Genomic DNA, 288,358 nt, shown 5'->3' on the forward strand with positions numbered 1-288,358 from the left:
TGAAATTACGTTTCTGTGCTGCTTTCTTCTAAAACCTGGAAGTGTCTGGAAGTGCAGCTCAGCCCCATTCACTTCAATGATGCTTAGCTGCAGTACCTGACACAACCCTTGGACAGGTGTGCCGCTGTTTAACAAAGAATGGTCTAAACATAATTGGCAAACCAAATCAGGCCATGGGCCATTGTCTTCTTTTCTCCGTTCCTGCACAATTTTCTTGAAATTTGGCTTGTCGTGTTCCGCCACCTAGTGGACAAACTGCAGAGCTACCTAAATAATTGACCATGATCTGGACATAGAAGCGCTATCACCATCTAGTGGTAGTATACGAATTATGACACATGACCTTCATAAGCATTAAAAGTTGTTGGGAATACATAAAGCCTAGAAAGAAGGACCTCCGACTGCTACAATGTGGTCACCCTATTTTCAGGTGGTGGAGTACAATGTGGTCACCCCATCTTCAGGTGGTGGAGTACAATGTGGTCACCCCATCTTCAGGTGGTGGAGTACAATGTGGTCACCCCATCTTCAGGTGGTGGAATACAATGTGGTCACCCTATTTTCAGGTAGTGGTGTACAATGCAATCACCCGATCTTAAGGTGGTGGAGTACAATGTGGTCACCCCATCTTCAGGTGATGGAGTACAATGTGTCACCCCATCTTCAGGTGGTGGAGTACAATGGGGTCACCCCATCTTCAGGTGGTGGAGTACAATGTGGTCACCCCATCTTCAGGTGGTGGGGTACAATGTGGTCACCCCATCTTCAGGTGGTGGGGTACAATGTGGTCACCCCATCTTCAGGTGATGGAGTACAATGTGTCACCCCATCTTCAGGTGGTGGAGTACAATGGGGTCACCCCATCTTCAGGTGGTGGAGTACAATGTGGTCACCCCATCTTCAGGTGGTGGGGTACAATGTGGTCACCCCATCTTCAGGTGGTGGGGTACAATGTGGTCGCCCCATCTTCAGGTGGTGGGGTACAATGTGGTCACCCCATCTTCAGGTGGTGGGGTACAATGTGGTCACCCCATCTTCAGGTGGTGGGGTACAATGGGGTCACCCCATCTTCAGGTGGTGGGGTACAATGTGGTCACCCCATCTTCAGGTGGTGGAGATCAATGTAGTCACCCCATCTTCAGGTGGTGGGGTCTGGTGCTTGTCTGCCAGGTTCATGCCATGAGTGATAGGACCAGGGGGAGCTGGGGGGGCCCTCTCCCTGGAGGCGGAGTAAGTTATGAAGACATCCCAGAATTATTTACTGATCACAATTTATTTTTTCTTTTTTTTTCAGATGAAACAAGAATTTGGACAGAAGTTTACTCGTCTGTTGTATTAAATTGAGCTGAAATTCTAGTATTTTGGTTCAATAAATAAAATCATTTTATGACAGCCGCCCCCTCCAAAAAGCTGCAAGCCTCCATCCGTTCTGATCAGGCGAAGAAGACACCTTGTCTAAGAAGATCTCCTTTTTGGCTTGAGAAATATGGAGCTGTTCCCAGGACCGGACTATAGGAGGAGCAATAGAGCAATTGCCCCTGGGGTTTCCACCATATAGGGGTTTCCATCTGCCCCACCTTACCACATCTGGGCATTCAGCTGTATCACTATGGTGGGATATCTGAGGAGTGTAAGTTGGTTGCTGATTTGGGCACTACACTACAGGGCAGTATTACGCAAACGTGTGATACTTTGTGGCTCTCTTATTTGGCATTATATGGAAATATTTTTGCCATTTCTAGCAGTATATGGCACTGTGATGTACGGGTTATGACACTGTATGGCAGCATTATTTAGCGACTGTTATATTGGATTGTATGATACTGTGATGTGTGGTCACATATGGCACTGTATAGGACTCACTTGTTCTTACTCTATGGCAATACCATAGTATTGTTACTGGACTATGTATAGCTCTATTACGGTACTGTGCTCATGTGCCCTGGGTGCCAGGGTTGGTCCTTGAGTTACAAGTCTAGGCCAGCAAAATCTTTGCCTGGGGTAAGGAAAACTTAACAACTCCTCTCTGTGGCACTGCTTTTTAGGCAGATGGTATTTATGGCACTATTATTTTACTGTTGGGTTGGCCATGTGGCATGGGTGCCAACAAGAGTATTTATTTAGCTATTAGGACACTTTATGTTTCACTGTTTCATAGTACTGTATGGACATGACTGGCACTGTATGGCGGTTATAGAGGGCAGATTATAGCGGTATACTAGGGAATTTTTGCACTTTCTGCACAGGTTCACATGCTGCTCGCCAGATACCAACCTACCCTTTCATTCTGCAAACAGCATGGCTGCCATCCTTGTGATCCCTTAATTTTTGTCCGATTTTTTTGTGCCATTATAGGAGGTGCCGCCAGGCGCCCCCCATCGATTAGCGGCTGATTTGGTAAAGTTTTGTAGACGGGTTATTTGCTTCAATAAAATAAATGGATGCTTTGCATTGTGGAGCCGTCACTTTGTCTCGTTGCAATGTGTCAGGGAACCGAATGTGCGGTAAACAGCCCCCGTCATCGCTGTCGCTCTCACACTGCCTCCATTTACTGGAGACGTCGGGGTGTATTAAAGGACATTCTAGATCCTCACGTGACGTTAGATGCTGGAGGCGTCACCTGGTCACTGGAAGCCCCAGTATGATTGTCCTTTGATGCCACTAGGGTTGTCCCGCAGCTTTTCTAGAGTTCTGAATGGCACAAGGGTCTAGTTATGCTGCGGAAAGGAATCTAGAAAAACTGGGTGACCTCCAATGTGGTCTTGGCTGGCACTGAGGTTTTCACTCATCTTTTCTACAATCCTGGCCATGTTCTGCAGTGATAGGGGTCGTACTGATGCAGAACAAGCAGATTTCCCTTTCAGAACTCTAGAAAAGTTGGGTGATAACTCAATGGCAGTTCCAGTAGGATTAGTCACCCAGCTTATCTAGAGCCATAAATGATAAATCTCTCTGGTTAGGTATCAGTACATCCCCTATCACTGTATAACTAGGACCTTTTACCATTCAGAAAAGCTGCGTGAAGAACCCATAGCCAGCCAGGACCATATTGGCAGTTAGATTTGCAAGAGCCCTTATTGGCAATATATGTCAAATTATGTGGTGATATGGGATGGACACATCGTCACAAGAAAGGTTTGTCCTTCAAGACTTTAAAGGAGTTCTCTGGGAATTAAGTTTTGTCTAGGGAGCGATAATCAGAAGAAATAAAATGGCCACCGTCCTGTTAGTACACACAAATCCTGTCCTAATCGCACTGCAGGACAAGTGTTACCTCAGAACACTGAGCTAAACATCTGCCTCATCCTCCTCTCCTACTTGTCAGGGATTAGATGCTGAATACAGCTGATAAGATCTTTAACTGAATCTGTGTAGGAATGAAGTTCATGAGGAGACATGAAGTACAGAGAGGAAGTGGGGATGTAGTAATGAGCAGCAGCACTTGTATGGAGTCTCCATTACCACAGTCCAACATTACCACAGTCTGTCCTGTTCTTTCTCTCTGTCTCCTCATGATCTCCATTCCTTCAGAGATTCATCTGTATTCTTGATCATAATCCCTGACAAGTAGGAGAGGAGGATGAGGCACCTCTTTAGCGCAGTGTTGTGAAGTAACTTGTCCTCCTGTGTGATTAGGACAGGTTTTATGTGAACTAATAGAACATTTTATTCCCTCCCTAGATAAAACAAGCCCTTATAACTAACGGAAGGATTTGGAAATATATTTATAATAAAGTAATATGTAAGCATTTTCATTTTTTCTAATTCCCAGAAAACCTTTTTAAAAGGGTTCTCCGGGTTCGACATACCCTTATTTTCAGCCCCCCTGAAGCTAGCATCGGAGCATCTCATGCTCTGATGCGCTCCTTTGCCCTGCACTAAATCGCGCAGGGCACGGGCTCTTTTGTTTATCATAACACACGACCAGACGGAAGCTTCCGCCCGGCAGTGTGTTCAGCTACGTCACCGGGCTCTGATGGGCGGGCTTTAGCGCTGCCCTAGCTGTTTTACTGGCTAGGGCAGCGCTAAATCCCGCCCATTAGTGCCAGTGACATCACCCGGCTTCCTTGCAGCCCCATGGAGAGCCCGGTACGTCACCGGATCTTCAAAAAAAAAAAACGCCCAGGGCAAAGGAGAGCATCGAAGCATGAACTGCTCCGATGATCAAGTCAGGGGGGCTTCCTGGGTGAAAATAGATGGATGTCCGTGTTCAGCTCTGAACCCGGACAACCCCATTAAGAGGAAAATTTTGGTAGTCAATGTAAAATGTTTATTCAGGAAAGAAATTTGGAATAATTTAGTCTCTTATCCTATAGAAATATACCTCATTTGCATAATTTCCCATAATGTATAATTTAAATGAACTTTGAAAAGAATATATAAAATCAATCCGAGCCAGAAATTTTAAGAAAAAAAATTCAAGATTTTTTTTTTCTATTTCTCTTCGTCTATATTTGACTGATGTTGAATAGCAAAACTTGGCTTCTTCTTTGAAGTAACTGAGACATCACACTTGGCTGGCATTGCTCACACTGGTCATACCCTGTTGCCACTACACACAGCAGTAGTTCGGGGCCTCTACAAGCGAGCAGACCTTATCTAGCCCACATGGACATCATGAGCACAGAATCCCCCTACGACTGAGACCATACGTATACATGGGGTGCCTTCAGTGGAGCCCTCTCTGTCTTCACTCCCCCTTCCTAGTGCGGCGTTTTCTTTTTCTGAAGAAGGGGCAAGAATATGCCACCACGCCCTATGGCAGATAGTCAAGAGAGTCTTTCTGTTGACAAATTGTGTGAGAGCAGTCAGCGTTTGTACTGCCCTGAGGTGGAGGAAGAGACGGGGGCCCTCAGGCATAGCCATGATGGTGGTGGTAATAGTGGCATCCATAACCACAGTATTGCCGGTGGGGGAAGCAACAGTGGCAGTTGGGGCAAATGCAGAGCAAGGAGCCCACCATGATATCTCACAGTCTGAAAGAAGCAGAAGACCTGTAGTACTCCATCAATTTGAAGAATAAGTGGTTCTTCATCCAGCTCCTTCTTTTGCTCCGCATACTTTTATGTAGATATTTCTGTACTTTACAGTATTGGGGGTATTCTCTAGATATTCTCCTATTATTCACCGGTTTCTGAAGTATTGTAGAATCCGGAAAAGGGAATAAAATTAGCAGTTCCTCTGGGTGCAGCTATCAGATGATGAATGGCATACGAGTGGAGAATAATAAAACCTTCCTTCAAGATGCTGCACATTATCTGACCATCCAGGTCCTATCTGTTACCGGTCCCAGAAGATACTGACTACTAATGGCAGCCAATAAGACCCTGCTTTCCACAGCCCCTGAAGAGCATGTAAAGTGACATTGTGGTGGAGAGGCCCTCACTTCTGCTGCTATGCTTACTACAGCTGGTACTCCTATTGATTCCTGTACACCAAGTTCAGCCAAGCGTGCATGTGTTGAGGGGGGGGGGGGGGGGGGAAATAAGCCCCTACTACATTATGGGTTAAGGATTGTGAAATGATCCTTCCAAAGGGTTCACTTACTGTTTATTGCTGCTGATAATAGACATTGGCCATTTACCTCCTGTGATCCATCCTGCTCTCTGTGTACCTGGGGCTACCGTACCTGTAATAGGGACAGTACTTACAGTGTGTTCATGCTGTGCTTCATATAGGCATCACAGTGTATGGGGTACTTGGGTTATGTATTTGACTAGGGGGGGGGGGGGGGACTAGGCTAATGGGTCTTCTCCTCTTTCTTCTGTTGCTGGTACATGTCATCATTCACCTCCTCGGACTTACTAGTACTGAGCTGCGTGGTGGCTCAGCGGTCAGCACAGGTGTCTTTCGGTTGTGAGGCTCCCCGGTTCAAATCCACCCAATGCTGTTATCTGATGGAGGTTCCGTGTTCTCCTGAAAGATGCAGATTGGTGGTAAGAGATGAATGGAAGTATTCTTTGTGCAATGCAATTACAATTAATTGTGGTCTCCCTGGGGTGGGGAGACCACTATATATATATTTTTAAAAACTAAGTCCAAAAGTAGTGTTTTTACTAAATTACTACCCACCCATTACCACCATTCACAATCCCCCTACCACCACTCAATCAATCAATCAATCAATCAATCAATCTCCATACAGACATCAACCTTGATATCCCACAAACACTTTACTTTTTCACATACAAGCAACATAGTCATTACCACCACTCATACATAGTCATTACCACCACTCACTCCCTTGCAGGGATTTGAACCAAGGACCTCACAACTCTAAGACAGCAGTACTCACCACTGAGCCACCATGCTGCTCAACACAAGCAACCACTAGGTGGTGGGCAATGACATTACCCTGCAATGGGAGGGAACAGTTTTTATGCTATTCACTCCCCACCCCTTGGGGGTGGAGCCACTTTTAGTATTTTTTCCAGACCCACTTTGAATTCCCAGTCCACCCCTGTGGGTGGACCAATGCTGGACAGGCTTGACATCCACAGCATATGGAGAACACAGTGACAGTTTTTTTTTTTTGGTTTGTTTTTTTAAAGCTCAAGGAACATGACTTTCTTCACCCCGTTGTGTGTGCCACACAAAAAAAGACACTAGGATGCTGGTCATCACTTCTAGGGCACTTCTGCTTTCAAACATTCTGGTTCATGACTCCAATCCAGAAGCCCCAAATCACCTACAGGTGGCAAACTTTCAGCCTCCGCCATACACCTCCAAGGTTATCCTCTCTGTGTTTCTCTACTCCATCTCGTTGGCCTGGTCATACTACTAAAAAGTGGGTCACATGGGACAGGCTGGCCCGCCGTAATGATGCGGCCATTCTCATCATGCAAGGTATGCGACCGCAATAGTCCACAGGTGTTTTTTTAAGATATATATATATATATGTATACCCCACTTTCTATGTGAGTCAGCCTCCTGATGAAGCCAGAGGGTGTGGTGAAACGCGCCTCGAGGTAGCGTTCTGTGCCGGCAGCACCGTATAACTTGCCTACCATGGGTAATTATCATTAGTTGTAGTATTGGTCTTGTGTTTTCTTTATGGGCTCCCCGACAGGGGCCATGGGTATTGTATTTGGTTTACATTATGCAATTACAATTAATTGTGGTCTCCCTGGGGTGGGGAGACCAATATATATATTTTTTAAAACTAAGTCCAAAAGTAGTTTTCTTTTTACTAAATGACTACCCACCCATTACCAATCCCCCTACACAACCACTACTCAGTCAAACAATCTCCATACAGACATCAACCTTGATCTCCCACACATACTTTACTTTTTCACATACAAGCAACATAGTCATTACCACCACTCACTCCCTTGCAGGGATTTGAACCAAGGACCTCACCACTCTAAGACAGCAGTACTCACCACTGAGCCACCATGCTGCTCAACACAAGCAACCGCTAGGAGGTGGGCAATGACATTACCCTGCAATGGGAGGGAACAGTTTTTATGCTATTCACTCCCCACCCCTTGGGGGTGGGGCCACTTTTAGTATTTTTTCCAGAGCCACTTTGAATTCCCAGTCCACCCCTGTGGGTGGACCAATGCTGGACAGGCTTGACATCCACAGCATATGGAGAACACAGTCACATTTTTTTGAATTTTTGATTTTTTTTGAAAGCTTAAGGAACATGACTTTCTTCACCCCGTTGTGTGTGCCACGCAAAAAAAGACACTAGGATGCTGTCTATCGCTGTCAAGCCCCAGTACTAGTTAGGGACTAGTGGCCATCCTCAGCTGAGGCCAAGGAAGTGCCGTCTTGCTCTGGTTGCCACCCCAGGTGTTTGCCAAAAGCCACACTCCAGGGTTGACCTCCTCAGAGGGACCCCCCCACCCTTTAGACCTAAGAGGCCCAATCGAAGAGAGGTGAGTGCGCTCCAAATGTGAGAAAGTGAAGTGCGTGCAAATGTGGTATCACCCACTCCTAGTGAATTCAGGCAATCCATGGTCATCACTTCTAGGGCACTTCTGCTTTCAAACATTCTGGTTCATGACTCCAATCCAGAAGCCCCAAATCACCTACGGGTGGCAAACTGTCAGCCACCGCCATACACCTCCAAGGATATCCTCTCTGTGTTTCTCTACTCCATCTCGTTGGCCTGGTCATACTACTAAAAAGCAGGTCACATGGGACAGGCTGGCGCACCATATTGATGCGGCCATTCTCATCATGCGAGGTATGCGACCGCAATAGTCCACAGGTGTTTTTTTTAATATATATACCCCACTTACTATGTGAGTCAGCCTCCTGATGAAGCCAGAGGGTGTGGCAAAACGTGCGTCGAGGTAGCGTTCTGTGCCGGCAGCACCGTATTACTTGCCTACCATGGGCAATTATCATTAGTTGTAGTATTGGTCTTGTGTTTTCCTTATGGGCTCCCCTACAGGGGCCATGGGTATTGTATTTGGTTTACATTATGCCTTCTATTAGCAGTGTTATTTGTACAGCTGATCGATGGTTATCTAACTCCATGCTAGGCATGTTTCCGGTGACCTGTTTGGTCTCTGATACACAGGGGTTTCTTTGTTGGCGTCTCCTTTCTGTTGGGAGTTCCAACATATGTTTTCACCTATATTTATTATTGTGACATTTTGTTCTAATAAACTTTGTATATTTTATACTTATAGGTTGGACTATAATCTTTTTTTGGGCTATTGGTTCAGTTCCGTATAGGTTGTGCCTACTACTAAAAAGGCCAGAAGGTTACCGTAGTCTGGGAGAATCAACACCACCTCAGGAGGACCAACTTAAGCTACTTTCACATTGGCGACATGTATTCCGGCAGAGAACAGCCTGCCGAAAGCAACTGAAATGCCCGCCGATCCAATTAAGTATTTTGGGGTCTGGCAAAGATCCAGCAAATTGACAAGACTCAGCCGGACACAAATCGGTGCACACTGCGGTTTGTGTCTGGCCGATTTTTGGCATTCTCTGCCAAAAAGCAGTGGCGCAGATGTGAAAGTACACTTAGTGATCATGGTATCTCCTCTGCCTACTAACTCTGTTCAAAGAAAGGTAAAAAACTAAAAGTTTGCGAGTGAGGACCCTTTCTTTGTATTGAAAACAACTTTTATTCACAATCAGTCGTCAAGATACAAACAATATTCTGCGACGCAGCGCAGGTTGGAACATAGTACAATTAATACTACGCATAAACATTTAGTGCATGGACGTAATGCACAGCACAGGAACAGCACCACACTGACACTAATAATATAAAGCATCAATTAACAAGCATCGGAAAAGTCATGGGGGGTAGGGAAGAGGGGACTCACAGGACCAAAGGTTTATTGAAAGAGACACACTGAGGGGAGAGGAAGGAAGGAGAGGGGTTTTAATTCTCTTCTTCATCAATGTATGTGCCGTCCATGATGGTGGAGTTTCTGAGCAGGCTACAAACCCGCCTGCTGAAGCCCTGGATGGAGGTCCTCTCCCAGTTCATCACCAGGCATTTCCTGGCAAGCCACAGAGTGTCCGTAAAACAGTTCATAAGGTACCAGGTACCAGGAGTCCCATGGAGGAGTTCGTAAAGCATGGCGCAGTGCTTCAGGGAATAGAGTCTATAAGTTTATTTTCCAGGGCGTCCAACAGGGCCTGCACAAACAGGCACTGCCAAAAGAGGTGGAAAGGGCATCTGGGGCAGTACCTGATGTTGCATAGTCCATAGGCATGCATGAAAGTTCTCAGGGGCAGGCCCCCCTGAATTATTATCTATTCCAGGTCTTTGAAAGAATGTGTCTTCTAGCAAGTTAACAAACGGGCACAAACAGTATCAGCAGTGTCAGTAGGGAGCCTGGAACAGACTCCATTAAGTCCTTAATGATCATTTTGTGGATAGTCTTTGGTTTCCACAAATCCCTCAAGCTGGTGTTCCCTTACAACCTTGAGAAGGTCCTGGTAGTACCACGTGCTGTCCCAGTTGTAAGGGTAGGAACAGTCCCACTTGTCCCAACTCAGCCTTCTCCAGAGAGGCAGGAGGAAAAAAACAGGAAATGGAATGGGCCTTTGAGCCATCTGTCTTGGATGTCAGAGTCCTACAGATGCAGTCGCACATAAAGGCTTCCAGCAGTAGAGTGGAGATATCTGGAACTCCATGGCTTCCAACTTCCCGCAGTTGACCAATGCTCCTGAAGCCGAGCTGAATTCCTCCCAGGTCTGGACAAGCGCTATTACTGAACTCCAGTCTGTGCAGAAGATGGTCACGTCGTCCATGTACAGCAAGCACTGGTCTGGTCCTGGTGTGGTGATCCCTCTGACCTCTGGAGTTTGCCAGATAGACTCTGCGAAGAACTCTGTAATAGAAACAAAAAGAAGAGGTGAAAGAGGGCAGCCTTGTCAGACCCCAGAGAGGACCTGGAAGGAGTCAGTCTTCCAGCCATTCACCAGCATCATGCTGAAAATGTCAAGGTACATAAGGTTAACATAGGAACAGAACATTTCCGCCAGCATGAACCTTCTCAGCAGTCTGCCCATAAAGACACATGAAAAACCATCAAATGCCTTTTCCTAATGAGGACCAGGCTGTCTGCGATCCTGCGGCCAGGAATGCCACAGGTCTGATCCAAGTGGATGATCCTTTAGCCAGTTGGCCAGTACCTTGGCAAGGATATTGTAGTCTACATTCAGGAGAGAGATGGGACACAAGTTTTTTAAATCACGTCTCTCTCCCTCTTCCGCTTCCACAAGATCATGATCATTCCCTCCCTCAATGACAGAGGCATCCTGCCCTCCACCACCATATTCTCGTAAAGCTCCAACAGGTCAGGACCAATGAGGTCCCACAGTGCTATGTAGAGCTCTGCTGAGAGACACTGCCCAGGGTCCTCCCAGGCCTGAAGGATGTAGTGGCAGAGCGCAGCTCCTCCACCATCAAGGGAGTGTCCATCGCCACCGCACCTGCAGGATCAAGGGTGTTAGTAATACCTGACAGAAACCTATCAGCAGCCTCTGAGTCTGTGGTCTTCGGGGAGTAGAGGTTGCTGTAGTAGTCTTGGACAACTCCCATCTTTCCTCCTTTCCCATGGTGATGTTTCTGGTCTTGTCTCGCAGCTTAGTCAGGGGCGTGGGGCTTCCTGAACAAAAAGCGTTACATTTCTCACCCTTCTCCAGGTGCTCTGCTTTGGAAGATAATACGCTTGGATTCATCCTCAAAGTGTCTTTTCAGACCCAAGATGTGAACACAAAGTCGATGCAAGACAGCTGTGAGCCGTTGGGGGGGCTCCAATTGTAGTACACAGAGCCAGCCCCCATGGAGCCCACAGAGTCCCACAAGGACACCTGCGTCACCATCTCAATGAACAGTTTTGAGGAAGCATCCAAGTCAGTTCTTGCTAAGGTGCGCCCATCTTTTTCCATGGGGCAGTTAAAGTCTCCATCCAGCACAACTGCCCAGCTGGTGCTGTAGGAGCTGGAAAAGCCCCAATTTCTCACTCCTGACCAGGAGGGCATACACGTTGATGAGCCTTAACCGGCTCCCCTGCCTACAAGATATCTGTGACCAGAAGCCTGCCTCAAACGAGCATTGTGGACAGAATAAAGTGTGAAAGTACTCCCCCTGATAAGGATAAAGACTCCTACAGCACCTATGCTGCCCCCACCAGACCAGTAGGGAGGGCCGTGAGACCACTGCCTGGCCAGATGCTTAAAGGACTACAAAGAAGACAAAACACATTCCTGCTGCATGTAAATATCACAACCCTGTGAAGGCAAAAAGTTTAGCACAGTCTGGAGTTTAGACCTATCCTTGATACTTTTCACTTTGGTGCTAAAGGTGTTAAGGTTACACATGCGGTAAGAGAAAAGATTTGGTTAGCACAAACCATACACCTTAGTTGCCACTCCCGTTCGGCGGATCCTCGTCTTTGGTGACTGCTGGCTCTAGGAGCTCTAGCAGGCCCTCATCCTCTACCAGCTGCTCCATCACCCCTTCTTCCAGCAGTGGGTCCTAAATGACCTCCATTACCTTCTTTTTGAAAGACTCAGCACTCACTGTCCCTCTCTTTCTTCTTCCTCTACTGGGTACCTATGGAGACAAAAGCGGGAAAATCCCGCAGGGTGAAGACTGCAGAAGTGGTTACTGGGGGGTTTGTACTGCTGCGGGGGAATGGGGAGGGGGGGTTGCAGGGTCCTGGAGACAGGACCACTAAGGCAGAGCTAAGGAAAGGGAAGGAGATAGCCTTAGTGGGGGTGACAGGGGGCTGAGGACTCGGGAAGGGGGGCTCGGACTCTGGCTTGGGGAGTGGCCGAGGTACTCTTACCCTCCTTGTTGGACGCTGGGGATGGAGTCAGTGCAGGCTTTGCACTTGCAGTCCCTTCGCTGCCACCGAAGTGCAAGTCTTGCCCTTCTTGGGACAGTCCTTGTAAATGTGGGCCACCAGACCGCAGAAGTTGCAGGCAGTCTTCCTGGGACAGTGCTTGGATTTGTGCCCTGCCACTTGACAAATTCTGCAGGCAGTCTCTGTGCAGTCCTTCATGCTATGACCCTTCTTGCTGCATTTCCTTCAGCTATGTAGCTCTCCTTCTGGGGCTGTGGAGTCCTAGTGCAAGTGACCTATAACAGACCACTTGCTGGTCCAGAAGCCGTTTCCACCCAAGATGTGGGTGGGATTCCTCACCACAGTGCAATGCTTCAGGAAGGTCAAGATGTGTTGATTCAACATGGAAACAGTCACTCTCCTTTCTTCTCTTTGGACTGGGCACTTGCCCACAAAGTAGATGAAGGAGGAGACCGACCTTTCAGCTATCACCATCTCCCAGTAATGCTTACAAAAAGCCACAGAAGCAAAGGTGAAACATATCAGCGATGAAGGATTGAATACTTACAGTTCTGGCTCATGATGTCCATATGGGCTGGGCAAGGGCTGCTTACTTGTAGAGGCCATTACTTAAGGCTGTGTGCAGTGGCAGCAGAGGACTGACCAATGTGAACAATGGCTGTCAAGAGAAGGCCGGCTGGGGAGGCCTGCATGAGTGTTTGGAGGAAGTTGTAGGCGGGGAGCAAAAGGTTAATGGGGAGTGTAGCGGCTTGAGGGTGGAGGAGGTGGGTTGACGGCCATTTTGTTAGGAGGCTGGCAGGGATTGAAGCCCCTGCCTACATGACCCTATTTTTTCTGGTTCTGGTTATAGTTGCAGAAGTGTAACTACCATAGCAGCAGACCATGCGACTGCTATGGGGCCCAGTCTTAGTTGGAATTATCTCCTCTTCTACTGTAGGTGAAAACTTGGTCAGGACTCCAATCTCTGAAGGAACAACTTTTAGCAAATGAGTCAGTGGTAAAATGGCCCAAGGGTCATTGTAAGGGGTTTAGGCGGAAACCCTTCTGTCCTGTGTGGGGGGCCTGGTTTGATCCTTGCTATGGGCTCTTACTTCTCTATGGGTGTTAGATTTAGTGGTGTTGTGGCTGGGCAGTCGTTTTGTCATGGCACCCATGGTGGTAGGGTTCCTTGGAGTTGGTGGTAATGGTGACTCTGGTGTGGTTGGGATGGAGCCAAAGAGACTCTGGTGAAGATCTGCCAGGTTTATTGCCCATGGTTGAAAGATTCTGCCTCTGAGCTGGCACTTATCGGCTAGAGGTAATTTAACAGAACGGTTAGGCAGATATCCTTCAGGTTTTGGCGCTCAAAGGACCTTTCCCTGGCTTAATTCGCTTAGGGAATGTACCCCAACTAAATAGGATTTGGGAAGGTGGAAGATATGGGGTAGCTCTACAAGAAAACCACACTTAGACATGTAGATGGAGTTACCCTTTAAGACCATTATTGGGGAGATTTATAAAGCAAACAGAAAAATGGTCTTTGTTGCCCATAGCAACCAGTCACAGCTTAGCTTTCCATGTCATTTTCTGGTCTATTTGAAAGTGAAAACTGAGCTGTGATTAGTTGCTATGGGCAAGCAGGGTATTTTTACTTTTAGTTAACTTTTAGGCAGTTCAAGAAATATATATTACACATATACATTACAGAATAGACAGAAGGTGAGAATAAAACCAAATTTTCCAAAAAATTTAATATTTTTTTTTTTACAATCTCTTTCCATAAGAACAAAAAACATAAAATCTTCTTTCTTAAAAAATAAATTAAAAAATTTACAAGAGAACAATGGACACAGTCTATAATGATGTAACAGCTGAAAGACGGATCTCAGAATCGAGAAGAAATATGTTTTTGTAAGGCTTTCAGTAAAATGAAGTATACGTTGAGGGCTGAAAATTGCCTAAAAGAAATATGAAATGACCTTAAAGGGGATGTCCAACCCTTTATGAGTATAGCCTAAGGGGGTGGAGCATGACACAAATATTGAAAGAGAACTGTTACCATGCTCCGCCCCCTGCAAGACATGCAATGTATCACTGTATTTTGACTGTAGCTTTCCTTTAAGCGACCTGGTAAAATAGGAACCAGTTTCCATGGTTCTCTGACGGTCTACTTTATTACAATACTGATATGTGAGTCCAGGTTTGGGTGCGTATAGTCAAGTTTTATAACATGTCATATATGACCTCCCAGTGAAATTCGCCAGAATGGAAAGCCCCCTCCATAAGTGATTCCTGCTCTGGAGGATTAAATGCAACAGCGTACATGAGTATATGCCCATTCATTCATTTGTATAAGCGCCATGTAATACTACATTTCCCCAGCAGTGGCCGCTGTTGGCTGCTAAATAGTAGCGGGACATGTGAAGAACAGCACTATATTAGGGAGCTTCTATTGAAGCAATTCTCTACTGTATGCCCTACAGTTGTGCAGAATATACAATATCAGAACGAATGGTAAAAGGGATCTTCACTGTTAAAGAGGTGGTCCGGGACTGTCCGCTGATCTATCCTTACTTTCAATGTATGTCTGGCGGTCTGCTGCCACACAGGCCCACCAGTGGTCAGAACAAATGGGCTATGGTGGTGCCTGGGTACTACAGGTCAGCCATGCTCTTATGTACAGTTCTGTGCCATGACAAAGCTGAATGTCCCCGACACTCCCTTTAAGGGTTTAAAGTGCCCGCATTGGACACAGAGGAATAAGTGCCCCTGTTCTTGAGACAGGAGCAGGTCCCAGAGGTGGAACCATAATGGCATCTCCTATTAATATGCCCCTCTAAGGCAGTGGTTTTCAACCACTGTTGCAAAACTACAATTTGGGAGTAGTAGTTTAGCCACCAGTCGCCGATCATCGGCCTAAAAAAATAAAATAATAAAGCTGCAATTCCATAATAGCCCATGACTAAGAGAGATGCTACTGGGGGTAAAAAAAAGCATAACTACTTTTATAACCTCAGATGCCCCTTTAAGAAGAGTTGTAGCATTTTTTCAGGTATGATCCTGGTGCGGCACGGCCTACACATGTGAACAGATCCTAAAGAAATCAGAAGAACTAGTGCACATAGGATGTTGGTGTCCACCTCAGTAACCAATCAGATTCTAAATAAAGGCTGGAAAGTAGTTAAGGCACATATACGATTGTCCTTTCCAACCAAAGTCACAGTTTGGCGACAACTTGTGACCCAATTCCCCCCCACACTCAAGATGTACCCAATAAACTAATGCAACCAGTTTTTCCTATTGTATTCGATGCTTAAAACAAATGCTGACTTGCTATATACTGATTTTTAGATTTTACTACCCTTTTTTACTATACTTTATCCCAAGACCTCCCCATGTGAACCAGCACTTGCCATGAAAACTCTGCTGTGGAAGTAGAGGGGTTAACTATCCTATATTATCGCCTGTCCAGGGGTCTTGAAGGAGTAGGATAAGCCATGGGTCACAAGAGGCTACATAATACTCTGGACATATATATGTAGGTCCTGAGACAGCTTATTGAAAATCAGACCTATCAGATGCACATCAGGGAAGCGGCCATTTTGTTGGTGGGACTAATTTGTAGCTGAGTGGGTTCCTGCCAATCAAGAACATCAATTCCCAAACTGAAAGATCAAGGAATATTTGTGAGGTTATGATTGAATTTTCAAGAGCACCAAGAGAAAATAAAGCTGCACTGTGATTGGTTTCTATGGGTAACAGTTTCATAAACTGCTCCATTATGTGCAGATCTAATGCATTTCTATGTAGAAAAATTTAAAGGGGTTGTCCATGGCCGTTCTTACATGGTTACCTTCCAACAAATCTATAAAATGAAAGCCACCATTCTGTATAACTGACAAGTGATTGTCTTAACATTCACAGTAATGATCTGGGATTTTACAGTAATTTGGAGAGGAAGAGCACCATCAAAAACTCCCTGATCATATAATGTGCACCTCTTGCATACACATGGTGGAGGCAGCCATCTTGTTGCATGATACGCCTCTCAATTAAACCCAGCACAACAAGTTATCAGGAGCCTGAACAAAGGTCTTCGATCCATAAACTTCATTCAGGACTTAGAGTGTGGGGTATAGACAACACAAAATGGCTGCCTCTTCTGCGAATACAACACAAAATGTCTGCCTCTTCTGCGAATACAACACAAAATGGCTGCCTCTTCTGCGAATACAACACAAAATGGCTGCCTCTTCTGTGCAGAGAAGAGAGGTGCACTCCGAAATGGAGGTCAGTCTCATCTTTTTGAGTAATATGAATCACTGGACTTAGCAATGTATACTCAGTAACCAGGACGATGGAGGTTGAACTGGAAACAAGACATTTTGCCAACAGTTGGGCTGAAGCTCCTTAGACAACAAGCTCAACTGTGAGACTGCTATAGGTTTAGCCCTTTGATTTAACAACCTGCCTTGTTTGGCATCTGTCTCAATACTTTCTCCAACTTTGCCAATACAGGCATCAAACAATTGTATGTTACCAGAAACTAACAGTTACACAAAACTGTGGTGGCCAGTCACCAAAATCTTCCCTTAAAGGTCCCAGGATTAGAAAACCATGGCTGTTTTTTTCTATAAACAGTACCACAGCTGTCCACTAGCTGTGCCTGGTATTGCAGCTCAGCATCACTAGAGTGAATAGGGCTAAACTGCAATACCAATCACAACCTATGGACAGGTGGAGGTGCGGTTTATGAAAGAAAGAAGCCATGTTTTTCTAATCCTGTAAACCCCTTTAAGCTTTGGGTTAAACACAGATATTGTTAAGCTGTCTATAGGGAAAAGAACATGGCCCTAATAAGTCATGTGATAAAACCAAGTGAAAGTCTCATGATCTTTAAGGCATTCTCCACTTTTATGATGAAATTGTATCTGCCCAGAGTAACCTAAACACTGCATATATTTACCTTTTATACAGGTTTTTCATGTCAGCACTTTCCTTCCCCTGTTCTCATCATCAGTTCATCCTGGCAGGATGTTTACATGCAGAACTTCCTGTTTTCTAAACAAACCCAGCATGCCTTGCTCTAATGTTTCGCAGGGTTTGCTCTGCCTAGCAAACAGGCGTAGAAGGTGTGACTACCGCAGAGAGAACAGGGTGGCAAGGGGAGCAAATCCCCAAGAAACATTAGAGCAAAGCAACAGGAAAACAGGAAGTTCTGCATGTAAACATCCTGCCAGGATGCAGTGATGCCGATAATAGGGGAAGGAAAGTGCTGACATGAAAAACAGCTATATGGGACAAAAATATGCAGTGTTTGGGCAGATAAAAAATATCATTATGAAACTGGATAAGTCCTTTAATTAGATGGCATCTACTTACATTCTGCTCCAGTCTTGAGAGAAAAATCTGAATGTAATCCCACTCTTAAAGGTCTCTTTCCACATATAACGTGGTCTTGGGTAACAAAGCTTGTCACCATACACAGGAAAAAAAATTGGTGGGTTGTCCTGGTTAGAAAAACATGACTGCCTTCTTTCTTCTTTCAAAAATAGTGCCACACCTGTCCACAGGTTGGGTCTGGTATTGCAGCTTATTTACTTCAATGGGGCTGACCCGGTACAACTAATGGACAGGCGTAACACTGGTTTTGAAAGACAGCAGAGGACAACCCCCTTGAAGAGAATGTTGATTACTTTGTAACCATGATCCAATAAGAGGGATTGTAAAAACTAGAGTGAGGAATAGATGCCAAGAGTTGACTACAGCCACCGACTAGGTGTCCACTGGTCTTTACATGACCTTCCCCTACTGTTGATTGATTCCTATATGGCGCCAATATTATATGGCACAATCGGTTTCCCAAAAGTCACAGTTGCAATGTAAGAGGATGGCGATATACCGGCAATCTAGCACCGTAAAAGAATCGGGAAAGCAAAATCCTCCGCCCCCTACCCATGTGAGCAAGAGGAGAACATTAAAAGCAAAAATATACAATTCTGTCTTTAGCATTTCTCCGTTGGGACGTTTGGCCTGGAAAAAGCTTCCACCCGACATAGCGCTAAAGAGGTAAATAAATACTGTCTCTTCTGCATATATAAAATATAAAATCTGGTGAGGTGGGGGATGGTGAGCTGCCCGCTATCGGCTCTCTGACGTCCTTCGTTGCAGGGAGTGGGCACAAGAGGAACAGCAAGCTTGTTTGTAATAGGCGTAGACACAGAGTCGTGCTTGCACCACCACGGCACAGTTGTGATACAAATCACGGCAGTTGTTATCTGGATCGGAAAGAAAAATTATATACTGTAATTAATGCAAAAAGTTACATAGACTATAACATGCTACATGTACATGCAATTTATGTGTGTTTTTGGTCAGTAGGTTATCTTAGGTTTTGGTATATAGGATAAAAAGTCTTTTTCATCCTGTATTTTATGAGCTGTTCATACATTTTTGTCCCCAAATTTTTTAATCTTAATAGATCGTTCCAATGGAGACATCCAATGTCTTTGTCAGTTCCCAAAGGCACATACTCTGGTGGTGAGTATCCAAAGTGGGGGACCCCTCAGTGGTATTACTATAAGATAACACTTTTGAACGAGTGGGGGATGTAGAGAAATCTCAATTCTAAAGTTTGCAAAACAGGGAGCGCTGCTCTGGAGTATAATACAGGATGTAACGTGGGATCAGTACAGGATAAGTAATGTAATGTATGTACACAGTGACTGCACCAGCAGAATAGTGAGTGCAGCTCTGGAGTATAATACAGGATGTAACTCAGGATCAGTACAGGATAAGTAATGTATGTACACAGTGACTGCACCAGCAGAATAGTGAGTGCAGCTCTGGAGTATAATACAGGATGTAACTCAGGATCAGTACAGGATAAGTAATGTATGTACATAGTGACTCCACCAGCAGAATAGTGAGTGCAGCTCTGGAGTATAATACAGGATGTAACTCAGGATCAGTACAGGATAAGTAATGTATGTGCACAGTGACTGCACCAGCAGAACAGTGAGTGCAGCTCTGGAGTATAATACAGGATGTAACTCAGGATCAGTACAGGATAAGTAATGTATGTGCACAGTGACTGCACCAGCAGAATAGTGAGTGCAGCTCTGGAGTATAATACAGGATGTAACGCAGGATCAGTACAGGATAAGTAATGTATGTGCACAGTGACTGCACCAGCAGAATAGTGAGTGCAGCTCTGGAGTATAACACAGGATGTAACTCAGGATCAGTACAGGATAAGTAATGTATGTACACAGTGACTGCACCAGCAGAATAGTGAGTGCAGCTCTGGAATATAATACAGGATGTAACTCAGGATCAGTACAGGATAAGTAATGTATGTACACAGTGACTACACAAGCAGAATAGTGAGTACAGCTCTGGAGTATAATACAGGATGTAACTCAGGATCAGTACAGGATAAGTAATGTATGTACACAGTGACTCCACCAGCAGAATAGTGAGTGCAGCTCTGGAGTATAACACAGGATGTAACTCAGGATCAGTACAGGATAAGTAATATATGTACACAGTGACTACACAAGCAGAATAGTGAGTGCAGCTCTGGAGTATAATACAGGATGTAACTCAGGATCAGTACAGGATAAGTAATGTATGTGCACAGTGACTGCACCAGCAGAATAGGGAGTGCAGCTCTGGAGTATAATACAGGATGTAACTCGGGATCAGTACAGGATAATTAATGTATGTACACAGTGACTGCACCAGCAGAATAGTGAGTGCAGCTCTGGAATATAATACAGGATGTAACTCAGGATCAGTACAGGATAAGTAATGTATGTACACAGTGACTACACAAGCAGAATAGTGAGTACAGCTCTGGAGTATAATACAGGATGTAACTCAGGATCAGTACAGGATAAGTAATGTATGTACACAGTGACTGCACCAGCAGAATAGTGAGTGCAGCTCTGGAGTATAATACAGGATGTAACTCAGGATCAGTGCAGGATAAGTAATGTATGTACACAGTGACTGCACCAGCAGAATAGTGAGTGCAGCTCTGGGGTATAATACAGGATGTAACGCAGGATCAGTACAGGATAAGTAATGTATGTACACAGTGACTGCACCAGCAGAATAGTGAGTGCAGCTCTGGAGTATAACACAGGATGTAACTCAGGATCAGTACAGGATAAGTAATGTATGTACACAGTGACTGCACCAGCAGAATAGTGAGTGCAGCTCTGGAATATAATACAGGATGTAACTCAGGATCAGTACAGGATAAGTAATGTATGTACACAGTGACTACACAAGCAGAATAGTGAGTACAGCTCTGGAGTATAATACAGGATGTAACTCAGGATCAGTACAGGATAAGTAATATATGTACACAGTGACTACACAAGCAGAATAGTGAGTGCAGCTCTGGAGTATAATACAGGATGTAACTCAGGATCAGTACAGGATAAGTAATGTATGTACACAGTGACTGCACCAGCAGAATAGTGAGTACAGCTCTGGAGTATAATACAGGATGTAACTCAGGATCAGTACAGGATAAGTAATGTATGTACACAGTGACTGCACCAGCAGAATAGTGAGTGCAGCTCTGGAGTATAATACAGGATGTAACTCAGGATCAGTGCAGGATAAGTAATGTATGTACACAGTGATTCCTGAGCACCAATGGACAATTGGTAACCGACCCCGCACTTACCACATGCTTCTTAAAAGCCAGAAGGGCGATATCAATTGGAAAAGGGTAAATTACAGACACTTGTGCTAGGTTGCTGTCTTTTAAAATGATGTGGAATACATTGGTACTTGTTACTTACTACACTTATAAAAGGGTTCTCCAGTTTCTCATCAGGATATGTCATTAATATAAGACTGGGGTACAGGTGAATCCCCCGGTGGGCCCCTGAGCAAGGTGGGCCCCTAGTCTCCCACCTCCTGCACAAGTTGCACATAACACAGTAGACTTACTGCACTACATACATATATTCAATGTCCAGCACCTCAACCAGCCTGTGCTCATATAGCACCTCAACCAGCCTATGCTCATATAAAAGACTTGATAGATTATTAAAGAAACTCCCCGGTTTATTATCATAGACACAATCAGAGCTGAGATGACGTCTAGGTATAGAGGAAAGCTGCCAGTATCCTCCTTTCCCTAGGACCTACCTTCTCAAAGTTGTTGCAGAGACCCCCATATTCAATCATCTGGTAGCATCTTGCTGCTGTGTGAGCAGGTAATATTTGAATGTATCCATACGGTGGGCCCCCCGAAATAAATTTTACAGGTGGGCCCTAGGCACCCCAGTGTTGAGCTAAATGTATTGGAAACTTTTTGAACTTGAAATAAGAGTTTGCTAATCTTTTTCGAGGCCCACCCAATACGTGTGTATAATGTAGGGGTAGATGGTATGGAAGATCAGTAGCACATAGTTTAGTCCATGCAACACATCAAATAAAACCTGGACACACGTGCCACTTAGCTCTGCAACTCCAGCTAATGCCTACAGTAATTAGGATTAAGTCGAGCAGCTATAAGAATCACTCCACTACCATTGACTTGCACTGCAAAGCATTTACTGTGGTTTATTAACCTCTGAGCTGCTGGAGAGGTCTGCAATATCATGTCAGGTCAAGGCTGGATGGTTTCCTCTCTCTCCTCACCTACTACAGAGGAACAGGGCTGAGGATTACACACGCGCTTCTCATCTGGCTTGGAATCCAGGTCACACTGTTGACTGTAAGTCTTGTCGGCTGCCAGGCACCGCACCTCTCTTACCTGCACGCCTCCTTCGCAAGACTGTGAACACTAAGAGGATGGAGAAAACCAAGAATGAGGTCAACTTTCGGAAATAGATTCTAGATTATGAAGGTGTTGGTTCACGCCACTCACTGTGCTCCAGGGCGTTGTAAACCAGCGTGACCCACAGGGTCCGGCATTACAGGACTGTAGGCTTGGTGGCTTGTCAAGATGAGCACACTCAGATGGGTCGGTCACGTTAAAGTCTGAGCCCATTTTGCTAATGCAGATCACATCACGTCTCTGCGAACCTTCATCACAATCTGTGGAACACTATGGAAGAGGAGAAAGAGACTCCATCGGTCCAAACTACCTAGAGAAACATGGACTATGTCCAACTGAAGTTGGCCTATATACCTGAGACCACGGTCCAGTGTACCACTTGACTGTCCGCTCACATGGCCCACTATTGCATACTCTCATGTCAGAAGGTTTATTCCCTGGGCAGCCATCTTGCGACACATCCGTAGAAGAACTAGAGAGACAGAAGACTGAACGGCGCTGAATCCCAGGTCCACATTCTGAAGAACACTGTAAAGGAGAAGATCAACCTCATTTAAGTAAATGCTTCAATAGCCACATCTGTCCATGGAAAAGGGGTGCTATTTATGTGGGGGAAGGAGGCAGATCCTTTTTTTCTAATACTGTATAACTCCTTTGAGAACACTGGCGCATGCTCAATGTACCAATACATACATTATCTCTATCAAGCTTATATAGACCAAGCAATTCCACTTGAGTTGACATGTAAGGTCGTCCAGCCTTGAAGGTGTTGTATGGGATTACAAAAACATGGCTTCCTCAAACAGCACTACACCAGTCCTCAGGTTGTAGGTAGCATTGCACTCATCCCTAATTACCTCAATAACACTGAGCAGAGGAGACCCATGGACAGGTGTGGTGCGGTTTTAGAAAAATAAGTTCTCTATGACAACTCCTGTAAGGTACGATTGATCCAGTCATCATGAATTCCACTATGTTCTTTTTATACTTTTACATTCAATAATGGTGACAACCACTGCACCATTGATATAGTCACAGCCCCACCCAGGAGGAATCATTTTAGGCTGTTCTGTTGCAAAATCTGTAACAAGGCCCCCCCACCAACTATGTGCCTTTTATAATGCTGGTGCCCACCTCCACATTCCTAGTTATTCCTAAGAAAGTCATATATTCTTGTTTAGGGTCATAAAGTATATATCTACTGTAGATACATTTATATCTTCACAAGCAATAAACCTCAGTAGGTGGGAACCAAAGGAATATGTATTATTATCATGTATGGGTCATACAGAGGTATATTGCTTTTAGATGTGTTGACAAGACCAGGTGTTCAGAGACTTACTGAGGAGCTCCAATGATTGTGGAACCAGCTTCGAACGCAAGGTCCCATATCGCAGACCTCATCGGTCCTAGGACGGAGTCGGTTGCTGCATTCTCCCTCACCAATAACATCCCCTTGGTTACTGACACATCTGACATGACGAGTCCTTTGGCCAAGACCACACATGACTGAGCACTGTAGATACAAAAAACAGCAGTCCTTAAGAACTGGTTCATTCTAAGAAATATGCAGACCATACATAATAAACAAACTACGGTCATTCATATTTTTGTTTCACATCATCTCTAAATCTTATTATCCATTATAGATCATGGCAGTCATTCTACAATCTATAGGAGTGTTCTTCAGGCGTTCTTTACCGAGCTCCAGTTGCTTTGGATCTCCCAGTGGCTACAGATACGGAGTTGACACGTCTGGGTAACATTCGGTTTCACCAAGTGGCTGCACCTCTGTGGATGGACCATAGTGGTCCGATTGGCATACATCTGCCGACACAGGACTTGCCGATGCTGTATTCCACTGCCACATGTCCTGCTGCAGACTGACCAGTTACCAGCATCCCAGCTAAGGAGAAGTGAAGAACATGAAGTTACATTAATAGAGGCTGATAAAAAGACTCATTACATCTACCGGGGTTGTAAGAAATCAAGGGAAAGATCTTTATAACAAAGTTCTTGAATTTTTTTGTCTATAGGACTGGGATTCTCATCGTTCTCTTGATTCTACAAAGCCCTCGACATTCTGTTCCTAGATAAACACTATGGAATGAAACAGCCAAATTAGAATAAAGTTCTGTGTGTAGAACTCTGCTGGCTACCGGCGTACAATGCATTTTTCATCGTGACTCAGACAGTCCAGCGGCTTCCTAGTTCAATTGGGCCAAATCGGTGCTTCGACCAAAGCAGTTTGGCAGGAGAACCGTGGAAGAAAAACTTTGATGAGATTTATGAATATTAAAGTTGAACGAAAATGGCTGTAAAATGTTTCTTAAGAAACCGATATATATTATCTCGGTTTTAATGGTTGGAAAATTGAGATCAGACCAAGCCTCAAACCATTCCTGATCCACCAAGCCATAGCTATTTCGAATAGACCCTTTCCATGTCCCTTTGGGCTTATGCCTGCAAAACCGGATACCTGATATCAAATTCATGTATTATGTATGTCAACAATCAAGGAATCTATTTAACTCAATTTATTCTCACCTCTGTTTAGCATGACCTACATAGAAGGAGGACAAAACTAAGTGAAGGAAGTAAGGTTTGGTTCACATTTGTATCAGCTCTGTTAAGAAGTTGCAGATTCTGTCAAATCTGGTGGAAAAACGATTGACACTTTAGAGGAACCCTGGGGTCTGCTGGGTGACAGATTCATGGTTTCCAACATAAACAGAAACAATGACACAAATGTGAAGGTAGGGGCTGGAAAGAGCAGTACAAGTATACCTTTTGAAATGCTATGCTCATCATGGAGTATTGAAAATATGAAGTTTCATTCTGCTAGTTTCTGCACCTGCAAGAGTCCAGGAGGAGGAGCTTCACCATGAAGCACTCTCTGCATTAAGCTGCTTAACAACCACTTCCATCTGCTTTAATTGACAGCTACAGTAGTCGCCTGATTGAATGCTACAGCTGCCATGGGGAGGGGCTGTGAGGTAGCTCAAAGTGGACAGCACAGTGAAGCTCCACCTTGGTAACTTGCAGACTCTGGCTGAATAAAACTTCAAATTCTCCCTACTCCTGATGATAAAAACGCCATAAAAGGTATGTTTGCCCTGCTGTCCCTAGATCCTACTTGGTGCTGTCAACAGCCTGGTCAAAAGGTCTGACAGCCTCCCTTTAATTCCCATGCAGAGCCACCACAGGGAAAATGAGGTATTACATGCTGTTCTTTGAAATCAGTAGGCCTCCATGAAAGCAGGGTTCCTCCACAAAATGGATGCTCTTTGCTCTTTCTCCCTACCTACTAGATTAGGGTCCTGGATTGGGGATCCTCCTCTATTCACCTAGAATGCTCTAATATTGTACTAGAAAGGCAACCCCTTTAAGTTAACAAACAATAAGTCCAACACTCAACCAACAAAAAGATATTTGATATGAACTATGTTATAGTCTTAGATGGAAGAAATTACAGTAGATATTCTACCCATTGGGACAACTGTTTTCACTATAGTGAGAGGTCAAAACATAATGGTGGGTTCTTCCTGCGTTTGGTATCTGGTTTCGATACAATTTAGAGATCTTAATTTATACATTCCTAGAACTTCAGATGACCTTAAATGAAAATGTTTTATGTAGTCTTTAAACAACGTTTTGCTCGGTGGTTTGGATTAATTGAGTTGGGAGTGGGGTGGGTATTTAAGAAGAAGAAGAAAATCCCTTTATTGTCCCTCAGTGGGGAAATATTGGCATAACAGCAGCTATCACATTAACAACAGGAGCAAAAATAAGAGTAATTAGAAATTAAAGAGTAAAAATACAAGAAAAACATAACAGAATTTACTTTAAAAAATCACTACTGGGTTTCTGGGAACAGTGGTGCTTATAAATCCTAACCGCTGCTGGGAGGAAGGACCTACGATAACGTTCCTTCGTGCACCTAGGATGCAGCAGTCTGTGACTGAAGGAGCTCTCCAACTCCACAACAGCTTTGTGCATGGGGTGGGAGACATTGTCCAACAGTGATTTTAATTTTGCTAGAGTTCTTCTGTCACCCACCTCCTGCACTGGATCAAGGGGACAACCTAGGACAGAGCTGGCCTTCTTAAGGAGCTTATCTAATCTCTGTCTCTCAGCTGCTCCCCAGACAAACCACACCACAGAATATGGCTGATGCCACCACTGAGTCAAAGAAGGTCTTTAGGAGCGTCCCCTGCACTCCAAAGGACCTCAGTCTCCTCAACAGATAGAGTCTGCTCTGACCATTTTTAAAAAGAGCATCAGTGTTATGGCTGTATTCCAAACCCCCCGAACATCAACAAAGTGGTGTCTTTTAAAGGATACAGCTCTGGAGCAATAAAGGGCTATTCCCATCATAGAAAGTGATGAGTTATCATTAGGATATGCCACCAGTTTCTGATCAGTGGGATCCATTAAAGTAAAAAAGGCAAAGGTTTAGATCCCTACACTGCCAATGGTCGGGAGTGCACCTGTAAAAGGAAAAACCTAGAAATGGACACAGCCCTAAATCAGCTCCTTCAAAGTGGAGACCCCAACAAAAAGATCCTCACTGATCAGAAAGTGGTGGCATATTCCAAGTGCCATCAGTTTCTGTGATGGGAATAACCTCATAATGGCTATAAAATGTCCATGAGATAGGGCATGACAGAATGTTTTTGCCAGTACTGGGCTTGTATCTCGCTGACAGAGGATGTTGGATATTAGTGATCATGTTGATGGGCTTACAATGCGGGGCAGGGCTGGGTGTTACAGGCCTCCTCTTGAGGGAATGGCTTTGTCGATGAGTCACATTCCTCCTCATTAACCTCATCCAAGGAGCTTCTGGAAGCACACTGGTGTATGGGGTACCAGAACCCTGAGAAAAAGAGAAGAGTGTTACAGTGGTGCCACATGAAAACCCAAAATACTAAAAATAATTTTACAACACACATCTTCAACAGAAAGATTGTCAAAAACGAAAACGGTGTCTGTGGTAGAGCCACATGGTGACTGATTAGATCAAAGTTCTCAGGAAACTATGAGTGGGACTCTCTTCCTTTGTTGAATGAGGCAATTAGAGATAAAAACGACCATGCTACTCCCCAAAAGACTGTGCCTATACATCACCATACATTGCCTACATAATAGAGCCATCCATATTTGTGCCCTCATAATAGACTCGCAAGTAGTGGTGCTAGATGTGGAGAAGACAGTGTGACAGAGGCAGATTTAGTAAGACCAATGAAAACGGAAAAACACCAAATTTATTAAGAGAGGCCCAACTTTAAATAAATAGATTGCCTCCTGGACTGTGTTAAAGCCAGAAAATAAAATTTATGTCTCCTATGAGCAGCTGTAAATTTGCTCAGCGCTTTGTGCCATTTGCTGGCTTCCAGACCACTGATGGTCATGTCTTCTCCTGCTAAACCCTTCCCAATTCTTTGTACTTTTCAAGAGTCCTGAAGCCATGCTGATCTGTTCCTGAAAAATCTGGAATCTGGAATCTAGTGCAGGCACAGTGCATTACAATAGGAGACACTGACAGATGCCATCGAGTCACATGCTCATCCGTCAGCGGCCGACAACTAGCTAGCCCCCACTGATTTTTTATTTATTTTGAGCCATTTTTTAAATACTGATGACTCAAATGCTGTCTGAGGTGAGTACCACTCACCTTTCCCGCAGGTAACAGAACATGGCGTGTTTCCAACACGTCTCCAGAAAAACTGAGGTTGCTCTGGCCAATAGGGAACAGGAGGAGCCGCGAGAGGAGGGATTCGTACGTTGCGCTGCAAAGTGCCAGCCGGCCGCGGTGGCCTTGCCTGAGGTGGTGGGACCCGGATGCGTTCCTCCACAGGGTGATTTCGTAAGTTGGTCTGTGGGAGGGAATCACTGGATGGCATTGATCTCAGAGGTCCTATAAAGAGAGTAAAGGACATGTGAATCAATTAAGTACCAAAAAAACTAGATTTTTGTACTTACCGTAAAATCTGTTTTTCTTCCATTCATTGGGGGACCCAGGCTTGACCATGGGTATAGCTGCTGCCATTAGGAGGCAGACACTAAGCGCAAAGGTGTGAGCTCCTCCCTCCAGCTATACCCTTCCTACAGGGACTAAGCTAAATCAGTTAGTGCAAGAGCAGTAGGAGAAGCCAGACAAAAACAGGAAACCAAACTATGTACAAACCCAGAACCACGAAGGCCAGAAAAAAAACTAGAGAACGGGTGGGAGCTGTGTCCCCCAATGAACGGAAGAGAAACCGATTTTATGGTAAGTACAAAAATCTAGTTTTCTCATCCGTGTCATTGGGGGACACAGGCTTGACCATGGGACGTTGCAGAACAGTCCCAAGGGTGGGCCTAAACAAACCCCTCCCCGGCCAATTAGAGAACCGCCGTCTGCAAAACTCTACGCCCCAGCTGAAGGAGTGGGAGCGGGGAGAACTCATCCTGGGGGCAGGCCCGACTCTGCTGCTGGCCTCCGCCACCGCCCACCGCTTGCAGTAAAACGACTCGAGGTAGCACTAAAGACCTGGCCGAACAGAGACACCGGCCGGGAGATAAGAACCCGTGGGAAGCCGATGCGGGAGTAGGCCGCAGAGAAGCCAGGGCCTCAATTAGCAGCGGCCCTGGTGGCGCCCCGGACCGAAGACGATGGGAAGAAATATAGAAAGCCATCTGGAATAGGGAGCTTTTGTACCCCAGAGACTTCTGCAGCCTTCCCCTACGCTCTGGAGCTGAACATGCCTGGAGGTAACAAGCTCTAAGGAAGGACAGGTAACCTGAGAAGGGGAGGATGTTGAAAAGGGGGGGGGGAGCACTTTGGGACCAGTGATACTCACCCGTCCGGCATCTTATGCATCCCCTGGTTCCAGCCAGATCACCACCTTCGGTGTGCGGCCCCTTGAGGAGGGACGCTACATCGGAAACAGAGGGGACTTGTGGTGGGCGGCCAATGTGATCCGAAGGCTGGCGGGATGCAGAGGCTTTAGGAACCTCTGGTCCTCCCTTTGCTTCTAGAGACCGGGAAGGAGCATCGGGCTTGGGGACCCCATGGTCTCCTGGGTGGGTGTGCAGGCAGCTACAACTGCCTTAAACTCCCACTAGAAGAAAATAAAAAATCAGCAGGCCTGCAACGCAGGGAGGTCTGCCTCCTACAGACACTAAGCTAAAACTGATTTCCCTGTAGGAAGGGTATAGCTGAAAGGAGAAGCTCAGTGTCCGCCTCCTAGTGGTAAAAGCTATACCCACGGTCAAGTCGGTGTCCTCCAATGACACGGATGAGAAACAATGGTCGTTCCTTACTGTTTTGGATTGTCCTCAGCTTCCTGAAGAGTAGGTCCCCCTATAAAGTCACTTCTACATCATCTACAGCTATCTTCAGGCCCAGCCAACTCAACATGTCAGACACTTACTGCTGAAGGGGCACTTACCGTTTTCCTGCTGCGGGACGTGGGAGATGTGACTGGGGTTATCAGAGCCGGGTGGTGAGGAGATGAAATACTGGAAGGAGACACCAGGATTGTCCTGCTGAAATATCATCTGCCAAGGGAGAGGAAAAGAGAAATCTGTCAAATATATAGAAATTTTAGACACGAGGGGACGTTTTTATAACAAAAAAAATCTGCATTAAAATGGGAAAATTTTGGGGGCCATAAGGCCTTGGTTAAAATGCCCCATCATGTGGTGCATACGGATAAACAGATACAGGGCTATAAAGGGTGCAAATGTTGCAGCAAGACATGGAACTTGGGGGGTACAAAGATGTACAGCAGTATTATAAATGGGGGTGGCAGTTGGGAGGGGGGCTCCTATAGATTTCGCATCAAAGCCCAAGAGATTCAAGTTTAGAGAGGTTTCAACAGCACCTGCTACGGCTACCCCTAAATTCAATAAATCCAAACTGCAATAAGAAGGATTGGACACTAGGTGGTGCTGCAGCTCCTGTAGACGTTGCATTAGGAGGACTGAGAATAAGGCCTCATGCACACGATCGTTGTGCGTTTTGCGGTCCACAAAACACGGATTTTTCTGAACGGCATGGATAGCCTTTAATAAAACTGCCTATTCTTGTCCGCAAAGCGCAGACAAGAATAGGACAGGTTATATATTTTTTTTGCGGACCACGGAACGGAGCAACGGATGCAGACAGCAGACGGAGCGATGTCCGCATCTTTTGCGGCCCTATTGAAGTGAATAGGTCCGCATCCGAGCCGCCAAAACTGTGGCTCGGATGCGGACCAAAACAACGGCCGTGTGCATGAGGCCTAACAGTCATGGCTGTGTTATAGCTCCTAAACATACAAGTCTCCATAATATCCAGTATATACCAGTAAGAGACTATGGTTACATAGGACTGCATATTGCGACCACTGTCATTACACAGGACTGTGTTATGTAACTTCTGTCTCTTCACACAGGACTGCAGAGTATGACCTCTATCATTACACAGGACTGCACAGCGTGATCTGCATCAGTACACAGGATCGCACAATGTGACTTATCATTACATGGGACTGCACAGCATGACCTCTTTCATTACACAGGACTGCATAATGTTACCTATCGTTACATGGGACTGCACAGCATGATCTCTATCATTACACAGGATTGCATAATGATACCTATCACTACATGGGACTGCACAGCATGACCTCTATCATTACACAGGACTGCATAATGTTACCTATCGTTACATGGGACTGCACAGCATGACCTCTTTCATTACACAGGACTGCATAATGTTACCTATCGTTACATGGGACTGCACAGCATGACCTCTATCATTACACAGGATTGCATAATGATACCTATCGCTACATGGGACTGCACAGCATGACCACTATCATTACACAGGACTGTATAATGTTACCTATCGCTACATGGGACTGCACAGCATGACCTCTATCATTACACAGGACTGCATAATGATACCTATCGCTACATGGGACTGCACAGCATGACCACTATCATTACACAGGATTGCATAATGATACCTATCGCTACATGGGACTGCACAGCATGACCTCTATCATTACACAGGATCACGTGACCTCTATTGTTACACAGGACTGCACAGTATGATCTCTGTTCTACACAGGACTGCAGAGTATGACCTCTATCATTACACAGGACTGCACTGTATGACCTCTATCATTACACAGGACTGCACTGTATGACCTCTATCATTACACAGGACTGCAGAGTGTGACCTCTATCATTACACAGGACTGCACAGTATGACCTCTATCATTACACAGGACTGCACTGTATGACCTCTATCATTACACAGGACTGCAGAGTGTGACCTCTATCATTACACAGGACTGCCGAGTATGACCTCTATCGTTACACAGGACTGCAGAGTGTGACCTCTATCATTACACAGGACTGCAGAGTATGACCTCTATCATTACACAGGACTGCAGAGTGTGACCTCTATCATTACACAGGACTGCAGAGTGTGACCTCTATCATTACACAGGACTGCAGAGTGTGACCTCTATCATTACACAGGACTGCAGAGTGTGACCTCTATCATTACACAGGACTGCACTGTATGACCTCTATCATTACACAGGACTGCACTGTATGACCTCTATCATTACACAGGACTGCACTGTATGACCTCTATCATTACATAGGACTGCACTGTATGACCTCTATCATTACACTGGACTGCACTGTATGACCTCTATCATTACACAGGACTGCACTGTATGACCTCTATCATTACATAGGACTGCACTGTATGACCTCTATCATTACATAGGACTGCACTGTATGACCTCTATCATTACACTGGACTGCACTGTATGACCTCTATCATTACACAGGACTGCACTGTATGACCTCTATCATTACATAGGACTGCACTGTATGACCTCTATCATTACATAGGACTGCACTGTATGACCTCTATCATTACACAGGACTGCAGAGTGTGACATGTGACCTCTTAGTCCCCCAGGATCACAGTCCTGGATGTTATAGAATCATTATGAGCCGACACTCTGATGAGCATTTGTTTACAGAGAGGCTTCTGGTCTCCAAACTGCTGTGTAACAGATCAGTTGCCGCGACATGTCCGCCAAAGCCTGGAAGCCACTTGTGTTATGTTAGAAAATAAACACCTCACGTATACAAAAATCACATTTTCTTTGTCAGTCCACAATTCTTCGCACTGCAACATTTTTCCAATTTTAGAGAAACGAGAGACTGTTCATCCTGATCCTCCTGGTTCACGAGACTTCACATCCACTTGCATGCACATCTGTCTACCTCCCACCCACTTTGAGACCCACTGAAAAACGGGACGTATCCGACAGTTTTGTGTGTGTGCAGCTCCTGCACAGACCCATTTGTCTCCTTGGTTACAGTCTGTTGTGTTGATTCGCTCCATCTAACCTAAAAACAGTGGGGTATCACATGACTGCAGGATCCGACTACACAATAGGTTTGTAGTCTGTTACCATGGAGACACATAGGTCTGTCTAAGAGCTGTACTCACAAAATAGAGGGATGTGTTTAATGAAAACTATTTGCAAATTTGCTTTATTTATATATTTTTGTATTAGAAAATCGGTAGCAAAACTGTATGTGCCCTTTAAGAAAACAAAAAAGGGAAAGTTTGCAGCTCAATCGGATTTCCAAACCGTTAGCTCATCAGTCAGCAGAAGGATATGAATCATTATAATGACCTATACAGACCTGAGCATGTCCCAACTAGGGCGAGGGTCAGCAAAGAAAAGCGGAGGGCTCTGCCTGCGGAGGGCCACCTCATTAGAAAAGCAGCCATGATCTCACCGTCCAGCGTCAGCTCCTATCTCCTGCTGATCGCCTGACATTCCTATTTTGCTGATCGCATTTGTTTTCGGGAGATTTTCGGTGTTTGGATAAACTTTCTGCGGCCCTGTGCAAGGATCATAGGAGACCGCAGGGAAATGACACGTGTCCTGCAGTGTCCCCAGTAGTGTCCCAATCCTGGCTCCAAAAAGGATTATGAATCCCGACCCATTCATTTTCTATGGGGCTGTTCACATGAGCGGTGATTTTCACGCATCACTTGTGCGTTGCGTGAAAATCGCAGCATGCTCTATTTTGTGCGTTTTTTCACGTAACGCGGGCCCCATAGAAATGAATGGGGTTGCGTGAAAAACGCAAGCATCCGCAAGCAAGTGCGGATGCGGTGCGATTTTCACGCACGGTTGCTAGGAGATGATCGGGATGGGGACCCGATCATTATTATTTTCCCTTATAACATGGTTATAAGGGAAAATAATAGCATTCTGAATACAGAATGCATAGTACAATAGGGCTGGAGGGGTTAAAAAAAATATATATAATTAAACTCACCTTAATCCACTTGATCGCGCAGCCGGCATCTCTTCTGTCTGTCTTCTGTGCTGTGTGCAGAAACAGGACCTGTGGTGACATCACTCCGGTCATCACATGGTCCGTCACATGATCTTTTACCATGGTGATGGATCATGTGATGGATCATGTGATGACCGGAGTGATGTCACCACAGGTCCTGTTCCTGCACACAACAAAGAAAGAAGACAGAAGAGATGCCGGCTGCGCGATCAAGTGGATTAAGGTGAGTCAAACTATTTTAGATTTTTTTTTAACCCCTCCAGCGCTATTTTACTATGCATTCTGTATTCAGAATGCTATTATTTTCCCTTATAACCATGTTATACGGGGAAATACTACAATCTACAGAACACCGATCCCAAGCCCGAACTTCTGTGAAGAAGTTCGGGTTTGGGTACCAAACATGCCGATTTTTCTCACGTGAGTACAAAACGCATTACAATGTTTTGAACTTGCATGGAAAAATCGTGCATGTTCCCGCAACGCACCCACACATTTTTCCGCAACAAAGAGTCTGATAACCCAGAACTTCTTTTTAACCAAAGAACCTCAATCTATTGTGGAATTATACAGAAACCTGAGCAGAAAGAATTAAATACCCAATGAAAGTAGACGATTTTGGGTTCACATTTCTTAAAATGTATCTACAGTAGCTTTAAAACTGAGTTTTATGATCATCCAGAATTTTAAATAATCCAGCAGCGGAATTGAATTTCCTTCTTTCATTTCTTATATATCCAGAAGGTTAGATAATCCAGCTTTGATCAATTCTGGTGGATTATTTTAAACATTCCTCTAAAAGTTCCCTATTATTCCCTACTATTCCTAGAATATTAGATAATCTGGCATTTACAATGTACCAGCGATGACTGATTAGAGGAATTTTCTGTAAAAATGTGTATATTCAATGTGAATTTTTGCTCCAAAATATGGCTCATTGAATATTTTTGAGCAATGGTCAACCAAGTGGCATTCGTACGCTTTGGGTTCCTCAAGGACTGCCTAATCTCATGTGAACGATATAGCAATGAAAGAGCATTTCTATAAAATGTTCCAATAAATGGACTATGTTTTCGTTCCCTTTAAACAGGAAATTTAAGAAAATGTTGTTCCATATTTTGTGGCTTTCAAATAAAACCACATTTGGAATTTAAGACTCCGGGAAACATTTTCTTTACTTTTACAAGATTTTTTAAAAATAGAAGGAAAAATATAAATGTAGGCATTCAGAATACCAGGCACATAACTTGTCTACACCTTCTAATATTGTCCTGTAGCCTAACGTACTAAACTAGATTTCCTAAAATTGGCCCAAAAAGTATAAGAAAGTACCCATGAGATGCTATCCCACCCATTAGAACATCTATTGGACATGTTTTGAATATTATTTTTGGTTCCCATGCATTTAACCATTAGCCATGTGGGCAAGTGTTTAAAAAAAATAGGGTTCAAAAAATTCCTTTGGTGCGTGAGGGCTGTTTCCGAAAAATGTGACTTCAGAGAAGGGTTGTTCCCATCCTGCTTGAACAGGTAAGGGTCCTCAAAGGATTCAATGGGTATAATCCTATGCAGATGGGCAGCATAAAAAACAACCATCCATGGTGTGGTCCCAAAGTCAGCATGAGGACAGAATTTTCATAAAATGTACATAGTACAAAGTAAAGAAGAAACGTTAAAGGCCACCCAGTAACAAATCATTTGGTCCCACCAAAGTTCTTGGCTCGTCTACCTGGTCTAGTCTCCTGCTTCTCTGTTTCCCTTGTTATGAGGTCCACATGTTAATCAGATCCTGCAACTTTTTCATAACTTCTGTTGTTTCAGAAGTCTGGCAGCATCTCTCTTGACTGTGCCCACCCCAGACTGCAGCAAGCAGCCCTTCTCTTTCATCGCACATGAGGTAACCTGAAGCTTGGCACATGATGCCCCACCCATGCAATCACTTCAGTTGTACTGTAAATCATTCATCGTAGAATGTTTGCATTAGACCTCATTTCGCAACTGAGCTCCAGAGATACGGAGTAGTCCAGCTGGTAGTCATAAAAAGAGCAAATTGCTAAAAAGCCTGGGGATTCTGGGTAACATACTCCTGAACATAAGTTATAAGGCAAAGTATGTTTGTGAGGAATATGGGGGAATATAATTTGATACCTGCCAATGTTCTGTCAGGGGTGATGGGCATCTTGCATAGGAAACTGGCTCCACAGGTAGCTCAGCCTCAAAGCAATAACATTTCACACCTCCAGCAGCAGGACTGGTAGCAAGCTTCTCTGACAGGATGACACCCTGCTGGGGGGGCCCCCCCGAGCTTGTCAACTGCATCAACCCCCCCAGACAGTCTGGAATAGTGAGTTCATAAGGATTTACGAGTTTACCGTACGTCTTAGCCATATACCGGTTACATCTTCGAGATCCCGGGAAGAGTTGAACGTTCCCCTGGGCCTCCCTCACTTATAGGACCCGAGGAAGGGGAGATATGGAGAACTCAACCCCAAATGTACCACAGACCCAGCCAGATCCATTGGCACCAGAACTGCCTCCCTGTGACCTTCCGGTGAGGAGTCATGATTCATATTAGGTTTTTGGAGTTTTAGCTACCATACCCAAAGGGAGGGTGAGTGGGACCCTCCCAGTGGGTGGGAGGGGAGTGATCGACCAAAGGTTTAATTGCACAGGCAGTAGCCATTGTCTTTCTTCTTAAGGGAGGTTACGACATGTATCATGTTGGAAGAGACCAGGAACCCCGCTGGCATCACTGCCTCCCATGTGACTGCAGCACCAAGGCCTACACATCTTTCCGGTAGCTGACTTTCGTGTTGCATCTCTGACCATTGTATATATCTTTTGTGTATGTAGTATTGTTGTCTAGTATGCCCTAAGGTGATTAAATATACAATTTAATCTTGGATTGTTATTTTATCTCAATCCACAAATCCACACTTCCATCTATATCTAACAAGGAATTGGTGGCAGTCTACCGGGCTGGTAGGGCTCTGTTTCACTGGCGTAGTGAAAGGGCTCTCTCAGCCTGTCAGGGTTGTGAGAGAGAGTGTCGTGACATGCCGGAGGTCGCATTGGCCACCCTTTCACACTCCCCGTGCCCGTGTGGACAGGGTGTGTGTGTGTAAAAATGTGGCCAGTTGACCTTTAGTACCCCCAGGGGGTGTGGAACGTCATGTCTTGATAAAAGTTAAGAGACCGTACCACGTGAGCCCGACGTAGCAGCGACATCAGGCGCGGCTGCAAGGTTTGGTTCGTCACAATGTTCTAATAGCAAATGACTGAAGAAGCAGGTAAGATAATTTAAGAATGTATTTTGAATGGGACCCAAGAACAAGGGTTAATATTTTCAAAAATTTTGGATAATGAATTTTGATGAGTTCATACTCACATAGACATCAAGGGCTTCAGAGGTGGGTCCAGGGGCAGTGAAGGATTCTCCTTCTTGTTCCTCACGTCCAGGTTGGTTATAGGTAAACACAGTGTTTCCTACTTCGTATTTTCCAGGTGGGTCCACCGCCCAGTTACCATTAATAATGGGTTTCCCTGATCGATTTCTCAAAGCTGAAACAGTTTTTAGAAGTTAATGAGCTTTCAAGACATGGCATGATGTTTGCACCTTTATATATTACGAACAACCTTCATTCAACATTGTTCTCTGATCAAGAAGACCTTTAGGTTGCTCCTCCATTGGCGTTCTAACTGAATTGCAAGCTTCAAAAATTTCATCCGACCATGGTTTATGTGACTGAACTTTATACTACAAAGTGCCCATTTTCTCAACATAATTAACACTACCCTGGATTTAGTTTTTACATCCTTCTCAATCCTAATCCCTTCCACTTTCAATATCCATTATGCAGCCTTTCCGCTCTTAATTCTCAATGTTTTAATTACTCGGCCTTCTTTTATTTAATCTACTACATCCTCCACTGAATTTCCATCCCCGGGCCCCAAATAGAGCCAAGTTTCCACTCTACTAAACCTCTAAATTCTTCATAAATCTTCTAAGTGCCTTGTTCCTATGATGTTCTTGTTTGGCTGTCAACTATTACTTATGAATCCACCATAAACATGCATGCTTAGCCTATGTTTTTAATGGGGAGTGGGAAATAGGCAGATTCCAGACCCTTCTGGGAACAGTGTATTCCTTGCAGGAAGAAAGCATCAGCATGTTTAAATCCACTAAGCCCAAGCCTTCTTATCCCAAACATCTGCCATTATGGAAACCCTTGACATCACCCCCCCATACTATACACATCAGACATTTATCTCATGAGTATCGGCAACTTTAAAAGGGTTCTATGAAACTGGGAACACCTTTTGACATTGCTAGGCATGGGGCAGGGGGTTAAAAAAAAAAAAAAGACCCAATTGTCAGTGGAGCCCCAGCTCAGGACGTCTGGACCAAAAGTGTGAAGCTCCGTATAAATGCAGGTTACTGCTGCCAGCCAATCAATGGCCTCAGCGGTGACGTGTGTACACGGCACATCACATTTACAGTCCAGCAATGGAAGCAGAGGAGAAGGAAGTCTGGCACTGGAACCAGAGTCCCTGCCTGATAATATCAAAAAAGGTACCTAGTCCCAGAGAATCCCTTTAAGTCTAAATAATAGCTGTCTACATTTTGGTTTTGAAGTAACTTTAGAGTCACTTGCACAACGCTATTCTTTTTTTTATTACTGATGGACCATTACAAACTCAGAAAGCCACCTTTGGTGTATTTCATGTGGCTCCAAACCCTGTAACACTGACTGACAAATGTGATAATCCTAAATAGGCCTCGTACTGGACCTCCATAAGGAGATCAGCTAGTGGCAATGCTCCAGAGGAAAATACTATGCAAACAGGTATCCATCTCGCTAGTGTCACCTATCGGAAGTGGCTCCCTATGAGTCAATGTTCTCTTGGAACATGACAAGGGAAAATAGCCAAGCCATATTTCCATCCTCAGACAGGCTCAGAAATGGCAGCCACCCATTATTGTGGTCACACCACCATTATTCTGAACGTTGTTCTGTCAGACATGTGTCATGTTGCTGGGAGCCTATTTTGTTAACCTCCCTTGTTCCACCCGTTCCATGTGTTTCTTACCTAGGTAGTTAGGGCTCCAGGTAAGTTCTCGGACACTGATCTGCGTGGCCCCTTTTGGAATCTCCAGAATTTTATGGTAGCCAATAGGAATATTAGTGTCCTTGAATGTCCCAGTGATGAACTTGCATGTAGAACCATCTCCACCGCACACTCCACACGTATCTAGCGTACTGTTCGATCCTAGTATGCCATCACAACCTGGGCTCTGCAAATAATAAAAATATCAGTATAAATCCACCTAGACATAAATGTTCATGTGATCAAACTCAGTCTTCTCTTAAATGTCTCTATTAGGACATTAATAAATGCCATAAGGCTATGGGTGTAGCTAGGTGAGGCATGTTCCCTGGGTACCGGTTACAGGGCTAGGACAGCAAACTACCCCCACAAAAAAAAACTAGGTAAAACTATCTGCAGTATCCAGCACCAACCATCACCCTGTATTGCTTCATTTCTCCTTTGGAGGCACTGCAGGGAAATTAAACACTTGTTGCCTCACTTATTACAATTGATCTCTGGGCATCTGAGCAGCAAAACACCCCGTGAGTGCAATCGTGACTGCTCAGCCCAAGGGACCATTATTGGGACCACAAGTGGTGGGAGACTGCCAAAAGGGAATTTGATTCTATGGTATTGCTCTCCACCATTCGATAAATTGCTTTCTTTCCTAAAGTGAGCAATTTGGGTAACGGGAATATATTACAGAATTACTAAAAAAATATTCCCGTACCTCTGTGGTAGGGAAGGACACAGATGTAACAAATGTTTTACAGCCAGGAAGTGAAGATGAGTTTATGGGTTACGCTGACCCAAATCCTCACATATACTGTATGTTAGATCTTAGATCAGGCGTCCACATGTTCACAGAAGATGTTCCAGATCACGGTTCCATTTCCTGAATTAGATAAATTATATATATAGAAATATCTCCTAACTGTGCCAGGATGAACATGTCTAAGTGGTTGGTCTCAATATACTGGTTAAGCTTTATCAAAAAATATTGTTGTCTGACGCTTATTCTGTGAAGAATGCAGATGTAAAAAGAATCCTAAAAACACGGGCAGAGGTAGACTTCAGTAGAAGACTTGTTGGCTCCCACCTTGTACCAAGGACAAATGCCCCCTTAGCTGTAGTGTATGTAAGGTTCTAAAGCGTGATACAGTGGATAAACCTATATATATGGCTATCCCTATAGAGACTTGTCCTAACGATCATGTTTTTTTGTAAGGTGCCAAAGATGTTGTCCTCACAAATATCATGGAGACATCATTAACATGAGAACAACAGTTCATGCAAGAGTCCAACTTTGGACTACACCTGTCTTTCATTACTACACAGTACAGTGGGCCTACTCCATCTCCTATTTTTATTACTTGTCCTCTTCTGAATTCTTATATGGAGTTTGGAGCAGTTTGTGGGTCTTGATACATGTGGATCAATGCCCTGGATGTACGCTGAGAACCGGTTTTCCATGCCAGACCAATTCTCTGGAATGACTTGAGAAAGGGACCTCATTAGAAGGGAGGCAGACGCTCTGACTCCTGGCATGAACTGGTGACTAGTCAATATATTATGGAAGAAGTGAAGGGTGTGAGCCAGAAGATCCGGTGACCAGCAATGGCTCCTTTGTGCACACATAAAGCTGAAATAGCAGAGAGTCCAAAAATAACGTTAAGGAAACTAAATACTATTTATAGTCTCAATAACAGGTATGCTATAATAGGTCCCTTTTGTTAGTTCCCAATCTATATGTCAACTTTGTAGTCCCTATCCATTTGTCACTAGTCCAGTCTTTAACAGCAATCACCCAAAACTCAACCGTAATAGCCAAAAATGCACAAGAACATCAATGGTGAAATGTATTCGGTCAAAGATTTTTAGGATGCAGAGAACTCAGGAACATCAAGGTCTTCAGTTGGGAAGAAATGTATTCTGGGGCAAATGTATTTTAGTTACTGCCCCAAAACTAAAGCTGGCGTTCAATAGGGTGTTTTGTGGGGAGCTACAAAATTTGATCAGCTTAAGATACTCCTAACCTCACTGGCTAGGGCAATGTTTGTTTTAGGGGTTCCCATCCCCGGGATGCAAAAACTATGGCCCCACCTGGGCACTGGAGTGTGACAGAGCTAAAAAGGTCCATCAGCATCATATAAGGAGACCAATACTGTGGGGGCCATGTAACAGATATTGCATTGAGGCCCAATGACATCCCACAAAACCTCCAGGATCTAGTCCAGCAGTTGAATGCTTTCAGCTTTGTCATAGGTGTTTCTTAGCTGTGACAAAACATCTTCCATGCGCTGTGGTTCCAGTTTAATGGAAATTTCTTGGGAAATTTTGCCCATTTTTCTAAACTTTCTGAGGACAAGTGAGAGTCTTTCTTGTGGTATATAACATTTTGTTATGAATGATCATAAATAAAGTTTGGCTTACAATATGAAATATGTTATGAATTAAGGGCAGCATGTGTGCCTGTTCGATGATGTCCCTAAAATATGCTGCTTTAAATAAATAATAAACTGAAGGCAGCAGAGACCTGGACACTCAACTGAGCGAGCTTGATGTCTGTCTAGTAAGTCTCAAGGGGACCTGGGCATAGTACGAGTTAACAGACACTCACTGTTTGGACGCTGTCAAACATCCCATTGTCTCTCTACACCGTCAAGTACTTTCTCTGGAACTGGACCAGTGGTTCTGGCTCTACATCACAAGGACTGGAGGCTTCGAGCTCTCGCATGTGGTCTCAATAGCTGTCGGAGACAATCTCTGAATATTTGGAGTACGACTCTGTCTCCTACAGATCTGTCTGCGTCCATGTTGCCTACAACCTTTCCGCAGCTTGAGCTCCTCGCAGAAGAATTAATTACACTTCTATTCCTAACAAGTCTGCTGCCCAGGGGCCAATGTTGATTTTCTAATCAGTTGGAGGCAGTAAACTTATTTGTTATCTTCTGCCATTTCTTTCCTTTCCATCAAATAACATCAAGTAAAGTCGTAATACATCTCAGTTGGGTACTACATCAACTCGTATTTGTATTCAAACAGTCTGAGCTGTAGGGCGATTTTGAGGTCATCATGGACAACCTTGGACTTCAATGGTGAAGTTTTGATTGATTGTGTAGTGAAATATAGCGGATATACTTAATTACCTCAAAAAATGTGTACCTCGATGGCCACTGAAGGAAATTAGGGAATTTTCTATATAGTTCTTTACAACCCATCAATGGAAAACAACCTACACATGGACTCAACCTGCACAACTATGGAAAAGACTACCAAAAACTGCTGCTCAAGTGGTACAGCTCTGTCTAAGCTCTACCAGAGTTAAAAGGACCCTGGATCCAGAAGTGTGCTGATCATTGCTTTTCTCGGCCCCTCCAAATTACCTGAAGATCCACTTATTTGTGTGCCCTTCCAAGTGACTGAACAGAGAGATTGGAATTGTAGTGGTGTACGAGGGTACGTACAGGTATGGTACACAGTGTTAAGGTGCCTAGGGCCCACTATACAATTACTTCTTAGCTGACCTGAACTCTGTTTGCAAATTTCCGACCACCAAATTTATTATCATTACTGACTACTCTCTCAGTAGCATGCTGCCTTACTCTTGACTTGGACTAGGGGCCCCCTTAGCTCTGTGAGCCAAGGATGCTTACTCATGTGGTACAGGTAGCAGCAAGAAGCTGCAAGATGATTGATGATGGGAGGCCAGGAAGCTTTGTCAAGATGGTGGGACCCCTCAGAGAGGATACTGGCAAATCTAGCAATGTGCCTAGATGTCATCCTTCAGTATATAGACACGTAGGCTTGCTAAGATGCTGTATGCTGCTTGTAATGCAGTCAGTGTACTGTGCCATCCACCGCTCATTGGGGGCCTGGGAGCCTATTGGGGAATATAACCATTCCCCTACAGGTCAGTCCGAACTGACAGGTATAGTGGTTAGGTGAAAGTATAAGAAAGTATACAAGCTCTTTCGTGGTGTGTGAGTGAGTATAAACAACTATATGGTAGTATATGAGACTATATAGTGACTCAGTTGGCTTGTAACACTTGGGTCCTGGGTTCTAATCCAACCAAGAGTAACACATGCACCTCCAAGTTCTCTAGTTTCCTCCACATTTCATAAATCTAACTGATAGAGCAAGTTGGAATTTAGGTCCTGAGACCCAATGGGGTGATGGCGAGTTAGAAAATTTTTGTACAGTGGGGCAGAATATGTTGGTGCTATGTAAATGAATAAAATCAATACATTAGGGTAAATCAGTTAAATCAGTATAGATAATGTTCATTTGGTGTGCTGGGGGTTGTAGTTTTACAGCAGCTGGAGTGCCGAAGGTGGCTGATCCCTGGACTAGAGCTTCACCGTGGCACAGCTTTGTGGTAGAATCACCCATTATTAGATGTATTTACCTCATAGAACATGGATAATTTCATTTTTATCTGATAATTGGGTTCATTGTTTGTGTTGTGGTTGTTTTGACACTCAGTCAATATTACACAGTACTGTACATCCCTTACCGCCTCCCTGTCCCACAGCATATGCAGCTGAATGCAAGAGTTTCAGCCCTAAGGGGACATTTTATATAAGCTCTGAAATGTATGCAAAGTGCGTGCAAGTCAAGCATGCAGCCGTCATTACTCTCCACAGAGACAGCTATATTCATGTTGTGGTTACAGCTGTGTGGTTACGAGGCACTGCCTTCCAACATTAGGAGGAGCATAGTGTCATTATTGAAGACACCCTTCTTCCCCTCTCCAAGCCCTATTTTCTTTTTGTGGGTTGTAAATTGAAGCCTGTGATTCCGCATATTAAAAAAAAATACAAAAAGTGGCACCAATGACTCCAATTTCTCAATTTAAACATCGTTTAAGGCAAGTCTGAAATGAGTATGTGAAGGCAACACATTTTCTGGAAGCTCCCCCTGAAATGCCATGAAGAAAGGACACGCAAGGGGTTGGGGACACTGGGCCAAAACGACGATGACTAGACGCAATGTGTTAACAATATGTTGTAACAGTGTAAACACTCCACATCCAACACGTACAAATTAAGAAGGACAATCATGTAATCCAGGGCAGATGGTTGATGGAGAAATGCTAACTTCATTGTGACAACTAAAGTGTACAGTTCATGTGCAGGTTCCAATCTGTTGCTCCAGGTCCAAGAGAATAACAGATTCAAATTTGACTAAAATGGTTGAAAACCCCAAAAATATCAGGTGGTAACATCTGGTCTCAAGCTAACCAAACACCAAAGTGGGGACCAAACTTGGCAAAATTTCATCAGCTATATAAAATAATTGGCCACCTAGTGCCAATAATATTAATATCAACACTCATCCATGGTTGTAAAATGTTGACCAGAGCATGATACAACCGCTATCTGGTCAGTAGAACTGTGGAACTTTTATGCCCCTTAAGCTGACCTAGCCAAACATTCATCAAAATCTTCAAGCATGTTAAGATCCAGCAGCCAGATCCTTCATCTACCATCTGAAAAGAGTTAGGAGGTCCCCACACACATTAGATGGTCGGTCAGTCCCACAGACATGGGCAGGTTTTGCCACCCATAAACCTATATGTATGGCCACTTTTATACAACAACCAGCCACCAATTCCCCACATGGATAATACAAGGTAATATCATATACTCTGTACAGGAAACATCTCAGACAAAATGTTATCTATGGACAGCTGTAAATGACAACTGGAGTTGGAGTGAACACTCCTTGATAAGCATGTTGGTATCTTCAGTTCTTATCCTGCAGAGTGATAGAGCATCTTCAAATTTCACAGTACGGTGTCACTAGAGAGGTGCCAAGAATCAACAGTAATCTTTGCCCCCAAATTAGCAGTGTGACTCTGACAAGTGACACTACGAATGGTCCTGCTGGGTGGTCTACAAGACCTCCATAGCTTACAGTGAAATATTACGCTTCACCTCTCCCGAATTTGTACAGTCAGACCCTGTTCTTTGCCCTCACTCAGTATATCTTCTGCATGTGACATTTCTGAGACAGGATTATTTTGTAGAGAAAACAAGCCCAAATTAACTTTCTCAGGGAGTTAGAATTAATAATGCAGAGTCTTCTCTTTTGAGAACAACAGTTGGCTGTAGGAGAGGGGAGGTTATTTCTCACTTTGCTGTGTAGTAAGAATAAGAAATACGAGGGGTGGGCTGCACATAGAATGGACAATAAGCTTGTGCTGATGGAGAGTTCGTCATTGACCGATATATCACCCCTATGCTGATCTTTTGGAAGTATTGCTATGGAGACAGGTAATTAAAATGTGGACAGTCAAGACGCTACTGTAGGTTTTTGATGCTAGTAGGACCATACCTCATAGTTCCCCACCAGTGATGGAAGATATCTGAAGGTAGAAATGGAAAACACCTATTTTGGGAGTCCTGATTGTGAAGATGTAAGATACATATGTCTACATACTTTCTTCTTATGGTCTTTTCAGCAGCAGTATAGGTTGGGTGAAAGCTACATCAAACATGGACATTATTCCTTAGATCTGCTCATTGTTATGGGTTATTATGTTTGAACCAGTACACTGCTCTGTACTGATGAGGAGCAAGAACCCTAAAATAGATGTCTATAGATGGTGTCTCTGGTTTGGCTGACGTCCCTCTTAATTTTTCGAGCCTCAGACACTGACTTGCAACAGGGTAACTACCTATAGGTGGACACTAGAGTTTTATTCCTTCCGCAGTACAGTTAATTTGCCTACTTTTCCCCTCAATATTCTCCCAATCCTTGTCTATATTAGGAAGAGTGGATAGCCACTGAGAGCAGTAAAGGCTCATCACCAGTGGTCCTTGCAGTGGAAGCCTCTACAAAACACCACTTGAGGATGCCTACTTATTAAAAGGTGTAGTCCAACCCCTTCAATAAATGACCATCTCTTAGGGTCCAGTGAAGAAAGTATTTTTTAAGAAACATGAAAGCTGAAAGAAAACTTGGCAACGCTTTGAAAGAAATACTAGGGGAATGTGTGTAAAATTAGCAGATGCTTGATTTAATGTTGTTGGAGTCACTCAGTTAGGATTCTTTAAGTAATAACAACACACTTGTCTATTGGAATAAATGGTAACCCAAGGCAGTGGCAGGTTGTGCCATTACTTCAGCAACCAACTACCGATGCAGTTGTTGGGCTTTGGTGACCTTGCCACGTATATCCCCACATAATATTTCTCTAGGAAAAGAAGAGTCGTGTAGTCTATGAACAGTGTTAGGAGGGTCTCCATTCACCTTCAATGAGCTCTTGGATCTATACAATTATTCATAACAGAAATTTAAGAAGCATTAGAGAGGTATTCCAACAGGACTAATAATGTTAAGGAGATGAGGGACGTAACGAGCAGCTTCCTCCGACCGGTGATTGAACTATTCTCGGAACCAATAAAACCAGCATTGCAAGCAGCATGTCACATGTCAGGTTTTAATCAATTTCAGCGGTGTCTACTGCAAAGAATTCTGGGGTCATTTTATGTGATCAGGGGACATGGCAGTAGCAGGAACACAGGGTGCTCATTCTGTCAAAAGAGGCTAAAACAACACTCCATTGGCCCTCACTGGGTGAATGGACCCATGCTTTGGTAGCTTTCCTGGGGCATACATCAAATTTACACTGCATCGTGAATGGACCCTTACTTCTGACTTGAGTATTGGTCCAAGACAGGGTGCAGAGTTGCCTTTGTAAGAAGACCCAGTAGCCTAACAGACCCAAAACAAGTCAAATACTCTATTAGGGGGCTGGTGCTTGGAGGTTCAAGTTGACCAAGAAGTAATTTTTGAAAGACCTAGGTGTCACTTTCTTTCTCACAAGTAAGCGAGAGAAAAGAGAGTCTCCCTAGCCAGAAAGGAAGACATCTTGAATTTAAAGAGGACCTGACACCATTCTTACTCCTATACATATTTTCTATAAACAATACCAAATGAGCGATCAAGGCCTCCATCTCTACCTGGAAAAGGGAGACTTAAAAAGCTGTGCACAAACAGCAGAGTTGGACCTCTTCCAGAAACATAGCCTGCAGTTCCAGAGTCTCATGGAAAATCATTAACATGGCTTCCCCAGCTACCATGCTTCACTTACAGTTTGGATCTCCTCATAATGATAAGAGAGACCTTATGGGCTCCTTCAGGCACCAGGGCCTGGGTGCAACTACACAGTGACTCCTTCAAGCAGAATTCTTACACTACTCTGTAGTTATTGCGTAGGTTACAATGGTGACAAATTTAAGAGATGTTCTTGCAGGCTTCACCGCGTCTAAAGACCATTTCTAGTTGGTCTTTGTTTGCTCCCTTTAAGGCTTCAGGCGGGCTAATTCTGTATCCACTGGTAAGTTATTCAGAGAGGAATGCTGGATTCAGTCATCCCTTCCGCCCCCTGATTTACAGCAGGTAGACTCATCATGACACATGTATGAATCTCATCTAAAAATAATCCAGCCATTGCCTTTTATTAAGCAGGTTTCAACTTGCACACTTCAGAAATATTAATAAAAAATACTTTCCATCATGACCCATATAATGCTGTCATTTTAACTCTTCAAAAGAAGAAGACACACCTTCTGGAATATCCAAAAAATCCAAGACTGTTTAAAAGGGAACCTGTCTTTTAAAGGGGTTGTTTGATCAGATAAACTTTTTTTTATTTTTTATAAAAGAGGCAGAATGGGTTAAATGGGTTAAAAAAAAAAGCCTTAAAGCTGTATTACAATGCCCAAGCGCCGTTTTGCTAGTTTATTGGCTGCTCGATTATATAGGCCAATAAAGAAGAACGAGCGTTCCTGCGAATGCTTGTTCCCGGTAATCAGCCTGAAAATAGTGCATTCTAGTGGGGCCCCTGCTCACCTCATCGATTCCCTGCAGCTGCTATTCCATTACCTGCTGGTCTCCTCTTCCTGATCCTGACACACAGGAAATGCCTGGAGATGCCTACTCAGCCAATCGCAAGCTGAGGTGGGTCAATACTGCAGCCAATGACTGGCTGAGCAGGCATCTCCAGTCACTTCATGTGTGTGAAATCAGAACCAGGAGGTGGAGATCACAAGGGACCCAAACCCGGGGATCAACAGGGCGAATAATGATTAAACCTATTCTGCCCCATATGTATATAAAAAAAACTATGATGGAAAGTGTCTTTAATTTAAATATTGAAGGAATTAAATGGGTTTTTAGGATTTTGTGATGCATGGGATCCCAACTCCCACTGATCACCAAAAGAATCACTGGACTAGTAGACATAGAGCACCTCTCCTTCACGTGGTCATGTTTTGTATGGTAGCTCAGCCCCATTCACACAGCCACATCATCATAAACAGTATGACCACAGTGAAGGGTGGTCAAAAATCAAAGAGTCTCAAACATTGAAATATCTTATGATATCACTAGATCAGATAGTGTTAATCTCGCAGGGTCACTGTGTGCAGAACGGGATTAAGACAAATTTCAGGCTAAAGCTACTCGATTTAGTCTACAGCCTTTTCACCAGGAATGAAAATCTGTCGGGGAATTTTAGCAAACATGTGATTTGGATGTAAGAAGAAAAGTAGCGATATTTAACACAAATACACAGTCGTCGTTTTGTTGGACGGCGGGTCATACGCATGATGTGGCGCTGTCTTCTAGACGTTATTAAGGGGGGGGGGGGGGATAATATAGCTTGATTCCAGGACTGCGGGAAGCTGTCCAGGATATTGAAATCCACATCTCTGCAAAAGGAACCTGGACTTGAGCCACATCTTCACTTCTCTACTTGCTATGGTGCAACCCATTGTAAAGGAAGGCTTCGGGTTAGTAAGAAGCTCTGAAGGGCAAAACTGTCTACGTGTAAACAATCGGGTATGAGGCCAGAAAAACAGAGGTAGAAGATGCAGAGACCCAGATGTCATCAGTCTTAGTTTCTCTCGATACACTGGATACAGACATAGAGCTTAGTTGGATGCCTCATCTTCAAGCTAATGGCTATTCACCACTCGTCAGCAAAGAGCTCCATATATATTCAAGTGCTAAACAACCTTAAAGGGTTTCTAGACTTTGGACAATCTCTACTTGTTAGAAGGGTCCCTTTACATAAAGCTAATCACCTGCTGGGACCCCAAGTGATCAGCTGTGATCTGTGGAGTAACCTAGCAAGGTTATTAGCCCAGCCACAGGAGAAATAAATAGTGCCCATCAAAATTAATGTGTTGGACTGGTCTTCCAGAACTAGAAAAGGTCTTTGTAACCGTTCTTTATTCCGGTTAAAAGATATGGATCCTAAGCAGTGTGCCAACTCTATTAAATAAGAACTCTCTCACTTTTTGAAAGACAACCCCTTTTACAAACCATAAATAAAGTGTGCATGGTAATATTCAGCAACCATTCTCCATGATACAAGACCAACGGGTGCTAAAAATCCTAATAAAATGTCTAAAACCATCTATAAAAACTGAAAATATGAGATCATCAGGGTGGATATAAGCATACAAAGCGTCCAACCATCTAGTGGTATTGAATAACCAAAAGATCTCTCATAGTTCTTTGGATCATTTTTTGATGCCGAGCTCTCCATAGAAAGTTGATACTATGGATGGATGTACAAACAAATATTCTGGACCCAAATCAGACCAACATGTCAATAATAATGGACGCAAAAAATATTACATAAGTGAGTATATTGGGTGATAATATACCTTTGTGTTTGGATTCTAGTCTTCAGGGCCATAAACGCTTAACACAAGAGACAAGTTTTAGCTAAGCATTACTAATTTGTGTACTATTACGTACATGTAAAGACTTGAGTCTCCATGACACAATCCGAGTTTCTTCATAGCTTTTCGTGGTTAATCCTGTCTCACAAACATCCTGTTTGATGCATCCTTACACACTTTGTAATATAAATCATCTAAAGAACCTTTGATGGGATATCTAGACTTTACATCTCATTAAGTTACAATTTGGTGAGAAGATACCAATGTTTATGAACATGAGATGTCACCAAAGTTAAGTTCTAAAGTAAAGGCCGGATCCTATTTTATAGTGGCTTGTTTCGGGTAAAAATACCATTGGTAACCTCAAATATTTAGCACCCAAAGGCAAATTATACAGTCAATAAAAGGCGGTGCAGTCTGTAAAATTTTGTCAACCATCTTTGATCCCTGGAGGTTTTAGTGAGGAAGAAAAATTTGGCATGCAGGTAAAAAACAAAACAAAAAAAAAAACAACTGAGGTCATTCATGAATCCAATAGTAAACATTAGATTATACACTGACTCTTGTGCTTAAAGAAATGACCTCATACTTACCAGACATTGCCCATCAACACAAACATCCACAGAACCAGCTTCGCAAGGAGTTCCATCTTGGACCTTCTCGGTATGACGAACATAGAAACGATAGCCAATGGGTCGACAGTTAAGAGCACACCTTTGATTACCGCTCACTGCAAAGAAAAGTGAAGGATATATTAATAAAATCTTTAAGTTTTCTCTCACATGAAATGTCAAAATTCTATTCAGCCTTTTCTGAACCATCTTATTCCTCTACATGAGTGACCATGTGACCACCGCTACTGGTAGCTATTCATGGCAGATGTCCAAAAAGGTTCTTACTCAACCTTATGCCATTTAATCATCTGTACTACAGCTGCAAAACCTGAACCTTCTGTAATTCAACTGAACCAAATTTAGACCATTTTAGAGTTCAGTTTAGTGGAAACACAAGCGGTCCAGATGGTGCTGCCTTAATACGCATGATAAAATGGGTCCACATTACAACCATCTGAATGAGGCCAAGATAGTGTAATTTGTGGAGTTACGGTATGAAACTCTTAATAGCAATGCAGATTATTATTCGGGGTTACTTAGGGTGAGTACAAAGTTGGGTGACAACCCCAACTGACTGCCATTATGGGTTCTCATCCACCATCTGTTACCCTGTAGAAGACCACAAGTAAAAAACATCCACAGATTATTAAAATGAAATAATTCCTCAGTGTCCCTCTCATGTTAATTTTGTTAGAGGAAGACTCCAGGCTCAACTATGAAAAACTATGGTATGCCAGGGAGGGCTACAGGGGTGGCACATGGCACAGGAAATCACAAGTCTACGTTGTTTGAATCCTGGCATCCATGGCCAGGATTTAAGACCATTAGAACTAGACCATTTCATACATGGGGTCCTCTGAGGGACATCGATTTCCAGCTTTTTTCCCCACTTCAGTTCTTTTTAAAAAACATTTGCTTCTAAGACGACATTAAACAAATGAATTGATAACTGTAGGATTTTGGTTACCACAACACAACTAGGCAACATATCCTATTTTTTACCTTTCATCCAATGTGTTTAGCCGAAAATGCACCTGACAGATGCTGAGGACACTTGGAAGATGCTACCTGCCAATACAGCTGCCGGATAAAACCATAATCCCACGTCCTTAAAGATTATCTGTGAATTGTATTTGCATATGCTAAAGCCTGTGTGACCATCTATTTACTCATAGGAGGACGCTGTTGGCTCACAAACAAAGAAAGGTGCCAAGTGCACAGGAAGAAGATAATTTAATGGCACCTTCTCAGCAGTTGTGGTTCCATTTTATCTTATCACATACAAGTGTTAGCCCTGACATAATACTTGGCGTAGATAAGGTGTTACTCATATTCCTCATATGAAGAACATTATTTATAAGTGACCAGTGATGGCTTTCTCAGTAAACACGGTTTACACCATATGTTTTGCCTCAAATTATATTAATACTAGGATTTCCTCACATACAACAAAAACACAAAATCCTTGAAATCCTGTGAACATCTGCTTGGACTTTGACTATAATTCTTGACCTTTGGTCTCTCTTAGGTGGGGTTTGCAAAATCACAGAGAAACTCTGTGGAATCATGTAGATAATGATGAAAAAGTAGTCTTGGTATTAACAGGGAATATAAACCACAGTTATACTATGACATTTGACAACGGTGGTGGTCCTGGAGCTTTAGTCTACCACTGGTTCCCAGAGCGAAAACCCCTTTAGTTCTCTTCTGGAATGCATACCGTTTCTGAAAAGTGAAGCACTAGAGGGCTTCACCTTATATAACATGGTCACTTAATTTGGGGAATCAATGAGGTTCTAGTTTATAGATCTCCACCAATGTTGCTCCTCTGATGCCTCTCAATGGTTGAAAAGCTGTGTGAGTGAATAGAATGACCTGAAACCATGGTAGGATGACCAAGTGGTCCAGATGCATGCAATGAAGCCAAAGTATTGAACACTACAGAACCTAACTGTGAAACTGCCGTGAAATGGTGGCTCTGAAGCTTGAATGTGTAAAGCTGTCCATAAAAATGAGGTAAAGGTTGTCTAAAACGCCTGAAATCACTCAGCCATATGAAACATACACATGCTCGGCCACTCACCATCCAGTACTGGTGAACTGGAAGGAACAGCTGTTTACCAATCACTTGGTCAATGGCTATTGAAGATGTATGGCCACCTTAAGAATGTTGGTAGGCAACTACTGTCCGAGCTTTAATGGTGCCACATTGGCTGTCACAAGACTTTTTAAGGTGAAAGAGAAAAGGTTGAGTTTAAAAAAATTCCTGGAAACACAAGCAGCACATCTGGTAGTCGACGACTGACATCACTGATGACTTTACAATATATATCGAGGTGTGATTCTGAGGTCACATAAATATAGTGAAATACTCTTTTTAGTTAAATTCAGCCTGTTCACTCCTGTTGTCTTCAAGGAATAGTGATGTTAATAAATATGTGAGGATTGCAGCCCTGTTGACGAGGACTGCTTTCTGCAATGTGAGACCTCCCTGGCTTCTTGTATAGATATGATCCACAAGTTTCCTCTTCAGAGTCCAGATTGAAAGCAGAAATCTCTCTATTTGCTGCCTGCCAAGCATAGAGCCCCGACACAGCTGGGAGACATCTGGCCATGATAGTTTGTGTCCTGGACCATATATCTATCCCAACAAGGTCATCCTGTGTTTTACAGTATTATATCTTGCCTGACAATGACCTAACTTCACTGGGAGGATAAGGAACAGCTGATCTTGAGCAAAAACAACAAAACTGTACTGGTGTATCCATTTCATAATACACAGAGGTGTTGAGGAGATGGTGTTTACATTAACGTGACACTTCTGCTTTCGCAAATTTGTAATACAAGATTTTTTTCCCTTTCAAGTTTTGTTAAAGGGGTTGTTTCCAAGACGTTTTAACTGGATTGGTCACCAGTATCTGATCTGTGGGGGTCTGACACCTGGGATCAGTTGTTTGAGAAGGCTGCGGCACTCCTGTGAGCGCAGATGCCTTCTCGCAACATTTCCTAGGCCAGAGGCATCATGTTCATTGGTCACGTGGCCTAGGCGCAGCTCAGTTCCATTCAAGTGAATGAGGCTGACCTGCGACTCCAAGCACAGCTGCTATACAATGTATGGCGCGGTGCTTGGCTAGCTGCCAGAAGGCCTGGCGCTCACAGGAGCACTGATGCTGATCCTAGGTGTTGGACCCCCACCGATCAGATACTGATGACCTATCCCAGGAAAAGTAAAGTCTTAGAAAACCCCTTTCAAGCCATCAACCAAACTAGATCAAGTCAAATTTTCTACAATACAACATATATTTAGGAGACAGGAAGAAATTGCACACTCAGGTCTTCTACTTTGTCTAATTCACTCAGATGCGGGGAAAGAAGATTAAAATCCTTTATAGGCACTGCAAAGTAGCTCCCATTGAGATGCTACACCATAGCATGGGATCCTGGTACCTGTAGAGGTCCCACAGCTATGAAGAGCAATTAATAGATCCTGCATAGTCTTCATCGACTCATGGTTGCATTTGTTCAATCATCCATGACCATAAAGCAGTAGAGTAGATGGACAAACCCATGTGGAGGCGACCGTAGTGCTAATCGCTTGCCACTAGGTTCTACATAACGGAAGATTAAAAATAATAATAATAATAATATTAGTCCTATTATTGATGATATTTATGGCATGTGCTCAAATGTGTGCAGTTTCTCTCTAAATTCAGCCATTCTCAGCTTTGCTGTAGCAACTTCTGGACCTGAAAGTAACTGCCTGACAGATTCCATTGCCAGCCATATCAGCTGTTATGAGGCTAGTTTTTCAGAAACTCTGCGACCCAATTGATCCTGCTTTCTCTCTCACTTCCTTCTTGGTCTTGGTGGCAGTCAGTGAAAGAACCCTCTTGATCCATCTCACTGACCAAACTGGAGTGAATTAATGGATGTCAAACGTGATCCATGATATGAAATGTGTATACATGTCCAGTGGGAAAATGGCAAGCTGATTAGGGTCTGTGGTCTCCAAGACCTCAAGGCTGTAGGGGCTACATGTGGAGACCACTATCAGACTTTTATTGTATTTTTTTTTTTAAACAAACTGAAAAATAGGAATGCAGCAAAAAGTTTAATGGTCAGGTCAGTGAAGATGGGAGTAGCCAACTTCTTTTCCTAAGATCTCAAATGTAGCTGGAAGTGAAAATCTAGGGGTTCTCCAAAGAATTTAGGCGTTGAGCAAATCCATCAAACCACAGAAGGTGGTTGCTCCCACTGCAGAGATCTGCAGGTAGTACTGGCATGACATGGACCATTGGGCTTGGGAGGCCAATGCCGATCAAGGTAACATTCTTGAAGACTGTCAAACTAAGGGTGATGTACACAGGTCGCCACATATACCTTTTAGGGATCAGGCATAACTGGAGCAAAGACTTGATGGAGACAGGACACTCTACACCTTATGGACTAAGGCTAGTTTCACTCCAGGGTTAGAGACAGTTCCACCTGCATGGCGGACTCCAATGACTATAATGGGAACCAGCAAAGATCCAGCTGTTTCCTGGCATATATGCCGGGATTTGGTTGGGCAAAAGTTGCTGCACGCCATGGTTTTTGTCCAGACGAATCCCGGCCTATATGTCGGAAGAGCTTGCCAGATGTCTCCTAACACTGGTGTGAACGTAGCCTTACTGGGCAGGGTAAGGACTATATCTCTCTCCCAAGAGAACATGATTCCATAGGTATCCTTTTAATTTGTCTTATATACAAGGCACAATACCCAGAATCTGCTGACTGTTTCCTTTTCAGTGCAAACGCCATCCTTGTTTTACTTCATCTTCATCTTCGTTTCCCTGCATCTGTAAAAATCTAAATCTTCACATGTGACAGACAGGCGGACTATAATCATGAACACCCGGTCAACGAGGAGCCTTTACATCATAGAAATGTGGATAGTGTATCCCGAAAGACCCTATATAAAGCACAGGGCAATGATTAAAACCTGGAGACATTTCTCATTGCTTTGTTCCTGGGCCTTCAGCAACAGTTCTTTACTGGGTGTAAAAATACCATAAATAAGTGGATATGCATTTTAGGTCTGTATGGCCGTCCTTTATGATATATACCTGGTTATAAGTACTGAGCGAATTAAAGTTAACGAAGTGGAATTTGATCTGAATTTCAGGAAAAATTTGATTCGCCACAAATCCGAATTTCCTGTTGCTTTGTGGCAACGCATAAATTTTTCGTGAAATGGCAGTAAAAAAATAATAATCATACTCACCTCATCCATTTGAGTGCGAGGAGGCCGTCGCGCCCATATTGTTTGAAGAAAACTGACCAATTCTCGCATCCGCTGAAGTGTGATGTCACTGCTTCCGGGCAAGCATGGTGACGTAGTGACGTCATCCCCCCCCCCTAATTTATGTGTTTTCTTCAGTCAAGATGGCAGCGACTGCCTCTCCGCGATCAAGTGGATAAGGGGAATGTAAAAGTTTTTTTTTAACCCCTGATAGGCTAAATGTGACCCTCAGATGCAACGATCAGCGCTGAACGCGGCATCTGAGGGGTGCAGTAGCCGTTCACCATAATTGCACCCGCTGCATACAATATAATGCGATTCGTTAGAAAGTAATTCGTAACAAATAAAATTTCTTGACAAAATTTGGGTAAGAAACGAATCAAATTTTTGAAAACTTCGCTCAACTCTACTGGTTATGTATTATGTAGTTTAGCATGGAAAGAACTGCTGACAGACTCCCTGTAAGAAACAGACCCTAGTGGTAAGTGAAGGGCCGTCTCCAAATGGGGGTTGGGACCCATTATTGTGTCAGAGTGTAGGTCCACCACAGGATCTTCTTGGAAAGGTGGCCATACACATTAGATAGGAAAAAGGTGGATGGTTGGATGGTTGTCCGGTGAATGATTTTTTGGCAGTGAACACACTTTAGTCCATACTGCCCATTACAGTCGTTCAAACTGGTCATACATATTCAATGACATGCCAGGATCAAGTAGAACAATCTTTCTGGGAACATTCTTTCAAGGAAAGATCTTTTATTCAAGAACAATCTTTTGTCCAACTACTGGATGAAAATGTTAAAAAAAGGCCAATTTCTTTCTCGACCATGATGAACTTTCACTCGACAAACCATTGTTTGGGTTGAAATTGTGACCCTCTTTGCCTTGCAGTTTAGTTTAGGAGAATAATTTTATTGGCAGTCACAGGGTTAACCGTACTGGGAGTTTATCTGGCTCGCACTGGTGGAACTGTATTGAGATCATGCAGGCCTCATCCCTAATGTGTTTTTAGGTTTTTTTTCCTTTTAAACTCTGGCTGACAATGAAGAACGCAGAACAGGGAGGTGACCAGCAGATCCTGAGAGCAATGCTTTCGTAACTGCGAACTGTATCTAGTGGCCGCCCTTGCTCGGTATAGAGGAATGTCCCCCAGAAGAATAGGTGAATCCTAACAGATTGCTTCATAGAAGGTGACGTGCACAATGTCAGAGAAGGTAGTCATAGATTCTGCATCCAGGGTCATATTGGAACAGCTAAAGGGGGTGCAGAGATAGCAATGATACACAGGCCCTGGTGCCTGAGGGGGGTCCAAAAACCTTCTCCCATAAGCCAGGACCCTAACTGACCATTCCATGATCTTCCCTGCAAAGTGACATTCCTTGCTGAACAGAACATGTCATACTTCCCGACCCAAGGGAATTCTGTCCCTTCCATCTCCGGATCACCTGGGGGGCTAGCATTAATTCCAACCCTTAAGGGTTTGTCCAGCATTTATTAAGTGACGGCCTATCCTCAGGATAGGTTATCATTAGCTGATTGGCAGAGGTCGGACACCCCACCGATCAGCTGCCAGAATTTGACGCCGTCAACTGTGTATGGACAGAGCTTTTGACTACAGCACTGCTCCCATTAACGTCAGTGGGAGCAGTGCTGTAGTAACAAGGTTCCTCCACTACAAGGTTGACGGTGTGCTGTGGAGTTCCAGCGACAGAGCTACACCCAAACACCTGATCAGTAGGGTGTCAGACCTCCATCAATCAGCTAGTGATGACCTATCATGAGGATAGGCCACCACTTTAAATGGTGGACCAGTAGTCTGACACCTATCAATATTAGCCCACGACTAAATATTAAAAGGCTTGCACAGGATTAGAAAACATGGCTGCCTCTACCAGAAATGGCGCCACTCCTGTCCATGGATGATGTCTGGTATTGGATCCTGACTCCATTGAAATAAATGCAGCCGAGTTGCAATACCGCATATGACCTGTGCAGGGCCAGCGCCAGAATCTGGCATACCCAGGGCCGAACTGCCAATTAGGTGTGGAGAGGCAATCGCCTCGGGCGGCGTGGCCCTGAGAATAAAGTTGGGGGCGGTGATAGCAGGGCCGTGGGAAATAAGTGCTTCCATTGTGGAAGCGTTCATCTCTCTACATTCAATTGTATCTCCATCCTCAGGACGGTGATACAGTTGGATGCTGCGGCGGGGCAGGGGAGAGGCGTCTCCCTTTCCCGTTCCTCCGATAGGCTGCAGGCACCAGGACTGAAGCCTATCAGAGGACAGCGCAGGTGGCGCAATAACGACATCATTGCCTCGCCGCCTTGGCCGGCAGCGTACAGAACGGGACACACGCTGGAAGAGGCCTGCATTGCATTGCTACCAGAAACATGGAGGTATGTATTGGTGGGTTTTTTTTGTTAGTTTTTTTTCACTTGGCACAATGCTGGCTCACTATGGGGGGGGGGGGGGGGGCGCTATGGGGCCGCTATGTAGGGGCATTTTTTGCTGCCACATTATAGAAGGCACTATGGAGACGGGAAGGGAAGAAGCACTATGGGGGCATCTACTGGGGGCACTAAGAAGGGGTATTTTATACTGGCACATTATGGGAGACACACTGAGGGCATCTACTGGGGCACTATATAGGGGCATTTTATACTGGCACATTATGGGGGCACTGTGGGGATGGGGGAGAGGAGCACTATGGGGGCATCTACTGGGGGCACTATATAGGGGCATTTTATACTGGCACATTATGGGGGCACTGTGGGGAAGGGGGAGAGGAGCACTATGGGGGCATCTACTGGGGGCACTATATAGGGGCATTTTATACTGGCACATTATGGGGGGCACTATGGGGGCATTTTTGCACTGGCAGACAATATAAAGGGCATTTTTTGTGCTGGCGCTCATTTTAACGGGCATTTTTTGTACTGGCACACATTGGGGCATTTTTCTACTGTAACATTCTACTGGGGAGAGTTATGGTGAGCTTTATTATTCAATAAAACGCAATATATGCTGTTTCATTGCCGTGTGCAATGTGCAAAATGCCACTAGGGGGCCCACTGAGACCTTATTGTGCCAAAGACCCACATGAACCTGGAGCTGACCCTGTGGATATGTGTGGCACTTTTTTGGAAGAAAGCAGCCATGTTTTTTTTTTCCCAATGATGGCTCAGAAAACTAGAAGTCATTTAAAAAATAAGCCAAACGTAAACTGTAGATGTCCAGTAGCCAACAGGTCATAATTATTAAAATGAGCATTCTATGGGTATCCTCTCCTGTACATATAACAATATAAGATCACACCCCTATTTCCACCATTTGGGTCGGTCTTGTCTTGACTCCTCCACGCTTCCTTTTTTCTTACTTTCATAAGACGTCTGTAAAAATGTAATAGTATATATTGTGCTATTGCTTAAACAGGAACCTAAGCTGTGTAATACATCAAGCACACCCAGCTATGCTGGACGGCCTGGGAATGAATAGGGGGCGGGAGAGCACGATTTCAGCAAGAGAGGAGGGGGAAACATCTGGCAGACGTAAGAGCTCACCACATGTGTGCAGCTCCCTATAGCTTTATCCCAGCAAAGGCCATCAGTCAGCCTGCAAAAGGCGTTCGTGGGACTGGAGAGGTTAATCCCACCCTGGCAGGCTTCCCTTCATTTAGCCAAAAGTTATTGGTGGAAATGTGTTTCATTGGCAGGTGGAAAGAAGAAATGATTTTAACTTAACGTCAGGGATTTGCCGACCCAAATGGTGCCTCTAAACGGGCAGTCAGATGGCCCTAGGCCATTACTTTTGATGGAGGTGGAAAGGTTTGTTGATGCCCCAACCCAACATCTAGAGGGCATTCTCCACCAACCGACCATCTATGCTCATGCTTTATACCATGACCTAGAACTATTTGTTGTCTTCACCTTTTAAAACCCTCATGGAGGTGTGGTCTGAACCACAAGGTACCAAGGGTAGTCACTGATTGGTGACATTTACACTACAGAAATCAACCAGGAAAGGTGCAATACCAGGATGCCAGGCTTCCACAACTAAATGTCCAGATAGTCTGTCCTCATAGCCTTAGAAGGAACATAGGCAATTACTTTTTACCAATGTCACACTCTGGCACCCAATAGAAATAATAAAACGTAGGTTCCTTTTGGGTTCTCCAACTGGGATATGAGGTCTTGGGACGTTCATGCCTCAAATACATCTCTGCTAACATTTTAGGACCTACTCATCCACTAAAATATGAACCATACCAACTGGAAATGCTCTACTTGGTTTCTGAAAATGGGATGGGGACCATCAGGACCTCCTGTTGTGGGCAGATGGAAATGTGGTGCGATCAAGAAGTAGGTGAAAGGACATACTGTTTATTATTGTGGCTATGGCCATTATCCTTCATCTTTTGTGTATGTCACAGTTCTCTTTCAAAGTAACTAGAATGAACCTCTCAAAGTTGGCAGTGACCCTGGCAAGACAAACAGATCTTCAAAAATGGCACGGTTGTCCAAAACACTAAATGTATGGTCATCTTGTCATCTCTATGTATGAACACTCCATGGAAAACAGATACACAGCCATGTTTAGTGCAGGACCTCAGGGGGTGGTGCATGACACATGGATTAAAGGGATTTTCCAGGACAAAAATATTGATGATTTATGGTGTGTCGTCAACATCTGAACAGTAGGGGTCTGACTCCGGCAGCTGTTGGAAGGGGCCAGGGCACTCGTGTGACTGCTGTGGCCTCTTTCTTGGCCTGTGACTTCATGTCCATAAGTTATATGATGTTTCTGCAGCTAACTTCTTACTCAAGTGAATGGGATTGAGCTGCAATACCAAGCCCAGCCATTAAACAATGTATGGCACTGTGCTCGGTAAATAATGAAAAGGCCATGGAAACAGTATCAACATCCCACAGAGCGTGAGTAGGAGGATAGATAGTTCTTATCAGACATGTGGGGGTCTTTTTTGCCCAGTGCTATAGAAACCACAGACTTTGATGTCCATCTGGTACTACTTTGTGGTGACATAATTTTCGGCTGACTATGTGTGGATACCAAGAGGCATCAGATTATACTACCAGAAGGAACTTGTAAGATATCTTGTATGGCCATATGGTTTGAATACCTGTAAGACCCCAGCAAAGAACTCTGGTTCCTTCAGGGAATCCCCTTTGCTTGTAATGCATTGCATTACTTAGGATAAGGGATGAAAATTCTATGTAGAGAGCTACAGGCAATCACGGTACAAGACTTAGTATTAGTCTGCGTAGGAAATGGAGACAAAATGCATAGCATTCCTGTCAATATGTTATACGGATATCTGAATTTACCTTGCATTGTAGGCTAGTAGCTTGAGGCAGCAAGGATTAAATGTCTGGAATTGCAACTGAGCCCAATTCAGGTGAATGTAGCTGTGCTGCAATGCCAGACATAGCCCATAGACAAGAGTGGCACTGTTTCTGGGAAAAGCAGAGGTTTTATGCTTTGGCCCTAGATATGCCATTGAAGCAGACAGATTGTATCTGCACCTCTGCTAACAAAGTGGCATCAGCAGAAAAGGCTTAAATTTTCATGTCAGTATCAGAATTAGACTTCTGCTGACTAGTAAAGGGTTGTCTTCTCCGATGAGTCAGGTTACCCTGCAACCATTGCTGGAAGACCACAAGCTGGTGGTGGCAATGTTATGGTCTGGAGAAGGTTTTTGTGGCATTCTCTGGGGACACTCATCCATGTGGAAGGCACTGTCAACGTATGAATCCATTCTTGCAGATCACGTACACCCATAAATGCTGATCGTCTTCCTTAGGGTGGATGAAATCTTCCAACAAGACATGGCTAGAAATATCCAACACTGGTTAGAAGAGCATGACTAAGACTTCCAAGTACTACCCTGGCCCCCTACTTCCCCAAACTCGAACCCAATTGAGCATCTGTAGGACCACTTTGATCATTGTGTTCACACTGTGGATCCTCCTCCACGTTCCCTCCAGCAGCTGTGGGATGCACTGCAGTGAGCATGGCTCCACATACCTGTGATAACCCACCAGGACCTTGTTGAGTCACTACCAGCCCATCTAGCTGCTGTCCGTGCCGCATATGGCGGTTACTCTGGATATTAGCTGGTGGTCATAAGGTCACTCAACTGTGTAATTACTGTGCAATTACTAGAGAAGTCTCTATGAGGTTACACATGAGGAGATGTGGATGAGGCTTATCTCAAGGCTTCTTAAATGGGGTTTTCCAACTTAAAAAAAAAATCACACATTTTTCAATCTATACATCTTACCAAATCTCCTGCTCCCTGTCACTTCAATCTGATAAGGCTTAGGAAACTGTATCATGTAGCAAAGTGGACAAAGAACAACAGGGGACACAGGAGACCACTGACGAATGGAAGGTAAATCAAGACTTGTGTATTAAAAAGTTGAAATGTATTGGAATAGGCGGCTCTACCCGTATCCCAATGGATGGATTGGTGCTCACCTCTCGATACCCCCAGTACCGTGAATCATAAATAGCAGCAGAATATAAAGATAAGGGGCACTCTACTCTAAGTCCATGCTCTTCTAGGTGTAGAGTGCCCCTCATCTTTATATTCTGCTGCTATTAAAAAGTTGACTTTACTTTAGTGTTAAACACAGAGAAACCAATTTTTGTTTAAAAAATTGAAGCAGGACCCTCAAGGTCCTCTGGGGTTCCTCATTTGGTGGGCCAATTTTCTTATCACAATTGGACCACTTGTCAAAAGCTAAAAACACATTATAAATGCCACCATATTCAAGGTTCTGTCCTAATGGTAATTCCCTCCCAACTCTTCTAAAGGAAAAAGGGGTCACATCAGGAAGGATGGTCTCTCTTAACGTCCTTGGAGCTTGCCAGACACTGCAGACAATTTTGTAGAATTCCCCAGAGGTAATGCAATAGTTTTACTTCCTGAACAGACTTATATTTGAAGTAAAAAAAGGATTAACTTAAATCACAAAAATATGCACAAACAATCCTGAACAATTGACCAATAAACTTTTATGAATGGAAGATGTACCAACATTTCCTTCTAAACTGATGAAGACCTGCCAGGAAAAATACTGAATGAATATGTACAAAAATAATATTTGTGTCTGCATAATGTTCATCCCTGTATATCAACTAGTTGCATTATTTTTTTCTTGTTCTTTAGTACAGAGTAGACGTCCCTCAGGAAAATCCTGAAAGACTGGTGCTTTGGGAACAGCCGGAGACTGTTCCAGTGAGACCAGACAGAAGTTGACCCAGTCCCAACACACAAAGAGGTCTTTCCCAGTTTGCTTAATCTCCTATGCTTTTTTTCCAGGCCGTTTGTTTATTCCTGTGCTGCTGGAACAGTTGATTCATATATAAACCGTGGTGCCGTGTACAGCTAACAAAAGCTCTCTGTCCGACCCCTTGTCCACTCAGCTAGGGAAACTAAACAACAGAAGGCAACCCGAGCAATGCTGAATTTTAGGTTTCCATCACAGGCATGTTCTCCAAACCAAGGCAGTACAGAGTTTTCTTCCAACTGCCCAGTTGGAAGAAACGATGAGAAGACAAACTGATTCAAAAGGTGAGAATAAGAGGATAACTTGCATCACAATAGATCAATATCATCTCAGAAAAAAATTAACATGTCATTTGGAAAGATCTCATCAGAAGAACATTCTGGAGAAACACTACTTAATGGTAGTTACCATTGACCATGATTGGCACTTCTGCTATGAGTGTAGCAGGGTCATACGTAATGGGTCAGAACCAGGAAGGCTAAGCAGTACCAAATGAGAGACAGAGAGTGGTCAGAAGAAAATCCAGAGCGAGCAATCCAATACGCACAGGAAACTAGTGAGTCACTGGCTCTGGTATATGCCCAGGAGTTGCTTTAACTAGAACACCCTAGAGCACCGAGTTCCAGGATCAGAACCTGAGAGGTCATGACTGGGTGCTCCATTAGTCAGAATACTAGCACACAGGAATAGAGCAGCTGAGCAATCAGTCCACGGTTAGTCTCCTCCAGCACATGCCTGCTGTGGGGAAAAAAAAAAGCATTGCATCCTGTGCTAAGGATGCTGTAGCGCCACCAGGGGGCTTGGCTCAGCAGCACACCTCCCCATCGCGGCTGCGCCAAAGCCGGAGATCACACCACTGGAGCCAGAACAGGTGAAATTGTGACTGAGACAGAGCAAGATTTTCATCTAAACTTGAAGAGCTCGATGCCATCTCACTCCTAGTCAAGGGAAGACGTGTAAAAAAAAAAATATAACAATCAAAAAAGTTCCTCTACTACGAGTGTGGCATATTTAATAATGGTTCTTAAAAGAAAAATCCTGCCAACGAGATGGAAGAAGATTTGTGTGCAAGCTCGAAGAACTCTATCCCATTTCACTCCTAGTTAAGGGAAGACAAGTAAAGCCAAAGGGGCTTGGCTTAGCAGCATACCTCCCCATCGCGGCTGCGCCGAAGCCAGAGGTCACGCCGCTAGAGCCCATACAGGTGAGTTTGTGACAAAGACAATTTTCATCTAAGCTTGAAGAGCTCGATGCCATCTCACTCCGAGTCAAGGGAAGACGTGTAAAAAAAATTCCTATATTCAAAAAAGTTCCTCCACTATGAATATGGCATTTTTGATAACACAATAAGAGGTGGGTCATAAATTAATACACCTGGCAATGAAATGAAGACTTGCCTCCAAACTCGAGGAACCCTGTGCCATCTCACTCATAGTCAAAGGAGCACGAGTAAAAAAATCTGTTGAAGTTTTGTCCATCATTTATGTTTTAAGACCTCAGCAGCTTGAGGAAAAGCTCTGGAAGCAGGACCAAAATGTATATGATTATTACCATTAGCTGCACCAAGAGTTGGTCTAAGAGATGTGCACCGGGTGCATCACCTCTCACTATTAAAGAGGGCACAACTAGTGCTGATGGTCTAGGTGTTAGAAGATTACACCCTCACGACACATTTGGTAGCAAAATCATGAGAAGGTTCATTTGGGAATTATCTGGTGAGCATCAATAGAAGATGAGGCACAAACCAACCAAGGGCAGCCCTGTGGGCACCTACTTGAGCAACTGAACAATAACAGTGTTGGGCATGGTAACAGAATGCATGGTCACGCTGTCAATCCAACAGTCATACAGATGATGCCACACTGATGGGACCTCCCACTATGTTTTTGGATCATGGTGCCAGCATATGCAATAAAGTCACCCGTGAAGTTACCAAAAGGCCAGTGCCTCCACATAGGAGACTGTCTGCAACCAAGTCTAAAGAAACAATGAGCGGAATTCTTTTATTCAGACGAAGCCGAGGGCACAAGGAACGGTCCTGGGTGTCTACAATGTTTACTCTTAACATGGCTGCTGACAGACAATGAGCCTGTATAAATGAGAGGGTGATGAAACGGTCCCTGGAATTGGCGCCACACATTCCTGCATCTCACCTCCTATGCCCATTCCTGATAGCAGAGATATGCATTGATTTAACTATTACAATTCTGGGCTGGCCAATGCAAAGAAGAAAAGTTTTATCCCTGGATGCATCAGCTGACCTAATGGTCTTCTGATAATAGGCCTCAGATTTGAAGCTGGCTTCAAGATAGACGGTGTCCTGTCCAAGACCATCTCTTAGCTGTTTAGTTTCCCAGATAGCAGTGCCATACGCTGTCAAAAAAATTCCACATAATAGCCTATATACAGTAGTGCTGCCACCACCGTACATAGCAAAATAATGTACTGGACAGTGCCTTAGTGAACATGACCATACAGCACTCTAGTAATACCAACATTCAGACACCAGATAATCTAATAAAAAAGCTACGCAATGTCTAAAGAATACAGCTATACTATTAATATTCGGATTTATGATAATCTCAAAACTCAGGTACCAGGTCATCTGTGATGCTCCTCCCAACTGTATGTGTTTTGCTGAGTGCAAGGCCAGAGGAGGTCGAATATAACCCAGGGACGTAAAGAGCACATGTCGGCAGGATCAACTTTATTAAACTTGGTATACTGTCTTGTAGGGCTGTTCCTGCTGAATAAAATGATACCTATATTGTAAAAATCGGTTGCTGTGTTCCCGAGAAAGAAGACATTTATTCTTTATGCAAATTAGGACTTTGGTGCACTGAGGGGCGCACCCTAGCCCCAGTGCTGGCCACACCCCTTAGAGCACTGGAGTCCTCATTTGTACAAAGAAAAGAATTCCTTTTTCTCAGGAACACCACAACCAATTTTCACGAAACAGGTATCATTTCAATCAGCAGGGTGAACCCTACCAGGTAATAATAGAGTTGATCCTGCTGAAATGTGCTCCTTAAAGAATGGCAAACTGTGTCATGTTTTTCCCCCTCGGGGCCGGACTAGGCATAACGGCATATTCATTATTCATGTTCTTTCAATCTGTCTGGTCGAACCGAGGTCGCGTTTAGTATGGGCGGGAGGGATATAATTATGTAAGTTAAAAAATGTGACTTGTGCAAGCTCGGACAAGAATTCAAAGTTTACATTAATATTTCATTCCACTGTGAGGATGATAAAGGGAGATCAGACCACAACGATCTCAAAGCAAGCCTCTAGGAGAGCATGTGGCCTCCACTTTGTCATTCATGGACAGGGTCATCTGATGAGGAGCCCTGAATCCAGAGCACACAATGTCAAGATGGTATCTGGGAATGATTAAAAGAGCAAAAATTACTTTGATCTCAAAGGAATGTCAATATTTCTAAAGTCTGACTTTATTTTCTACTTCAATGTATTAAGAGGAATGTCAATGGGGCAGCGCTGGGGTCATGGGTTCCAGAACAACTAGGGCAATGGTGGGGATACTCTGAGTTCTCAAATTTCCTTGCGTACTTCAAAGGGTATTCTACTCAGATGTTTCATGGTTAGCTTGGTCTCCTGCATAGATGCTTAGGACAACTTCTTGTGGAGGTCAATTCCATCCTCATAAGGTGCCTGCCAACATTTCTATCTTGTGATTTAGAGTGGAGGTGCTAATGGTTGCACGTACAGGATCCACACTACAGGAACAGGCTGATGGAGGAAAGGGTTCCCAAAGGAATGTATAGATGCCACACTGAATCTAGCTTTTTTTTTTGTACCTATGTACGCTGTGAGGGTCATTTCCCGAAACGCGTTACAATCTGCACAGTTAAACCTGTAGACCAATTTTCATGGGGCCTGTTGACAATCCTGAGCAGCTGGCGTCTGCCACAGTGGTAGGCATAGGATGGGCACTAAACTTCTACCCTGTGGTCTGGTCAAGCATGATGGTTGAGCATGCACCATATCTCCCCAAATGATCATCCATAGACCGTAACCTGGAATTTTCTATAAAGGTACATGAAGGATGCCGATACTGCTACTGAGGGAGAGAAGGAATTTCAGGAGACGTGGCATTTACAACATCTAAGGAGATGGTTTGGGTCTCCATATGGGGTCCCGCAGTCCCCTAATAATGCTATGGAAAAATTAGCAACTTTTTTTTCTGCCAGAATATTGGTGCAAATGGAAAGATACAATCTCAGTCTGACCCCACAATAGTCCAATCCTTCACCTGCATTATATCGTCTGCTGAATCAGAAAGGGTTAAGCTCAAGGGCAGGCTATATGTGGTATAACTCTATAAGTGCCTCATTCATATAGCTATTGATCTTGCAGCAGTTCATGTTTGTTAAGGGGGCCCGGTCTTCCTCTAGCACACACAATGTTTGGTACGTAATTTAACAAGTACTTACAGCGAACAAAGGGCTGAGTGTGTAAGGGGAGCCGTTAGACTGGCAGACACAAAGCCTGCTGGGGTCTAGTGCCGCAGCGATGGGCGCTCAGGAGATTTCACGAAATTCACAAAGCTCTACAAAGTCTCAAGGACTCTTATCCGCATCGATTCACGTCCTCTGCAGTAATGGGACTTCAATCTACCGAGTGTAAGACTGTCATAGCTGCTATGGAAGAAGAAGAAGAAGAGCCCTGGGAAGAGGCATGGAAAAGAGCGTAGCCAATTAAATAGTGGAGCAGCCAGATATAAATTACTGCGTAGACAGAGTTTTCTGGATGGTTAAGAGGTACAAGATACTGCTCGTGGAGTCACTGTGTACATACATTACTTATCCTGTACTGATGCTGAGTTATATCCTGTATTATACTCCAGAGCTGCACTCACTATTCTGCTGGTGCAGTCACTGTGTACATACATTACTTATCCTGTACTGATCCTGAGTTACATCCTGTATTATACTCCAGAGCTGCACTCACTATTCTGCTGGTGCAGTCACTGTGTACATACATTACTTATCCTGTACTGATCCTGAGTTACATCCTGTATTATACTCCAGAGCTGCACTCACTATTCTGCTGGTGCAGTCACTGTGTACATACATTACTTATCCTGTACTGATCCCCAGTTACATCCTGTATTATACTCCAGAGCTGCACTCACTATTCTGCTGGTGCAGTCACTGTGTACATACATTACTTATCCTGTACTGATCCTGAGTTACATCCTGTATTATACTCCAGAGCTGCTCTCACTATTCTGCTGGTGCAGTCACGGTGTACATACATTACTTATCCTGTACTGATCCTGAGTTACATCCTGTATTATACTCCAGAGCTGCACTCACTATTCTGCTGGTGCAGTCACTGTGTACATACATTACTTATCCTGTACTGATCCTGAGTTACATCCTGTATTATACTCCAGAGCTGCTCTCACTATTCTGCTGGTGCAGTCACTGTGTACATACATTACTTATCCTGTACTGATCCTGAGTTACATCCTGTATTATACTCCAGAGCTGCACTCACTATTCTGCTGGTGCAGTCACTGTGTACATACATTACTTATCCTGTACTGGTCCTGAGTTACATCCTGTATTATACTCCAGAGCTGCACTCACTATTCTGCTGGTGCAGTCACTGTGTACATACATTACTTATCCTGTACTGATCCTGAGTTACATCCTGTATTATACTCCAGAGCTGCTCTCACTATTCTGCTGGTGCAGTCACTGTGTACATACATTACTTATCCTGTACTGATCCTGAGTTACATCCTGTATTATACTCCAGAGCTGCACTCACTATTCTGCTGGTGCAGTCACTGTGTACATACATTACTTATCCTGTACTGATCCTGAGTTACATCCTGTATTATACTCTATATTCCAGTGCTGCATTCATAATTCTGCAGACTGCAGAGCTGACATCCACAAACATCTGGTTGCTGTTTTATGTAGTAGTTGGTTGCTGTGTGGTTTATAAGTGCAGTATAAGGCCTCATGCACACGACTGTATTTTGTTTCCTTGTCCGTTCCGTTTTTTTTGGCCGATAGGATGCGGACCCATTCATTTCAATGGGTCCGCATCAGTATGTCTGTTCCGTAGCCCCGCAAAAAAAATAATTGTGCATGTCCTATTTTTTTCTAGTTTGCGGACAAGGATAGGCATTATTACAATGGATCCGCAAAAAAAAAGAATGGATGCCATACGGAACGTCATCCTTTTTTTTTCGGATCCGCAGTTTGCGGAAAGCAAAACACATCTGGTCATGTGCATGATGCCTAACAACAATAGCTAAATAACAATAACTAAAGGACTGTTTCCAATAGCATCAAGCAGAATTGTGAGTGCAGCTCTGGGCTATAACACAGGTTTGGCTGAATAGTTGTGTTTTTCAGTGCAGAGATTAAATACATTTTAATTTGAAAGTCACTGCTAATAAGACGAGCTGTAGACAGTAAAGGCAATTCACCAAACAGCTGACTCTTTATTTTAGTCATAATGTTTCTATTTGAACAGCTCCTTTCTTAGGGACCTGCCATACAGCACACAATATCTCAGCTTCAAAATATTCCATGACTTTCAGAAGATTTCATTTTGTCCCAATTGTCCTACTACAGAAGATCGAATTCAAGACACTAAATCTGGCAAATCAGAAGCAAAGACAGAAAGGTATATTGGAAAATTTACCTTTAAGAACTTTGGGGCAGCTTGGTGACAACCCCGTGAGAGTTGTTGTGAAGGCCATACTAGTAGTCACCAAGATTTCCAAGAAAGAGATACAAGTACATTTTGTCTATGGGAATGGAGACTCTTAAGGCTGGATATCTAAAAAAAAAACGGTTGAAGGTGATTGATAGCTTCAGCTGGAGTTCCTCATAATGGACCATGAAATTTAAAAAAAGCCCTTAATCAGGAGAAGCCTGCAACCTCACCAGCAGCCCCTTCCCTTCAGTATCTGCAGATTGCAGAAAGTGTTTCATGAGAGAAAAGGATCCTTCTTCAGAAGCAGCTGGGAAAATCAGATTATCGGGGCAAGAATGTCCGTCATCATAACGCTTGTTTGTTCTAGATGTCTCCATCTGGATCAAACACTGTAAGGGCCTCACTGTATCTCCTCTGTTAATAGCAAGGGGGGGACTGAACACATTCCTTCACGTAAAGAAAAATGCCTGACAAATCGACAGAACAATGGAGTATGGACACATGGACTGAGGGGCACTCAAGAAACCAGAAATGACAAACTTGAAAAGTCAACATTTTTGGATTTTCGAGTTTAATTTCAAACATTACTATTCCCTCTCCCACTGGAGCACCATTACAATAGTGTTATATCTCACATGATCATCAGAAAGTATGATGAACCTTTATTATGCTTTGGGGTGGGACTATTAGAAAAAGGTGAAACTGAGTTATCATATAGAACTGTTTTTGGAATAATTATGCATTCACACAGCCCCTTTGTTCTTGAATATTCATTGAATGACTCGGTTCTCTGACTTTTGGGACTTCTCAATGTCATATTTCAGGAATTGTAAACTATCAATTCTAGCAAAAAACGCTCCCTTTCAAGAAAGGCAATGCCTGTCCATAAGAACTTCAAAGAAGGAAGTCCCCTACTCTGGATCCACCTCTCTCAGCCAGAAGGATGAGCCACTCCCAAGAGGAGCTGCCAATTTCGGAGAAACTGGCCCATCCAGGCATTATATGGTCTGTGTTATCTGAATGCTACATTTCTCCTGCAGTCAGATCCATGGCGATCAGCAGATACCTGGGTCTTTAAAAAATAAATAAATGTAGCTTTCTTTTCAAAAACAGCACCACTCTTATTCATAGGTCATGTTTAGTATTGCTTCGTTCTCGTGAACAGGGATGAACTGCAATACCAGACATAACCTAACGTCAAGAGGGACACTGTTTTCGGGGGGATAAAATATATTTTTTTCTATCACAGCCTCTATTTAGCAACATCCTTCTCAATAATAACTCCTAAATCTAGAAGTCACGAGACAACACAAACCCATTTACTGGGTCAGAGGATAAGATTAGTCAAAGCGTTATCTTTAGACATATCTGAGGTGGGAAGGGTCAAAATGCTCAACCAAAAATAAATCGAACAAGCTGTATCCACTCAGATATCAAGATGGAAAAAGCCATTAATTGGCCACAAACAAACAGCCTATTTGTCAGGGTGAACTGCATGCCCGCTAGGTTTTCATAAATAGATGGGGGCACTGGGCGCCCCTCATGTGTTTTGTGAGCTCATCTGTCAAGGCGATGGGATTTATTTGCACTCATCCAGATACTTACATATTTTCCAAAAATACAAGTTTGGTGCAGACAGAAATGGCTAAATATAACCATGTACTTTGAGGGGTAGTTTCTTCTGGACAACTTACTTTACGTGCCCTTTTAGTGGTCACCAATGGGAATCATTCACTTGGGAACCCAACTGTGGACCACTGTAATGAGCTACCTGCAACCACTCATGCAAGGAGCACTATGTAATACCATATTTCTCCTGCAGTGGTCACACCAGTTCTTCCACCAGTGAGTGCTGAGGGTTAGATAAGCTGGTCTGGACAAGGCTGCATCATTCTAAAAATGGGTTGTCATCTTCAAAAAAGTCTAATACCCTGTTTTGGTAAAGGTATGCTCCATAGCAGGAGGAAGTAGAGGTAACATGACCAGAAATTATTAAGATATTCATGCGCTATGGAGGTCCACAGGCATCCATTCTTTACAAAAGATGCCCACTGATGGCCCAGGACCAAGTACTGAGCAATAACATTTGATTGTGGTGGACCTGCCTAAATAAAAATAAATTGTCCACATGAAAGTAAAATCAGACTATATAACAAAGTTTGTAGTCTGTAACCTCCGAGACACATAGATCTGCGCAGGCAATGTATACATAAAACAGTAAGATCATTTTTAATGAGGAAAGTTATTTAGATAGGCCATCTATGTAGCGGTTCAACTACAAGGAACCCCACCGATCAGTAGAATTAAGGTCGAATGAAGTAGAGTGTATTGTCCTGGAACAAGGGAACTTTGTAATATGGATATTTGTGGATATTTGCCCCTAACTTGCGCTATGATTTATGCCGTTGTTTAAACACTGACATTTTGACTGTCTGGTATAGCTATTTAGTTTATGTCTAAAGACTTGTTTATGTCTGGAAATACTGCTTAGTCATTCCCAAAGACCTGTATTGAAACTCTATACAAGTCTATGACAGACTGAAACTGCAACATTGTTTCTGTTTAAAGGTATTCCCATCTCGGACATTGGGGGCATATCTCTAGGATGGGGTCAGATCCCCAGAATTGTCATAATTATGGAAATGCTCTAAAACTTTTTGATAAATACAGTTGAACACCCTGGAGAACCATCTGAGAAAGACAACTTCGTAAAAGATAAACTAAAATAATCCTTGGATCTTATATCTATAAACACCACCAGCGGAGGAGAGGTGCTGACAGTGTCTATCTACAAACACAGGGCTTAGTATAAACCAGGACTCTTGCCAACTCTCTGAAATGTTACCTTCTTCAAAACACGGGAAATGGACAGCATCGGCCAAAATCATCTCAACATTAAGATCCATCACGAATAAAGATATTCTCACCTTACATTTCTTATGATCAACCAGGGGGTCAGGTCTTTACTAGGATCAGAAGACGTTTGGTTAGTTTATAGCCAATATTAGGGAGTAGAGTTGTGGACAAATGTTTCCTGAATCCATTCCTTCTTTTCAACTGGGCGTGCCCCTTCACTTTAAGGTATTTATTAAAACATACATATTAGGAATGCTATCAGGACCGCTTTCAAGTGGTTGTTTCGACTAGCAAACCCCTTTTTACTATGAAGCCAGCTGATCTGAGCCCCAACAATGTGATATTACATGGGTGATCGTGTAGCACATAGGACAAGCCCATCAGAGAAGAAGTGCTCGTTCCTGTGACTCTCCACTTTGACTAAAAGGGGAGTAATAAGCAGAAGACCACCCCCTATGACTCCTATGTGCCCTAATGGAAGATTATAGTAAGGGGGTGTCCTGACAGGACAACCCCTTTAAGCTTTCCACATTTCTGGAATAATATGGTTTTCTTCAGTCTAGAACTTGGAAAGATAAGATCACAATAGATTAGTAATTCTTCAAAGGGAACTCTACTAGTCGCGGTCTATCAATACAGACACATTAAAATCCTAACCCAGAGCCAGAAAGTCAATTAGCTGCGGTTACAGATGGTTACCGGTAAATTAGACGTTTACTGCAGAGTCACTTAAGTGATAAAGTCAACCTGTGGAAAAATGACTTTGCCAAGAACGCAGGATAACGGTATAATGAAACGGATTGGCTGTGAAGGGTCACATGACTACACCTCACATGTCCAGTCATGGTATGCTGGAATCTGATTGGTTGTGATCTATTTTAAAAGGACGTCTGTCTTCAGATTTGTACCTATCACACTGGCTGACCCGTTACATGTCCGCTTGGAAACTGAAGGCATCAGTGTTGGTCCCATGTTCATATGGGCCAGCATTGCTGAGAAAGCCTTCAGCTGCCAAGTGCACATGTAACAGGTCAGCCAGTGTCAGGTGCCCTTTAAGGCCCTTAGATTAAAAGTGTAAATCTTGAGACATGGCCCCCACCTACCATGTGCCATTTGTAATACTAGTGTCTTCTTATGTTAGTCCTTGGTGTGACTCCTACCTATAGAACACCCCTTTAGCTGCACCCGTTTCATACCTTTGTGTTAGCAAATTTGGGCATTTAAGCCCCCACTCCCAGGTATACAACAAACCAGCCAAGGTTGACTACTTCTGGGTAGGGATTGTATAGCCCCACCATCTTGGGCCAGAACAGGTCAAATTTGCGGAGCTTCTTTCTAAAGATTTAGGACAATCCTGGCAAATTTGTCTCCCGTTGGAAACTGTAGTATCTGAAGCTTAAAAATCCAAGGTGTAGAGAGTCATGATATTATCCGGCAGCAGCTAGTATTTCACCAGTTATTGCAGTTCTAGGTTATGTAGGAGGAATATGTTTACTTGTACTTGACAGGAAGCAAGATATCGCAAGACAGGTGAGAGAACGCAGCCGGCGTAGCCGTCCCGAGTCTACATAGTGATAGATGGGTACTACAATATGTAGCAAGTACAGAAAAATGTAGCATCAAAGGGAACAGATAGGTCCTGGATCATCAGGTACTCTGGATTATAGGACAGTCGTATAAACATATATAAAGCCCACCAGAGGAACTTCCGTTAGGGCTCATTCACACGACCGTGTGTGCCCCATGCTGCACACCGCAAATAGTGGTCTGCAATGGACAGGTACCAGCTAAGTGCACAATGTTTGCGGATGCGGACTCGTTCACTTGCATAGGTCTGCCATCCACAAGATATGTTCCGCACTGCCAAAAAATAGAACGTGTTCTATTTTTGCGTGGGGTGGAGTCACGGACCGAAATCACAAGGAAGCGCTCCGTAGTGCACCGCTCCGTACGTTGCGGATTGCAAACCCATTCAAGTCAATGGGTCCGTGATACAGAGTGCACATAGCCGATGCCCGTATATATTGCGAACCCATTGTTTGCGCTCTGCAATACGGGCACAGACGGCCTACTGTCATGTGAATGTACCTTAAGTCAGAGATATAGAGCTACTGTTCCTGAACTACATGATATTCAGAAGCAATACTAATGTGTGGGCTCTGGATGGCGCTATAAGTATATCTAAGCATGGCTTGATTTGGAAGTTTGAGAAAGTATTCAGCAAAAGTAGCGGACTGGGGGAGACAAAGATGGTGGAGAAGAAAGTAAAAAGGAAATGGAGGGTAAAGAAAGGAAAGGAAAGGCAAGGGAGAAAGAAAAGGCAAGGAAAGGTGGAAAGAAAGGCAAGTGAGAAAGGAAAGGCAAGGGAGAAAAGATAGGCAAGGAAGAAAGGAGAGGCAAGGAAGGAAAGGCAAAGGAGAAAGGAGAGGCAAGGAAGGAAGGGCAAAGGAGAAAGGAGAGGCAAGGAAGGAAAGGCAAAGGAGAAAGGAGAGGCAAGGAAGGAAAGAGAGGCAAGGAAGGAAAGGCAAAGGAGAAAGGAGAGGCAAGGAAGGAAAGAGAGGCAAGGAAGGAAAAGCAAAGGAGAAGGGAGAGGCAAGGAAGGAAGGAGAGGCAAGGAAGGAAAGGCAAAGGAGAAGGGAGAGGCAAGGAAGGAAGGAGAGGCAAGGAAGGAAAGGGAAAGGAGAAGGGAGAGGCAAGGAAGGAAGGAGAGGCAAGGAAGGACGAAAAGTGAAGGCAGAAACAAAAAGTAATAAAGAAAGGGCAAGGAAGGAAGGAAAGAAAGGCAAGGAAGGAAAGGCAAAGGAGAAAGGAAAGGCAATGGAGAAAAGAGAGGCAAGGAAGGAAGGAGAGGCAAAGAAGAAAGGGAAGGCAAGGGAGAACGAAAAATGAAGGCAGAAAGAAAACGTAAGAAAGAAAGGAAAAGCAAGGAAGAAATGAAGGAAAGGCAAGGAAGGAATGAAGGAAAGGCAAGGAAGGAATGAAGGAAAAGCCTGAAAATCCAGATCTACAATAGTGAACTTTAACATCCCACACTCATAAGTGTCTAAAAAGCTAAGAAATAAGGAGCTGTTTGGTGGAGTCCACACATAGTAGGGCCACATTAGCAGTCTAGTATCTGAACATGACCAGTCACTAAATATTTTACAGATTTTAAGTTTACCACTAGATGAGAAGATCACCACTTACCACCAGTGAGCCCCAGGTCCTTAATGTGGTGACCATGACAAACCAGCTTCTTGGACCCAAGTGATTTTCATGGGGCAGGGGATAATTTTGGCATCGACTGCAATAACACCTCCAATATTAGGTTAGGACATTCAGTGATTTGAGAAACCAATGGTATTAAAGTCTTTATAGTGTAAGCTGAGGGACCTACAGTAGCTTTGAGGACTTTGCAGGCAGAAAGAAGCCCTGGTCTCCTTCTAAATAGAGCAATGTTCTTCTGTCCAAGAGCTTACACAGGAATGAGGGCAATGTAAATTTCAGGCTATGAAGGAGATATGCTTTTGAAGGAACAAATTATCGCGGCTGTGTATATTTTACAGAGTCCAGGGCAGCAAGACTTTTGATACGTTGCCCTCATTGCAAGAGAATTCTAATCTCTTTGCATACCTTGCCTCCATAACAAGTGGTTGGCCTATTCTCCCATGCCCCCTCTGCCGACCTCACTGTGCCTACTGACAGTGAAACAACACAGCTGGTGGAAGACAGGCCAGCCCCATATTCCCCGTACCAGTAAGCTGGGCAAGAATTTCACCTTTATAAACTGGTTTGTTTTTCTCTTTACTACGGCTTAGCAGGTATCCTGCGGCAGGTGCTGAAGGCTCAAAGAGGCGCGCAGCGTGCCAGTTAGTTTTGGAGCGAGTGCAGACGCACAGGATCCGTCACTGTGGATATGTTTTAGGGTGTTTGTGTTTTCTGTTCAGTTCATCTGCCAGAATAAGCCATGGAGAATTGGTTATTTATACTAAGGACCCGCCACTTTTTTATGCGTCAAAGGACAAGAAAAACAGAAAATTCAAGGCTACTTAACTCTGTGTTATGTATGTGAGGACGCTTTGTTTCTTACACTCCAGGCTCTAGAAGATGCCTTTTTTACATGTCTTGAAGATCTCAATAAATGATCAGGAACCTCCTTAGTCTATGAAAAAGCATCTACAGCAGCACAGTTAATACCAGGTGGAAAAAAGGGGGCAGAGGGAGATGCAGCTGCAGTTTGGCTGTGTCTGCATGTGTGCTGCGAGAGGGAAGAAGAAGAGGGGGTCCTTCCTGGACCCCAGACCTTTTAGCTCATGGAGAATTATCGACATCACATGTCGGCAACCTCTAGCACTCCAGTTGTTGTGAAACCAGAACTCCCAGCATGCATACTTTCTAGGCTGTTCTTAGCATGTTGGGAGTTGTAGTTCCAGCTGAAGTGCCAGTGGTTGCTGACTCCGGGTTTACATAGTGGTAACCCTCAGCTGTGTGGAGTATTAGATATGTGCGAGTTGTTGCCATTCACAGACAGCAAGCAAAATCGTGAAGGTGTGCAACACAAAGTATATTTCAAAGTTGCAAAACTTCAGTATATTCTTTCCAGAAACCTTGACTACTTCCCTCTTAGGTTTCACAAACCAAACAATGAGACATGGAGAGCTGGAGCGGGGCAAACCTGAGCAGGGTATTGGCCGTGAGTCTGAGCAGTAAAACGGGGAGCAGTCAGCATGAGGCCAGAAGAAGGGAGTAAAGGATATAAGGACTGAAAGAGCAAGGTAAGAGGTACAGTTTCAGTAGGTCCTGGTAGGTGGGAGAAGGAGGTAACTTTCACAAGTCGCCACTATCGGGAGCTGTAAACAGCCCACCCACTTACCCCCATTGGGTGTCACTACCCTGGGCAGGGCAGAAGTAATTGGCTATGGAGGAATTAGGTTGTTCTGACCTGTTGGTACAACTGGGGAATATGCAAACCACCAAAAATACACAACTTTTGTAAAAAAAAATGGAACCATCTGGACAAACCTCTCGTGGTGACGTCCACTATTTTTTCATACATACAATATACGTCTAACTTGTCACTTGTTATACCCATGAGTCACAATTCAGGATGGCGGGCTCTTTGACCCCAATTTCCTAAGCCTGCATATTCCCTTGTGGTTTCCTCACCCTAAATCACTGACAAGTGCTTGGTGGCCCGAGTCACACAGTCTGCGCTTTGTGTCATTTGCCGGCCCTGTAGCCTTGACGAGCAGACGGATAAAGTTTAAATTAACAGTGCCGATCACAATTACTGCCTGCTAATCACCCTGCATCCACTTTGAAGGGTTTCGGCCCTGCTGTCAGTACTCGGAGACCCTGTGTCACATTCCACAAAAACATACAGAGGCCACCCGGCTCCTGCTGCTCCTAATATTTACCAAATAATTGGAGTTTAATTGGACTTTCTCAAGGGAAAAATGCAGCTCATAGTCAAGGTTTTACTGCAGTGTAAAAAGCAACCCGTAGTGAAGGAGCGGGGATGATGTGGTAATAGGGTCTCAGTTCTTAAAGGGGCATTGTTTCGAATCACTCACATCCAGGACCATAAGGGAATTAAAAAATATCACGAGTTAAAATAACAAGATAATACATGTGTGAACCAGATGTAAACAGATCTTACCTTACATGGCGGTATGTTTACTTCAAAACCAGTTTTGGAGGTGACAGTTTCCCTTAGTCCAAGGATGCCCAACCTAGCTGTTGCAAAACTACAACTCCCAGCATGCCCTGATAGCTGTAAGCTGTCCAGGCATGATGGAACTTGTAGTTTTGCAACAGGTGTAGGGCCGCAGGTTGGGCATTCCTGCCTTAGCCCATTCCAGGAGCTTCCAAAAACATATAATTGCCCCTTTTACCCCTCTAGTTGTCCAGTTCTTGGGGCAGACCCATCAAAACTGGGACTGGGGCAAGAAAGAAGATGTGGCTTACACAAGGAAAGACCTCCATCTTCTGGCCTCAGTCTACAGAAAAAAAAGAGAACAAAGGGTGGTCTCCAGTTCAGGACCCTTATCTAGTATCCAGAGTCAAAACGGGTGTTCTTTAAAGAATTTGGCCTGTTCATACAATACATGGACAGCACATTGATGGATGCAACTGTGTAATGCTTTATGTCCCCTGTAGAGGCGCTGCAGGAATTGAACACTTGCTGTTGGGCTGCTCTAGTAGTGGAACACCATGTGATTAGCTTATTTACAGGAGACCCTTCTAACAAACATGTGGACAACCCCTTCAAAATTTGTCCACTTAGGATCTAAACATGCCTTGGATGTTGTCTGAATCTTTACAGAATTATGAAGCGTGCTGAAGTGAACTCTGGAGAGGGAACTGTTTTCATAGACAGATGATAGTTTGCACAAGATATTAAGAGATCTTTGCTCTTCGAAATCCTCTAATTGCACAAGGCACTGATTGTGTTTCCTGCAGCCTGACATGTCGTGCTGGTATGTGCTTTCCACGTGCTTGTACAAATCAGGGGTGATCAACCTGACATGGTGTCAATCTGCCGATGGAAAGCATGGGAGATGTCTCGACTGGAACGTCAGAGGGTGGATTAATTTGGAGGCCATGATGGTAGTATGCAGACGTACTATTGTATACAAGATGCCATTTTCAATGAACCATCTGTTCTGATATTTACTTTTGAGTCTGACATGCAGGACGTGACATGACATTTCTATCAGGTGCTATGCACCAGGACAAAGTGCCTCTTAATACCTTGTTTCTCCTCTAAGATACAGCTGGTTACCATTTGATGACTGGACAGTTCTAGTTCTAGAGGACCCAAAATGTCCATGTATTACACAGCTCAATTATTTTAATACAAACTAAGCAATGCTCCATTTAGCCTGTGGTGGCGCTGTGGTGGAATTGAACCCTTCTTACAGCGGTTTTTCCTGGGTACGGCTGATCACTGGCAAGTCCCAACAGTAATTGTCTGGGAACCTTTCTAATAAAACATCATTGTCTAAAGTGGAAAATTCCTTCAAGAGCCTTCTAGATTGTTCATGGTCATGTGGGGCAAAGATATCCTTGGCTCTTTGTATGGCCTTTTCACAAGCTTCATGGCAATGGAGGAGTGACAGCCAAAACCCTCTACCAGAAGATGATTGCCCAAAAAGACAGTGTTTGCACAGGTTCTTTACGTTCCCCCAGTATCAACCCAAGAGCAAACTTTCATTTGGAACAAACATTTCTTGAGCAAACAACCCTTTTGAATTTATCACAGGGGTATACCCATCTCAGACACTTATGCCACATCCACATGATACACCATAAATTTGTAAAGGGTGGAGATCCCACCGACAATTTAGAATAGAGGTAGCTGTGGCACTCAGGTCCTGGTATATGACGGGCCCATAGGACTTTCTGACATATAAGAAGACAACAGTGATATAAATGGCTCAAAGGTACTTACATACTTGCCAACCCTATCGATTTTGATGAGACAATCCTGTGAAATGGACCACAAAAGAAGCAGGGCTTGTGCTAACCCCAACCTAAAGTGTGAGTTTTGGGAGAGTTCCTGGGGTAAGGATAACCATTAGGAAGTATATAATTGGGGGCAGTGTTGTAGATTTTTTCATTACGTCCCATCAGCTTTATTTTACCCATCTGAGGTTAAACAGGAAGAACTAAAGACCTTTAGTCTTTGAAGCCTATGTAATACACACCAGTATAAAGCACCTTACTGTTGTTACATACGAGACATAGACTGTTTACCCACTAAACCATGGATTAGCAAAAAGCCATCAAAAACATAGACGACATTCCATCAGATCCTCTGCAAACTAACCCCCTGACTATAGAATATGATCACTATGTACATCCCACGACTTAGACGTAAACCAGAGTCAGCCCCACCCATCACACAATTAGTTAAATTTAAGTATTTTATTTGGCAGAAATACAGAATGTCAGCAAATGATACTTTCTGCAGAAACACAGGACCTGAAGAATGTAATACGACCCTCAAGAGGAAACTTCTGAAGAGAAAGCTAATCCCGGGAACATAGACCTTCGTTCTTATCTGTTGATGTACCTGAAGAAACGTGATAGAGGGACATCTCTCAACCACAGGTCACATTGTGCAAGATCAAAGCGCCAAGCCATGAAGCAGCTTGGCAAAAACATGCCAATGTACTGGGAAAAATACTGATTTTATTTTTTTACTTGCATGAAGGTTAATATTTGTGGTCCGGCAATTCAAGCTGTTATGAGTAAAGCTTTAAGTGAGGCATAAACTGTTCTCAGAGAGTTGGGAAAGCATCCAAATGCATCTTTGGATAGGTCTCAAATAGGTGGTCTGCCCTGATCAGGAGAAAGAAATATTCTCTGTTGGACTAAAAGATGCTGACATTTTAAGAGTTGTAGGACATCGCCATAGACATGAGATTTCTGTCTGATAATCTCATGTTTCTGGCACAATCTCCATCAGACTCCTTGTTTCTTTAGGATATAAGTGTTGCAAGAAGGGTGTATTCTACTGAACACACAGGACACCTGAAACTGTTTATGGGATTTGTATGCCTTTTAGATGAGAATACATTGAAGGACAGGAGCAGAATTTCTATAGGGTTACAACAGTAAGCAGAAGTAAGCGTGGGGGAGGGACTGGTTGAGACTAGTGACATCACATGTCAATGTGATGTCAAATGTGGGATGTTCAATCAACCAGCTAAGCAACAATGTGATCCACATCCAACTTTCGACAGCAGAATATAGACTGCTATAAACTGTAGTAGTCAGTAATATTCATTTCAATTGTTTCAGACCTTGTGCAAATCCTTGCCAATGTCCACCATGATGGATTCTGTAGGAGAACTCACAATTAGGCCAGTACCAGATCTGTACAGATCTATATGTAGACCACCGTAATATGTACAGTTCCTATCCCATCTGGCATTTTTCAGACCTTACAAATCACCTCTTCTACCTACTTACCACTAGACACACAACACAAGAACTTTATTATTAACTTGTGAGGGCCTTCATCTAGTCAATGATCCATCAAAGCCTAACCCTCAAATTAAATAACTTAACATATGCTTCAAACATAGATGACTAAACACATTTCAACATTTCAAAACGTCTGCAGGGTCAAAGGGCTAGAGCCAGAAGGACAATTTATCTGGAGTCACCAGCACTTGTGTCTAGAAAAGTTCCCTGTTCTAAAATAGAAGTGCTGGAGGAGGCAGCAGGAGCAAGGAACGTGGTATATCTAAAATGAACATCAGTGAGGTAAAAAAAAAACACGCATAGTTCGGCAAACATATCAAAGACCAGACAAGTTGTTTGAAAGTCGTTGCCAGCCACAGTGTTCCAGGAACGTAAACTCTTGTTAACCGTGTCTTCACCAACCAAGCAGGCCGTGGGGAAAAATATGAGAAGAATTATCAAAAGAGAGCTCATTATATGTTCCTGGATGATCTCCCCACACATGCCAGAATAGAGAAGGTCTCAATAATGACCTCAATAATAATGTAATAAAAGCTGACCAGGCCACCGAACATGAGAAACAAAATAAAAACAAATGGTAGCATCTGTATAAGTCATTAGATAACCCTGGACAAGAGTCAAGACATAGAAGGTGCTACTTTCTAATACTCTTCTCAGCTCTGCTTTTATTCGAGACTGAGGTTCTTGCCATAGGGGCGGCAGTGTAACCAACGTAATTACACATGCCCTTACAACTTGTCTAGTAATCTACACAGGCACCTATTGGACTATTTGGCACTTAGTAAATCACATCCTGGATGAGGCACATGGGGGGCATGAAATAGTATTACGGGCACTACATTGAGTGTGCAACCCAATGTGATACTGGTCTTCGAAGGAGAGACAGCGTCAGCAACCATTAAACCTATGTAGACACCTAGGCAAGCTTGAATATTTTTTAGTCCAATAATGGTGCTCAGGGCCAATATCTTGTCGCCAACAGCTAGCACTAGTAGCTAACAAACTCCCGTAACCCTTAAATACTTAAACACGTATTCCCCTGTGTTATATTCTTCTAAAGTATTCCCTTCTGAGATATTTTAGCTAAAAATGTAGCACTGGTTCCCAAGTGAGCTCAAATGTCTCATGGACCCCTCTACCACTTACAAGAGTATTATTTTAAAGGGGCATTCCAGCAGTAGGATGGTACTGAAATGTGGTATCAGGGGCCGAGGAACTTCTGGCTTCACTTCTGGTGAACCAATTAAATTTTAGCAGCTTCCAACCATCTCAATAGTCTACAATTTACAGTTTACCTAATAACGTGTGCTTCCCTTTCAGTCACCAGATGTGGGGTTAAGAGGAGCAAAGTGACATTTGGTCTTATATGACAGGCAGTGATGTCACACAGATAGCTTTTACATCCCTTGCTGTTTAACGATGGGAATATGTTGGAGATATCACTGGAAAGCCTGCTGGTTCCATTATACCACAGGGAACAATACAGGATATTTGAGATGGAATGGAAACCTCCTGTATTTATATGTGGCATCGACACAGCACGAGTCTTCCGCACTTCCCTGCATCCTTCCTGCTGGACCTGAATATCTCCCGTCATATTCTCCACTTGATTCTCTCAATTACATGTTCTAGCACCAGCCATGATGTACAGAGCTGGGAGGACTATCAGATGCTGGACACAAGTGGACATAAGAGCATGTTCATCAATAGTTTTTCCAAAATCGATTTGTATGGCATGTTATAATGACTGGTGAACAACTGGTAAATGGGACTCCACCTGTACAAAGAATTAACTATTTTGGACCAGCAATGGAAAATTGTTTCCAAAGTAAGACAGTTTTCCATTGATGGTTGGTGAGGGTCTAGACCAGTGATGGCTAACCTTGGCACTCCAGCTGTGGTAAAACTACAACTCCCAAGATGCCCCACTTGCTTGGCTGCTCTCAGAACTCTATAGAAATAAATGGAGCATGCTGGGAGTCGTAGTTTCACCACAGCTGGAGTGCCAAGGTTAGCTATCACTGGTCTAGACTATGAGATGCCAATCCTAAATAAATGGAAATGGATATCAAGGTAAATTATGAGACCAACCTGTTGGCCTAGTGGAGACGTCACTTGAAGCTTCTGTGCCCTAATGCAAAGTCTCTAGTAGGGTCCCCACCTATCCTTTGCCTTTTATAATACTGATGGCATCTTATGTAGCAGAGAACTTTGGGACACCACAAGCATCAGGGCCCAGGCGATACTGCTATGCCCCTTGCGGCCTAGTGTTCGAAAACGGACTTGGTTTTGTCCTGCAAAAGGTCCTGCACTCATCACCCTCGTGGGTTTCCTGTATGCATTTATGCCAGAAGCCCGTGAGATCCTATTATAGACCATGGGGATTCTTCAGTCCGTAAACGTTTCCAGTAGTCTGTTCCCCTGCTGAAACAGACTACTGGGGTTCAATAATGGAAAGGTGAAACTTAAACTGGATTTTCACTGCCTGATTGTCAGGCAGATTATCGGGAACAAACGTTTGTAAGAATGCTTGTTCACGATTATCTGCCCATGTAAAGGTGCCGCAAATCACCTAATGAACGAGCGAAACGTTCATTCATCCGGTGAAACAATCTTTCATGTGGACACATCAATCATTTCTGGGCAGCAGATCCTGCTGTGTAAACTGCGATGTGCTGCCCAGAAACAATGAACGAGGACGAGCAGTGGCATTAACCATCTCTCATTCCCAAACAGTGGAGGTGATCGCTGTAAACAGAGCTCTTCACCTCCACCGAGGAGCAGGCATTTATAGAAAAAGAACACTTCCTTCACGAATATCGCCTCCTCCATCGGGCTGTGTAAATCCGGCATTATGGAATGGCTGCAGACATTACGTACAAGTGAGGGTGATAACATTTCGCATCAATGTTATCTATAATGTACACACAACGGATATCTACCCTTCCCGTAGATAACACAATGGCATTATTGTCCTACAGACGCCCTTACCTTCAGTGAATGCTTCCCACTGGTACAGACGACCCATGAACTCCTGGTTGTTAAAAGTTGAACATTGTAAAGTCCTAGCGTCAGGTTGACCTGGTGGACATGGCTGCAAAAAACCCAAATAGAAAATTGATTTTATTTGCTACAGTAACATGGAGAACGTGCACAATGCCATGTGTGTATCTTTAAAGCAAATACAAAACCAACCAGGAAAAAAACTAAACAAATTAAGCCTCAAAAAATAATAGTTTACGGTCTGCTCCAATTGAATAAACATTTTCAATTTCCCCTGCCATAGTGTTTTTTGTTTAGGTTTTTATGGACCCAGCCAGGCCTGTGCCAATAATCTTTCCCACAAATAACATTTATCCACAGAATAGGTGATAAATTTATAATCACTGAGAGTCCAACCACCATAGCTCCCAGCGATGCCAAGAACAACACCCCCCCGAGTCCCCTGTGTCAGAGGAGTGGTAGGGCACATCCGTAAAGCTTGAATCCACTCACTTCTATAGGATGACGTACTGCGCTCAACTACCTCCGTTAGTCTCAAAAAATTGAATAAGTGGTGGTCTAATATGTGCTTTACATTGCTATTCATGCAGGGGACCCAAGTTCTTCAGATAAGGTCTGTTTGGACCTTCAGCAGATAAATATCAACTATCTTGTGGTTACATTTTCTTGTGGGGTAGGCCTATGAAGGAATCCATAGCAGTCGCCTGGTATGTATAACCTTGTATATTACCTACAGTACTACAATCTAAAAAAAAATTATATTCTTATATTACGACTTTAGCCACAGTGTACCCACATTTTTGAGGTCACCATGGCCAAACCAGTTATTTCACTTCTTAGATTAGGTCATTTGCTGACAATAGTATCTGCTATATTAGACCATATCTGGAACCATAACTGGCAACAACTTGCCCAACTGGAAGGAGAAAGGGCTCTGTTCACACAAGCACTGAGTTACGTTTTATATGGTTTTCATTAGGTTTTGATGCCAAGAATAGCTCTGATTGTTCTATGGTGAAAAAATGGACACCCATAAGTTGAACCTTTTAAAAAATGTCAAGATCTCCATTAAGAACAGAAGCCATCGTGCAAATGTGAACAGAGCCTAAAGGTGCAGTGTGCTTGGTGTTGTCAGTAAATGTAGGACCAATCAATGGCAAATGCGTTGGACATTCTACTTGAGCAATGTCAACTCTTAAGGGCACTTAATGGTCTAATTAAGTGAATACATTGTGCAGCCAACAATAGGTATTTCCAGGTTTGCACATGACTGTTGTACAAATATAGGGATTTAGGAACAGATATTAATATATAGTGCATGGCATGATACCAAGGGAATCCAATCAGAGAAAATTATCTAGTTCCTCAAACTTGACAGAACTCTCTAATTGCTGGGTGGGAGCACGTTTTGTGGTTGCCCAAGGAACATAAGGCCTGGGGAATGTACTACCTATAAACCAGCTCATGTCTGGTTACAATGAATCACAAACTGTAAAGGATATTATAAGAAGCGGTAGATATTTCCCCAGCTAAGCCGTTGTGAGAGAAAGGCAAATGCAAACATGTCAAACATGAATTATAATTTGGTCTTGTTTGAACAATGCCAACGGACGCTCACTGTAGATGTATCTTGTTCCATTTTTACCGGCTGTCACACAAATAGTAAAAATGTTTACGGCAGGCCCACAAATGGGATATTAAGTACAGAGCAGTCAGAACATGCATACCCTCCAGAAGATGGGCCTCTCATTGCTCTCCATTGCAAGGTGACTATATACTACATGTTAGCTTCTCCTTGGAAGCAAGCATAAAAGATGTACTTAGCCTACTGATTTTCAGAAAACTAAAACTACAGTACTTCTAACACATTGAGATGGCTGGTGTGTCACTTATATTATGGTAGGGCAATGTCAGATGACCTCAGAACGTGAAGGTCAACCCTTCTCAGCTTTTTTCATATCTCCTATTGACTTCACATTGTGCATCATCAGTTGTCCCCAAGATCTTGAAGGTCCTAAAAGATGAACCCCAGCCATTAGACTTTAAAGGCATATCCATTCACTATGCGATAAAAGTCTGAGACCTCCAACTACCACTAGCATGTAAAAAAAAGGTGCCTTGTGGAATTCATTTTATGGTACAAACATGACGAGGTAGCACAGACAGTCATAATCTACAATTTAATGTGTACTGAGAATTGAAAAAGTAGCTTTTACATGACCAGACCTCCCTTGGCTTTACTGAACTTGACTTAGATCACTCACTAGAGGACCCTTTGATGATCTAGATACTGTTCTGTAGAACTGTGGAAGGTGTGGATATTAAACCCATGAGAGAACAAACTGAATAAAACAAGATTTAGAAATTCTTGAAGACTATAAGTGGTCCATAATGTAACTGTATTTACTATACAATTTAAGATGACATACCTCTTGAGTGCATGACTTGTATTGCTTCTTCGGACCCGCACAGTGAAATTCTTCTGTTCCGGGATTATATAGGGAAAGAGGAACGTCTGAATTTTGATGATGGCTTTGTCTTGGATCTTGGCCTCTTTCGAAGGTAAGGGATGGGTTTCCTCCAAGTGAAGCCCAAGTATCTCCTTGAACAGGCCTGGATGGATGATCTCTAAAAATACTCTGATATGCCCTGCTGCCATCTGTACTGTGCCTATATGGACTTTGTCTTTGGCTACGTGATCGAGGACGGTGTGATGAATCAGATTTGTGATTGTCTTGTCCATGTTTTACTTCTTCATCACTGGTGGCATGAGAATTTTGTAAGGGAGTCTTGCTCTGCCTCTGAAGTTGTGCTACCTGCTCATCATGACTATTCTTCCCATTGAATGACTGATGACTACTCGCAAGTTTTCTTATTACAATATCCATGCGCTGAACAACTATGTCCGACTGCATTGGTCTAGAAGCCTGTTTAAATGGTGGAGATTGAGTTGATGATGTCTTCTCTTCTAGCGTTTTACTGGTGCTAGAACCATGAAGTGTTCCACTGTTCCTATTCTCAGTGGGATCATCTTCCTCCTTTTCTGTCTCCATACCTGAGAGGTCAGCCTCCAGATTAGTGTCAGTTTTTTCATGGTTGAAAATTTGCCTTCTAACCATCAAGACAGAATCAGCTTCTCCACCAACAGGAGACTCATGTTCTGAAGACTCTTCTTCATGCTGACTAGGCTGAAAACCATAAAGCATTTTTTGTGCTGAAGAATTTACAGATTCTTTTGGCCAAGAAGGGTGATCAGTCTGACTAGACCTTTTGGTTTTTCTCAAAGATGGGGCTCTCGTTTTGGAAGATGTGCCAGGAAAGTCAACAGCTTGACCTGGGTATTCACTACCAGGTTCTCCAGGGCTGTCTAATGATTTTCGTGTTGCTGTTAAGTCCTTCTTTTTCTCTCTCCTTGGAATAGCAGTAGTTCCAAAGGTCATTAACTTGTGATGTCTTTTAAAGCGTTGCGATTCATCTTTTTCAGTAAGTAGGGGCAAGGCAAATGGTACTTTTCCATAACCATATCTCCCAGGCTTAATTGCATTTCTTACTCGAGACCTATGGGAAAAAAATAAAGATATTGCCAATTAAGATCTTTAATTCTGTATCATTAATTATGTCTAGGCTCAAATAAATACTTATGATGACAAAACATTTAGTTGATAATTATTATGAATGTGCATCACTAATTACGGATGACTCATAATAATGTCCATGTTATCATTTGACTAAAATAAAAAGCAAAAATCCCCTTTCACCTCATCCGTAATTCTTGGCACATACTTCATGTTAGCAAAAGAAAACAAGATTCCATGATGGGGCTGCCCATACAAGGCATTAGGAAAGCTGCAAGGATATTTAAACACTTAATTGCTTTAAATGGACTCTCTCGGTAAAGAAAAAAAGGGAAAAAACTAAGTTGAAATTTCCAGCACGTTCCTGGACTTTAAATAAACAAGATCGTTATCCAGAGTCGGAATTGTTTTGGCTACTCGGTAAAATCACATGTGCTGCATTAAAAACCTATTAAAAGTTTCATTGCAAAGCGGCCCACATTTTATAACGTGACGGTACAGAAATTTGAAAATAGGCTAATGCCAATAAATATGCTATTTACACTTGACGAAAACTTAATCATAGATGATTAGCAAAAATCCAAAATTCAAACATGAGATTTATTGTACTCTTGAGTGTTTCTCAAGGATAATAAAAAAACTATTTTAAAGGGAAGTTTCATCTTGGAAAACAGTACAAATCGGCCATTTCCACGAAAGGCCCTTTAACGTGGGATGATAATTGACCAAATGTTCACAAGAATGCCATTCACGATCACTGGCCCTGCGATCGTTTTTCAGCTGATCAAATCTTATATGTGGTCCTAAAAATTACCGTATTCGGCAGCAGATCTTTCCATATAAGTTGGCATATACTGCCAACAATATACAAAATGTATGGGGACAAACAATCTCACTTTTCCCAAGTAAAATGGGTAAGGACCCTTTAAAGTAAGAAATTGCCAGAGAATAAAGGACTATAAAATGACTATTGCCCCTCTACCTGAAATCCTATGCTAGAGGATGTCTTAAAGGGGGTTGTGTCATGAAAACAAGCTTTGTTTATATGGTCTGATGAATGGCAAAAGAGGAGTTACCTCAATTGTCTCCCCCTCTATGAGCCTGAACTGAGAGACTCTCTGTTTGAACATCTCCCGATCCAGCAGACCCAGGCTTTCTATGCATTACATGGGTGGTCACACATATACGTAGCGATGGAATGTATGCCCTTGCTACGTTACAGTTCAATGCCAGTTGACATCTCTGTCATGAGCAGGGGGGTAGCTATAGAGGGTGCAGAGGTAGCAGTCGCAGTCGTAGCAGAGGGTGCAGAGCCTGAGGGGGCCCAAATACCCTTGTGCTGCATAAGAAGACACACAAAGCACTGAGGGAAGGGGGCCCAAGTCTAACTCTTGCACCAGGGCCCATGAGCCTTTAGCTACGCCCCTGGTCATGAGTACTGCTTCCTCAGATGGTGGTGGGTTCAAATACATTCATGAGTTGCTCAATTTAAGTAATTTTTTTAAAGCCAAGGGAGTAAACACGGTCGAATGAACCATGATGACCATGACAATGTGGTTTAGTAACCCACCAGGAATATATGCTAGCTCTATCACTAAATATTCTCTAATGTAAAGCTGGTGTCTGATTTTTACCGCGTCCTTCCTCCTTTTACCATGAGTTTCTTACCTTCGTGAGAAACGAGATTCCTTAGTGGGAGATAAAGGTGGCAATGCCCGTCCTGGGTTGGCCTCCTCCCAGCTCTCAGGTTTCAGAAGAGGGATGGAATCTGGAAAGAATGGCCATGAGGAGTCATCAACACGGGAGTTATTTCTCCTGTTAAATGGGACATCTTGGTGAGGTTTTCTATGAATGGAGATGGTTTCAGGAGCACGAAGTGCATCTTGTCTGAATGGCATGTCCAGTGGTGATGATTGCCAAAGTGTTTCTGGGGACTGAGGTGCTGACCGACCACGGTTTGACGTAGATCTCTGATAGGGGGGTTGCTCTCGTCTTGCATAAGTAGGTTGAGATCCACCAGCAAATACCTCTTCTCTGGCATTACGATTAAATTGATTATATCGACTAGGTGGAGGGTTTCTTGGTACATAGGGCTCCACGAATGGAGCTGCAATCTCCCTTTCTATATGAAGTGGGTATAATGGCCTTGCTGGCCCCATAGAGTATATACTGCCTCTCTCATCACGAAAAGGTGGCTCTGGATGAGGTTGAATGTTGTGTGGGCTTGGCTCTGACCTTGGTACCCACGGGACCTGCTGATATGGAGACAAGCAAGAACGGCTTCTTTCGATGACTCCCACTCCACAGGTCTGTGAACAAGAGGACCATGGTCCCCAGGATCCCCATGTGCCTGCAATTTTATTCTCTACAGGGTCATCTTCCACAGTTTGTCGTGATCTCCTATGAGGCACCTATAAAATATAAAAAGACAAAAAAAGCTTAAGAGATGATCCACACCCTTTCAGGAAACTTGTCAGCAGGATGCAACCATCTCTAAACACTTACATAGCCAATAACACCCATCAGGTTACTTTTTATACAATTAAGCTCTCCAGGATCCAGTCCACACCTTTATAAGACCTACAGGATGGGATTATCCTGATGCAAAAGTCAGTCACATCGAGACCATCTCATATATCTAGCTAGCACAATCGGCAACACATGTTAAATGGAAACATACCATTGCTCAACCATGTAACAACTTCCTTACAAAGATGGAAAAACATATAACAGATGTCAGGTTATCCATAAACTTCAGTGCAATAGTATGATCCACCAAGAGCACAATACAACATTCTGCAGTTCCCAATAGACTTATGCTGGCCATACTCATTATACTTTGGTTGGCCAAGAATGGCAGGTTCGGCCGACACACTAATGTGCGTAGAGCTCCTGACAATTAATTAATATTTTCACCCAATCCTTTTGTTCGCCAGTAAGATAAGCCGGCACCAGAAGTGTCAGCATAAGCAGCTTTTTCTGTACACCCCACAGCATACACAGACACATGACTGTATATGGGGAACATGACTGTATATGGGGAAGCCGGGAGAGATAGCTGTAGGTCGAGAAAATGTTCGGCCGACAGCTATTGAAGGTGTAGGCCCAGCTTTAGAAGGGACAAGTAAATTCGTACTCTATCTAGGCAGATAATTTTATTTGACCTTGAGTGTGTGAAATACAGAAAGTGGTCTTTAATTAAAGGATTTATGTGAAGGGGCACAATAGTACTGCAAATAGGACTGCATATATGACTGACATTGTGTGTCCTATCAGGGTTGGGATCTGTATCTTCTACAAAGAGCTGCTGGACAATGGCTTTTTGCGGAAGAGGAAAGAGCTTTGCAAAGTCAGAAATAGCTTCATATTCTCCCAGTAACAATGGTATGTGCTGTCACTGGGATTCCTGACATCAGTGGCTTTACTATGGGCACCCATAGATCACATGCTTCTGCCAGAAAGATAATATAGACATCCCACCCACTATAACTCATCTGTAACACCTCAAATATGGTAGGAAATAGGAGAGGCCAGATTCGTAACAATATGATCCTAGAGCTCAATGCAAAAACGATGCTAGGCCCAACCCAACCATCTCATGCTATGACGTACTACTAAAATTACATGCCATGACATCTCTTAGTGCCCACTTGTAGTACGGCTGTCCTCTTAAATGGCTAAGGCCCACTCCCGAGCACTAGCTCCCAATGCTCTCTTCAACATATTGGCTATGGCACTGTTAAGGGAGGGGGTTGGGAAACAAGGACACTCCTGTAGTCCAAAGTGTTTGCTATCCAGCCAAGTAAACTTCTCCAAGTTCCCAGGCTTGGTTACACATGCACACAATGAAAATAGCCTAGAATGGTCCTCATGTTTGGATTCTTAAAGTAGTTGTCTACTTTGGAGAATCCTTACTTATTAAAAGGGTTCCTTGACAATAAGACGATCAAAAAGGGTCCCACCTGCAGGAACCTGAAGGGATCAGGTGTAATCTATGGAGATGACCCAGCATTTAGTAATCAATGTCCCTGCAGTGCCACCACAGGAGAAATGAAGCATTACACAGTGTCCATACAAACCAATTGGAAGTCTGTGAAATGCAGGACAGGAGAAGTCCTCTAGATCGCTCCACACTTTGGCCAAGATGTGTGGATTCTGAACATAGGAATCCTATCTATTAACCCCCCATAAAGTGTACCTATAATTTTTACAAAGGTTTCAGAAGTTTTGATTGGTGAAGGTCTGGGGTTTATTACCGCCACTGATCGGTAAACCAAAGGGGCAGGAGCGCTCTTCTTGGAGAACTGATTGTGCTATGTATGGATTCAAAGAAAGTCTATGGGCAGAGGGAAACAAAGCAGTACCAAGCTTAGCCAAGTGCTTCAGCCCCTTTGTTTAAATGACTGATGAAGGTATTAGAAACCGGAAGCCCTCCCTCCCAAAAAAAAGAAAATAGGCACACTTGAAAGTAGAAAACCCCTTTAATATTTGGGTAGGTCGTTTCTGGTCCATCAAATGCTGGGTGACAAACTCTAATGGTGGCCATTTCAGTGCTGAAAGTGGTTGTTACCCACCTTCCCACTGAAAATATACATTTGCACTAGAGGAGCCTGAGGGACTTTGCACCACATGTCTCTAATTTTACATGTTAATAGTAAACTGGTACAAACAAGGCTAACTGGTTATCCCCATATAAACGTCTACTTCCACAACGTCTCCGACCATACGCCATTCAGCAATTATTCTGTTTTGGAAAGTGTTACTTGATGGAATCCATAACTCAAGGCTAATGAGAATCTCGCCTAGATATGAGAATCACCTGTATCCAGCACACGGCCGCTTTTCTAAGGATAGCATTACTCGTTTTTCATCTGCAGTGAAGCATGGTTCCCACATAATGGAGGAATTAAATGAAAGCAAAGACGGCATATTCGGGCCTTTGGCTTCGCCTTCAGAGCAAGGGATTACATAAACGAGCACAGACTTTCAGCATTGTATCCTGCTTCTGTCACCTGTTTTTAGGTCCCACATAAAGGACTTTAATTAGCAAACAGAAGGTGAAGCAGCATGAGGAAACCAGTGGAAACGTTAATACTCATGTATAATATACAATGTCCATGCAGGACGAATTGTAATAAATACCAAGGTTCTACACGGTAGCAGATGTCACAGAGTCCACCAGTGATAAGCTGATTACAAGGTGTCCTCCTGCTGGCAACCTCATCGATCAGCTATAATCTATGGAGGAACCCTACAGCAAGTGTTTAATTCCCCTGCAGCACCACCACAGGCAGAATGATGTATTACATTGGATATTAAAGTCAATGAGCTGTATGTATAATGCATGGACAAGTTGGGTCTTCCAGAGCTTTTGTAGGCACTGTATGGCTAATGGAGGAATGTCCTGAATACGGGACCATCCTCTATTAAACAGGGAAGGTTACCTTAAAATGTTTTTTTTTTTTTAGACAACTCCTTTATACTATACCCTTGCTGGAACAGCCTGTTGGAAAAGACTACCACAAGTGTGAAAGTAGCCTTAGGCTTAATTCACACAGTCAGTGTTTGGTCAGTGATTACCTTCAGTGATTGGGAGCCAAAACCAGGAGTGGATCCTACACAGACATAAGGTAGAAGGAAAAGATCTGCACCTGTTCTGTGTTTTGGACCCGCACTTGGTTTTGGCTCAAAATCACTGATGGAAATCACTGACCAAACACTGACTGTGCGAATAAGGCCCTAGGGTCCCACCTCTAGCGCTGTGGATTTGGAGGAAAAAAAAATCTGAATTTAGGTAGGAACACTCTTATCATTTATATAAACTACAGGACTAATGGTGTTCTCTGAAGGAGACTAATGTGGCTTAGCAGACACTAGTTTACACAAAAAGCATGTGAAGTATGTAACAAATCCAACACCTCTTCCCAATTCCCAGATTTAAGAGTTTCAAGGAAACCTCCAACGAATCATACAATAAAGAACTTTGGCCCTTTGATGCTGAGGAGCAATTTACTGGAGCAGCTAATGGTTCCTGTATGTTACTTGCGGCAATGAGAACCATCCTATAGTCTGTGATTGGAGTCAGGTTTTTAAAAGTCCTGCAGGGGTGGGATGACAGCATTCAGTTTTCTCCTCCATCAACCATGGATTAATCACTGGGGCAGGTTGACCACTAGTCTTCTCATGACGTGTAAAGGCCGTCAAAGCCTGAGATAAAAGCTCACAGAAGTTTTCAGGAATCAATTGTCAAAAGTTAACTATGAAAACAACCACTGTAGTCTGGATTCAAATCATACATTCTATAGATGGTGGAGCTACAAGATATTCGCCAGAACTTTAGTGACCTATTTGATATGGTTATGAGGAGATCAAACATGTATTATATTATTTTGTGATGTTTATTGTGTTTTAAGATTTTATTAGACCTTTTTTTCCACTATTTTAGTCCCATTATTATTTAGCAATAATAATGTGTTACCACATAAGTATCTACAGTAAATACAAGGCAATCCTGGAGGAAAACCTGGTAGAGGCTGCAAAAGACTTGAAGTGATGTCCAGTCCAAAGCCCACACTGGGAACCTGGTGAAGGATGTGACATTAACAGGTGTAGGATTATAATAGAAGAAGGTTCCCAAGCGGCCAATCCACGCAACTTTAAGACGGTAAGTATATTAGAAATTCTCTTCAACAGACAATGTATGAGAAATTAAGGGTGGTTTGAGGGACAAGCTGGGTTCCAGATACTCCTTTAAGGTGTCTCTAAAAATGAGGTAAATTTTAGCCTAAGTGAATGATTTCATCAGGATCAGCCGAGTATCTAATTTGTAGGGGTAATAGGGGCAGGAAGACTACTGGTTCGATGCCCAATGGAAAAGGTCAGTAATGTGAGTAATGTGATACCTCTGCCCCCATCTCATCTCCTAGCTCTCCTACTACTACCCCTCTCTAGCTAAAGGCTCCCTTACCCTCCCTCCTAGCCCCCATGACAGTATGGCCTTTCCAGCTGGCCAGACTTCTAATCTCAGTGGGAAAGAACATTTTTGGGTTGCCACCCTGGTTATATGTATGATCTTAAGTGGTCAGCTGGCCATACATTGATACAAATCTCCTTCACATACAGGCCAGAATAAATGCACATATTCAGCCTTGTCCCCCAACCCAGCAGGAGTTAGGATGAGATAAAACTGCACATTGTGCGTATTCACCTAGCAAGTGAACCGTTTCCTAAGCAGAAACAAGAAGACTAAATCAGCTCCAACCTCATCACCAACGCATGACTTGTCAAGCTTCAAGTACAATGAGGTTTCCTGCTGGGGATGTAAATTAGGCACTAAAGACTCATCAATAAGTGTAATTCAATATCTGGGTTAAAGCAGAAGCACAAAGGCCAACCACAGAATGCTAGGAATGGAGTAGTCTTCAGGGACTGAACCAGGGTTGCCAACTAACCAGAAATTTCTAGACAGTCCATGAACATAAGTGTTTATTTTCTTGTGTCCGTGCTTTTTTTTTTTTTTTAAGGGTGGTGTTATTTGAGTAGATTATTTTGGTGGTAATTCTCATAATTTTACAGCTCACAGTAAATGCTGGTAATGGGTTCTTATCAGTATATTGAGCTCTATCATTCATTATGGTTTTCCAATTTTTCCATAAAAACGTTGGCTGTCTGTGATTTTGGGATAAGATGTACAGAAAAGAGAAAAATTCTGTTTGGCAACCCTGGACTGAACTCTATGATGACCAAAGCTGGAATTTTTTAAACAATATTAGGCAGTTACCTTCTTGATCCCTTATAATTAATCAAAAGATAATTATTGACCGTTTGGAGAATATGGTCCAGGGAGAATTATTTCTAAAGCTTAGACTAGTACAATATTGGCCAATGTGGAAGACGTATTCCTAAAGATTATCTATACAAATGACCACTTGCACTTAAGGGTATAGAAGACTTTCTGCCCGATAATCGGTAACAAGCATTCCTCGTTAGCGATCATCTGGCAGTTTAATACTGCCTCCGATTGCCTGATGAATGAGCAAACTCGGGCAATTAAGATCTTTAAGCATGCCGAAAGATATGAATTTGCTGGCAGCAGTGTAATCACGGTCTGCCGTCCTGCATGGGGATGAGCGATGACATAGCGGTTGCTCCTCCCCATGTTGCGGAGGACATCGCTGCATGTAATAGCAGTGGTGTCCTCTGCTAGCTATCTGGAGACTGCCGGGAGGGAACGCTTCTTTCCCAACAATCACTTGCAGCATGGGGGTCTCTAATACACCTTTTACTCATGGTCATGTAGACAGGAGAAATAATCTACAGCAGATAGTCCTGGCAGGGTTTATCTGTGGAGGAACATAGTGACTAGCTAAAAAACATGCAATTACATTATTCACTGGATAGGCAAATTTTCAGGTACACAGACACGATGACTGCCACCAACCAATCTATGGGAACTTCGAGACTGAAGACACCAACTAACCTATGGGCACTACTAGACTGAAACTGCCATCTAATCCATGAGTACTGCTAGACTGAAGATACCAGCTTATCTACGGTTATTACTAGACTGAAAGTTTAGACTGATCTATGGGCACTACTACACTGAAGATCTGAGCTAATCTATGGGAACTTCTAGACTAAACTATTCAATAAATACTACTACATTGAGGATATCAACTAATTAAGTGGCACTGCTAGACTGAAGATGTCAACTAATCGATGGGTACTACAAGACAAAAATTTACTCAAAAGGTACTACTACACTGAAGATATCAACCAAAATATGGGCAGTGCTAGACTGAAATAACTAATTAATCTATACTACTATAGTGAAAATACCAACTCATCTGTGGGCACTACTAAAATGAAACTACTATCTAATCCATGGGCACTACTAGTCTGAAACTACTAGCTAATCTAAGGGCACTACTAGAAAAAATACCAAATGACTTGTGTAATACCCCAGAGTGGTATTACCACCTCTTTGCACCCCTACTATCTTCTATGGTTGACCCAATGTCATCTTATGCATTCATTTCCTGATCCTGCCAAAAATGTGTATGTATTCCCATGTAACTGTTGTATGACATGTAATGTGCCTGGTTCACCAGAAGATGGCGGCAATAATGGCAGAGCTAGTTTACCTGGAATGGAACCTTTTTGTTTATTCCAGCCCTCTCTAGAGAGGGAGGAGTCTTAGGTAGTGAAGTTAGTCTGGCCTACCCCCTGCAAGAGGGAGGTTGTGCGGCAGAGAGCTCGTCCCTTCTGGGCGAGCCCAGCCTAGGCCAGCAGAGCACCATCAGCTCTGCTGGAACAAGAGAAAAGAACCAAGAGCCTAAGAGAAGCCAGGAGGATAGGTTCCCCGGATAAAGATAAAGACAGACCAGACTACAGAAAGTACAGTTCAGCAGAAAGGAAAAGTTCCTATTTAATCCTGTCAACACAACAAAGCTAAAGAGTACATATGTAGCAGAGCCGAATGCGTTTGCCTGCCAGTGTTAAAGCCAAAACCTGCTGATGACCAAGATAAAGCTTGAAGATTGTTTTTGATGCAAGTTTATTCAAGTAAAGTTGTTGTTCAACGTTATACCAAGTCTGGACTCCAATTGTTTTCATCATCCCCTTCACCAACTACCCTTGGACGGCCACGCCTGGGAATCCAGTGTATCCAGGTAAGAGCACCGTGACACATGCTACACCACCAAGGGGCCACCCTTACACCACTCTGGCATCCCTATCCTGGGTATCACCATTCCTACTAAAAGGGGGACCCTGTCCCTCGTCGCTGAAATGCAACACTTTCCCTTTAAGGGACCCCAGTAGTAGCCCATGTCCGTCCATGCTGAACTTGTTATCGGCACTACTAGAACAAATGTACTAAGTAATCCATCAACTAATCTATAAGTATCCCTAAACTAAAACTGCCAACTAATCTGTGGGGACTACTAGACTACAGGTGGCCATACACATTATTCTACAGTTGATCGAAATAAAAAATTTCAACCAAAACGAACATTCGTCGGTTGAAATTCAACAATGAATGATTGTTTTAGCCAACCGATGACATAGCATTATCATTTGAAAAGAAGTCAGCCGTGTTTAATATTTTTATCTGATAGTCGGTTGGAAGATCTTTCGTTCAAAGAAAGATCTTTTATTGAAAGAACGTTCCCAGAAAGATCTTGAACAACGTTAACGGTCAATATTGACAAAAATATGTACGGCCATGGGAGTTCCAGAGATAGCCAAACTCTCATAGAAATTAAGGGAGCAGCCATGCGCATGTGCAACCAGAAGCTCCGGTCATTTCAGGAGAGTAGGAAGGCACCTGCAGGGGGTGCGGGGCCCACGTTATCATGATCAGTGTGGGGCTCCAGCGGTAGGATCCCCACCGATCTTATCCTGTAGATAAGGGATAACTTACACCTACCGGGATACACCTTTAATCTATATGAACTACTAGACTGAAGATACCAATTAGTTATGGGCACTACTAGACTGAAGATGCCAACTAGACATACCCTTGACAACAACATTTCTGTAGGTATATCACTGAATAATAAAAAAAAACTGTAAGACAAGTAAAACATTTTATTATCGCCACAGGCCACAGGGTCTGCAGCAGAAAGTAGGCATTATGACCATTTTAGCCTTATTACAAACAGTTAATTTTGCATGTGATGGATCAGGAGAGATTTGGAGAACTTGACAACATAGTACATAATATAAATTGAGCATGCAATCTGCTGCTAATGGGTGAGAGAATCCGCCCGTTAACGCGGTATGACTCACCTTTTCATCGCCATGGCAGAGATGAAGAATCAACAGGTGGAGGAACAAGGACTGGAAGTTGGACATCCTACAGAAATAAAGATAAAGCTGCATTATCTATAATATAAAGCCATATTGCTACCCACGTTATACATTTCTGACTATGTGTAAAGTACAGAAGACAAATATACTAAATGCTTTTTCCATCGTCTCAATATTCAGGACCAAAGTGCTTTGTATGTGCAGCAGAGGACAACACAAGTTTCTCCTAGCTTGGAAGATGTAAGCGACGCTAGAGGTATATTCACAGTCATTGCTCAAGGGAACTGTGTTATCTTATTCAATCTTCCACCCTCCTCCTCCTCGGACACTACTGCTTGGTGGGTCATCTTTAAAAAATGTTGAGTTGTTAGGCATCCGGCGAGTCATGTGAAAGCTCACAGACCCTATTTAAAGTTTGTGTAGTCAACATACCAGTGGTGAACTTTGATATTTGGAAATGTTGGTCCATGGACTTCTGACCTGGCTTTAAAACGATCGCCTAAAACACTCCAATAACAGCCCACACAAACACATCTTTTAGTTGTAATAGCTGTAAGGTAAGTGACAGCTGCATTCAGATGTCAAAGTCACCTTGATAGCTTGAAGGACCAGAAAAAAGTAGAAGACAGGACACAAATCGCAATGGACTGGCAACCTCATGGCACGTGAACATGGCTGGTGGTTCTTCTCCTGTTTGCCATCTCCCCATACAAGAACTTTTAGCCCTTGGATCTGCCAGGACTGTTCATCATTCACAGCCAAAAAACTGATGATTGCACCTACAGTCTCTGTTCTGCATGTTCTACCATCCTATCATGTCTAGATGTTTTTGACACATGAAGGAGACCACATTAGTGTTATACCTTTAAAGGACAAACTATCTAGGTGGGTATTTACTGACACCGTTGCAGTCTTTCCAGACAAGGTTCCCCACATGAAGCACCTAGTTTCTCCCCACTAATCTACAATTTCTAACCCTCCAAACAGGAAATAATCAAGCCATGTGCAACCAAAAGCTGGCATTGACTTCCATCACAGAACAAATTTTTCATGTCATTTTTTCTCCAGTTTTTGGTATAAAAACAATGTGCGCTTGGAAATCTTGTAGTGAATGACATAACCCTGGAAGAAACAATGAAAATAGCACGACCATAAGTGACGGATGATGTGCCATAGATTTAAGCACGAAGCGAATGATGGAAATGAGGAGACAAGCGTGTCCACAGCCTTCTAAGGCGAGAGGCTGAGTCATCAAACAGATGCTCTGGTTTAATATTTAGCAATTTCTCTGTCTTTCTAAAATAGTAACACATCCTTCTGTGGGCACTGATACACATGACATTTCAGTCAGTAATAGAATAGTTGATTTATTTAGCAATAATTAAGGGTGGTCTGGTCTACGAGAGGATGACCAGGTAGGCCAAGGCCTAGGACCCAGTCACAACATGAAATGTGAGGAGGTACCACAGAGAACATCTCCACTTATGGATGAATTTCTAGGGTTTAACCCCTTTTGAGCCATTTTGTAAATTAGGCCTTATTCATGATATGACCTACATTTGAAATATGCTGTATAACGGAAAGTAGGCTCCCACAATAAATTTCCTCTAGGAACTCCAAGGTAGTCCAGTAGGAGTTTGTTGCTTCAACCTTTCATATTGATGATGACCAAAAAACTAAAGATAACAGCAAATGAGACATACCATGCTATTCTGCTACAGCAAGTGCTCAACAAAATAGGATACCCAATTTCACACATTATCAAAAAGCTTGAAGGGAGTCTGTCAGGAGTTTTGAACATGCTAAAACTGCTGACAGCACTAGGTAGTGCCTGGGGAGAGTAAGACAATACAACTTTTAAAGACATTTTCTCATCAGGAGTAGCAATGCAGAAAGCACCTCACAATGAAGCTCCGCCTTCTAGGCACTTGAGAGAGCAGACTCTGGCAGAATAAAACGTCATATTCTCACTACTCCTGATTAGTGTTGAGCGAACTTGTGTTTTAAGTTCGGCGTCTAAAGTTCGGGTTATCGAAGAATCGCGTTATGGATTCCGCTACCACGGACCATAACTTGGTCCGGGGTAGCGGAATCCATAACGCGATTCTTCGATAACCTGATCCCGAACTTTAGACGAAGAACTTAAAACACAAGTTCGCTCAACACTAATCAGGAGTAGTGAGAATATGACGTTTTGTTCTGCCAGAGTCTGCTCTCTCAAGTGCCTAGAAGGCGGAGCTTCATTGTGAGGTGCTTTCTGCATTGAGCAGCTTTACAGACCCTCCCCTCTGCTCTGTGTAACAGCTGTGGTAGGTATCCAACCAGAAGACCACTACAGCTCCCACACAGAGCAGAGGGGCTGTGAAGCAGCTGAAAGCAGACAGTCTAGCAGAAAAGAATTACGGTATATTTTCAACAGTTCTGATGAGAAAAGCCCCAAGCTATGTTTGTACTGTTCTCTCCAGACGCCATCTAGTGCCATCAGCAGTTTAGCATGGTCAAAACTGTCAACAGACTCCCTTTAAGGCAGGTGCTACAAAATTTAGTAAATTTCTAGAAAAATTATCTGATTATCATGAACATGTAAGGGCCATATGGTGACTCAATCTTTTTTTGTCTAAACACAGAGGTCAATCGCTGGCAACTATTTCCACTCTAGTCCAGTCCAAAAGTAATATCTGGTATTGCATCTCAGCTCTATTCAATTAGTCCTCCAATTTATTTACGAATTCCCTAATATAATTGAAACCTTAAGCTATTATGTCATGCAGGGAACTTGAGCCTCTTCTCCATGAACTGTCACGTGTTCTGCTTAAAGCCACCTTTGCGTGCGGACAAGATAGGAAAGTGGAACTTGCATAGGAAATGTCAACATACGGGATAGTCACTCCCTGTCTTTTTTTGGACAGAATTCTGTAAAAACTGAGTAAGCAGATATATTAGTCACAGACCAAATCATAAAATGTTACAAAAGCAATCTCTAATAATGCAGAAGTACAAAAACAAGCAAAAACAATAAAAAGGAGCCGCCCAAATTTTTTTTTATAGGATCAGCACTGACTCATGGTGACATTTTGATGTGTAGTTTCTCCTTCTGTGAATGGTCCTCTATCATAGTTTCCTCATTAGAGGAGAAATATGGGAAAAAATATACAAACTAAATTTCTTTTGGGAAAGTTTCTTGGAAAACACAATGGCCCTGGTAAATAACTGCTCCACCAAAAAACAACACATAAGTGGTTGACCATTTAAACTCACCAAATTGTGTATTTAAAAATTGGTTAGATCGTAAGTCTTTTGCATAGCAAAGTATGACTGACCAGGATATTACCAGTAACGGTAGAAAAATAGGAGGCGCTGTGACAACCTATTAAAAAGAGTGGGTTGATACAGAAAAATGAAAGCAGAGCTGATACACAGGTGGTGACGGGTGGATCAAAGAGGATACAAAAGTATTGTGTTCACTTTTTGACCATGTCTTTCAAAAGCGTACCGCTCTCTTCGTCAGGTCAAAAAGTGTGGTTGACACCATTGATAAATCACATAATGTAGTAAATATTCAAACCCCCGTAGATCGAATTATTTATCTCTTTTTGGTTAAAACGCAGTCCTGATGACACTCATCATGTTTTCTTGGACTTCTGAATGAGAAGCCTGACTTTCAGGAGTCTATGGTCTTTGGGTGGATATTTCTATAGGGGGCAGTAATGGCAACTGGACAAAGAACTAACATTTAAAGGGGTTGTCCGGGTTCAGAGTTGAACCCTGATATACCCAGAATTTCACCCAGGCAGCCTCACTGACAAGAGCATCGGAGCAGTTCATGCTCCGATGCTCTCCTTTGCCCTGTGCTGAATCGCACAGGACAAAGGTATTTCCGGGGACAAACCGGGCTCTCCTTCGAGCTGCCAGGCAGAGGATTCCGCCCAGCAGTGAGCACGGTGACGTCACCGGCACTGATGGGCGGGCTTTAGCGCTGCCCTAGCCTGTAAAACGGCTAGGGCAGCGATAAAGCACGCCCATCAGAGACGATGACATCACCGAACACACTGCTGGGTGGAAGCCTCTGCCCGGCAGTGTGTTATAGTAAATAAAAGAGCCCTTGCACTGCGTGATCCTGCGCAGGGCAAGGGAGAGCATCGGAGTATGAACTGCTCCGATGCTCAAGTCAGGGTGCTGCCTGGATGAAATTCTGGGTATGTCCGGGTTCAGCTCTGAACCCGGACAAACCCTTTAAGGTGCCCATAGACTTTCAGTAGTTGTCGGTCAACAGCTATTCTTCCCAACTTTACCATACACATGCATGATTGTCTTGGCAGAGTGTGCATGTGCTCTCTATGGGGAGAGGGGAGTAAGCAGCTGGTGGAAGCTAATCTCCCTTGAGAACAAAAGGATTGGGCATTGAAATTCAACATACCCAATCCTTCCCCCTCCTATCACCACCTGTCGAAGGTGACTTGGCACAGCCGCATACACTTAAGATAGTTTCAATAGCTTTACACTTTTGGGCACCTTTACTAGGGTTTTGTAATTTTGGTAGAAAGGCTACCGAAGTGCATCAACAAAGAAAAAGATTGCACAGCTTCCCCTCCTTACCAAAATGCAGCAGTGACTTTTATCCATAAGCCCCTTCTCTGTGTAGTAGAGGCTGATTCATTGGAAAAAATTCCCGTTCAAAAACACAAACTGATCAGTAAATTAGCTTCACATCCAGATTCAATAGTCACACCAATATTTTCTACTTGTAACCATAATTGGAAAATGTCCCGATTAAAAAAGTGCAAAATCCCTGACAAAAAAAAAACAAAGTACATTTTCCAATACCGTTATCTGTAAACCACCACCCATCAAAACAAAAAGTTCTTCTGCTTACATCCTTACAGTGCATGGGAAATAACAGGAAATCTTTAATCTATTCTGTTCATCTATTTTATGTGGTTTAGGAAATGTGAGAATTTACTAGAGACAAAATTACTCAATGATGTTCCCTGGAGGGACCATAACCAGCTGTGAATGATCCAGTTATATGGTGGGACCTGTACAGAAGTCAATTTTTTCACTAATGGAGAAGCAGGGAGTTAATTTTGAGGTCTCCAGCCTCCTCTCATATCCAGATGACCAACATGTATACTAGAGATACTTCTAGAAAGGACAGAGATCCAGTTATCTTGTCAGTAGGAATGCATCTAAAAAAAGGGGTGGAGGGCGATCATGAACAACCTGTTAAAAAACTAAGTCTTCCAGGAGATCTCCCAAGGAGGTGGAGTTTCCAAAAAGAACTCCTTATAAACTTGGTATAAGATGGTCTCAAAAAAACATTTGGTTTAGGTATGTGGGGCACCACTAATGGAAAAATCTAGCATTTCTGGCGCTAACAGAGTTTCAAAGACCAATTTAGATTCAACTTAGGTCTAGTAGATACATATAACTCTTATGTAGTTACAGTCCCATGATCTCTTCCCAGGAACCTGAATTTGAATGAAGTGGAAAGGATGAGCAGATACAAAAGGTGGCTTCAGTGATGAGCTTTTGTTGTATGAACCCTGAGAATAATATCAATCTATGCAAATGCTTCAATTATTAGGACTAAATTTATAAATAAAAAATTAGGACAATGACTAAAATCACAAAAAAATATGTCCACCATCCAAGTTTCCATCAACCATCCCAATTTGTTGCCCCCGAAAGTCAAGACTTTAACTCATTGTTTTACCCTGTTAAGAAGCATTTGTGTTATTTCACACATGTGCATTGCCTGGTGTACAGTCACAGAGACACCCATGTGCGTGCCATCTATACTTTATGTTAGCTAACCAAGCTCTTCACGTCCTGTCTTACTTCCGAGGGACTGTGAAACACAAACACAGCTGCATTTCTGTCACAATTCCAATATTTCATGGAAAAGGTGAATATTATACAGCGTTGAGTGATTTGTAGCTCAGCAGACACCATCCTACATTTAACTACCATCATCTGTTCAAAAAGTATCATTACCGACAATAAGGTCCTAAGCTTTTTTTCCCAAAGGTGCCAAGCCAATGTCAAAATCAAGCCTTTAGTGCTCCTCCACCTAGTGATACTGCATGATCTGAACCATCTGGTCCTAACTGTTTAGTATTATTGGCGCCAGATGGTAGTTGACAAAGTAGAACAATCCAAGGTGGTTATTACTACTCTCTACGAGACATCTGCACAAAAACATAGGTACTATAGAAGCAGCCAGGACAGGCCTCTCTTCTTACCCAAGTCTGTATGTCACTAGACCTTTGAAGATCACTTGTAGAGACGATGTGGCAACTCATAAGTACAAATTTCGCTATATATACTGATCCCTCTGCCTGCAGAATAAGAGGAAGTTCAAATTTTTTCTTCCGAGAAGAAAAAAGTATTTTGGGGTTACTAAACATACCTGTCTTTTAGGACACTGCATTTGTAGACACAGAGTAGAAGGTGACAAGTTTCTTGATTGACATGTTATATTCCCTCTATATCTTTATTAAACTCCAACCTTTGCACTGGATTTTAATACCATTAAGGTCATAGGCTCAAATCCCACCATGGCAATTTGGTGTGTTGTATGTCTCAGTAGGTCTGCTCAAGTTCCTCAGATCTTGAGTGAAAAGAACTTGGCAATACAACAGACCACCTTAAGATGGTGTTACACAAATATATCCTTTGGGCATATTGAAATCCAAAATTCCATGTTTCCTCTTTCACTTGAGATCATGCGCAAGACGGTTGGCCAATCCCATTAACGCGTTTGGTCGGACCCCCCTATCAACCAAAGGAGTAGTGCACTACCCATAAGGATAAAGACTTTTACCCAGCGTCCATGGAAAAACCCACGTAGAAAACTACACCGAATTGGATCCGAAGCCAAACCGGCGGACCCACGTGTATAAGTCTACGTCAGGGTAAGACTCTTTGGAGGAAAAGATAACGCAAGTATACTAAATCTGCGCAGGACGGCTGGAGTCGCATCAAGAGGGTAAGACCATTTCGACCTATAGGTCAATATACCCACAATCTAACAGGACACTACTGTTTTTAGCGCACACACAGCGGGACGCCGCTGTTTGCTCAACTTCTCCTTGCTCTCACTGCATGCGCTATTAGGCAGTACAAAGCCGCCTATGAGACACGGAGCCTTTTACGATAACTCCCAAGGAACTCTCCCAGACCAGTGCTAGCTATTCTCCGCAATTAGGCTACACGTATGCCACTTTAATGACTGCTATCGAACTCCATTTTTAAATCACCGCAAATTATTTGGTATTTCAAGTGACCTAAGCCTTTTATGCGTTTTAAGTTGTATGAGTCAGTATTTTAGTATTATCTATTGTCTAGGATTTTATAATAATGCTCACCATCTATTGAAAATTTTATGATCATTACTTGTCCGATTATACAAATGTCAGTCTGAACATTATCTCTATTATTGTCTGTTTAAATTACTTTTAACCATTTTAACTATTAAAAATAGTGGCCAAATATTTGGAGGTGTGCCCAGTCTCTTTTCAATTTATACAATCCCATTAATGTTGGAAAGTTCAACCAACTTTTATCTAATGTTTATGGCAAGCTTTAGGATGGGTACAGTTGCTTCATATAGTTCAATGTTTTAGCCATTACAGTTGGAATTGTTGAAAAGTCACAAACCCCATAAGGTCCCATCATGACCTTAGTTTGAAGCTGCAAACACGACAAAGGATTCTTTGTTGAGGTCCATTTGGAAGGTACAACTACAACACCCAGTTCCTCTGTTCCAAGTTCCTCATAATTGTCTCTCAATAAAAAACTTCTTGCTGTGTACAAGTATGAGCATTAGTGGACACAATGGAGGTAAGCAAGCTAAGAACGTCCTTCAAAATGGTGGTGTGCAGAGTATATGGATGACTCTTTACAGACCTTGCTTTCAGAGACCTTTAAAACCTCTGAACTTATGAATGTTACACTTGGATGAGGCTGTTTATTATCGGGTACTATGGGATTTGGGAAAACAGCCTAAACGGAGTAAAGCAGCATTGGATGGAGAGGGTATATACCTTGGACAGAGAACAATATATCAGTTTCCGACCAAATACCTCCAGCAAGCTGTGTAAACTTTGCCTAGCTAAGCAAATCTTGCAGGAGGAAAGAAATTAGACATTTTTAATATAAAAAGTCTTTGTCGAGCCAGTCATTGCCAAAAGCCCCGAGTGTTTACCAACAGTCTAACTCCATGCCTGGAAGTCCAATTTACACTCAAAGAGTCCAACAAAGAGGCTTCTATTGAGGACGAGAACGGCATGAATGCTCTGTGAATGTACTTAGTGTGTGGTGCTTGTGTTTGATCCCGTGTCAGCCATCCTATGTTACATGTCCTACTGTTTACAATCAACCGTGTACAATCTGGAAGATCCTGCCCAGAAATGATGAAGCAATGCTCCAATCCCTAATATTTTTATACTCAAAGTTGTCAGCTTTACTGAGCTACCCCAATGTGGTGGCATATAGTCCAAACTGATGCATCTTAACTAAACCGATACACTTCTAGAACGTTGGATAGCTGCCTTACATCTGGTGGCGGTAGAGGCAGAGTTTGCTAAGAGCTCATTTCCATCCCTTTCTTCCCAGAAGTCAAGAGGAGCACGCACGGCCAACAAGTCTCCTCACGCCGACTAAGGCGCTCTTTCCCCAAGGAGGGATAGTACCACCCAAAATCCAAACTATCAATAAAAGAATAATAATTGGGCTGTGGATGCATCTACTTTATATAAAACTGTTCAACTTGGACTAGATATAATTGTAGCAAGTGCTCAGTAGTGAAAGGTTTTGTAGAATCTGGATATAAAGAATGCTTCTTTTCACTGACAGAGACCTTGAAATGGTACAGAACGGCTACACAAAGTATCTCATCAAGTTCTACAATCATATAGAGGCATGACCCTCACAAGAGCATATCTGCAATCCGTATGTGGCGGGTATTGTGTGTACCGGAATCAGCTGCTAGCGTTCATGAATAGGGCCATTCATATGGGCGTATAGTTTCCATCAGTATTCGATATGGTCAGCATGTCCTAGTAAATGACTGATAAATTACTGATTCAATCCGGACGGCAATATGGATGGTAGATCATTCAGAATCCCTGCATATATCCGAGGGAGGAGGGATTTCAGAAAGCTAGATAGACAGACAGATCTGAGATAGATATGAGATAGATAGATACGATAGGAGATAATTGAATAGATGGATAGATAGATAATATGATTAGATTAGAATCGATGAGAATAGATAGATAGATAATAGATATGAGCCTCGCTCCTCTGACGCTCATGCTAGGAGATAGATACTCGTCGCTCGGAGATTCGCTCGCTATAGCTAGCTCTCGCGGCGCTCAGCTCGCTCGCCTCGCTCGGCGCTGCCGCTCGCTCGCTCGCTCGGCGCTGCGCTCGCTCTGCCTCGCTCGCTCTGCCTCGCTCGCTCTGCGCTCGCTCGCTCTGCGCTCGCTCGCTCGGCGCTCGCTCTCTCGCTCGCTCGCTCTGCGCTCGCTCGCTCTGCGCTCGCTCGCTCGCTCGCTCGCTCGCTCGCTCGCTCGCTCTCTCCTCGCTCTGCGCTCGCTCGCTCGGCGCTCGCTCCCTCGCTCGCTCGCTCGGCGCTCGCTCGCTCGCTCGCTCGCTCGCTCGCGCTCGCTCGCTCTGCCTCTCTCGCTCGGCGCTCGCTCGCTCGCTCGCTCGCTCGCGCTCGCTCGCTCGCTCGCTCGCTCGGCGCTCGCTCGCTCTGCGCTCGCTCTGCGCTCGCTCGCTCTGCGCTCGCTCGCTCTGCGCTCGCTCGCTCTGCGCTCGCTCGCTCGGCGCTCGCTCGCTCGCTCGCTCGCTCGCTCTGCGCTCGCTCGCTCTGCGCTCGCTCGCTCGGCGCTCGCTCGCTCGCTCTCTCGCTCTCTTGCGCTCGCTCGCTCGCTCTGCGCTCGCTGCCTCGCTCGCTCGCTCGCTCGGCGCTCGCTCGCTCGCTCAGCTCTGCGCCTGCTCGCTCGTCGCTCGCTCTGCGCTCGCTTCGCTCGCTTCCTCGCTCGCTCAACTCTGCCGCTCGCTCGCTCAGCTCGCTCGCTCTGCGCTCGCTCCGCTCTGCGCTCGCTCGCTCGCTCGCTTAGCTTCGCTCGGCGCTCGCTCGCTCGCTCTGCGACTCGCTCGCTCGCTCGGAGCGCTCACGTCGCTCGCTCGCCTCGCCTCTGCTCTCGCTCGCTCGCTCGCCTCGCTCGTCTCGCTGGCGCTCGCTCGCTCGCGTCGCTCGCTGCCTCTCTCTGCAGCTCGCTCGCTCGCATCTGCGCTAGCTCGCTTCTCTCGCTCGGCCTCGCTCGCTCGCTCGCTCTGCGCTCGCTCGCTCGCTCGCTCGCTCGCTCGCTCGGCGCTCGCTCGCTCGCTCGCTCGCTCTCTCGCTCTGCGCTCGCTCGCTCGCTCGCTCCGCTCGGCCTCGCTCGGCGCTCGCTCGCTAGCTCGCTCGCTCGCTCTCGCTCGCTCGCTCGCTCGCTCGCTCTGCGCTCGCTCGCTCCTGCTCGCTCTGCGCTCGCTCGCTCGCTCGCTCGCTCGCTCGCTCTGCGCTCGCGCGCTCGCTCGCTCTGCGCTCGCTCGCTCTGCGCTCGCTCGCTCGCTCGCTCGCTCGCTCTCGCTCTCTCGCTCGCTCGCTCGCTCTCTGCGCTCGCTCGCTCGCTCGCTCGCTCGCTCTGCGCTCGCTCGCTCGCTCGCTCCTCTCGCTCGCTCGCTCTGCGCTCGCTCGCTCGCTCGCTCGCTCGCTCGGCGCTCGCTCGCTCGCTGCGCTCGCTCGCTCGCTCGCGCTCGCTCGCTCGCTCGCTCCTCTCGCCGCTCGCTCGCTCGCTCGCTCCTCGCTCGCTCGCTCGGCGCTCGCTCGCTCGCTCCTCGCTCGCTCTCTCTGCGCTCGCTGCTCGCTCGCTCGCTCGCTCGCTCGCTCGTCGCTCGCTCGCTCCTCGCTCTGCGCTCGCTCGCTCGCTCGCTCCTCGTCGCTCGCTCGCTCGCTCGCTGCTCGCTCTGCGCTCGCTCGCTCGCTCGCTCGCTCGCTCGCTCGCGGCGCTCGCTCGCTCTGCTCGCTCGCTGCTCGCTCGCTCGCTCGCTCGCTCGCTCGCTCTGCGCTCGCTCGCTCGCTGCTCGCTCTGCCTCGCTCGCTCGCTCTCTCGCTCGCTCGCTCTGCGCTCGCGCGCTCGCTCGCTCTGCGCTCGCTCGCTCTGCGCTCGCTCGCTCGCTCGCTCGCTCGCTCTCGCTCGCTCGCTCGCTCTGCGCTCGCTCGCTCGCTCGCCGCTGCGCTCGCTCGCTCGCTCGCTCGCTCTGCGCTCGCTCGCTCGCTCTGCGCTCGCTCGCTCGCTCGCTCGCTCGCGCTCGCTCGCTCGCTCGCTCGCTCTGCCCTCGCTCTGCGCTCGCTCGCTCGGCGCTCGCTCGCTCGCTCGCTCGCTCGGCTCGCTCGCTCGCGCGCCTCGCTCGCTCGCTCGCTCGCTCGCTAGGCTCTCGCTAGATCTGCGCTCGATAGCTAGCTCGCTCGCTCGCTCCTAGATCGCTAGATCGATAGATAGCTAGATAGATATGAGATAGATAGATAGATAGATCTGATACAGGTAGATCCAGTGTCGGACTGGGGTACCTAGGGCCCACCAGTAAAATGTATTTTGGGGGCCCACCGTATGGATACATTCAAATATAATAAATAATCTAACAAGTCTTATATGAGCACAGGCTGGTGGAGGTGCTGGACATTGAATATATGTATGTAGGGCAGTAAGTCACTTGTGCAGGGGGTGGGAGACTAGGGGCCCACCGGGGATTCACCTGTACCCCTGTGGGCCAGTCCGAGCCTGGGTAGATCCCAGATAGACAGACTGATAGATAGATGAAGACTGACACTTAGAGGCAGAGCGGTGGGAGGAGGGTTGTACAGTGCGGGTTCAGGCCCCCTTTAAGGCTTTTGGGATGCAGGGGGACAGCCCCTCTCATTGCTGCTGGCATTGTTACTCGCAATGTCCTGGATGAAAGGGCCGGGAATCGGCATCACATGAGAAACGTGACCTTCAGGTGACCTCCGAGCAGGACATTTTATTTTGCAGACTGAAAGGAAGGCAGCGATTGCGCAGGCATTGTCCGGGTGACATGCAGCAGAGGAGGGGCGGTCGGGCAGCGCTCTCTCTGGGACTTTTACTGTAGGAATTATCATAAAATCCCACCTGGCAGAGGCTCGGAAGAACCAATCGCCTCTGCCATTTGGAAGGAATCTTCTGTTCGCAATTTAGGGTGGGGAAACACTGCAACAATACGAAATGACAATAATCTGTCAACGGGGTGAGCGCTCGGAGGAAACGCAGCAATTATATGGCGGTGTGAAAGCACATTAAAGAGACAGCAGCGAAGCACATGGCGGGGTCATACCAGCCTGCTACAGTACGTCTAGGTATAATACACAACATACATGGACTATACATAATCCACCAATGCAAGACCACTGGCCACTAAGCCTAATAGAGACCACTTCACTGCAGTTATCTGCTTATCTGTCATTCTAATCCTGCCTGTAATGATATCACCTCTGTGTATAGATAAGAAAATAAGAAAGGATCCTGTCTTATCTATTTTTATCTTGTACAATGTCCTCTGCACAGGTCACAGAGCATGCCTCTTCTATATAAGTCATCAGGGTCCATTGTGTCTACGACCCGTGGAGCTGCCGTAAAGCAATTTTCTAAATGCTGTTAAGAATAGCTGAGCCAAGATGGCTGCCCCCATAATCATGTTCAGAAGTATTGAGCAAATCGAAGTATCCTAAGTGGACTTTGGTCTGAATTTCAGGGAAAATTCCATTTGCCGCAAAGCGGAATTTCCCCGTGCTTCGAGGTAACGAATCAATTCCCTGAAACGGCGGTAAAAATAAAATTAAAATAATAATAATATCATCATACTCCTCTCCGCCGCGGCCATCTTGCTTGCATATCCCGAGCAAAATCTCGTGCACGGTGATGTATAACGTCACCACGTTGGCCAGCAGTGACGATGTCATCACGCACCAAGTGAGATTTCGCTCTGGACTCTTCAAGCAAAATGGCCCCGGAAGAAGCCTGTGTGGCGAAACGGTGTCGGCTCTAATCCCCGAAGAAGCCTGTGTGGCGAAAACGGCGTCGGCTCTATCCCCAGAAGAAGCCTGTGTGGCGAAACGGCGATGGCTCTATCCCGGAAGAAGCCTGTGTGGCGAAACGGAGTTGGCTCTATCCCCGGAAGAAGCCTGTGTGGCGAAACGGCAGTTGGGCTCTATTCCCGGAAGAAGCCTGTGTGGCGAAACGGCGTTGGCTCTAGTCCCGGAAGAAGCCTTGTGGCGAAACGGCGTTGGCTCTATCCCCGGAAGAAGCCTGTGTGGGAACGGCGTGGCTCTATCCCCCGGAAAAAGCCTGTGTGGCAAACGGCGATGGCGCTATCCCGGAAGAAGCCTGTGTGGCAAAACGGCGATGGCTCTATCCCCGGAAGAAGCCTGTGTGGGCGAAACGGCGTCGGTCTCTATCCCTGTAAGAAGCCTGTGTGCGAAACGGCTTGGCTCTATCCCGGAAGAAGCCTGTTGTGGCGAAACGGCAGTCGGCTCTAATCCCCGGAAGAAGCCTGTGTGGCGAAACGGAGTTGGCTCTATCCCCGGAAGAAGCCTTGTGGCGAAACGGCGTCGGCTCTATCCCCGGAAGAAGCCTGTGTGGCGAAACGGCGTTGGCTCTATTCCAGGAAGAAGCCTGTGTGGCGAAACGGCATTGGCTCTATCCCCGGAAGAAGCCTGTGTGGCAAAACTGCGATGGCTCTATCCCCGGAAGAAGCCTGTGTGGCAAAACGGCGATGGCTCTATCCCCGGAAGAAGCCTGTGTGGCGAAACGGCGTTGTCTCTATCCCTGTAAGAAGCCTGTGTGGCGAAACGGCGTTGGCTCTATTCCAGGAAGAAGCCTGTGTGGCGAAACGGCATTGGCTCTATCCCCGGAAGAAGCCTGTGTGGCGAAACGGCGTTGGCTCTATTCCAGGAAGAAGCCTGTGTGGCGAAACGGCATTGGCTCTATCCCCGGAAGAAGCCTGTGTGGCAAAACGGCGATGGCTCTATCCCCGGAAGAAGCCTGTGTGGCGAAACGGCGTTGGCTCTATCCCGGAAGAAGCCTGTGTGGCGAAACGGAGTTGGCTCTATCCCCGGAAGAAGCCTGTGTGGCGAAACGGCGTTGGCTCTATCCCCGGAAGAAGCCTGTGTGGTGAAACGGCGTTGGCTCTATCCCCGGAAGAAGCCTGTGTGGCGAAACGGCGTTGGTTCTATCCCTGGAAGAAGCCTGTGTGGTGAAACGGCGATGGCTCTATCCCCGGAAGAAGCCTGTGTGGTGAAACGGCGATGGCTCTATCCCCGGAAGAAGCCTGTGTGGCAAAACGGCGTTGGCTCTATACCCGGAAGAAGCCTGTGTGGCGAAACGGCGATGGCTCTATCCCCGGAAGAAGCCTGTGTGGCGAAATGGCGTTGGGAGGAGGTGACTGCAGAGTCGGCGTGCTACAGATGGTACGGATTTGCATTGTTCTGTCAGTAACCCATATGTGGCCATTGTGCCCTGGGCACTAGTAATGCTTTCTGGGGGCAAAAAAATATACTACTAACAAATATTTAGAAAGGCTCTACCAGCGGACTACTGGAGCTCAGCCCTTCAGTTACCAACTGAAAGATAGGAATAAATGAATAGAAATATGGGCTGGCTCACAGTATTTTTGCATACATTTTTTTATTAATAACTATATAAACAATCTTTGTGTCTTCACATCAGCATATAGACATGTAAATTACACAAGTATGTGCGGAGCTCACGCACAAACTTAAATAGCTGGAGTACTCCTAAGTATAGGACCAAAGTGACTACAGTGGGGCTGCAAGAAATAATTACTTATGCCGCTTAAATGTCCTGGACATGAGTGTCAATTGCCAGGTAGTTGAGACAAAATTATATCTCAGTCGCTACAGCGATTCCAGTGTATCCTTGCTGAAGTTGATACAAAAAAGGGTTTCTCTGTTCGAGTATCCTGTATTATAACAGGACCGCTTCTTTGTGTAAGCGATATTGCACTTACTATTAGCTGTTAACTTGCAGCACAAGACGTCAGACCCGTTGTTTCGCTCAGCGTCCCACGTGTCCAGCCAAGCAGTTGATCGCTGGAAGATGACGTAGGTGCCCGTGGCCGTCAAGCACACGGAAGATGGATAAGCTGAGCTGAGCTAGTGGTTAGCTGGGCCTGTCTGGCCGGCAGAGCCAGACTGGGGGCATATTGTGATAGTGGTTTTACTGCTGGATTATATTCTGCGGCGGACGGACTCTGCAGTTCCCTCTTTGCCCTCTTTTGGGGTTTCACCTGCTGCTATTTTACTTACATGTTTTTATAAATACTACATAAATTAAATAAAGTAAATATTATATATTTTTTTCATAGTCTACCCATTTTTGACGAGCGCGAGATGGGTGCACTGATTTCTAAACGGCCATTAAAAACAGGTCTGTCTGGCTTTAGAAGAGTAATATTATAGTACTGCATGGTGGTATGATTTGAGTACTGCATGGTGGCATTATTTGAGTACTGCATGGGGGTATTAGTTAAGCACTGCATGGTGGTATTATTTGAGCACTGTATGGTGGCATTATATGAGCACTGCATGGCGGTATTATTTGAGCACTGTACGGTGGCATTACCCGAGCGCTGTTGCGTGGTATAATTTGATGAATATATAGTGATATTATTTGAGCATCGTATGTTGGTATAATTTGAGCACTGCATGGCGTTATCATTTGAAAACTTTATGGTGGTATTATTTGAGCACTGCATGGCGGCATTATTTGAGCACTGTATGGCGGTATTATTTGAGCACTGCATGGCGGCATTATTTGAGCACTGTATGGCGGTATTATTTGAGCACTGCATGGCGGCATTATTTGAGTACTGCATGGTGGCATTATTTGAGTACTGCATGGTGGCATTATTTGAGTACTGCATGGTGGCATTATTTGAGCACTGTATGGAGATATTATTTGAGCACTGCATGGTGGTATTATTTGAGCACTGTATAGAGGTATTATTTGAGCACTGTATAGAGGTATTATTTGAGCACTGCATGGAGGTATTATTTAAGCACTGCACGGCGGTATTATTTGAGCACTGTATGGAGATATTATTTGAGCACTGCATGGTGGTATTATTTGAGCACTGTATGGAGGTATTATTTGAGCACTGCATGGTGGTATTATTTGAGCACTGCATGGTGGCATTATTTGGTGATATAGTATGGTGGTGTTTGCTTTCTGTAGGAGGGTATTATTTGGCCACTCTATTGTGGTTTTACTTCGGCATTGTATGTGGTGCGGGAATTGTCTAGTATTGTTATTTAGGCAATTGCATTAGGTCAATGTATGGTACTATACTGTACGGCACATATAATTAGGCACTGTATAGTATGACAGTACTTTTTTATGGGGTGGGGACAACAGAAGGTACTACACAGGGCACCATCCAACATGAGGCCAGCTCTGGGATCCCTGACTTCTCTGTTCTGGTGGGTGGAGGCCTCTTCCTATGAAAGGTCTGACAATGTTTTCTGCATTTCACAGGATCGAGGTGGAATTCCAGAAGGCATCAGTTTTCCACTAGGATAAGTGACAGCTAGTGACGTCCAGTATATAAGTGAGGTATTATACTGTACAAAGAGACCGCTCCTGGAAAATACAGCGTATAGGCGTCTATGTCTGTCACCTTTGCCTCTGTGCTGAGTATACGCCACATGTTAACAGTCTGAGCACAATATCCAGGAATGTGGCTGCAAGCGACGTACGACTCCTTCCAGCATAAACACTTCTCGTGTATCCAGCTACAAGACTGAAAAATAATAGCCGCTTCGGTAAACCAGGGCATTTTTACAAAGTTAACCTAAGGCCTGAGATTGTCAACTTTTAGCAAAAAGGAGTAGATGCCAGGGTCTAATGTACTGAAAAGGTGATTGGGTGAGGTCAGTAATACTGGCGTGTACTCTGGGGTGCCATCTATAGCCAGAAGTGGAGCCGTGAACAATGATGATGTCCTTGTTCGGTGACATCCCCAGTTCCAATTGTAATGCTGGTATGGTGAGGTTATTAATCCCAGCCTGCATAACAAAGGGGTGGGGGACAGCAAAAGCATCCCTGGACACACCAGGCAGGTTAAGTATGTAGTGATTGCCACTCCATGGGGGTCATTTAACTGTCAGTTTAATTAAGGTGACTATATCCTTGAAAGGGGTTTCTGGGACTTAGATATTGATGATTGGTGGGGGGTAAGACACCAGGCACTCCTATTGACCATCTATTTTGGATGGAGTAGATGAAGCTGGAAGCGGAAGGCTGATTGAAACAGCTGATCAGTGAGGGTGGTTGGTGTTGGAAAACCACCGATATCGTATTGGTGACCAATCCTGAGGATATGTCATCAATAAAACCCTTTTAAGGTCTTAGATTAGAAGAAGGCGTCTCATTTTATTCCAGAAACAGGGCCACCCTTGTCAATTGGCTGTGTCTGGTATTGAAGTTCTGTCCAATTTGTGAAAATACAGACCCTTTTAACTTCTTTACAACAAGCCCCCAAATATACAATAGCCGTTGACGATTCTGAGACAATAGTCCTTTATCCAGTTCATGATCAGAGCAGATCTCCTTTGAGGCATTTATGGATATAGTACTTGAAGTAATTGCCGCTGTACATCAAGTCAGACATAAAATACCGTACTATGGTAGAAGAGACATTCCCAGAAGCTACATTGTCCTGTCTGATAAGAATGACAGATGTTACCTCTGGCTACTCTGCTCCAGACGGTCATTGTAGGGTCTAAAAATGATCACAGAAAGGTCATATAAAAGAAGTCCCACAACAAAAAAAGCCCAACACAGACGTTCCCCCAAAAAGGGCCTTCCACAGATGCTTCCCCAAAAAGAACCTGTGAGACATTCCTCCAAAAAGGGTCCACCGCAGACACTCTCACAAAGAGAGGAAAAATTTGGTGTCACAGTGTCCAGTACGTGTCCTGTCATTAACTTCCAGCCACTGTCGCCTTTGTTTACAGTGGTGTCAAGAACGAAAACCCTGGACTGCTACAGACTGGAACCAAATTGTCTTTAGCAACGAATCCAGGTTCTGTTTGGGATCCAATGATGGTTGGGTGTGAGTATGGAGGCCTCGTGATGAGCTCTTTAATCCTCCCTTTGTTGTGGAGTGACACACTGCGCCAACTTCTGGTGTGATGATCTGAGGAGACATCACATATGACAGTCGGTCACCGCTAGTAGTGGTAAGTGGGACACCAACAGCTAACCAATATGTGCAGGATGTCCTGAGGCCACATGTGTTCCTGTCATGGCAGGACTTCCAACTGGCATTTTTCAGCAGGATAATGCTCGCCCACACACAGCAAGGGTTTATCAGGAATTACTCCACCAGATTACGGCAGTTTCTTGACTGCCCGGTCACCAGATTTATCACTAATCCAGCATTTATGGACGTCAGCTTCACCAACCTACACGTGCGCAGGACCTACAGGTCCAGTTGTAACATCTGAGGACAAATGTGTTCAGATCTGAACCTGTAGGCCACCATGTGCAACTGTATTTCATCTTCTATCCAGGCTAGAGGCCGTATCTGATCGTGTATGCAGGCTAGAGGCCGTATCTGATCGTGTATGCAGGCTAGAGGCCGTATCTGATCGTGTATGCAGGCTAGAGGCCGTATCTGATCGTGTATGCAGGCTAGAGGCCGTATCTGATCGTATATGCATGCTAGAGTCCGTATCTCACCTTGTATCCAGGCTAGAGGCCGTATCTCATCGTGTATGCAGGCTAGAGGCCGTATCTCATCGTGTATGCAGGCTAGAGGCCGTATCTCATCGCGTACCCAGGCAAGAGGCCGTATCTCATCGCGTACCCAGGCAAGAGGCCGTATCTCATCGTGTATCCAGACTAGAGGCCGTATCTCATTGTGTATCCAGGCTAGAAGCCGTATCTCATCGTGTATCCAGGCTAGAGGCCGCATCTCATCTTGTATTCAGGCTCGAGGCCGTATCTCATCTTGTACCCAGGCTAGAGGCCGCATCTCATCTTGTATTCAGGCTCGAGGCCGTATCTCATCTTGTATCCAGGCTCGAGGCCGTATCTCATCTTGTACCCAGGCTAGAGGCCGCATCTCATCTTGTATTCAGGCTCGAGGCCGTATCTCATCTTGTATCCAGGCTCGAGGCCGTATCTCATCTTGTACCCAGGCTAGAGGCCGTATCTCATCTTGTACCCAGGCTAGAGGCCGTATCTCATCTTGTACCCAGGCTAGAGGCCGTATCTCATCTTGTATCCAGGCTCGAGGCCGTATCTCATCTTGTACCCAGGCTAGAGGCCGTATCTCATCTTGTACCCAGGCTAGAGGCCGTATCTCATCTTGTACCCAGGCTAGAGGCCGCATCTCATCTTGTATTCAGGCTCGAGGCCGTATCTCATCTTGTATCCAGGCTCGAGGCCGTATCTCATCTTGTACCCAGGCTAGAGGCCGTATCTCATCTTGTACCCAGGCTCGAGGCCGTATCTCATCTTGTATCCAGGCTCGAGGCCGTATCTCATCTTGTACCCAGGCTAGAGGCCGTATCTCATCTTGTACCCAGGCTAGAGGCCGTATCTCATCTTGTACCCAGGCTAGAGGCCGTATCTCATCTTGTATCCAGGCTAGAGGCCGTATCTCATCTTGTATCCAGGCTCGAGGCCGTATCTCATCTTGTATCCAGGCTCAAAGCCGTATCTCATCTTGTATCCAGGCTAGAGGCCGTATCTCATCTTGTATCCAGGCTAGAGGCCGTATCTCCTCTTGTATCCAGGCTAGAGGCCGTATCTCCTCTTGTATCCAGGCTAGAGGCCGTATCTCATCTTGTATCCAGGCTAGAGACCGTATCTCATCTTGTATCCAAGCTAGAGACACCCAACAGGTCCTAGAGCCATTTTACTAATACAAAGCACACAGTTAAATACACCATAATATACTATAAAATAACAGCCAGTAATCGGTATGTGAAAGTGGAGGATTTGCCAAATTCTGATGACTGGGTGCGGGGATAATTATATATGCAGTAAAATTACAAGATAAACATGTGCAAGCGTGCTAAGGTATACGACGCCAGTTACACAAGGTGGGACAGTGTCAGGTGTCATGGGGTCTCCACAGTCCGGCCCCTTCAAACTTCCTCTCTGTTGGCTCATCACTAAATATTTCTGTATAGTAGGCAAAATAAGAACAGGGAACTATATGGCGGTTTTACAGTATATGTTCACTATGAGTCACTATTATGTTTTTATTATTTGCCACCATTGGATGGTGTTATATGAATGTTATAAAGCAAGGTTATATGGCATTTTTCTATGTTCACTATATGGCGCAATTATGTGAGCACTGTATTTGCTACAGGTCATTTGGGACTAGGAAATTCACTGTTACACCAGGCTGAATGTAATTACACCTTTCATCTGCTGCTTCATTCTGGAGAAAAAAGAACTTTCAATTCATATGCAAATGAGCTGTTAAGTGCACTGAGGGCGGGACCAAGGCACCCTGATTCTTCTGCAAGCCCCTCCTTCTTGATTGACAGGCCATGTTCCTGTATAGTCATCTCGCTTGGCCCTGCCAATCAAGAAAGAGAGGGAGGAGCTGGCAGAAGAATCAGGAGGATTTAGAGTGCACAGAGTGGCTTGGGCCCGCCCTTGGTGCACTTAACTGCTCATGGTTTAGAAGTCATTTATCTGCAGAATGATGCCACAGATCGCTAAGTTATAAGCATCATTGCATGCAGCTGAGCTAGCCCTACAAGGTATGGAGCCTGGTTTAACTGGTGACAGATTCACTTTAAGTGGAGAATGAACTGGCCCTTTAAGAGGCCAGTAAAGGAAAGTAGCAGGCTCCGGCTTGACAGCTGCAGCAGCTGCTCGATAATGGTCCAGGCTCATTTGTTTTGTTTCCTACTGGATCACCAAGAGAACTGGATCACGTAATAGTGTGAAAGTAGCCAAGTCAGCCGACGCTACAGCTTTCCCCTCGTAGGCTCGTCGAGATTCCCCTTTTGGACCCCGGGCCGCTGTACACGGGGACATTAATAGCATCTATTCTGCCCAAAATGAGCTCACGGGATGGCACACGGCTCCGCGATGAGGTAACACGAGCCCCCTGACCTCAGCGTTAATCACTTCGGAGCAAAGTCCACTAATCGCATTTCAGCGAAGAATGTGCCACTAGGACTTACGCATCCAGATACCTACCCCCATAGAACCCCCTGCACACGTACATGCCCTACGTCTTCGTCGTAGGTGGGCAAACCCCTTTAAGTATTTTTTATAGTATTTTTCTTAAAGGGACAGTTCTAGGAAATAATATTTCTATAGAAATACGAATTTTAAAAAATAAATGTGACTAGAAAAAAAAAAAACAACGCTTTTTACATAGTAACAGCGCCACTCTTGTGCAGTGGCTGTGTCTAGTATTGCAGCTCAGCGCTATTCAAGTTAAAAGAGTTGTCTCTTTAGGACAACTATCCCCTATCCACCGTATAGGGGATAGGATCTGCAACCTTCACAGCTGCTGTGAAACTACAACTCCCAGGATGCAAACCTGTTCTTCTAACTGAGACAGAAGTGAATGGAGCACTTTGGGAGTTGTCGTTTCAGAACACCTGGAGTGCCGGAGGGTGTTGATCCCTGGTATAGGGGATAGGTGTCTGATTCAACTGTATACTCGGCTGTCTCTGGCAGCCCCATAGAGCGGCATAGAGCATGCATGACTGGGCATGGGCTCCTGTTCCCATAATCGGCTGAGGTCCCAACAGTCGGACCCCCACTGGTTAGACACTTATTCCCTACGCGGTGGATAGGGGATAAGGTTGTCTTAATGGAAGAAGCCCTTTAATAACCGCAATACCAGATGCAACCTGTGGACAAGGGTGGCACCGTTTCAGGGGGGAAAAACCCTCATTTTGAATACAGTAGTGACCGAAATTTGGGTGACCGTAATGTCCCATATTTGAAATCAAATTTTAAAAATATCTGATTCTTGCAACCAGTCGTATAGCAGCCACCGTACACTAGTGCGCCACTACATAGGGTTAACCAATTATAAGACAACGATAGTTCGACACGAGGAAAAATAATAAAAATAAATGGCAGTGCTCTCCCAATATAATCCCTTCCATATGTCCTGCCGGGACTGTCCAATCCCTCTTGACGCAACTTTAAGACACATGGAATGCATTCTGGTAGATGAACTATCCGGGCAGAGCCGGCCATCCCCTCTAGCGTAAAGCTCTGAGAGCACCAAAAGAAGAAGAAACCAGCTGCTGTACATAAAGGGTTAAAACAAAAAGCTAACTGCACACTGGAAAAGCGTGGCTGATCAGGAGGCCATCAGTATCTCCAGTACCTGGCACCCTGCACAGTAAATAGTCGTAAAAGCTCCAAGTCAATTTCCTTGAGTTTCAAGGACCAGGTCCAATTTCTGGACAGTTCCAAGAGTGATTCAGCCACGTACCTAGAACCTGAGGGTGCAGGTAAGGTCACAAGATTACTCGAGGACAGAGAGGTTGCTTCAGGATGTTATGGATTTGATGGTGTTTCCACCTGGGTGTTACGGTTCTAGGCCCTCTGCCAACTTATCTTAGATTTCTTTTTGTTCGAGCTTGAACAATGTGCCACCAGCTTTGTCCAACTAGGGGCAATTTATGGCCGGAGGGCACTCAAATAGTAATGTGAGAACTAGGGCGTACATATCAGAAAAGAAGAACACGCGTCGGCTATGGCACCCGTGGAAAATAACATGGTGCCCACCAAGATGGGGCCCCTTCTCTCTGTTGGAGAGCAAGAACATGTGCAGGACTCACCACTTAAGAAAAATGACATGTGCAAATGGGGGCGTGAGAAATTTGTTAAAGAGTCGAAGGGGGGTATCATTGTTGGTGTACAATGGTGGCAAATTTTACCGCAGGTGCCGTTTTACACAAAAATTTGCAACTTTTTGTTGTTTTTCTCCCACGTTTGCTACTATTACAAAAAGTGGCCAGGAGGAACCCTCATGGCCCGAAACATACACTTGAGGACAACCTAAATTTACCATTGATCCCTTGATAGACCTAGAACTTAGACCTGGCCTTAGAGAATGTAAGTTAAAGGGGTTATTCAGACTTTTAGATATTTTGGCTTATCCTTAGAGTGTGTCCAACCATCGAACCCCAAGTCATCATCCATTTGAGAGACCATGAAAAGTGACCCCTCAGCAGAATACAGACTGTTTTATGGCAGTCAGTGCTTTGTTTATAGACTACAGGCAGCAACAATGTCTTCTCATGGATTTACAAGAACTTAGACCCCTTACAGCACCATGATAAGGAGGTACCTCTACTTGGATGTATATAAAGCCAATGTGAATTCTTTGGACACAGCTGCTATGTCCGCACAATCACCTACGGGAAGGTAGCAGTAATCCACCAGCCAGAACATGCTAATCTATTACAGACTTGTTCTCTCCAGTATCCATGCGTGAGCCTATTCCAGTCAATGCTCCCTGCCTGCTAATATTGTACCAGGCCTTCCCTTGACCTTCCAGCTATTCCAGGAGTTCCTGGAATGAGTTATTCAGTGGAACACGTCCAAGTTCACAACTCTGTGTGATGACACTAGGATACTTTGTTAGTAAACATCTTCTGATGTGTAGGTCTTGATCAGACAAGATGACAGCTCCAGATCTTGGATCATGGTACAGAATATGTTACATACTGCAAATGACTTGCCATGTTTGCCAGAATAGAAGATATTGAAGGACAGGATTGCTTTGGACAGTCCTTTTTCTTAGCATGGTCCCTCCATGCCCACAACAGGCAAGGAAGTCATGGAAATAAGTGTTCCCCTGGGGCATCATTCAATGGACCACAACAGTGACTGGTGCTAGCCTATGGGTCATAACTATTACTGGAAATAATATATAAACCACCACTATGGCCTGAGGGCCATAAGTGTGGCCGGTACCATTCTGTGGGCCACTTCTAAGACTGGCATCACTCGAAGGACCACAACAGTGACTGGTCCTAAGAAATATTTTGTAGGTCACTAATGCCACCCACACAATTGTGCGGGCCACTACTGCTGCACCACTCTTGGGGTTACTTCAGCCACTGGTATCACTTTGGGGGCCACTACTATGACTGGCACCATTCCATAGACGTTTACTATGACTGGCGCCATTCCATAGACGTTTACTATGACTGGCGCCATTCCATAGACGTTTACTATGACTGGCGCCATTCCATAGACGTTTACTATGACTGGCGCCATTCCATAGACGTTTACTATGACTGGCGCCATTCTATAGACGTTTACTATGACTGGCGCCATTCCATAGACGTTTACTATGATCGGCACCATTCCATAGACTTTTACTATGACTGGCACCATTCTATAGACGTTTACTATGACTGGCGCCATTCCATAGACTTTTACTATGGCTGGCACCATTCTAGGGACTTTCACTATGAATGGCAGCATTCTTTGGTGGTGCTGGCACCATTCTAAGGACTTTTATTATGACTGCCACCATTTTATGGATGTCTACTAGCACTGTGTGAAGGTACAATTGCTACCTTTATTCTATGGAGGCACTATTCTGAATGAGTATTATATGGGACACTACAATAAGAGATTACTATATTACTCTCTCTACTGGATGATTGGCAGCGCTGACATTTTGTGCCTATATTGTTCTTTATGCAGGAGGACTAGTGCTGACAGAGATTAAAATGGCTGCCTAAAGCCCGACCAGGATCAGTGTGGTGAAGGCTGCAACCAATCACATTCCAGCTCTCATCCTTCTAAGGCACTTTGTAAAATGAAAGCAGCCACCCGATTGGCTCCTAAGAAGGACTCTTCCTGTGTGACCCTGACAGGATACATGAAAACAAACAAGATCATTTCAGTCAAGATGACTGCCAGAAAAAACAGACTTAATATAAAACTTTAACTTTAAACTGATTTAAGACTGCACACCGAGCAGGGATAACAGTTCTGTCATCTGCAGAGGCCACACACAGCACAGTAAACATGGAGGCCTTACATGTCTGACAGAAATGTGTATGTACACCAGTCACCTGTCACTGATCCAGCAATGAAAGCTACCAGCAGACATGGCCGACCTGGCCTGACTACCAGCGGTGTAATACTAGTTGTATGGCTGGGGGGCCCACACCTGTCGGAGGCTAGTGACATGTACACGGTGGAAATTCATGTCTACATGGCGGCGTGTTTGGTACACGCAGAATATACGCGCCACTTTGCATTCCAAAAACAGCACCACCCCTGTCCACTGGTTGTGTGTGGTATTGCAGCTCGGCTCTATTGTGAAAATGGGTGGTGCTGCTTTTGGAAGAAAGCAGCCATATTTTTTTTGGATAACCCCTTTAACCACCTCAAGGCTGATATATATCTATATACACATACCGTTATTACATGTTGAAAAAAGTCACATTTTATTGACTGTGTAAAATCCACCAAAAATTAGGCGCATGTTACATATCTCAAGAAAAAAAAAATCTCCAGAATTGAGAATTTATCACAGATGTTGTAAAATGAATCATTTTACGAGGTGAAAATGGAGCAAATTGGCGCATCTGGAACGGTGAACTTGACGCAATTTGCTAGACATGTTAGAAAGTTTCCTCTCTGGTGCGCAAAGTGTCTAAAACGTAATAATTTGGTGCGTAGCATGTTTTTTTTGGGGTGGCGGGGCAGAAATCAGTCACCTTGTGCTTGTAAATCTTCCCCATTTGCTAATGGTTTTTCTCTTCTCTGTCATTTACAGAGAGGACAGAATGGTGCCAACCCTCCAAAGCATCATGGTACTGCTGCCATTGCTGGGCATGACTAATGCATTATGGGTACATTTCCATAAAAATCACCTCTAATCCCACATTCATTGCTTCTGTACATAAATAAACATGAGGTGTAAATGCCCTTTAAGAAGGGCCGCTGAGGAGCCTATATTTGCCTTTGTGACAGAGGTCGGGAGTCATCTGCTCTGGTATTTGGCAAGTCAGTATCATCCTCTCACCAAGCTCATCCTGCGTAGTGTGAAAACACACATCTCGCTTAGTGTCATCTGCTGGGGAATCACCAGTTGAGCGGGCATCGCCTTACACCCTCGGCCTCGATTCATCATTGCTAATGTTGTTAATTTAAGAACATTTCATACTTTTGTCTACAGGGAAATCCACACGACCCAATGGAGGCATGCCTGGCATCGTGAGCCAACAAGACGTGCTTAGCACAAAGCCTCATCAGGTCATTGAAATTCATGCACAGCCACATTGATTAGGTGTAAAGGTCCCATTAGGACACATGGACATCACTAAGCTGTGCCCCCCTCTACTTAGGATTTTCCTCTAGCTCTGAAGGACACAATGTCTACCTAAATTACTATGGACCTCCCCAAGCACAGCCGGCCCTGGCGTTTATCCAAGATCTTCTGGTGTCGACACCAGCCCTGCCAACAGCCATACTTCATGTACTTGAAGAAGAGCTCTGACCACTTGGCACGGGGGAAATTCTTTGTTGTTGGCGTACTTCGGTGCACTTTTAGCGCAGCTTGGATATGTGCGTCTTAATGGAACATTTTGAGGTTGGTGTCCCTTCAACTCTGGAGGACACAATGTCTACCTAGATTACTATGGACCTCTCCAAGCCCAATGGGCCCTGGCATCTATCCTAGATCTTCTGGTGTTGACACCAGCCATACTTCATGTACCCAAAGAAGACATCGAACCAACCTCGAAACATGTAATAAACAAAAAAATCCTCAATTTTAGGCCTCTTTCACACGACCGTTTTTTTTTTCCGTTTTGCGGGCCGTTTTTTGCGGTCCGTATACGGTCCGTATACGGAACCATTCATTTCAATGGTTCCGCAAAAAAAACGGAATGTACTCCGTGTGCATTCCGTTTCCGTATTTCCGTTTTTCCGTTCCGTTTAAAGATAGAACATGTCCTATATTTGGCCGCAAATCACGTTCCGTGGCTCCATTAAAGTCTATGGGTCCGCAAAAAAACGGAATGCATACGGAAATGCATCCGTATGTCTTCCGTATCCGTTCCGTTTTTTGCGGAACCATCTATTGAAAAAGTTATGCCCAGCCCAATTTTTTATATGAAATTACTGTATACTGTATTTGCCATACGGAAAAACGGAACGGAACAACGGAACGGAAACGGAACCACAACGGAAGCAAAAAACGGAACAACGGATCCGTGAAAAACGGACCGCAAAACACTGAAATGGACATACTGTCGTGTGAAAGAGGCCTTAAGAACACATCATCCATGCTTGTATCTGTTCTTGATCAATGGTTGTAATGCCTGAATGATCCTGAACTATTTTATGCAATCAAATGAGTAACAGCCATACTTCCAGTGTTCATCTCATGATCAAGGAGATGTCAACTTTTGCAAGGTGGACAGTTCCTTTAAAATGGTATAACCAAGCATCCTTAGGTTACTTGGAGCTATGACTTCGGAACCCTTATCTTGAAAGCAAGATTTTCTTTGATCAGAGTATCCATACACTATCTGATATAGAAGACATAGGAGGCTGGCTTGACCCTGTGGTCACCATTTTGCTGGAAAGGAATGCGAGGACTGTAAGGCAGACATCAGAAGATCTGGAAGTTTTGATACCCGAGGCTTGAGGAAATAAATAACTCTGGGAGCCACAAGCTTACAGCAGAACTGCCAGTTACCCCCGCCTTCACTACCCCCTAGGGCAGGTAACCTGTCAGCATAAGCTTACCTACAGGTCTCAAATCTTAGAGACTGAAAGCCTCAGCCCTGTTCTTCATGTTACTGAGGCAATCTATAAAAAAAAAAGGAGAAACTGAGGGAAGGCATCTAAAACTGGTTGTAGATGTGCAAACAACTGGGCGGGCGAACCATAGACTGATGAGAGAAAGCTGTATCCATGACCAAAAATTGCAACCATACTGTAGGTGACAAAGTAATGCCAATATTCTGCATATTAAGGTTTAAATACATAGCTCATGTTATAGCATCTGTGTATATGTAACTATAAACCAGAAGGTGCTGACATAATACCAGCATGACCCATACAACCACAAGCAAGGTACACTGTTGTTGCTGTATGGACCATACCACTACATATAAGAAGATGCCTATATTCTATCAGCTTTTAAAAGATAGACAGTATATGATAGGATACAAGTTGGTCATCATTTGCTTCCTATGTTGCCTTGTAGGCCATTTAACAGGGACCATATCCATATGGACCACATACTTCAAGCTAGAATACCAGCTGGCTAAACCTCGAAGCAGGAACACTCGCGTCTGTGACCTACAAGAGGTTTTCTTCACCATTCCTTGGTATGTGGTAGCAATTTATTTTTTTCTATTTAGTAACTGTTCATTCAGTTTACAGCTTACCTTCTTATCAGACAGTGTATCAGCTACTCACATACTGTAGGTTATCCCATCTTAATCATTACCTAGCAGACATTTCCATGACCTCAACTAACAACTATATATATATATAGGTCCAAGGTAGACATCCTAACTAACTCCACTCTAAGTGGAAACATTGGTCTTGGGTCCTGTCACCTTTCACATATTTTGAGGTGCGGGACATGGCGAAAGTATAGAACATCCTTTTAGTTTTACATTGTACCACCTCGTGAACTTTAACTGGATCCTGTAGACCAGGTATGTGTTGCCTGAAGATGAGCCCATACGAGGTAGGTAGCAGGACATCTCAAAACTGCATTGCCCAGGTTACTTAGTAACGTGCTGCTAATCATACTTTTGGAGAATCCATGGGCATCACAGAGCAAATGTCCATATAGTACTTGCACAATCTTATATGAGGTCTATAGATTTTCCATGTCTTAGTGGTCAACTTTGTTCATGTACAATGGCAAGTGGTCTAGCAGGTCACCTACATAAGGCAGAGAGACCTTCTCCTTTAGTTTTTTGGAGGAAGTTTTGGGACAGATTTTTCTGCAGGTTTTTCAGCCAACGCCAGAAGTGGATACAGCAAGAAGGAGAATAATAAGCCATTCCTTTATATTTCTGATTCCTTTGAAATCCTCTTCTGTCTTTGGCTGAAAAACCTGGCCCAGAAAACTCTGAGAACCTACCCTAAATCAGTGGTTTCCAACTTGTGGACCTCCAGCTGTTGCAAAACTACAACACCCAGCATAACCTGACAGCTGCAGACTGGGAGTTGTTTTGCAACAGCTGGAGAGCGACTACTGGTCTATATGGACAGCTGCTATCGACTGCCATCAATATCAACATGAAGTGGGTACAAATTCCAATGAAGGAACATTTCTAGTGAGGTGTGCCTACAAATACAGCTCTGGTGTTGCCTCCAACAGATCTAGACAGCAAGTAGACACTACCCACTCTGAGATGGTTGCATGGACACATCAGACCACCAGAGATATCTCCTCATGGGTAAATGACCCCCATATACAACAATGAGTAGTCTAAATGGTAACCACTATGCAATTCTTTCAGGAACTGTCCATACAGCACCCAAGTTGATGCTAAGTGTGACATGAACCTAGTCCTATCCCCTTGTTGCCTCCAAGGATTAGTAAACAAGGTAAAGTCATAAACACTTGGCTGTCAAATGCATCAGCACCATCCCCTGTGAAGTTTTGGTGCCGACCAGTGCTCATCACATGAACATCAAGAGGCTTCATTCATGGACAAAATTGAGATCTACCAGGTTCAGGCAAGAGTGAAGCGCGTGGTACATTATCCTCAGAGGTGTAAAGAGGGACTGACAATCTACCATGAGACATCTGACTAAGTGTAAGAGTTCAGATAGGATATCTAATCAGACATCTGACATGGAAAACCTCAGACGTCTCCATAAGACTGCTACTTGGCGACTTTTTGGCAACTATAGACCATAGGGAGCAAGACAGTTTCTTGAGCCATTCTCTATTTAATGTCAGCAGTGCATCATAGAAACATAGAATGTGTCGGCAGATAAGAACCATTTGGCCCATCTAGTCTACCCAATTACACCCTCATCCTTGTGGTCCTCAATCGGTGGCTCTCCGATCTCCGTGAAGCTATAGCTCCCAACGGTTTGAGGGCCACAATTTGGAAGACCTCCACTTCAATCAGTGTTCAACACCCCATATATCAAAATTGATCACATATGAATCCAAGGTATTCGATATATAATTCCAATTGCTCACACATGCTGGGAGCTGTAGTAGTTGTAGTTTCATAGTCACAGTTACAAATATCTGCTTTTACTCAGTTCTGTAGGATAGAATAGGAATAATTATATCAATCCACGGTCATTATTGCTACCTATAAAGCCACGACCATATCCGCTTTGCAGTCCGCAAAACAAGGGACATACAAAAAACGGATGCGACCCGCGTGCCGTCCATGTTTTTTTTTTCATGCCCATTGGAGGAGATTTATCAAACTGGTGTAAAGTAAAACTGGCTTAGTTGCCCATAGCAACCAATCAGATTCCACCTTTCATTTTTGACAGCTCCTTTGGAAAATGAAAGATGGGATCTGATTGGTTGCTAGGGGCAACTAAGCCAGTTCTACTTTACACCAGTCTGATAAATCTCCCCCATTGACTTCAATGGGTCCGTGGTCTGCACTTTGCATATCTTTTTTGCAGAACTGATATACGGATGCTAAAGGGACTTGGATCATCAGTGCGCTTTTCGCATCCATATGTCCGTTCTGGCCAAAAAATAGAACATGTCCTATACTTGGCCGCTAAATGCAGACCACGGACCCATTGAAGTTAATGGGTCTGCAAAAAATGATTCAAAACAGACGGTACCGTATTTTGTAGATCTGCAATTTGCGGACCGCAAAATACATATGCTCAGGTGCATGGGGCCCAACCCATATAATCGCAACCCTTCAGATATGCTGGGGGTAGTAGTTTCACCACAGCTAAAGGCCTCTTGCACACAAATGTGGTTTTTATTCTGTTTTTTGCATTCCGTATACGGAACCATTCATTTCAATGGATCAGAAAAAAAAACGGAAGGTACTCCGTATACCTTCCGTTTTCCGTATTTCCGTTCAAAGATAGAACATGTCCTATTATTGTCCGCATAACGGACTATTAGGGGCCAGCTATTCCGTTCTGCAAAATATGGAATGCACGCGGATGTCATCCATATTTTTTGGAGATCCGTTTTTGCGGGAGGCCTTAGGCTAACTTTGGTCATAAGATCGCCTGACTATGTGAATGTCAGCACTCACGCGCAATTTAGGTTATGTGGCACCCATCGGTCACAGACATGTCGCTACCCGACGTACATCGAAGAAGTCTATGCTGGCAAAGATTTTTAGGACCATAAAAGCAGGAGTTTTTTTTTTTGAGACGGACGCATCGCCATCGCAACGCCACCACACTTGCTATGGCAGTCACCAAATTCTATGGCTAATGACCGCAGCATCAAAATGAATCACAATGCTTCTACCTGATAACTCCAACTTTTGAGACCTGCTGGGAGTAGTAGTTTCACAACAGCTTGAAGGAACCTATATCATCCCAATCCATGAACACACAAGTATGTAGGACACGAGTCTTACCTTCAGAGCAGACGTGTCCTCTTGGATCTCCTGGTATCTTCTCCTATCTTCTTGTTGCAAATGATTCAAAACAAAAACTTTTAGGATCCAATGTCCTGACAGAATTTTAGGAATGGCAGCTCCTGCTGCAGGTATGGATCACAGCATGTTCTCCCTGTCAGCAAGGTCCACTCCTGACATTACTCCCATCCAGCCCTGTGCTGTGTTCCTGGAGTATCCTGCACTCTCCTGCCCCAAGAAAGTCCTACTAGATTCCCAGCTGAACTCTGCTCTGAGTCAGTCTCCAAGCCCAAGGCACCTCCCTCTCTGATCAGTTTCACTCCCCTCTGGAATGCAATCCTTAATTCTGCAGCTTGCCTGTTGCATCCATGCTTCGTCCCCCCCAGCCCAATCTGCCTGGTGGGCTTCTGAGCCTAAACACTGTAAGGCACAGCAGCAGCAGCACTCCTCCTCCTCCTCCTCCTCCCTGTGATAGCTCCACCAGAAGACCTGGGCTTCCATGTGCTCCAACCTCCACCCCTCACACACCCCCTGCTCCAGCTCTCAGTGTGCAAGGTATTGATCACTATTGTGTTTGCCTGCTGAGCTATGTTTTTGTGCATGCCAGTGTATTATGTACTGCCGGGTCCTAGGGGGCCACACTTTCAGGTATTTTGATGAAGTTTTTGAAGCCAAAACTAGGAGTGGATTCAAAAAGAGGAGAAGTAGTCTCTAGGTGCGGTCGTACCCTAATATGTTCCTCTAAACACAAGTTCTATATACAAGGCTTAACAGGTATGACCATAGCGGACCACCAATTACCCCTGCCTACGCAGATGTTTTTATGTATAGATTGGGAAAGTCTGTGACACTCTATGACCAGGACTTCTTACGGGGGGGTCCTATCTATCTGAAACTGGAAAGGCTACTTTCACACTTGCGGCAGTGTGATCCGGCAGGCAAATGCGAATCCGTCTCACAATTGCATTGCAAGAACGGATCCATCTTGTATTTTTTTTTTTTTTTATTTGACCGGTCTGCGCATGCGAAGGACGGATCGGGCATTCCGGTATTTTGAATGCACTAATACAATCCTATGGGGAAAAATAGGCATTCAGGTCTTCAGTTTTTTGGGGCCGGAGATAAAACCATAGCATGCTACGGTTTTATCTTTTGCCTGATCAGTCAAAACGACTGAACTGATGCATCCTGAACAGATCGCTCTCCATTCAGAATGCATGGGGATAAAACTGATCAGTTCTTTTCCAGTATTAGAGCCCCTAGGACGGAACTCAGCGCCGGAAAAGAAAAACGCTAGTGTGAAAGTACCCTAAGGAGGCACTCTTGTTGGCACTGGTTATGATGCCACTCTTTGCTTGTATTATTTATGAGGGAACTCTACGGTTGTTGACATTATGTATGTCAGCAATTTCTGACTGGTACTGTTTATGTGGCACTCTGTAGCTGGCACTGTTTATGTGGCACTCTGTAGCTGGCACTGTTTATGTGGCACTCTGTAGCTGGCACTGTTTATGGGACACTCTGTGCCTGACACTGTTTATAGGGACAGTCTGGCTTGCATTGTTTTTGGGGCACTCTGTGGCTGGCACTTTTTATAGGGGCTCTCTGTGTCTGGCACTGTTTATAGGGGCACTCTCTGACTGGCACTGTTTATAGGGGCACTCTCTGACTGGCACTGTTTATAGGGGCACTCTCTGACTGGCACTGTTTATAGGGGCACTCTCTGACTGGCACTGTTTATAGGGGCACTCTCTGACTGGCACTGTTTATAGGGGCACTCTCTGACTGGCACTGTTTATAGGGGCACTCTCTGACTGGCACTGTTTATAGGGGCACTCTCTGACTGGCACTGTTTATAGGGGCACTCTCTGACTGGCACTGTTTATAGGGGCACTCTCTGACTGGCACTGTTTATAGGGGCACTCGGTGACTGACACTGTTTATAGGGGCACTCTGTGGCTGGCACCTTTTACAGACTCTCTCCTGCTTTCACTGCTTATTGGGGTCCTTTATGGCTGACGGTGTTCAGGGACGTGCATACATAGATAGGGCTCAAAGGGGGCTTGAGCCCTTGCCCCTTTAATGCCCTTACAGAACACTGGCACTCCAGAGCGAACTGTGGGAGAAAGGACCTTACATGACATCATCACCATGTGACCAATAACATAGCAATATTACTGGTCACATGGCTATGAGGTCATCAAAGGTCCTTTCTTTCTTCCAGGACTCAGTGTTGCTGCAGGAGAAGGGTAGGTCACGTGGGTCGGCAGCGCTCTGCTATCACAGGCACTGGCTGACTGTCTAGAGGGGAGAGAGTCTGTCAGCGCTGGAGAGGTGGATGTGACTACTGGGGAGGGTGTGTGGGATTATATACTTGGGGGGGGGCTACTGTGTGGGATTATATACTTGGGGGGGGGGCTGCTGTGTGGGCTTATATACTTGGGGGGCTGCTGTGTGGGCTCATATACTTGGGGGGCTGCTGTGTGGGCTCATATACTTGGGGGGCTGCTGTGTGGGTTTATATACTTGGGGCTGCTGTGTGGGTTTATATACTTGGGGGGCTGCTGCGTGGGCTTACATACTGGGGGGGGCTGCTGCGTGGGCTTACATACTGGGGGAGGCTGCTGCGTGGGATTGTATACTGGGGGAGGCTGCTGCGTGGGATTGTATACTGGGGGAGGCTGCTGCGTGGGATTGTATACTGGGGGAGGCTGCTGCGTGGGATTGTATACTGGGGGAGTCCGCATGCGCCCCCCTCCATCACGCCGGCGGCAGCGCAATTTATTCCTTTAGTGCCTGTCTGCCCTCTGTGCCCGCCCTGGTAATATATTGTATATCATTCAAAGTCCAGGAACAAAACAAGTATGCAAAGGAACAATAGTTGTAGTGCTTTGCCCCTTTGCATACTGGGGCTTGTACTGCTTTGTCCCTTTGCATACTGGGGGTTGTAGTGCTTTGTCTCCTTGCATATTAGAGTCTGTAGAGTCTTGTAATGACATCACATTTTACCATAATATGTACGGTGAAACCAAAAAAGTTATATTTGTGGATTCTGTCGTGTTTATAATTACAGTATCAAAAAATTCATGGAGAACAAGGTAGGACAAACATTTTTTGAAATTATGACAAGTGCCCTTTTTTTTTTTTTTTACTTAAGCCCCTGCCCTTCAAAATGTCTGTGTTCCCTGACGGTGTTAATGGGGAGACTCTTGTTACCATTATTTATATTGCCACCCTCTCCTGCCATTGTTTAAGGGGGAACCCTCTGCTAGCACTGATGTCTGTGGCTGGCACTTGCTGGATGTCACCTATATTAGGAGCACTTTCGGGATGGAACTGTTTATGGAGGTACTCTGGTTGGCACAGTTAATGACATCCATCTATCTAACTGTTTTCTCCATTTATATAAAACTGTCTTTCCTCATTTATGGGGACACACCGGTACAGTTCATGCGAGTTCTCTAATGATGTTGGATTTCCAGTTTTTCTTATATGGTCCCGCAAAAGGCACATCATGCTGTCTCAGGGCCAGTACAAACCTTAGACATGTGCAAGCCCCTCAGATCTCACCCTCAGTGCCCCTCAGTTGTGCCCCATAAGAGCTCGGCACCCTAGATTGTTATCCTGAGTGACCAGGTGTCAGCCATGGTGCCCCCCTAAGGAGTCATCTTCAGTGTTCCTCTAAGGTGGTGTCATCACTGCCATAATGCTTCCTTAGGTGTCTGCTCCAGTGCCCCCATAAGATGTCAGCACCATGTCAGACACAGTATCCACCCTAGAGTGTTATCTCTAGTGCCCCCTCTAAGGGTACCTTCACACATTTTCTGCCACAAAACCTGCCGTGTGTGAACGCTCCCTAAGGTGTCATCATCACTTCCACCTTAAATTTCAGTCATAATAATGTCTCCTCAGGTGTCATCCCCAGTTCATCCTTGATCTCAGTTCCATGTCATACCAGTAGCCACCCTAAAGTGTTATCCCCCAGTGCCTCATGATGTATCTGCCACAGTGCAGGTGTCATCGTCACTACCCCCCTCTTTAAATGTTAGCTATATTGTCTGCTCAGGTGTCATCCCTAGTTCCTCTCCAGGTGTCTTCTCCAGTGCCACCAAAAAGTGTCAGCAGTACCATGTTACACACATCTCCTGGCTTCATGGTCCCTTTCATAAGGTGCTGCCATAAGATGTCTCCAAGATATACTGCTTACCCCTCATCTGACTCTTCCCATTTGAAAAACAGAAAAGGCAGCAGGGTATTCTGGAGCAGGTCTCGTGTGTTGACCTTTCTCTTTTCACCAGGGGCTTTGTGGAATCCCCTCCAAGCCCCCTCCTCTGCCTCTCCACCATTTGTGAATGAAGTTACTGTGAGTGCGGTCTGGGCTACCTTCACTGAGGGAAAATTAGGAAGTATTGATGGGAAAGGGGGCTTCAGGGCAATAAAAACATACCCCCAACCCCACCCTCGGCTGCTATTTCCAGAGAGGGTGATTCCTACAAACCACAGTATTGAACTATTTCTACACTGAAGGTCAAGGGTCTCCTAAAGAAATATGGAGGAATTTGGAGACCCCAGTGCCCTCGTTAGGTCACTTCTATTATCGTAGTTCCTATGTCACACCCTTCAAACCCGTCGCTGATTGACAGCTTTCTCCCTATGTACAGTGTAGGGACAAATCTCTCAATCAGAGGGAACTGGGCGTTTGGGCCCTGCTGAAGCTGATAAGCAGTGATTTTAGGAGAACCACATCATCTGCACAAGTCTTAGCCCAAAGACTACAAACATTCTTCCTTTCCTTATCTCTCCAGACCAAGTGGGATTTGTGCCCAACAGAGAAGGGAAAGATAATATATATAGAGTCATACACAGTGCTCCAGTAGCCATTGGCTCCTGAACTGAAAAATTTAGGAGCCAAATTAAATTTTTAGTCGCCAAATCGAAACCGAATCAAAATTTTGGTATCGTGACAACTCTATGCCAATCAGATCGGCGTAGGGTTGTTTCGATATGAAAATTTTTATTCGGTCTCGATAATAAAAAAGTATTGCGATACTCAATACCACGCAAAAAAATAAAGCTGTGTGCATTCTGCATTTTATAAAAAGGTTCGGCCCATAATAGAATAGTCCTATCCTTTTTTTGGGGGTGACAAGGTGACAAAAAAATGGCGAATCGCATGGTTTTTATTTCTGTTACGGCACTCACCGCATAGGAGATATTTTTTAATAGTTTGTACTTTTTGCACGCAGCGCTATGTAATATGTTTATTTATTATTGTTTTTATATTTTATATGTAAAATTGGGAAAGGGGGGGATTGAAACTTAATATTTTAGTGTTTGTGTTTTTTTTTTTTTTTGTTTTTTTTTACTTACTTTTAGCCCCCTTAGGGTCTGGAACCCTTGTCCTATTCACCGTAATAGAGCTCTATCAGGGTGAATAGGACTTCACACTCTCCCTGCTGCTCTGTGCACACGGCAGCAGGGAGCTGACTATAGCAGCCAGGGCTTCAGGAGCATCCTGACTGCCATGGTAACCAATCGGAGGCCCGCGATATTCTGGTCCGCAATTGCGGACGAGAATAGGACATGTTCTATTTTTTTTCAGGAACGAAATTGCGGATCCCGAAAAAACGGACGCGGATCCAGGAAATGCCCCAGCCCCATTGAAAGTGAATGGGTCCGCAAATTGCGGAAAGAATGCGGACCCAAATTGCGGACGTGTGAATGGACCCTTACACTGCTGGGGCTCCGATCGTAACTGCCACTGAACCACCAATGAAGAGGGGGAGGGGACCCTGTGGCCACTGCCACTATTGACTTTAATACTGAGGGATTGGGAGCGCACTGCGCCACCAATGTTTATTATACTGGGGTGTTGGGGGAAGGGGGGGCGCACTGCGCCACCAACGAAGATAACTGACCTGGTAATACAAATACAGGAGGCGGGTGCCAGGAATCAAATAGCCGGCACCTAACCTCTATGATATGGAGCTGCGAACAGCGACAGTTAACCCCTCAGGTGCAGCACAGTATAATAAACATTGGTGGCGCTGTGGCTACAGCCCCTCCCCTCCTCCTCCCGCCTCTCTTATTGGCGGCGGCGGCAGCAGCACAGGGGGGAGGGAGGGAGAGACTACTTCTCCACTGCGCTGCTGAGAAGAACATCGGTGACGGGGCAGAGAACTAAAAAGTCTTGTCGCCATTTGTAAATTCAAAGTTGCCTTGGCGACCATTTTGGTCGCCATCTGGAGCCCTGTTGTATGCTTACCGCCTTTGCAAAATCCGCGGCTAAACCTTTAATACTGTTAAGCACAGACGCCGAAAAGGCATTAGACCGAGTGAACTGGAGTTATCTTAAAGGCTCAATAGCGGCCTTTGGAGTCCCGCACATAGATGCTATCTTCACTATGTACACAGACCCCACCGCTAGAGTGTTGGTCAATGATACGTTGTCACCTGTGCTTCCCATCTCAAATGATACCCGCCAAGGATGTCCTCTATCCCCTCTACTTTTCGTGCTAACAATGGAAACATTACAACAACAAAATCTGACTAGATAAACGTCTACAGGGTTTTCACTGTGGCGGAAGGGAGCACGAGGCTGCGGCGTATGCAGATGACCTTCTACTGATGTTGACCAATCCTTCTGCCTCTCTCCCCATCATAGAAAAACTTTTTCAAGAATTTGGCCAAACTTCAAAGTGAACATGAGTAAATCGCAAGTCCTTAACATATCCTTACCCAAACATATTAGCACTACTCTTTCCTCTACTTCCCGCTTTGACTGGTCCCAACCCACAATTAAATTCTTAGGGATTAAGATCTCCTCGGACCCTACTCATCTATATAAAAATAACTTCCCACCACTTTTACAAGAGATCTAAAGATTTCTACTTTATGCTGAATAAGATCTTCTCTAAAAACATTGGGACCACAAGAAACCCAGAATTAAATATTCAATGCTCCAACTACCATCTACTGTATTTTTCAGCCCCATAAGATGCAGTTTTCCCCCCCCCCTCCCATTTTGGAAGAGCTTCATTAGTACCGGGAAGCGGTGAAGGATCTGTACTCGCCTCTTCTGGTCTTCTGCTCAGCTGTTTGCTGTGCAGGGCTGCGCACCTTGTGACCTCACTGTGCACAGCCTTCACAGCTGACAGCCGAGAACTAGGAAGAAGAGAGAGAGAGAGCGCTGGTGGTGAGAAGCGGCGGCGTCCAGGAGCAGGAGAGGTAAGTTATTTATTTATTTTTTTATTTGTGCTGATGGCTTACATGGGGGTGGGGCATGATGGCTTACATGGGGGTGGGGCATGATGGCTGACATGGGGGTGGGGCATGATGGCTGACATGGGGGTGGGGCATGATGGCTGACATGGGGGTGGGGCGTGATGGCTGACATGGGGGTGGGGCATGATGGCTGACATGGGGGGCTAATCTGAGACATTGGGGGTCTGATCTGAGGTCTGATTAACATTAGGGGTCTGATTGCTGCTCTGACCTGAGGTGTAACGAAAATATTTTTTTCTTATTATCCTCCTCTAAAACCTAGGTGCGTCTTACAGGGCGAAAAATATGGTAAATTCGGAGGAATTTATTTACCCGCCTCGCAGACGTTTGTAAGAGCAGTTCACCTACATAGAATTGTAGACTGGATTAGGCGCCCATCTCTGGGTCCTCATAGAAGAGGAACTGGCAGGATACCCGCTCAGATCCTTTGTGTTCTCCGACCACCCCAGCTTTGTAACTATTAAAACATTCTGCTTACAACCGAGACCAGACGAATCGGGAATCTCTGTGATGTTCGTTTAAAATGCTCTCCCTTCCCATCTCCGGAGACTTTATTGTCCAGCTCTGACCGAGTCCACAATGATACCATTCCGATTGAAATGATATCTCGACTGTCGACTCCTTAATCTCAGCTGGGCTAATCCCTTCCCTCGACACACTCTCCAAATTACTTAACTGCACAGCACTTTCACAGCTATTGCATAATAAGTTCATTCACTCCTTTAAACAGATACTTTCGTCAAAAGATCTAAACAGACCAGTAACGCAGTTTGAATCCTTTCTCACTCAATCAAAAACACCTAAGAAGGTGGTTTAGACTCTTTCATTAAAGCCTGGGAATGTGATCTTGAGAAGACATTCTCAAAAGATGATTTACAAAAAATCTTCTTCATACCCAGGCAGACCTCTAGATGTGTGAGGATGCAGGAGAGCCGTTATAAAATTTTGACCAGGTGGCATCTCACCCCAGTACTACTACACAAATATCTAATTCTAATTATGACCCTAACTGCTGGAGATGCAAAGAACATCTAGGCACTTACTATCAACTATGGTGGACTTGTCCCCGTATTATCCCATATTGGAGGTCTGTTCTATCTCAGATCAATTTAATTACTGGCCTACACATACCTCTGACCCCGGAGCTTTGCCTATTACATCTACCCCCAAATGTAATCTAAAAAAGCTAGCTAGACACACATTATGGAAGTCGGACTCTCCACCTACAGTCCCGCAGTGGACAGAGAAAGTTGATTCTCTATATCGTCTAGAAGAACTGGCAGGTTGGGAGTCAAGATCCCGTACCCTCTTTCAGATTACTTGGTCCCCCTGGGTAAAATATAGACACTTTGAATCCTAGAAGCTTCCGTTGTATACACTTATAAGATATACAGTATATAATTAGGGATGAGCGAACTCGAACTGTATAGTTCGGGTTCGTACCGAATTTTGGGGTGTCCGTGACACGGACCCGAACCCGGACATTTTCGTAAAAGTCCGGGTTCGGGTTCGGTGTTCGTCGCTTTCTTCGCGCTTTTGTGACGCTTTCTTGGCGCTTTTTGAAAGGCTGCAAAGCAGCCAATCAACAAGCGTCATACTACTTGCCCCAAGAGGCCATCACAGCCATGCCTACTATTGGCATGGCTGTGATTGGCCAGAGCACCATGTGACCCAGCCTCTATTTAAGCTGGAGTCACATAGCGCCGCCCGTCACTCTGCTCTGATTAGCGTAGGGAGAGGTTGCGGCTGCGACAGTAGGGCGAGATTAGGCAGATTAACTCCTCCAAAGGACTTGATTAACTGATCGATCTGCAGCTGTGGATCATTGAGCTGCTGATCCTCAATTGCTCACTGTTTTTAGGCTGCACAGACCGTTTGTCAGTCACATTTTTCTGGGGTGATCGGCGGCCATTTTGTGTCTTGTGGTGCGCCAGCACAAGCTGCGACCAAGTGCATTTAACCCTCAATGGTGTGGTTGTTTTTTGGCTAAAGCCTACATCAGGGTGAAGCTGTCACACCAAGTGCATTTAACCAGCAATAGTCTGTTCATTTTTTGGCCATATACAAAATCAGGGGCAAGCTGCGCCTGTCACCAAGTGCATTTAACCCTCAATGGTGTGGTTGTTTTTTGGCTAAAGCCTACATCAGGGTGAAGCTGTCATACCAAGTGCATTTAACCAGCAATAGTCTGTTCATTTTTTGGCCATATACTAAATCAGGGGCAAGCTGCGCCTGTCACCAAGTGCATTTAACCCTCAATGGTGTGGTTGTTTTTTGGCTAAAGCCTACATCAGGGTGAAGCTGTCACACCAAGTGCATTTAACCAGCAATAGTCTGTTCATTTTTTGGCCATATACTAAATCAGGGGCAAGCTGCGCCTGTCACCAAGTGCATTTAACCCTCAATGGTGTGGTTGTTTTTTGGCTAAAGCCTACATCAGGGTGAAGCTGTCACACCAAGTGCATTTAACCAGCAATAGTCTGTTCATTTTTTGGCCATATACTAAATCAGGGGCAAGCTGCGCCTGTCACCAAGTGCATTTAACCCTCAATGGTGTGGTTGTTTTTTGGCTAAAGCCTACATCAGGGTGAAGCTGTCACACCAAGTGCATTTAACCAGCAATAGTCTGTTCATTTTTTGGCCATATACTAAATCAGGGGCAAGCTGCGCCTGTCACCAAGTGCATTTAACCCTCAATGGTGTGGTTGTTTTTTGGCTAAAGCCTACATCAGGGTGAAGCTGTCACACCAAGTGCATTTAACCAGCAATAGTCTGTTCATTTTTTGGCCATATCCCAGTCTAATTCTGTCACTAAATCCATACCGGTCACCCAGCGCCTAAATACTAGGCCTCAAATTTATATCCAGCTAAATCTGTCCCTAGTGCTGTAGCTGGGCGAGTTATTTAGTGTCCGTTCAAGCACATTTCTTGTTCTGGGTTGAAATACAATTCCCAATTTAGCAATTTCATAATTTAGTGGTTTCTGCTATATCAGAGCTATTTGAAATCTATCCCTAAAAGGGTATATAATATTCAAGGTGCACATTGGGTCATTCAGAATAACTTCACACACACCCGCTACTGTGTATTTCCAAGTCTAATTCTGGCACTAAACCCATACCTGTCACCCAGCGCCTAAATACTAGGCCTCAAATTTATATCCCGCTAAATCTGTCCTTAGTGCTGTAGCTGGGCGAGTTATTTAGTGTCCGTTCAAGCACATTTCTTGTTCTGGGTTGAAATACAATTCCCAATTTAGCAATTTCATAATTTAGTGGTTTCTGCTATATCAGAGCTATTTGAAATCTATCCCTAAAAGGGTATATAATATTCAAGGTGCACATAGGGTCATTCAGAATAACTTCACACACACGCTTCTGTGCATTTCCAAGTCTAATTCTGTCACTAAATCCATACCGGTCACCCAGCGCCTAAATACTAGGCCTCAAATTTATATCCCGCTAAATCTCTCGTTACCGCTGTCCTGTTGTAGCTGGGAAAGTTATTTAGTGTCCGTCAAAGCACATTTTTTGTTCTGGGTTGAAGTACAATTCCCAATTTAGCAATTTCATAATTTAGTGGTTTCTGCTATATCAGAGCTATTTGAAATCTATCCCTAAAAGGGTATATAATATTCAAGGTGCACATAGGGTCATTCAGAATAACTTCACACACACCCGCTACTGTGTATTTCCAAGTCTAATTCTGTCACTAAACCCATACCTGTCACCCAGCGCCTAAATACTAGGCCTCAAATTTATATCCTGCTAAATCTCTCGTTACCGCTGTCCTGTTGTAGCTGGGAAAGTTATTTAGTGTCCGTCAAAGCACATTTTTTGTTCTGGGTTGAAGTACAATTCCCAATTTAGCAATTTCATAATTTAGTGGTTCCTGCTATATCAGAGCTATTTGAAATCTATCCCAAAAAGGGTATATAATATTCAAGGTGCACATAGGGTCATTCAGAATAACTTCACACACACGCTTCTGTGCATTTCCAAGTCTAATTCTGTCACTAAATCCATACCGGTCACCCAGCGCCTAAATACTAGGCCTCAAATTTATATCCCGCTAAATCTCTCGTTACCGCTGTCCTGTTGTAGCTGGGAAAGTTATTTAGTGTCCGTCAAAGCACATTTTTTGTTCTGGGTTGAAGTACAATTCCCAATTTAGCAATTTCATAATTTAGTGGTTCCTGCTATATCAGAGCTATTTGAAATCTATCCCAAAAAGGGTATATAATATTCAAGGTGCACATAGGGTCATTCAGAATAACTTCACACACACGCTTCTGTGCATTTCCAAGTCTAATTCTGTCACTAAATCCATACCGGTCACCCAGCGCCTAAATACTAGGCCTCAAATTTATATCCCGCTAAATCTCTCGTTACCGCTGTCCTGTTGTAGCTGGGAAAGTTATTTAGTGTCCGTCAAAGCACATTTTTTGTTCTGGGTTGAAGTACAATTCCCAATTTAGCAATTTCATAATTTAGTGGTTTCTGCTATATCAGAGCTATTTGAAATCTATCCCTAAAAGGGTATATAATATTCAAGGTGCACATTGGGTCATTCAGAATAACTTCACACACACCCGCTACTGTGTATTTCCAAGTCTAATTCTGTCACTAAACCCATACCTGTCACCCAGCGCCTAAATACTAGGCCTCAAATTTATATCCCGCTAAATCTCTCGTTACCGCTGTCCTGTTGTAGCTGGGAAAGTTATTTAGTGTCCGTCAAAGCACATTTTTTGTTCTGGGTTGAAGTACAATTCCCAATTTAGCAATTTCATAATTTAGTGGTTTCTGCTATATCAGAGCTATTTGAAATCTATCCCTAAAAGGGTATATAATATTCAAGGTGCACATTGGGTCATTCAGAATAACTTCACACACACCCGCTACTGTGTATTTCCAAGTCTAATTCTGTCACTAAACCCATACCTGTCACCCAGCGCCTAAATACTAGGCCTCAAATTTATATCCCGCTAAATCTCTCGTTACCGCTGTCCTGTTGTAGCTGGGAAAGTTATTTAGTGTCCGTCAAAGCACATTTTTTGTTCTGGGTTGAAGTACAATTCCCAATTTAGCAGTTTCATAATTTAGTGGTTTCTGCTATATCAGAGCTATTTGAAATCTATCCCTAAAAGGGTATATAATATTCAAGGTGCACATTGGGTCATTCAGAATAACTTCACACACACCCGCTACTGTGTATTTCCAAGTCTAATTCTGTCACTAAACCCATACCTGTCACCCAGCGCCTAAATACTAGGCCTCAAATTTATATCCCGCTAAATCTCTCGTTACCGCTGTACTGTTGTTGCTGGGCAAGATATTTAGTGTCCGTCAAAGCACATTTTTTGTTCTGGGTTGAAGTACAATTCCCAATTTAGCAATTTCATAATTTAGTGGTTTCTGCTATATCAGAGCTATTTGAAATCTATCCCTAAAAGGGTATATAATATTCAAGGTGCACATAGGGTCATTCAGAATAACTTCACACACACGCTTCTGTGCATTTCCAAGTCTAATTCTGTCACTAAATCCATACCGGTCACCCAGCGCCTAAATACTAGGCCTCAAATTTATATCCCGCTGAATTTGAATACAATACATTGGGCCAAATAATATATTTGTTGTTGTGGTGAACCATAACAATGAGAAAAACATCTAGTAAGGGACGCGGACGTGGACATGGTCGTGGTGGTGTTAGTGGACCCTCTGGTGCTGGGAGAGGACGTGGCCGTTCTGCCACATCCACACGTCCTAGTGTACCAACTACCTCAGGTCCCAGTAGCCGCCAGAATTTACAGCGATATATGGTGGGGCCCAATGCCGTTCTAAGGATGGTAAGGCCTGAGCAGGTACAGGCATTAGTCAATTGGGTGGCCGACAGTGGATCCAGCACGTTCACATTATCTCCCACCCAGTCTTCTGCAGAAAGCGCACAGATGGCGCCTAAAAACCAACCCCATCAGTCTGTCACATCACCCCCATGCATACCAGGGAAACTGTCTCAGCCTCAAGTTATGCAGCAGTCTCTTATGCTGTTTGAAGACTCCGCTGGCAGGGTTTCCCAAGGGCATCCACCTAGCCCTTCCCCAGCGGTGAAAGACATAGAATGCACTGACGCACAACCACTTATGTTTCCTGATGATGAGGACATGGGAATACCACCTCAGCATGTCTCTGATGATGACGAAACACAGGTGCCAACTGCTGCGTCTTTCTGCAGTGTGCAGACTGAACAGGAGGTCAGGGATCAAGACTGGGTGGAAGACGATGCAGGGGACGATGAGGTCCTAGACCCCACATGGAATGAAGGTCGTGCCACTGACTTTCACAGTTCGGAGGAAGAGGCAGTGGTGAGACCGAGCCAACAGCCAATGGACTGTTGCAGTGGTGGGTGACGTGAAGCCTCATTCTCTGCTATGACATGCAGACTGATTCTCTGCTGACATGAAGCCAGATCGTCTGTTACGGGACCTCTCTGCTCTGCCTGTGTGCTAGGCCTAAATATATGCCAATGGACTGTTGCAGTGGTGGGTGACGTGAAGCCTCATTCTCTGCTATGACATGCAGACTGATTCTCTGCTGACATGAAGCCAGATTGTCTGTTACGGGACCTCTCTCCTCTGCCTGTGTGCTAGGCCTAAATATATGCCAATGGACTGTTGCAGTGGTGGCTGACGTGAAGCCTCATTCTCTGCTATGACATGCAGACTGATTCTCTGCTGACATGAAGCCAGATCGTCTGTTACGGGACCTCTCTGCTCTGCCTGTGTGCTAGGCCTAAATATATGCCAATGGACTGTTGCAGTGGTGGGTGACGTGAAGCCTGATTCTCTGCTATGACATGCAGACTGATTCTCTGCTGACATGAAGCCAGATTCTCTGTTACGGGACCTCTCTCCTCTGCCTGTGTGTGTGCTGGGCCTAAATATATGCCAATGGACTGTTGCAGTGGTGGCTGACGTGAAGCCTCATTCTCTGCTATGACATGCAGACTAATTCTCTGCTGACATGAAGACAGATTCTCTGTTACGGGACCTCCCTCCTCTGCCTGGGTGCTGGGCCTAAATATATGCCAATGGACTGTTGCAGTGGTGGGTGACGTGAAGCCTGATTCTCTGCTATGATATGAAGACTGATTCTCTGCTGACATGAAGCCAGATTGTCTGTTACGGGACCTTTCTCCTCTGCCTGGGTTCTGGGCCTAAATTTATGAAAATTGACTCTTACAGTGGTGGGTGACGTGAAGCCTGATTCTCTGCTATGATATGAAGACTGATTCTCTGCTGACATGAAGCCAGATTCTCTGTTACGGGACCTCCCTCCTCTGCCTGGGTGCTGGGCCTGAATATATGCCAATGGACTGTTGCAGTGGTGGGTGACGTGAAGCCTGATTCTCTGCTATGACATGCAGACTAATTCTCTGCTGACATGAAGACAGATTCTCTGTTACGGGACCTCTCTCCTCTGCCTGTGTGTGTGCTGGGCCTAAATATATGCCAATGGACTGTTGCAGTGGTGGCTGACGTGAAGCCTCATTCTCTGCTATGACATGCAGACTAATTCTCTGCTGACATGAAGACAGATTCTCTGTTACGGGACCTCCCTCCTCTGCCTGGGTGCTGGGCCTAAATATATGCCAATGGACTGTTGCAGTGGTGGCTGACGTGAAGCCTCATTCTCTGCTATGACATGCAGACTGATTCTCTGCTGACATGAAGCCAGATCGTCTGTTACGGGACCTCTCTGCTCTGCCTGTGTGCTAGGCCTAAATATATGCCAATGGACTGTTGCAGTGGTGGGTGACGTGAAGCCTCATTCTCTGCTATGACATGCAGACTGATTCTCTGCTGTCATGAAGACAGATTCTCTGTTACGGGACCTCCCTCCTCTGCCTGGGTGCTGGGCCTAAATATATGCCAATGGACTGTTGCAGTGGTGGCTGACGTGAAGCCTCATTCTCTGCTATGACATGCAGACTAATTCTCTGCTGACATGAAGACAGATTCTCTGTTACGGGACCTCTCTCCTCTGCCTGGGTGCCGGGGCCTAAATATCTGAGAATGGACTGTTCCAGTGGTGGGTGACGGGAAGCCAGATTCTCTGCTATGGAACCTCTCTCCAATTGATTTTGGTTAATTTTTATTTATTTAATTTTTATTTTAATTCATTTCCCTATCCACATTTGTTTGCAGGGGATTTACCTACATGTTGCTGCCTTTTGCAGCCCTCTAGCTCTTTCCTGGGCTGTTTTACAGCCTTTTTAGTGCCGAAAAGTTCGGGTCCCCATTGACTTCAATGGGGTTCGGGTTCGGGACGAAGTTCGGATCGGGTTCGGATCCCGAACCCGAACATTTCCGGGATGTTCGGCCGAACTTCTCGAACCCGAACATCCAGGTGTTCGCTCAACTCTATATATAATGGATCCCATCTTCTCGACTTATATTATTGTTTGGCCCTCTCACTCCTCTCCCTTCACTAGACTACAAATCTAGTCTTAACATAATATACAGCTATATTGAGATACTGACAAGCCATTCCCCTCCCCCCCCCCCCTTCATTTCTAACTTTCCCGTTACCTCGCTCCTATTTTTGGGTTATGGTTACCGTTGTAAGGCTAGTAATGATTAAGTGGGCTATTGTCACCCTATTGTTATTTCTAGACCTATGCTACATCCACCTACCTGCTCTTACTTGTTATACAGCAACTTACTGTTCTCATTAGGTGAAGTTTCATTGTTTCCTCGGCCCAATTGTGTGTGGCCAATTTGACCTCTGTACCTGCATATCTAACTTTGGTAACCTGTATCTACTCAAGTTGCTGTTCTATATATTTTAAACGATAATAAAATTAACTTTGAAAAAACCAAAATGGTGACCCCTTTAGGGTACAGTACAAAAATGTGCCGAATAAATAATACCGTAAATCAAGTGGTCACTCTATACGGACATCCCTTTTGCTAAATGCAACTCCCCCTGGTGGTGAGATTTTATTGCCTAGGGTCCAGCTGTAAGCACTGGGGGTGCTATGGAAAGACGTGGAGATGTAAAAATTGGATCTGCTCTCCACTCTTTGCTCAGTGCAGGGGCGGATTGGCCATAGATCCTACATTTTCCCGGTGGGCTGATGCCCATAGGGCCACCCTACCCCTCATCACTGTCGCTGGCCGGGTACATACTACAATAGAGGTGATTATTAGAGAAAGTTGAGGCAGAATGCTGAAGGTAGCGCTGTCCTGATTAGTGTGGATCAAGCACAAAAGTGCTCTGGTGCTCGAGTAGAACATCTCAGGAGTATATTGGAAGTCAATGGGAGAACCCGAGCAATAAACCAGGCACCCCCTGCTCTGAAGAGGGGAGGGTGTCTGGTTCATTGGAAAAGGTCAGAAATTTATGGAAACACCACTGAAATGGTTCGGGAACAGCATGGGGAGGATGTCTGGATGCATCTTGGACTCCCGGGTCGCTGCTGGGAACGATGTTGTCCGAGTAGTACGCCACTTTTACAGACTGACAATAATACGCACCAAACCGAAGATAAAATCGATTTTAGAGGAAAAATTGTTAGGAAACATTCTTTCCTGTATATTTACTTGTATATAAAGTGCAAGTGCTGCCAAAAATTACAAGGAAGAGGCACTCCGATACAACCTGTATATCACATAATGGAGGGCCTCATTCACATTGTGGTAGAATAGTTCAGGTAGTGGGGCTCCTACACTCATAAAGCCTATGCAGTAAGTGAAAGGGCTGCCAAAAATTACAAGGAACCTGCACTCCGATACACCCTTTATTACACATAAAGGAGGGCATCATACACACCCTTGACAAATTATGATTGATGGCCTGCTGGTGACCCTCAAAAACATTAGGGGCGAGGGCCTGCTGGTGACCCTCTAAAACATTAGGGGCGAGGGCCTGCTGGTGACCCTCTAAAACATTAGGGGCGAGGGCCTGATGCTGATGTGACCATGGAAAAAATTATGGTTGAGGGTCTGCTGCTGAGCTGACCATCGCAAAAATTATGGTTATGGGTCTGCTGCTGAGCTGACCCTCTAAAACAGGAGCGAGGGCAGCCTAATAAGCATGTTGATATAATGGAGGAGGAGGACGAGAAATGGAAGATTGAACCATATACCCTTTTTTAGTGGTGGAAGGGGTGCAGGGGAATACAGTGCATTCAATACACCATAAAAGCCACATTTAAAGTGCCTTTATGTTCAACCGCTTTCCTCTGGTGGTGTAGAGATGTCAGGAGCATAAACGGTGACAGACACATCTCCCCATATACAGAGCCAGATACATGCCTCCTCATATGCAGTGCCAGACATATCGCTCCCCCATATACAGTTCCAGACAAATTCCATCCCCATATACAGTGGCAGACACATGCCTCCCCATATACAGTGTCAAATACTTGTCTCACTTACATACAGTTGTAGACACATGACTCACCCTTATATAGTGCTAGACACTTATTTCCCCCATATGCAGTGCCAGACACATGCACTCCATGTATGGTGCCACTGAAAGATGTTGCCATTTACTGGCCACATTGGTTTTGTCAATGATTATGAGGCCTAGTTATGTCAGTCTCACATTTAGGACAGAGTAGGAGACAGCTGAGCCCAGAATCTTGGACAGTCCCACTGCATCAAGGACACTTTGGGCAGTAAGGGTACATCATTTTGTGCTCAGAAGCATATAAGCAACCAGTTTGGGCGCACTGGGCAGGGGCGGACATCTACAGGGGCTCATTCTTACCGGAGGCATATTCATCTGTATCGCCGTCCTTGTATCGAAGTCATTGCGCCACCTCACCCGTACAGCACGGGACACAGGCCGGAAGAGGCCTACATCGCTGAAAGCGGCAAGGAGGTAATTTTTTTATTTTTTTATTTACACTTTGCTAGGGGGCCCTATCTGGCACTCATGGGGGCCCTATCTTAGTTCCTGGCACACATGGGGGGCACTATGGAGGGGGGTGAGCACTATGAGGGGCCCTATATTCGTTGCTTGCACATATGGAGGGGGAGGAGCACTATAGGGGGCCCTATTATGTATACTGGCACACATGAGGGGCACTATGGAGGGGGATGAGCACTATGGGGGCCCTATCTTGTATACTGGCACACATGGGGGCACTATGGAGGGGAAGGAGCAATATGGGGGCTATATATTATATACTGGCACACATGGGGGGGACTAACGAGGTGGAGGAGCACATGGGAGGCACTATGGAGAAGGGGGAGAGGAGCGCTATGGGGGCATCTTCTGGGGCTCTATCTTATATACTGGCAGACATAGGGGGCACTATGGGGGCCCTATCTGATATACTAACACACATGGGGGGCACTATGGAGAATGGGGGAGCACTATGTGTGGCATCTACTGGTGACCCTGTCTTATATACTGGTACACATGGGGGCCACTATGGAGAATGGGGGAATAGGAGCAGTATTGGGGTCATTATATAGGTGCATCATACTGTCAGGTACCATGGGGACAAGGGGAGGCCCACATTTTAAGGAGGCATTTTTCTACTACTATTACTACCGGGGGCTTTATGGTGGGCTTTATTACAGTTGAGGGATATTACTACTATGTGTTGTTTGGTAGATAATTATTTATATTGGTGGGACTCTGGGGAGCAGTAATACTGTGGGGGGCACCCTGGCGCGGTATCAGCTTAGCACAATTTTTTTTGGGGATCATTATGTTTCCACTATTAGTGTCAGGGACACTGTTTCCTGGGCACAGTTACTTTTTAGGACACTGTGCCAATAATTATTGAAGGGGAACTATCTGTGTGTAACTTGTATAGGAAGCACAGCGGGCACAGTATCGGGGGGTGGCAGGATGGGGTGTTCAGAAGATGAGAGGAGGATGGAAAAGTAGGAAACTAAGATGTCTGTCTGTCAAACACTGGAGAGAGAAGAGACGGCTGAAAGAAATCATCATGGTGGTCTGGTCTGAAAGGAGAAGATGAGGACAGAGAACATCTACATCAAAGGAGACGTCCCTGGGTGTAAGAGGTATGTGGACCTGTATTAGGCTACCTTCACATCTGAGTTAGTGATTCTGGCAGGTTCTTCCAGCAGAGAACAGCCTGCCGGAATGCTCCAGCACTGCTAGATGCAGACAGAATGGCCGCCGGCCCCATTAACTATAATGGGGTCTGGAAGAGATCCGTCCACAATCTGGCAAAAATGCTGAGAATCAGTGGGACACAAACTGCGGCATTCCTGAGTTTGTGTCCGGCCAATTCCTTGCATTCTCTGCCGGATCAGGTGGCCGGAGCGTAGTGCTGCAGGTGTGAAAGTTTCCTTACCCTGTATGTTTTGTATTGCTATAAGTAAGGTTTGGACATAATAGGTTATGTTGAGTATGTTGAGAATTTGGCTTGGGGGGGTCCAGGCACATTCTTTGCACAAGGGCCCTCTGCTATCTTTGTCTACCGGGTGTACTGGCTAAATTTGAGAGTCACATAATGCATCCCTCTGAGGTGCAACAGTTCCCCACTGATTTCACTAGCCACTCTGTTGTCCAGTCAACCTGCCCTAAAATCCACTTAGAAGTGACTCCAACGGTGGAGGCTCACTGTGGTATCTTTTTCAAAATTTCAAACCTGTTACAAAACAAGTGAATATTTCTGTTTTCCTTGCATTTGCTCTGTTGATATCTGCTTTCCATAACTCTCCTGGCATGATCAGAAGTCTGTGGATTATCCATGTGATTTACAGTTCATCCATCAACTCACTCATGCAAAGAATTTCTCCAGCCTACTGTGAACGCTGCTCAGACAATGCAGGGATCAATATCGACTGCTGAAGTGCACCAAAAGTGGGGGGGCATGAAGCAAGGAATTCATAAATGGATGGGAAGACGCAACGCTACAATGACCAACCATTCTAAACTAGACATTCGTTCTGAAAAAGTATTTGCCCCCTTTCCAGATGTTCACTATTATAGACTATTTATCAAAGGGAAGCCAAAGTATGAAATTGTTTGGGAATTCCCACTGGAGTTGGGACTAACTAAAACTTTGTTCACTGATGTTCCCATCAATCATTTAACCAATAGTTGTGTTCTCCTGCACAACCATATTTCCAGTGTAGTCAGTGGCAGATATAAAGACCACCAAATTTTCTCACTTGTAGGCATCTATAACTCAAATCAGTGTCAAGGCCTGTTCTTGGAGGTCATTGATGGAGATCTTCAACAATGGGACCTTCAGATATGTCTGATAGAAGAGGAGGTCTTCAGTACATACCATCTATCTTTCATTTCAGATAAACATATTTTTCCAATTTAAGATAGTTTTATATAAAGAATTTGACTGGTAGTCCAGGAATTTCTAACGACTGTGGCATGCTGCACCTGCCTCATATTACCAGCAAGTCCTGTAAATCATTGTGCAGATAGAAGCAGGCAGGTTATAGCCAAAGGGATGATCTCTGAACTGCACGTTCATAGAACATATCTAACATTTCAGCTGCCAACTATGCTCATATTCAATGCACTATATAATAATACACCATAAAACTGACCCTTCCAGGCCATCAGTGCCATTGTCCACCTTGAACAATCCCTTTTCATTAGGTCTCACGATGATGAGCTGATCAGAAGGTATATCCCTGCCAAATCCATCAACGATCAGCTGTTATCTGTGGAAGAAACTGGTTGTAAGAGTTCGATTTCCCTGCAGCGCCGCTACAGGGGAAATGAGGAATTACACAGTTTACACACAAATCACTTGGTTGTCCATGTAGTTTTCATACCTGCTGTCCATGGTTCATTTTTATATTTTTTTGCCTCTTTCCACCCTGCCTAATAATTGAGGGTTCCTGCCTGAGGAACTTCCTTCTACAATCAAAAGAGACTCAGCACCCTACACACCTAAATAAATAAAATTATTCTATCCAATTGGTGTGCTATCTTAAAGTGGTCACACACACTAGATTAATATAATATGAACATGACAATTTCATCAGGACTGGCTGACCATCAAATGGGAGCTATCAGGAAAGAGAAGGGTCAGGCTGTTGGATTTCAACATGCCCTATCCTTTTGTTCTTAGGAGAAATAAGCCACCACCAAAGGTGTCTGCCAGCAGGTTTCTTCGTTTCCTCATGAAAAATAAATGTACGCTTGGCCAAATGGACCGTGCAAGTGGCCAGCTTTGAAGTCTTCTGCCCTATGTATCTACCCAGTTTCCTTTTATAACTGGTACCAAATTAGTACCAACTTATAAACCCAAGTGGGGATCTGGTATCAAAAGAATGGGGCTTTTAGAAGCCAAGGATTATATTTAACTATTACTATCGACCATCCACTTTACCAAGAAGTCCATATTGATGGAAGGCAGTGGTAACCATCTTGTAGCTCTCCAATATTTGAGTCCTAGCATGGTTGAAAGAGCGTACTTTGAGTTCTAGTTTTTTTTTTTTAAAGATCCATAGATCCGCGACAACTAGTGAGATATTTGGGGTGGAACCACACACCTAAAGTGTGGTGGTGCCTCCTAGAATGGTTCTTCAACCAAGTTGTAATCCACAAATGGGTATTTTTGAAGACTTCATTTCAGTCACAAATTTTCTACTGTCTATTACCTTGGACATATTTGATTAGTTTACTATACTTCTCCAGTTACAACCAAATCCCTTTTTCCTGCATTCTTTCCAGTAATTCTTTTCCCAAAGATATTTAGATGTTTTTATAAGCCACCACTACAAAAAAAAAGTCAAGGCCCCTAATCGTGCTTACTTTTCCCATAATCCTATGTGGCATGCCTTTTGTTACTGCTATGTTGTCATTCAAAAAAGGTAATGGAAATATCTCTGTCTCCTTTGCGTTACATGACACCTCTGGTGAAGGTTACGGCTGAATCCACGTTTGTTCCAGCAAACAAAGGCTGTCCCCAGAGGGGATGATTTGTACTAAATTTGAGGTAGACATTAAGCCTTCATTGTCATTTTGTCATTCCAAATAAACAGGAGTCAAGAAGAAAGCTCTAAATACCATTGCAACCACATGTGTAATCCCTAGATCAGGTTCATGCCCATTTTTTGGATTCTGAGTGACATGTCTAGAAAGTATGACTGGTTTACTCTCATTACTCCCAACCACTGTTGTGTGCAATGACCAGATGTGCATATGTTGCTACTTTCCTCATCACTACTCACCTCATCAATTTACCGCCGCTTTCCACATCCTGGTCCAGTCTCAACAAACAGCAGTTGTCAAGAAATACCAGCTCAGCCAATCACTGGTTGAGACAGGTCACTATTAAGGCCAGCGATTGGCTAAGAGGGCATTTCCTACCATTTCTTGTGTGTCAAGACTGGACCAGGAAGAGGAGAACAGTAGAGAGACATCTTGCCTCTTGAAGCCAGGGGGGCCCAAAAGTCTCCCTTGCCCTATATGAGGAGACCTTGTTGATTTTAGGGGTTGCCAAATTGGACAATTGCCCAAGACCAACATTTCTTAGAGATAGAACATCCTGTTCTATCTCTAAGAAATGTTGGTCTTGGGCAATTGTGTCAACCTGAATTTATCACTATCCCCTTCGCTGCTCTAGACCACCATGAAATCATATCTCCTAAAGTTATAAAGGGCTCTCATGAAGAAATGCACTTGAAATTTTTTATTGACTTATTGCTTAAACATAATACCAACAAAGACGGCATCTGCCTGCCCAACGCACATTTAATTATTGCTTCTTCCGGGGAATACCAACTGAGACCACACAGGAGAACTGAGAGACACACAGATGCTGCACTCTGATGTTATGGTAGGCAGCCCATAGTCATTGTATTTGGTGCCATTGAGTGTATGCCTATGGGTGAAAGATGCCCCTCCTGCTGTTAAAGGGGTTGTGAGGGGTGACCCAGTTAGAGAAAAGACTGTTGAAGATCAAGACCTCACCATTTAGGCGAACAGCTTGGTGCTAACTACTAAATCATTAGTGCACACCTATATGATCATGGGTTCAGGCTACAAATTGGGTGCTCCTTGGTGAGAAGACCATAGTGAGCATTGTCCGCTAATTGTGTGAAGCCATGATCACCTGAGAGGGCATGTGACTATTTTCAGGTCTAGCTCTGTTTTTCAACGCGACTTGTAAAACTATGTAAAGTATGTGTATTTCATGCCAAGGACAGTATTATTGTATTCCTGGTAATACCCTTGCATTGTGCAGATGACAGATCACTACAGTTATGTAGTGAAACAGCCCTACTTTATGTTTTTTTATGTTCCCTCTGAGAAACGTGGGGCATTCCTTTTTGTTGAAGAGCACCATATACTTTAGTAGTGCGGCATGTGTGAGTGGCTCATTGGATTAGCTTCAAAGAGACCCATGAATAGCAGGATATTTTCAGATGAATTAGTCATATCGAGCCCACACAAAATAGGAACTGGAGTTCTACTCCACTTAGATCATATAAGATCAAAATTGTGACAATAGTTAGGGGATGAAATATTCATTAGTGATGCACGGCACATGGCGGTACTTGGCCGAGTACCGCATGTGCTCGAGTCTCCTCCCCGCACGTTTCTTGGCTGCTACGCAGCCCTGCACCTGGACCTTCTCAAGCACCATCCGCTACCACAATCTGTGTCTGCGGGTCACACAACCGCCTCCTCTTCCCCTATATTACGTGTTGACCAATCCCCTGTCCAAGATGCAAGCACCATCAGCAACCACATCCACTTCCGTGTCCCAGCGCAGCGTACAAATGTCCTTACCCAAGGCATTTGAACGCAAGCGCAAATGCCCAGCTACCCACCCACAGGCCATAGCACTAAATGCACAGCTTTCTAAATTACTGGCCCTGGAAATCTTGCCATTTAGGCTTGTGGACACTGAGGCCTTCTGCAGCCTGATGTCGGCGGCCGTCCCGCGTTACGCAGTCCCCAGCCGCCACTATTTTTAGGGTGTGCCATGCCCGCCTTACACCGACATGTGTCCCGTAACATCAAACGTGCCCTGACAAACGCAGTTACTGGCAGGGCCGTCTTTAAAAAGGGGCAGCTGCCCCGGGCCCAGTTGCTCCTGGGGGGCCCAAGGCAGCTGCCTCTTGAGCCATGCTGGCCACTGCCCCGGGTGTCAGGCTTTCGGCTACACAGGGGGGTGCTGCCATGCCATGCCTGCCTGTCGGCACTCCAGGCAGCTAACTGTGAGAGCTGTGATTCTCTTAGAAGAAATCACCTTAAATTACATCATCACCATGTGACCAGTAACCTAGCAATATTACTGGTCACATGGCTATGAGGTAATCAAAGGTCCTTTCTTTCTACCAGGAGTGTTGCTGCAGGAGAAGTTTGCCTTAACTGGGGAGCTTTTTTTGTGAAGATTACATCAGGAAAAGGTGACCGGGGCTGTTATGCTAATATACTGTAAGCTACTGTATACTGTGGGGTGCTGTACTGCTCTGCTGTATACTGTGGGGTGCTGTATACTGTGGGGTGCTATACTGCTCTACTGTATACTGTGGGGTGCTGTATATTTCGGGGTGCTGTATACAGTGGGGTGCTATACTGCTCTACTGTATACTGTGGGGTGCTGTATATTGTCGGGTGCTATACTGCTCTACTGTATACTGTGGGTGCTATACTGCTCTACTGTATACCGTGGGGTGCTATATACTGTGAGGTGCTGTATTCTGTATAGTCTGGGGTGCTGATACTGTGAGGTGCTGTATTCTGTATAGTCTGGGGTGCTGATACTGTGAGGTGCTGTATTCTGTATAGTTTGGGGTGCTGTATACCGTGAGGTGCTGTATACTGTATAGTGTGGGGTGCTATACTGCTCTACTGTATACCGTGAGGTGCTGTATACTATGGGGTGCTGTATATTGTGGAGTGCTATACTGCTCTACTGTATACTGTGGGGTGCTGTATACTGTATAGTTTGGGGTACTGTATACTGTGAGGTGCTTTATACTGTGGGGTGCTATACTGCTACTTTATTCTGTGGGGTGCTATACTGCTACTGTATACTGTGAGGTGCTATACTGCTCTACTGTATACTGTGGGGTGCTATACTGCTCTACTATATTCTATGGGGTGCTGTATACTATAGGGTGCTCTACTGCATACTGTGGGGTGCTGGGGTGCACTATAACGCCAGGATGAGCTAACCCCCGGTCTCCTTCCTGCAGAGCAGTGCCCACTTCCAGCTCTGAGCCAAGCTGCCCAGAGCACTGATCCTGAGCCGCTGGAGTCTTCAGAACTGGAAGTATTTACAGTCATTCACTGTACTCTACCAGATGTGTGGATTTTTTGTTTGTGTGTGTTGTGGTGGAGGGCGTGATTGCATGCTAGGGTGTGGGAAGGCGGGATCCAGGGGGCCCAAGTAAATTTTTGCCCAGGGTCCAATTAAGATTAAAGAAGAAGGTCCACTTAACCACGTATACATGGACAAGTGCATTCGGCCAGGGATGCTACATTTCCCTGATGGCACACTGGGTGAATGTTGTGGAGGCCAGGAGCGAGTCATACCCTGGGATGGCACAGGTGCTACCAATGCCAAGGATTGCGGGCCCTACATCGATCAGGGTTTCCGCCAGCACCTACGTTAGTGGCTGCAACCCCCACTTCTCCTCCTCCTCCTCCACTTCCACCTTTGAATTATACGCGTGCAGCACCAGTCAGTCATTAGTCGGTAGCTGGAAGCAGTGGGGAAGCGGCAGCAGGCTGTGCTGAAGCTGATATGCTTAGGGGACAAACGGCACACCGCCACAGAGCTGTGACAGGGGATAATGTCTGATAATGGCCGTAACTTGGTGGCGGCTCTTTGGAGATCGGCAAGCTCCGACACATACCATGCCTAGCCCACGTTTTAAACTTAGTGGTTCAGCGGTATCTTAAAACCTACCCCAATTTGCGCCGCGTGTGTGCACATTTCAGCAAGTCATCGACAGCTTCAGCCGGTCTGTCAATGCTGCAGCAGTACTTGAAATTGCCAGCTCACTGGCTCTTGTGCAACGTGAGCATGCGGTGGAACTCGACGTTCCACATGTTGGCCAGGCTTTGTGAGCAGCAGAGGGCAGTAGTGGAATACCAGCTGCAACATGGTCGTCGCCTTTCCAGTCAGCTTCCGCTATTCACAAGTGAGGAGTGGGCATCGATGTCTGACCTCGGTGTTGTTTTAAGAAACTTTGAGGAATCAACACTACACTACGTGCAGAATTATTAGGCAAATGAGTATTTTGACCACATCATCCTCTTTATGCATGTTGTCTTACTCCAAGCTGTATAGGCTCGAAAGCCTACTACCAATTAAGCATATTAGGTGATGTGCATCTCTGTAATGAGAAGGGGTGTGGTCTAATGACATCAACACCCTATATCAGGTGTGCATAATTATTAGGCAACTTCCTTTCCTTTGGCAAAATGGGTCAAAAGAAGGACTTGACAGGCTCAGAAAAGTCAAAAATAGTGAGATATCTTGCAGAGGGATGCAGCACTCTTAAAATTGCAAAGCTTCTGAAGCGTGATCATCGAACAATCAAGCGTTTCATTCAAAATAGTCAACAGGGTCGCAAGAAGCGTGTGGAAAAACCAAGGCGCAAAATAACTGCCCATGAACTGAGAAAAGTCAAGCGTGCAGCTGCCAAGATGCCACTTGCCACCAGTTTGGCCATATTTCAGAGCTGCAACATCACTGGAGTGCCCAAAAGCACAAGGTGTGCAATACAGAGACATGGCCAAGGTAAGAAAGGCTGAAAGACGACCACCACTGAACAAGACACACAAGCTGAAACGTCAAGACTGGGCCAAGAAATATCTCAAGACTGATTTTTCTAAGGTTTTATGGACTGATGAAATGAGAGTGAGTCTTGATGGGCCAGATAGATGGGCCCGTGGCTGGATTGGTAAAGGGCAGAGAGCTCCAGTCCGACTCAGACGCCAGCAAGGTGGAGGTGGAGTACTGGTTTGGGCTGGTATCACCAAAGATGAGCTTGTGGGGCCTTTTCGGGTTGAGGATGGAGTCAAGCTCAACTCCCAGTCCTACTGCCAGTTTCTGGAAGACACCTTCTTCAAGCAGTGGTACAGGAAGAAGTCTGCAAGGTAAGAAAAACATGATTTTCATGCAGGACAATGCTCCATCACACGCGTCCAAGTACTCCACAACGTGGCTGGCAAGAAAGGGTATAAAAGAAGAAAATCTAATGACATGGCCTCCTTGTTCACCTGATCTGAACCCCATTGAGAACCTGTGGTCCATCATCAAATGTGAGATTTACAAGGAGGGAAAACAGTCCACCTCTCTGAACAGTGTCTGGGAGGCTGTGGTTGCTGCTGCACGCAATGTTGATGGTGAACAGATCAAAACACTGACAGAATCCATGGATGGCAGGCTTTTGAGTGTCCTTGCAAAGAAAGGTGGCTATATTGGTCACTGATTTGTTTTTGTTTTGTTTTTGAATGTCAGAAATGTATATTTGTGAATGTTGAGATGTTATATTGGTTTCACTGGTAAAAATAAATAATTGAAATGGGTATATATTTGTTTTTTGTTAAGTTGCCTAATAATTATGCGCAGTAATAGTCACCTGCACACACAGATATCCCCCTAAAATAGCTAAAACTAAAAACAAACTAAAAACTACTTCCAAAAATATTCAGCTTTGATATTAATGAGTTTTTTGGGTTCATTGAGAACATGGTTGTTGTTCAATAATAAAATTAATCCTCAAAAATACAACTTGCCTAATAATTCTGCACTCCCTGTATTATCAGCGTAACCATCCCACTTCTGTGTTTACTCAAACGCTCGCTGCTCACAATTAAGGACGACACTTTGCAGGCGGAAGAGGTGGAAATGGGGGAAGACATTACACAGGGTGATAGCCAGAGCACCCTCAGTTCGTCTTCTCCGCGCGAATTGGACGACGCCGAAGAGGAGGAGGAGGAGGAGCAGGAGACGGTTGCCTCATCTACAGAGGGTAGTACCCATGGAAGTTTAAGGGTACATGCACACGTTCAGGATTCATGTGCGGAGAATCCGCACTGAAATCCGCAGGTGTTCACAGGCAAATCCGTGCGGTCAATCCGCATTAATTGGTGCGGATTTGCATGCGGATTTGCATGCGGATTTTTTCAACATCTCTCTAGAACAAAAATACACCCTTTTTTAACATCATTTCCTGTGACATCATTTGAGAATCGGATTTGAGAATTAATGTACGTTGAAATCGTGATGCGATTAATTTAACACGAAATAATCGCATGGCGATTTCAACTTAAGCACTGTTATGTTCCATATTCGTTAATTCTAGCCTACTATGGAATATAGCAGTACTAAGTTGAAATCGCCATGCGATTATTTTGTGTTAAATTAATCGCATCGCGATTTCAACGTACAGTAATTCTCAAATCCGACAGTACATTCTAGTATACGGAGACGTATATTGCGTCTCCATATACTATATGTAGTATATTGCTTCCTTCTCTTGCTGCAATGAACAGACACAAAATGGTGGCTGATTCCCCTTCCTATTACATACATGCGGATTTTGATGCGGATCCGCATCAAAATCCGCACTGTGTGCGTGTACCATCCGGATTTTAGCCTCTCCATTGAAGTGAATGGAGAAAATCCGCAAGATATCCGGACAGGAAAAAAAAAATTAATTGACATGTCGCGGATTTTAAAATCCGCACGCAGGTCAAAATCCGCGCGCGGAAAAATCCGCATCGTGTGCATTGAGAATTTCAAATTCTCATAGAATACAATGGACATGACCTACGGTGCGGATTTACCGCACGCAAATCCGCGCGGAAAATCCGCACGCAATCCTGATCGTGTGCAGGGGGCCTTAAGGGCTTCTGTCACCCCACTAAAGTCTTTTTTTGGGGCTAGTTAAATTCCTTATACTGCGATATATGAAAATATAATGGTGTTACTTACTTTCCTTCAGCAGTTTCTTAAACCAGTTCCGAAAACCAACAAAATAGAACCGGAGTCCTATTCCATTATTCCTAGCTGAAGTATTCAGGCGACCCGGCCTGCTTTGAACACTGTAATTTTTTTCAATGGTCAGCTAAGCAGCAGGCACTCTCCCATAATTTTTTAAATGGTCAGCTAAGCAGCAGGCCCTCAACCATAATGTTTTAGAGGGTCAGCTGAGCAGCAGGCCCCGTAACCATAAGGTTTTAGAGGGTCAGCTTAGCTTCAGGCCCTTGCATATAATTTTTTAGAGGGTCAGATCACCTGCGGGCCCTCACCTACAGTCTTGTACAGGGTCAGCCCACCTGCAGGCCCTCACCTAATTATACCTAATTGGTAATTTGCGTGCATGCTGCCTTGCTTGGAAGTGGTAGCCGTAGCTGTTTCTCAGGCTCCCTCTCCGGAATCAAACCCTGATTCCCCGTTACCCATGGTCACCATGGTTGGCGCTGAAAATCACATCGAAAGTTGATAGGGGACACATCCGAATGGATCGTCGCCATCACAGGGACGTGCGATCGGGCCCAGGTTATCTAGAGTCACCAGAGCGGCAGCCGGCCCTCGCCCATAATGTTTTAGATGGTCAGATCAGCCTTGCTCCAAATGTTTTTGAGGGTCACCAGCAGGCCATCAATCATAATTTTTCAAGGCTGTGTATGATGCCCTCCTATATGTGTAATAAAGGGTGTATTGGAGTGCGGGTTCCTTGTAATTTTTGGCAGCCCTTTCCCTTAGTGCATAGGCTTTATGAGTGTAGGAGTCCCACTACCTGAACAATTGTACCACAATGTGAATGAGGTCCTCCATTATGTGATATACAGGGTGTATCGGAGTGCCTCTTCCTTGTCATTTTTGTCAGCACTTGCACTTTATATACAAGTAAATATACAGGAAAGAATGTTTCCTAACAATGTTTCCTCTAAAATCGATTTTATCTTCGGTTTTGTGCGTATTATTGTCAGTCTGTAAAAGTGGCGTACTACTCGGACAATATCGTCCCCAGCAGCGACCTGGGAGTCCAAGATGCATCCAGACCTCCTCCCCATGCTGTTCCCGAACCATTTCAGTGGTGTTTCCATCAATTTCGGACCTTTTCCTATGAACCAGACACCCTCCCCTCTTCAGAGCAGGGGGGCCTGGTTTAATGCTCGAGTTCTCCCATTGACTTCCATTATACTCGGGTGCTCGGTAGAGCACCCAAGCATCCCGATGTGTTCGGCCCGAGCCCCCGAACACTAAGGCGCTCGATCAACACTAATATTCATATCAGTAAAATGTGCATTATATTAACCCATATTAGGGCCAAATGTGAGTCCGTTTTATTTCTTCCAGTATAAACCCTCCAAATGCCTCCATATTTGTATCTGTATGATGCGCAACTTTAATTTTACTTTAAAAACACATTGGTTGCCAATGAGGGGTTCTCCGAGACTAGGAATCCATATGGCCAGGTGGGTGCAGAGGCTTAAAAATAAAGGATCACCTGTAATAAGCTCTCTGGTTGTCTCTGTCCCCTAACGGCAAGGTATCATGGGACATGTAGTCACTAGAGCCTTTGACTGTAGATAGATGGCAGACATAAACTAGATTATTTTATGTCATGCAAGTTGTATGGGGACCATAAAAAAATGTTTTGGCTTCATAGACCTGAAATAGATGTATAATGGAGAACATTTGGGAGACCTGCCTTGTAGACCTACAGATACTGTATTTTTCTGTGTGACTATACCAGGGCATAATACCAAGTGTATGTTTACATGACCTCATGTAAATCTCAGGAAACATCACAGGACAAGGAATCCTAATGAGGAAATTATCCATACATTCCCTCAACCCAGGAAACTATATACACAGTTTATCTTGGGGTCACTGTGACCATGTTAAATACATCCATCAAGTAAAGTTTAAAGGGCATTGTTAGAGGGCTGGGATGTGCCACTCCATAAACTTCCCCATAGGCCAAGAACAGGAAGGGGCAGGAAACAGAGTTGATAAAAATAGTTAAGCCAAAGGGTTATACGCTAAAGGTGGAACGTGATGCAAAGCATTTTCTTCCCTCAGTTTCAACAGGGAAAAGCTGAAGTGTCCCCTCAACTTTATTAATAGGCTCCAGTGAAAACTACATATTGGTCCATGAGTCTTATGGCCACACCTCATTGCCATACAGCAACCAGCAGGTTTGTAAGTAAACAAAAAAAATCTGGACACATGTACTGTATGTCCATGCAACATGGCCATCAACCACATAGAAGGTCTATTAAAATGTCTAAATAGGCCTATTTCAGCCATGTCGAACTTTGGTGGCCATTGTTGGAACATCAACACCAATCAAAAATCCATTCATAGTTTTCATCTGTTGCCCATCTTTCAGTTTTTCCCTCTGCATCTGTTTCTCGTATTCTGGACCTTTTGTCCTCTGCCATCCCACACCAATGTTTTTGTTTGTCGACCGGGTCATGGTTCTAAAAGTCACGTTGGTTTCCCAAATATTTATCTGGCTATTCTTCAGAGATTTAGGCCCTTCAGAGATTTCATCTTTACCATTACCTACCCCCTTCTTCAATTATTAACTAAACCTGCATCTCCTAGACCTTTGCCATATCTGTCTGCGATTATCTAGTGGACAGCATTCTGTGGATAACCTACAGCAAAGTCCATACCTACGTGGTCAACACTCATTCATGTGCAGCGAGCCCTTGAGGGGTTGGTGCAGAGGATGGGAGAGGTAGTGGCTCTGATGAGATGTTGTGTCACGGTGTACTCACTTAGGCCATTGCATCCTGGGGTTTGGTGTAGTGAAAAGGTGGTGTGAAGGAATTAGACAGAGCATCGGAGAACATCAAATGACTTTCTTTACTGAGTACAGAGGCTAACTTGCGGTACATCCAACAATAGTAGGCACAAGGTGTAGTTTGTTTCACTAGATGATGAGGTATGGTGGCAGTTGATGGCACTTAGAAGTATACTAGCTGACAAAGTCTCTCGGTCCTGATTCCCCTTTACTACAGCTATAAACTGGTACCTGTAGCTGTAGTTGTCCACTATTTAATGCAGGCTTTCAGGTTTTTCTGTCCTCAACTGTGCTGAAGGGTGTCTTAACGTGTTCTCCCTCACCTTGCAGCAGTGTCTGTAAAGCTGTGGTAGCTGATTCCTCTGCTGTCTGAAACTCTGTAGCTTGATGAGTTACTGCAGCCCTTGGACCTTTCAGTCTCTTTGGAGCAGTGTTCCTCACAGATGAGCCTATTTCTGGTTACGGCCCTATGGAGCAGGAGCTGATGGACATGCTACCTGTCTCCTCACTAGCCTAGCTAGCTTTTCCTCCTGACAGAAAGTAGTACCAGCCCACTACTATGAAGGAGGGGAATGGAGTGGCAAGTTCCATTCCTAATGCCGACCATACCTTATTATTGCTGAAACATACGGCAGATGCATAACATGACATTAATACAAAATATAACAAGCAATTGCAGATATCCCCATGTCTGGGATACTGCGCATGGTTAGACCTACTTCTATGTGCATGCCTAGGCATTCATTGAAATGTTACCCTTCTAGCACTTGTAAGAAGTGTCATGATGGAAAGTCATGGCAAACTTAATTCTACTCTCATAGAGGTTCTTAGTTACACATCTATTCAGATAGTCCTGTTAATAGTGGTTGTTGGGATACTACAAATTTGAGACCTCCACTTAGTTTGCTCCTAAGTTTTCTGACTGTAGTCTCTTAATAGCAGGAAAACATCTTTCTCCACATCTAACGCAATGTTTCTTAATGGTTGAGGGGACACATTCCTCTCCCACCTGCAACTGTTACCTTTGTGGCTCACTCATCTAGCCATCTCTGACTGACTAAATTTACTAGACCATACCCTTTTCAGCTTTTGCTCCACTGAAGGTATATTTCAGCAATACCTCTCTGGTCCTTGAAAGACGCATTCAATCTAAATCTACCATGTAATGCACCCTGTTCCAAGACGCTGGACCTGCTTCTGTATCTGGGCCCTATGGTGATGCTTCAAAACCGCTTCCATCATAGAGCATAGTCACCATGAAGATACACCCATTAGGAAGATCTTGCTGGTGGGAATGTTACATATAACTGTTCATAGACAAGGGTCTTGGAGGCTCCAGCAACATGGTGCACGGATAACCATCTTGGTCCTAGATGCCACAACTTGCCTTCTTCACTAGCAATTTACCCTGGTGGTGACACACCTCAGACAGTGATTGGCTAAGCAGGTAGTCCTAGCAATTTCCTGTGGGCTGAGCCTGGGACCCGAGCAGCATTGGAACAGCAGAGACAGTGAATTGGGGAGTTGGGTAATATTCAAATTTTGAACCCATTGGAAAACCGTTTTAGGTTTGAAGCACACAGCCGCATGTATTTTGCAAACTGCATTTCCGCAAAATCCACAATTTTTCTAAAGGTACTGTCTATTCTTATCCACAATACGGACAAGAATAGGACATGTTCTATAATTGCAGATTGGATGCAGATGCAGCGAGTCCCTGGGTTGCTGTCTGTCACAATGTAGCTTAGCATAATATCTGTAGTTTTATCTTTGAATTCTCTCTGGAGTAGTGGTCTCACAAATATGTTGGTTCTCTGGTCCCTAAGGCCATAGGAACAGGAGCTCCAGTTGTTTCAGGGGCCTCCTCCATTCTCGTAATGGGTGGGGATCCCAGTGGTAGGCCCCCACCGATCTGTGAATAGGAGATAACTTTTACTTACCAGAAGACACCTTTAATCAAAGGAATATTTTGGAAAGTTTCTAGGGATGTTGAAACCATGCTGGTTGAAGCCAAGTTCTATGGAGACACCACAATATATGCCCCTTTTAGAGTGTGAAGCTCAGTGATTTTAGGCTTTGTGTTTGTAGAAAATAAATAGCCCCATAGTGAGACTGATGGAGAACAGACCCATCATATAATGTTTGCAGCGATTCCCATGTAAATCCCAATAATGTGTTCATTCATATAGAGAGGCCTAACCTGCAATCTGGAAACATCTGTTGCCTGGTTCTCATTGTCCAAGTGCATGACTATAAAATGTCCCAGTGGGGGATTAGCACCTGCCAGGGGTCCTTCTAGACACAACTGCACTTTCACTCATAGTCTGTAATAAGCCCTGTCAGGGCCTAGAGGACCTCTGGGAACAATGCTAAAAGTAAGAGTCTCTTCTCTATGACCCCCAGCATGTTTGTTTCCTTGAAGACCCCTGCTGGTGAGATAACAACCCTTTAGAAGGAGATCACTGAAACAAGCCGTACACATTACACTACTGATGGTCAAAGCCACCAAATTGAGCAGGACCATCTAATGTGTAGGGAGGCCTTCTGACTGTCCCTCATGTTAGATCTCAACATGCCCAATCTTTTTGTGTTCAGGGGAGAAAAGCCACTTCCGGAGTTGTCTACGGAGGCTAAAGACGGCCATACACATGATGTGATGGTTTTTAATTTTAATTTTATTTTATTTTTTCATTTTAATATTCTAGGGATTTAAGTCCCCCTAGGTGACTATAACAAGCAATCACTAGATTGCAACTTGTATGTTGTAATGAATATCTATGCATTACAGCAGGCATGCTCAACATGCGGCCCTCCAGCTGTTGCAAATCTACAACTCCCAGCATTCCCGGACAGCATACAGCTATCATCCTACAGCAGGGCATGGTGGGAGTTGTAGTTTTACAACAGCTGGGGGGCCACAGGTTAAACATCCCTGCATTACAGAATACAGGATTCAGTATGTTCCAGTACAGTGCTGCCATCTGCAGGCCTGCATTGGAATATACTGGTAATCGGCCTGAAAGTCTTGTACAGGCTTAGGGTCCATTCACACATCTGCAAAATTGGTTTCCCATCCGTTTCGCAATTTTGCGCACCCATTCATTTTCAATGAGGCCGGAATGTGCTGTCCGCAACCACATTTCCGCAAAAAAATAGAACCTGTCCTATTCTTGACAAGAAAAGGCATTTTCAATGAGAGTACCGGAGATGTGCGGTCCGCACATTGCCGGGGTCTGTGTTTTGTGGATTCGCAAAACACATACGGACGTGTGAACGGACCCTTAGGCTTATTACTAGTATGGGACGCCTTCCGTGATCTCAGCCAGGGGAAGGCGTCCCTGGCCAGGAAGTGCGCGGCTCCTGGTTATAGTGCTCCCAGACGGCGTGGTCACATCTAAAGGTTAAAATGGCTGCGATCGGCATTATCGCAAACAGTAGAAACTCTGAGGTTAAGGCACCTGCTGCGCTCGAGAGCCTCATCTTTAAAGATCGGACTACCGCCATACATATACGAAAGAGTTTTTTTTTAAATTGCCTGTTCCTGTGCACACGTATGTGTCTCCGGCAGTGACAGACTACTTGCCATCCTTCCATCTGTCCACTACTTCTTGCTGACCGACCAGATTTAAGTTCAGATGAATAAGGGCTTTAAAGGAAAGCAATATGACTACAAAGTGTTTGTTTGCAGTCTGTTACCATGGAGACAAATAGATCTGCCTAGAAACTAAAGATATATAAAAAATACATTTTTACCTCATTTTTAATTTTAGATGCATTGTCGCAAGTACACAATGGTTGTGACGATGGGCCTTGCTTTTAAGGTGTTGAATAGACTCGCCCTCGAAATGGTCATGTCAAAACAAGACATTGCTGTAGGTGGTGTTTCCGTCTATTCTGCCGCCATCACCATAGGACTGACACATTGCATTGCCACTATTTCTGTCCTCCTGTTCATGGTTTTATAGCAGATGTTTATGGGATGTTTTCCCTGCAGTCTCCAGTCATATTTCCACAAAGTCTGATTTTCTAAAGCAATTATGTAGTGATCCTTTAAGTGGCATTGCTTCTTTATATGGCCATACTACCGCTATTCTAATAACACGAAGCGCCAAGAGTCCTGTCCTATTTATAACTGCCTGTACCGCTATAATATGGTGATTTGTAAGAAATTCATCTATAACTGCATACAATCTCAGCTGTAGAGCAAGAGTACTCCATCTGCTGTAAAATGAGCAGGGCTTGGTGGGCTAGTGGGGGCACAGCTTAGTGGTGCAATGGTGTGCGACAGGGGGCCCCTAGACATGCAAAATCTGCCCCGACCTCTCCTTACAAGTATGGTGTATTTTAGTAAATGCTTGAAGCATCTTTTCTTGGAACTCAATGTAGACTGACAACTGGACATTACTATTCTGCTTGTCAGTAGGATATGTTCTTGTCCTACTATGCCACTCAGAGTGGGTGACCAACCTAAGGGTACCTGCACACCGTGCGGACTATGTGCCGTTTTCTTCTGGGAAGAGGGTTCAGGGGACTTCCAGGATAACATCCTTAGAGATAACCCAAAGTCAAGCCAATTAGTTGGCACGGGGGTTCCAAAACCACTGCCCTTTACATTATTCAAAAAATAGCAAAGAGAGGCATCTGTATGTGTTTAGGAGATCTGGGGTCTGTATTTAGGGACTCTGGTCTAGGGTCTGTATTAGTCTGGAGTTATTTAGAGGGTCAGATCTGGGTCTGGTGTTTTTAAGGAATTGCCTCTGGGTCTAAATTGACTTAGGGGTCGGGCCTTAGATTGTATTTGTACAGAGAGTATGGTCTGGGGTCTTTATTAGATTAGGGGGATGGGTCTGTAGTTAGGTGGTCTAATCTGAGGTCTGAGTTTAGGGTAGTCTTTAGTCTGTATTTGTTTAGAGAGTCTGGTCTGGGGTCAGGACTAGTTTAGGCGGTGAGATCTGGGGTCTGTCTTAGGGCATCTGTTTTGTATTTATTTAGGGGGTTCTGGTACGGGTCTGTTATTTTTGGTAGAGGCTGTATTAGTTTGCTAGGTCTGGTCTAGGGGCTGTAATAGTTTTGGTCTGTATTAGTTCAGTGGGTTTGGTCTGAGTTGTATATTTATTTAGGGTGTCTGGTCTTGGGGACTGTATTTGTACAGAGGGTATGGTCTGGGGTCTTAGATTAGGGGAGTGGGTCTGTATTTAGGTGGTCTAGTCTGAGGTCTGAGTTTAGGGAGTCTTTAGTCTGTATTTGTTTACAGAGTCTGGTCTGGGGTCAGGACTAGTTTCGGCGCTGAGGTCTGGGGTCTGTCTTAGGGGGTCTGTTTTGTATTTATATAGGGGGTTCTGATAGGAGTCTCTTATTTTTATGGGAGTCTGTATTAGTTTGGAAGGTCTGTAATAGTTTTGGTCTGTATCAGTTCATGGGGTTTGGTCTGGGTTCTATATCTGGTCTGTTTTAGCTCAGGTGGTCTGGTCTTGTGGCTCTTTTCGTCTCGGGGACCTTCTTTTTTTTATTATTAGGATCTGTTTAAGTATTAGGTGAGGGGGTCCAGCCTAGTATATGTATTTTTTGGGGGGTCGGGGGGGGGAGTATGATGGAGGTCATACGCAGTACTTGTGATTTATATGGCATAGGTAAGAGGTCCCCTAAATAAATGGGGGGGGGGTCATACAGGAAGCTGTTTCGAATGACACACTGAAGGCATCTTGACACTTAATAAACCACTTTTCAGTATCTCCCCAATGTCCCTTCTCAGATGTTTACAGGAGTAAGTGCTCTTCATGAATCTTCCGCTCTCCACGGAGATTCTGCCAACGCATCTGTGCACGGAAAAGAAGAGATGTTATGTCATTACACGTCTTGAACAATCCTAGGCTGAAGATCTGGCCTCAGGGATAATGTACTTCCATGTAATTTGGCTGGAGGCTGACCGCAAATGTTACTGAGGTTTAACCATCGCTGCTCATTACCATACCTAAAGAATGTCCCTGCGGAGAAACGTACGTGCTCTGTGGACCTCCTATGAACACTGGCAACGAAACTAGAACGGAAAATGACTCTTTTTACATCTAGGACCATTTAAAGAATATGTAACTAAGGCAGAAAAATAAAGAGTGCTACCTCTGCCCCCCCCCCCCACGTCTGTACAATCACAGAAATCATAACAAACTCTTCATCCAGAAATCCACAATTTAATCCATGGTATAGATATAACCTACCAGCACTTTCAAGGAGTTTGAGGGTTGTCACCAGCGAGACATTTTCTCCGTTGCTAAGGAACAGTCCAAACAAACATTACCACCCTTTTTGCCCCATCACTATCTTGAACGGTGCACCCTGTGTCATCTTACATATTTATTGCCATGTCCTGCACAATGTACATTTATTTTCCTTGCAAATGACTGTTAAAGTGTGATGTGCCTGGTTCACCAGCAGATGGCGGCAATCTTGGCAGAGCTAGTTTCCCAGTAGCCCCTGTAAGGGGAAGGAAGCAGGCCCTCATCCCTCCTGGACGAGCCTGCAGAAGTTGAGGGTACCCCCTGTAAGGGGAAGGCTGCGTGTCGGCCAGCAGAGCACTTCCTGCTCTGCTGGGCATAGAGGCCCGAGCTACAAGCATCAGAAGCCAGGAGGAAAGGTTCCCTGGACCCAGATACACACAAAGATAAGGATAGAGTCAGACTACAGAAGATTAAGTTGCAGCAGAAAGCAGCAAAAGGAAAAGTTCCTATTTAATCCTGATAACATAGCAGAGCTAAAAGAGTTCAGATGTAGCAGAGCTGAATGTTTGTGCCAGCCAAAACTTATGCCAAAATCGGCTGATAACGAAGATAAAGTTGGAAGATTGTTTCCTGATGAAAGTTTATGCCAAGTAAAGCTGTTAACTACTTCAGTACCAGTCTGGACTCAATTTATTCTACTCCTTCTTCAACTGTCAACCCTATTAGCACTGCTTCGGACGACCACGCTTGGGGTTCCGGATATCCAGGTAGGAGCACCGTGACAAGTGCACAGCCGCACCTAAAGGGACACTATAGGCAAACCTTACACTACTCTGGCATTTCTTCACCTAGGTCCCACCATTACCTTCTATATAGGGGGACTTAATCCCTCTTTTGCCAAAATGCAACTGGCGTCACGAAAAACTCTTAAAACTCACCTAACATCTGTAGAAGAGACCCCTGGTGCCAATAACATAGCAGAAAAATGATTTACCAGAAAGGCTCCTTTATGGATATTTACAAACAATGGGACAGGTTCCCAGGGGTTATCCAACACTGAACAACCCCCCGGCAAGGGCCTGCTATTGGCTGCTGCACCCTCCTGTCGATAGATGTTGTCATCTGCACGTGGAGGAAATGCAAAGACTGGCGTGTAGCGATTCGGAAGAAAACTGGCGTTGGGGACCAGGTATCGTGGTTATGGGCATTATTGGGGGTGTTCAAGGCTGTAAAACCCCTTTAAAGTGGTTTTCCATGGCTTTAATAGTGATGGCGTATGCTTAAGATAAGTGATCAGCTGAATGAAGTAACCTCAGCGAGCCATCAAGCTCCATGTCCCTTTCATTGTTCACCCAGCCACAGTGCCATACACACTGTTGTGGCTGTGCCTGGAACTGCAGCTTCTCCACATTGCAATACCAGGCACAGCCACATGAAGGGGGCACATATCTGGGCATAACTACTGTGAGGGGGCACATATCTTGGCATAACTATTGTGAGGGGGCACACACCTGGGCATAACTACTGTGAGGGGGCACACACCTGGGCATAACTACTGTGAGGGGGCACACACCTGGGCATAACTACTGTGAGGGGGCACACACCTGGGCATAACTACTGTGAGGGGGCACATACCTGGGCATAACTACAGTGAGGGGGCACATACCTGGGCATAACTACAGTGAGGGGGCACATACCTGGGCATAACTACAGTGAGGGGGCACATACCTGGGCATAACTACTGTGAGGGGGCACACACCTGGGCATAACTACAGTGAGGGGGCACATACCTGGGCATAACTATTGTGAGGGGGCACACATTTGGGCATGACTACTGTGAGGGGGCAAATCTGGGCACAACTGTTGTGAGGGGGCATAGCAACTGTGAAGGGAACACATATCTGGACATAACAACTGTGAAGGGCACACCTATTTGGCCATAACTACTGTGAAGGGGGCACAATATGGGCATTACTACTGTGATGGGGGGCATATGAGCATAAGTATTGTTACGGGCACAATGTGGGCATTTCTACTGTGAAGGGCACACATATGGGCATGACTTCTGTGAAGGGGGCACCGTGTGGGCATCACTACTGTGTGCTGGCACAAAAGGGGAATAATTACTCTGTGGGGGCATTAAAGGAACTGGGAATTTATAGTTTGGGTGGAGTTAACAGCATAGTCTAGCATGAAAACATTGCCGCATATTATCCCTCTTTGCGATATTTTCTAAAGTTGGGAGGTATGGGTGTATCTTTAGTCGCCAGCCGCAGAATGCATGCACAGGATCTTCCCCTCATTTTTGTGCAGCGCACATGGAGAAGATGTCCCATGACAGCCCACATTCACTAGAAGTTAGCTTTGTAAAGTCTATGCTCATTCAACTTTTGAATAACATTTTAAATAACGACCGGAGATACCCCTCGAACATGGCACCAGTCGCCTGGCCGCCCATCCCAGTCTGATATTGCTGAGTTTACGCAGAAATCCTTCTTTTCTTGGGTCTCCCTGACTCATGCAGTCGGGTTTCCTCTGTGGTGGAGTCAGGATGCTTCCGCTGGCGCTGAGGTGCTAATATTAACCACACGGACACATGTTCCGGACTGTTTGTTTGTGCTCGCTGGGCCCTCCCTGGGATGGACGATAACCTTGAGATGCGACCGTGAAATGCGCAAGGGTTATCATAAAGAGCTGTGGGAGAGTAATAACCTTATATCCTGCACCCGGTTCTGATTACAGCCATTTAGTAACCGTATTAGCAAAGTTGTTGTTATGGAGAATTTTGCAGACTTGCACATTTGTAATACTCTCTCACAGTCCTGATGCTACTGGGCCCCAAAGCAAAGTCTGTAGCAGAGCCCCCATTTACTGTGTGCCATTCATTAAACTGGTGGCGTCTTATGTGGTTTTGAGCAGAAGCTTACGTCCTGCAGGAACGGGATCAATCATGTTAAAATCCAACCAATAAGTCCAGAGAGTCTGTGTGCAGCAAATCAGTGTGCTTCTTCTCAAGTGCAACCCAATACAGGCAATGCACTAAGGCCTCTTTCACACTTGCGTTGTCCGGATCCGGCGTGTACTCCACTTGCCGGAATTACACGCCGGATCCGCAACACCGCAAGTGAACTGAAAGCATTTGAAGACGGATCCGTCTTCAAAATGCGTTCAGTGTTACTATGGCAGCCAGGACGCTATTAAAGTCCTGGTTGCCATAGTAGTAGTGGGGAGCGGGGGAACGGTATACTTACAGTCCGCGCGGCTCCCGGGGCGCTCCAGAATGACGTCAGAGCGCCCCATGCGCATGGATGACGTGATCCATGCACGTGGGGCGCCCTGACGTCACTCTGAAGCGCCCCGGGAGCCGCACGGACGGTAAGTATACCGCTCCCCCGCTCCCCACTACACTTTACCATGGCAAACAGGACTTTAGCGTCCTGGCAGCCATGGTAACCATTCAGAAAAAGCTAAACGTCGGATCCGGCAATGCGCCGAAACGACGTTTAGCTTAAGGCCGGATCCGGATTAATGCCTTTCAATGGGCATTAATTCCGGATCCGGCCTTGCGGCAAGTGTTCAGAATTTTTGGCCGGAGCAAAAAGCGCAGCATGCTGCGGTATTTTCTCCGGCCAAAAAACTTTCCGGTCCTGAACTGAAGACATCCTGATGCATCCTGAACGGATTTCACTCCATTCAGAATGCATTAGGATAAAACTGATCAGGATTCTTTCGGCATAGAGCCCCGACGACGGAACTCTATGCCGGAACAGAAATACGCAAGTGTGAAAGAGCCCTAAACTGGCTTCTCTAGTCTCCTCCCTGCCAGAAGAAGGTTCTGTGCAGAGGAAAGTCCTGAAAGTCCCTCTTTCATTCTCTCTCAAAAGGCTGGTATCATGGCCAAAAGGCTGGTGGCCCATGGTCTGTGACTCAGTTGTCCGGTTGGTCATAGGGCTGATGGCCCAGGGTTTGTGGCAGATTATCCCCATATCAGCATCTTCTTCTAGTCATTTGTGCAGTCAGGCAGAGTCTCTTCTAATAAACACTGGTCTCTATCTGTAGACAACTAGGGGCTCTAATTGCTCTCCTTAGGTACAGAACCTTTTAGTGGGAGGAGTAGAGAGGAGAAACAATGTTGCAATTTCAGTCTGTCATAGGCTTGCATGGAGTTTTAATACAAGTCTATGGGAATAACTAAGCAGTTTTTCAAATATAAACAAGACTTTAGACGTAATCAATAGAGCTAAACCAGTCAAAAGGCCAGTGTGTATGTTTTTTTTTCCCTCCAAAACTTTGCATAGTCCCTTATAGTAACTGGGGAAGATTTCTAACTTCTCAGTGCATAAATAGAAAGTCCCAAAGTCTCTCAGTATTATCTGGTTGAGCATTAACCATTGCAGTGCAGATATAGTCCGATAACCGTGCAATTGAAGAGAACATAATACAATAAACATATAAAATGCAGTTAAACAATATAAAACAGTATAAGTGTAAACAACAGCATAAATCATAGTGCAAGTTAACCCTTCCAAGTGGACTAAAGTAGTGAGTTGATGGCTTGATGTCCAAAGCACCCTTCCTCCAGGGCACTTCACTTGCTTCATGCTACCGAAGCATAGCCATAGGCTTCCATTTAACCCAACAAAAGCCAAAAGAGTGTAATTTTAGCCTCCATTAGGAAGTCCGTGTCAGCCGACCTTTTTATTTTTTAAACCTCTTCCTGTACCACACAGTACATGTACTGCACTGCAGGTAGAGCACAGTATGTATAGCGCATGTACAGCGCTGCGATGTCGCAGGAGCTGTGCCAGCTGTATTATACAGTCATAGGTTGGACTTCTGACCATGAATATCAGGCCAGAAACATAAGATAAAAGCCTCATTCACACGTCAGTGTTTTGGTCAGTAATGGTGAGCCTAAACCAAAGCCTTCGCAGAGATGAGGGAAAGATCTGCACCTGTTCTGTGTTTAGAGCCGCACCTGGTTTTGACACAAAATCCCTGATGGAAATCAGTGACGTGGGAATGAGGCATACGTTTGTCTTTTAAAAGCTTAGCATTTTGAGATGGCTGACCTTGAAAGAACCAAGACGTTTCAAGACAGAAGAAGCGTACAGGAAAAAAATGTATGATCAAGACAGTGTATATATTTAGTCTCCAGGCACATAGAAATAATGGGCCACATATCAGATAAAATAAAAATCCATTGCTGTTAGAGGGCCTTTGTAGATGACAACGACGGTGGTGGTTACCTTTGAGGTCTTTTACTGCCAACCAAGCAGAGCCTAAATGTGAAAGGTGACAACCCACAATGACTGATTTACCTTCATGAAAGAGTACTGTGAACTCTGGACAACAGGATACAACATCTAAGACTACCTTAAACTGGCTTTTGAGACAAGCTTTTTCTGTTGGGAACCGATTTGTTGGACCAGGCCCAAGAGCTGAAAATCTCTCAAACCTTTATAGGCTCCGCACCCAGCATGACACACCTCATAGAGTCTAAAGAGAATTGAATTGCCCCATTCCCTTCACACTACGATTCACAATTTGTTAGTTTAAGCTGATGAGCATTGAAAACAATGGGAGGTATGTCAACGCAACTCAACGGAGAAGTGATTGTTTCCCGTAGCTCAATGTGTGCCATTATAAGTCCCCAGATATGTCTTTTTTTGCGTGCATACCCCATATATTTCTCCCGCTCACTTAACCTGAGTTTTCCCAGCTTCCTGTTTTGTTCATTTTCTCCTTTGTACTTTTTATTCTTTTTTTTTTTAGTTCATTTTTGGACAAAATCAAGGGGAAGCTGCTTCCATCACGGGCAGCATAGTCGGATATTATTCCTTACAAGCTAAAAATGTTTGGGCTATAGGCCGGGTGCCATTGTTATCATTGGACATATTTTGCTGAGAGGTTAGAAGAAAAATATCTCATTTGGGGCATCCATGATATTTCATTTGTAAGACTAATTTGAAAAATACAGGGTAAACAGCCACTAATCTTGAAACACAATATATAAGCTGAGTCAACATTAAAAATGTCTCCAAGAATAGGAATATATGAGAAGGATGACTATGTACAATGCATCTTACTTTATATTTACGAAACTTACGATTTAGCAATTATTTCTGAAGTGTTTTGATGAGGAAGCTTTACCCATAGGTGTGGCTGAGCCCCACAAGTTGTCACCGCCAGTTCTGTGAGAAGATCTGGCAGACGTTCTTCTCTACCTCTTGTATGATGTTCTTTGTTTTGGTTTTACTTTCTCATCTCCTTTCCTTCTGCCCGGTGTCACTTATTTCGACTAATTGTCTTCCTTTATAATCCCTCCCATACTGCCTCACTTTGCGGTTTATACTACTTCCTGGATGAGGTGTTCACTGCTGAAGGCTGCTTCTGCTGTTTGTTCAGATAAGTCATTTACTTTATTGTGTTTCCTTGCTGGCTTGATTCTAGGTGACCCTGACTCCGTCCGTATTAAGTGCAGGGAGACGGTGGTCGTGCCCCCTCACTATTATAGGGTTTTCAGGTGTCACACAGTATTAGGTACGCGGGCATGCAATCGTCTACCATACAGACCCTTGCATGTGCATAGCAGTCAGGGAGAGCTCTTGGGGTTTTATAGGGCTCACCTATAAGCTCCTTAGTTTGGGATCAAGCCATTCGCTCGTTTATTTATATGTTCCAGCTATCTGCTAACTTCATCCGTGACATTAGTATGGACGAGCCAATACATATAAGATAAACAACATGGTCCAAGCCTTCTGATGATCATTGGAGATCCTAAAGGTTGGAAACCCACTGATAAAACAATTGTAGCCTATCCTAGTTCAAAAAATCCTTTAATTCATATATGATTTTTTAAGGAACATCACCTGTAAGGTTTCATAAGGTTGCATGAGACTTGAATGTCTTACTGGCCCACATGATTGTCCAAGATGGTTGTAATAGTGGTGTAAAGAAATTATAACTAGCTTGCCTGGCCACTCAGGTTGGGAGAGTCTTTAGAACCCTCAGGTCTTCCCTTTTTGACAGGGTTGACCAGCCTAGACACCAACAACCCAGTTGTTCGGAGGGTGGGCCCCATAATGCCTTTCAGCAGTCCTGCCATTTCAGTGCTGTCCATTCCCAGCCGTTGGCTTGATCCCATGACAGTTGTAACCAATCGCTTTCCTTAGCGGTCACGCATTCTTGAATGGCACTTCACTGCTAGTGATTGACTGCAGCACTCACGGGACCAAGCCGGGCCTGGAAACGAACCGCAATGGGACAGCAGCTTTTAGACAGCAGGACTGTGGACAAGCTATTTTCTTTTGGGGGGGGGGCAAACCTTCTGACAACTGGGGTTGTCGACTTCTAGGCTAGACAACTCCTCTAACTATAGAGCTGGACTCCACTGCTGGGAGTTTCCTGAATGTGTCTGTATAGTAGTCGCTGACCTTCAAAAGAAGCAAGGTGGAGAACAAAAAAACTAAATTAAGCCAAGTAGAAGGCAAATAAGACAGTCTGTGCCTATGCAGGACCCCTATTTTCTATGGGCACCCTAGGAGCAAACTAAGACTACCCGGTGTCAACAGTGTTTGGTGGTATTATTTGAGAAGTTAATTATAGTAGTATACAGAAAACAGATGGCAGCATTATGTGGGCTCTCTAAGGAACTGTTTAGATACTTTATATTACTGTATTTGGGGACTGGTTGGTGGTGGGCTATGTATGGCATAATTATGTTGGTACTATAATATGGTGGTATCATATTATATGGCCTGGCAAAACTATCTAAAATTGGCAAGCGGGGGCATCCTACATTACTTGTTGCCCAGAACTCAATTTTCTGAAAAACTGGCCCTGTCTACAGATATAAGGAAATAATGCAAAACATTTGCAGCCCTATAGTATAGAACTGTGCGAGGCCACGCACAGTGTACATTCCAAAGCTTAAGCCCTTAGCTAGATACCGTCAAAAATACGGAAGCCCTTTATCAAGTCATATCTTCCTCTTACATCCAAATTACACTTTGCGAGACCTATTAAAGCAAGATAACCCTTTTTGAGCCGGTGCCACACGGCAGCACATTGACATCGGATAAGATTGGCCTTCCACAAAAGTTGTTCTACTGATAAAGAAGCTCAAATTAGACCAGGGGTCGACAGTCCCATTGTTTGCCCCGGCTCATATCAGAGTTGGCTTGTTCTTCAAGTGATGTGATGTCTCAGTACAGTTTTGACGCCTACGTGTGTGATGTCAGCCAAGGGGCTTATTTCTGAATCCATCCGGTTTGGGAACTCAGACGATATAAAACTCTTCTTCAGTGAAAAACATGCCCTGCTTTTGACCCCCTCTGATTAACTCCTACTACTCGGACACAAAGAAAAGCCCTCCGAGCTTTTACATGTTTCTAATTTGATGTAGCTTTTGACTTCCATGTAGTACCATGCTGTGTACTGATGAGGGGCGAGAACCACAAAACAGCCCTCTACAGATGGATGTCTCTTTCTTTTAGTTTGGCTAAAATGCATAGTTTCAAAGCTTGTTAATGGGTCATACATTGACTTACAAGGGAACTACCTACAGGTGGCTCTTGAGAGACAGGTTTCTTCCTTGTAGAAGAGAGCTAATTTGCATCAACTTATATAAACATAGCTTAAAAATTTTGGGGGCTATGGGTTGATTCCACATCGGTCTCATTTCTAATAAAGTCAAAATTTTATTACCAATACTTAAAATTTCCGGAGATGTTTCCAATGAGCTTCGAACTTTGCGAGCCCGAACAAGTAACTAGAAAAACTTCAAAGGAACACTTCCATGAGAAGTACACTCACCTAAAGAATTATTAGGAACACCTGTTCTATTTCTCATTAATGCGATTATCTAGTCAACCAATCACATGGCAGTTGCTTCAATGCATGTAGGGTTGTGGTCCTGGTCAAGACAATCTCCTGAACTCCAAACTAAATGTCAGAATGGGAAAGAAAGGTGGGCTACAACAGCAGAAGACCCCACCGGGTACCACTCATCTCCACTACAAATAGGAAAAAGAGGCTACAATTTGCACGAGCTCACCAAAATTGGACTGTTGAAGACTGGAAAAATGTTGCCTGGTCTGATGAGTCTCTATTTCTGTTGAGACATTCAAATGGTAGAGTCCGAATTTGGCGTAAACATAATGAGAACATGTATCCATCATGCCTTGTTACCACTGTGCAGGCTGGTGGTGGTGGTGTAATGGTGTGGGGGATGTTTTCTGGGCACACTTTAGGCCCCTTAGTGCCAATTGGCCATCGTTTAAATGCCACGGGCTACCTGAGCTTTGTTTCTGACCATGTCCATCCCTTCATGACCACCATGTACCCATCCTCTGATGGCTACTTCCAGCAGGATAATGCAACATGTCACAAAGCTCGAATCATTTCAAATTGGTTTCTTGAACATGACAATGAGGTCACTGTACTAAAATGGCCCCACAGTCACCAGATATCAACCCAATAGAGCATCTTTGGGATGTGGTGGAACGGGAGCTTCGTGCCCTGGATGTGCATCCCTCAAATCTCCATCAACTGCAAGATGCTATCCTATCAATATGGGCCAACATTTCTAAAGAATGCTATCAGCACCTTGTTGAATCAATGCCACGTAGAATTAAGGCAGTTCTGAAGGCAAAAGGGGGTCCAACACCGTATTAGTATGGTGGTCCTAATAATTCTTTAGGTGAGTGTATTTTTTAAACTTAATATTCGTTAAAAGATTTTAGAATTTTTGGCATTTTTATTTTTTTATTTTATTATATTAAATACAGAATACTGTCCTTTGATTGCCAAAATCTCAGAGAGATAAAAGTTCTCAATGGGAGGGCAAGTAATCTCAGTTTATGACTGCTACACAGGAAAAGGAAAATAGATTGACTGAGAAGAGCTGGTCTTTTTTCTCTAGATAAATATGCAAAATGAGGATTAGTATAGCCCTGACCAATCATACTACATGGAGAGTATAGGGGAGGTGTGGTACTCTAATTCCATCACCACCCCTCACTCCTCCCTGGTCTGACTGATGGTCTGACAAACAGTGAAAGAGTGTTAGGAGAGAAGGATTGGAGTGGTTGTTTCAATCCTGAGGGTTGTAATAGTACTCACAGTTGTAATTTCCCCATCGCGGGCTCTCCCTGGGGCCACACAGTGACAGAAGGGTGCACCCTTTCTTCCCTCAGGGCACAACCTGGTCCTGTCAGGTTGTGATTAGGGTGCCCTTGATGTAAAGTGTTTTGGCAGGGTACAAGACAGGAGTGAGGATTAAGTGGCCGGCAGTTGATGGAGAAGTCAGTAACGAGGCCACAGGATAGGAGGAGGAGTGCATTAAAAGTATCAAGGCACAGTTCCAAGCAGATGGCAATGTATGGATAGCAGCGATGATGGGTCTTGTGATATTCCTGCTCTCTGACTTTCTAAAGTCTCTCTCTGCAGAACCTAAGTCATGCAGTGAGGTTGTTAGTAGATGTCTATGTAATTCCCTGGCTGAGGAGCACAGAATTAAGATACTGCTGTCCAAACCGTCTCAAAGCATGGAAGGGTGTGTTAGCAATGTTTCCTCAAACAGCAGCAAAGTCTCTTTCTGCCATAAACAAGCACAGTACCTTGCTGACTGGCCTTGCAGAGTCTGGACCTTCTTCTCTCTCGGGGGCACTTTAATGTGACAATTTTTCTTTAGCTGTAGAAGTCTCAGAGGTGAAGATTATCTGAGCTACAACCTAGTTCTGAGGTGTAAGCACATGTAGGTCCTCTCTCTTCCCCGGCCAGCACTAGACTCTACTCTAACCAGGGGGCATACCCAGGTCCATCTCCTGGCAACCTAAAGAGGTTGAGTCAAGGTGTTAACCCTGGGTATAAAAAAACATTAATTAAAAACATTTTACTTAACAATTTAACATTACAACAATTAACCTTTTGCAGTCATCCCATTCTGGGGTACTGCACACCCACCTATTTTTTTAGAAATAAAAATTACATAAAATATGCTGATATATAAAAATATAATGTAAGTGTCCCTTTAAGAGAATTGACACATGGATAACAGAGATTTGAGATATAAGGCTCATCAACCAACAAACGTCCTATTTAGATTTTTTTTTGTTTTTTGGCCAGTTCCACAGCTTGCTGGCAACTAAAATAGGTTCATCCAGCGGTCACATCGAGACATATCTGTCACCTCATAACCACTGTTTTGATTATGGGACAGTTTTATTTTAAGCGCAATATACTAGTTATTAATAGCAGAAATTATACTACTTACAAAGGGCCTGTGAGGAGGGAATATTGATGTGGCAAGTTATGTCTGGTTTCAGTGGTTTCCATTTACAATTTTATAGGAAATTATGGTAAAATGATACCATTTTCACCTATGGAGGTCACATTACGGTGATACTTTAAAGGGGGGCATGCCTTTTAGCTAAATTATTCTCAAATCCCCTTCCAGGTGCTGTTCCTAACATGTAAATCATAGAGTGCTCTGTGGGCCAGGTCTTCTTCACCACTTTTCAATACTTACTTGATTCACTCTGTACAATGTTCTCCAGGATTGGTTACAAAGATCAACACAAGACCTCTTCCCACCTCATCTTATTCTGCAGGTACAGAGGTGTCCTTCCTTACCTTTCTTCTTGGCTCGAGATATCCCGAGATGAGTGGCATGGGATGGCCAGTTGTAAAAGACGATATTGGCCATTGATAGTAACTCCATAAGGTTTCTTTTTCTCAAAGCTGGTCATCTCACATGGCTCATTTGAGGATATTGCAAACCGAGGAAAGGTAAGGAAAGACCCATCTTTTCAGACTCTTGGGAAGTTTGCACCCTAGCTCCTAGCTATCATTCTGATATGATAAAATCTGAGACTCTCTCAGCCAATATATTTTGATCAAAACACATCTTTGCCCGCCTACCAGCTCCAGGGTGGTTTTAGTCAGTATGCTGTATGGGCACCTACATTCAGGAGAGCAGACCCTGGACATCTAGTGTGCTGCTCCTAGTCACCTCTATGTGCATCAAGCATCCAATGATAAGAAGAGCCCACACAGCTATATGTACCACCTAATCATGGTCGCCTGTGAGATAGGTGGGGCAAAAGTGTATAAAGAATTCTACTCCCAAGATAAAATGTATGGGCAGGGCCTGCTCTCCTGAATGTAGATGCCCAACGGCATAGGTAGGTTTAGAGTAGGACCTGCCTGAATGAGACCACCTTGGCGCTGGTAGGTGGGCACATATGTGTTTTGATCAAAATAGAGTCTCAGATTTTATCCTATCAGAGTGAGGGCTTAGTCCATATATAATGTTTGCATCTATTGTGTTAGTGCATTATTTTCCATGATATTTATTTTAAAATATAGCCATGCACATCCTTATATTCATTTATTATATCGTGCAGGATGTTTTGTATCTTTTTCCAGCGATTTTTGAATTTTATGATCTAGGTGTGAATGCGCTCCTATTATTTGGGGAGTAGCATTCATGTGCACTTTTCCCCCTCCTATCCCACAGGCGACCTTGATTAGTTGGTACATATAGCTGTGTGTGCTCCTCCTCTCATTGGTTGCTTGGTTCAAACAGGGGTAACAAGAAGCCGCACACAATATGTGTTCAGGGTCTGCTCTCCTGAATGTAGATGCCCATCGGCATAGGTAGGTTTATAGTAGGACCTGCCTGACTGAGACCACATTGGCGCTGGTAGGCGGGCACAGATGTGTTTTGATTCAAATATATTGGCTGAGAGTCTCAGATTTTATCATATCAGAATGAGGGCTTAGTCCATATGTAGTGTTTGCATCTATTGTGTTAGTGCATTATTTTCTGTGATATGTATTTTAAAATGTAGCCATGCACATCCACATATTAATTTATTATATCGTGCAGGATGTTTTGTATCTTTTTATTTGTGCATTATTTTCTGTGATTTTTTCAGTATGCTGTCTAGGCCAGGGATGGGCAAACTGCGACTCTCCAGCTGTTGTAAAACTACAAATCCCAGTATGCCCAGTCTGCCTACAGCTATCAGCCTACAGCAGGGCATGATGGGATTTATAGTTTTACAACAGCTGGAGAGCCGCAGTTTGACCATCGCTGGTCTAGGCTGATACAAGCATTACTTTTGCTTGTGGACCTAAAGCTTTCTCCGATTATCCTATAGGCCAGTTTCTCCCTCTCTTAGGCCTCTTGCACACGACCGTATGGCTTTTTCAGTATTTTGCGGTCCGCAAAAAATACGGGTGACCTCCGTGTGCATTCCATTTTTTTTGCAGAACGGAACAGCTGGCCCCTGATAGAACAGTATTATCCTTGCCCGTTATGCGGACAATAATAGGACATGTTCTATATTTGAACAGAACGGAAAAATGGAAATACGGAAACAGAAGACATATAGAGTGCCTTGCGTTTTTTTTGCGGATCCATTGAAATGAATGGTTCCGTATGCCGTCCGTATAAGGAACACAAAAAAAGGGAACGTAAACGGACAAAAAAAAGTTGGTGTGCAACGTTGCCTTACTTTGACAATTCAATGCTGGACTCCGATACACACTGGGCTATTGTTGGACAACATTCTGATGTGTTTGAGGAGCTCCTCTTCTCCCCTTAGTGTTCAGCTGACAGCTATTGAAGGTGGATGGGCACCTTGAAGGGGTTTTCCACAACTTATGTATTGATGGCCTATCCTCAGGATAGGTCAATTGGTGGGGACCCAAAAATCAACACCACTACCAACTGTTTCGGGAAGCTGCTGGTGCCAGAAACTATACAGAAGATCAAAAGGTTCTGTCCACTGTGCAGTTCCTGGCGCCGGTGTACTGTAGTTTAGCCCCCTTTGGACTGTATACAAAGTGAACTTGGCCTTCAGCTTCTGGTTCCATCTACTAGTATAGTTTCTGGTGCTGCCAGCTACCCGAAGCAGCAGTTTCGTGGGGGTGCTGGGTGTCAGAACCCACCAAACTACTATTGATGACCGATCCTTAAGATAGGTCATCAATATATAAGTCCGGGAAAAACACTTAATCTCGGAAGACTCCTTCTGAGGAGGGATATACAGTATGACCTGCTGTATATGAATAATTCTAATGTACTGTGACCACAGATGCCTACCACGTTAGCAGTAGTACGTGGCTGCAGGATCAGGCTACACGTAGGACTTGCATAAACCTAGAGTACATAGGTTTGCATAGGAACTATATACACAAAAAGATAGGATATTTTCACTCAAGATTTCTTGCAAAGTTGGATAATTTCCTAATTTTGGCTTCAGACAAAACGGCTTGAAAGGTGGGCATAGCCGTTAAGCATCAAAAGAACTGTGTCAACAATTCAACGAGGAGCAAGACCTAGAAATACTTGTATGTTTAGTTCGTGTTCTCCTTCCCTCATTCAGTTGTGGTCGTCACTGGGGCATGAAATGCGCTGTCAAGTCCTGACATAGAACAGCACTCGCACCATTTGCTATGAAAACAACAGCTAAATCATATCAGTCTGTAGTCCATGGCTTATACTGTCTCATATGCAGCGACCCAGGAGAAGCTGGAGCAGAGGATGGGAGTGGTAGTGGCTCTGGCTTACAGTCAATTACGGTGGCTTTTTTCACTCCATTGCTCCCTAAGTCTGTGCACTGAAAGGAGGACACACCTTTTCTTCTCCAGGGGCACACTCCTGTTCTGGGGCTGGCTCCTGCTTGATAGTAGTTGGGGTGCGTGTGATGTAACGTTTTTATATGGGTCCAAGGCAAGACATGCACAGTGCAATGGAAAGGGTATGGTGTATGGGTCAGAAAACCAGGCCAGAGATAGAAGAATAAGTGTCTTCCTTTACTGTACTGCATAAATGGGAGTAGTAGTACATCCACCTATAGCAAAACACAGTTCCAACTGTTCACAGTGCAGAACGGAGTTATGGCCCTCTATCCTCTTTAGCTTGCTAAAGTCTCGCTCAGTAGAATTTATGGCTGGCAACAGTGCTATGCGTGCAATGCGCATGGAGGAGTACAGGCTAAATAATCTACAGGTCACTCCTTAAGTGTGTAGGGTGTCTTAACTGTAATCCCTCCACGGCAGTAAAGTCTGTATTGCCTTCAACTGTAGTTACTTTACTGACTCCAATGCACGGCCATACAGATTTCTCAAACTTTCTTGTCTCTTTCTCTCTTTCTGTAGATCATCCAGAGATCGGCAAGTCTCTGTAGCTTTATTCCAGTCCTGTAAGGAATAGAGTACAGAGTGTTGCTTCTTCAATTTTCTTTTGCTGACTCACGACACACACTGACCGAGCTAGGGGCAGATCCAGGATAAATACCCAGGCTTCCTGTAGTCATTAACCCTGGGTTTGCAATCTATACACAACTATGGTGGGTGCACAATACATAACATTACAATGCATTACATGTCATTACCTAACACTTAATTACTCTGGGGTGCTGCACATATACAGTACTACTGCACACAGCCACATGTCTAAAAGGAATACATCTCAGTAACTGCATAATGCAAAATACAGGCACTAAGGCCGGCCAGTTAGCAAGCTCTGGCACCTGTTGTAATGAATTTCTATGCCACCTCTAGAGTAAGACGAGAGGATTATCCCTGTCATCTGCTCAATATCTGATTTATTTCTTTCAGAAATTCCTAAGGTGCTTGAAAAATCCCAGAACAAAATTGAAAGTACAAAAGTAAAACAAGTACTTTGATCCACTCTCTTTCAGTAAATCACTGCAGATCCACTCACTTTCCGTATATATTATTTGTATAATATTTTGACTTGGGATTTGACTCTTTTAAGGGACCTGACAGCAGGATTCACCCCTATAAACTACTCCCATCACCACTTGTAATCCTAACCCCTATAAACTACTCCCATCACCAATTGTAACCCTAACCCCTATAAACTACTCCCATCACCAATTGTAACCCTAACCCCTATAAACTACTCCCATCACCACTTGTAATCCTAACCCCTATAAACTACTCCCATCACCAATTGTAATCCTAACCCCTATAAACTACTCCCATCACCAATTGTAATCCTAACCCCTATAAACTACTCCCATCACCAATTGTAATCCTAACCCCTATAAACTACTCCCATCACCAATTGTAACCCTAACCCCTATAAACTACTCCCATCACCAATTGTAACCCTAACCCCTATAAACTACTCCCATCACCAATTGTAACCCTAACCCCTATAAACTACTCCCATCACCACTTGTGACCAGAAAAGGTCTTTCTAAACTCATAATAAATTGTAATACTTCATACATTACAAAAATTACGTAGTCAGGTGCAAATGAGGGATCAAGTGTCCACTGGGCATATCTAGACCATCTAAGATTAGCTTCACATCTGCGGCAAGGTTCTCGGCATCCAGCACTGCCGGATACTGCCGCCTGCCAGCAGTGTTTTTTGTCAAGCCGATTCCTGGCCTTATAGTCCTGGTCAATTTTAAAAAGGTTGCCCACAATTGTTTTCTGATTCCCCTCCAGTGAAGAGATCTTTGCTCTGGGTCTGTGGATCCTGAGCTGTTTCAAATTACCGGAATTCAGTGCCAGAACTACTCAATTCTGTCTATGGTGTAGTGGACGGAACTGGTTATCATCAATTTCAATGGAAGCAGCGCAACAGTTACCATATTCAACCACTACACCGGTACGGAGCTGTGAAGTTCTGGCGCCGATCGGTCAGTGTCCAGTCAGATCCCCACCAATCAGATATTGATGGCCTATCGCATGGATAGACTTCTAATGTCAACTTAGACATTGGTGGCATATCACTATCATATGCCACCAAGGTCAGATAGGTGTGGGTCCCTACTCGGTAACCCGAAGTTAGGAAGTGTATACCGAGCACGTGTGGAGTGCTCTTCAATTATGTCTATGGGAGTTCCAAAAATAGCGAGTGTGGTCAGCTATTTTCGGAAATTCCATCATAATGATTGGAGACCACGTCATGCAAGCGTGGACACTGCTCCATCCACCTCCACGGGACTGCCGGAAATATCTATACAAGTGCTCTTATTTTCAGAACTCCCATAGAAATAAATGGGGAGCGTGCCACACGTACGCAGTGTGCACTCCTTCATTTCGAGGGCCCCCATTCTGTACACAGGAGCAGGTCCCAGAGTTGAGACCCCCACCTAGCGATAGGTCACCAATATCTGAGGTCACACAACCACTGTAATACATTAAAATCAATATGGAGAAATTCTAGAGCGTGAAGAATATTTCTAGAAATGTCCTAGAAGTCCATGGTCCTGTCTATCGGCCCATCCAAACCTCGTCACTAAAGAGTTCTGGGTGGGCAGCACACATTCATGCAGCTTATATGCCCTCCTATACATGTGTGGATCTCTTCTAGGGTGTCGGTGGGTCTTTATCACTACCACTTACAACCACAAATTCAAAAACAAGCAGATCCAGAAATTTTGGACTATCTGGGCTACTGTAACTTGCTTTTCTCCATTCATTCCAAGCGTGTATAGGGTTTCTTGTCCTGAATTCACCCCAAGTCAGAAGATTTCTAAGCAGGCTAATGGTTGTCCACTCAGGGCATCTTGGAAGGAGGTATCGGCAGTACGTGGTTAACTATTGACCTCCATACCTGTATTTCTTGAACGAGACTCCTTCTGGTGGAGCTACCTCAAGATAGTGGGGTGTCCAATGGTATTCTATCTGGGCTTTAGTTTTCCTTTCTGAATATGTTGGGTTGGGCACATATTTGGGGCATATTCAGTTGCAGTCCCTATGGCAATAACAGGAGTCTGTATCCATAGCGACCATATGGTTTATGTCTCCAGATGCCGGTGACCTTAGTACATACCAGACACTTCACTCCTCTGCAGTCCTATATGGTCCAAGACAACCCTGATGGCTCATAAAGACCCATACAGAGATCACAGAGTCCTGCAGTGGGGTGTAGGTCTACACAAAGCAGAAACTGGAAGTCGAAAAGAAAACCAAAGCCAATGTTATTTCAGGCTGGGAGATGCTATTGAATCTGCCAGAGCTGGGAGAGCACAGAGCATTTCATTTTCTGCAGGGAAATAATGCGCAAGGTTTAGGCGGCTTCGCTGTTGCTCATTAGATTTTATAATGTGTTAGGAAAGCATTGATAGAATTTACGGAGGATTTTTTTTCATAACATTACACGTGCATAAATAATTGCATTTTGCTTTTAAAGGAAGGATCACAGTCTGTGAGATTAGCAAGGTGTGGCTGCTTTCTTCCAAAAACAGCACCACTCCTGTGCATGGGCTGTGAGCGGTATTGCAGTAGAGTTACAATACTGCACACAGCCTAATGGACGAGAGTGGCGCTGTTCATGGAAGAAAACAGTACTGTTTAGGGCTGAAGCTATCGATTATTTTAGTAATCACGTATTCTACTGATTTATCCAACGGTACTATAATAAGACAAAACTCACTAAAAGAACATTTTCCTTTATAAAAAAAAAACTCATCAGTCCCCCCTGTCATTAGTCCTCAAGGCAATTAGCTCCCCCAGTGCCATCAGCTTTCCTCCAGTGCTATCAGCTCTCCCCATGTGCCATCATCTCCCCCATGTGCTGTCAGCTCACCCCAGTGCCATCAGCTCCCTCATGCCATCAGCTCCCTCATGCCATCAGCTCCCCCCATGTGCCATCAGCTCCCCCCATGTGCCATCAGCTCCCCCCATGTGCCATCAGCTCCCCCCATGTGCCATCAGCTCCCCCCATGTGCCGTCAGCTCACCCCAGTGCTATCAGCTCCCTCATGCCGTCGGCTCTCCCCATGTGCCGTCGGCTCCCTCCATGTGCCGTCGGCTCCCCCCATGTGCCGTCGGCTCCCCCCATGTGCCGTCGGCTCCCCCCATGTGCCGTCGGCTCCCCCCATGTGCCGTCGGCTCCCCCCATGTGCCGTCGGCTCTCCCCATGTGCCGTCGGCTCTCCCCATGTGCCGTCGGCTCTCCCCATGTGCCGTCGGCTCTCCCCATGTGCCATCAGCTCTCCCCATGTGCCATCAGCTCTCCCCATGTGCCATCAGCTCTCCCCATGTGCCGTCAGCTCACCCCAGTGCTATCAGTCCCCAGTGCCATCAGCTCCCCCTCAGTGCTATCATCTCCCCCCATGTGCCGTCAGCTCACCCGAGTGCTATCAGTCCCCATGCCAGTGAAATCAAATACTTACCGTTCCTGCTAGGGTCGCCACCGACACTCCACAGCGCTTCCATCGTCTTCTTTCCGTGATGCACTGGGACCTGACGTCATACAACGTCAGGTCATAGTGTGCTCTTGTGTGCACTACATCCTGACAATGTGTGTATTTCAGGAGGACAGTGCAGCATGGTGCCGGACGGCAGGAGACTGCAGAGCAGTGAGTAATAGCAAGCTCTTCACTTACGCTTTGTGATCAAATGGTACAAACGAAACTCTATGCCAAAAAATTGCATGCTTTAACCTCTAACTGTATACATGCCCAGAGGGAGCCCACAATCTCTGTAGCGTAGGGGCGGATTTGACAGTTATCTTTTGGGGTCCCCCATGGCACCGCCAAGCTCTGCCCCATCACAATTCTAAGCAACCCCCATCGCAATGCTAAACTCCACTCTGTTGCACCGCTTATCTCCAAAGCATCAGCCCACTAACCCCTTCTCTCAGCTTACCAGTACGGCCTGGGCACTTCTGCTACTGCTCTACGGCTGGGAAGGGCCCCCTAATCAGGGCCCCTGCACAGCTGAACCAGTTGCATTTTTGCAGATCGGATGTGGACCTATAAACACCATGTGCTGTCTGCATCCCTATGTCTGTTCAACGGCTTTGCAAAAAAGATACAACATGTCCTATTCTTGGCCATTTTGCAGACAAGGATGCAGACAATGGTGGCGTGCACTCGGACGGGACCCGAGTCTTGCAGATTCACAGACTGCAAAACACTTACGCCCATGTCCATGAAGCCTAAAAACGACAAAGGGTTGAGGCTTGCTTAAAGGGAATGACTACATGATTTACTCCTAGTATTTTTAAAGTATTTTTAGTATGTTATAGATTATCCTTTCATTTTTGGGTTAGGCTACTTTCACACTTGCGTTTTTCTTTTCCGGCATAGAGTTCCGTCACAGGGGCTCTATACCGGAAAATAACTGATCAGGCATATCCCCATGCATTCTGAATGGAGAGTAATCCGTTCAGTTTGCATCAGGATGTCTTCAGTTCAGTCGTTTTGACTGATCAGGCAAAAGAGAAAACCGTAGCATGCTACGGTTTTATCTCCGGCGAAAAAAACTGAAGACTTGCCTGAATGCCGGATCCGGCATTTTTTTCCATAGGAATGTATTAGTGCCGGATCCGGCATTCAAAATACCGGAATGCCGGATCCGTCCTTCCGGTCTGCGCATGCGCAGACCTTTAAAAATGAAAAAAAAAAAACAAAACGGATCCGTTTTGCCTGATGACACCGGAAAAACGGATCCGGTATTGCAATGCATTTTTCTGACTGATCAGGCATTTTTCTGACTGATCAGGATCCTGATCAGTCAGAAAAATGCCTGATCAGTCAGAAAAAATGACATCCGTTTGCATACAGTTTGCCTGATCAGGCAGTCAGTTCAGGCAACGGAACTGCCTGCCGGAATCAAACAACGCAAGTGTGAAAGTACCCTTAACGAAATGTGGTATCAGGTCACTTGACCCAGACTCTACTTCTGTAGGGTGGACCATTAGGTAAGGCAGTGATCACACATCAGTGTTTTGGTCAGGGATTCCCATCAGTGATTGTGAGCCAAAACCAGGATTGGAGCCTCCACAGACATAAGATCTGCACCTCCTCTGTGTTTAGAGCTGCACCTAGTTTTGGCTCAAAATGACTGATGGAAATCACTGACCAAAACACTGACGTGTGAAGGAGGCATAAGACTACATATGGCTTATTTGTAGTCTGTAACCATGGAGACACAGTAGAAGCTGTATTTAGTAAATAGTAATAGACTTTTTTTTTACCAAGATTATCTAAATAGTGGCTTTATTTTATATTTTTATAGGTATTTAAAAGGGTTGTCCAGATTTTTAATATTGATGAAGTATGCTTAGGCTAGGTTTAGGTCATTGGTGGGTCCAAGTCTCCTAGCGTACCAGAGACAGTGAGATACATTTTGTAGTGTCTGTAGCGCTGTGCCTGGTAATGAAGACACCACCATGCTCTTGAACATCAAGGCCCCTTCAAATAATATATCAGTGGTGGTGCCAGGCGTTGATCCTCCACTCATCATCCTAAGAGTATGTCCTCAATACCTACTTACAGTATGTTTGTAAAAGTGTATCTACCTTTTACTGTAACCTTGTTGTCTGATATATAGTCTTTATAGTCCTTCATCTGCGTTATTAGATACCTTCACCTTTTGAAAGGTCCTCTTTTTTTAAGAGCGCTTCAAGGCTCAGTCGGGATTTGTAACATCTACAGTAACCTTATCTCCATCTACAGCCTAAAGATCAAGTAATACCCAAAGCTCCTCTCTTAACCACATCAAACCTGTCATTTACTGTCAGGAACCACGGATTGTCTTTCTACCATCAACTCAATGTCTTGGAGCCATTGTCGGCTGTAGATGAGTTTTTCTATTCCTTCAAATCTTTATATTTTCCTGCAAGTGGATGAATGGGTTCCTACTTTCACAAGTGCACATTCTGTCTTAAAGGGGTTTACAACATGTGTTTTAATATTGATGACCTAACCTCAGGATAGGTCATCAATAACAAACTGGTGTTGATCCAGCTCCTGGAACCTACGTCGATCAGCTCACCGAGCACAGTGCCGTCTATTGTATAGCGGCTATGCTTGGTATTTTAGCCCAGGCCCCCTCATTAAAACGGAGTTGCCCCTAGGCCTGTGATGGCTAACCTCCAGCACTCCAGCTGTGGTAAAACTACAACTCCCAAGATGCACATTCAGTGGCGTACCTAGGGTGTTTGGCACCCAGGGTGGGTCCTTTCACTGCCCCCCCCCCCCACCAATACTTTAAAAAAAATTGTACCCCCTCACAGTAGTATATCCCTCATTGTACAACCTTCACAGTAGTTTTGTACAGATGTGTGCCCCCTCACAGTAGTTATGTCCACATTGTGCCCTCTCACAGTAGTTATGTCCTCTCTGTGCCCCTGTCACAGTTGTAATGCCCTCTTTGTGCCCCCTTTACACTAATAATCTCCATTGTGTCCCCTTCATAGTAATAATCCCCATTGTGTCCCCTTCACAGTAATAATCCCTATTGTGTCTCCTTCATAGTAATAATGCCCATTGTGCCCCCTTCATAGTAATAATCCCCATTGTGTCCCCTTCATAGTAATAATCCCCATTGTGTCCCCTTCATAGTAATAATCCCCATTGTGTCCCCTTCATAGTAATAATCCCCATTGTGTCCCCTTCATAGTAATAATCCCCATTGTGTCCCCTTCATAGTAATAATCCCCATTGGGCTCCCTACATAGTAATAATCCCCACTGTGTCCCCTTCATAGTAATAATCCCCACTGTGCCCCCTTCATAGTAATAATCCCCACTGTGCCCCCTTCATAGTAATAATCCCCACTGTGCCCCCTTCATAGTAATAATCCCCACTGTGCCCCCTTCATAGTAATAATCCCCATTGTGCCCCCTTCATAGTAATAATCCCCATTGTGCCCCCTTCATAGTAATAATCCCCATTGTGCCCCCTTCATAGTAATAATGCCCATTGTGCCCCCTTTACAGTAATAATGCCCTCTGTGCCCCCTTTACAGTAATAATGCCCTCTGTGCCCCTTTCATTGAAGTAATGCCCTCTGGCTATGTGCCCCCTCCATAGTAGAAATGCCGATTGTGCCCCCTTCACATTAGTAAAGCCCTCTGTGCCCCCTCCATAGTAATAAAGTCCTCTGTGTCCCCTTCATTGTAATAAAGCCCTCTGTGCCCCCTCCATAGTAATGAAGCCCTCTGTGCCCCCTCCATAGTAATGAAGCCCTCTGTGCCCCCTCCATAGTAATAAAGCCCTCTGTGCCCCCTCCATAGTAATAAAGCCCTCTGTGCCCCCTCCATAGTAGTAATGCCCTCTGTGACCCCTCCATAGTAATAAAGCCCTCTGTGCCCCCTCCATAGTAGTAATGCCCTCTGTGACCCCTCCATAGTAATAAAGCCCTCTGTGCCCCCTCCATAGTAGTAATGCCCTCTGTGACCCCTCCATAGTAATAAAGCCCTCTGTGCCCCCTCCATAGTAATAAAGCCCTCTGTGCCCCCTCTGTATAAAAAACAAACAAAAAGAAAACACAGTACCTACTCACCTTGCCCCGTTCCTGAAGCTCCCAGTCCTCTCTTCCCTGCAGGCACAGATCGCTCTGCAGCACTGTGTGGGCGGGGCTTATGCAGATTACCGGGCTGCAGGCTCGTAGCTGAGCTGAGCGGTGAGTGACAGGACCACAGCTCCCAGTGCTCCAGCAATGAGCGCTTCCATCTGGCACCCCCCTGAGAGCGGCACCCCGGGCGGACCGCCCCCCCCCCCCTTTAGTATGCCACCCCCTTAGTACGCCACTGTGCACATTTGCTTGGCTGTTCTCAGAACTCCATAGAAATGAATGGAGCATGCTGGGAGTTGTAGTTTTACCACAGCTGGAGTTCCGGAGGTTAGCCATCACTGCCTAGGCCATGTGACCGATGAACATGATGTCACTGGCCTACAAAGAGCGTTGTGGTCTATTCAATCAACTGATCAGTGGGGATGCTCAGAGTACGACACCCACTGATCTGATATTGATGACCTACCTATCAATATCGAAATCTCGAACAACCCCTTAATATAATTTCGCTGCCAAAGGGGTTTTCCGGGACTTAAATATTGATGACTTGTCCTAAATAGGTCATCAATATCTCATCAGTTGGGGTCTGACTCTCAGCTCCTCTGCTGATCAGCTGTTGGAGGGGCCGTGGTGCCAGACAAGCACTTCTTCATGATATACCAAGTACTGTGCCGTACATTGTATAGTGGCTGGACTTGGTACTGCAGCTCAATGGCCCCTCCCAACAGCTGATTGGTGGAGTAGGACCTTCACCAATCAGATATTGAGCATAGAACTAGTTGTTTCATAGGAAATGCAAGTATTTATTGAAATGGAGAAGTCAGGAGGGGTGATAGGTCCTATACGCATGCCTCTCAAAATGCTGACCTTCATTAAAGAGAACCTGTCAGAATTTTTGTGCCCCCATAATCGACACCAGTACCTAACTCCTATGATCCAGCATTTTCCAAACGTATCCTTCGTATTTCAAAGAAATGCCTAATTGTGCAGAATATCCCACTCTTGTCACATGCTAACTAGGTCTAGTCAAAGAGGAGGAGCTTTGCCGATACAAGTCAGTATGGCCACCATAATCCTAGACAGGGAACGGCATCATTAGCCCAGCTGAGATCTCATGCTAGCACTGCTGCGTCTACCTACAGCGCATGCGCAGTGCACCACTGAAGTCTGACTTCTCTGCACATGCACCAGAAATAAACTAATTGTAGTTGTGTAGTGGTGATGCCTTAAGTTGGCCATGTACTCCAGATAGCTGTAGGTGAACGCTCAGTTGACCCTCCACACACCCTCACGGTCAGCTTGGCCAAGCGCATGTGCTTTCAATGGGGACAGGGAAGTAAACTGCCAATAGACTCCTCTGGTGGGGACCCATCAACTCTGAGAACAAAAGAATCAATGTGTTAAAATCCAACTCCTCCTTTCCATGACAACTGGGGAGACCCAGGGAGCTCTCATATACTTTAGATGGTAACATTAATCTGATGTGTGTGGTCACTTTTAGCGGTGAGAGGCAACCAGGGGTGGATTGGAAACCTAAAGTGGCCCTAGAAAAAATTACCTAAAAGTGGCCACATATTGCAGGAGAGTGTATATTGACAGGAGGCATGGCAAAAAAGTAGGGGGTCAGCAATACTATAGCGCGAAATACCACAATGCCACACAATGTATTGCCCCAAAAGCTGTCCCTCTGAGTTGGCCATCAATAACGCACATTTTCTCTCCTCCTCTTCCAGTTGTCTGTGATTAAGATATGGAGCAGGGTGCCTAGGAGGTGAAATGCGGGACACTGTTCAATTCGGGAGGGCATGTGAGGTCGCTGGCCGGGTACATGAGTACCTGATTGTCACAGCGTTATTTAGCACTGATGGCTTAGTATGTACCCAGCCAGCGGCAGAGATGGGGCTTGGACAGCCCCCTGGGCATTAGCCCACCGGGAAATTTCCCTGTAAGGTCTATGGCCAATCTGCCCCTGGAGCCAACTCAAACCACTTTGAACCAGGACCCATAAGGAACACCGCAGCTTTGGTTCTCAAGTCTTGGAGAAAGGTTTTCAACATAGAGTCCTTTAGTTGGCTGCATTGCTATTTTGGAGGACTCTTATCTTTTAAATGAACTTTTAGAACAAGGTGAACACAATATATGGAGTGCTCCATAAGGCTCTTCGGCAGATCTGAGAGGTTCCTTCAAAAGGAATGTTTTGTTACAATGTTATTTGATAAATTGATAAAAAGAAGCAGAATGGCTTATCCAGCGCCAAACCTGATGATTAATCACGTTTCAGAACGTCTTAATCAAGTGCGTTTATGAAGGTTAAGTGCTTAATACACATTCCTAACACCATTAGTGAGGAGCAGAATGGTTGAAGAGATATTGAGCTGACTCATACATCCGTGACCTTACGTTGTATTTGGAGGACCTCTCCTAACATTTCTGTAGCCAATACTCACATTCCCCACATGCTGCGGTATTTGTCCAGTCGCCTCTCGGCATGTCTGCCGTGCTGCGGACGGATATCCGGCCTGTCCCCGTTTTAGTGAATGGGGCCAGGGCGGACTTCAGGCAGCACACGTGTGCAAACGTTAGTACGGATCCGGCAGCCTGTTCCCCGAACAGCCTGTCAGACAAGCCTAACGAGAGTGTGAAAGAAGCCTAATACTGATGACCTATCCTCAGGTTAGGTCATCATTATCTCATCGGACCCCCGCCAATCCGCTCTTTGAGAAGGTATCGGCGCTCCTGTGAGCACCGCGGCCTTCCCTGTTCTTACCAAGCACATCGCTGTACATTGTATAGCGGCTGTGCTTGGTATCGCGCTCAGCCCCATTCACTTGTATGGTGCTGAGCTGCACCTAGAGCATGTGACTGATAAACGTGGCCTAAGAAAAGCTGAGAGAAGGCCGCAGAGCTACTGCGAGCACCGCTGCCTTCTCGAACAGCTGATCAGTGGGGGTGGGGGTCCCCGGTGTCAGACCCCCTCCGATCAGATACTGATGGATAGGTCATCACTATTAAAGTCTCGGAAAATTCCTGTAAGAGAGAAATGCTGGTGGCCACGTCACATGTGTGATGAATTTTATGGAGCTGCTATTGTATACTCAATGCAATGGCTGCTTCTCTGGCTGTCTCCTTCCATGGTCATAATGGAGCACCGGTGGACCCAAGCTCTGACAATAATGGACTGCTTATTAAACAGGGCCCTTAATGTCCTGTATACACAGAGTGAGGACCCTCAGAATCATTTTCTCTGGTGGGACCAAGGGACTTCAGTCTGACGCTACCTCCTTCTACAATGTCGCCTAGATTGTGGTGTGTGTGTGGCCACTTCTGGTTGTTCATCTGATTTTAGCTCTCATGATCATCACCTTTTTCTCTTGACAGGTCATCAATATCAGGTCAGTAGGGCCCGACAACCAGCACCTTCTACATCAACTAGCAGGAGCCAAGGACACGAAAACAAACGCTGTATAAGGAGCCTGGGGCAAACAGATCCATACAATGTGTTGTGGTGATGCCAGGGTACTGCAGCTGAGCTCCCTTTTACTAAAATGGAGGCTGCCCAGCATTAGAAAGAGGTTTTTCCAAGTTTTGATATTGATGGGATTCTCATCTCATATTCCCAGGATAGGTAATCAGTACCAGATCGACGAGGATCTGTCTCCCGGCACCCCTGACAATCAGCTGCTTAAAGAGGCTGCAGCACTCTGGTGAGTGTTACAGCCTCTTCCTAGGCCAGTGACGTCACGTGGCCTTGGTGAATCTGAGTGAATAGGCCTGAGCTGCAATACCAAGCACACCCACTATACGATGTATGGCTCTGTGCTTCGTAAGATGCAAGGAGGACACGGTGCTCCGTCTCTTCAACCAGCTGACCAAGGGAAGTCCAAATCCTGACACCTGAGTTTGTTAAAAACCCAGAAAACCCCTTTAATCCAGTATGGCCACTACACAGTGTACTGCATGTACTATATGGCAGGATGAATACCTATGTGGTGGTGCTACTGTTAACAATATACTACACCTTCTTGGAGATGGCTTTACTTTTTAAGTGCCGACTCTCTCCTTCAAGTCCTACTTACTTGGTCTCCTTCTTTCCGGATATCCATGGAAGTCTTCCTATGGGAATCTTCTCCACCAGATGTTAAGTGCTGCCTAGGAACATGTACATGTAACTCTCTATAGAAAGTTATGTCTTGTACAGGTTCCCAGGCACCTCAGTATTTGCAGAAACCATAATCCAACTCTGTCAAATAAGATCTCATTCCAAGGAAAAATACAGAGTGGAGCAAGAACCTATCCAAAGTTGACTTCTGACCAAAAATCCTATTAAGTTGCATGCCAAATAATAAAAGCAATCCACTGCTGGGGATACAGTTTTGATCCTACAGTAATGAGGGTTTATAGATTAAGAACTGGTGTTAGTACGGTAATATAGATGACTCACTTAGACTGAGCATATCTCCTGAGCCTCAGATGCGATGGGTGTAACTCATGCAGATGTTTTGCAATAAATATATTTGGTCAAGAAGTACATGCCTAAAGGAGATGGCAGTGTTGGAGTGAGGTTCCTTGGGCCCACCAGAGGAAATTATGCTTGGGACCTAACCCCTATATCACCTATAATATCTAATAGGTTTTGAATCAAAGAAATAGACCTTAGTGGTAGGTGATTATCTCCAAATGCAGCTCTAAATGGATTTTATTTCTCCTGGATCTTTGGGACCCACTATTGTATCAGAGCTTGGGTCCACTGGAGGATCCTCTGGTGGGCCCTTCCGACTCTGAGGGATGGTATTAGTTGCTATGAATTGTGGTCCATATACTAAAAATATATTACATTTGATGAAGTGAGGTCTGTGATACACAGTGAATTCAGTTGTGGTTTGAGTTATCTGGTAAATTTTTCTTGGTTTAGGTCACCCACCTTTTATGTTCTACAGTCCCATTCCGAAAACGCTCATTGGCAGCTGGGCCAAAAGCCCTGTACCAGCTGCCCAAGCTGACCACTTACAGTTATGCCACTATATGAAATATTGGAAGTGGCTGAACAAGAACATACACACTTTCAGATGCCTGATGAAGACCTCACTACGGGATTAAAACCCATTGCACCTTTTAAATAAAGACTCAACTTCTTCACAACTCTTTTAGCCCAATTCCACATTTCCAGATACATCTCCAGGTCAACTTTAGGAACTCGCAGCCGTGTCACTTCGAGAGTAACTCTCCACAGGTATTGACTTGTGCTGCATCACATGCACAATCCACATATGTGTGCATAGTTATTGTCTGTGTATGGGCCCGTTTACTTGGGGGCGATGCTCATGGGGACAATTGGGAACGAACCGTTTGTTCCAAATCATTGCCAGCTGATTCAACTGCATTCACAAGCAGCAAACTCTTACAGCAGCAGCTCGCTGCCGCTGCTCTACTGAAAAGTCCCAGGTTTCTGTGTCCCAGCAGCATGGATACACCTAGTGCCCTCCACTTCCTCGCTGGCCTGGCCTCCGGGGTTGCTCTGTCTCTCCACGCAGGCTGCGGCCTACTTGCTGGAAAGGCATCTCATCCTCTACCCATAGGGCAGGTGTTCTCTTTGGCTCTTATTGGGACAGTGCATGGCTGGCTACCTCTGGGTACTTAATGCTCCTTCCATTGTGGGAGGGTGCCTGAGCAATAGGTTTCCTAGCTTGTTAGTATCCTGCAAAAGTGTGCTGTTTCTGTAGTCTGCACATGTACTGACTTTCTGCCCTTTTACTGGATTGTGACCTCCATATTGATCTTAACTGTCCACCCTGACCTCAGACCGTTTACCATGCTGCATGTACTCTGCCTGTCCTGACCTCTGGTTGTCCCTGACTGCGATTTTTCCTGACCCTGTGGGTCAGTTTTCCATTATACAGAGATTACTCCAGTAGGTAGGAGCCTGGTGTTTCCCCTGCAGCAAAGTCCAGATCTCTGTAGAGGTATTAAAGGATGAAAACCAGTGGACTACCAGGATAACGCCCTTAGGAGTAGTCCAAAGTCAAATCTGTTGGTTGACACAATGGTTCCACAGCCACCAACATTCTCTCTCTAGGGGGGTGAATGATCACCCCAGAATAGATTCTCTCACCAGCACTGACCACTGTTTAAACAAGACAATGTGCTGCCCACAAACACTTTTAGGTGCCGCATGGAAGATGAAATCACCCTACATTCAACCGTTTATTGGCACCTTTACACTCGGCAATTGTCAGGAATTTGTATGGAAGTTCATTCCTGATATTCGCAGCCAGTGTAAAATCAGTCCTACAAGAAGGCCAAAAGTCTTTGATGTTTGACTTGCAATCCCCAGACCTGAGTTTTGTATGAAGAGTATTGTTAGGGTACTGTATGGCATTATTATTTTAGGCACCATACAGGTCTATTAGAGTAGTGGCGGCATTATGTTGTCTGTTATGCAGCTGTATTATTCATACAGGAAGGGTCCTGTGACTCTCTACAAGGCCTTCTAGTAGTAGACAGCAGGACCGTATTCCTAGACACTCCACAGGAACAGCGCGCACAAGTGCAGTTGCTATGCTGGAATGTAGTGATGATGTGTGGGTGTGTGGTTTTTTCACAAGGGTGGATTAACACATGGTCCTGAAGAGACTGTGCCAAGGATTCTCGGCCAAGGAGTAAAAACCTGCCAAGCAGGGAGTCCAGATGTCGTCCAGGGGCCGGGCTGGGTCAAACCACATAGGATCCTGCTGCCTAGAAAAAGATGCTCTGTATAAGCACGACACAGTCAAAACCGGGCACCATGTATGCGATAATACCACTACATAAAAGTCATGGAGAGGACTGCTTGTATAGTGGCCATCTCTGTACTAACATGTGTACAGGGTTCCCCTTAAAATTATAAGTGGCATCATAAACATGGCATGACAAATAATGCCAGTTAAAGTTTTCTTATAAACGGTGCCTACCGGAGTGCCCCCTTTATATATTACTAGCCAGAGCTCTCTTGTAAACATTGCCTGCTAGAGTTTCCCTATAACCAGTGCCCACCACAGTACCCACCAGAAATCCCTCATAAACATGGCCCGCTCTCCAATGGTCAATGCCAGTGAGTTCCCAAGCCACCAGCGCCAACGAAAGTCTGCCCGTCACTTTAGTGAAATGTCATAGACTTTTATTGGCGGGTGGTCCGGGTACTGAGACCCCCACCAGTTGCTGAAACAAAAAGGGTAGAAGCATTTAGCTGAGTAATGTCGTAGTTGCCATCCACTTGCCATGATTGTCCTTGCCAGTTGATGGCCAGCTAAAAATGGGCCAAATTTTATTTATTTTTTTTGGGGGGGGGGGCGATCAGCTGTTTTGAGAAGGCACTGACGCTCCTGTAAATGCTACGGCCTTCTCGCAGGTCAGTATTGTCACACTCATCGTTCATGTGGCCTAGGAGCAGCTCGGCCCCATTCAAGTGAATGGGGCTGAGCTGTAATACCAAGCAGGCCTTCAATTCCAAAAGATATTCTTTTGGTATACGCTGGGTCGGTGGGCTCTACAGATACATTCAGCATATGCACCAGGAGCGTACATATTGTCTTCAAACACCCTTATTTAGGGGAACCAAACTGCCCACCTCACTAGCTACAAAGGCAGAAAGGGCGCACTGGTTAGACGCATGAATGGGGCCTGGATAAAATGTTTATTTTATTTTTTTCCGAGAGTTTTTTTTTTTTTTTTAAGTATCTGATGGTGGGGGTCCAACATCCTTAATGTGTATAGTGCGCATCAAGTTTCATTTACACTAAGCCACACCTCTAACTCTACCCAATGCCTGCCCAGTCCACTTAATGCCCCAACACAGTGGTTATTCCACCTTACTACCCCCAAACAGTAGTCATGCCCCCCAACAATAATGTTGCCCTCTTAGTAGTCAATAAAAAAGTAACGCTCATCTAGCCCTGTTCCCATGATGAACAGAGCACATCATGATCTCCCAGGCAGGAGAATGATTCCTGACCTGTGTGCTGTCCTCCACACCTCAGGAGGTGATGTGCTGTTGGGAAGAACACAAGCCGGTGAATGATGAAGCAGAGAGCTGATGGCTTCCTGCTTCACCTTTGCATTCAACTGTATTTGTGTGCTCAAGACACAAATGCAGTTGAAATAGGGATAGACCTCAGCCCTCCAGGGACCAATGGACAGACGCCAAAATCCTGGACTGTCCCACCAGATTCGGGACAGTTAAGAGATATGGTTCAGTGGCTGGGTTTGAGGTGGTCCCAACGCTACGCTGGGTCACCCGGACACTGTTAAAGTGTCACCACGTGTTGCTGCTCTCCAGAAGGAATGGTAAGGCGTGGTGCACCCCAATGGGAAATAAGTCCAGAGAGTCAGGGTCTGCAGTTAACCAGTGTGCTTCTTTACTGAAGGAATTCAGGTGCAAAACAATACAGGCGAGATATAGAACTGGATCCGGTCTCCTCCCTGGCAGAACAATAGTTTGATGCTGAGGAAAGGCCTAGCTGTCCATCTCTCTCAGAAGGCTGGTACCCTGGCCAATGGCTGGAGGCCCACAGTTTGTGGTTCATCAATCTGGATGGCTGGCTCCTTGGTTACAGAGCTGGTGACCCATGGTCTGTGGTAGAGTATCCCCATCTCAGCTTCTTCTTCTGGTCACTCCAGTGGTATAGCATGCGTCTGCTCTTCTAAGTACTGTTCTCTAACTGCAGAACACTAGGGGCTCTGAATGCTCTCCTTATATACAGTTTCTGTCTGAAATAGAACCTTGTATGGGGAGGGGTGGAGTGGAGAAACTCAGCACAAACAAATACAATGTTACAACTCCAGTCTAGACTTGCATTAGAGCTTCAATGATACTCAATGGCAATGACACAGCACTTTTTCCAGACAAAGACAGGTTTTCAGTATGTCTGGTTTTGGTGGTAAACAAGTCTTGCTCATATTCATATTATTTTATAAACCTTATGTTAGCTTTGGAAAATTACCAGCTTCTCATTATTAGCTAGAAAGTCCCAAAAGTCTGTCGGTGTTCATTAACCCTTTCCACAGTGCTGTTCAATTGCAGTGAAAATGAACAGGATATATATCACATCATGCATATAAAATGCACTGACACAGTATTAAACAGTATAAATTAACCCTTTAAAGTGAAATAAAGTAAGGAGTTGAGGACTTTGAATAGAGGAAATAGGTGCAAATGTCTATACTTCAAAGTATCCCTGCTCCAGGGGCACATACAAAGTCCTTCCCAAAGCTAAGAATATCTACGGAGTTCTTCAGGAAACTCCACCGCAGGAACATACATGATCCATGAACATTATATGTGATTGTCATAATATGTACCCCTTCATAGAAATATCTCCTAAAGAGTAGGACCTCTGCACTTATAGCCCTGCAGCATTTATAACTGGAACTATCTGTAGCTGGTGACATCATCCACAGCAGATTGAGAAGATCTCATTAGATTTTTGTAAACTCCAGCCAGGGGATGACTAGCAGAAAGACCGACACTGCATCCATCTCCGGCCAGAGAATGGCTTGATGGATCACTGCTTGGCTGATGTTTTTCTCAATGGCTCCAGACTTTCCTGGCGGAGTGCCATGTATCTTGGCACTCGCTCAGTAGCAATTGTTGATATGAAGAGTAAGACGTGTAAATGTTAGATAAGCTTTGAGCTGGTCTGGAATTTTGAATGCAGACTATAAATGTTAGACGAGCACCAGGACTGAGGGTAGTTTTTGTGTAAATTCACTTAAAAATGTGTTTATATATATATTATTTAAAAGTCAGTGTATATTTTTGATGTTGTAGTTTTGGGCAGCTGGATCAGTTAGTAAGTCTGTTTTATAGTTAAAGGGGTTCTGCAGTTTTTTTAAACTGATGATCTATCCTCTGGATAGATCATCAGCATCTGATCGGTGGGGTCCGACACCCGAGACCCCTGCCGATCAGCTGTTTGAGAAGGCAGCGGTGCTGGCCGTAGCGCCGCTGCCTTCTCGCAGGCCCAGTGACGTCATGACTAGTATCAATGGCCTGGGCGGGGCTAAGCTCTGTTCACTTGAATGGAGCTTAGCCCCGCCCAGGCCATTGATACTAGTCGTGACGTCACTGGGCCTGCGAGAAGGCAGCGGCGCTACTGCCAGCGCCGCTGCCTTCTTAAACAGCTGATCGGCAGGGGTCCCGGGTGTCGGACCCCACCGATCAGATGCTGATGATCTATCCAGAGGATAGACCATCAGTTTAAAAAAACTGCAGAACCTCTTTAATGCTATTATTTGTGGTGTGATATTTAAGCGGGGAACTGGAAAAAATGAGGTTAGGGAGGGAGAAAGGGGGGGTGTAGTATGTGCATGTATATTGTGGGGGGAAGTGTTGAGTGCATTTATACCAATGTCTGAGTAAGGCCTCATGCACACAACAGCAGTATTTTTTCACGGTCCGCAAAACTGGGTTCCGTTGTTCCGTGATCCGTGTCCGTTTTTTCTTCCGTGTGTCTTCCTTGGATTTTGGAGGATCACCAGACCAGAAAAGTGAAAAAAAAAATCTAAGTCAAGTTTGCCTTGAAAATGATAGGAAAAAAACTGACACGGATCACGGACGCGGATTACAATCTTGTGTGCCTCTGTGTTTTTTCACTGACCCATTGACTTGAATGGGTCCGCGAACCGTTGTCCGTCCAAAAAATAGGACAGGTCATATTTTTTTGACGGACAGGAAACACGGATCACGGACACGGATGACAAACGGAGCATTTTACGAGTTTTCAACGGACCCATTGAAAGTCAATGGGTCCGCAGAAAATCACGGAAAACGGAACAACGGACACGGATGCACACAACGGTCGTGTGCATGAGGCCTTAAGTGGGATTGAGGCAGGACCAGTTGATTATATTATTGATTTTATGTTATATTGTATATACTGTATATTTAAAGGGATTCTGTCACCAGGATTTCACTTACTGAGCTGTTACAAATGACCACATCAGTCTCCATGATTTATATTATAATATACTAGTATTACTGCCCTATGTCTTGTAATTTGTCTATAAAATCGCTTTTATTAATATGCAAATTACCTAAATAAGGAGCCCAAGGGGCTGCCCCTCTGTCCGTTGGAGCCCTGCCGCACCCCTTCTCCTTGATCCCAGCACCGCCCCACTGCTAATTTATTCACTGCACATCCTGACCTCATATGCCTGGTGCGCCATAATCTCGTGCATGCGCCGAGGAAAGACCAGTCAGCGCATGCGCAATGTGTTCTGTGAGGCCGATGCCAGGACCTGCTAATCCTTCTGTTTTATGAATACAATGCCAGAACTGTAGTGAAGACTGACACTTGCACAGGCAGAACAGTAAGAGAAAGGTGGCAAGGTATCATTAGGATTCATGGCCTAATTTCTCCTATTGACCTAATTCTTCTCACCTGCCATTGAGAGGGAAAAACCAGCATTTGCCCTGAATGTAAGCTCTGTGCCAAGTAATTTCCTAACGTGCAGGGGATGCTGAGCGCCAGATTTGAGCTCAGAGTTTCCAGTGCCGGATCTGCTGCCCAGAGGTGGATGTCGGAGAGCTGGCGAGGAGCAGGCTTCTGCTGCCTGGATTTACTGTATGTGTCTCAGCTTTGGGAGAGGCTGGAGTGTGATCTCCCCAGGGTCATACTCCGTTCTCGCTGTTGGTAATGCCAAAGAATGAAGCATTTTTACAGCTGGCACCTGTCGCTTCACAGGTCATTATCACCCCATGCGCCTGGATCGGAGTATGTAATATATGGGCAATACACTGATTTTGTTGGATGGACTAGTGACCCTACCGTATACAGTAACATTTACTTAACACTATGGTTGCACATAGTGGACTCTATATATCCGATGGTAGATATATCCGATGGCTTGAAGCCCCCAACATTCAATTTTGCCCTAAACACAGCTCCCAGAGTTGCCCCAGTGCCTTGTTGTCACCCAGCTTTCAAATTTTTTGCCCTCTATGGGGTCTTTCTCCCGTTGCTCTTGTTGGTTACATTGAATTCAGACAGTAGGTTTGGGTGAGGTTAAGGGGGTATTCCAATAATTTAAATGTATCACCTTTCCACAGGGTTCCTTTCACTAGGTGGCCCCACAGAATGAACGAAGCAGCAGGTTGGGTGGGATGCTCACCGCCACTCAATTCATCTCATATGGGACCTGCCAAGCGCTGTACTCCATTACCTCCAGCAGAAGAATGGAGCCGGACTGCATATACCAGACCTCTCGCTCAATTTATTTTGGAAGGCGCTATCACTAGGGGAGCCGTCTGCTATTTTTGATGGTAAGAATGGTGCTGCTTCCTTTTGCTTCTGTTTGTTTGATTCTGATCTTCTAAATCCAAATTGCGGTCTCTCCTGCAAACAGGTTCTGGACTTTCTGGATTATCAGACGCAAGTTCTTAAATTGCTCATTTCCTTTAGTCTGCTAGCTCATATCGCAGAACGGTACTGCAAAACATAGGGAAGATGGAGATCCTTGTTGCTCGGTGCGGCCTCCATGGATCGGGCTTGTTCTTCCAGCACATCCTACAGATGACTTTCGGATTGAGAACTGGGGAATTTGGAGACAGGTCACCACCTTACTCTCTTTGTCATATTCCTTACTCTTTCAAGTTTGGATGGGATATTATCCTGCCACTGCCATTAGGGGGCACCACTGCCATGAAGGGGTATTTGTCTGTACATCACGTCGGTCGGTGATACATCACATTCAAATCATACTAGGACCCAGGAGAACATTGCCTAGAACATGCAATGATGGAGATTATAGTACTTCCCTCTGGAGAACCTAAGTCTGGCAATAAGGTTCTTGGTAAACATTTCTGAAAATTACCAGCAGATTTAAGATACCAGACCGTCTCAAAATGTGGAAGGGTGCGCTAGCAATGTTCCCTCTCACAGCAGCAACTGTCTCTCTCTTCCATAAACATTCACAAGTGCCTTGTTGACTGACTCCAGTGAACGGCCTTGCAGATTCTGCTCTTCTCTTCTGGTGTAGAATATGCTTACTTAGGCTGTAGAAGCCTCAGAGATGAAGGTTCTCTGAGCTTTAGGCCTAGCTTTTGTCACGACAGCTGAGGGCTGTAAGTTGTTAGCCTCATGTGCGGTTGCCGCTGGCAACATGGTGTTTGGCACTGTAGCAGCCTGAGCTGGTTGCTGGGCTGCTCACTGTCTATGCATGCGGTTGCCTATGGCAACTTGTGTTATATGTGTGCACTTTCCCTGTTTGTTGTGCACGGGGTTTATTTGTGTGTGCACTTTCCCTTTAAGTGGCTTCACTACCCTGTCTGGTCTTGGAAGGGTTAATTCCCTTTCCAGTGTGTCTGTGGCTACTTGGCCTATTTAGCCTCTGATGAGACCTGAAGCTGAGGGGTACTCCAGCCTTGTTGTAAGCTGGAGTCATCCTCCTGGTCTCTTATACCATCTGCCAGTGAGGGCCACCCTTGTGGTCATAAAACAAGAGTTATGCGTGATGTTTATTTTATGTTCTTGTGATGTCTTATCTTTCTGCAGCTATGGATCTGGGTTCCTGTGTGTTATGTGTCCTTTATGTTTGGTGTGGACAACAGCATGTGAGCACGGGATCCAGTCAGTGTGTCTGTGTGGAAGTGGTTTCACTCACCTGCCATATGCATAGGCTGTTTGTTTCCCCTTCCTTGCAGTTTGGCCAGTTTAGACTCCTGTTCCTCCGTGTCTAGGAGGAACAGGTTGTATTACCCAGCTCCTAGCTCAGGGATCTGCTGAGGGATAGTAGGGACCCGAGGTTCCTGAGTATGAGCCCTCCTACCATCTGGTTTGGCTCATACAGCTAGGAGTCAGGGTCAGAGTTAGGGACGCTGTAGGAGGTGACCTGCTCCCTAATTCTGTTGTCCTGGCCAAGCAGCTTCCACATATGTGTAACATCGCACGGATGAGGGTTTCCCCCATCCTCAGCCGTGACAGTATGACCACAATGGCTCCTTAACTAGCGACCTTCGAAAGAGGGTGCAGCATGTGTCCCCATCTGCTGATGGGATGCATGCGCGTTCTCCGGGGGGAGAGCGTTTTGGGGTTCACCGTTAACGGCGCGGTTGGTGGCTTATTCCCCGCCACTTGCCTTCCGTGTCCGTGTTGGTGATCCCTCGTCCCTCTCTATGTTCTTATCTCTGGTCCTCTGCTGGCAGCATTCCGTTGGTGTTCCGGCTGTGTGCTGGTTAGGAGTGGCTGTTGGCAGCGACTGAGTGGGAACGTGAGTAGAGAGTGGACGCAGTGTCAGTGCGGTCTCTCTGGGCTGTTTCTTTGCTGGTCTTTGGTTCCTGTGTGTTGCTCCAGAGGCTGGCAGTCGGCTCCCTGGTTCCTGTGTGTTGCTTCGTCCTGGGGAGACTCGCATGCACTGATGCTGATTCCCCTACTTTTTCCCTTCTTCCCATCCCTGTTTTTGCTTTCCTCACTAGTTCCCTTTTTTTTTGGTGGGGGGGCTTTGAGGGGCTGGGAGTGTCACGACTATGCTCATGGTCGTGACTCTTAGTCTTCGCATGCACTTGCCAGCGGTCAGTTGGTTGTTCACGACAGCTGAGGGCTGTAAGTTGTTAGCCTCACGTGCGGTTGCCGCTGGCAACATGGTGTTTGGCACTGTAGCAGCCTGAGCTTGTTGCTGGGCTGCTCACTGTCTATGCATGCGGTTGCCTATGGCAACTTGTGTTATATGTGTGCACTTTCCCTGTTTGTTGTGCACGGGGTTTATTTGTGTGTGCACTTTCCCTTTAAGTGGCTTCACTACCCTGTCTGGTCTTGGAAGGGTTAATTCCCTTTCCAGTGTGTGTCTGTGTGGGTGTGGCTACTTGGCCTATTTAGCCTCTGATGAGACCTGAAGCTGAGGGGTACTCCAGCCTTGTTGTAAGCTGGAGTCATCCTCCTGGTCTTATACCATCTGCCAGTGAGGGCCACCCTTGTGGTCATAAAACAAGAGTTATGCGTGATGTTTATTTTATGTTCTTGTGATGTCTTATCTTACTGCAGCTATGGATCTGGCTTCCTGTGTGTTTATGTGTGTGTGCTGTGACCTTTTATATTTGGTATGGACATTCAGCATGTGAGCACGGGATCCAGTCAGTGTGTCTGTGGCAGGTAGGGGTGGAAGTGGTTTCACTCACCTGCCATATCCATAGGCTGTTTATGTTTCACCTTCCTTGCAGTTTGTCCAGTTTAGACTCCTGATCCTCCGTGTCTAGGAGTAACAGGTTGTATTACCCAGCTCCTAGCTCAGGGATCTGCTGAGGGATAGTAGGGACCCGAGGTTCCTGAGTATGAGCCCTCCTACCATCTGGTTTGGCTCATACAGCTAGGAGTCAGGGTCAGAGTTAGGGACGCTGTAGGAGGTGACCTGCTCCCTAATTCTGTTGTCCTGGCCAAGCAGCTTCCACATATGTGTAAAATCGCACGGATGAGGGTTTCCCCCATCCTCAGCCGTGACAGTATGACCACAATGGCTCCTTAACTAGCGACCTTCGAAAGAGGGTGCAGCATGTGTCCCCATCTGCTGATGGGATGCATGCGCGTTCTCCGGGGGGAGAGCGTTTTGGGGTTCACCGTTAACGGCGCGGTTGGTGGCTTATTCCCCGCCACTTGCCTTCCGTGTCCGTGTTGGTGATCCCTCGTCCCTCTCTATGTTCTTATCTCTGGTCCTCTGCTGGCAGCATTCCGTTGGTGTTCCGGCTGTGTGCTGGTTAGGAGTGGCTGTTGGCAGCGACTGAGTGGGAACGTGAGTAGAGAGTGGACGCAGTGTCAGTGCGGTCTCTCTGGGCTGTTTCTTTGCTGGTCTTTGGTTCCTGTGTGTTGCTCCAGAGGCTGGCAGTCGGCTCCCTGGTTCCTGTGTGTTGCTTCGTCCTGGGGAGACTCGCATGCACTGATGCTGATTCCCCTACTTTTTCCCTTCTTCCATCCCTGTTTTTGCTTTCCTCACTAGTTCCCTTTTTTTTTTGGTGGGGGGGCTTTGAGGGCTGGGAGTGTCACGACTATGCTCATGGTCGTGACTCTTAGTCTTCGCATGCACTTGCCAGCGGTCAGTTGGTTGTTCACGACAGCTGAGGGCTGTAAGTTGTTAGCCTCACGTGCGGTTGCCGCTGGCAACATGGTGTTTGGCACTGTAGCAGCCTGAGCTTGTTGCTGGGCTGCTCACTGTCTATGCATGCGGTTGCCTATGGCAACTTGTGTTATATGTGTGCACTTTCCCTGTTTGTTGTGCACGGGGTTTATTTGTGTGTGCACTTTCCCTTTAAGTGGCTTCACTACCCTGTCTGGTCTTGGAAGGGTTAATTCCCTTTCCAGTGTGTGTCTGTGTGGGTGTGGCTACTTGGCCTATTTAGCCTCTGATGAGACCTGAAGCTGAGGGGTACTCCAGCCTTGTTGTAAGCTGGAGTCATCCTCCTGGTCTTATACCATCTGCCAGTGAGGGCCACCCTTGTGGTCATAAAACAAGAGTTATGCGTGATGTTTATTTTATGTTCTTGTGATGTCTTATCTTACTGCAGCTATGGATCTGGCTTCCTGTGTGTTTATGTGTGTGTGCTGTGACCTTTTATATTTGGTATGGACATTCAGCATGTGAGCACGGGATCCAGTCAGTGTGTCTGTGGCAGGTAGGGGTGGAAGTGGTTTCACTCACCTGCCATATCCATAGGCTGTTTATGTTTCCCCTTCCTTGCAGTTTGTCCAGTTTAGACTCCTGATCCTCCGTGTCTAGGAGTAACAGGTTGTATTACCCAGCTCCTAGCTCAGGGATCTGCTGAGGGATAGTAGGGACCCGAGGTTCCTGAGTATGAGCCCTCCTACCATCTGGGTTGGCTCATACAGCTTGGAGTCAGGGTCAGAGTTAGGGACGCTGTAGGAGGTGACCTGCTCCCTAATTCGGTTGTCCTGGCCAAGCAGCTTCCACATACGTGTAACATCGCACGGCTGAGGGTTTCCCCCATCCTCAGCCGTGACAGCTTTGAGGAGCTTGCCAAGTAGGTCCTATCTCTTCCTCAGCTAGAGTCAGAAGTGAACTAACTAAACTGGGGGTCAGACCTTGGTCCATCTCCTGGCAACCTAAGGGGATGAACCAAGGTGTTAAACCTTGCTTGTCCATACAGTGCTATTAGGTATACAAATGCAGTAATTACAATAAGTTACCCTTTTGCAGTGATCCTATTCTGCGGTACTGCAAAAGGGGTTGTCTCATTAGAGTACCTCATCGTAAAGCAGCCCACTTGGTTTTACTGTAATGGCTGATCAGTGTGTATATACAGTACATCTACAATACCATTATATATTTGCTTTCTGGAAGCAGGTGAGAGTATACAGTTGCAAGAAAAAGCATGTGAACCCTTTGGAATGATATGGATTTCTGCACAAATTGGTCATAAAATGTGATCTGATCTTCATCTAAGTCACAACAATAGACAATCACAGTCTGCTTAAACTAATAACACACAAAGAATTAAATGTTACCATGTTTTTAGTGAACACACCATGTAAACATTTACAGTGCAGGTGGAAAAAGTATGTGAACCCCTAGACTAATGACATCTCCAAAAGCTAATTGGAGTGAGGTGTCAGCCAACTGGAGTCCAATCAATGAGATAAGACTGGAGGTGTTGGTTACAGCTGCCCTGCCCTATAAAAAACACACACCAGTTCTGGGTTTGCTTTTCACAAGATGTGAATGATGCCTCGCACAAAAGAGCTCTCAGAAGACCTACGATTAAGAATTGTTGACTTGCATAAAGCTGGAAAGGGTTATAAAAGTATCTCCAAAAGCCTTGCTTTTCATCAGTCCACGGTAAGACAAAATGTCTATAAATGGAGAAAGTTCAGCACTGCTGCTACTCTCCCTAGGAGTGGCCGTCCTGTAAAGATGACTGCAAGAGCACAGCACAGACTGCTCAATGAGGTGAAGAAGAATCCTAGAGTGTCAGCTAAAGACTTACAAAAGTCTCTGGCATATGCTAACATCCCTGTTAGTGAATCTATGATACGTAAAACACTAAACAAGAATGGATTTCATGGGAGGATACCACAGAGGAAGCCACTGCTGTCCAAAAAATGGTGGTGCTAGCATAATGATTTGGGGCTGCTTTGCTGCATCAGGGCCTGGACGGATTGCTATCATCAAAGGAAAAATGAATTCCCAAGTTTATCAAGACATTTTTCAGGAGAACTTAAGGCCATCTGTCCACCAGCTGAAGCTCATCAGAAGATGGGTGTTGCAACAGGACAACGACCCAAAGCATAGAAGTAAATCAACAACAGAATGGCTTAAACAGAAGAAAATCTGCCTTCTGGAGTGGCCCAGTCACAGTCCTGACCTCAACCCGACTGAGATGCTGTGGCAGGACCTCAAGAAAGCGATTCACACCAGACATCCCAAGAATATTGCTGAACTGAAACAGTTCTGTAAAGAGGAATGGCCAAGAATTACTCCTGACCGTTGTGCACGTCTGATCTGCAACTACAGGGAACGTTTGGTGGAAGTTATTGCTGCCAAAGGAGGTTCAACCAGTTATTAAATCCAAGGGTTCACATACTTTTTCCACCTGCACTGTGAATGTTTACATGGTGTGTTCAATAAAAACATGGTAACATGTAATTCTTTGTGTGTTATTAGGTCAAGCAGACTGTGATTGTCTATTGTTGTGACTTGGATGAAGATCAGATCACATTTTATGACCAATTTGTGCAGAAATCCATATCATTCCAAAGGGTTCACATACTTTTTCTTGCAACTGTATATTGCATATGACCTAGACCAGGGGTGCACAACGTTTCTTGGTTGAGGGCCACATTGCCAGACTTAACTAATGACGCGGGCCGAAATAAAAATTTTAATGTGTATTAACAACTGAAATATTGTACTTATGGCATATTGAACACACATTATATACCATTAATGTCTAGTTACACTTCCAGGACTCCCATCTAATGGGAGAAATACATGAAAAATACATGTGAGCAGCCACAAGCCATAGGCATACATGTCTGTTACCAGATGGTTGGGGGCCACACAGAATGGTATCAAGGGCCGCATGTGGCCCCCGGGCCGCAGGTTGTGCACCTCTGACCTAGACTAACAGTTTAGACCCTGGAGCTGCAGAAATGCACTCCATGTGAGCAGGGCGATGGCAGCAGCCCAGGAGAGGATACACAATGTACATAACAGACAATGTAAAACCCGTCCAGCAAAGTTCTGGCAGTGGTTTTTGTCCAGCCGATTCCCACCATTTCGTGCCGGAACAGCCTGTCGGAAGGCCATGCCGCTAGTGTAAAACTAGGATCTCTGATCTTGGGTCTAGCTATGAGGAACTTGCCAAGTAGGTCCTCTCTCTTCCTCAGCTAGAGTCAGAACTAAACTAACTATATATGGGGCAGACCCTAGTCCATCTCCTGGCAACCTACAGGGGTGAGGTGTTAACCCTTGCTTGTCCATACAGTGCTATTTGGTATACATCTACAATAATGACAACAATTTACCCTTTTGCAGTGACACTATTCTGGGGTACTGCATATCTCAATCCATGAGAGGCGCCATTGTTATGAGATATCATGTTATTCACATATTCTGTCAGTGGTTTTAAAGGGGTTGTCTCATTCTGTGCCTGAACAGCCTGCTGGAATGCCATGCCGCTAGTGTGAAACTAGCCTCTGGACATTCTTCTTTCTAATCTTCACAATCAAGGGCATACCATGGTGGCCCTTAGACAGAGGGGCCAAGTTCTGGATCATTGATCCAGAGGAACTGCAATGTTAGGAAATTACCCCAAGAGTCCTGAAAAGCACAAGGAGGTCCATGAGGAGGCCCAGCTTTGCAATGGGGCCCCCCTCCTTACCAGCTCTGTCCATTACATACACACTGGAATAACTTATCGGAAGGGTGCGAGTGTCAGCCTCCACCTTATCATGAGTATAGGCTATTGATGTAAAAACCCTGGAAAACCCCTTTTAAGATGCTTCATGGTCCTAAAATGTTTTCCTTAGGTCACCATAAATTTTTATGTTCCATTGAGCAGCATCTCACACCATATGGCAGCATCTGGAGTGCCTATGATTCCGTAATACAGACCCGTATGGCCGTTATACAGGGCCCATGCGTCTAGTTCTGCCCTTAGAACAGTTTGGATGGTCTTATTACACCCATAAAACCCACACCTCACATGCTTTGGCCAGCATAGACTTCCACAGTAATCCAAGAATGTTCAGCTTCAAGCGGTCCAAGAACCTTCCAAGGACTTTCAGCTAAAATTTAGTCATATTACAACTGTGTAAAACACCACTCACATTCACGTATATGAGAAACACAAGAAACAACCTACTACAATATGGACAAATTAAAAATAAAGTAGGTCCTTTACTGCACAGCAACCCTTTTTTAATATCTTACTTCTATGATGAGATATGATTACAGGCCCAAAGTCTGAGGCTGCACTACTGACAGAGGCCAACGACAGCATATCCTCTGCTCAATTCCACCACAAATGGTATAAGATTTAGATAGTGTTGTATTTGATGACTTGAATCCACATCGGGTCTCCATGGCAACACTGCACCTGACAGAAATAAGCAGTGATGTCATCAGAATGTCCCAGTAGTACAGCCTCTGTAACTTTTAACCAAAATAAGATATTGAAAACGGTTTGAAAACGACAAAATTAGTATGTTCTGGAAAGTCTCATTTTAATATGTATTTTTGGGTTGAAAATGTTGTCGTGATGCAGCGATGGCGTACCACATCACAGAGTTAACATATGCGATTATCTAGTCAACCAGTCACATGATAGTTGCTTCAATGCATGTAGGGTTGTGGTCCTGGTCAAGACAATCTCCTGAACTCCAAACTGAATGTCAGAATGGGAAAGAAAGATGGGCTACAACAGCAGAAGACCCCACCGGGTACCACTCATCTCCACTACAAATAGGAAAAAGAGGCTACAATTTGCACGAGCTCACCAAAATTGGACTGTTGAAGACTGGAAAAATGTTGCCTGGTCTGATGAGTCTCGATTTCTGTTGAGACATTCAAATGGTAGAGTCCGAATTTGGCGTAAACAGAATGAGAACATGTATCCATCATGCCTTGTTACCACTGTGCAGGCTGGTGGTGGTGGTGTAATGGTGTGGGGGGATGTTTTCTGGGCACACTTTAGGCCCCTTAGTGCCAATTGGCCATCGTTTAAATGCCACGGGCCTACCTGAGCATTGTTTCTGACCATGTCCATCCCTTCATGACCACCATGTACCCATCCTCTGATGGCTACTTCCAGCAGGATAATGCACCATGTCACAAAGCTCGAATCATTTCAAATTGGTTTCTTGAACATGACAATGAGTTCACTGTACTAAAATGGCCCCCACAGTCACCAGATCTCAACCCAATAGAGCATCTTTGGGATGTGGTGGAACGGGAGCTTCGTGCCCTGGATGTGCACCCCTCAAATCTCCATCAACTGCAAGATGCTATCCTATCAATATGGGCCAACATTTCTAAAGAATGCTATCAGCACCTTGTTGAATCAATGCCACGTAGAATTAAGGCAGTTCTGAAGGCAAAAGGGGGTCCAACACCGTATTAGTATGGTGGTCCTAATAATTCTTTAGGTGAGTGTATGTTATCACTAGATGTAGCTGCGTGATGTGTGGAATGTTAAGGGGGCGCTCATTGTACACAGGACTACACATAGATATGGGCTGTACAATGCTCACTTTGTCTAGAAGATATTCCTAGCTACATTTGTTACATAGCGTAGACCAATGCTCTCCAAATTGTGACTCTCCAACTGCTGCAAAAGTACAACTCCCAACATTCCAGCCGATCTGGAGTGAACTGACCATTGTATAGCATGGGGAGTCCCCCAGAGGATCTTTCCCTACCAAACAACTGCCAGTGTTTGGCAGGGCAGGTAGCAACTTCAGAGCATCTTCATTGCCGAGAACAAAATGGCGGCTTTTTCCTTAAAAAAATAATAAATAAAACTGCGCCATCGCTGTCCACAAGTTCTGTTGCAATATTGCAGCTCTTCTCCATTGACTCCAATGGGGCAGGACTGCAATACCAAACGCAACCCAAGGACAGGGATGGTGCTGTTTTGAGAAGAAAGCCACCAAGTTTTATTTTTAAATCCTGGACAACCCCTTTAACCCTTTATGCAACTTAGGTGACAAGCGTGAGGGCAGGTCCCAATCCTGACAAGTGCTCAAGGTTTTGCTTGCAAAGCCTCCTCCTTGCCCTTTGCGACGTTATTGCTCTCCACATTGAAACCTCGCAAAACACATACGCCGCTCGTTTCTGACTCGGTACATAAGTGGTATGCCCCCTACCAGGTTCCAATGAGAATGGTGAATGTTGGAAAGAGGGCAAAGTGTGAGGAGTTCGGTAAGCCATTGGGAAAGAGCTAGGGCCGATGGGAAGAGCGAGGGAGCACCCTCACTGTAATCCCCTAAGGGGATAAACTGCAAGCAGCAGGTGTAACACCCCAGAGTGGTGTTGCTATACTTTTACTCCACTACTGTCTTCTACTGCTAACACCAATGTCATTCTTGTATTTATTTCCAGGTTCTTCACAAGTGTGCATTGATGATATTGTTATGCAGCTGTTTTCTACATGTAATATGCCTGGTTCACCAGCAGGTGGCAGTATATATAGTAGATAGATCCTTAGATAGAATGAAACTTACCATTCAATTCTTCCTCTTATGTGCAGAAGTGGCCAGTCCTGCTTCCTACCAGAAGGGAAGGGTTGCAGTTCTAGTTTATTCTACTTTAGACTCGATAGTGGAGCTGAGAAGACATGAAAGATATAGCAGCCAGTGGAAATTGTTCTTCGGCTGGAGCAGAAGTCACAAAAGGGAAGTAGCTTGTAGAGCACCAAGACTAATTAATTTTACTGAGTGTCAGAAGGGGGATAACAGTCAAAGGCACCCTAATCCAAGGATACCAGAATCGACCAAAAGTCCAGTAACCAGACCCAAGCAGAGTTTAGCACAGCAAGGAGAAAGAGAGAAAGCAGAGTTACCAAGTTTGCCTGCCAGTTTATGCCAAAGCCTGCTGGAACCAAAGAGAAGCCTGAATATTGTCTGGAATCAGGTTTACCCAAGTAAAGCTGCTGTTAATGTTTACCAAGGGCTGGACTCAAGTTATTCTTCATCCCCTAACTCAACTATTCCCCTTTATTTGCTTCGGAGCCTAAGCCTGAGGTCCAGCTGTATCCAGGTAGGCGCACCGTGACACATATAGGCCTCACCACACCACTCAGCATTCCACTAAACGTGGGAGGCGATAGGGCCCTGGGGGGCGCCGTGTTGCAAATGGTTATCTTTGATACTCCCGTGCCCGCCTAATCATTGTGCCATACATGTATGGTGCTTTGCAAGAACGTCTGGCCTGCTGCACCGTACATGTACAGCGCATGTCTGGAAGGGGTTAAAGAGCTCCAAGAATAATAAATAAAATGTATGCACTACACAAAGCCTTTAGCGGTATGTCCATGGGATACAGGCATGCTGTGGATTTGCCATAGCAGATATGTGTACCTGGTACCAGTACCTACTAGGCAGTTTAATATGGTCGATGCTGCTAATAGGAGCACTTATCTAAACATTTATGACAGATTGATAGCATGTGCCATAAATGTCTGATACGTGTCAGTCCCACCTCTGGGACTTTATTCTATTTCAAGACCGGGTCCCTGCTGTGAATTAAAAACAGTCCTCAGTCGTAAACTGCAGTAGATTGCCCTGCACTAATGAACCTACTCATTAATTTAGCGCCTGTAGACATGGTCCCTCTCATTAACATGATACTGTTGCTTTAAGAGTAGCTGCCTGTATCGGTGATTAGGTGACCCGAGGGATCGTAGGGTGTGAACTCCACTTAATGGAGTGTCCCCCCCTAGGACTTTGGAAAAGCTCATTCTGCCTCATATTTCCACTTAACCTCTAATGAAAACACATACCTGCATGGGAGGCCACATAGGAGCTACACAGTCCTCCCACAGCTACCAGTGCGGCACTTAACTGGTGTAGACTTCTGGTCTCATGGAAGCCAGTTTTCTAATGTTAAATTTCTTGGGTAACCTAAGTTACAGCCTGTGAAGTAAAACCGCAAAACATCTTTAAGACACTATTATTCTAGAGCAAGGTGCTTGAGAAATTTCCCCCAAATTGTTCCACCACGTGTCCCACACATTTATATAACATATCTGCCCTGACCTAAGGCATTTGAAGATTTGTAAATGACCTCCCTTCAGCAAAGAGCCCAGACCATCCCCCCTAAAGAAATGCAGACCTCAGTCCAGCCCCCCCTAAAGAAATACAGACCTCAAACCAGCCCCCCCTAAACAATTAAAAACCTCAAACCAACCATCCTAGACAAATATAGACCCCAGACCAGCCTCCCTAAACCAATACAGACCTCATACTAGCCCCTTAAACTAATACATGCCCTAGACCAGCCGCTAAGCAAATACAGACCTCAGACCAGCCCCTTACACTAATACAGACCTCAGACCAGCCTCCCTAAACTAATACAGTCCTCATACCAGCCCCTAAACTAATACAGACCCCAGACCAGCCCCCTACACTAATACAGTCCTCATACCAGCCCCCTACACTAATACAGACCTCAGACCAGCCTCCCTAAACTAATACAGTCCTCATACCAGCCCCTAAACTAATACAGACCCCAGACCAGCCCCCTACACTAATACAGTCCTCATACCAGCCCCCTACACTAATACAGACCTCAGACCAGCCTCCCTAAACTAATACAGTCCTCATACCAGCCCCTAAACTAATACAGACCCCAGACCAGTCCCCTACACTAATACAGACCTCAGACCAGCCTCCCTAAACTAATACAGTCCTCATACCAGCCCCTAAACTAATACAGACCCCAGACCAGCCCCCTACACTAATACAGACCCCAGACCAGCCCCCTAAACTAATACAGACCACACACCAGCCCCCTAAACTAATACAGACCCCAGACCAGCCCCCTACACTAATACATGCCCCAGACCAGCCCCCTACACTAATACATGCCCCAGACCAGCCCCCTACACTAATAAAGACCCCAGACCAGCCCCCTACACTAATACAGACCCCAGACCACCCCCTACACTAATACAGACCCCAGACCACCCCCTACACTAATACAGACCCCAGACCAGCCCCCTAAACTAATACATGCCCCAGACCAGACGGTAAACAAATACAGACCAGTTTGCCTAGACAAATACAGACCTCGGACCAGCCGCAAAACAAATACAGACCTCAGACCAGCCTCTTAAACTAATAGAGACCCTGGAACAGCCCCCTAAACTAATGCAGAACCCATACCAGCCCCCATAAACTACCAGACCAGCCCCTTAAACTAATACAGACCCTGGACCAGCCGCTAAACAAATACAGGCCTGCCTGCCTAAAAAAATACAGACCCCCAGACCAACCCCTTAAATTAATACAGACCCAGACGAGCCCCCATAAACCATCAGACCAGCCCATTAGCCGAATAAACTAATACAGATGCTGGACCAGCACAATAAAGTAATACAGACCCCGGAAAAGCCACGTAACCTAATACAGACCCTAGACCAGCCTCCCTAATCTAACACAATAAAAAATTTGTGGAATTGCATAATGTAAATCTGCAACGTTTTACAGTATCGGGAAAGTAGTCCTGTATACAACACTGCACCCCATGTATAGTTCTGTATACAACACTGCACCCCATGCATAGTCCTGTATATTACACTGCACCCCATGTGTAGTCCTGTATATTACACTGCATCCCATGTATAGTCCTGTATATTACACTGCACCCCATGTATAGTCCTGTATATTACACTGCACCCCATGTATAGTCCTGTATATTACACTGCACCCCATGTATAGTCCTGTATATTACACTGCACCCCATGTATAGTCCTGTATATTACACTGCACCCCATGTGTAGTCCTGTATATTACACTGCACCCCATGTATAGTCCTGTATATTACACTGCACCCCATGTATAGTCCTGTATATTACACTGCACCCCATGTGTAGTCCTGTATATTACACTGCACCCCATGTGTAGTCCTGTATATTACACTGCACCCCATGTATAGTCCTGTATATTACACTGCACCCCATGTATAGTCCTGTATACAACACTGCACCCCATGTATAGTTCTGTATACAACACTGCACCCCATGTAAAGTCCTGTATATTACACTGCACCCCATGTAAAGTCCTGTATATTACACTGCACCCCATGTGTAGTCCTGTATATTACACTGCACCCCATGTATAGTCCTGTATACAACACTGCACCCCATGTATAGTCCTGTATATTACACTGCACCCCATGTATGGTCCTGTATATTACACTGCACCCCATGTATAGTCCTGTATATTACACTGCACCCCATGTATAGTCCTGTATATTATACTGCACCCCATGTACAGTCCTGTATATTACACTGCACCCCATGTATAGTCCTGTATATTACACTGCACCCCATGTATAGTCCTGTATATTACACTGCACCCCATGTATTATCCTTTATATTACACTGCACCCCATGTATAGTCCTGTATATTACACTGCACCCCATGTATAGTCCTGTATATTACACTGCACCCCATGGATAGTCCTGTATATTACACTGCACCCCATGGATAGTCCTGTATATTACACTGCACCCCATGTATAGTCCTGTATATTACACTGCACCCCATGTATTATCCTTTATATTACACTGCGTTCTATGCAAAGTCTTGTATATTACACTGACAATCAGCGGCATTATTCTTTAACATTGGAGCCTAAGGGTGACACCCCACTGTGTGGCTATAAATTGACCCTCAGAATGCAGTCAGGCACAGCAGCCCCATACCAGCCGCAATCTGCAGCATTGCCCCCATTAGAAAGCTGGCCTGTAGCAAGGAGGGCCATTCACACTGGCCAGGGATTGGGCCAGTTCCTGGGAATGAAGGTTGGTTCTCTATAATTGGCTGACCCTCTGACAAACAAACAAAACACTGATTTATCGGGTGATCGCATCTTTTACGCGACTCTTAAATTGTCGTTTGTCGGCAGTGCATTGCCCCATGAAAACAGTGGGTGCTGCTTACACTGCACATAGTGAATAGGGGATGAATGATCCTAATAACTTGAAAATAAAGGAGACGACAAAAAGTTATAATAAGTAGTCATTTATTACTAACAATTATTACTACAATTCTATTTTAGTAGTATCACAGTCCTGTGCTTTTTATTGTTTTCATTACCTATTCTTATTATTACTATATTAGTGCACTGGAGGGAGGGGGACCGAGCCGCCCAACAGAACCCACTGCCAGGCTAAGCCCCTTGGTTCTGGGCCACCCACAGATACAGCACCGCAACACCAATAGATGTCACACCGCTTGTGAACTGGTCCCCAAAAATGCGATAACCATGGACAGGAGGTTCTTAGTATACATTGTTATCAAAATGTATAAGCCCACTTGCCACGTCAAGGCGACCTCCTTCAAGTGGGTCCCTACACTAACACTAATGACCATTATTATTTATTATAAGACTACGGTATTAGAACTATTACTATTATTGTTAATTATGTCCCTACACCTAAAACTGTTGATCCAGAAGAAGGCGAAAACCCCTGGACACACTCAGCCAATTCGTGTCACAGGGGGAAAATTCCTTCTCGACCCCGGGAAAAGGCGATCAGTTCTAGAACCCTGGATCAAGCCCCCTGATCCCTATCCCTAAATTAGGTCCCTATCCCTAAACCTGTTGATCCAGAAGAAGGCGAAAACCCCTAGACACAATCAGCCAATTCATGTCACAGGGGAAAAATTCCTTCTCGACCCCGGGAAAAGGCGATCAGTCCTAGAACCCTGGATCAAGCCCCCTGATCCCTACCCCTAAATTAGGTCCCTATCCCTAACATAGTTGATCCAGAAGAAGGCGAAAACCCCTGGACACATTCAGCCAATTCGTGTCACAGGGGAAAAATTCCTTCTCGACCCCGGGAAAAGGCGATCGGTCCTAGAACCCTGGATCAAGCCCCCTGATCCCTATCCCTAAACTAGGTCCCTATCCCTAAACCTGTTGATCCAGAAGAAGGCGAAAACCCCTGGACACATTCAGCCAATTCGTGTCACAGGGGAAAAATTCCTTCTCGACCCCGGGAAAAGGCGATCAGTCCTAGAACCCTGGATCAAGCCCCCTGATCCCTATCCCTAAATTAGGTCCCTATCCCTAAACCTGTTGATCCAGAAGAAGGCGAAAAACCCTGGACACATTCAGCCAATTAGTGTCACAGGGGAAAAATTCCTTCTCGACCCCGGGAAAAGGCGATTGGTCCTAGAACCCTGGATCAAAACTCCTGATTTCTATATCTAAGTTTTCTAAAAATCATGTTGTTATTTTTTTATTTTTACTATTGTTATAGATTTATGACTACGGTATATAACTACCCTTCAGCTTATTACTATTGCCTAAGTATTAATATTACTAACTATATATATATATATTTTTTTTTTATTTGGTTGCTGCTGGTGGTCTGACAGCTCCTTACCATCCTTCACCGGCAGAATGGTTTGAAGAGGATGGTCCAGAGGATGTTCTTCTTTCCTCTCAGGTTGGTGTTCACGTACTGGAAGGTGGTTGGCTGGCGGATCTTCTGTCTTCTTCCAGGCTGATGCTGAACTCTTCTCAGGTTCTTGCTCTTTGCATCCAGTTTCACCATCCTCTGTTCTTTTTTCTGCTGCTTGGTGGACTTCTCAGGAGTCTCATCCTGCTGCTCCCGGGATGTCTCTGCCTCTTCTTGCTCTCTCTTGGCCTTCTCCACTGTCAGGTCTTCGCACAGTTGGCTTGCTGGCTCTGGATCTTCTTCCTCCAGTGGAAAGGGCAGGTATTTCTTCTGAGCTTCTGGGTTGGTCGGCATGAGGCGCTGAGAACAGAATTCAGTCACTCGTCTATTAGACGTTCCTATAAAACCTTCACATCTATAGAAAGAACATGGAGGAATCTGGAGGACAATATGACAGAAAGTAGAATCGTTCACCTCCATCTTGAAGATTGGAGATGGGAGGAATCTCATGCAGTAGATGAGACGTTGTTGGTCTCTTTCCTCCACGGTGCGGGGATAAGCTGCAGGGAGAACACAACCAGATCATGAGTTTACTTCAGATCAGTCTAAACCTCGAGCTTAGATCAAGTTTTCATAGTCGAGTCTTATTACCAAAAATACTTACTTATGAAGGGTGTCAGGCCATAGATGCAGTGCTGGAGGCAGTAGATGTCCTAAAGAGAAGAGAATACAGCGAGTGACCACTTGCCACTCCTCATGGGTGATAGGACAAAGGGTCAGATTACAATGAAGCCACTTACCTCCAGAGAAGTGCGGCCTGCTCTAATCCTATAGTCGTCCAGAATTGGAGAAATCATAGCGCGATCTGTTAACCCATAAAAGAGACTTAGTCACAAACACCCGCAGCTCTCCCCATGTATATACAGTGAATGTCCGCCTAAGTGTAGGACATGTCATTTCAATGGTTTTGCCTCCCTCACTTTTCACGACTTTTGTCTAGGAAAACGTGGAACACCATATTGCTCAATGCATTTGCACAAAATTGTTGTAAATCAGATAATAAACCTCCTCCCATACAGCTCTGTGTCTCCTGCTTCCCATCACATAGTATGTGATATAACTGTCCTCCTGCAGGCACCACTAGGGGGAGCTCCGTGCACTGGAATGTATACAGCTACCATTTGATCTTAATGAAAGCTGTAACATATCTTTGTACTGAGCTCCCCCTTGTGGTGGCTGCTGGAAAATGCCATGGACTTATGTCAGGAACACAAGAAGCCGTTCAGTGCCAGGCTTCCCTCTCCCCAAGGTCCCATAGCAGTGGCATGGTCTGCCTCCATGGTGGGTACGCCACTGGTTTTACCACTAAAAACCTGGTTGAGCACCAGGGATCTCACTTTCTGCTAATCTGCAGTCCACTCACTACCTGCTAGGGTAGGGTAGTCAGACTGGAATCCACCTGCCATTGTGTTTAATGGGATTCGGCATTTCCGTTCCATTGGCCATGGATGATTTCCAAGCATTTGACAGGAGGGGACACGTCCCTTCTTGGGCATGGAAACCAAATCCAGTGTCCAGGTGTGGATCAGCCCCATTGAATAGGACCGAAGCTGCAGGTGTATCTGCTGCACGCAAAACCCATGTCATAAACCTGAGGGTTAGCCGGAGATTTCTACCGCCGTTTGAGCTGCGGATTTTTCAGTTAGAAAACGTACATTGTCCACGTGTTTCTTATAGAGCCCCGTTTTCCAGTCTGGAAACCAAAAGTACGTGTTTATACGTTGTGGCAGCGTCACGCTCAAGATGCACTTTCTGCTGCAGTTTTCACAATTTAGGAAATGCAGTAAAAAAAAAAACAATCATCGTGACCGCGACGTCTGGGTCTAAGTCTGGAGCAGATTTACTAATCTGTAGTTTACGGCAGAATTATGGCGCAATTTTGGCCCTTAGATCAGTGTTTCCCAACCAGTGTGCCTCCAGCTGTTGCAAAACTACAACTCCCAGCATGCCCGCACAGCCAAAGGCCATCCAGGCATGCTGGGAGTTGTAGTTTTGCAACAGCTGGAGGCACACTGGTTGGGGAACACTGCCTTAGATCTTTCAAGTCTCACACTCCTGGTGAGTAAAGTGCAATGCATTTCTTTAAAAACGGATGCGCCAAATTGCATTAAATTGTGCATTTGTGGGGTCATTTGGCAAACTGGTGTAAAGTAGAACTGGCTTAGTTGCCCATAGCAACCAATCAGATTCCTCCTTTCATATATGACAGCTCCTTTAGAAAATGAAAGGTGGAATCTGATTGGTTGCTATGGGCAACTAAGCCAGTTCTAATTGACCCTATTGGTTTTCATATTTGGGTCAGAAACAAGTACAGTTCCCTCCAAAATGACATCCAAAGTCCCCACTGGCAGAGCCTTAGGACCCACCACATTTTCAGATCCAGCACGTTGCTCCCATTAGCATCAATGCAAACAGAATGTCCCCAATTCCCAGCACAGGGCCCTCCATAAACACTACTGGCCGCACAGAATTTGGGAGTCCTGCACCAGCCACTAGGGGGAGCTCACTGCACCCAGATGTATAGCCCCATATACAGCTAGCTCCCCCTAGTGGTGTCTGGGACAGGTAGGACTTAGGATAAATGTGAAGCCTCATGGGAGATGTCAGATGAGGGGGGTGAGATCTCACCGGCGTCCATCTTCACCTCTCGTCGTCCTGTAACGGTCTGAGGACCACTGACCGTTGGTTTCCTTTCAAGTTCAAATCCAGCGATCCCATTGGCTGCTGAGCAGTGACATCTGGACGAGGAAATTTAAAGGGACAGGACGCTGTTATCTCCCTGCAGTGCATGTCCTGTGTGTGAGATATCATGAAGCTGTTTAGATAAATCTAAAATTACAGTTTTCTTTAATGAAAAATGTGCTTTTAACCCTTTTTTGCCCAAGTTTCTCACCATTTTATCCTTAGTGAGAATCGATTTCTATCTCTCTCTATATTATATAAGATCAGATGAGGGGCGAAATAGCACAAGAGACCTCAGTGGTCGGGGCCGGGCTCCATTTCTATTTTTGCTATGGAAATCCATTCATATTTCCACAGTATAAAGAATACACCCCATGTATAGTCCTGTATATTACACTGCACCCCATGTATAGTCCTGTATATTACACTGCACCCCATGTATAGTCCTGTATACAACACTGCACCCCATGTATAGTCCTGTATATTACACTGCACCCCATGTATAGTCCTGTATATTACACTACACCCCATGTATAGTCCTGTATATTACACTGCACCCCATGTATAGTCCTGTATATTATACTACACCCCATGTATAGTCCTGTATATTATACTACACCCCATGTATAGTCCTGTATATTACACTACACCCCATGTATAGTCCTGTATATTACACTACACCCCATGTATAGTCCTGTATATTACACTGCACCCCATGTATAGTCCTGTATATTACACTGCACCCCATGTATAGTCCTGTATATTACACTACACCCCATGTATAGTCCTGTATATTACACTGGACCCCATAGATAGTCCTGTATATTGCACTGCACCCCATGTACAGTCCTGTATATTACACTGCACCCCGTGTATAGTCCTGTATATTACACTGCACCCCATGTATAGTCCTGTATATTACACTACACCCCATGTATAGTCCTGTATATTACACTACACCCCATGTATAGTCCTGTATATTACACTACACCCCATATAAAGTCCTGTATATTACACTGCACCCCCATGTATAGTCCTGTATATTACACTGCACCCCATGTATAGTCCTGTATATTACACTGCACCCCATGTGTAGTCCTGTATATTACACTGTATCCCATGTATAATCCTGTATATTACACTGCACCCCATGTATAGTCCTGTATACAACACTGCACCCCATGTATAGTCCTGTATATTACACTGCACCCCATGTATAGTCCTGTATATTACACTGCACCCCATGTATAGTCCTGTATATTACACTGCACCCCATGTATATTCCTGTATATTACACTGCACCCCATGTATAGTCCTGTATATTACACTGCACCCCATGTATAGTCCTGTATATTACACTGCACCCCATGTATAGTCCTGTATATTACACTGCACCCCATGTATAGTCCTGTATATTACACTGCACCCCATGTATAATCCTGTATATTACACTGCACCCCATGTATAGTCCTGTATATTACACTGCACCCCATGTATAGTTCTGTTTATTACACTGCACCCCATGTATAGTCCTGTATATTACACTGCACCCCATGTATAGTCCTGTATATTACATTGCACCCTGTGTAAAGTCCTGTATATTACACTGCACCCCGTGTATAGTCCTGTATATTACACTGCACCCCATGTATAGTCCTGTATATTACACTGCAGCCTTTGTAGAGTTCTGTATATTACACTGCACCCCATGTATAGTCCTGTATATTACACTGCACCCCATGGATAGTCCTGTATATTACACTGCACCCCATGGATAGTCCTGTATATTACACTGCACCCCATGTATAGTCCTGTATATTACACTGCACCTCATGTATAGTCCTGTATATTACACTGCCCCCCATGTATAGTCCTGTATATTACACTGCGCCCCATGTATAGTCCTGTATATTACACTGCGCCCCATGTATAGTCCTATATATTACACTGCACCCCATGTATAGTCCTGTATATTACACTGCACCCCATGGATAGTCCTGTATATTACACTGCACCCCATGTATAATCCTGTATATTACACTGCACCCCATGTATAATCCTGTATATTACACTGCACCCCATGTATAGTCCTGTATATTACACTGGACCCCATAGATAGTCCTGTATATTGCACTGCACCCCATGTACAGTCCTGTATATTACACTGCACCCCGTGTATAGTCCTGTATATTACACTGCACCCCATGTATAGTCCTGTATATTACACTACACCCCATGTATAGTCCTGTATATTACACTACACCCCATGTATAGTCCTGTATATTACACTACACCCCATATAAAGTCCTGTATATTACACTGCACCCCCATGTATAGTCCTGTATATTACACTGCACCCCATGTATAGTCCTGTATATTACACTGCACCCCATGTGTAGTCCTGTATATTACACTGTATCCCATGTATAATCCTGTATATTACACTGCACCCCATGTATAGTCCTGTATACAACACTGCACCCCATGTATAGTCCTGTATATTACACTGCACCCCATGTATAGTCCTGTATATTACACTGCACCCCATGTATAGTCCTGTATATTACACTGCACCCCATGTATATTCCTGTATATTACACTGCACCCCATGTATAGTCCTGTATATTACACTGCACCCCATGTATAGTCCTGTATATTACACTGCACCCCATGTATAGTCCTGTATATTACACTGCACCCCATGTATAGTCCTGTATATTACACTGCACCCCATGTATAATCCTGTATATTACACTGCACCCCATGTATAGTCCTGTATATTACACTGCACCCCATGTATAGTTCTGTTTATTACACTGCACCCCATGTATAGTCCTGTATATTACACTGCACCCCATGTATAGTCCTGTATATTACATTGCACCCTGTGTAAAGTCCTGTATATTACACTGCACCCCGTGTATAGTCCTGTATATTACACTGCACCCCATGTATAGTCCTGTATATTACACTGCAGCCTTTGTAGAGTTCTGTATATTACACTGCACCCCATGTATAGTCCTGTATATTACACTGCACCCCATGGATAGTCCTGTATATTACACTGCACCCCATGGATAGTCCTGTATATTACACTGCACCCCATGTATAGTCCTGTATATTACACTGCACCCCATGTATAGTCCTGTATATTACACTGCCCCCCATGTATAGTCCTGTATATTACACTGCGCCCCATGTATAGTCCTGTATATTACACTGCGCCCCATGTATAGTCCTATATATTACACTGCACCCCATGTATAGTCCTGTATATTACACTGCACCCCATGGATAGTCCTGTATATTACACTGCACCCCATGTATAATCCTGTATATTACACTGCACCCCATGTATAATCCTGTATATTACACTGCACCCCATGTATAGTCCTGTATATTACACTGCACCCCATGTATAGTCCTGTATATTACACTGCGTCCTATGCAAAGTCTTGTATATTAAACTGATAATCAGCGGCATTATTCTTTAACATTGGAGCCTAAGGGTGACACCCCACTGTGTGGCTATAAATTGACCCTCAGAATGCAGTCAGGCATAGTAGCCCCATACCAGCCGCAATCTGCAGCATTGCCCCATTAGAAAGCTGGCCTGTAGCAAGGAGGGCCATTCACACTGGCCAGAGATTGGGCCAGTTCCTGGGAATGAAGGTTGGTTCTCTATAATTGGCCTCTGAGGGTTCCTGCTGACCCTCTGACAAACAAACAAAACACTGATTTGTCGGGTGATCGTGTAACGGTCAGCAGAGGAAGAGACCGTAGAGCAGGACTCAAGTACAGTGCAGCAGACAAGGAGGCTGAAGTAGAAACCGGCTTTATTAAAAGAGAACTCTAACTGCCGGAGAAGCAGATTTACAATATGAACAGCTTGAGAATTCACAATAAAGATAATGGAAATTTGCATAAAGAACACAAATGAATCACAAACACAAGTACAGACAATAGCAGGCTACTCTCTTCTAGGTAGTCCTATCTGTCCCCGCTACCCGGGGTGCACCTCTACGGTGCACTAAACTAAATCCTATTCCACTATGTCCTAGCTCAGGTTAGCATCAGTGCACTCACAGTTCGGTGTCCGCACATGCAGGCAGGTACAGTCTGGGTCCCGTTCTGGTTGCTTGCTTGCTTCAGCGTGGCTCAGCTCTGGCCTCTCTTTGTAGTCTCTGTAACTCTGGTTAGAGATAATCAGCAGCTCTGGACGTGTAATCAGGCAGGGCCTGGAATTCACTCACAGTTCCTCTGGTAAGTGCCTCACACTACAGCAGACAGCACACAGATACTGTGTCACAGCAGGCAGGGAGAAATCGCTCTAATCTTCCCTGTGGATCTCCCTCTCAGTGCACAGCGTCCTTCTTCCTGTGTACCCAGCCACCTTCAGCCCAGGCTCTCTGCTCAGCCCGGGAAAAACACTTAACTCCTTGTCCTCTGGAAACAAATCCTCTCACTGTCCTACTCAGCCACAGTGGCCTCTGGTGGCTGGAGGGAAACATGACAGTCTGCTATATATATATGTGTTGGAAATGTTGCTGGATGATCAGGGCTGCCTCTTACATGCCTCCCCACTTAAAGGTGGCCGTCCTCGGCCTTGCTATATAGTCCATAGAAATAATGGTTAATGTAACTTTTTATACAGCAGTACAACATTGTCCACAATACATACAGGTGGACCAAATGAACTCATCAGCAGCGTACCTGTTTGGTGGAACCCCTGCAGTAAGCCTACTGGATCTCCGGAGGTCCTGGCTATCTGTTACGACCTGACTCTCTCCACTAGGAACTGCCAGTCTGGATTCATCCACCACAATAGGAGGTTCGGGTGTGTCCGAGGGCCCCTCTCCATTACGGGCTGGCAATGGTTCTGTGACAGTGCCTTCATCACCTGTAACCTGGGAGGCTTCTTCAGTGTTGGGAGCAGTCCACCAGTCTTCACCATAATCTCCATCAGAGATAACAAGTTCTGAGTATGGGGCAGGAGGAGGTGTCCTCTGAACAGGTGCGGGATCTTTGGACCGGCATGGCCGTAACATATTCCTATGTAGAGTCCGTGAAGCAAATTCCTCATTCTCAACCTGCACTTCGTAGACCGGACCATTAGGGTACACTCTCTTGATCACTTTATACGGCTGTACTTCCCAACGCTCACTCAACTTGCCTCTGGGACGTTTCTCTCGTACCAGTACCAGATCCCCAGGCTGCAATGGAACCTCCTGAACTGGAGGACGGTCTGTATGAGCTCTCTCCTGTAACCGCTGACCTGCCAACCGGCGAATGGTCTGGAGACGCCGACGGTGTTCTTTCACCCATGAGGTGGTTGATCGCTCTATTAGGTCTTCTGGCTGTTCTAGGTTTAATTCCACGATCTCTCGACCAGCCCTACCGAACAGTAACATGTATGGGGTGTAACCGGTGGTGGTGTGGACACGATTATTGTAAGCCCAGACTAATTCTGGCAGGTAGTCAGGCCAGTGTGCCCTCTTGTCTTCCTCTAGCGTCCTCAGCATTTGCAGCAATGTGCGGTTAAAGCGCTCACAGGCTCCGTTTCCTTGGGGATGATAAGGAGTTGTCCTGGATTTTTCAATGCCGTACAGTCGATGTAGCTCTTCCATCACTTTTCCTTGAAAGCACGCCCCTTGATCTGAATGGATCCGCTTTGGACACCCATAGACCCGAATGAAGTCTTGACAAATGGCTCGTGCAGCGGACTCGGCCGTCTGGTCCCGAGTTGGGGTGACTACTGCAAACTTGGAGAAGTGGTCGATCATGACCAGGCAATACTGTGGACCTCTTGACGATTGTCCCACAAGAAGATAGTCTATCATCAACACTTCCAGCGGTTCTGTGGTCTGGATGGACTGTAGGGGTGCTCTCTGTTCTGTACTCTTCGTGAGTTCACACACTCGACACTGTCGGCAAACTTCTTCAACTGTGGCCTCCAGTCGCGGACAATACACATAACGCTGCAGCCACTGGTATGTCTTGACTGGCCCGAAGTGAGCTCCAAACTCATGAGCCTCTTTGGCTATCTCCCGTGCCATTCTTCTGGGTATCACTACCTGCCACCTCGCCTCTAGGTCGGCAGGCTGTTGCCACTTGCGGAACAAAACAGCTCCATGCACTTCCAGTCTGTCCCATTGATGTAGAACGGACTTCATCTCGGCATCCAGATCAGTCCTTTCTTCTTTGTTGGGTTTCCTGCACTGGGTTACCCAGCTTTTCATTTGCTGCAGTCCAATGTCTTCATCTTGCAATCTGCCCCATTCTTCATTAGTTCTCCCCAATGCTTTGGGTAGCTTACGGGCCTCCCCACTTGTCTGGGCCGCGACTGTTGGGGGAGCGAACTTGCGGAAGTCAGGAGTTTCATATTCTTCCTTTTGTTCATCCATATCCCCTACTGGAGTTTCAAAAGTAACCCTCGAGAGACCATCAGCATTAGTGTTCTCTGTAGCGGAGCGGTAGCGAATTGAGAAGTCATACTTTGCGAGGCGAGCCGCCCAGCGTTGCTCCAGGGCTCCCAACTTGGCCGTACCCAGATGGGCCAGGGGATTGTTATCCGTCCGTACGAAGATCTTAGCTCCTGTCAGATATCCTGCAAATTTCTCCGTCATAGCCCACACCAGGGCAAGGAGTTCCAGCCGGAAGGAACTGTAGTTATGGGGGTTTCGCTCCGTATCTCGCAAGGATCTACTGGCATAAGCGATCACTCTCTCATGTCCATCCTGTACCTGCGACAGGACTGCCCCAAGTCCGTAGAGGCTGCCATCAGTAGCTAAGATGAATGGTTTACCAAAATCGGCATAAGCCAAGATGGGGGCCGATGTCAGGGCTTCTTTCAGGGCCTGGAAGGCCTCTTCCTGTTTCTGTCCCCAGGGGATACTTTGGCCCTTGGGTTGCCCAGCCGTTCCTCTCAACAACTCATTCAGAGGGCCCGCTATTTTTGCGTAGTCTTTGATGAACCGCCGGTAGTACCCAGTCAGTCCCAGGAAGGCCTTCAACTCACGCAGTGTTCTCGGCACTAGCCATTGTCGTATTGCAGCCACTTTGTCTTGGGACGGTAGCACTCCGTCTTGGGACACCCTATGGCCCAGGTACTCGATCTCCCTCTTGAAGAGATGACACTTCTTTGGCTTTACCTTCAGGCCATGGGATCGCAGTCGCTCGAGTACCTGCCCTAGCCGATTCAAGTGTTCTTGAAAAGTAGCAGAGTATACGATGATATCGTCTAGGTATATCAGAGTGGCTTCAAAATTCAGGTCTCCCAGGCATCTCTCCATCAGCCGCTGGAAGGTTCCAGGGGCATTAGTCAGTCCGAATGGCATCCTGTTGAATTCAAATAACCCCATGGGGAGTATGAATGCTGTCTTTGCCTTGTCCTGCTCAGCCACTGGTACTTGCCAGTACCCACTTGCTAGATCCAGGGTGGAGAAGTATTTGGCTCGTCCTAGAGCCGTCAGAGACTCCTCGATGCGTGGCAGAGGATATGAGTCTCGCGCAGTGCAAGCATTCAACCGCCGGTAATCCACACAAAATCGAATAGTGCCGTCCTTCTTCTTGACAAGCACCACTGGGGCTGCCCAAGGGCTCTGGCTTCCCCGCACCACTCCGGAATCTATCATCTGTTTCAATAGCGTCTTCACTTCCTGGTACAACTTGGGCGGAATCTGTCGATATCTCTCCCGAATTGGTGGAGTGTCCCCCGTCGGTATCTCATGTGTGATAGCATTCGTGCAGCCAAAGTCATCGGCGTGGCGGGCAAACGCAGCCTGATTCTCCCACAGCATGGTTTCAACTGCTCGCTGTTGGTCTAAACTGAGAGCCTTAACATCTATCTCCATTTGATCCAAGATGGTTCCCCCATTCCATTCTGGGGTCGGCGCCTCTTCTGCACTGGCAGTAACTGCCAGGGTCCAACCAGCATCCCCTACCGGAGCTAGAGTCACTTCTCTCTGACTCAGGATTTCTCCCTGATGTAGGTACACACGAGCCAGTTCCACCCCTGGCGTCAAGGGAACTTCTAGATATCCCACATTCACAGCTCTTATGGGTACTCGTCCATTCTGGACCACTCCCAGTGTCCGGGCCACCAGGACGTCCTGACCCAGCTCTCCTAGGCCTGTTGGTTCAACGAACACCTCCATGCCTTCAAGATTACGGAAAGTTCCCACGGGTAACGTCAGCACGGTCTCCCGACCAGGGGGAAGGGTGAAGGTAGCCTTTCCTGGCGCTCGGATCGTTCCCACCGCCTGGTGTGCTGGTACACTTTTCTGTGTTCCACAAAAACGGATTAGCCGTTGAAATGCTTTCTGGGTAGGTTTGTGCGGGGTGGCTTGTTTCCAGTAACCCGGCCCCCGTTTGGTGAACATGATCTGATCCAATTCTCGCAGGATATTCATGCCCATTATCACCGGCACATCTTCTTTGAACGTTTCGGGGACCAACAAGATACCTTTACGCCCCACTTCCTGTCCACACAGCCGTACATTCATCCACACGACCCCTGTGACAGGAATCTGTTGTTGGTTAGCCGCTGTAACCCGGACCAGTGTCTCTCGTTCTGGCTTGGCCAGCGCTTGAAAGTAACGGTAGAAGAATGACTCGGGCATAGTTGTCACCTGAGACCCAGTATCCACTAAGCAGTCGACAGGAACACCTTCGAACTCAGCTCGTATAGTGGGGCACCCTGCGACCAGGTGTTCGGAGCTTTGCTGGGTAACTTGGCTCTCCACCTCCCCTGCAGTACGCCCCACTACTGCAGGGGTCGGTAGTTTAACGGCGGCTCTTGGCGTCCAGCTGGATTATTCCGACACTCTCTGGCGAAATGTCCTAGATCTCCACACCGCCAACACTGTGCCCCTTGACGGCCCACTTTTAGCCTGCGAGTGGGAGGTGCCCTCAGAGCTTGGCTGGATGGCCCCACTGAAGGGTAATGAGGGGCTTGATGGTATGGTAAACTAGCATACGGGCATTCGGGTGTAGGAACCCACGGAGTCGCCTGATAGGTTTGTTGTCGGGCTGGATAGGCAGCCTCAGTAGTATGGCGCGACTCTATCCGTTTCTCCAGGTGTGTCAACTTTTCGTGCATGGCACTCAGGGAGCTCTGCAAGTCTTGTACCACTCTGACCAGGGCTTCCTTATTTCTTGTAACCCCGGGGGGTGTAACGGTCTGGGTCCGTATTACTCCAGAAGCATAGCCGTCTTCTTTGTTTCGCGTCACGGCCTCTGCCAAAATTTGTCGAAAGGTTAGGGTAGGGTCTACTCTGACTCGTTCCCGCAGAGCCTGTTTCAGGGGATTGCTGTAGAGCCCCAGAATAAATTGTTCCCGCAGTATCCGGTCTATGGGTCCCATGCCAGTAACCCCATCTGCCTCTTTTTTTTGTACCTCGGCCAACACTTCCTGTAGGGCTGTAGCGTACTGAGAGACACCTTCGTCTTCCCGCTGAATCCGGTAAAAAAAACTTCGCCCGGAGGTGCCCTGCACTGGCTGTTTCCCCATATATTTCTTCCAGGAATCTCACCATCTCTTGCAATGTATTGCGCGTGGCTTCTGGTTGTAGGAGAACATTTCTTCGGGGCTCACCCTCGAGAGCGGCCAAAGCAATTTCTACTTGTAGTTCTGGGCTGACATTGTAAATCCTAACAGCACTCTGTAACCTTGTCACCCAGTCTGACAGTGTCATGTTCTGGCCATCAAATTTGGGTAGCAAGTTGAACAACGTGCCAATAGGAAGGGCCCTTGCAAGGGTTCCACCATTGCCTGAGGTACTCACATTAACATCATGCACATTGCCTTCAGCCGCCTCCATCTCTGTAACTGTACCCTGCTCGCAGCGCCACTTGTAACGGTCAGCAGAGGAAGAGACCGTAGAGCAGGACTCAAGTACAGTGCAGCAGACAAGGAGGCTGAAGTAGAAACCGGCTTTATTAAAAGAGAACTCTAACTGCCGGAGAAGCAGATTTACAATATGAACAGCTTGAGAATTCACAATAAAGATAATGGAAATTTGCATAAAGAACACAAATGAATCACAAACACAAGTACAGACAATAGCAGGCTACTCTCTTCTAGGTAGTCCTATCTGTCCCCGCTACCCGGGGTGCACCTCTACGGTGCACTAAACTAAATCCTATTCCACTATGTCCTAGCTCAGGTTAGCATCAGTGCACTCACAGTTCGGTGTCCGCACATGCAGGCAGGTACAGTCTGGGTCCCGTTCTGGTTGCTTGCTTGCTTCAGCGTGGCTCAGCTCTGGCCTCTCTTTGTAGTCTCTGTAACTCTGGTTAGAGATAATCAGCAGCTCTGGACGTGTAATCAGGCAGGGCCTGGAATTCACTCACAGTTCCTCTGGTAAGTGCCTCACACTACAGCAGACAGCACACAGATACTGTGTCACAGCAGGCAGGGAGAAATCGCTCTAATCTTCCCTGTGGATCTCCCTCTCAGTGCACAGCGTCCTTCTTCCTGTGTACCCAGCCACCTTCAGCCCAGGCTCTCTGCTCAGCCCGGGAAAAACACTTAACTCCTTGTCCTCTGGAAACAACTCCTCTCACTGTCCTACTCAGCCACAGTGGCCTCTGGTGGCTGGAGGGAAACATGACAGTCTGCTATATATATATGTGTTGGAAATGTTGCTGGATGATCAGGGCTGCCTCTTACAATCGCATCTTTTATGCGACTCTTAAATTGTCGTTTGTCGGCAGTGCATTGCCCCATGAAAACAGTGGGTGCTGCTTACACTGCACATAGTGAATAGGGGATGAATGATCCTAATAACTTGAAAATAAAGGAGACGACAAAAAGTTATAATAAGTAGTCATTTATTACTAACAATTATTACTACAATTCTATTTTAGTAGTATCACAGTCCTGTGCTTTTTATTGTTTTCATTACCTATTCTTATTATTACTATATTAGTGCACTGGAGGGAGGAGGACCGAGCCGCCCAACAGAACCCACTGCCAGGCTAAGCCCCTTTGGTTCTGGGCCACCCACAGATACGGCACCGCAACACCAATAGATGTCACACCGCTTGTGAACTGGTCCCCAAAAATGTAGTACCACCATCTACTGCTGCTATAACCCTGGACAGGAGGTTCTTAGTATACATTGTTATCAAAATGTATAAGCCCACTTGCCACGTCACGGCGACCTCCTTCAAGTGGGTCCCTACACTAACACTAATGACTATCCTATTATTATTTATTATAAGACTACGGTACTAGAACTATTACTATTATTCCCCTTATTATGCTACTGCTATCCTATTATTGATAATTATGTCCCTACACCTAAAACTGTTGATCCAGAAGAAGGCGAAAACCCCTGGACACACTCAGCCAATTCGTGTCACAGGGGAAAAATTCCTTCTCGACCCCGGGAAAAGGCGATCAGTCCTAGAACCCTGGATCAAGCCCCCTGATCCCTATCCCTAAATTAGGTCCCTATCCCTAAACCTGTTGATCCAGAAGAAGGCGAAAACCCCTGGACACATCCGGCCAATTCGTATCACAGGGGAAAAATTCCTTCTCGACCCCGGGAAAAGGCAATCAGTCCTAGAACCCTGGATCAAACCCCCTGATCCCTATTTTAATTTATTACTATAGTTAATTAACCTAAATACTGCATTTATTATTACTAATTTTTATTTTTACTATTCCTATAAACTAGGTCCCTATCCCTAACGTAGTTGATCCAGAAGAAGGCGAAAACCCCTGGACACATTCAGCCAATTCGTGTCACAGGGGAAAAATTCCTTCTCGACCCCGAGAAAAGGCGATAGTCCTGTATATTACACTACATACTATATATACAGATCTATGCATGAGGTGCAGTGTAACTGTATACTATATGTGTACTATATTATACTGCCCCCATGTACAGTCCTGTATATTACACTGCACCCCATGTATAGTCCTGTATATTATACTGCCCCCATGTACAGTCCTGTATATTACACTGCACCCCATGTATAGTCCTGTATATTACACTGCACCCCATGTATAGTCCTGTATATTACACTGCACCCCATGTATAGTCCTGTATATTACACTGCCTCCCATGTATAGTCCTGTATATTACACTACACCCCATGTATAGTCCTGTATATTACACTGCACCCCATGTATAGTCCTGTATATTACACTGCCCCCCATGTATAGTCCTGTATATTACACTGCCCCCATGTATAGTCCTGTATATTACACTGCATCCCATGTATAGTCCTGTATATTACACTGCCCCCCATGTATAGTCCTGTATATTACACTGCCCCCCATGTATAGTCCTGTATATTACACTGCACCCCATGTATAATTCTGTATATTACACTGCACCCCATGTACAGTCCTGTATATTACACTGCCCCCCATGTATAGTCCTGTATATTACACTGCACCCCATGTATAGTCCTGTATATTACACTGCACCCCATGTATAGTCCTGTATATTATACTGCGCCCCATGTATAGTCCTGTATATTACACTACACCCCATGTATAGTCCTGTATATTACACTGCACCTCATGTATAGTCCTGTATAATACACTGCACCCCATGTATAGTCCTGTATATTACACTGCACCCCATGTATAGTCCTGTATATTAAACTGCACCTCATGTATAGTCCTGTATATTACACTGCACCCCATGTACAGTCCTGTATATTACACCGCACCCCATGTATAGTTCTGTATATTACACCGCCCCCCATGTATAGACCTGTATATTACACTGCACCCCATGTATAGTCCTGTATATTACACTGCCCCCCATGTCTATTCCTGTATATTACACTGCACCACATGTATAGTCCTGTATATTACACTGCACCCCATGTATAGTCCTGTATATTACACTGCACTCCCATGTATAGTCATGTATATTACACTGCACCCCATGGATAGTCCTGTATATTACACTGCACCCCATGTAAAGTCATGTATATTACACTGCACCCCATGGATAGTCCTGTATATTACACTGCCCCCCATGTATAGTCCTGTATATTACACTGCCCCCCATGTCTATTCCTGTATATTACACTGCACCACATGTATAGTCCTCTATATTACACTGCCCCCCATGTATAGTCCTGTATATTACACTGCACTCCCATGTATAGTCCTGTATATTACACTGCACCCCATGTAAAGTCATGTATATTACACTGCACCCCATGGATAGTCCTGTATATTACACTGCACCCCATGTAAAGTCATGTATATTACACTACACCCCATGTATAGTCCTGTATATTACACTACACCCCATGTATAGTCCTGTATATTACACTACACCCCATGTATAGTCCTGTATATTACACTACACCCCATGTATAGTCCTGTATATTACACTGCACCCCATGTATAGTCTTGTATATTACACTGCACCCCATGGATAGTCCTGTATATTACACTGCACCCCATGTAAAGTCATGTATATTACACTGCACCCCATGTATAGTCCTGTATATTACACTACACCCCATGTATAGTCCTGTATATTACACTGCACCCATGTATAGTCCTGTATATTACACTGCACCCCATGTATAGTCTTGTATATTACACTACACCCCATGTATAGTCCTGTATATTACACTGCACCCCATGTATAGTCTTGTATATTACACTGCACCCCATGGATAGTCCTGTATATTACACTGCACCCCATGTAAAGTCATGTATATTACACTGCACCCCATGTATAGTCCTGTATATTACACTGCACCCCATGTATAGTCCTGTATATTACACTGCACCTCATGTATAGTCCTGTATAATACACTGCACCCCATGTATAGTCCTGTATATTACACTGCACCCCATGTATAGTCCTGTATATTAAACTGCACCTCATGTATAGTCCTGTATATTACACTGCACCCCATGTACAGTCCTGTATATTACACTGCACCCCATGTATAGTTCTGTATATTACACCGCCCCCCATGTATAGACCTGTATATTACACTGCACCCCATGTATAGTCCTGTATATTACACTGCCCCCCATGTCTATTCCTGTATATTACACTGCACCACATGTATAGTCCTGTATATTACACTGCCCCCCATGTATAGTCCTGTATATTACACTGCACTCCCATGTATAGTCATGTATATTACACTGCACCCCATGGATAGTCCTGTATATTACACTGCACCCCATGTAAAGTCATGTATATTACACTGCACCCCATGGATAGTCCTGTATATTACACTGCCCCCCATGTATAGTCCTGTATATTACACTGCCCCCCATGTCTATTCCTGTATATTACACTGCACCACATGTATAGTCCTCTATATTACACTGCCCCCCATGTATAGTCCTGTATATTACACTGCACTCCCATGTATAGTCCTGTATATTACACTGCACCCCATGTAAAGTCATGTATATTACACTGCACCCCATGGATAGTCCTGTATATTACACTGCACCCCATGTAAAGTCATGTATATTACACTACACCCCATGTATAGTCCTGTATATTACACTACACCCCATGTATAGTCCTGTATATTACACTACACCCCATGTATAGTCCTGTATATTACACTACACCCCATGTATAGTCCTGTATATTACACTGCACCCCATGTATAGTCTTGTATATTACACTGCACCCCATGGATAGTCCTGTATATTACACTGCACCCCATGTAAAGTCATGTATATTACACTGCACCCCATGTATAGTCCTGTATATTACACTACACCCCATGTATAGTCCTGTATATTACACTGCACCCATGTATAGTCGTGTATATTACACTGCACCCCATGTATAGTCTTGTATATTACACTACACCCCATGTATAGTCCTGTATATTACACTGCACCCCATGTATAGTCTTGTATATTACACTGCACCCCATGGATAGTCCTGTATATTACACTGCACCCCATGTAAAGTCATGTATATTACACTGCACCCCATGTATAGTCCTGTATATTACACTGCACCCCATGTATAGTCCTGTATATTACACTGCACCCCATGTATAGTCTTGTATATTACACTGCACCCCATGGATAGTCCTGTATATTACACTACATACTATATATACAGATCTATGCATGAGGTGCAGTGTAACATACAGGACTATTTATAGGGAAGCATTCTAATATGCAAGTCTATACATGGCATTCCAGTGTAATATACAGCCTCCGCGCTCCTCCTATACAGCCCAGAACGGGCATCGTGCTTGCTACGAAGCGCTAGATGTGCTGCTATCATCAGAGGAAGGCTTCGGTAGGCATGTACAGTTTTTTTTTTTTTTTCTTACTTTGTTAATGAGGAGGGGTCATTACTGAAAAGAGCACAATGTGAGCACATAACTACAGTTAACTGGGCACATGTGGGCACAAGTACTGTGAAGGATGTACATAGCGGGCATAACTACTGTGGGCGGCACAATATGGGAGTTACCACTTTGAGAGGGCACAATGTCGGCATAACTACTGTGATAGTGCACAATATGGGCCATTTTACTGTGAGGGGGCCCAATGTGAGCAATTCTACTGTGAGGGGGCACAATATGGGCATAACTACTGTGATGGGCATAATGTTGTATAACTATTATGACAGGATACCAGGGGCATGATGTTTTGTTTCAGGCCCCGAATGTACTGCCTGCCAGATAGATCCAACTGTATTGCCATCCTCAGGACGGCAATACAATTGAATCTAATGCCTTGCAAGAGCTGAAGGACCTGTGATGACATCACAGTCCATGTAATCAGTTCTAAATGCAGTAGCTGAAAAGGACCTGCGATGATGTCACCATCATCTGACCAGTGCAGAAATGGACGGCTCAGCAGTTAACCTCTTACAGACACAGGGCGTACAGGTACGCCCTGTGTATTTCCGATCACCACCGCGCGGTGGGCGGTGATCGGAACGGCGTGCCTGCTGAAATCATTCAGCAGGCACCCTTGTGACAATGCCGAGGGGGTCCTGTGATCCCCCCCCCCCCCCCTTATCGGTGATCGCTGCGGATTAACCCCTTCTATGCAACGGTCCGCGCTGACCACGACATAGAAGTTGTTTGTGGTTGAGGGAGCCCATCGAGTCCCCGCTCTGCTGTGGCGGGGAACTGATGGGTGAGAAGACAGCCCGATGCGGTGCAGAGGCTGCCCAATGCCTTGCACAGCATCGGGACCTGCCTTCTATGGGAGCCGAGGAGATCCAGCCTCAGGCCCGGTCTCCTACCTAGGCAACCTGTTAGTGTATGACTCAGTGTCATACACTAACAGGCAATGCATTACAATACAGATGTATTCCAAAAGCATTGCAGAGGGGATCAGACCCCCAAAAGTTGAAGTCCCAGAGTGGGACTGAAATAAAGTGTTTTCAATAAAAAAAAAAAAAGTTTCAAGTAAATAAAAGAAAAAACGCCCCTTATCCCAGTGAAATCTGCCCTCCAAAAACCATATGGCGCTCCTTTCCTTTTGCACCCTGCCGTATGCCCGTACAGCAGTTTACAACCACATATGGGGTGTTTCTGTAAAATACAGAATCAGGGCAATAAATATTGAGTTTAGTTTGGCTGTTAATCCTTGATTTGTTAGCGGAAAATATGATTAAAATGGAAAATCTGCCAAAAAATTGAAATTCTGAAATTTAATCTCCATTTTCCATTAATTCTTGTGGAACACCTAAAGGGTTAACAACGTTTGTAAAAATCAGTTTTTTATACCTTGAGGGGTGTAGTTTCTAAAATGGGGTCATTTTTGTGTGGTTTCTATTTTGTAAGCCTCACAAAGTAACTTCAGACCTGAACTGGTCCTTAGAAAGTGGATTTTGGAAATTTTCAAAAAAATTTCAAGATTTGCTTCTAAACTTCTAAGCCTTGTAACGTCCCCAAAAATAAACTCTTTTGATTATGTGGATTTTTCTTTCTTTTAGGATCCGACTACAAAGCAATGTGAGGAACTTCTCATAACCCTCTTCTTTCTCTGAAAATCTGCCAGATGTGCAAACCTCAACCTTTTCAGCAGTGATGGTCAGTTCACATGCAGGCTGCCATCTTTAGTAAGGTAGACTCACCCGTCCGGCGATGCACAGGTAATCCGGTCTGAAATCAAATGCAGTCACCGGGAGCAGGCAGTTCCGAGAACAGCCCAAAGAAAGGCCCCCGGCTTCCGGTGACTGCATTTGATTTCAGACCGGCACAGGTAAGGGCTTACCTGTGCATCGCCGGACAGGTGAGTCTACCTTACTAAAGATGGCGGCCCGCATGTGTTGGCTGGCGAACACTGTGAACTGACCATCACTGCTCTTCAGACCTAAATACAGCCAGTCTAATAGAAGAATCCCATCGAGACTGAAGAAGGCTCCTCCACCTCGTTTAACGAGCCACAGCCACAAAAACTGCACTTAAACCTGTAACCTTTATAATAAACTTAGTTTTCTTTTCATTAAAAACTGTGTTTTTTATTATGAAATTGCACAATTTGTCCAGGGTCCCATATTCTATGTGTAGCCTAACGGTGCATTGATTGGGTGCAGGGCTGGTCTTACACTAGTGGTCCATACCCACCACCATCATCTCCCTCTGCTCTGATACCCCGGCGGTCCAGCATCTTTTTGCGTCCTCCTAGCGGGCACAGTTCCATCCACTTCGTGCAGGCTGAGGCCAGCTCTTTGCCTGCCTCGGACGCTCTCTCTGGCTCTTAAAAGTCCAGTATGCACTTATATCTTCCCCAGCAAATGGCTGCCCACCAGCACGTTCCCCTGTGGGAGGTTGCTGTAACAATAGGGTCTTATACCTGACTTTGGAGTTTCTCACCAGTGTCTCTACTGGACAGAGACTAGCGCCCTGGTCATTCGCCTGCTGCGGAGTCTAGATCCCTGTATAGGGATTAAAGGGCATCTGTCAGCAGTTTTGTACCTATAAACTGGCTGATCTGTTACATGTGCGCTTGGCAGCTGAAGACCTCTGTGTTGGCCACATGTTCATATGTGTGGCATTGTTGAGAAAAATGAAGTTTTAATATATGCAAATGAGCCTCTAGGAGCAATGGGGGCGTTGCTGTTACACCTAGAGGCTCTGCTCTCTCTGCAACTGCCGACCCCTCTGCTCTTTGATTGACAGGGTGCGGGCACATATGAACATGGGACCAACACAGATGCCTTCAGTTTTTCCTCTCCGGCACGAAGTTCCGTCCTAGGGGCTCAATACAGGAAAAGTCTGATCAGTTTTATCCCCATGCATTCAGAATGGAGAGTAATCCGTTCAGGGGGCATCAGTTCAGACGTTTTGACTGATCAGGCAAAAGATAAAACCGCAGCGTGCTACGGTTTTATCTCCGGCGAAAAAAACTGAATGCCGGATTCAGCATTTTTCCCCATAGGAATGTATTAGTGCTGGATCCGGCATTCAAAATGCCGGATCCATCCTTCCAGCCTGCGCATGCGCAGACCGGTAAAAATGTGAAAAAAGATACAAGACTGATCCGTCTGTCCGCATGACAAGCGGAGAGACGGATCCGTTCTTGCAATGCATTTGTGAGACGGATCCGCATCCTGATCCATCTCACAAATGCTTTCAGTCACAGTCAGTTCGGCGGATCTGGCGGGCAGTTCCGATGAGGGCACTGCCCGCCGGATCACACTGCCGCAAGTGTGACAGTAGTATCTATCTCATATCTATCTCATATCTATCTATCTATCTCATATCTATCTCATATCTATCTATCTAATATCTATCTATCTATCTCATATCTATCTATCTCATATCTATCTATCTATCTATCTATCTATCTCATATCTATCTATCTAATATCTATCTCATATCTATCTATCTCCTATCTATCTAATATCTATCTCATATCTATCTATCTATCTATCTCATATCTATCTATCTATCTATCTATCTCATATCTATCTATCTATCTATCTCATATCTATCTATCTATCTATCTATCTATCTATCCCATATCTATCTATCTATCTATCTATCTATCTCATATCTATCTACTAGAATCTAGTTCTGTATAGGAATCTGTATATCCTAAAGCCGTCCCTGTCAGAAACCTCACAAATAGAACAATCATTAAAGGGGTATTCTCCCCTTACACATTGATGACGTATCTCTAGGATATACCACTGCTCTCAGACAGGTTCCACTTCTTAGACCCGCGGATATCTCTAGAACGGAGCCCCGCAGTTTAATGAAATAAGACATCTTTGGAACAGGATCAACCATGTACACAGTGGAGTCCCATTATTATGACCACCAACTAATATCCAGAGATGATCAAGGTGATCCCACAGCTGCTGGAGGGGGTTTTGGGAGGATCCAGAGAGAGAACACAACCATCGAGGTGATCCCACAGCTGCTGGAGGGGGCGTGGGGAGGATCCATAGGGAGAACACAACCATTAAGGTTATCCCCCTAGATGCTCAATAGGGTTTGTCTGGGGAATTAAGGGACCAGGGTAGTACTTGGAAGCCTTGATCAGACTCTTCCAGCCAATGTCAGACATTTCTAGTGTGACATCACACTGTCTTGCTGGAAGATCATATCCGCCCCAGGGGAGACAATCAGCATGTATGGGTGGGTGTGATCTGCAAAGGTGGATTAATTCCCAAATTGGTGGACAGTACCTTCCACATGGATGAACGTCCCCAGAGAATGCCACCAAAACCTTCCCGGACCATAACGCAGCCACCACCAGCTTGTGTTCTTCCAGCAATGGCTACAGGGTCTTTGATCTCTGATGTTTCTCCTCTGACACGCCAATGTCCATCCATTCCATGAAGCAGAAAACCTGAATTATTGTAGAAGACAACCCTTTACCAATCAGTGGATGTCCGATTCCAATACTGTCCAAAAAATGTAAGCTTTTTCTGCTGATGCAACTTCATTATCAGAGGTTTTGACTCCCGAGACCCCCACAGTCAGTTGAAAGAAGGAGGTACAACACTTTGGGTGTCATGGATCCCAGACCTTTTATCCAGGCCCCATTCTGACTAGTGGGCCCTTTCAGCAGGTAGTTAGCACCCAGGTCCCTATTCCCAGTAAGGATGTGTTCACATCAGGTTAGAACACTTCATTCACAATGTGCGCAGGGAAAGCTCCTGGTGCATGCGCCAAAAGTATCTGTAGAGCACACAGACCCATCGTGTACTGCAAGAATCTCTTTTGGCAGTGAAGGGGTTAATGCCGGGATCTCTGGTGTCTTTAGGTGATGTAAAAATGGCTTCCTGTCTCTAGGTGATGTTGTAAAATAAAAATAGCTGAACTGGGAAGTTAACTAAAAGCCAAGTCACACGATACTTGTGAGGGTCATGACTGACCCCATGTTTAGTCCTAGCCAGCTCTCTCCTATGGATGACTTTTACAGGAGTAAAATGGGCCATACCATTTTTTTTTGCTTTAGCAAAAGGTTACTGTATGGGATCAGCTATAATAAAGGTCTTAATCTTTTCAATAGATGTATTTTAGAAAACTGTTCTCTATATAAATAACTGTAATCATTAAAACTGGAATACCCCTTTAAGTATATAGGGTTATCCTCCAACACAATCAGAATGCTGAATGCTCACCCCCCTTCATGTCAGAGTGCCAACTCCGGGACTCCATAGAGGAGATCAGGGACTACGAAAAGTGTCTGAACGGGGCTGCTGGGCTCCCCAACCTGCCAGGCCCCATATCAACCACGCCATCTGCCTCTATTGACAGTCCGGCATGGCTGTGGTTGATGGTTGGACAGAAAGATGAGCCCCACTACATTTAGGAGAGATTGAGGAGGGGAAGACTGAATAAGGCCTCTTGCACAAGACCGTATGCCCTCCGAGATATACGGTCCGTGTGCGGGCCAATTGATAAGATCATATGAGTGCGGGACAATAGCCCCGCGGGAGGCCTGACGTCCACAGCATCATTGTAATCTATGATGCTGTGTACTTCCGTGCTCACGATCAATGCCACTCCGGGACATATGAACCGCTCAGGGACCGTATATCTCAGAGGGCATACGGTCGTGTGCAAGGGCCCTAAATCAGGGCAACAATAAGTGTTTGGGCCATTTACCGTATATCTCGGAGGGCATACAGTCGTGTGCAAGGGCCCTAAATCAGGGCAACAATAGGTGTTTGGGCCATTTTCACCTTGAGAAAAGGGTGAATTCTTGAGATGTTCTTGGGGTGCCGGTGACATGAGCGTGCCAGTGATTGCATGTGAGTCAAACATAACCCCAAGACAGCGGGCCCAGGAGTTATGGAGGTACCATAGACTGACATTGAGATATCAGGTTTGGGTAGGTTAGTAGATGGGGAGAGACAAGAAGATCCATTTTTGAGTGAAATAGAGAGGACATGATGTTAGAGACAGTGGACCGACGGTCACTGGTGATGTGTAGCACGGCAGGGGTGATGTCACAGGATGACATGTATGGGCTTGGTTTCATCATCATGGAGGTGGTACTGAAATCCAAATCTACTGCTAGACTCTGGGTAGAAAGAATAGAGGAGAGGACCTAGGACTGAACCTTGAGGGTCACTTCTAGGTCTCTATTGTGTTCGTTTAAAACTGCACCATGTTGAAGCGTTTGCCATTTTTTCCGGTGTTTGGACAACACCTTCTCTATAGGAGAAAAATGCCACGATGAAAATGCCAGTGGTGAGCAAGGTAAAAAAAACACAAGGGACATTTTCTGCCATTCCAAAGCAACAGATTATTCTGGCGTCTGACCTGGCCCAGATGACCACGTGACAAAACGAGGGTGCCCTGGTCAATTAAAGGGTCTAGCACATCTGTGAACTGAACCACGGCTGCTGCTGCACATCCTGGAAAATGTCCCATTATTTACAGTTACTGATGGAAAAGCTTCTGTTATCTTCTGGAATGAGATGAGGAGGGGGGGGGGGCACATACTTTTGGCCATAGAGTGTGTGTATATTTATACAAAACAGCACCTTACACAAGATCCTAATACTATTCGGTGATGCTGGTGAAAGGGGCGGCGCGGTGACAACTGCTCATTAACTTCCATAATACCAATTCCGTCACTGGAGGTTTGGATCTGATAACCTCCTCACTCTCCAGAATGGAAACCTGGAATAGATTGCTACAGATATACTTAATAGACATTGTGTGTTCCCCCTGGTTTTTCCTACAGTTGACTGTAAGCGGTGACTACGGCTGTGTTATATGATGCTGTTTTACGGGTGAGCAAAAATAAATTAGATTCAAACCAAGTATCCCAGGTCTGCAAAACACAAGGGTTATCCACTGAGCCACCACGTTGCCTAACATATTACAATGTGTTTGAAAACACTAAAACTGGTGGCCTCCTCCCAGTGCTCAGTCATGTCATTGCCCACCTCCTAGTGGTTGCTTGTGTTGGGCAGCATGGTGGCTCAGTGGTGAGTACTGCTGTCTTAGAGTGGTGAGGTCCTTGATTCATGCCTGACCAAGGGTGAAATATCATTGTGTGAGGAGATAAGAGTGGGTTGATTGCATGTTATCTTTTATGTGTGGTATACTGCACATTTTATGGCACGGGGTGAAGAAAGTCAAGATCTTTGGGGCCACTTCCCAGTCATGTCATTGACCACCTCCTACTGAGTGCTTGTGTTGGGCAGCATGGTGGCCTTAGTGGTGAGTACTGCTACAGATATACTTAATAGAGATTGTGTGTTCCCCCTGGTTTTTCCTACAGTTGACTGTAAGTGGTGACTACGGCTGTGTGATATGATGCTGTTCTACAGGTGAGCAAAAATAAATTGGATTCGAACCAAGTATCCCAGGTCTGCAAAACACAAGGGTTATCCACTGAGCCACCACGTTGCCTAACACAGTGCAATGTGTTTGAAAACACTAAAATTGGTGGCCTCATCCCAATGCTCAGTCATGTCATTGCCCACCTCCTCGTGGTTGCTTGTGTTGGGCAGCATGGTGGCTCAGTGGTGAGTACTGCTCACTTCGAGTGGTGAGGTCCTTGGTTCATGCCTGACCAAGGGTGAAATCTCATTGTGTGAGGAGATAAGAGTGGGTTGATTGCATGTTATCTTTTATGTGTGGTATACTGCACATTTTGTGGCACTGTGTGAAGAAAGTCAAGAGCTTTGGGGCCTCTTCCCAGTCATGTCATTGCCCACCTCCTACTGAGTGCTTGTGTTGGGCAGCATGGTGGCTCAGTGGTGAGTACTGCTACAGATATACTTAATAGAGATTGTGTGTTCCCCCTGGTTTTTCCTACAGTTGACTGTAAGCGGTGACTACGGCTGTGTGATATGATGCTGTTCTACGGGTGAGCAAAAATAAATTGGATTCGAACCAGGTATCCCAGGTCTGCAAAACACAAGGGTTATCCACTGAGCCACCACATTGCCTAACATATTTCAATGTGTTTGAAAACACTAAAACCGGTGGCCTCCTCCCAATGCTCAGTCATGTCATTGCCCACCTCCTAGTGGTTGCTTGTGTTGGGTAGCATGGTGGCTCAGTGGTGAGTACTGCTGTCTTAGAGTGGTGAAGTCCTTGGTTTATGCCTGACCAAGGGTGAAATCTCATTGTGATAAGAGTGGATTGATTGCATGTTATCTTTTATATGTGGTATACTGCACATTTAGTGGCATGGGGTGAAGAAAGTCAAGATCTTTGGGGCCTCTTCCCAGTCATGTCATTGCCCACCTCCTAGTGGGTGCTTGTGTTGGGCAGCATGGTGGCTCAGTGGTGAGTACTGCTGTCTTAGAGTGGTGAGGTCCTTGGTTCAAATCCCAGCAAAGGTGATGTGTGAGTGGTGGTGATGAGTATGTAGGTTCTGTGTGAGTGGTGGTGATGAGTATGTTGCTTGTAGGTGAGAAAGTGAAGTGTTTGTGGGTGATATCTGTATGGAGATGTTTGACTGTGAGTGGTGAATACTGGGTGTGTGATAGTTGGCAGAGGAAGAAATAAATGTATTTTTGGACTTAGTTTATCTCATCCTCAGGAATCTAGTTCCAAGTCAATTAAGCTGAAAAACTGGACCTATATTCTGGAATATAGGGGGCGGTATTATAGTAGATATAACTATAATACCGCTCAATACGAAGAAGAATATAACTACTATAATACTGCCTATATGTACAAGAATATAACTACTATAATACTGCCTCCTATGTACAAGAATATAACTACTATAATACTGCTCCTATGTACAAGAATATAACCGCTATAATACTGCTCCTATAACTACTATATTACTCTGCAGCACCACCATGCGGCTTAATATTGGCATGCATTATTGCATTATGAGGTGCGTTGTGTAACCAGTAACAGGTGGAGACATGTTTTTCTTCGTAATGACATTTCTATCACTTCATAGTGCTTTCATGTGTGTGGTAGCATGGTGGCTCAGTGGTTAATGCTGGTGTATGGCTAGTACCGGGATCCTTGGTTCACATCCAATCAATCCATTGCCTAGTGGTTGTGTGTGTTCTCCCTGGTTTTGCCTACACTTGAGTGGTGACTATGGCTGTGTAATATGATGCTGTTTTATGTGGGTGATCAAAAAGAAATTGGATTAGAACCAAGGATCCCAGTTCTGCGAAACCCCAGTGGTATCTACTGAGCCACCACATTGCCCAAGAAACAAAATTGTTTTTTTTAAAAACACTAAAACTGGTGGCCTCCTCCCAGTGCTCAGTCATGCCATTGCCCACCTCCTAGTAGTTGCTTGTGTTGGACAGCATGGTGGCTCCGTGTTGAGTACTGCTGTCTTAGAGTGGTGAGGTCCTTGGCTCAAATCCCAGCAAGGGTGCTATGAGTATGGAGATTCTGTGTGAGTGGTGGTGGTGATGAGTATGGAGACTGTGTGTGAGTGGTGGTGATGAGTATAGAGACTGTGGGTGGTGGTGATGACATTTTTTTAAACCACAAGGGGGGAGGGGTGGGCTGGTGATGGAAATAGGAAATATCTTAACAAACTGGATGCCTCCTCCCATTGCTTGATCATGTCATTGCCCACCTCCTAGTTGTTCTTTGTGTTGAGCAATGTGGTGGCTCCAGTAGTTGGAGCTTGTGTCTTAGAGCAGTGAGGCCCTTGGTTCAAATCTGATCAAGAGCAACACTAGCATGCAGTTTGTGTGTTCTCCCTGGAGTAACTGGGTGAGCAAAACAAATTGGATTAGGACCTAGCATCCAGTGCTATCTACTAAGCCACCATGTTGCCCAACACGCAAAAGCATTTTTGAAAACACAGTGGGCGTGATGGAAAAATGCCTCCTCCCACTGCTTGATCATGTCATTGCTCACCTCCGAGCAGTCTCTTGTGTTGAGCTGTGTGTTGGCTCCAGTGGTTGGAGCTTGTATCTTAGAGCAATGAGGTCCTTGGTTCAAATCTGATCAAGGGTGAGACCTGCATGGAGAGTGTGTGCTGTCTGGTAATAGGTTGTGAGTGGTAGTAATGTATGTAGCAATTTGGTGTGAGGTGTGTAGTAAGATGGTGGTAATGTGTGAAGTAATTTAGTGTGAGATGGATAAGTGGTGGCAATGTGTGTAGTGAGATGGAGAAAGGGAATATGTTTGAAGGTTGGTTGTGAGAGGGGAAAATAAATATGTTTGGACTGAGTGGTTGAAGTTGGATTTTAAGTAACTTTTGGACTTAGTTTTTAAAAAATATATAGGTCTCCCCACCCCAGGGAGACCACAATTAATTGTATCGCACAAAGAATACTTCCATTCATCTCTTACCACCAATCTGCATCTTTCAGGAGAACACAGAACCTCCATCAGATAACAGCATTGGGTGGATTTGAACCGGGGAGCCTCACAACCGAAAGACACCTGTGCTGACCGCTGAGCCACCACGCAGCTCAGTACTAGTAAGTCCGAGGAGGTGAATGATGACATGTACCAGCAACAGAAGAAGGAGGAGGAGGTGAATGATGACATGTACCAGCAACAGAAGAAGGAGGAGGAGGTGAATGATGACATGTACCAGCAACAGAAGAAGGAGGAGGAGGTGAATGATGACATGTACCAGCAACAGAAGAAGGAGGAGAAGACCCATTAGCCTAGTACCTGCTCGTCCAATACATAACCCAAGTACCCCAGGGCTATGATCATTGTGATATGATATAATATTAATTGGTATTTAATATAACAGATTTATTACACTACACACTGACACCGCCTATAGTAATGCACATGGACAACGGGAGGTCTGTATGGGGACGTCAAGATCTATATTTGAAGTTTCCATATACACTCACCTAAAGAATTATTAGGAACACCATACTAATACGGTGTTGGACCCCCTTTTGCCTTCAGAACTGCCTTAATTCTACGTGGTATTGATTCAACAAGGTGCTGATAGCATTCTTTAAAAATGTTGGCCCATATTGATAGGATAGCATCTTGCAGTTGTTGGAGATTTGAGGGATGCACATCCAGGGCACGAAGCTCCCGTTCCACCACATCCCAAAGATGCTCTATTGGGTTGAGATCTGGTGACTGTGGGGACCATTTTAGGACAGTGAACTCATTGTCATGTTCAAGAAACCAATTTGAAATGATTCGAGCTTTGTGACATGGTGCATTATCCTGCTGGAAGTAGCCATCAGAGGATGGGTACATGGTGGTCATGAAGGGATGGACATGGTCAGAAACAATGCTCAGATAGCCCGTGGCATTTAAACAATGGCCAATTGGCACTAAGGGGCCTAAAGTGTGCCCAGAAAACATCCCCCACACCATTACACCACCACCACCAGCCTGCACAGTGGTAACAAGGCATGATGGATACATGTTCTCATTCTGTTTACGCCAAATTCGGACTCTACCATTTGAATGTCTCAGCAGAAATCGAGACTCATCAGACCAGGCAACATTTTTCCAGTCTTCAACAGTCCAATTTTGGTGAGCTCGTGCAAATTGTAGCCTCTTTTTCCTATTTGTAGTGGAGATGAGTGGTACCCGGTGGGGTCTTCTGTTATTGTAGCCAACCTTTCTTTCCCATTCTGACATTCAGTTTGGAGTTCAGGAGATTGTCTTGATCAGGACCACAACCCTATATGCATTGAAGCAACTGCCATGTGATTGGTTGACTAGATAATCGCATTAATGAGAAATAGAACAGGTGTTCCTAATAATTCTTTAGGTGAGTGTATGACAATGTAAAAGCACATACATGTGTTAGATACGCCAGTTGGAGGTTGCTGCTGAAGAAGATGGAAGACACGCATGGAACCTGAGAAGGAGATCCCTACCCTTCAGCAATGGTACTTTATGGACTTTCATAAATATACGTACAATAGACTAAGACTTTTCCTAAACTATTTTTGTAAGTGATTAACTTCCATGAAGACCGAAAATAAATCACATTATTATCTTTTTTTTATATAACTCTTGCTGAATCCTGGTGATGAGTCTCCCGGGTGTTCCTTACTCAAAATAACGCATACACTATATTTGGAGAGGATTACCATTTTTATATTTTTCTTATATTTATTACAATCATACACTGTGCTGCCTATATGGAGCATAAGCGCAGTCAGTACTGTACCTACGACAGGTACTTGTAATATTTTGGGGCATTGAGGAGCACAGCGGGCAGAGTATTGGAGGTAGCAGCAGGATGACTTTGTTGTGGCATCAGGGTCTGAAGGATAATGATAGAAAAGTGAGGAACCTAAGATGTCTGTCTATCAAACTCTGCAGAGATGAGAAGTGGCAAAAAGAAGTCTTCTTGGCCAAAGAGAGAAGATGATGAAAGAGAAATTCTACATCAGAGAAGACGTCACCTGTCAGGCACTGCATGTAGTAGGTATGTACTGCAGAATACTCCTGTATGTTTGGTAGTGTCCATTCAGCAAGGGCAATATGTCTTTAATGCTAGAACGTGGAGGTGGTGACTTACAGAACTAGGCCACATGGATTGGGCCTTTGAGACCCTAGCAACACTCAAGGGTGACATGATGGTAGGCAGGCAGCAACAGTAGCCAGATGGGCCACCATCAGCAAAACGAGACCTATTTATCTGCCTCAGCCGGAGGAGTGTGAAAATCCTTCGGAATCCAGGCTTGGTTAATTTCGACAGAGGACAACTTGGTCTGTTTGGGTGTCAACACTCCCCTTGCGGTGCTAAAACCCTCTCCGAGATGACACAGCGTGGCAACTCTTGACTTGAGACTTCTGATAGGAAGGAGGGGGAGTGGCAGCAACATTGACCCAGTGGGCACTAAAATACATGTACTGTCCCTGCTCGTAACAGCTGCTCCACGAGTCCACTGTGGAAATCAGCTTGCAGCACAGTGACAATCGCAAAGAACTGCCCATGTTCTCCGACACATGAGAGTACAAGATAGGTATGTTTTTTGGGAGAAATAATGCTGGGATGGGTAATGCCACTTCATCTGGTTAAATAAAGCTGTGGTGCCTATTTTTGTGTTCGGCTGCCCAGGGCTTGTTTTACTCTTGCAGAGCTTGCACAGGGCAATGCTTCTATCTTCTGGGAGCCACGAAAAACAGAACTAGAGGCAGCCAAGCTTGGCTTAGCTATGGCACGTTTTGAGACTAATGCACCCACAGTGTCAATGGCATCACCAATTTCCAAAGCAAATCAGGCCGTGGCAGGTTCTGGCTGTACATCACCCTCTGCTGCCACCACCCTCCGATCCAACGCCCAGGTCCTGTCCCACACACAATCATCATTATCAGAAAGTGAGATATAATGGTGGGCTCCTCAGCCCCCCTCCCCATTACCGGCACTGAATTTGCCCTGTCTGCCACTCTCACTGCCCCCACCGCCAATACCGTGGCTATGGGTGCCACTATTACCACTACCTATGCATGGCCTTCCCAGCCCTCTCCTGAACCTCCTCCTCAGGGCAGTATAAACACTGTCTGCTCTCACACAAGTCATCAACAGGGAGACTCTCTTAACTATCTGCCAAAGAGGGCGGCAAAAACTTCATAGGAAAAAGTAAGGAGTCCCAGAAGGAAGGAGAGGGCTCCACTAAAACTCTCCTTAGGTTAGATGAACATTGCACAGAAGTAGGGTTGTCGCGAGTATCGAAGTATTGATACCCAATCGATACTTTTGTCCCGGTATCGATACGATATCGGGATTTGACATTTATCGATACTAGGCTGCCCTACTGCGCAGCCTAGCATCAGAGAACATGGAGCACGCTGCTGTCAGCACGCTCATGTTCCCTCAGCAGCACGGGGAGGAGGAGTCACTCTCTCCCTCCCCCTGTGCCGCTGCTGCCAATAAGAAGAGAGAAGGGCGGGCGCACTGCGCCACCAACAATTGTTAACCTTTAATACAGGAGGCAGGTACCGGCAGCAGAATCACACAGCCAGTAACCTGCCTCTGACAGGGAGCTGCGATCAGCAGCAGTTAACCCCTCAGGTGCCACACTGCCTCTGATCTGCTGCCAGCACCTGCCTCCTGTATTAGGCTCCATTCACATGTCCGTAGTGTATTGCGGATCTGCAATACACCCGGGCGGCACCACCATCAAACTGCCTATTCTTGTCTGCAATTGCGGACAAGAATAGGACATGTTCTATTTTTTTTCCAGAGACGCGGACCGAAAGATCGGGGGCGCGCTTCGGAAACGCTGTCCGCATCCGTTCCACAATTTGCAGAACGGATGCGGACCCATTCTGTGGCTGTGTGAATGGACCCTTAAAGGTTAATTATCATTGGTGGCACAGTGCGCCGTGCCGCCCCGCCCCGCCCCGCCCCCCCTCAACCCCCCCAGTATTAAAATCATTGTTGGCAGTGGCCACAGGGTCCCCTCCCCCTCATTGGTGGCAGTGGCAGCTTCTGATCGGAGCCCAGGCAATGTAATCCTGGGGCTCCGATCGGTTACCATGGCAGCCTACTGAAGCCCTGGCTGCCATGGTAACCTCCCTGCTGCTGTGTGTACTATGCACAGGGAGCAGGGAGAGTGTGAAGTCCGATTCACCCTAATGAAAAGATCCCAGGTTCTAGCCCCTAAGGGAGCTAATAGTTATAAAATAAAAAGTAAAAAAAAAAAAAAAAATTTTAAACAAACCCCACCAAAATATTAAGTATAAATCACCCCCTTTCCCAATTTTACATATAAAATATATAAACAATAAACAAACATATCACCACGGCCAAAAAGTCCAAACTATTAAAATATTTTTAAAAATCTCCTATGCGGTGAACGCCTGAACAAAAAACAAAAAAAACAGGGCGATTTGCCATTTTTTTCAATGCGGAATTCACGTGGCTTTTTTTGCGTTTTCTTTTTTTTGCGTGGTATCGAATGGTATCGAGTATCGCAATAATTTTTTATGGTATCGAAATCTAATCAAAATTTTGGTATCGCAACAAACCTACACAGAAGTATGTGCATGGTCTCAGTCGTGGGGTGCTTCTGTTCTCACGATGTCCATGTGGGCTGGGTAAGGTCTGCTCACTTGTAGAGGCTCTGACCTACTGCTGTGTATATTCTTTTCAACTTAGGGAGACTTAGCAGTGCATTATGGGAAATTATGCAAATGAGGCATATTTCCATTGGATAAGAGATTCAATTATTGAAAACGGCTACCACAGAGGCGATCCTTGTCACCACCAGGAGCATGGGCCGCTCACTGGTCATCAGGAAGGGATTCTACCTGTAAAAGGAGTGGAGACGGGTCAGGAATTACTTAATAAGACACGACTTTTGAGAAATGGGTTTGAGTAGACTGATCATCTAGGAGATGAGAAAAACACATGGATGCTTTCTTCCAAAAACAGCACCACATCTGGCCACAAATTGTGTGGGGCAGTGATCAGTAACCTTCGGCACTCCAGTTGCTGTGAAACTACAACTCTCAGCATACACACTTTCTCAGAAGTTCCCTAGAAGTGAAAGGAGAATTCTGGAGGTTATAGTTTCAGGACAACTGGAGTGCGGGAGGTTGCTGATCCTTGGTGTGTGGTACCGACACTCAGTTCTGTCCTCTTCTATAAAACTGCAGTACCGCACATGACCATGGACAGGCGTGGCACTGTTCCCGGAAGAAAGCATCCTGTACAAACCATTCAATTTCATTTATTTCCTTTTTTTACACTGACATAGGGATTGCCAGACACAGCGCCCCCTGTAGCCGTGCCCCTGAAACGTGGACTAAACCTTTATTTGGAGATTATTTCTTCAGAACCTATTGTAATTTCTAATACCATGTTACACTTGCAGTTGACAGAGGCGTCACACATGATATTCTAGGAGAGATTTACTACATTTACAACACAGCCAGGATTGCAGAAAAGCTGGGTGAAAGTGCCAGCCAAGACCATATTGGAGGTCACCTAGCTTTTCTAGATTCCCTATCACAGGATAACTAGACCCCTGTGCCATTCAGGACGGTAGGAAAGCTGCATGATAACCCCAGTCGAATCAAAGGACAATCATAATTGGCGGTTGCAAAGCTTTTCGAGGAAAAGGTGTCACTAAGAATATGAGGGTGTGCTGATAATGATAAGTCCTTGGCTTTGACCACAAATAAATTGAGATATCCCCAACTGCGATGTTGCAGGTTCTTCATCCCATCCAGATACAATTCCTTTGGTTGGATGGCAAACCAGGTGTCAGAAATTGAGTCGAGTTTGGTTCCCTTGAGGTGTTTCTTCAAAATTAGAAAACAGAAGCTAGCCTGAGGGTGCCAGATCATGAGAATAACGAAGATGATCCGGAACCTCGATGCCAGGTCACCCAGTTGGTGATGGCCGCTGTGTGGACAAGACATTGTTGTACAAGAACATGAAACCTTGGGTCATGACTTTTACACTTCTGGATAAACTGGAGTGGCCCTTCTCACCAACCTAATGTACGCACCATGTCACCGTGAATGTCTTTGGCCACAGCCATTTCAGAAACAAGAACTTCATCATCGCCCTGCTCTCCTTTGTAACGAAATCTGCTGCAGGCTCCGCCATGTTGTCTTCAGACCTGCATAAAGAATCAAACATGAGATCATGCCAAAAATGCTAAAAAAAAGTGCTAAATTTCCCTAATATAGCGCAATAATATGTCCATATAACAGTGCCAGTCATGTCCATATAGTGCTAGGAAACAGTGAGAAGTAAAGTCTCCCAACAGCAGTGCCATAGAGGATCACTGCTAAATAAATAAAAAACCTTCTTGAGACCATCCCTGGTACCCAGGGCATAATGACAGTGCCATAAAGTGCTAAAACAGTATAGAGAGCAGTGCCATGGAGAGGAGTACTTAGACTTCTCTTAACCTCCGGCTAGGGTTTTGTAGTAGTATTCCTGCAAGACCTTGTTCACATCTACATCAAGGAGATGCGACAGGCGGCCGTTCTGGCACAACCTGACGAATTCTCTAGTTCACCAATGGATCCCCATGGTCTGTAATGAGGTCCGGTGGTGATCGGCCACTATCCGGCATAAATGCCGGGTTTCGGCAAGACAAAAACCGTTGCATGCAATGGTTTCTTGTCCAGCTGACAGATGGCATTTGTGCAGGATCGGGCAGCCGGATCTCTTCGATGGAGATGTGAAGGAGGCCTAACTAAATAACCCTATTGGTACCAACCCTGGCATTCAAGGTACATCACTACATGTGGTCCACCAACAATACCGTAATAGAGCCAAAAATATTCTGATAATAACATGTAGACACATAAATAATATCATACAGTGGCATACATATCCAAGTAACACTGCCACAGAGTAGCAAAATCACTGCAATACAGCGCCAAATGTGAGCAGACAGCACTGATACACACGTCCACGTCACAGTACCGTAAGGCCCCTTTCACACGGGCGAGTTTTCCGCGCGGGTGCAATTAGTGTGGTGAACGCATTGCACCCGCACTGAATCCGGACCCATTCATTTCTATGGGGCTGTGCACATGAGCTGTGATTTTCACGCATCACTTGTGCGTTGCGTGAAAATTGCAGCATGCTCTATATTGTGCGTTTTTCACGCAACGCATAGAAGTGAATGGGGCTGCGTGAAAATCGCAAGCAAGTGTGATGCGGTGCGATTTTCACGCATGGTTGCTAGGAGACTATCGGGATGGGGACCCGATCTTTATTATTTTCCCTTATAAGAGAAAATAATAGCATTCTTAATACAGAATACTAAGTAAAAAGGACCTGTGGTGATGAAAAGGACCTGTGGTGATGTCACTGCGCTCATCACATGGTCCATCACCAGGGTGATGGTAAAACTACCCAACTTACACCCATCAGATATCCCACTGAATGTCCAGACAGGGTAAGGTGGGGCAGATGGTGGAAACCCCAGGGGCAATTGCTCCATTGCTCCTCCTATAGGCCGGTCCTGGGAACAGCTCCATATTTCCCAAGCACAAGAAGGAGATTTTCTCAAATGAGACATCTGGTGAAGGAAATACAACATTCTGCATAACGGAGGAGGCCCCCAGCCTTCTGGAGGGGGCGGCTGTCATAAACCCAACGTTTTCTCTGAACCAAAATAATAGAATTTCAGCTCAATTTATTACGAATCAGGAGTTAACTTTATTTCATCTGCAAAAACATGGAAAAATAAATTGTGATCAGTAAATAATTCTGTGATGTCATCATAATTGCCCCCAATAGACAGAGGTGCCCCGCTCATCCCAGCCCTATCCTTCATGCAATGATCCTAGCAGACAAGGCCCAGACCCCACCACCTGAAGATGGGGTGACCACATTGTAGCAGCAGAGGTCCTCTACTATCTAGGTTTCATGTTCTGCAGCCCAAGATTGTTCTTCACTCCTGGAGAGATGGCACAGACCTCACAGCTGCTCCAGTGAGTTCTCAAGCCAGGGGACAGGAAGAGGTGCCGTACAAAGACACAGGTCATAAACCAATACATGAAGTCCATATCGCACCAACGGTGCTCCTTCCTGGTCCTCAAACCCACATCTCACCTCCCTTTATAGCAGCGGGAGCGGGCCTCCAAAACCGGTTGTTATATGCAATACATACCAATCTCATCGGAAACCTCACAAATCAATACAATATATACATAGCATCTGATCCATAGAATGTTCTTTGGTTAATAGAACTATTTTCTCTCTGTATCAGCGGGATTTTCATAAAGTCAAACACATGGAAATCAATCCATACACACAATACACACCTCAGCTGCTGCAGAACCTCCTAATACACACCTCAGCTGCTGCAGAACCTCCTAATACACACCTCAGCTGCTGCAGAACCTCCTAATACACACCTCATCTGCTGCAGAATCTCTTAATACACACTTCAGCTGCTGCAGAACCTCCTAATACACACTGCTTCTGCTGCAGAACCTCATAATACAGACCTCAGCTCCTGCAGAACCTCATAATACAGACCTCAGCTGCTGCAGAACCTTCTAATACACACCTCAGCAGCTGCAGAACCTCTTAATACACATCTCAGCTGCTGCAGAACCTCATAATACACATTTCAGCTGCTGCAGAACTTCAGAATACACACCTCAGCTGCTGCAGAACCTCTTAATACACATCTCAGCTCCTGAAGAACCTCATAATACAGACCTCAGCTGCTGCAGAACCTCCTAATATACACCTCAGCAGCTGCAGAACCTCATAATACACACTGCCTCTGCTGCAGAACCTTATAATACACACCCCAGCTGCTGCAGAACCTCATATTACACATCTCAGCTGCTGCAGATCATCATCATCATACATTAATATTACACACGGTCATACAATAGATGAAGATCCAGCTCCCACTTCCCCAGTCTTAGAGGGTAATGTATCAAGTGCGCTGCACCAAAAAAGTGGTGTGATTTTGCCTGTTTTGTCGGTAAAGTAAGCTTTTGTGCCAAATTTAGGCAGAATGTACATTTTGAACCAGATTTAGCATTGTGACTTTTTGCAGCAGGTCACCCCTGTCTACCCCTGTCTTGGAAAACCCCTTTAATAATTGCGGTGCAGCCCAGCAGGTCTAGGAGCTGGGGTCGTTTCCAGGTATAATTTCTGCCAGTTTTCTGATGTAAATTATAATACATGTGCTAGGTCTGCACTGTCCGCTCCCTGCTCTGTCCACCTTTTCAAAAATTATTATTCATGGAACAAAATTCCCCCAAAAGCAGCAAATATTTACATAAACAGGTTCTTGGTCAAAAATGTGTGACTCTTTGGCATCACAAAACTAGTGTACTAGTATGTGTACTAACTGTGGGCCTATGAATACACTCATTTACTTCCCTTTCATGTGCGGCGTGCAGCGATTGAAGGGGCGCACAATCTTTGTCCATATTTCTCTGTCCAACTTCGAGGAGCAGTCTTGGAGGACCGGTCTGCATCAGTGTTGTGGCAGCACCAGAAGCATTAAAACCCAGACCACGAGCAGTAAAGTCTAAAGCCGTAGGATTGCATTACCTTTACTGACTCTGTCAAAGCAGGGCCTTAAATGATCCTCAACCTTATGCAACAATTCAATGCTTCCTTCCCTCAGAGGAGGGTTCTTAGTGCTTTTCTGTCAGCTTTCACTCCCAGGAATGGTGTTTTCCTGGAGAAGGATTCTTTCTTGGCCTATTATGGAGCAGCACACACAAGAAAGGTCTTCTCTCTGGCTGGCAAACCTAGAAGACTCTCTGACCAGAGGAAATGGGAGCAGCCCACTACCCAGCAAATATAACTAAGAGTTGCCAGTTAACTATTTCCTACCTTTTGGAATACACAGTACATAGGAAAGAAACATTAACCACTTGATGGTGGATAGTTAACCCTTTAACAATACTCTTAATTTATATAGCGCCAATATATTCTACAGCGTTTTCAGTAAACATTCTTTAACAGTGAAACACTGGATTAACTTTGGCAGTGAACCAAAGCATTAACTCTTTATCAGTGAACCAGTGGGTCACTGCCCATGTAGATGTTGTTGTAGCTGACAGGACCCCCTCGCATGCAGGCAGCCTGAAGGAGTAGAGGTCATTACCTAATGACCCCTCCTAGACCGTAAGTGGAAGGAGCCCCAACAACGAAAGAATGGAGGGGGCAGAAGACTATTGATAGCAGCTAGGGTGGGGGAACCCATAGGACTAGGGATAGATCACAGAGGACTAGAAAGGCCTGTACAGCCTGTTCCTCTGCTTAGACAACCTTTTTGCATATACCCCGTTGAACAGCTGAGTTCCCGTGGACCCACGCCTAAATGGGGTTATGCTAGTCTGGTCAGGTGTTTTGCCCCCACACACACCTGACTAGACCTATAAAGGAAAGCTTGATTACCTGTTTACGCCCCATTCTTGCACAGGCAGGAACAGCTCACCAAGGACAGCGTCGTACATTGTATAGTGGCTATCCTTGCTATTGTAGCTGAGCCCCTTTAATTTCAATGCTACTGAGCCTGCGTCTAGGCCACGTGACCTATGTACAGCGACATCACTCCCTTAGAAAGAGGCCTAAACACTCGTGGCCTCATCGAACAGCTGATCAGCGAGGCGTTGGACCCCCACCAATCTGATATTGATGACCTATCCTGAGGAGGACCATCAGTATCAAATTCCCGGATAACCCCTTTAAAGCTTTCAATACACTTTAGATAAAAGTGGGGAGAACCCACCAATTTGGGTGGGATTGGCCTATCATCTAATGTATATAGGGGCCTCCTGACTCTAACCCAATGGCAGATGTCAGGGTACATAAAATTGTACAGTTGAATATCAACATGCCCGATCCTTTTGTTCCTGCCAGTGAATTTGCGGAAGATGCCAAAAGACTGCTGCAAAAGGACATCTTTGAGCGTTTTTTCTAGTCCACAGATGTTACAGTCAAGATCTCGCTCTATCAGTCTGGATCTGAAATTCCTCTTCTTGTCCAGGCCCTTGCTATACTGTATAATTGTTTCTTGGCAGGAGAGCAGGATGACCCACCAAATGTCAATTAGATGCTTAAACAGCTCGTTTTGGAAGCAGCGAAGCATCATTAATCAGGGGATTTGTTATGTAAGAGATCTATGGTGCATGAGAGAACACAGACCGGACACGTCCTGCGGCATCTTGTGGGATGCCTAAATAACGAGGGAGTCACCAAGGGGAAAGGTTCATCCTGATAAATGCGCTGTCTGGTGTCTTCACTTGTCCTACAATACGCCCCACGTTAACAAAAATCCTCTCCTCAGACTGTCCTGAGTATTGTTACAGCTGGTCAAAAACTACCTGTCTGCTGGGATCCTCAAAAATCTGTTCTGATCTGTGGGATCACTGAGTAGTAAGTGTTCAGTTTCCCTGCAGCGCCACCACAGGGGAAATGAAGCATTACACAGTGCTCACTCAAATCAAGGGGTTGTCTGTGTAATGCAAGACAGGATAGGTCCTCCAGAGTGAAAGAACCTCATTATAGCCATAGCATGATATGAACAAGGTCTTGAGTATGGTGCCACCTACTGACCTGGTGGACACATGTGTACAATCACTGTCCGCACAGTCAGATCTCTGCATAGTGATCCTCGGTTTACTGCAGGGCAGCCTAAAGAAATCATTTTCTGCCCTGGCTGTCATGGAAGGAGCACAGCCTCTACAGTAGTATGGCTGAGAAGACTCCTTCTGCATGGTAAGTAAGAAGTGAATATAGTGTTTTCTGCCAGAGGGGGAAGGAGACTGATTCTGTCCAGAGTAAGTCCTTAGCAGCACCAAGGAGGACACAAGGACATGGAATATGTTTACTTCGTACTTTAGCTTTGTGGTTGAGAGAAGTTAAATGTTCCTCTTCCAGATCTTTTAGTACTGCGCTGCTCTACCAAGTCAACAGCAAGACACGTAGTGCTAGGGAAACTGTAATGGCCAATTACTTTTATTTTCCAAAGGACCTGTAAGAAATGGGGGCTAAAATATAGTCAATCCTGGAAGCTGCACCTGGATGTCAGCTGTATGCAACAGCTTCACAACCATTGATGATGACGCAGCATGCTCCACCCTCATTTAGTGTGCCCTGTAGGAACTACCACCACCAATAATGTAAATATATGGCACAATATGGGTGTAGTTTAAAGAGAATTTAATATTCATGTCCTGTACTCAGGATAGGTCATAAGTATCAGATTAATAGGGGTCCAACAACTGGAAACCCCACACCCATCAACTTTGTTGGTGCCGCAGCAGTCGCCCTCTTCCCACTATACATAGCATAGTTCCTGTGCTTGATATTGCGGCTCAGTCCCATTGGCCAAGTGACCAATGAATGCGACGTTAAAAGCCTTGGACATCTTCAAACAGTTGATGTGGTGCTCAATGTCTAACCCCCACCAATCAAATACTGATGATCTATCCTGAAGATAAAACCTGGGTGTTCTTCTTCTGGCTCCTCAGTTGTCACAGAGCAGGTTCTCCCAGAGTTTAGTTTTTTGGTTCATTTTCAGAACGTCTCCCCCCCCCCCCCCCCTTCCCATTATGTCCTCTACCCTCATGTGACAAATGGTGCTATACTGGAGGGTTTAGTTCGTTGTGGCCACCTTTTAGAAATGTTCTGCATTGTGTAAGAAAGTCTATAAAATCTTTGACTTGTCCTATGCGGCGATTATATGAAAGCTACAAGGAAACTAAATTAAGTCGGAGCAGAAGGATTCTCTTGTATATACAGTATATGCCAGAGAACAGACATGGAGCAGGTTTGGGCCACCACTTCGTAGACGCGGCCATGGACATGGAACCAGGCGACTGCTTGAGCATAAATGTATATATTACATGTAAATAACACTGGGATATGTTTAGGTTCCGAGCAGTGTACATCTTACAGACCTCGCTTTTGCTTGGGATTTCAGGACATAGACGAAGCACGTTCTCCTTATAAAAGTCGGGGAAAGTTTGTCAGGAATGAAATCTATCATCGATGAAGCAGCCTGTAGGGACAGCATTAATCCAGGCATTTTCATTACCGAGGATGTGTGATTTTAGCAATGTGGGATGTCGGAACCATTTAAAAGGACCACATTTAAGATCTGCGGTTGCAGATAACATTTACAGTCTCTTGTTGAGGGCACACAACTTGGTGGTTTCACATCTAAGATACAGAGGCACATAATCTTAACAGTTTGTTAGTCCACTAGACCCTTATACAGGGTTGATGTTCTCCGGCTTGCGGCATGGGACCAGCTCTCTGGCCTTCTCACCTGCGACCTCAACTGCTCCAAGGTACAGAGAGGCTTCTGTTTTTGGCATCCAGCCTCAGACCACGACACAAGCTTCTTCTGGTGGGTGCCTATAGCATCACCTAGCTTTCTCATGTCCCTTACTGTTGGGATGTCAATAGCAACTGAACCCAACATGATGCTGGACCTCACTCACACGCACCATAGGCTTCTTTCTACTCGGTCATGTAGGCTTGCTCTATTTAGGGCCTATGTCTGCTCCAGCCACCCTCTCAGGTTGTCATCACTGCTGGCTGGTCTGCTCTTCATATGTGCAGCTTGCACTCATACAGGTGGGAGACTTCCTCTCCATCCGATGTCACTATCAGTATGGCCATCCTGCCGGAGACTCCTCCTGGTGCCGTTGCCTATCCCCAACTGGATATGTCAGTACGGGCATGATCTGCTTAGCCTTTCCTCCATGCACCCCCAGTGGGGTACAACCACACCATGCAGGCTCACACCCAACCTCAGCAAGGTGCTGCCGTCAACTGTTTATATAAAAACTTCTTCTTGAGTTCTGGTCAGCATCACCACTGTCTCCCGAGTGGGTGATATGCTCACAAGAGGCTGGTGCTTTCTCCCCTTGTTCTGAGCCGCTCACATTTTCTCATGGAGGTGGTGCTCCTTTCAAGCAGGGCTCTGGCCTCACCATACAACTCCTATGTTAACGCCTGTTGAGGTGGACCCACAAAGCTGCTTGTCCAGCTTGAGCAGCACACAGACAGTGCTAGTGCAGCAGAGCAAGAGGACAAGCACAGCAGAGCTGGAGAGCTGATGCAACAGGTCTGGAGGACATACTGTATGTAGCAGAGCTGGCCACTCGTTGTAGAGGAGCCTGAATTCTGATGCAGCAGAGTTAAGCGCTAAGTTAAGACTGATGTAGCAGAGTACAATTGGAGACTTGTATAGCAGAGCTTGGACGATGTACCAGAGGACTTGAATAGCAGATTTTTTTCTTGTTGGCTGATGTGGCAGAGGATTTGAATAGAATTGCTCTACTTATCTGATATGGCAGAGATTCAGAATAACATAACAACGTAGTGATGCAGTACCCCAGAGGAACACTGCAATGGGTTAATTTGCTACGTAAAGGGTTGATCTCCATTGTTAAAGTTAATGCCCTTTTCCATGTGGTGTTTGTTATCCAACAGCTGAGATGGGACCAACGTTTAGCTATGTTAACCTTCTCCTCTGGGTCAGGAGTAGGGATGAAACATCCGAAGTCGATTCACATAAAACCTTGTTCTAATACTGTACGGGGCAGGAACTTGTGCCTGTGCAAAAGAGACCTGCTGCAAGCATCCCATCAACTACTACCATCCTCTGAGAAAGAACAAAGAATATACAGATTATTGAGCACTAATTGAAAGGACAGACAGTAAGTGCAATTGCACCACTGCCATTATCCGGTCCTGCTCCTAACCTCCTGCCTTGCACCCCAACCAGCACCATACAGGCGCCCCAGAAAGTTAGGGTGCACCCTACACTGACTGTGCATGGCCTAGGGAGCGCTGGGGGAAGACTGCCACTGGGAACTGTGAGTACTACTACCATCATCATAGCCACTACCACTTCTCCCTTCCTCGACTCTCCTCCAGGTTGGAGTACAGAAATGCAGGCTACTAAAATGAACCGCCATTCCAACACCCGAGTCCGGTTCAAAAGAATCCATCGGGAGGACATCATCAGTGCATGCCAAGTTGATGCAAGGTCAACTGGGAGTTTTGTAGGTTGGACCCCCACCACAGGCAAGGACCATGAATTCCCTGGAAACCCCTTTAATGACTGAACGTTATTCTTGGCTGTTTTTAGCCCTCTTGGTGCATTTATATCACATATTGGCGGCGGCCCTCCCTTTAAAGCTGCGTGTAATGATGAAACAGTAGGCTCTGCTTTCTCCAGAAGTGTTCATCCGTGACCCATTTGCAACAAGATCAAAGCGGGCGGGTTCATAAAGCTCGCAACGGTCGATTACAGGGTCATCTATTATAGGGCTGGAAAAATGTTATTGAATTCAGCGCCCTCTCCTTCCATGGAGGTGGATGGATTGTCGAGAGGTGAAGACGAGACCTTTAGAGCAGATGTTGAAATATTGTGTTGCGGCTGTCTGGATGCTGTGGACTCCTCTGCTGATTAATGAGACTAACGGTGGCAGCAGTGATTCCCATACAGCAGCAGTGCCCCCATATCTGTGATTTGATGGGATAAAAGGTCATACCCACGTACAATAACATTAAAATATAAATAAAAGCACTGAAAACAATCACTTTTGTCTGGAATAAAGTTTTTTCATAAATTGGCCACGGCTTTTATTAAGTAACATTCATAACTCAATTTTAACATATTTAATTAAAGTTTTTTTTAAAAGCAATACATGAGCCCAGCCATAAGCTCAAGCTCAAAATGCTTAAAAAACAAACCACAAACTGGGGAGGGCGGGTGGGACATCAATGATCTTCTTTTCTTCAAGATGAGGTAACAACCCAGCTTCTGTCAAAACCCACATATTTATACCCTCCAGCCCATATGCCCTAACCAATGACGGCCCTGTCACCAGGGAGAAAGAAACAAATAACAAAACAACACTGTCATTGGTCAAACCACGACCAATAAAATAAACGTTGCCACACCAGGGCAGAATTGTCCAAGTGGCGGCAACCCCAATCAAATTCCTTTTGCCATCCCAGTCAAATCTGCCCGGAGACGGCAACACAGTTTTGGCGGGAATAATTCCCGAGACTGAAGGGAAGCACAGTGCCGGTTTAGTGTGGTGGCAAACTACCCACTGTGGAGGGAAGCAATGGGGCTGAACTACAGTTGTCTTTACAGGAAGGTGGCAGGGAGTGCCGCAGGGAAAACGTAGGAGATATAGTGCTACGTTCCCCATAAAATGATATATACCATCACTTTATAAGATAGGAATACCCCTTTAATACAGCCGCTCTGACAATGGTAACACTGTGTCTTTGTAGTCCATATGGTCAGTGTTGAAGGAAGTAATGATCCTCTGTGATGTCCCAGCTGTATGGCCCGACTATGTCATCACATAAATATGATGAGTTTCTGGGGAGAAGGGGGGGGTCTCATCCAGCGGCAGCTGATATAATAAGTCCAGAGCTCAAGGAAGAGCTTGGAAAGAGTTTACAGACAGATGCACACGATCATTGTCAGGAGGATCTGAATCTGTACAGTCATGGGTGGTCACCAAGTGTGACTGCTGAGGTCCCAACAACCCCAACGAGAAAAATACAGAGACCTGCAAGTTTATTCAATGAAGCTATGGCCGCCCCTAAATTATCAACATAATAAGATGAATTATTTGCAAAGCAAAGGCTTGGGGTAGGGTGCTGACCGCAAGACTTCAGGAGAGTAAGTCTACCCTTAAGACCTACCATTCTCGAGAGATGAATACCATCAGATACAGAAGTGAAATGAGCAAACAAGTAAAGATATATTGGGGCAGGCAAGAGACACCTCCAGGACCAGTCACATAGGGAAGAGGAAGCCCACCAGTGAACAAGGTACTGAGTGGGGGAAACGCTCGCCAATAGACAGGATTAGTAAATCTGCCTCAGTATCTTCGCAAAGGGGAGCATTACTAGGACTGGTGTTTCAACGCCAGTCAATCCATATTTCATTGACGTAAAGTGCGTCAAATTAATCAAGATTCGCACCCCTCTTAACAAATCTGGAGCATCTTGGGCTGTCCTAAATACAGAAAATGAAAATGTCTGCTAGAAACTGGCATAGATTTAGGTCTTTACTAAAAAGAAACTTGGCGGACACTTGCAGGCCACTCCAGTTAGTCCGACCCACATTCTGCAGTCTCGGAATTGAATTCAAATATGGCATGATTTTGTACAAAAAAAAAAAATGGATCAAAGCTGATGATTGTTCCCAAGATGATCTGGGAACCAACCCACTGCTAGGTTTAGGGGAGGTGGGAAGTAAATTAAGACGGGAGCTTAAAACACAGGGGGCAGGTAAAAGTGTCTCAGTAGTGGGCGTCTCCTATACTTCCTTCCCGCAATTGCAATATGTCCGTGTGGGTATGGCGAGGGAAGAACGTAGGTGACACCAGTTGTAAAAGCTAAGCTCAGCTTTATCTCAATCAGAGGCGCAGGCTTCTGGATGCACAGTCTTGGCACAGTTCTTGGCCAGTACTCAAGTCTTCACCGTCTGGACAAACTTACGGCCACTGAACATGGTGTTGGCTACAACCCACAGCTTGTTGCGGCAGCCTCTTCTATCATACCATGTGGCTTCAGCTACATACTACTGCCTATTTCGTGCCACAAGCCCTTATATAGTGAGTCAGCCTCCATCTGTGGCATTATTTAGGTACTGTTTGGCACTACTTTATATTTACTGCCTGGCAGTATGTAGGCAATACATATACAGCCATACTTGGCACTTAGCCTTGGTATGGCAGCTTAATGACTAGTCACAATCAGTTCCCTTTCTTTATAAAATATTAGGTATTAAAAGGGATTTGTGTCGCTAAATTTCTAAAATAAAACCACCTCAGTTTATGGTGAGCGAGTCATTAAGGTTATAATTAAGAGCCAGTATGAGCTGATTAAACTTCAAAGACGGGAAAGGCTTTAATGAGCGAGAGCAGCGACCGGTGCATTAGTGATGGGGACAACTTGTGGCTATAAAGCTTTGCATGTGTTATCCTATTATAAGTGCACACGTTATAGGGGCAGGTTGATTTCCCGTTCTTGGTTAGGTTAACCCTGTAAAGTTAACGAGACAAGAAGATATCCCTCGGTTCTTAATATGGAGGCCCCTAAGTACTAACTTGCATTTACAATTCTAATACCGCCTTAGGGCCTCCACATTGCGGATGCAGACCGATTGACATACAACAAAAGATATGTCCTATCTTTTGCGGAGCGGAGGCAGGGATGGGAAGCCCACGTTAACATTCTGAAGCCCTTCCATGGGCTTTTGGGTACGTGCCTCTGCACCACAAAAGATAGGACATGTCCTATCTTTTGCCTTATCTTTAAGATCCCAGACTCTTTCAAGTCAATGGGTCCGCACTGTAGCACAGAGTTCACATGGCCGGCGCCCATGTTTTGCGGGCCGCTATTTGCAGTCCGCAACACGGGCATGACTGCCATACGTTCATCTGCATGAACCCTTACTGCCAACTTCTGTAGTCAGGGTGTCTTGTAGTTCTCACCCTACTGTGGCGCAGTGCCTCCAGCCAAATATCGCTGGGAAGGTAGGAGGGTCTTCCGCTTCTGTCAAGTGTCAACTCGGGAAACCCCCGCCTAAGCTCAGTAAACACTTACAAGGATGAAACAACTTGGCGGATTTATTTTAAAGCGCCTAAACAGTAGAGGGCCGAGTAGGAGGAATGCAGTTATAGATCAAGTGCGAGGTAAAGTCACATAGCACAACAGGGGTACACTCTGGAGGACTGGCCATAGACCCTACAGGAAACTTTCCAGTGGGCCGATCCACAGGGGGTCACCAGCTATGGTAAGTAATGATGTGACTTCCCTTCCTGACTCCTGAATTTAACTGTATTGCCATCCTAAGGCAACTGGAGTAGGACAGAACATGGCGCTGGCCACCGCAGAGGGACAGTTTTTGGAGAGTTATTTTGTGCTGCTGGGGCATTAGGCTCTCCTGAGGTGGTATCATGAGCCGCAGTATGGTATTGTTGGCTCGGCCTACTTGTGCTGACCCTACATTCTGTCAAAATAGGGCCACTGAAATAGAGTAAACATGCCAGGCCTGGCTAGGCTAACAATATCATTCTTACCAACATTTTAGTTGGTACATCAGGGGCATCTAAGCCCCATCGACAAACCCACTGAGAAACACCCACTTGTAGGTGGGGTTTGCATTCGCCAGCACCCTCGCTGATCAGCCAGGGCCTCTTCCTAGGCCAGTGACATCACTTACATCACTTACATGGCCTAGGCCGAGCTCAGGCCCAGTGGTGCTGAGCTGCAATACCAAGCACTGCCACTATATAGTGGACGGCGCTGTGCTTGCTAAGCTGAGAAGAGGTCGCAGAGCTCGCCAGAGTGCCACGGCCTCCTCAAACAGCTGATCTGTGGGGAACCACAGTGTCGGACCCCACACCACCACCCGCCAGTCTGATATTGATGACCTACCCTGAGGATAGCAGGACTCTTGCATGTGGCTCTCACGGTCAGGCCTTATAAACACAATTGGAAAATAGGCAGTGTGATGGACTTTTTTTTTTTACTTTTTTCTGCTGTTTTCAGAACAATGACAGTCTATGGGTGTTTTCATACGGACAGTCCGTTTTCAGTGCCAGGTACTCGCACCAGTACAATACTAGGAGGCCGTTTTTTTAGAAGGGCGTCTATGAATGAACAGCCACGAAAAATGGACCGTTTTGCCATTTTTAACTGCTGTTTTTTCATCATTTCATGTGAATATAACCTTAGCCTTTCTCCCTGCACTCTGCAAGCATGGAGCCACCATTAGCCTTGTGCTCTCTCTCTCTCCTTTTCCTGCTTGGGCTCCTTTCCCAATCTCCAGTAGATGGCGCCGTGTAGTTCTGGAGCTGGACCTGCAAGATAACAGGTGATCATTGGGTTGCGGGATGTCTAACCCCCGCTGATCCAAGAAGAAGAGATCAGTGGCATTCCCTATTAAATCCCCTGCTACTCTGGCGCCCTCTTCTGGTCTGTTTTACTGCAGTGATGGCTTGTCACTGGAGTCACTGGTTTTTAAAAGGTCCCTATACCTATTAGTGCATTGTCGGCAGAACCCGCCAAGACCGGTAGGTTCGGACGACAGGGAAGAGACGTATCAGGCAAAATTACTGTCCGAAAGCGCTTTTTTAGTGTTACAGCCACAGGAACTTTTTCTTTTTTTTGCGCCATAACTTTTTTATTTTTCCAATGATGTAGCCATGATATAAGCTTATTTTTTGTGAAAGTGGCGCCATTTTGGGGTACAAATACTGTAATTTACTGATTGACATGTATTAAATAATTTTGGGAGGTAATGGAAAGAAAACGCAATTTCACGTTCTTTTTTGCACTTGGAATTGACGACGTTCACCCTGAAGCATAACGAATATCACTGCGTTGCGACAAGGTAGTAGTAGCTGGCGGGAGAGATGTTGTTTTCAGGATCCCCCTCCCCCGTCTGAATATGTCCCTATGGTCATGTGTGCAGCGTTACTACTAGTGTCGAGCAAACTTGTGTTTTAAGTTCGGCGTCTAAAGTTCGGGTTATCGAAGAATCGCGTTATGGATTCCATTAACACGGACCATAACGGAATTTAGAATCAATAACCCGAACTTTAGACGCCGAACTTAAAACACAAGTTACTACGAGATGTGTATTGGCATTTCTATAGTTTCCTTGTGCTGGGTCCTATTACTAGAAAACTGATACGCCGTCCTCTCCTGGCACCAAAGCCAAATTATTTCAGATTTATTTTCAGCTGAAACATTTTCATGTAACTTAGACGTACATTTTTCAGAATAGGTTCATGCGGTTCAGACCTTGAAGACATTTGTTAAAAAATATGAAATTCAAATATTTTTTTCATATCAGAAACAGGTTTAACCACTTGTTTTCCCAATTGCAAAATCAGTACATAGCACAGTATTTATACCGCTGTCCGTCGTAACCCTGACGATCCTTTGACCGATCAGCTGGATGAGTTACAGCCGCTGGGTCTTAGCAGACCCAGATCAGCTCTAGACTGCGAGGACAATTTAATGTAAAAAAAAAAAAAAAAATATCTAAAATTACTGTTATCCCTAACATTAATAATTTTAAGGCATTGAAGATTTCCCAAGTTATTTGTATTATGTCTCCTCCTTAAACAGATGCATTTTATTATGGTTGAGAAGGTGGAGCAAGACAAACAAGGGAGGAGCTCTGTGCCATGCTCCACCCCCTTAGAGCTGCACTAGGCATATCCATTTTATATGATAAACCCTGCCCATAGTGGTCCTAACCAATACTTCTCAGAATAAACCTTAGTCAGGGACAGGATGATTGTAGGGCAACCTGCCTCAGTTACAAGGTAACAGCTGATTGACAGGGGCACTGGGTGTCAGACCCCCCACTGATCTCATATTGATGGCCTATTGTGAGTATATAGGCCATCAATATCAAAATCCTGGACAGCTCCTTTAAATGTAATATGAAGAAAATAGTTAAAAATATTAATTACGCCTCAGGGGAGTCTTGATAATTACCCTATACCATGTTATTTCACCCTCTGTCGTATCTCCGTAACTCATGAAGCGTGCTTTGCCGAGGCTGAATTTGTCTCCTAGGAGCTCTCTGAAGACCTTAAGACATTGGCTCCATTCCAAGATAAACCTCTTCAGGACAGGATACGGGGTCTTGCAGTGTGGTCCAGAGCTGATACCTCTCAAGATGCCAAATAAGCAGACTGAATGTAGAAGTCAGTATGGTATTCAACACAGGAGGAGTAATGGGAGAATTATAAGCACTGACCTCTCAGTAGTGGGTGGTATGAGAATAATAATATTGGTGTACGGCAAGGGGTGTAATATTATTACAGATAAGAACTCGCAATGCAAGAGGTATGGTGTTGTCAATAGTTAAAAGGGCTCCTTCTGCAGGGGAGTAAAAACAGGACTGTATTGTCAGCTTCCAGAGGGGGAAGGAGACTGATTCTATCCAGAGCACGCATCCAGCAGCACAGTTTAGCAGCAGCAAAGCAATATTGAAAATATTTTAACAGAAATACCTCAGAACAGATAATAGCCTTTCAGGACAAAACAGATTCATAATGCATTTTTACAGGGTCGTATTTTTTATATATTTTTTAGATATGTTATCCAAATTATCCTGATCAACAAAGTATCTGATTGACAGCTTTCTCCGTGCACACACTGACCCACATAGAGCTGTCAGTCAGTGTGTGTGTAGGCAGGGTAAGCAGGACGCTAACTGTCCATCATCCTATGTGGGGAGAGTTATCAGGACTCTTACAGCCCATCATCCTATGAGGGCGGAGTTATCAGGACTCTTACAGCCCATCATCCTATGAGGGCGGAGTTATCAGGACTCTTACAGCCCATCATCCTATGAGGGCGGAGTTATCAGGACTCTTACAGCCCATCATCCTATGAGGGCGGAGTTATCAGGACTCTTACAGCCATCATCCTATGAGGGCGGAGTTATCAGGACTCTTACAGCCATCATCCTATGAGGGCGGAGTTATCAGGACTCTTACAGCCCATCATCCTATGAGGGCGGAGTTATCAGGACTCTTACAGCCCATCATCCTATGAGGGCGGAGTTATCAGGACTCTTACAGCCCATCATCCTATGAGGGCGGAGTTATCAGGACTCTTACAGCCCATCATCCTATGAGGGCGGAGTTATCAGGACTCTTACAGCCCATCATCCTATGAGGGCGGAGTTATCAGGACTCTTACAGCCCATCATCCTATGAGGGCGGAGTTATCAGGACTCTTACAGCCCATCATCCTATGAGGGCGGAGTTATCAGGACTCTTACAGCCCATCATCCTATGAGGGCGGAGTTATCAGGACTCTTACAGCCCATCATCCTATGAGGGCGGAGTTATCAGGACTCTTACAGCCCATCATCCTATGAGGGCGGAGTTATCAGGACTCTTACAGCCCATCATCCTATGAGGGCGGAGTTATCAGGACTCTTACAGCCCATCATCCTATGAGGGCGGAGTTATCAGGACTCTTACAGCCCATCATCCTATGAGGGCGGAGTTATCAGGACTCTTACAGCCCATCATCCTATGAGGGCGGAGTTATCAGGACTCTTACAGCCCATCATCCTATGAGGGCGGAGTTATCAGGACTCTTACAGCCCATCATCCTATGAGGGCGGAGTTATCAGGACTCTTACAGCCCATCATCCTATGAGGGCGGAGTTATCAGGACTCTTACAGCCCATCATCCTATGAGGGCGGAGTTATCAGGACTCTTACAGCCCATCATCCTATGAGGGCGGAGTTATCAGGACTCTTACAGCCCATCATCCTATGAGGGCGGAGTTATCAGGACTCTTACAGCCCATCATCCTATGAGGGCGGAGTTATCAGGACTCTTACAGCCCATCATCCTATGAGGGCGGAGTTATCAGGACTCTTACAGCCCATCATCCTATGAGGGCGGAGTTATCAGGACTCTTACAGCCCATCATCCTATGAGGGCGGAGTTATCAGGACTCTTACAGCCCATCATCCTATGAGGGCGGAGTTATCAGGACTCTTACAGCCCATCATCCTATGAGGGCGGAGTTATCAGGACTCTTACAGCCCATCATCCTATGAGGGCGGAGTTATCAGGACTCTTACAGCCCATCATCCTATGAGGGCGGAGTTATCAGGACTCTTACAGCCCATCATCCTATGAGGGCGGAGTTATCAGGACTCTTACAGCCCATCATCCTATGAGGGCGGAGTTATCAGGACTCTTACAGCCCATCATCCTATGAGGGCGGAGTTATCAGGACTCTTACAGCCCATCATCCTATGAGGGCGGAGTTATCAGGACTCTTACAGCCCATCATCCTATGAGGGCGGAGTTATCAGGACTCTTACAGCCCATCATCCTATGAGGGCGGAGTTATCAGGACTCTTACAGCCCATCATCCTATGAGGGCGGAGTTATCAGGACTCTTACAGCCCATCATCCTATGAGGGCGGAGTTATCAGGACTCTTACAGCCCATCATCCTATGAGGGCGGAGTTATCAGGGACTCTTACAGCCCATCATCCTATGAGGGCGGAGTTATCAGGACTCTTACAGCCCATCATCCTATGAGGGCGGAGTTATCAGGACTCTTACAGCCCATCATCCTATGAGGGCGGAGTTATCAGGACTCTTACAGCCCATCATCCTATGAGGGCGGAGTTATCAGGACTCTTACAGCCCATCATCCTATGAGGGCGGAGTTATCAGGACTCTTACAGCCCATCATCCTATGAGGGCGGAGTTATCAGGACTCTTACAGCCCATCATCCTATGAGGGCGGAGTTATCAGGACTCTTACAGCCCATCATCCTATGAGGGCGGAGTTATCAGGACTCTTACAGCCCATCATCCTATGAGGGCGGAGTTATCAGGACTCTTACAGCCCATCATCCTATGAGGGCGGAGTTATCAGGACTCTTACAGCCCATCATCCTATGAGGGCGGAGTTATCAGGACTCTTACAGCCCATCATCCTATGAGGGCGGAGTTATCAGGACTCTTACAGCCCATCATCCTATGAGGGCGGAGTTATCAGGACTCTTACAGCCCATCATCCTATGAGGGCGGAGTTATCAGGACTCTTACAGCCCATCATCCTATGAGGGCGGAGTTATCAGGACTCTTACAGCCCATCATCCTATGAGGGCGGAGTTATCAGGACTCTTACAGCCCATCATCCTATGAGGGCGGAGTTATCAGGACTCTTACAGCCCATCATCCTATGAGGGCGGAGTTATCAGGACTCTTACAGCCCATCATCCTATGAGGGCGGAGTTATCAGGACTCTTACAGCCCATCATCCTATGAGGGCGGAGTTATCAGGACTCTTACAGCCCATCATCCTATGAGGGCGGAGTTATCAGGACTCTTACAGCCCATCATCCTATGAGGGCGGAGTTATCAGGACTCTTACAGCCCATCATCCTATGAGGGCGGAGTTATCAGGACTCTTACAGCCCATCATCCTATGAGGGCGGAGTTATCAGGACTCTTACAGCCCATCATCCTATGAGGGCGGAGTTATCAGGACTCTTACAGCCCATCATCCTATGAGGGCGGAGTTATCAGGACTCTTACTGCCCATCATCCTATGAGGGCGGAGTTATCAGGACTCTTACTGCCCATCATCCTATGAGGGCGGAGTTATCAGGACTCTTACTGCCCATCATCCTATGAGGGCGGAGTTATCAGGACTCTTACTGCCCATCATCCTATGAGGGCGGAGTTATCAGGACTCTTACTGCCCATCATCCTATGAGGGCGGAGTTATCAGGACTCTTACTGCCCATCATCCTATGAGGGCGGAGTTATCAGGACTCTTACTGCCCATCATCCTATGAGGGCGGAGTTATCAGGACTCTTACTGCCCATCATCCTATGAGGGCGGAGTTATCAGGACTCTTACTGCCCATCATCCTATGAGGGCGGAGTTATCAGGACTCTTACTGCCCATCATCCTATGAGGGCGGAGTTATCAGGACTCTTACTGCCCATCATCCTATGAGGGCGGAGTTATCAGGACTCTTACTGCCCATCATCCTATGAGGGCGGAGTTATCAGGACTCTTACTGCCCATCATCCTATGAGGGCGGAGTTATCAGGACTCTTACTGCCCATCATCCTATGAGGGCGGAGTTATCAGGACTCTTACTGCCCATCATCCTATGAGGGCGGAGTTATCAGGACTCTTACTGCCCATCATCCTATGAGGGCGGAGTTATCAGGACTCTTACTGCCCATCATCCTATGAGGGCGGAGTTATCAGGACTCTTACTGCCCATCATCCTATGAGGGCGGAGTTATCAGGACTCTTACTGCCCATCATCCTATGAGGGCGGAGTTATCAGGACTCTTACTGCCCATCATCCTATGAGGGCGGAGTTATCAGGACTCTTACTGCCCATCATCCTATGAGGGCGGAGTTATCAGGACTCTTACTGCCCATCATCCTATGAGGGCGGAGTTATCAGGACTCTTACTGCCCATCATCCTATGAGGGCGGAGTTATCAGGACTCTTACAGCCCATCATCCTATGAGGGCGGAGTTATCAGGACTCTTACAGCCCATCATCCTATGAGGGCGGAGTTATCAGGACTCTTACAGCCCATCATCCTATGAGGGCGGAGTTATCAGGACTCTTACAGCCCATCATCCTATGAGGGCGGAGTTATCAGGACTCTTACAGCCCATCATCCTATGAGGGCGGAGTTATCAGGACTCTTACAGCCCATCATCCTATGAGGGCGGAGTTATCAGGACTCTTACTGCCCATCATCCTATGAGGGCGGAGTTATCAGGACTCTTACTGCCCATCATCCTATGAGGGCGGAGTTATCAGGACTCTTACTGCCCATCATCCTATGAGGGCGAGTTATCAGGACTCTTACTGCCCATCATCCTATGAGGGCGGAGTTATCAGGACTCTTACTGCCCATCATCCTATGAGGGCGGAGTTATCAGGACTCTTACTGCCCATCATCCTATGAGGGCGGAGTTATCAGGACTCTTACTGCCCATCATCCTATGAGGGCGGAGTTATCAGGACTCTTACTGCCCATCATCCTATGAGGGCGGAGTTATCAGGACTCTTACTGCCCATCATCCTATGAGGGCGGAGTTATCAGGACTCTTACTGCCCATCATCCTATGAGGGCGGAGTTATCAGGACTCTTACTGCCCATCATCCTATGAGGGCGGAGTTATCAGGACTCTTACTGCCCATCATCCTATGAGGGCGGAGTTATCAGGACTCTTACTGCCCATCATCCTATGAGGGCGGAGTTATCAGGACTCTTACTGCCCATCATCCTATGAGGGCGGAGTTATCAGGACTCTTACTGCCCATCATCCTATGAGGGCGGAGTTATCAGGACTCTTACTGCCCATCATCCTATGAGGGCGGAGTTATCAGGACTCTTACTGCCCATCATCCTATGAGGGCGGAGTTATCAGGACTCTTACTGCCCATCATCCTATGAGGGCGGAGTTATCAGGACTCTTACTGCCCATCATCCTATGAGGGCGGAGTTATCAGGACTCTTACTGCCCATCATCCTATGAGGGCGGAGTTATCAGGACTCTTACTGCCCATCATCCTATGAGGGCGGAGTTATCAGGACTCTTACTGCCCATCATCCTATGAGGGCGGAGTTATCAGGACTCTTACTGCCCATCATCCTATGAGGGCGGAGTTATCAGGACTCTTACTGCCCATCATCCTATGAGGGCGGAGTTATCAGGACTCTTACTGCCCATCATCCTATGAGGGCGGAGTTATCAGGACTCTTACTGCCCATCATCCTATGAGGGCGGAGTTATCAGGACTCTTACTGCCCATCATCCTATGAGGGCGGAGTTATCAGGACTCTTACTGCCCATCATCCTATGAGGGCGGAGTTATCAGGACTCTTACTGCCCATCATCCTATGAGGGCGGAGTTATCAGGACTCTTACTGCCCATCATCCTATGAGGGCGGAGTTATCAGGACTCTTACTGCCCATCATCCTATGAGGGCGGAGTTATCAGGACTCTTACTGCCCATCATCCTATGAGGGCGGAGTTATCAGGACTCTTACTGCCCATCATCCTATGAGGGCGGAGTTATCAGGACTCTTACTGCCCATCATCCTATGAGGGCGGAGTTATCAGGACTCTTACTGCCCATCATCCTATGAGGGCGGAGTTATCAGGACTCTTACTGCCCATCATCCTATGAGGGCGGAGTTATCAGGACTCTTACTGCCCATCATCCTATGAGGGCGGAGTTATCAGGACTCTTACTGCCCATCATCCTATGAGGGCGGAGTTATCAGGACTCTTACTGCCCATCATCCTATGAGGGCGGAGTTATCAGGACTCTTACTGCCCATCATCCTATGAGGGCGGAGTTATCAGGACTCTTACTGCCCATCATCCTATGAGGGCGGAGTTATCAGGACTCTTACTGCCCATCATCCTATGAGGGCGGAGTTATCAGGACTCTTACTGCCCATCATCCTATGAGGGCGGAGTTATCAGGACTCTTACTGCCCATCATCCTATGAGGGCGGAGTTATCAGGACTCTTACTGCCCATCATCCTATGAGGGCGGAGTTATCAGGACTCTTACTGCCCATCATCCTATGAGGGCGGAGTTATCAGGACTCTTACTGCCCATCATCCTATGAGGGCGGAGTTATCAGGACTCTTACTGCCCATCATCCTATGAGGGCGGAGTTATCAGGACTCTTACTGCCCATCATCCTATGAGGGCGGAGTTATCAGGACTCTTACTGCCCATCATCCTATGAGGGCGGAGTTATCAGGACTCTTACTGCCCATCATCCTATGAGGGCGGAGTTATCAGGACTCTTACTGCCCATCATCCTATGAGGGCGGAGTTATCAGGACTCTTACTGCCCATCATCCTATGAGGGCGGAGTTATCAGGACTCTTACTGCCCATCATCCTATGAGGGCGGAGTTATCAGGACTCTTACTGCCCATCATCCTATGAGGGCGGAGTTATCAGGACTCTTACTGCCCATCATCCTATGAGGGCGGAGTTATCAGGACTCTTACTGCCCATCATCCTATGAGGGCGGAGTTATCAGGACTCTTACTGCCCATCATCCTATGAGGGCGGAGTTATCAGGACTCTTACTGCCCATCATCCTATGAGGGCGGAGTTATCAGGACTCTTACTGCCCATCATCCTATGAGGGCGGAGTTATCAGGACTCTTACTGCCCATCATCCTATGAGGGCGGAGTTATCAGGACTCTTACTGCCCATCATCCTATGAGGGCGGAGTTATCAGGACTCTTACTGCCCATCATCCTATGAGGGCGGAGTTATCAGGACTCTTACTGCCCATCATCCTATGAGGGCGGAGTTATCAGGACTCTTACTGCCCATCATCCTATGAGGGCGGAGTTATCAGGACTCTTACTGCCCATCATCCTATGAGGGCGGAGTTATCAGGACTCTTACTGCCCATCATCCTATGAGGGCGGAGTTATCAGGACTCTTACTGCCCATCATCCTATGAGGGCGGAGTTATCAGGACTCTTACTGCCCATCATCCTATGAGGGCGGAGTTATCAGGACTCTTACTGCCCATCATCCTATGAGGGCGGAGTTATCAGGACTCTTACTGCCCATCATCCTATGAGGGCGGAGTTATCAGGACTCTTACTGCCCATCATCCTATGAGGGCGGAGTTATCAGGACTCTTACTGCCCATCATCCTATGAGGGCGGAGTTATCAGGACTCTTACTGCCCATCATCCTATGAGGGCGGAGTTATCAGGACTCTTACTGCCCATCATCCTATGAGGGCGGAGTTATCAGGACTCTTACTGCCCATCATCCTATGAGGGCGGAGTTATCAGGACTCTTACTGCCCATCATCCTATGAGGGCGGAGTTATCAGGACTCTTACTGCCCATCATCCTATGAGGGCGGAGTTATCAGGACTCTTACTGCCCATCATCCTATGAGGGCGGAGTTATCAGGACTCTTACTGCCCATCATCCTATGAGGGCGGAGTTATCAGGACTCTTACTGCCCATCATCCTATGAGGGCGGAGTTATCAGGACTCTCACTGCCCATCATCCTATGTGGGCGGAGGTATCAGGACTCTCACTGTCCATCATCCTATGTGGGCGGAGGTATCAGGACTCACTGTCCATCATCCTATGTGGGTGCAGTTATCAGGACTCTCACTCTCTCTCCCAAAGGGGTCCTTTCAGAATCTACTTGGCTTTTTACTCAAGAATCCTGCAGCAATATCACATAAACCCATATATCTTGTTCTCAGATAGGGCAGCAAAAATCTGACAAAGTTCCCTGTAACATGTCCAAATTTTGTGAAACGTATTTTACCATATCATAAGAGTTCCCAATCCCTTACAGCCCTGGAGATAAATGCTGGCTACACCAGTAAAGCTTTATGCATATGGATTTTTTATGTGTATATAGTAAGCGCATCAGCTCCCCCTAATGCTGGCTGCAAGTAGTCAGTATTTCCTTGTTTAAAGAGAACCTGCTAATAGGAGAAACCCTATTAAACTGCACATACTAGAGGAGTGGGCCCCCAGTCCCTGGTGCACTTTAGCTCTTTCGCTTCCACACTTTGGCACGCCCCTTCTCTTGACTGACAGGGCCAGGCATTCTTATTGTGCTGTTGCCTGGCCCTGTAATCCCGTGCATGCACAGTACATCTCCTTTAGATTTCTCCTCTGCCAGGACGTTTACTGTGCATGCAACAAATAAAGAATTACCAATGCATTTGCATCGGAACTCCCTGGAGTTGGGCGCTCCTGCTCGGTGGTAGTTGGGGTACCTTTAGTGTTGGTGTTTCTCTGGGTGCGAGGCAGGAGAATAGGTGGAGTGGCTGGTGGATGGTGGAGTCAGGAACCAGGCCAGTTGGTTACGATAAATAAGTCCCTTTTTACTAAGGTGCAAAATGATGAAGGTTGTAGTATTCCTTCTCCCTGTCTCTCTCTCTCTCTAAAGTCTCTCTGCAGAACCTTGGGCATGCAGTAAGTTTCTGCAGTTCCCTGGCTGAATGGGGTGCAGAATCAAGATATGGCTGGTCAAACAGTGTCAAGGTGGGGAATGGTGTGCTAGCAATGTTTCTTCCTACAGCAACTAAGTCTATCTGCTATAAACTTGCAGTCCAGTGTATGGCCTTGTGGATTCTAAACCTTCTAGCTTCCTTCTGTACAGGAACACTTTGGTGGTAAAGGTACTTTTGTGGCTGTAGAAGTCTCAGAGATGAAAGCCCAAGACTAGCTCTAAAGACCTTGCACATCTAGGTCTTCACTGTTCCCCAGGCAGAACTAGACTCCCTAACTAATTAGGTGGCGGACCTAGGTCACATGTAGTCACCACTTCTGGTCCCCCTAGTGGTGGGTGTAGGAAGTCTGAATTGTAGCATTTATCTCTATGGGAATATAGAGATTTAGAAACAAAGCTCCAACTGTTATGATATGAAATAAATCGGCACAAAATTTGGACCTTTAAGTAGATATCCCCAATGCTTGTAGATGATCCTTTAACAGATGTGACTGCGTTACTAGGTCTTTGTTCTAACTCGGGCCTGAGCACCATGCAGATACTACTGCAGTCTGAATGAAGTGTAAGTTTCCTAATCATAAGCTGTACAGAGGGCAGCGATTATCCCCAGATCTGTATCGGGCCCTGTGAGCGGGTTATTAATGAGTCACAATGAGGCCCCTCTCTCCAACCCTGTTTATAAAGCTTCGAAGAGGAACTTTTTCCAAAAAACGCTTTGTACCCGGCCAGGAATAACTTCCTGCAAAAGGTGTTGTACTCACTTAAAAGGCAGATAAACACAAAGTGGATAATGTTTCCTGTGTAACTCTCTGGTCACCACTTAGGAAGAAGCTGATGTGGGTTTTATTCACAATGTCCCGAGTTCTTGGAATATATCTCTTTATAGTACGAAAATGATATTGTCCAATGTAAATAATTTCCCTCCTTTCCTATAAAGAATTTGTCAGGTTTGGACAAATTCCCAAACCTTTTGCAAATTTTGCACCTGCTTATGGTAGGTCCCTAACTCACGTAGGAGTTGTCCCATAAGAACGTTTCCCCTATCAACAGCATAGAGGATAAGTATCAGGTTGGTGAGGGTCCAACTGCTTGGACCTCTACCGATCACAAGAATGAGGTGCTGGAGGCACCAAGAGTAAACAGAGTGGTGGCCACAGATGTGCATTGCCCAAATCTATGGGACTACCAGAAATAGCCGAGTGTTCTACTTCGGTACCTCATTTGTGTGATTGTTGGGGTTCCCAGCAGTTGGACCTCCACCGATCATATACTTATGGATGAGGATAAGTTCTTATAATGGGACAACTCCTTCAAGTGGAGAAAAAGAAAATTATTGCCCCGTTTTTTAAATTGCCCTCCATTCCAGATGGGCATGGTCCAAAATTTTATGTAGAAATGGCGACCTGTTATGGAGAATTTGATGCAAGTGATGGTGACTCATTTCTCAATCATAGATTTTAGGCATAAACTCAGAAAATGGAGATTTGACAGGTTAAGTACAATTAGCACCATTCATGTTCATTACCACTTAATATCTTTCACAATGCATCTGCCCATGAATGGACACTTTGAAGTAGGTCGATGCCCTCATATAGGAAACTGCTGCTTCGAAGGTCATGTATTTGCATGTGTATGGACAATTTACAGTAGGTCACTACCTCACGTAGGTCACCTCAAGTCGGGGACCAGCTGCTGAGAAGGTCTGTGCATCTTCCCATGTATAGGAAGCTGAAAGTACTGTAGATTCCCTCTCATGTCAAGTAGGTTGCCTATTCAGTTAAGGGTAGACTGTCAGCACAGAAATGATTAGGACTGGGCCCCCTCAGCCGTCTCCATTTTATGTCAAATTTTGAGAAAACTTCCATAATAATTGTGAACCCTGTGAAAAGGGAGACTTGAAACATCTACCCCTCACCACTATTATTTTTGCTCTGCTAGACTCGGCACCTACCATGTGAAAGCAAGTCTGTCACATGGGTTGAGAATGTTCAGACATTAAAAAAAGTTTTGTGTTTCAGGTTCAGAATGTGGAATTTTAGAAAACGACTTTCAGAGCTGGAACCTCCTCAAAGTAAATACGACTGAGAAAATATTCTGGATTCTGTCAGTGCTACCTTCTCAAGTTGCAGACTCATTTAGGAATAAAGATCAGGGGAGTTGTCCTGTCTGAGCCCTGATCTCACAGTGGTTTCTGTTCTGCTGGTCTTGAGTGAGGGGTTTGGAGGGCCTAGCTGCGGCCAGCCACTAAACAACCACAAAACCACACCAGTCAGACTCTGCTGGCACGCTGCTACTAATGCTGCTCTCCAAAGTTCCTCCTTATTCATACACTTGACGAATTTCCCAACCACCAAGACCTCACTGCCAGCTGGATGTATTTATCCAACTAAAATGAGCTCCTGACCCTCTGTAAACGTCTGCCTGTGTAAACACGCCAAGCTCTAGGCCTGACTTTACATATTTCAGGATTTATAACCTATTTTACACCTACTAGAATAGGTACTTACATCTCAGTGACCATGTTCGGCACTGAAGGGATTACACGCTCAATGTCAGGAAGCCCATATTTAGGAGAAACCATCTTATGCTCAACAAGGTTGGCACATCTGATTCTAGACATATTTTTGAAGAAATTTGGTTTTACTTGTAAGGGGTTGTTTGGCTTAAGAGGCACCATTTTGCTACAAAAATTTGGCACAAAATTCTGTTGCAAGTAAGAGGTGGTATAAAGTTGGTCTACATTTTAGACAGGATCTGTATTTTGAATACGAGTCTTGCCTAATGTCGAGTGAACATTGGGAAGTCCTCTTTGATGTCCTGTGTTATGTCAGAATAGATCTGCTGTGTAGTGTACACCTGGACCTTCATTCCTACCTGGTGCCTAATGCACATCATGTTCTCCCATCTGTTATGGTGCCTGCCTGGTTTTTACTTTACAAGACAAATATTGTATATAGCAGGACCTCCGATGTGGTATCTGGAATACAGTAGGTCTTCTGATGTGAATTCTGTTGTATGGTAGAACCTATCTATACACAAGGACTTTCTATGGACATTGATGTCCAATGTGCAAGAGCTGACTTCAATATGTGAAGAGAACAGTCTCATAAGCACCAAGAATACCAGCACCCCCCCCATCAGATGCATCCAACCAGCCAGAATCCTACTCCGTGCTGATGAAGGGCAAGTATAACGAAACGGCTGACGGCTTGTTAAAAGTCAAACATTGACTTCCGATTGGTGATAAGATGTTCTTTCTCTGGGAGATACCACTTATGCATATTATTTCTCCACTAAGAATCCATACACAGCTGGTTTCCTTAAGAAGATCCTGTGCCTCCCCTTAGAGTGGACTTTGCACGGAGATCCATTCATTATCCAGGTCAACCTATTAGCACCAGTCTATTGCATACTGTGATAAGATTTAGGAGATTCATTGATTTCCCCTAGAACTGTCCTTTTAGGGGAACTGAGACTTCGCAGACAGTATTAAGAGCGGGTCGCGGTCATCAAAAAGAGTTACTCCACTTTATGTCCCCAGTGGGCAGCTGGGAGGTCTGGTCTGGCGGCGGTGTAGCTGGGAGATCAACGTGACCCAGCTTGGTCGTGTGGCGTCATGAGAAGTTTCTATGATTCTATTAATATGTGTGAAGGTTCAACCACTGCAAATATGGCTCTCATGTCCCCCATTGAAAGGTTCTGAGGTCCGAGCATACGAAACCCATTCGAATGGGGGACACAAGAACCCTTCCCTCATCAACCACTCGTTACATAAAGAAATTGTCCCAGAGCGACAACTTATCACTAAGAATAGGGGATAAATGTGTGACCACGAAGACCCCCACCGATCACAAGAACATTTGAATGGAGTTGAGGTTGAGCATACAAGTTGGAGTCCACGGGACAGCGCTTAGCTATCTCCGACTAGAAATCTCAGCAACTACGTTTTCCTGGATCTGCTCAGGAAAGGCACTGAAATACTGGGGCGGTCATGCTTATGAATGCGGGGTCACAGCAGGTCAGTACCCTGCACTGAGGGCTTGTTCAGGTCACTGGGCAATCAGCAGAAAAGAGTGGATATCAGCTGTGGATCAGCCATGCCTGACCGCGGGCCTGGAGGTCACCCACAGACTCATGTTGAGGATCGAGGCGCAACATCCCAGCTCCCTTCCCCTTCGGCAGACACAATTAGTATGTATCAGGTCTTCTAACCAGTTATTTCCTGTGTCTAATCCCACCACCACCACAATGGGCTCACGCGTCAAACCAAATAATACTCAGCACATGTGCAGGCTTAGAAGGATGAGGCTGGAGGTAAGGCCTTGCTGATCCAGCCGCTACAGGAGGCGGTTTTAAAGGTTCACAGTTAAAGAGGTCATCCCATGAATAATGTAAAAGATGAAAATCAGACATCATGTACATGACAATCTCTTCCTAACAAAGCTAGAACCAGCTCTGGACCTCACATGGATCCAGAGATCTCCCCATTCATTGCTCAAGGGGCGTGTCCATTCGGCTGCAGCTTAGGGGGCGTGTCCATTCGACTGCAGCTTAGGGGGCGTGTCCATTCGGCTGCAGCTTAGGGGGCGTGTCCATTCGGCTGCAGCTTAGGGGGCGTGTCCATTCAGGTGCAGCTTAGGGGGCGTGTCCATTCGGCTGCAGCTCTCTGCCTATCACAACTAAAGAGGCAGTTGTGAGCCTGACCCTATGGGCACTGTGGTTAGAGAGGCAAGCCTGACCCTATGGTCACCGCGGAGAGCAGCGTCATCTTGATGCCATGAACAGGAATATTTTAAAAGGTGAGACCAGAAGATTGACGCGTGGGTCTTACGTGTTCATTGAAGGACACAGAACCAAGACAAAAACCTGAAAATGGGCAGAAAACACTTGTAAAAAACAAAAAACTGCAGGTGGCGATATTAGTGGTGGTGGGGAGAAGAGAAATATGGATCGTTTTCATTGCAATTCTGCCCAAAAATTGCCCCGCGGTATCGGCACTGTCCATCACAGACCTAAGACGTCTGCGGCATCTTCAGCCAAGTCACATGCGCCAAATAAAAGTGGCGTAGTGAGAGTCAATAAGTGCAGGTATGACTGAAGTCAATCTGTATAGAAGTGATTTACGGTGAATTCCATGAATCCAGCATTCGATGCATGTCAAGCGAGTGATTGCATGGCCCTAGCTCTTTAAAATAAGCTCATGCAGTCGGTTCAGCAGCAGTCCTATGCAAAAAATAAAAAAATAAAAAAGATGTGCTAGATGACAAACTCGACTCTGCTACAGCACAAAAAAAAGAGCAAGCAACTTGCAGAAGACAATGCAAAAGGGAAAGTGCAAGAGACACAGCACATAAGTCACAGCCTGTGACTTATGTGCTGTGTCTCTTGCACTTTCCCTTTTGCATTGTCTTCTGCAAGTTGCTTGCTCTTTTTTTTGTGCTGTAGCAGAGTCGAGTTTGTCATCTAGCACATCTTTTTTTTTTGCATAGGACTCACAGGCGACGTGAAAGAGACAGAAGGTTACCGCCGGGAGGAGACAAGGCACAGCCTGGCACCGCCGTGCACACTGTCAGCAACAGGCACAGCAGCTGCTGCAAGCTGGGCACACTATAAACCTGCCGCCGCGCTCTGCAGACCTCAGATTTTGGGTGGGCGGCAGGGAACCCTACTGGCTGTGCAGTCTGTGCTGCGTAGGTATGCAGACAGTGTACGCAGAGCGAAGCGCAGGCATGGCACGTATGAGGAGGCGGGGGGCACCATGGTGGAAGGTGGACCCAGCTGCACTAGGCAGCACAACAAGCGCTACAGGGGAGCGGAGGCAGCGGCAGTATTGGCAAGTGAAGTGGCGAGGTGATCATCAATCAGTCATCTCGCCACTTGCTAACGTTATAGGTCCATTCACACGTCCGTTTTTGTATTCCGCATCCGTTCCGATAAAAAACTGAACGTTATTAGGATCCATTCACTGCACACATGGTGCTCTCCGATTCCGTGATTCCATTCCGTTCTGTGGGTTCAGTTTATTCGGATCCAGGAAAAAAATATACCCGGTCCTATTATTTGTCCGATTTTGCGTTCCGTCATGCCATTCTAGTCAATGGATCCGTCAAAAAGCATCCTCATGTCATCCAGATTTTCGGATGCGCAAAAAACAGGAACGTTTATCTGGAAAGGTAAAAATACTGACGTGTGAATGGACCCTAAGTGTGAGTGCTTATTGAAGTGGCAGGCAGCGGCACTGGAGCTGCCTGCTGCAAATCCCAGGGGCCCACCGAGGATTTCCCCGACTCTCCGGTGGGCCAGTCAGAGACTGATTGTAGGTGTTACATATAGACTGTCCTGTCAAGCCTATAATAGGCAGTACACGTTTGTAGTGGACCTCAGGGACCCATGATATATTATAAATGATACTAAGCCCATCAACCCAATCATGTTTTTTGGGATGTAGGAAGAAACTATTATACCTAGAGAAAAACCCAACTTCCTACTGCCTATAAATGGCTGGAGCACAGCAGTTTAGGAGGCAAAAACAGGTATAATTATCTTGACGTTTGGTCCATCATTATTCAGTTCTTGCCACCAAAACATCTGGAGGCCTGGCCTACACAAGACCAGTGTCCTGCATTAACTGTTATAGCAATTTGTTCTACAGTAGCTCTTCTGTAGGACCAGACCACACGGACTAGCAGCCTTCACTCCACACATGCATCATTGAGCCTTGGGGTCCCCATGACCTGGTCACCAGTTGTCCGTCCTCGGACCACCACTGGAGACAACCCCACAAGCCCTGCCATTATGGAGATGCTCTGACCCAGTTGTCTAATCATCACAACTTGGCCCATGGCACTCAGATCCTTACGCTTGCTCATTTTTCCCACTTACAACACATCAACGTCAAGAACAGACTGTTCACTTGCGGCCTGGTTTATCCCACCAATGTCTCAAAGTAATCAGGACTTAGTTCAGCGGTCACTGGCTGATCGCCAGATGGTGGCACCTATGGGAATTCTGAGGCTGTTAAGGCATGCTGGGAGTTGGGAGTCACAGATTCGGGGCCATTGACCTACAACATACATACTAGGGGACCAAAAAGAGAGACACCTCCTGAAAGAACAGGCGCTGAGCTGTCACTCCTGGTTGGTGGAGTTTTTGAGGGAGTGACCAATATGTTAAAGGAATGGGCATTGATTGTCCAATGAGACAACCACCCTAAATTTCTCTACTCCCTCCCACAGAAGAGTACTCTTATTTCCTGAAATACTCTGGTCTGCTAAACCCTGCTCAGAACAGAACCTGAGATCTCATCTGTTCGCCTAAGTAGAAGGTTTCTGGGAGGGGTGGGATATTGTGGCCCAGGATTTCTACTGGTAGACTTTGATATTTACAAAATACTGGAAAATATTTAAGGTTAGTGTCCCTTTAAATCTAATATACACTTATTGTGGAGCCCACCGGGTCCTGTCATGTTGTCCATTTCTAAATATTTATTGGTCTCAGAATAGATGCCCGATGCCCACTGTAGGTGAACCCATCGCATCAGCTATGAGGCATTGTCTCCACCTGGAGTCACGGCTTTCCTTCCTGATGTCTATTAATACACAGCACATCTCCACACCGCGTCCTTATCCGCCGGGATCGTGTGTATTTGGACACAGCGACATTCCTTTGTCCTAGTAAACAGCAGGAGGAACATGCATGCTCTGCCCAGCCAAATGTGCATTCCTATGGGGGTGGCGGGTTGCTACAAGACCCCTTTGGCATTCCTTACGTATCCTGTATTACAGTCCGTATTCTAGTGCGGAGCTGCATTCATCTGCTGGCTTCAGAGCTAAAATCATCTGGCCTACCAGGAGTTTATTGTAATGATTGTACCAAATGATAATATTTTATAAAAATACAGAATAGGTGGGTCAACACCAGGCCTACGTGACAACCCTGCACCTGACAAAATCAGAAGGAAGCATGTTGTCATCAGGATCTTTCACTAGTGCATCTTCAGGCTTTGGGGCAGTAATTTCAACCACCATAATACCCCTTAACCACCAGGGACAGGACCTATTTGTCCCTACATTATTTTGATACTTTGCTAATTCCCCAAAAACCTAGATGAGATACCTGAGGGCTCTCAGGTTCCACACCCTTCTGCCACCTGGTACCTGCATTCGGAGGTGCTATAGTGCTGGGCAATTAATAAAATTAATTTGGGAAATTTGGCATTCCAATTTTGGTCAGAATGGTGAAATCAATATTGGCCCCGCTTATAGGAGCCAACAATAAAGAGGGACTTGGGGAGACCTCATATCTGACCAATCACGCTGCGACCAGGAGCCGTGGCTCCATGCGGCCTAGTAATGAAATGAGTGCTGTCTGCTGGTTGGTTGGTAATGACCACACAGTTTGCTTAAAAATGCATGGTCATTAACCAAAAGCAAGCAGACAGCCCTTATTTCATTACCCAGCCACGTGGACCCACGGCTCCTGACACGTTTTGGCAGTGCAGTCACATTATTCAAACAATACTAGACACCAGGGTATAGATGCACCATGATAAGCTCTATTGAGGAAAGGCCACTTGTTCCTGAGCCTTGAGGAACCTCCTAGCTCAGAGGGTTTGGGAGTAGGACCTTTTCCAAGTGGTTCAGTGATTGACTAGAGCTTTTCTAGAGCATTTTTTGGTGACAATCTCAAGCTTAGAGAAATAAATCCCTCCGTGGTCGCCCTCCCTGGACTGTAAACGCTTAAAGGACCTATGCCATGATTGATGGAAAAATGAAATTTACACATCATATAGTACATGACAATCTCTTTTTAACAAAGCAAGAACCAGCCCAGTACCTCACATGGATCCAGATATCTCCCAATTTATTGCTCAAATTGCTCTTTTAGTTTTAGGGAGTTCAAAGGTCCAGACTGCAGGCAGTGAACCCTAAAACTGTTACCAGTCTTCCTAAACCACTCCAGGTTGTAGGAAGCTAAGGCTACC

At 45.2% G+C, this 288,358-nt stretch overlaps 2 protein-coding genes and 1 long non-coding RNA gene across 6 annotated transcripts in view; 2 read left to right on the top strand and 1 right to left on the bottom strand.

The window, feature by feature from the left end:
- LOC122921954 overlaps positions 1–1,395 on the top strand; it is a 2,786-nt gene extending 1,391 nt beyond the window's left edge. The window contains exon 2 of the long non-coding RNA XR_006387075.1: positions 1,295–1,395. This is a non-coding gene — a long non-coding RNA (uncharacterized LOC122921954). The remainder of the gene's footprint in view (positions 1–1,294) is intronic.
- Positions 1,396–14,006: 12,611 nt separating this feature from the next.
- LOC122921234 (ADAMTS-like protein 4) lies at positions 14,007–130,444 on the bottom strand. 4 transcript variants are annotated; one of them, XR_006387012.1, is made up of 18 exons: positions 130,061–130,442; positions 98,353–98,419; positions 89,230–89,972; positions 86,416–87,544; positions 83,975–84,077; positions 49,847–49,983; positions 38,548–38,752; positions 36,845–37,017; positions 29,514–29,622; positions 27,755–27,997; positions 26,827–26,956; positions 23,782–23,986; positions 23,423–23,596; positions 22,435–22,608; positions 22,171–22,350; positions 21,942–22,086; positions 16,669–18,553; positions 14,007–16,525 (listed from the first exon to the last, which is right to left on the bottom strand). XR_006387012.1 is itself a non-coding variant. In XM_044271201.1 (17 exons), exons 2-17 carry the CDS (start codon positions 98,416–98,418, stop codon positions 18,417–18,419), a joined length of 4,053 nt encoding a protein of 1,350 aa, XP_044127136.1. In that variant the 5' UTR covers position 98,419; positions 130,061–130,442; the 3' UTR covers positions 14,007–18,416. The 4 variants fall into 4 exon arrangements, 3 of the variants coding, with proteins under 3 accessions (XP_044127136.1, XP_044127137.1, XP_044127138.1); XM_044271201.1 differs by having other exon boundaries at positions 14,007–18,553; XM_044271202.1 differs by lacking the exon at positions 130,061–130,442 and adding an exon at positions 104,616–104,649 and having other exon boundaries at positions 14,007–18,553.
- Positions 130,429–240,015, top strand: LOC122921235 (wiskott-Aldrich syndrome protein family member 1-like). Its single transcript, XM_044271204.1, has 3 exons — positions 130,429–130,615; positions 220,212–220,282; positions 239,908–240,015. Exons 1-3 carry the CDS (start codon positions 130,429–130,431, stop codon positions 239,959–239,961), a joined length of 312 nt encoding a protein of 103 aa, XP_044127139.1. The 3' UTR covers positions 239,962–240,015.
- Positions 240,016–288,358: the final 48,343 nt, after the last annotated feature.

The sequence above is a fragment of the Bufo gargarizans genome, chromosome 11 (genome assembly GCF_014858855.1).
Source record: "Bufo gargarizans isolate SCDJY-AF-19 chromosome 11, ASM1485885v1, whole genome shotgun sequence".
Lineage (NCBI taxonomy): Eukaryota > Metazoa > Chordata > Amphibia > Anura > Bufonidae > Bufo > Bufo gargarizans.

What these genes read in the sequence shown, in the direction of transcription:
- LOC122921234 (XM_044271201.1), bottom strand. Translation starts at nt 98,418, where the DNA reads ATGTCCAACTTCCAGTCCTTGTTCCTCCACCTGTTGATTCTTCATCTC. An exon ending in GAATCTCGTTTCTCACGAAG is followed by an intron (nt 87,545 to 89,229) that starts GTAAGAAACTCA and finishes TTTTTCCCATAG; the next exon opens with GTCTCGAGTAAGAAATGCAA. An exon ending in CTGAAGCCCTTGATGTCTAT is followed by an intron (nt 29,623 to 36,844) that starts GTGAGTATGAAC and finishes CTCCCTTGGCAG; the next exon opens with ATGATATTTCAGCAGGACAA.
- LOC122921235 (XM_044271204.1), top strand. Translation starts at nt 130,429, where the DNA reads ATGCTTCGTCCCCCCCAGCCCAATCTGCCTGGTGGGCTTCTGAGCCTA. An exon ending in TCCAGCTCTCAGTGTGCAAG is followed by an intron (nt 130,616 to 220,211) that starts GTATTGATCACT and finishes GTGGTCTGACAG; the next exon opens with CTCCTTACCATCCTTCACCG. An exon ending in ATGTTCTTCTTTCCTCTCAG is followed by an intron (nt 220,283 to 239,907) that starts GTTGGTGTTCAC and finishes TCTTTCTTTTAG; the next exon opens with GATCCGACTACAAAGCAATG.